The sequence below is a fragment of the Enoplosus armatus genome, chromosome 10 (assembly GCF_043641665.1).
Source record: "Enoplosus armatus isolate fEnoArm2 chromosome 10, fEnoArm2.hap1, whole genome shotgun sequence".
NCBI classification, from domain to species: domain Eukaryota; kingdom Metazoa; phylum Chordata; class Actinopteri; order Centrarchiformes; family Enoplosidae; genus Enoplosus; species Enoplosus armatus.
The window spans coordinates 4,784,875-5,020,863 of NC_092189.1; the positions used below are offsets into that span (position 1 = coordinate 4,784,875).

The following is a 235,989-nucleotide window of genomic DNA, read 5'->3' on the forward strand; positions in this document are numbered from 1 at the left end:
TTATACCAATATTTACTGAAAAGTACCCAGAAAGGGTAGATTGATTTTTCACTCGAGTTGTCACGCTTCCTGCTCCAAGCAGACATTCTCCTCCACTTGACAGTAAATCCTCTTGTGATCAGGACAGCTCATAGTTTGCTTCTGGTAATAGAACAGGGAGCTGATTATGTGCCTGAATCCTTCAAAATGTTACTGATAAAAACAAAAACAAAGCAAAAAAAAAAAAAAGGTTAATGATAACGTCTCTTGGTGTTTGCGCTACCATTGCTGTTGGGGTTTAGCCATTCCTCCTCCATCCATCCACCTTACCTGTTTATTGTAGTCATAATCCTGTAGGGGTTTTGCACAGGCATGGTCTCAGGTCAAGGAAGTGATAATGTTAGTGCACTGGAAAAAAGCTTTCCCTGAGTCATGGGGGATTTTGAGAAGCTCTTCTTTTGGAAGTTTTTGCTTCATTTCATCCACTACTGACTGTTAGCTTGCCAGGCTCCCATAGGCAACCCATAGACTGCGCTCTGTATCTCTCTCTTTTCCTTCAAGGCATTGTATGTCCTACTTCCAATTGACACACATGGACGCAGACTGTGTGTACAACCAGAGAGAGACAGAGCCAAACCTGACTCAAGTCCAAGACCCCCACCCCCCACCCCCCACCCCAAAAAAGGAAAACAATTTTGAGCTGTTTCGTTGCTAACAGTTTTGGGCTTGGGTCAGGTTTCGGTTGCAGAATTGTAACCCTTGTACATGCTGAACGCCAGTATAAAGCACATTGACTGTTTTTATAGACTATCTAACTTTTGTTATTTCACCTCTGTGATCCTTGTAGGCCTTTGTGAAGGACGTTCACGAAGGATCGGTCACTGTGGCTTTTGAAAATAAGTGAGTAATGTGCATGCACATCAAAATATAAAATGTTACCTTTAGCCAATGATGAAGTTCACACCTATTTTTGTAAATGTGTCCCAGTTGGCAGCCAGAGCGTCAGATCCCGTTCCAGGATGTGCGTTTTCCTCCTCCGACAGGGTCCTGCAAGGAGATCAATGAGAGCGATGAGGTCGAGGTGGGACTGATTCAATACTTTCAGAATTGTTTCATAAAATGAATATTACCGTCAGATGTGGTTTATTTAGAAAGCAGAGACAGTCTAAGAGTGTGCAAGAGAAGAAATGCAGTAGAACAAAATTCTAGTGTGTGGGCCAAAGGGACTCTTAACACTCACCGTTTTCCATTTTTAGCGATTTTCACACACACATACCCAGAACTGGTATTTTTTGATCAACTTGTATTTTCACATGGATTACATGTTTTCCACACATCAAAAGGTTTCTGCTGCTCTTTCCTGCTGCAGTTTATATTGTTCACCATAGGTTTAAATAAACGTGGACCTGTTACCATGGGGAGAGCTACTGCGCATCCACTCATAGGAAGTGAAAGGAAAAAAGCAGTGGCAATTATGCTTTAAAGTCGCAACATTGTCTTTCTTCGTTTCATTTGTTTTTCCTTGGTTATTATATTCAACTTGTTTTCTAAGATTCAGAATGAATAGCAATAAATTGCTGTATTAGTTTGTGTTAAATTACAATAAAAAAACAATGAGCTTAATGATTTTGCAGTAATTTAATGTTTCTCTTCCTCGAAAACCGTCAGAGAAAGCCCATTTGTTCACTTCATAATGATTGTAGGAGTAAATCATTCATTCTTTGTTTTGTAGTACGTTTATATGGCAACTTACTGATGCCTCAGAAGTCCTGACAGTGACAGACTGAGCCCACATCAGTTAATCTATGCATTACATTTGTATATCTGCATTCTCTGTGCCAGATGCCTTTATCGTAATCATCTCAGGTTTGGGTGATGAGTGGAAAGCTTTGTGAAATTTACTGTGTGTGTGTGTGTGTGTTGCCAGGTATATTCCAGGGCTAATGACAAGGAGCCATGTGGATGGTGGCTGGCCAAGGTTCGCATGGTCAAAGGAGAGGTAGGTCTCAGAACACAGTCCTTCTAAGTCTGGGTTACAACATCATTGTACAATGTAGGGCTGGGTGTCAAGCTATCAGTCTATCCTCAACAGTTAGTTTTCATCGGTTCATAATGTTTCAGAATTGGCAGAAAAATATAAAATGTCCATTAAGGTTCTACCCACCCCGGCCACAGCCTGTTCAAGTATCCGATGCTGTACCACCAGGCTCCAGTGCAGCTTCTTTCCCCAGGCTGTGTTACTTTTTTGTTATGTTCTGCTCTGTGTTGTGTGTGTGTGTGTGTGTGTGTGTGTAAATTTCATTATACAGCCTTGTGTTTTAAAATGACCATTAAACAAACCCTTGAACCTTGAAGTGGCTCAGTGCAGATAATCAGCCATCATTCCTCTGGAGGCTGCTGTTGACTTTGAGGATAGGTGCTTGTGAGTTTACCTCCTGTGTTGTGATCAGGATCCAGATATCAACTTTAGACGAACCTGTCAGACATGTCTCACTGCTGTGAGCTGTTTTTTTCTTTTCTTCTATACCATATTTCTTTCTCTGGCCTGCTTTTACACTTTATCTCATCTACTGCCTTTTTGTGCTTTTCCTTGGTGTCTCTTTTTCTCAGATTTTTATCTCTTTCTTCCCAGAAAATTGGAATTGTGTTATTAAAACTGATATTTATGTTTTATGTGTTAATACACAGTTTAGTACACATTATCTTTGTCTCTGTGCATCTCTAGTTTTACGTAATAGAGTATGCTGCTTGTGACGCTACATTAAATGAGATAGTGACGCTGGAGCGGTTACGGCCGGTCAACCCAAATAAACCAGCCACCAAAAGCACCTTCATCAAGGTCAGACTGGATGTACCTGAGGATCTACGGCAGATGTGAGTTTGATATACAGACATGCACACACAGACACTCAGGACATGTAAGTAACTCACTGGTTACAGTAAATACAGTAATAGAGTAATAGAAATACTTGTTCTTAATACCCTGCCTTAAAGTATTGCTTGATTATGCATCTGTAATACAGCCGATACATGCACAGACAATAATCACTGTCGCACCAACAGCTAATGCTCTGTGCTGACTGTGCAAGTTAAAAGTAAAGCAGGGAGCAAAAACAAGAAACGGGTAGTAAAGAACACCAGAAAATTTCAATCTTTGGCATTTCAAGAGCATTTTGAAAGTGCTTACCCCAAAACACAAGCTGCTGGGCCACGATAGCATTAAATGGCTGCTTTACAGCCAAGGCCAGCCCGCCAAGGCCAGTTTAACAAAGGTATTAGCCTAGGTGGTGGTTGCCTATGCGGATCAGTACCTTGTCAGAAGGATGCAACTTTTAGACTGGACCCGCTGATGTGTATCAGTCAGCGGAACACAGCCACTAACACAGCACTCAGATGTGCAGCAGCAATTTAAGAAGGTACGAGCCACGTTCTTGTAGGTCTTTATTATCGTGTAAAACCTGTAAATGTAAGAATCAAATAAATAATCAAAATCTTCAATAAATGGCTATGATTGGGCTACATATGCACATGTTTGTATTGGGCTTCATTAGCTTCACACAAATCTGCGATGCATTGAAAAATAATCAGTAATGATAACTGAATTATTTAGGGACATGAACTGATGTCTGAATTATTTGCGTAACTCTGTGTTGACAGGTGCTCCAAGGAATCGGCACACAAAGACTTTAAGAAGGCCGTGGGAGGGTTCAGTGTCACCTACGACTCGGAGAAAAAGCAGCTGGTCATTTTGGTTCGTTAAATCTTTTTTTTTTTTTTTTTACTTAAGAACAGAAGATGAGAAAAGTTGTCTGTCCGTCGCTTCAGTTACATTTTACACACACCCTGTGTATGACATCAAACAATATCACATCACCTCCATCAATACATGCTCCGATGTCAGATTCTTTGTGTGAGTGACGCTCTGGTTGTTCTCACAGTCGGTGAATGAGGTCACAACAAAGCGGGCCAATATGATGATTGACATGCACTTCAGGAGCCTCCGCACCAAACTGTCTCTGATGCAGAGGAACGAAGAGGCCAGCAGACAACTGGAGGTGGATATTTACACACACGCACATAAACAACTGCTACTTGAATACATCTTTATTAAAGGATTGCCGGGAATCACTTAACTCCCACTTGCTCTGTTGTGGCAGTGATAATGTCTTAGCTCGTGTTTTTCTGTTGTGTCCCTGTCGTTATGACTCTGCAGAGTTCCAGACAGCTGGCGTCACGGTTCCACGAGCAGTTTGCGGTCCGGGATGATCTAATGGGCCTGGCCATCGGGACTCACGGGGCGAACATTCAGCAAGCGCGTAAAGTTCCTGGCGTCACTAACATAGACCTGGATGAGGAGACGTGCACCTTTCACATATACGGAGAGGTACAATGACAGACCTGTTGAGATGTTTACCTTCCATATGCACTGTGTGGTCTGGAAAAACGTTGTCTTTGTTTGTCTAAGGACCAGGATGCTGTACACATTGCCAGGAGTTTCCTGGAGTTCTCTGAAGATATCATCAAAGTTCCCCGGAACTTAGTAGGTGAGAAAATCACTCAACTGAGACCATGAGATCATTCATGCGGTAACTTTAATTTATTTAAGAATTAGCCAGACTATTAAACTTCAAACTCTGACTTATTATATTTTTTCGCCCTCATAGGGAAGGTGATTGGCAAAAATGGGAAACTGATCCAGGAAGTGGTTGATAAGTCTGGGGTGGTGCGGGTTCGTATTGAGCCTGAGAATGACAAAAAGCCCTCAGCAGCAGCGGCAGCAGCAGCAGACGAGGTCAGTGGGAAAGAGAGGACCACCGCCTCTGTCTACGCACCAACACAGCAAACCACTAAAAGCTTTTGCCCTTTTTATACTGAAGTCAGGCTCAACCCTCACACCCCGAAATCACTGACCTCTGATTCCAATAATACATATATCTTTACGACTGCCGGTGTGCATCATTTGAGAACAGATCAGATGCAAGACAGGAGAATTCAATCTGTCCGTCTCCTTCTGAACCTCTCTCACAGGGAATGGTGCCATTTGTATTTGTTGGGACCAAGGAAAGCATCTCCAATGCTACAGTACTGCTGGACTATCACCTCAACTACCTTAAGGTGCGTATCATCACCAGGAAGAACAACATCCTGTATCAGCTGTTTTAATTTAAGCCAATCCCTTTGATTATGACTTAACATGTCACTATTTTTGCTTTAACATGAGATGATATTGTATTTATGTGGCCAAAAAAGTCTGAATTTGGGCTTATAGTTTGTCTTGGTGCTTCCGTTGCTTAGAAGAAGCAAAAGTTATCACAGTAGAAAATTAAAACAGCAACTTTTTTTTTAGAGCTTTTCTCAGTGATCACACTGAACTTTGTGCAGAAATACTGAATAACTTAAGCCACAAAGCCACAAAAGCAGTATAATACTGAAGCATTTTAAATACAATATTCATAACGGAATATGAACAACTTGGAGGCAAAAGAATATGTTTATTCACTTTCTTGCCAAGAGTTAGATGAGCAGATTGATACCACTTTCATGTCTGTTAAGCATGAAGCTATCGCCAGGAGACAGTTAGCTGAGTTTAGTACCAATACTGGAAACAGTTGAAGTAACAGCAGCCTACTGACTTTGGCGCACCTTAAAAGCTACTTGCTCCAAATACTGAGGGTCCTTATTCACAACTAAAAGTTGATCCGCTTAATTGATATGAATGAAATTTTAGCTGGGGAATCACTCGTTAACTCGAACAATGTCTTTCACTTCACCTGCGGCAGCTCAGGCAAACACAGGCACCGACGCAGAGCAGGGAAAGACAGAGGAGAGGCTGCATGTGCCTCCACAAATTACACCAAAACCATATTTTCTGATCCACTAATCGCTCACTGGTTTCTTCGACGTCCAATAAAGGAAAATGTTCCGGGTTCTTACAAATTTACAACCGGTTCCAATTCAAAGCCCTGTTTCGGGGGCCATCTCCAGGAACTCACGGTGTCGGTGTTGGTAGGAACATTCATGCTCTAAACCATGGGTGTCCAAACTTTTTTCACTGAGGGCCACGTACAGAAAAATATACGAAAGGCCGGGCCACTCACTAGAGTATTAAAGTTAACAAAATCAATCAAATGTAGGTAAATTATGCTTGATAACTGAATATGCTTAAAGATAAAAAAAAAAAAAACAACAGCCTAGGCCTACATCACAACTTTCCATTCATGGGTTTTCATTTATTTTGTTACAAACAGGGTTGGCAGCTCATTCTCAAAACAGCAGCCTCAGATTGCTTCTTAGTCAGGATGGTGATCCCCCTTCACAGCCCTGCATAAAGGCAGGAAAAATAAGGGGACAGGGGGATGGGTATATTTAAGCTAGTTATGCAAACACATCAACTAAAATGTCCTTACCCGTTGTTCTGCCCTTTAGACTCAGAAACACACACAGATCAAGCAGCTCCTCCGTAATGCAAAAGTTATCGTTAACTCCCCGCAAAAAAATGAATAGCTGTGCTCTCATTACATGCAATCGAGTAAAAATCGAAAGCACAAGCTTTATGTGACACTTGATGTTTTAAGTTAGCTGACAAGTCTTCGATTCGCAGCACAACTGTGTTTCTGGACATGCTCACGTTGTTGAATTCCTGCATCTTTTCCGGGCCCATTATTCCTGCAACTTTAGTGAGGCGCTGTTTTATGAAGTCACCATCTGAGAAAGGTTTCCCATGTCGCGCTATGAGTTGAGCTACCTCGTAGCTGGCTATTGTGGCATTTTCTTGTGTTTTGTTAGCACGGAAAAAATACTGTTGTTGAGGTAGCAGGCTAGCTGCCATTTGCTTAACTTTCTCTTCCCGCTCAGTACCAGTGTAGCACGTGCAGGTCTGATGTTTGGTTTCATAGTGTCGTCGTACATTATACTCTTTCATCACTGCAACAGTTTCATTGCAAATCAAACAGACACACTTCCCCTTGACTTCTATGAAGAAATATTCATTTTCCCACCGTGTCTGAAATTTTCTGCACTCACTTGCTATCTTGCGTTTCTTTGGTTCTGCCATTTTTGGTCATCCGTGTTTTCTTTGATTTGCCTAACTGTTTTGTGGAGAAGCTGCCTTGTTGAAGACAGAAGCTCCACCTAGTGTTACAACTAAGAAGTACAATACAGTCAAGTGTAAGTTTCATGTGTGGGCCATTTTCCATTATATTTTTAGAATTTGCTGCGGGCCAATTACAAATGGACCACGGGCCGTAGTTTGGACACCCCTGCTCTATACCAACTCTCCCCGGGAGCAACAATATGATTAAAACCTGGCTACTAGTGTGCATGCAAGCATACGAATGTTCATGTTTTTGAAATCCTTCATGTACTCAGGAGGTGGACCAGCTTCGCCTGGAGCGTCTTCAGATTGACGAGCAGCTGAGACAGATAGGCGGAGGAGGTGGAGGAGGTGGGACGGGGCCCCGGAACCTGAAAGACAAAACCTACGTGTTCGACAACGGCATGGGGCTGGGGATGGGGAGGGGAGGGGGAGGAGGCGGAGGAGGAGGGAAGCCCTACGCAGGAGGTGGAGGAAGAGGTGGCAGAGGGCGAAGAGGAGGAGGTGCAGCTTTCGCCTCGGGTGAGATAAAATGACTACATCCTGATAAACAAGTTTAAATCAATTATGTTCATATCCCTTTCAAATACCATGCTTGTACACATAAAAGGTAAACCAAATCATCTGAAGCTTTGATATAAAATGCTCCTCTCAAGAGTTTGCTAGTTACAGTTAGCTCTGAGTGCTCTCATTGGTTTGGACAATGACGAAGCAAAAGAGCTGCTTCTCTGGCTTAGATTGAAATTATTTTCAGCCATATTTGATGAATCACTTCACTTTCTGTGCTGTGGCCCCGTTTCAGGGTGTTAAAATAAGTGTTTGGATTTCTCATGTTTCAATGGAAAGTACACAAAACATCCAGCTAGCACAAGGCTACAAGTCCCGAGTGGAGAGTCTGTTCCCCAGGCGACCACTTCATTATTAAACAATTAATCAAAGCTTAATTCCACGTTGTCTTTCCGAGGCAGTTTAAATGAGATCTGACTTGTGCCCCCCATGCCCCCCCCCCCAGGCACCAACTCGGAGGCGTCCAACGCATCAGAGACGGAGTCGGACCACAAAGACGAGCTCAGCGATTGGTCACTGGCCCCCACTGAAGAGCTGATGACAGGAGGCGGGACCCTGCCCAGACGGACAGATGGGAGGAAGAGAGCAGGCGGTGGAGGGCCGCGGGGACGAGGCGGGAGAGGAAGAGGAGGGGGAGGGTATAAAGGTAGATAGCAGTTATCATTGGCTGTCGTGGATCTTTTTTTTGTAGCGATTTCGTGTCATTCAGGATCGTCCTCAGCAGATAGAAGAGTCAAATATTTACAATGGAAAAGCTTGATTAACTTTTTCCTCTTTCAGTTGTACAAACTGTATTGCTACTATTTTTCTGCCATTTGACTGCAGATGAAGCTATTTGAAGCTAGTGAATGGAGAAAGAAATGAGTGTGTAGTGAAGTGAAATAACAGTTTGACATGCTTTACATTAAATTCTAGCCTGAAGAATGGGAATTAATCAAATAATTGAGGTCCCTGCAGACTCGCTTCACTAATACATTCTCATTGAGTGTCTGCTTTTCAAGGAGATCCACATTTATATTGTAAAAAAAGTTTTTTTTCCGACATAAATCGAATTACAACACACAGGTTCAACCCCCTTTTTTAAGAACAGGCTTGTTTCACGTTTTAACATCAACATGAGGTGATGGGGACGAGGATGATACCTGTAAGTTGAGACTCAGGACTTGTCCGTCCTTGTTAAGGTGATGACATGCAGTGGAGCGAGCCAAGACCTCGTCATGTCCGAGACTCCAAGACAAGAGTGCAGGAAGACACTCTGCAGGTAACGCACGCACGCACACACACACACACACACACACACACACCTAAAATGACCTCTGTTGTGTTTAAATCCTAATATCTAGAAAACACACCAATAAGACAGAGCTGTTTTTAAATGGACTTATTGGACACCACGGAAATGATGGAAACACCCATAAACATCTTTTTTTCCTGTGTGTTTATCAAGTGTCTCAAAGAAGGAAATCAGTCCAAACTGGCCAAAGACCGTCAGTGACACATGGTCCTACTTTTAGAACTAGGAATAAACGCATGGTACCACCTTTCCTAACATAGGAAATGATTCCAATCTCAGGCAATGATCCAGAGGAGATGGCAGTCGGGCAGAATTGCAAATTGAGTAATGAGAGCGGAGTAAAACTTTAATGTGAACACAGTCATGTTCCCCTGCATGGACAGCTTATTGGCGATGAAGGATATCCGCGAAGCTACGGCTGAGATGACCTCTTTTCTCAGGCCAGATGCTGGCGCTCAACTTAAGTATTAGTATGTTTATTTCAGATTCTAATATTTTCAGAGAGATGTTCACGTTGCTGTGGTGTATTCTGCGAGAGTGGTTGACATAATGGAAAGGAGTTCCCCACCTTTAAGGCCATAAATTGTTGGTTTGTTGGTGTTTCTGCATTTATTTTTTTAAGTCATGCAACTGGCAGGCCAATGTTTCTTACCACGCAGATTGGTAAATATCATGAGATTGCTCTCATTTTGGCTTCATATTTTTGTGTTTATGTTATTTATCTATATATGTAAAGCCTAATACTCTACTAACTTTCTACTTCGTGGCTGTCAGCGTTGTAAGACAGCGATGTCACACTGGAGTTGTCCCTCTCCTTGCTGAACGTCAGAGTAGGAGGCTTCATAAATAACTCCGTCCTTCTCTTCTAGGAGTTATTCTGAGACGCTTGATAAATAGGGGTCCAGATTCCGTCTAATGTCCAGTTCATCAGTGATCGTTTGATCATATTCCATCTCCGCTTGCCTCTGTGAAGTGTGGAACCAGACTGTACTCCTTTCCTTTCTCCCACAGATCCGCGTGGATGGTAACAACGAGCGTAGCGTGCAGCACTCCTCAGGGGGGCGAGGAGGAGGAGGAGGAGGAGGAGGAGGGCCTTCCTCATCCCAGGGTGGCGTCAGTGTCGGAGGTGAGGGCCCACCTCGCCATCACCATCAGAGACCCATCAGAGACCGAGGGATGAAGAAGGACAAACAGGACGCTCCTCCGCTGGTGAACGGAGTGTCGTAGATACACCACTGGAGGACCTTCTCACTTAGACACACACACACACACACACACACACACACACACACACACAGGCAACTCGTCATAAACCATGGTAGAGTCTCTCGCTTTTTTCTTTCTCTGTCTTTGTCAAACACATGAATACACATATTTCATCAGCATGGAAGAGTTTACCGTAGTGAAGTCGTAGACCAGAGCTGATCGGGTATCTGCTGGACCGTTCTGTTGAGGTCTTTGAGTGTACTGGTCTGGTTAGTTCTTGACTGGTCTGGTATCTCATGTTCTTCTCTGGAGTGACGCATAAAAGAACCAGCACTTTTTGGACAAAAAGGAAAAGAAGAGGAGGGATTAAAGCTCATCTCTCACAGAGGCATTAACATGCTCCCCTACCCATCAAAGGCAAATACTTGTTTACATGTTGTTGTTTTTTTTAAATCAACTAAATTGGATGCTTGAATTTCTTTTTTGCCACTGCCCTGTTTAACAAGAAAAAATAACAAGAGTCAAACAAATCAAGGAAGTAATTGGTTGACAAGGAAACAATTAGAATTAGAAGGCAGGATGTAATGTGTGTCCCTCCCCTCCTCCTGCTGCAAACATATTTTTACTGTAGATGTTTATTGTAGCGATGATCTTGCGGCACTCAGTTTGAGAATTTGTTTTTGGTGGTCTAAACCTCCAAAATCCAACACTTGGGAGTCAGCTGCGACAAAATACAAAACTCTTTTTCAGAAGTGGTCACCCTAATAACTTGTATAAATGGGAAACGCAGAGCTTTCAGACTGGGGGGGGGGGGTGTTTGTAGAGATAGATATTTGAACCCTGATCACCATGACGACACTTGGGATCAGCAGCTGTTTCGGGATGAAATGCGAACAGGTATGCATGGGCAGCAAAATTGCCAACGAACACTTATCTCATCATTGAAGTCATCTGTGTTTTGTTTCCTGTTGCCGAGGTAATGTGAAATTCCTTCAGTCTCCTCGACTGTTGGACTAAGCCTGAATTCAACAATGTATTACAATGGAGAAACATAAATCTGAGGCACTCTGATGCAAATAAACTGTTCGAAAGCCTTTACAGAAACAAAGATACCGACTCTTTAGAGTCTTCAACAGGGCACAAGATGCCATGCACTGCTGTTGTATGTAAAGTTATAACCTGGCCAACGGTGACTGGGAATCCACATTAAATGCAAGATGTGAGCGGCACTACCGAAGCATTCGGTCCATTCAATCTACAATCTTTAGAAATTCGGTTAATATTTCACAACATCTCAACAGCAGAAGATTTGTGTGATTTTGCATTAAGAGCACCGGAGGGGGAAAAAAAGACAGGAAGCATGAAACTGTGTTTCCTACGTGGGTTGGACGTACACTGAGACGAATCGCACACAAAAACTAGACGCTTACCTTAGCTACTGTAAATATCAATTCCAAAAAAAGTAGCAGTGATGAAAGGATTATGAATCCAGCCTAAATGGCCAGAAACAGGTGAAACCTGTCTGTTCACAATGGCATTCAGTCATTATAAAATACACAGTGACTCATGACCAAAGCCTTTCCTACAGTCATGAATAAAAGCGTTGTGGGACAGAGAATCCAACTTGTCCTGATACATTCATGTCAACATGTCTGCAGTGGTTCCCAGCAGCAGTGGACCTCTTCTCTTTTTCTTTTTTTTTTTTCTTTTTTTTTTTACAAGGAAGTGCTTTCCTCCCAACACTCATCTGTCTCAGTGGTAAAGACTTCAGCAGGAATCCACATCCTGTACCAGACTGATGAGAGCCTCATCAGTGGGGTATTTCACAAAGAGGGCTTAGGCTGGAAGCTAGACTTACTTTGACTAGTTCCACTTGCATTTAACAAATCATTCGTGGATGGACGCCTGTTCAATTAGTACAGTAACTTCTGCTTTCAGACAAACCTGATCAGGTTGCAGGATTTAAGGCAGCAACATCGTGAATGTAGAGCTCCTGTCACCTGATCACATGAGCTTTTCTTTAATTTATGAAAACCTTTGTATTTAACCTTTTTTGTGTTGCAGTTAGAAAAACCTGTTTGAAGTATTAATGTAGAAGAAACAAAGTTTCATTGAGTTACACCTTGACAAAATAAACATTTGTTGTAAGTTTTATTCTTCCTGGTTTTCCAACTTCTTCTGGGCCTGCCTCTCTGACTTAAACATTTTGTGTATTCATTTTATTTTATGATTTTCTGTTGGCCACGTTGTGTAAATGATAGGGCAGAGGAGGGACCGCTAATCAACAGATTGACTTTCTGTTCATGAAACCACAATATCAGGTGGTGTTCTGCGACCATGAAGGGTGCAATGCATTTTTTTTTTTTGTACGCATGGTTTGAATTGTGCATCGCTCTACTTCTTGCCTTTTAAATTGCGGGACTGTCACCTGACTAAGTTAAAGTAAAGCTTAGTGAAGCCGCTCAGCACAAAGTCAGGTTTGTCCAGTTATCTAAGCATCCTTTGTGAAATCCCCTCTGGATTAAGAGCAAATTGTTCACCACAGTCATGGAGCTGCTGTCTTGTCGGTTTTCTGCCACTCCTTTCGATCATAATGAGGCTTTCTTTTTTTTTTTAATCTTTGTGCCTTGGATTTATGCTCCTCCATTTCTGTGAATTTGGCCCTTCTAAAAAGCACCTCTGAATAGATCAAACTAAACTGTGTAACATCCTTTCTGTTTTTTCATACATGGGTGTCTCTTTCATGGGTGATTCTGTGACCCTATATGCATTTGTGTGATTTTTTTTTTTTTTTTTGTGGGCAGGGGAGGGGGGTGGTGGCGTGGCTTGGCACAATGTTGAAAGATGATTTCTACAGTTTCTGTGAATTCATTTTGTCCCAGAACAGTCCAGTCTTCTGTCGTTGCTCTAAACGTATCTGCCTCCTGTTTAAACAAAAAGAGTATGCAGTCATGGCATCAAATAGCTGAAAGTGATTTGTCTGACCAATGCAGGAGGAGGAACATCGGACCAAACCAACAATGTTTTGACTTCAAACTCTCAGCATGAGGTGTTCCAATCTGCATTTCAGACACCTCCGAGAGTCACTGACTAAATCTTCTGTATGGAAATATCCTCAGTGGCATCATCATCAAAATCAAAAGATTTAGTTGGCATGAAGGCCTTTAAAAGATCATGTACATCCTCAGTTGTCCCAAATTGTATCCTAAATTCAGACTGACTGCAGTAAAGATGGGCTAGTGTAGAACGTATTTGTGAATATACGATTGATAATAGCATTAGTTTGAATACAAAAAACTGTTGAAATGTGAGAAAGTCACGAAAACAAAAAAGCAAAAAAAACAAAAAACAGGTTTCTCGAGGTTTCTCTGTGCATTCGTAGGCTTGTTGACATTTCATGAAAATATTGTATTATATCATAATACTGTAACAAATCTAGTATGTAGTACAATGTTTGGACTATCAGATTAGCCATGATCTTCAGTTTTAGTGTTGCAATGTGCAAATGTTGTGGGATCAAGTACTTGACAGGTTAAATCTACTCATTTAATCGCTTGTAGCCAAGAGCTTGTTCCTGAACAACCTTGTAAAGTTAGCCCTTAAGTTTAGCTTCCCTCTTTGTGGTGCTCTTAAAGGTTTATTTTGACATTTTTGGAAATTTGCTTATTCACATTCCTGCTAAAAGGTAGATGAGGAGATTGATACCACTCTCACGTCTGTATTTGAATATGAAGCTAGAGCCAGAAGGCAATTAGCTTAGCTTAGCAAAAGACTGGAAGCGGGGGAAGCGGCAAGCCTGGCGCTGCCCGCAATCCTCCTACCAGCACCTCTAAAGCTCACCAATTAACATGTTATATCGTGTTTGTTTTATCTGTACAAAAACTGAAATGTGAAAGCAACAATTTGTGGGGGGTTTTTAGCGTACTGGAACTACGTACTTCTTGACCAGGCACAGTGACTTTCTAGCTAGCCGTTTTCCCCTGCTAACAGTTTTTATGCTAAGCTAAGCTAACGTCCTTTAAAAAAAAAAGTCAGCTGTCATAGCTAGAAATCTGCAAATGCGCAGAGAAACCTCACCATATTTTGTGTGACATGTGCCTTTAATTGTGGCTAGTATCACAACCTAGACATGTAAATCAGGGACGATGAGACGTTGATAATGGACCAGATGTAAAGATGGCTACTTCCTGTTGTGACATAATTGATTCACCCTGGGTCGTATTTTTGAGCCTCCTTTAAACTCAAAGGGTGGATGTTAACTGTACAGGTGATTTTGGCACGCCAGGAAACTGCCTGCTTTGACCACCTGGTCCTTTGTAAACACTGATGGTGTTGTATCCTTGTACAGTTGATGAACACAAGCCTGTAGCTTATGACCTGGTTCAATTGACCTGTGAAGTGGATTCAGTTACTTTGGTTCACCAGTGCAGCTCCTGACCTTGAGTGGCTCCTGTGGCGCCTTTGGTTCTGTACCAAAGCCAAAGACAGCCACTTCTCCACACAGACCACCCCTTTTTAAAATGTTATCTTGAGATGCAAAATGGCGTGACCTTGTGTAGCTTTGTTCCCTTTCTCTCTTTCCTTCCCGCAGAGTAACTAAAGTATTGAAAGGAGCTGAAAAGATTTCAGAGGTTGAGCCAGGTCTTTATCTTTACCAGAGATCAGTGTACCTTTCTAGTCTTGCGATGCATGTACATCTTTATTATGAATTTTGGAGACTTTCTGTAGGTTTGGGCACATGTTTTTTTTAATCAGTGTTACGTTGTCTCATTTCCCCTTGACCTGAGTTCAGCTGGAGTAGCCAGCGATGAGTTACGTTACGACAACCACCGGCTTAGAGTCAATGACACATGGGAAAGTTTTACTTTTAGAAAATGTCACAAGAAACGGTTATGTAACATGAGTAATGAATCATGAAACAGGCTTCTTTTTTTCTTTTTCTTTTTTCGAAGTTAATTTCTCTTTTTCAAAAGTATTATTGGTGTCAATTTCTCTCTCACTAATCTGTTAGGGCCTTTGCTTTCACTTGCTGTTCACTGCAGCCATGTTGCATTTTTTCCCCCAGCAAACATTTTCTGCAGTGAAAGTGAAAGTAACTTCTATATTGTCAATAGAGCATCAACAGTATGGAGTTGCTTTGTATTGTAAAAAAAAAAAAAAAAAAAAAACATGATGGAAAAAAGAAGGGCGGGTCGCATACTGTATATAATGATGTCATTATTTGTCTGAGAAAAGATTTGTACTATTGTTTCAAATGTGCACTTATCCTGATATTTTCTTTTTTTGCTGTTTAATATCAGTTAAATGCTAGAGCTCTTGATAATAAACTTAATGATGTGTGAAAAAATAGTATCCTCTATAGCAGGGTTGAGCCACACACAGCTGTCTCTAATAATGAAATGTCCATCGTGCTGCAGAACTTGAAAAATAGCATTACATTACAGAAAGAGGGTGAGTTTGGGGGGGGGGGGCGGGGGGGGTTATCTGACAGGGAAAATCCACGCTAAAACTGAATCCATGAATGAAAACCCATACAGGACTTTTGACTGACATGGGACTGACATGGTGGCTAAATTTCCATTTCGAGATAACCAGTCCTTTACAATGTAAAGTTGGCCTGGTTGGCATGGTGACAGTATTTTTAGGGTTACTTTTGTGGTTAAAAGCTGTTAGTACAATGGAATAGATCCAATATGTGCATCAAAGCTTAAAGTGATACTCTATTCAAATATATTATCAAATACACCTGTAGGTTTGGTGGTTCTTAAAAGTAGGTTGTTGCCTCTTTAATGGAGAACAGCAGTTGTAATGGATTGTAATATGTTTTCACAATGTCCTCGACTGTTCAAACCTAAACAGCTCAGTTTGCAAGAGACAAACAGAACTTGTCTCTTTATGTTTTGGTGACATAATAATTTGGAACATTTGGAACTCACTGAACTTATAGATGGACAGGGGAGATGTGGACTATGGTGCAGAAATAGTTGGAGAAATGTCCATGGACATCTGGATACTTTATTTTCCCCAGCTGTGAGAATGCGTCACTGTTAGAATCCATTGAAACGGACTGAAAGCAGCAACCTTTCAGGCTCACGGGGGGTCGAGTATTTGGTGTTAAAAACATTTTGGGTGGATGAGTGTGAAAGTACATTTGTGACCTTGGGAACAGTAATTTGACCGGGAAAAAAAGAAAACACACTCCATGTCCATTTACTAGCTTTTTCGAGGGCTTTCAACCACATCTCATGGTCTTCCTCTGCAGAAGTTTGCTCAGTTGTCATATACAACCAACTGTTATCACATGACCATCACGATGCCAATCACTGTTCTTAGGTCGCATTGAGGATGATCGTGAGATGCAGTTCAAAGCTCTGAACTAGCAAGTGCCCCCCCCAAAAGAAAAATATATTGTGAGTAGTTAAGGTTTAAAGGAATAGATAGACATTTTGGGAAATACGCTAGAGTTAGATGAGACAATCGATATCAAGCTCACATCTGTGCGCTAACAGCTATAGCCAGGAGGCAGTTAGCCTAGCTTAGCATAAAGACTTGGAAGCCTAGGGAAACAGCTAGCCTGGCTCTCTCCAAATTTCAAAAATGCACCTACCAACACCTCTTAAGCTAAATAAGACATTGTTTTTCATTTGTTTATTTCGAACACCAACAGAAAATGGATGTTTTTACCTTTCTGTTTGTGTACAGATTCAACAAATGAGATGCAGCGTATTAATTAGTGACCTTTACAGGTGTAAGTAGGTATATTGTGAACGTCCAGCCAGGTTAGCTGTTACCCCCTGCTTCCAGTCTTTACGCCAAGCTAAGCTAACCCTCACCTGGCTCCTCAATACACACAGATGAGAGTGGTATTGATTGTCTCATCTAACTCTGTATTCTGTATGTGCTGTAAGTGTACTATAACCGTATTTTCCAAAATGCAACAATTCTTTCCAACCATGTAAGGAAAGCGCATATTGGTCTACCTTCTAGCATGTAACATGCTGTAGATGTGAATAATGTTTTATTGTGGATTTTCCCTTCAATTTTTGATACCAGAGTGATGGATGGTGACGGGTGTTTTGTTCAGATTCCCTTAACATTTATTATTCTTTTCGTTTTGACTGTTGTAGAAATTTCATAAGGTTAGGGCAGCAAGGCGCTGGTGGTGGTGAGAATTATCAAAAGCCAGTTCCCCTTGAACTGACAAAAAGAGCCACATGCAAGTTGGATGCATTGAAGGTGTTACAGACCTTGGGGCTACAGAAGTTCCTGAGTCCACAAAGGTCCAACCTTCACATCAGCTTTGTTGTGTCACACCAGAGACAATGACTTTCTTTGCATCTGTGGCTGTGCTTCAACCTGCTTGTTGATGTATTTTATAGTGCCTCCGACCACCAGGTTTAGAGTGTACGTTAGACTTTTTAACAGCTGGAATTGAACCAACAAAAGCAGTGTAATGGCTTTTTCATGCTTTGGTTTGATTTTTAGGGGCATTACTAACAAACCGTAATGCTAGGCCAAGGCTTATACTATAGCGGGAAATGTACATTTAAAACGATGAGGCAGGACTGTTGCATGCTGGCCAAGTGGGGTCTTTGAAGAATTGGTGCTAAGTAAGCATTTCTACAATGGGGATTTTACTTAAGAGTCTCAGTCCTATAACTGATTGGTTGTGACATAATTATCCAGTCCTGCTGTTTTCCAGTGGCCTGCCATGGAAACAACACACTTTCAGATGAGTACAGCCGAGATCATGGCAGAAAAATGTAGGGTCTCGGTGTGGTATCTAGCCTTTGGAGAACATCGCAAATGTGGTTATATGGAAAGTTGCATGGGAAACATTTCCCTAGAAGTAGGTTTGTGAACCATTTGGGATCCCAAGCCAAAGCTTAAGACAAGAAGCAGCATGCACACATTTAATTCCCCGGATCGGTGTACATTTTGATCCATCCTGGCAATGTGTTTTCATAGTGCCATTGGGTACCCCTTATGACTATGGGGTACCCAATGGCACTATGAATAAACACTGCGTCTTATGTTTGCTGTTTTGGCATGACACTGTCCTCAATGCAATCCTCTATCTCCAGTACATTAGAACAGTACTATAACATATGTAATTTGGTACTCCATGAATCAGAACGGCACTATCAAAAAGTGTAAACTCCTTAAAGATGGATTTTGAAAGAGTAATGCTTCTTTAAAATGGCGAATCACTGTTAACTCACGTGAAACTTTTTGTAAACTGACTGTTGAAATTCATTTTGACTTACAGACGAAAAGTTTCATGTCAGTTATTGACGGTGTTAATGACAGTCGTAGGGTTGTTCACTGCTTTTCTCATGAAATGTTTGTATGTTGAGGGTGTTTTTCAAAATTGCAGAGTAGTAACTGGCTTTTCTTGATATTCAAACGTTGTGATTATCTTGACAGGGGTGCTGTTCTAATGTTCTGGTGTACAGTGTATTTTTTATTTTTTTACCCAGGATCCAATGGGTTGCAGAAGGGGAATGCTAGTTATTTAATCTGTATTTGGCATGAGTGGCATTTATTCTTCCTCAGCCCACAAACCTTGATTTTGACTTGATATCCCAAAAGAGATGCTCTCTAAACAAGAACAAATACTGTAGATGTCAAACATGCAATGATAATGCAGAAAGCACAAGAATTCAAATTGGGGAGTCCCAGTTCAGTTCAGAAACTTTCAATCCTTAACTGTAAAGGTGTCCCATATGACCCTTTTGCATCCCTCCTTTAGTCCAGTTGGGGTTGCAACATGGTTCATGTGGAATCAACATAAGATGAGATGGCCCAAAAAATTCCTTGCCATTGCTCGCCAGTCCACAGCAGATTTCAGCAGTCATTTATTCGCAGAATGTATATAACATCAACAAATACTAACTAGACACTACTGTGGGGCTGTTTAACAGTAGAGTGCCAGAAAGTGAAGACACGCAGAGAATCTGTACATACTTAAACCAGGGTAGTCAAAAAGCTGTAAACCTTGTGTGCACTTTTGGGCATTTTTTGTTTCCTTTTGTACATACTACTAGCATTTAAGATGTTTGGGTTGACATGTCTGGTTATAGTGCAATATATTTTGTATGCAAGCAGTTTCAATAAATAAAGGTCGATCTTCCTCCGTGAGCTATGTCTGATCTCTGCACTTTATGAGTTTCAGGATTTTACTCTCAGTCATCAATTCACATTCAAATGTGCCCAACGTTGGCTTATGGAAGCCCAGTGTTCTTGTTGAATGATGTTTTGACCTATCACCAGGCCCTGCAGTGGGTATCGGGCTGTGCTGTCATGAATCTACTGGCCCTCTGACAGACGACACTGTTCTCTAACCCTGACCGAACTTACCCCGAAGCTGCCTTTAAATCCTACACTCACCCAAGCAAAGAGCAGATACTCAACCCAGCCTTATATCTACATCAGCATCTGCTCAGGCTAAACTACAATGGCTGGCTAGCTTGATCTTCACGTGAATGCAATGAAAAAATAATCCAGAAGTTAAAATTAATATTTAATTTAATATATAAGCAAGCGCGAATTTGCAATACCTGCTGCGACCACGCACCTGCATACATCCACATGTTCATGCATTCACACGCACACAACCTCACAAACACTTGCCCTCCATGGCAAATTTCAGCCTAATCGACAGAAGGTTGCTGTTGCTATAGGGTGGGTACAGCTTTGTGGACCAATGAACTGATGGACAAGCACAACGAGATATAGAGCTGCTGGTCGCAGCTAAAGATGTTACACGGGCATGGCTAAATTGTAGGGGCGGAGCAAATGAAAAAGGAAGTCTGTGTAGTCCATTTAGAAGTTATACCCTTTTAACTTTTGCGATAGGCCACTCCCATTGCCACGCCCTCTTTTAGTCACTTGGCATGAACACAAACACACACACTTGATCTCCATGCCACATTTCAGAGCCTAACTGTGGCCGCCACACATTGTTGTGGACCGACCGACCGACCGACTGACTGATTGACTGACTGACAGAGCGAGCTGCTGGTCGCAGCTAATAAACACTTGTGAATGGTTGATTATATGGCCATGGTATGAGCAGGGTGATTCTCCCACTCCCATCACCTGTGTGTCTACAGCCATGCTACCACCTCTGTGAGACTCACGATGACAGTACTAAGAAGCTAATATTTGCCAGGTATAATGTTCACCATGTTCATCATTAGTTTAACATGTTAGATTGATCATATTTGTCGTACTAAACACAATTTAGAACTGAGGATAAGCATGAACAAACAAAATTCAACAATTCATCCTGAGGGGGACGTGAAATGTCTGAACCAAATTTCATGGCAATCCATCCAATAGCTGCTGAGACAGCGATCACTCATGTCAACCTCATGGTGGCGCTAGAGTAAGTCAAGGGCTCACCAAAGTCATGACATATTATCACCTTAAAAGGCTGATATGGCGAACTTGTCACAGTTGCCTATTTACACATCATCATCATCATGAATTTGGAGTCAATTCAAAAGTAAAGTAAATCCAACATTCACTCTCCTTTTATGAGGGAAATAGCTGGCTCTTTAGTTGCTAAATGCTCACTATTCGGTGCTGCGCAGGTAGTGTATTGTGGCTTTATGGGAGCTTTTTCACTGAAAACAGCTGCCTGCTGTGGATAGAAACAGGGTCGGTGAGAGTGAACCACAACAATAAAGTTGCTCAGGGGTCCTTACCTTCCGTGGCTAATCCAAGGACACACCTCTGTTCCGTTCTTTGTCTGATAAAACACCTTGAATAGGGTCAGCGTGTTTGGTCCATTAGTGAAATGACCACGAGGATGCACAGGATAAAAAAGGAGATTATCATTCAAGGCTCCCTTGTGGGGCGACTGAGCACAGTGACAATCAAGAGCCAAGGCCGAACTGTCCTGTTCCCCTACTGCTTCCGAAATTGGACAAGGAAAAACTCTTGAAATCCCTTGAACATCAATCCTTTGAGCGCCACAAAAATGCTTAAAAGCTGCACGGGTTAACTTCTGCTTGGCAATAAGGAGGACTGTGTATTTTTAGAGATTAGAAAGATTTGAATGAGATATGTCTGTGCCCTTTTATAATAAAACTTAACACGTAATATCATTTGTCTCAGAAAAAAGAGAGAGGGGTAGAGGAGGTGGAAAACGTCTCAGGCTGGCTTCATGTTCCAAAGTTTGTGAGAAAAATTAGTTCATCGTGTATGGCCTGAGTCACACTGCTGGTTTTCAGCAGGTTCCCTGTTGAACAGCACAAAGGTAGAAGACTAGACAGCAAGACTTGAGATGAAGCACCAGGGAAGGTAAAGGTTAGGTAAGAAACAAAAGCCAGGAAGAGGATTTTTGAATGAAACTGTGATGAAATATAAAATTCGACCAACGTATTCGTTCTTGGTGTAATACTTATTTTTCACCACATGGGGGAGCTGTGGCACCATGTTGATTCACCGCTACGTCATGTACCAGAGAGCTAGAGAGATAGAGAGAGAGAAAGAGAGAGAGAGAGAGAGAGAGAGAGAGAGAGAGAGAGAGGGGAGCAAGAGGGAGCCTGGGCACATATTGAAAATTCATGACATGCACTTCTCAACTTCTGCAAGATACACAGCAAGTTTAATGAGCTCAAATCTGAGAACTTCCTGACTATTTTATCAGTTTGTATTTCTTTAAGGCTCTGCGACTGTGCGTGAGACTCTAACTCTCTGTGTCATCATTTAAATATAAATGACGGGCTACAGCTGTGGCTTTAACAATCCTGCAAGAGACACTAACGAAGGAAACGGGAAAAAATCTCTAAACAAACAGCCACTCCGGTCGCGGCAAAGACTGTGTAATGAGTTGGAATTGGATTTATGTGTAGAGCTCTCTGTATGTTTGCCCTTAATTACATTTCATCTTAATGTCTCTCTATCTTTCTTTTTGTCTTCTAACTCTCCGTCAACTCATCCTACAATTCCTTTTTTAAAATTCTGCCATATCTTCTTATGCTTTCCTCTCCCTCTCTCCAGTCTTTCTCTGTCTCTCAGTGTCTGACCTAGTTTTGGACAGCCTTTCTTACACACACACAGACACACAGACACACACACACACACAAACCACACACACACACACACACACACACACACACACACACACACACAAAAACCACTGTTCCCGCAGGTGCTTAAGACCTTGAAAATTGGTTGAATTTCGATGGTGGTGTTTTTAAGGTCCGGAGATGTCTGGAATTTTGATTTGCGAGGTTGAAATGGCTGGAATTGATCAAGGTCGTGGAACAGCACTTTCAGACAATTTCGCTTATGGCTGGCAGTGTTTTATTCCCATCATGCACTATGGTTAACTCTCTTCCCTTCTCTCCTCTTCGTCTGAGGCTGCTGTTTGTACTTGCGGTAGTGTGATGCAGAGCAGTGCTGGCATGTTGCCCCAGACCAGACCCAAATACTCACACACACACACACACACAAACACACAAACACAGTGACACACCATCCAAAACAAAGATGCACACACACACACACACAGCCCGCAGTATATCTTCAAATATTACTTCCGATACATTTGGACTTCTCGGGTTCTCTCGTCACGGGTAAAAAACACGCAGGCTTTTGCGTGGGAGGCCTTTTTAAAGGAGGGGACAGTGATGTCACAAAGGAACCACAGCCACAGCACATGCTGAGTGAGAAGTTTCTACCATCTGGTCAATCATTATTCATAGCAAGGCGTAAACAGCAGAACGTGCCGCTGGGCATGTGTTGCAGCAAGTGTGCGATAGAGAGCGAGGATGGTGTGCTGCTAAACTGCTGTTAGCGCGCTGCTACCTCGGCTGATCCCGGGTCGGGTGAAGATACAAAGGCACAGTTTGTGAGGGGTTCAAAGACCACCCGGGCTAAGCAATGCGTGCAGCGCGAAATATTTCGGGGGACCGTTTGTCAGGACCAGGCTGCTGCTTTGATGCCTCTCTGCATTAGCTTATTTCACTGAAGCTGCTCGAGTTAACTTTGCACTGGTGGCACCGGATCACAGGGGAAGCTGAGTTGTGTGCAAACCTCGGAATCCTGTAATGCAGCCATCAGTAAAACTGCACACACTAACATAACGCTCGCTTTGTACCGAATGAGGCGAGAGACGGATCTCACTCGTTGCTGTTCGGGAGGTTAAAGTTGTGGAAGACACAGAGCAGTGGCTGTTTGAACAACCAATCCTATATTTAGCCCAGGTGCAGCGAAGAGAGAGGAACCGCACAGTGGATCACAGCTCCTGAACAGGCACGGTTTCCACACTGCCCAACTGGAGCCAAAAGAAAAATTACTCTTTTGACGTCCACAGAATCATTCCTTTGTAATTCAGAAGAAAAACAAGCACAAACGTGCCGGCCGGAGCCTCCCTCGGTGTGCAGACTCAGTCATTCTCACTGTTCAACCCACTGCATGGTTTAAACAGAGGAGGGAGCGTCGGGTGAAATCAAAATCGGTCAAAAATCAATGAGCGCACACCAGTTTACAGACTGCAGACAGATGCAACAGGTAAACAAAGGGGAGAGTGGTGATCACACCAAAACGTGACAATATCTATAACTGATCAAACACTGATACACCATGTCATGATGTCATGGTCAACCAATCAAACAAGAACCTGAGAGATAGATGCTCCAGTGTGCGGTTCCTCTTAACTTTCAATGTGTCTGTGTCTTTGTGAGGAAAATGGGATGTTTTTCCGCACTGTGGTCTTACTTTGATACCAGCGAGGCACTACCACTCTACACCTGGGCCACAGCTATCATAATGGGACACCAAGGTCGCGTCCTCTGTGCTGTTTCTGTGCATTTTGGTGGGTTAACGTGCTACGTTTTACACAGAAATTACACATGGTGGATTTTGAAGGCTTGTTTTTTTCTGGTATTTTTGGACTACGTATTTAACTTTAAGGTAAAACCTGTTAAATTCGACAAAATTTCATAAAGATTTTCAGAATTGTATCCAGTCGCGACACTTAAGACTATCAGGGGAGATAGAATGCACAGAAAAGATTATTGAACAAATGAATAAAATGAGGAGAAAATAATTAGTGAATATCTCAGACTCTTTGAGGGGGGGGGGGGGGGGGGGGTGGGGGCCGGGCCTTAGTCATTTTAACCATACATGAGCACAAAACCCTGCAAAAGAATCTTCACTCACACACTCGTCTGAATGGGTCTGAGGCGCCAGGACACACAGTACATAAGAGATGATGTCCCACGGTGAGCGGGTCCTGATGACGCTTCACTGACTGCTGACACGTGGTGTCCTGACGAACCTGAAGTCATCTGTCTGTCACACGCACGTGCACTTTTTAAAAAAAAAGACATCAAAAAAAAACAAAAAAGAAAAAGTCATTTGTTTTCTATAACAGCCCTGAGGTATAAATGGCTCGACTTGTTGTGAAGGAAAAGGTTTGCAGTGAATATATCTCAGTGTGACTCGGCCTTCCTCTGCGTGCGTGTGCGCGTGCGTGCGCGCGTGCGTGTGTGCGCGCGCCCCCTCTCCCTCCCTCCACCTCTGCCTGTCAGCTCGCCTCGACCACGTAGCAGCTTCCTGGCAGCGGCAGCCGCTTGTGTCTGCTCTCCCTCTCTCCCTCTCTGTCACACACTCTCACTCTCAGCACCAGTAGCCCATGTAGAACCACGTAGCACCAGCTTTGGATTTTAACCACCACCACCACCACCACCAACACCACCACCAGCAGCAGCAGCAGCGGCGGCGGCGGCAGCAGCGGCAGCAGCAGCAGCGGCCGAAGCGGCAATGGATCTCTTTGAATTCGACTTTTTCAGAGACTGGGAGCTGGAACAACCATGGCAAGTCCTGCGCACACTGCTTTATTATCACTGTGGCTTTTTATGGTGTTGTTGTTGTTGTTGTTGTTTTTTTTGAGTGTATTTCATGTGGAAGGTGTAAAGGAGGGGGTGGACGGGACATGGCATCCCCGCTTTTGAGGCTAAATCAGGTTTTTTTTGGGGGGGGGGGGAGATGGACAGGCAGCCAAAGTGAGTCCCGGAGCAAACCGTCTTTCTTTGTCACCGTGAAGCTGCCGCCGCCGCTGCTGCTTGAGGCGAACCGGGAGGCTCGGCGTGCACACGTAGCCTACACACACACACACACACACACACACACGTGCACGGGCTTTCACTGTCTCGTTGTGACATTAAGGAATGTTTGATTTGAGTGTGAGACCGCGCCGGGGTGTCGTGTGGCAGAGCGGTGACACGGTGACCAGCCAGGCAATGTGAAGTCCGGAACATCAGGTGTTGCTGGAAGATGTGTTCGCGAACAGAGTTTAGGCGACTTTCCCCTCCGCACACACGATGGTGGTTGGTCTGTGTGTTTTTTTTCTTTGCGGGGGGGGGGCACACAGGGTCATGGCACAGGATGAAGTTGTGATGATGTCGGGCTGTCAGGGCTGTCAGGGCTGGTTGTGCATCTCTGCAGTCCAGCCATGAAGCTGTTTGGTTGAGAAACTTGCAGGCAGCCGACAGTCATGTTGAGTAATTCCATGAAATGAAAGCTGAGCGTTGTGCTGTGGTGGTCTGTGCTCCGTCTCACATGCTGCTGTCGTTTGCAGGCCAACCCAGAGCCTCCACGGTTGGTCGATCGATTGCTCGATCGATTGGTCGATCGATTGGCCGATCGCCCAAATTCACCCGCAGCTATTTTGATAATCCATTCATTGCCAAACGTTCTCTGGCTCCAGCTTCAGTTTTAAATCTCTTTTATATCTCAGTAGTCAGTTGAACGTCTTTGGGGTCAGGTGGACAAAACAGGACATTTGAAGTCGTCACCTTGGACTCTTGGACCTTGTGATGGGACATTTATAGACTAGATGTTGGACAGACTGATCTGTGATACATCTAGACCCGTAAATGATCGGTATCGGTGTATATGCTGGCAGGTGGGTATTCTGTTTTAGGTAATCTCACCTTTTTATACAGCCTAGTTTGTCCAGCAGAGAGCACTGACAAGTTGATTTTTCAACTGCTAAATGTTCTGCTCATTACATACGTTGGTCACAATTAAAAAACAAAAAACAAATCTAAGGGATCAGTATAAAGATTGTGTATATTGTTATCAGTTTTTTTTAAACTCCCAAATATGGACATCGCCATGACCATCGGCCTCCGCACAGCTCGTGCTATAATCTGTAACGGAAATAATTGTTAGTTGCAGCCCTAACCCATACTGTGCAATATTGTGTTGCCGTACATTACAGTCCATTATGTTACAAATGCAGCAGAGTACATAAGAACAAAGACACGCACGGGGAGGAGTGCTGTTTAAGGCTTTTAACTCAAGGGTGGCCGAAAGATGTTGGAGGTTTAAGAGACGACAGCTGAAAGGAGCAAAACACAGTTCTGTTTCTCTTCGTGATGTGGAATTTATCACAACACTGGAAAAACAATGGAAGGCTATATGGAAGTTCAGAACAACGTGTCCCCTTGGATCCTGGTTGCACTGGCCAGCTCCCAGTTTAGGTTACTGTGTGGACTGCATTGATATAGCTCTATGTATATGGATTAATAGAATACATATATGTATCACATCCATGTGTCATGATATTAAGAACATTATCAGACAGCTTTCACTGCAGGGTTTACCTGGTAGATGAATATTGAATATAAATCTGGGCTGTTTTACATAGTTCTGAAATAGTAAGGAGGACTGTAGGAGACAGAGTATATACTGTACAACAGTCAGCCTCTCCACTGCAGCTATGTATTATAGTAGGAGCACAATAACTTGGCAACCGCGTTGCTGTTTTGAAGCCGTGTTCCAGCGGGGGAAAGTGACACACACTGTTGTCCCTCAGCAGCCATCGTGGAAGGGCCCTGGAGCAAGGTACTTAACCCCCCGCTGCTGGAGTGGAGCTGCTCAGCGCTCAACAGCAAGCTCAGGGTGTCTACACATGTAACCCCCCCCCCCCCCACACACACACACACACACTTGCCACCACTACATCACACCGCTGCTGTCAGTTGGCGCTGATGGGAAATTGGACTCGCGTAGAAAAAACGCTTTATTACAGAAAAGAAAACTCCAATAAGCAGAGCTGCTGGTGAGACCTGAGTAGATCTTCACCTGTAGCTGAAGGTGGGAATGACAACTAGAAGACTCTCCTCGACTCATGATTGCATGTCCACGGCCTGGTATAATAAAGCAAAGCCCGGACTCCTGCGTGTAGTCAACATTTCCTGTAGATGTCCTCAGAGAAAAAGAGCACTGACAAGTTCACTCAGCTGCGGTCCTCTCTGGCATCCAGCATCGGTCTCCGGCTCTGAAGTCTAAAACAACCTGTGTTGTCGTAGGATGGGAGGATATGGCAATATATACTTACACTGTTTGTTTCTGGGTATATTAGACCCCTCTAAGGGGGTCACAAGATAAATCTGAGGGGCCACAAGATGATTAGTGGAATATGAAAGAAAGAAAATACTTTGTTCTGCCAATTCTTTTTAAAAATCTTTCCTTTTTCCATGTGAAACACTGGATAGTCCTCTAACAGTTCGTCAGATGAAACAGTCGGGAGTTCAGAGGGGGAAGATCACTCTTTGGTGAAACTGCTTGCAACTCATAGGCATATGCGACCTGTCACGAGGCGTTACAGGTAGACGTCAGGGATGCAGCTAACGTTTGTTGTTGAAGTTTCCCACAGCCCAAGGTGGCAACTTCAAACTCATGGCAATATTGGACTTTTGCTTCAATGTGATGAAGTACCTTAATTTGTTGTGTGTTTAATTAGCTGGTTTAGCAAAAAAAAAAAAAAAATGTGTTTACTGTTTTGTTTGTTTCCTGCTGGCAGTGACGGTTGATTTTATGATGCCACCTTTATTTCTTTTATAAACTTTAATCAGGTATTTTTTTTTTTCTGCCTAAACTCATCCAAACCTTTATCTTACAAAACAGTCTTATACAGAATTTTTATAACTTTTTTGGAAAGCGCTGACAAACACGTCGTCCAGAGGGGCATCAGATCAGAAAATGCTCATATTAGACTTTGGTTGGACTTCTTTCCACATTTCAGTCCAATAGTATGACTGTCGTTGTTTTATCAGAAGTGATATGGTTCACTGAAGTGGACAGTGTCAAACTGGGGCTTCAGTTTGCTTCATACGAAGCTTCCGAAAGCCGACAATCACAGCCACTTCATGCAGCAATTGGCCAGGTATGCGGAGGTGTTTAAGTGGGCAGGGTTTGAACTTCTTTGTAAAGCTCTCTTTTCACGTTCTTCACTCAGCCACCTCCTTTATGTTTCAGATGTGCAAACAAGTGCCACACCATGAAAGCTTTGGAGGACGGACTGTCTGAAAGAGTGCTCTGTTATCCCCATTTGCACTATCCATTGTGTTGAGGATACAAAGACGTATGAAAGAGTGATTTTCTTGAACTTCTTCGAGATCGTTGAAGAAGTAGAATGCAGCCAGCAGCGTCTTTGAGCATAAACACTTTTGCCTTTAAGCGGGGTCGACTCGTCCAAACCAGTTCATTTCAAGCATGCTGAACCCTTAAACCAGCCAGATACAAATAAAACAATAAATTAAACTTGTCCTTCATGTTCCAGGCCAAAGAAAACATGATGAAATGGATTTGGTTGGGAATGGAGCCAGTGCAGCACATGATGCTGCTGCTCCGCACCAGAGTCATTTACCAACAGTGCTGGAAAGCTGCTTTGATGTCGCTGACTTCTCAGTGCTAATAAATGTTAAAATTGGCTCAAGCGTCCGCGATTATAAGGAGGAGAACACCGCCACTGGAAAACCAGAATGGGGAGAGAGAGAGAGAGAGTTACTTTCAAATGGACCTATTTTTCTGAAATTGTACAATGGATTTTACAGGCATAAAGGACTACACACACCTTCAATAGTAACCGTGGAAATCAGTCAGATTGGAGTTAAAAGTCTGTCACTCGCCATTGATGTGTGGCTCCTGTTTGACAGTGGATTTTCCCTTTTAAGGGAAAAAAAAAAGAACCGAGAGAGAAAACAATCTTGAAGCTCCCCACGCCTTTGTTAAATCTGAACGAATCCAACACTGTAGGTCTCCTCCTCCTCCTCCTCCTGAAGAAATACCCTTTCATCTCTTCTCCTCTTTGTTGCTCTTTCTCCCTCCTCCTCCTCCTCCTCCTCCCATCTCGTGCCTTGTTTCATTCTCTCGCTTGGAGATCTGAAGGCTTTGTATAATTGTAACAGGGCTTGCATTGAACGTTGCGTACTCCTCGCTGTAATTGCCCATCATGTAGCCGGCTAATCACGGCGGTGGAATCTGGGGGAGATCGCTTTGACTGTTAATTGACACTGATGGTGATTGGTTGAACCATTTAGGTAGTTAATTAGGGAATTGATTACACATATCATCAGCGTGGAATTATAAGATTCCAGCTGCGCGTTTTGGAGCTTAAAAGTTCACATCTGCGGGAAGGCACTCTGACATTATTAGTATTATTAGTATTGTTATTGTTCTGACTGGATCTCATTGGATCTTTTAAATGGAATGATTTTTCTTTTCATGCTGCTTTAAGATGTAAAAATTGGATTAAAAATGTTGCAGTTGCAGATCAAAACGCTGCTTCCAGATAGTAAAGAACTGAGTCTGGGGATTAAGCTCACAAGTGGATCTGCAGGGAAAAAAGTGCTCAATTTATAGTCAGTGCGTTCAATGTTCGGTCTCGCAGTCAAATATTCAATCTGCCCGTCAATCCTCCCCAGCTCTCAATCAGCTCAGTCACACGTGTGAGCTCAATACGCACGAAAATCATTCATCACACAGAATTTTCCATCCTCGGCGTGCGATGGGCCTCGGCGTGCCAAAACCAGCTCCACTTGATGATACTTCACACCGACATCATCAGCAGCTCAGAGGCTGTGAAAGGAAGCTGTGTCTCATCCCAAACTGCCAAGAATTCACAAACAAATGCTCCAAAAACCTTACAGCAGATAACACTGAAGGAAGCCTTCTATCTGGAAGAAATCCTTTTCTATCCCACACCGGTGGGACAATTATCCCTCAGGGCTGTACAAAGGGAGCTCTGTCAGCAGGTGTGAACCAGAGTGAAGAAGCTGGGAAAACCAGTCGGATCACCCGGAGTCCATCTGGGAGGAAGCAGTGGCTGTCCGTGGTCCTGAAGTCTCTCCTGAGAAGAACGACAGCGATGCATCATTTATCAATTTTACTTTGAGCTTTATCGTTGTGCTTTTTGTTTTTTGAAGCTCTAATTCTACATAAACTGAACACGAAGACAAACGTCAGTCGCTACAAATAAATTCAAATATTCACAACAGAAACAAACCTTGCTCATCAGCTGATAATAAAAATGGAGATCAAGAAAGAAGAAGCACCACGAGGTTAGAGGAGGGCGCACAGTCCCAGTGTTTTGGAAAAGCTTATTTCACTCACATTTTATGAGGACGCTGTCATAATGAAAAAGATCCAACCAGGAAAAAAATAATAATAATTCTGGGTGACAAAAATTGAGCAATTAGGAGTAATTTAGGAGAAATTAGTGAAACATACACAACAAAATTTCTCCGAGCCCTTAATGACATCTTCAGGTTGCTTGTTTTTGACCAACAATCCAAAACTTTGATTTTGAATGATGGATCTGTTATTCAAATTGTTGGAGATTAATTTACTAGATTGACTTATCGATTAATCATTTCAGCACTAATATGGAGAAACGCAGCTGCAGTCCGATGCATTCATTGAATTTTTTTTTTTGGCTGCTTGGGGGCAGCGCAACAAGGTGTGAACACTACACTAAAATGTTGTCAACAGTCTTGTTTCTGACTACCTGATGAATGGATGTCCAACATTCACTCTCCTTTTCGCTTAGTTTTGGTCTCCACCGACTCCTGACAGAAAATAATCAGCTCTTCAGCTGCTAAATGCTCCACTAAGTTCACCAGCTAGCCTCTAACTCTGTCTGTTGGTTTGGTGCTGAGCAGGTAGTGCACAGAGGGTTGTTAGAGCTGCCTGGCTGAAAACAGCTGCCGGCTACAGTTGAAAGCGACTCTGATGAGAGCCGGGAGACTGAACCAAAACAATGAGCTGAAAGATGCTGAAACGCTCCACAGAGCTGAAGGAAACTGCAGAGGCCGGTGATAATTCTCTGTGGCTTTGTCACTACGATTCAGAATTTTCACATTACTCACAGTCATTTAATCCATTGTTAATATATAAAAAAAAATGGATTTGAGCAGCTTTAAGCTAGTGTTTCCAGATTTTAAAAAAAGAAACTTCCCAGTGTTATGTGGATTGATGTATTCCAGAAGTATTTATTCCATCATGTGCCAAAGAGTAATTGTGAGGACTTGTCAGTGATCCACGGCAGACTTGGACAGAACGTTTCCTTGCTGCACAGGATGTAATATTTTGCAGATGTGTCTTTCCAGCTGTTTTAATAAGCAAGCCTAAGTCATAATGAGACAGAATCTCCAAATCAACTTTGCGTCTCTTCTCAGATTCTTTTAGGATTTAGATCCAATATCGCCGCAACATGACACAAGGTCGTAAACAATCCGTTCAAGTACCACATCTGTGGCATATTAAGATTAGAAAGGGGTCGACCAAACCTCAAGGGGAGATGTGAAGGATGTGAACTATTCTTACATTCTTACAGATATCTGTCATACGTCGTGACACGTCATAATCACTTACTGAAGCTGACAGTTGCTTTTCCCACATCTTTTTGGTAATACGAGCAAAAGGTATCCATAGAAACGCTGGAGGTAAAATAACTGAAACAGTGCTGTCAGACATCAGAGTGGTGAAAGAGTTAATAAAAACTCAACTTCAGGAATCTTAAGAAATCATAATGAAGGAGTTTGCTTTAAAGTCATTTTGATCATTGTAAGGCAGAGGTCAACTGTTAAAACTTTATTGTTGAGTAAATGTAGACCCCTCTCTATGGCTGAGAGTTGAGAGTGTTTGCACTTGGCTCCATATAAAGAGCAAAGCCATCTGTTTGGTTTCTTAAGTGTCTTATAAGAAAATAAAATATCAACCATCTGGATGGGATATAAAATCCTCAGCAGAACATTTATCTTTATCAGTGAAAGTCTGCCCAACCAAGATGTAAGGAGAGTGTAGCCCCCCCCCCCCCTCCTCCCCCACCCATCCCTTAAAGATGAGAACTTCATTAAAGTCTTTATCACAGTCACTACTGCGCTCATCTGGTCCGGGGGCTTTACTCTTCTGTATGTTTTTGTACAGCTTCATCAAAAGTAACGGAAGCTTTTAAAACGGACTTCTGTTCCTCAGAAGTGGACGGCAGATCTCATCCAGCAAAGAAGCTCCCTATTAACTTTAGAAGCATCATCCTTTTTGTTGTAGAGTGAAACAAATGAGTCGAACGGGGACTGAAAATATCAGTGATACCTTCGCGGTCCCATCCTGAACCTGTTCAACTCAATAAATGAAAAATTCACCCTTTTCTCGAAGGTTTTATCAGATATCTCCCTGGTTTATCACCATATTCACAGACCAAGTGAGCGAAGTGCTTAGATTTTCTTTAACATTTTGTATAAGTGATATTAAGTAGCATCCCAATTTCCTTTGATACAGTTAAGCAATGTAAAGGGCAACTGTAGCTCTAGGCTGACATATATTATGATATGTGACATCGTGTTCCATGTAAAAAGGCTAAGCTAAAAATAACCTTTCAGAGTAGGTAATCAAAGCAGACATGAGGAAACCCATCGAGGAGAAATGGACTGTTTTAACGTGAGAACTGAGTCGGCCTCTGACAACATTGAAATAGCATAATGTATGGCATAAAAATAAAAACTATCCGAACACGTTAACCCGCAGCAAACATTACAATATTGTACATCTGCTTGGGGTTCGATCTGTGACAGAGTCGGACAGTAATTCCAAACAAACAGTATTAAGAAAATACGATTGAAGACCGAGATCCGAGTGTCCGAAAGATCCAGAAACATGCAGTCTGCCATCTGTCTAGTCCGGGGTAGATTTGAATCCTGCGGCTTCTTCAGGGGTTGTCGAAGGTCTTGGAGGCTTCGTCGGCCATAATTTGCACCTCCGCAGGACACGGTAACGCATATGTTCGCTTATATGCTACGTTCCCGGAGCGTCAACTTCACCTTGTCAAACGTTGGATGAGAAATGATCAAATCTAATTATCACCGGCCAAGGGCACAGACTGGGATCCGATTTAGCTGCAGGTGTGATTTACCTGCTCCAGTGTAATGTAACCTAATTTAGTCTGCAGGCGGAGGAACTCAGGTAGCTGAAAGCTCTGAGAGGACTTGATTGGACCATGCAGCGCCTTTGCTCCTCATTACGCTGATGTGGTGACAGCGCCTGTAGTCTTTCGAAGCTTCAGAAAACACTTGATTATTAGCAGCTTTCACACTAGCATTGGCTGAGGGTATCACATGCTTTTTTTCCTAAGTACGTTTTGAAACCCCCCTAATTATTGCACACTTTCTTCTTGCAAGTTGAATCATGTCCTGGATAATTAGCCAAAAAGGCCACAGTAAAGTGCAATATGACTATTAGCTATCACACTATTATCCCCAGTAGTCAAACCTCTACTTTACTTAGATTTACATGAAGTCTTTAAATAAATCAGATCAGCGTCAAATCTCCAGCCCGGACCGCCACACATACTTCACCATTTGTCATATATGAAAAAGGGTAGGTTTTGCTCTTGTTATCTATCAGTAATAATCTTCAAACATTTAAATGAACTTCAATCAAACTAAATGTCAAACAGATAATGAAACTATAATAACCAAAACCCCAACATGAATTCACGCACAGCAAATCACCATGACAAACATCAGATGATAAGACCCAACAGGCACTCAGTGGCTCAATGAGGTGCAATAAAAAGTCACTCATGAGTGCAGCCGAAGTACTTACACTGAGGTATGTCTCTCCGAGCTGCAATATCTTTATTAAAAAAGACTGATAGAGGAGACGATAGTGTTCCCCCGGATCAAAAGCTCACATGTGAGCTGCCAGTTCACCAAATAAGCAGAAATGGAGATTGTTGCACTGTGTTGACGTATTATTTTCTTTGAATGGTGTGCAAAAATGCAATTACCTTCTCAATAGATGTGACTAAAAGCCTTGTAACTACTAATTGGACTATAAAGCAGAATAGCGTGCATAACTGTACGGGATCTTCCCCATGGGATCAGATCACCAAGCTTCTGTTGTAGCTGCTGTTCTAATATTGGCAGACTTTCCCACCTTTGAATACTCATATTTGTCTGTTTGGTTGTCGCTCCGGAGTCCTCTTTTATGCCTGTTTTCTTTATCAGAGAATTGCACAGTGGAGAGATAAGAGGAGGGTGAGCTTCTGAACCACATTCAAACCCACAACAGTGGGAGGGAACGTCCATCAGTCGGCATACAGTAGCTGTAAAATGTTACTCAAGTGGTTGTATGAAATGTATATTTGTGATATTTTGTTTACTTAGTAATGAAAATATTTAATTAGTGAATCATTTGCTTCAGATAGTATTCAACTCAGTTCAATTCAAAAGGCTTTACTGTTCAGGAACGTTGCCAAAGCATCAAAATTCAATGTGTCCAAACATTTGGACAGTACACAATAACTTTAGTCTTCATTCATTTGCTGTGAGAATTGAATTAGGAATGGATCAAATGAGTTAATGAGGGGCTTGCTTGGAATTACATTCCCTAATTCATTGTTAAAACTAATTAAGAATTAGTTTGATTAGTTAATTGAGTATTTGCTTGAAGTGGTGTTCCTTAATTTGTTGTGAAATTTTAATTAGTAATTTGGTTTAATGAGTTAATGCAGTGTATTGTTTGCTCTGTAACACTTCATTCAGACGGCAGAATTGTGTGTCATGATGATGTTAATTATGATGTGATTCTGTGCGATAACACTGAGTTATTGACCAGCGTTCAGGTTTGATTTCTGTGGGGAGATGCAAACTGATTAATCCATTACTACTACTGCTGCTCTTACCACTACTTAGTATAATAATAATAATAATAATAATACTAACAGTAATTCAAATGATAAGAGCAATGATAATCACTATCATCGTCTTAACTACAGGGTCTTTCAAAAATGCTTTTAACCGCTGTGCCTTGTTAAAAAACAAAATTAAATCGCATACATAATAAAAGTCGTGACTGGGCAAGGCGTATCAGCAGTGTGTGTGTGTGTGTGTGTGTGTGTGTGTGTGTGTGTGTGTGTTGGAGGGTTTAGAGAAAGAGAGAGCACGAGAGAGCGAGAGACTTGGCAGTCAACACCAGGTAGCTTCTGCCCTTGTGCCCCCAAGATACCAAGACAATACACACCCACACACACACACACACACACACACACACACACCAGGTCCCGAGGTTGGCAGAGCCATCTGCCAAGAGGAGCATGGTGCTGAGGAATGATAACACACACAAAAACACACACACCCTCTCTCTCTCTCTCTCTCTCGTTCTTTCGTTCACACACACACACACACACACACACACACACACGCACACACACACACACCCTGCCTTGAACTCTAGTAGTTCTCCCCTCTCTGCTGTAGCTGGCAGTTGATATTGCTGATACCTACTTTGTGACTGTATATTTGTACAAATGTGTGTGTTTGTGTGTGTGAGAGAGTATTTTAAGGTGGCAGTAAGCCGACTTAATTCTTGCTTTACGCAGACATATTGGAAACCTGTCTAGCTGTCCGTCAGAGGGATGCTTTCGCCTTCTGAACTTGAATGTTTTAGCAGGTTCATTTTGTCCAACATCATTATGGTGAAAACACCAAGATGTTGTGATGTTTCTGGTGCAAACCCATAACCTGCCCTGCACCTGCAATAGTTATTGTGTTATTTATAATTCAATAAATGGGTATCGGTACCATATGTGTAGCTACCACTGAGGCCACTGAGATCATGTCTTACACATTTATTTGGGGGGATTTTAACGTTGTATCAACCTGGGGGGGGAGTTCAAACTGAATTTAGACCTACAAGTTGGGATTACCACCCACTATCAAAATGCCCCCCAAATACTGGTAGCTGTAGCCACGTTGCTGTGACGTTAGCATCATCCTGGCTAGGGGTGTGTAGCTCTCCCTCTCAGACGATTTGATTCGTATCTAGACACACAGTCGCACCCAGGAACAGTACAGATACATTTGTAACAATGAAATACACAAATTAGTAAAAAAAATAAATAAATACAAACATTATAAGCACATTTTGCAGGTTACCTGACTCTAGTGTCCTGGTCTGTGGTGTCCTGGTCTGTGGTGTCCTGGAGTTTCACTGAAAAGACACCAGTTGGCTGTTTCACTACATACTGGACTTGCAATACATATAGACGAAACAAAAGAGACTAAATGAATAAAGAGAGGGAACACCAAGAAGTTGAGTGTTTCAATGAAAAGTGTGTGTGTGTGTGTGTGTGTGTGTGTGACTGACTGCGGCACATTTGAGACTTCAACAAAGAGACGGACAGCTAGAGCTGGTTGGCCCCGCAGGACCGAGGATTAAACGCTGAATTTAAAATTAAACAGAAATAATAAAACTGCATTAGAAAGCCAGGAGACGTGGAAGCGAGAGCGAGACAGAGACGGAGAGGGCTAATGACGTAGCGTTTCTAGCCGAGGCCAATTTACTGTGAGGTTTTGAAAAGGTCATCTCCTACACGGAGGCCTGTCTGTGACAAATTACATTATTTACAGCGGGTAGAGGGAGGCAGCGAGACCGAGAGGAGCGCAGAGTGTAAAAGAACAGAGGGAGGGAGTGCGTGTTTCACTGTAATTGGTCTACAGTGTTAACACGAGAACCCTGAAGACATTTGCTAACACTTCACCTAATGATGGTCTTATCAAAGCACAGCACCTGCATTTTTGACACGGGACGCCTATGTCCTACATGCCATGAAGAGATGTTTTACTGCAACATTTTGACGTTTTAATTTTTTGAGCAGAGGTAGGACGGAAAACTGCAAAGTCAGCCGCTTCAACTTGCAGCTGTGGGGACTTTAAAAAAAATTGCTAATTTTCAAAAAGAAAATTCACAAATCAGGCAAGTTTTCTTGTTTACTGCTATAAACACTTGATGTCATGCAGGTGAGTTTTTTCAGGGGAACCCCCCCCCCCCTCCCCCTCCCCCTCGTGGAGCTGAAGAAGTGGTGTGTTTGATGTTCCCCATTAGTTTGTCTTCAGGGAGAAGAATTAGCATAAGCAGCATGGCTGGACAGACAAAGAAAAGAGCGCCAGCTACAGAAACTCCACCAACAGAAAAACTGGAGAAAAAGACGTCACACACACACACACACTTTCTGATTGACAGGTGAACTCTGGAAAGTGCAGTGCAGAAGCTGCTTGATTGACGGGTGATCCATGGGAACCGCCAAAGATGCAGGGGAAAGAACTCACACAAAACCCTAAAATTTGCGAGATGCTGTAACACCTACAGTATGTTGCATTGTATCTGTATGTGGTGCCAGATGAGAAGGCAGTGTTTTATCTTGCACTACATAATCATAATTTCTTTAAAAAAAAAAAATCCTTTTCACGACATTAAATGGCTACTTAAGTACGACTACTAAGCAGTGAAATGAAGACATTTCAATGGTTTTTATTCCCCCTGAAGGAGCGGACCCAGCTCCCCAAAGAGCAGCTTAGTGTGTGCGTATGTCTGCGTGTCCCTTGGGCTATCCAGAGAAGGGAAGAGCCAAAGGGATTAGCAGTTAAATGGTTTGGGACTTGGGAATGAACAGAAATATTAATATTTAGATATAACTTCAGAAAGGAAATGTCTTAAATGAATAAAGCATAACATTTGATTAACGTCCCACAGTAAGTGCACAAAAATGTACTTTTTCAAAAACATAAATCTTCTGTTTGTTGTAGCAATAAGCAACATGTGTGTTGAAAATGTTTCAAGATGCTGGGACTGAAAGAATAATTGGAGAATTGTTTGGTATGATTGATTGTGCTAAAACTGATTTACATGTAACATATTTTCTATATTGTATGTTAAAACTGCATTATAACATGCATTTTCCACCTTTATTTGTAAGTGTACTGATGATGCAGACCGTAGACTGTATATAAAGATGGAGGACATGACACCTCCCCAAAAGTGAATCCCCTAATAGTTTTCGATGCTACCGTAAAGCAGAGGCATGCACAGTTAAATACAAAAATATGAATTTACACAAAAATAGGCAGAAGCCTTAACTTTTGGATGACCCCAAGACAAAAAAGCTTTGGTGGGAAATCCAAAAGCAGCATCATCCTACTGGATTTGGTCTGAGGATGATGTACAATGCGTACCATCCAAAGGTTGCCATCACACCGTTAGTAAAGTGCTGGGCTTTGTCCATCTTTTTGGGATGGGCAGACCTCCAGCAGCATCGCTGGGTGATGGCAGAGAAGATGATTTTCATCTGAGGATACTGCTGGTGAAGATCTTGTAAGTCCTGCTTGATCCCTGCGACGAGCTTCACACTCTTGAGTTTCCGCCACAGTGGATCAACAGGACATCTGGCACAGGTCTTCCTCCAAGGCACTGATGGAAGAAGGGGAGGAGGTTTCTCCAAACCATGTTACCCCAGCCAAACCACTGGGGCCTGGCACCCAGACCAAGGTTGGTCCCGATGGTCCCCTTGCTCCTTTTTCCCCCACAGCAAATGTAGCTGTCCCTAAAAGAAATCACCTTTCTACGCTGAAATCAAACAACATCGATATCTATATTTATACTTGGCTTCTGTGGAGGATGTCAAACATTTCTTTGTTTGTCTAAAATGAGGGCAACTAAAACTAAACAAAAAACTGTCCATTCTAATGTTGCTATCTAGCAGCTGCTAACATATGGAACGCATGTGCTAACCGAGCTAAAGACTGACTTACATTTAATTAAAATGATAATGAAAATGGCTTTATATACATTTTTAGAAATGTAGTATTTTAAGATGTGTGACTTTTTAAATGTGACTATGCGGCAAAGACCATCAAGATTGAAGCAGCCAGGCTACGTCAAATGCCCGGGGGGGGGGGGGGGGGTGCTCAAGATTGAGTGGGGTGGGTGTATGGACGGGACCTTGATACCATGGCTCAAATAAAGTCACCAGCGCGAGATGGCAGGGCCCGTATCCAAGATGTTTTGACGTCATTTTTGTACAGTGAGAGTAAGTGGAGAGGCATCGTCCATCTTTATATACAGTCTAGGATGCAGACACAGTGCTGTTCATTAAAGAAAGCCCCGTATCGACAACGCATTTTAGAATTTGAAACATTTGCGGGTTCTTAAGATAAATGGGCAATATATAAAGCAATTTATTCAAAATAATATCTAAAAATATGTAAATAGTGACTAAATTAGGGCCTTTCTAGTGTAGTTTTGGAGTTCATGATAGCTGGGTTCTCTCCACAGACAGCAGCTAGCTTTAAGCGATGTTCTGCAGTTCGAGCTAGCTGGTTAGCGTAGCACCGTAGCAACCATGCGCGCCGCTTTTTTCGAATATGTTTAACTGGTTACAAGACCGTTAAATTGAATACATTTCAGCTCAACTCTAGAACTCAATATTAGACTCAGCTGTATTGAATATAATATCTAGTTGACATTAGCGGTGTATGTAGCCATGCTGAAGTGAAGCTAGCTAACTTTTTTTTTTGTTTTTGTTTTTTTTTGGCAAAAACGTCATCTTACTCACTTCAAAGGGCGTTTCCATTGCTCATATCCCAGCAGGAGAAAATCTTTTCTGACCTCACATTATCACCACTTAAGTGTTCACCAAAGTTAATAAATAAGAGTGCCAATAACTTGTTATTCGATGCTCAAAGGTTATTATCAAAAGGATCCCGGTCCTCATTTTCTCCTCCGCTGCTCCTCTGTGTCCTCTGTCTCTCCTGCTCCGCTCCAGGACATTTATTACCTCTTTATCAACTGATTCATAATTATTCTGTGTCTCCCCTCTCTTTCCTCTTTCCGTTAACCTTTTCCTATCTCTCTCACCCCTCTTCCTCTCCTCTGCCTTCCTTCAGAGGCCTGCTAATACATTTGTTATCAACCCGCTCCCTAATTAACATGCCCCCTCTCTGTCTGATTCTCTCCTATCTCTGTCTCTCTCTGTCGCGATGGCTCACTCTTCACTCGCTCCTATTACATTCAGACTTTTTCCCGCATCTTCGCCTTTTCTGTCTTTGTCATTTTTTTTTTTTTTTTTTTTTAATAGATGAATTTCAGGACGGCTCCTCACCTTCACTTCTGAGGCTCTATTATCTACAGACCGACAATTTGTCTGTCTGAAAGCCAGAAGGACGCAGAGATCCGTTGTCTGTGTGAATGTCTGAGCTCGTGTATCTCCAGCTCTCTCAGCTTCTCTTGCTTCATCATGTCTCTCTGTATGTACAGTACGTCTGTCTGTGTTTATGTGTGTCTTCCAGCCTAGTGGTTCCCAAGCTGTGGCCCTAGTCTCTGACTCCTTGGCAGCCTCCCATGCTGGGTTCATGGGTTGTCCGTCTGATATCCATTAGCAATCGCTTTAAATGTTGACCTATAACATCTCCTCCTCAGTGGAGTTGCTCTTACGGTCATGTAACAACCCTTGAAAAGAAAGGAAAATCTCATTTGTTTTGTACTTTTGACATGAGGAAACATCTTACAGCAGAAAAAAATGTACCATTTGTTGTAGACGAATTATCTTTACACCCTTTTACTAGCATCAGCATTGCTGACAATGCTACAAATGTATGCCCTCTCCCCACATCCAGTCTCCACCTCCAAGCATTGACACACGAACGCCCCGGATAGAAAATTCTGCTGCTTATCCAGCACATGAACAATAGCATTAAATGTGATTTAATCTCATTATTTTATTTAATGGAATTATCACTTTAGACATGTTTGCATTTGTCGCGTATGCAGGTTTCAGCCCAGGCAGAAGTTGAACATTTCTGTTACAATAGAGCCACAGTGCAGCTGTGAGCACAGCCTTGGAGTGTGTTGTTTAGTCTGCTGTCTGGTGCACTGGACGTGTCTACAGCTGCTACTACATTGTGTAACTCTTGTACGGTGCCAGCATAAGTCAGGCGGGCCAATCCAATTTACCTACCCGAGTAAAGTGAATATACTCTGGATACAATACAACAGAGCAATGTATGAACAGTACAAACTGGTTTATGTTATGTGAGTTGATGTTCGGTGACGTGTTGAGACAGAGAAAAAGATTATTGTTGCTGTGATAATAATTCTCTTTCATAGTTTTAAAAAAAACGTTTTGGTGTCTGACGAGCCTCAAACTGGACTTCCCGGGTCGTACGTCTTCTCGCCTGTACCTGTAGCAATACATTCACGTCAATGTTTATATTAACTTCTGAATTTTTCTTACTTCCTGAAGTAGGAAAACCTTCTCACGTTGACACACAAATAACAAAACAAATCAACCTTGGAACATAAGCTTACTCACATTCACGTGGTTGAATCCACATGTCTAGATAAGGGTGGTCATTAAAAAACAATTTAACATTGTTGTTTAGTTGATATTTCAGCTTTCAGCAGCCTTTTACAAACACCATTTCTTCTCATAAGATCCCTGACCATCGCAGGTTACACTGCAGTTACATCAGACATGTCCGTAATAACAGACAGAGAGGAACAAACAGTGGTGCAGAGGCTAACCCGGACGTGGAGTCAGGGGCTTGGCTCTCGATGCCTTTGACGTTGGTATGCCAGGTTCATGTCCCACTGCCTCAGATGACCCTTATCCATGTGTTAACCATGCTTAAGCTGCAACGCATGAGTATTTAGCAATTATGAAGGCAGTGAATACTCTGCAGGTGCAATAGAGTAAATATTTTGTCCGATATCACAGAAGAAAACCTCCGACCCACACTACATTGCCCCGGTACGGTACGGTGGCTTAAGAGATCATTCTGAATGATCCCTTTAAGTTGATACAGTACATGTTATTCTACCATCCCAGACAAAGAGATGTATTCTTTATAACTGTGTGTAATCCTGATTACACTCCTGCTAAGCTAAGCAGTGGAAAAGAAAGAAAGAAAAAAAAATAGCCTTAGTTGAGCCTCATTAACCTGTAGATAGATGGCAGTGGTTTGGTGAGGACAGACTGTAAGCTGTAAGCCTTCACTCTGCTCCAGCTAGTGGAGAAAATCACTAACAGGGAGCTCAATCAATACGCTAAGTGTGTGTGTCTGGCTGGCGTTCGACTGTGTGTGTGTGTGTGTGTGTGTGTGTGTGTGTGTGCATTTGCATGATGTGTGTATGTGCACGCGCGTCCGTCTGTAACCTAAATGTGTATTGATCCTGAGGTGTTGTTTTGTGTATCTGATGGTCTGCCGTGTTTTAGTTTCATTAAGTGTTGGCTCGCACACACAAATGATGACAGATGAAGTCAGCTGAAGCATGATTCATCAGTGTGATTTTTTTTAAAAAGTCGTATCAGGACATTTTTCAGCTCTGGGGAGTTATACCTGATGCATTTTGGGTAGTGTGTGGAGAATTTCTTATTTCCCGGTTTGAGCCTTCTTTGAGCTTCAAGTATTCACACACTCACACACACACACACACACACACACACACGCACACAGCAAGACGAGATGAGACGAGAGACAGCGAGACGGGTCTGTGTCAATACTTGTACGTACATTGAGGGATTGCATTCGACAAGGATTCGATTGCTTTATCCTCGAGCATACACACTCACTGGACATATGCACATATTTGTGGGCTCAGTTGGTCCTGCTGTTTGTGTTTGCTGTTGTCCAAAATCCCACATCTCCTCGCTAGTGTTTCTTACTTTGTATTTCACATCATCTCTTTGATGTGTTCTCATCATTATGTCGCTCAGTCTAATACATCAGTCTAATCATTCCTATTTGAAATAGATGACTTTGAATTGGCGTTGCAGTCTAATTGTAGTGCAAAGCAGAACATATCAAGTTGCATCTGAGGGGTCACGCAATGATTAAAGGGATAAGAAAGAAAAACAAATATTTGTTCCCCAAATCACAATAGTTACTCAAATTGTGCTATTTTTTTTAAAATTTAACTTTTGAGTTTTTCTTGTGTGATCCTGGATACTTTCCATGAATTAATCCTTTTAAAAAGGGGGACACGATCTGAGGCCACAACCTGCGACAAGGGTGTCAGGAAGATACTTGGCTTAGTTTCAATCAGTCAAGTTTTAGGCTAAGGGACCGTACGGAAATTATTAGGGTGGGTCCCTTGACTACCCCCAATTTCTCAAAAACATAAAACAGTACTGAATCAGTACAATTTGTTTCACCAACAAAGTACATTAAGAATTTAAAATGGTGTACACCTTAATGTTAATAGTGGAATCATTTTGACATAACTAAGATGCGAAACATCAGACCACCCTGCCTGCATCCATAATCATTTTTATACAGTCCCTAAACAGTTCGGATATAGATCAATAATCATTCCCACTTAATTTTAAGACATCAGAAGCATAATGATAAACTATTGTCTTTAAGATAATCGTCAAATTTGTGATACGCTATATTAGTATTTAAGTAGTCCACATTAATACTTGCAGCAGTGGTGGGTTTGGGCTCTGAGCAATATTTCTAGCGCCACCATTAGGAAAATAGGAGCAACATTTGTTTTGAAGACTTTGCACATCATTAGATATGTAGTTATACACAAGTCTCCAGGCTCCCGGGGGGGGGGGGGGGGGGGAACAGCTGGAGGGGAATAATAAGGATAATAAACCTGAGCAAAAACAATCGAGTCTCAGGCCCCACAGGGCTTGAACCTCAAAAGAAAGAAATAAAGAAACCAGGTCAAATTGTTAACGCTACTGTAAATAACAACACATAAACACAAAGACTATCATACATACCAGCTCCCACAAGTTCTCACATTAACACATAATACCCACCGTCCCTCTATGTGCTGTTAATTCAGTCCTTTCTCCTCCACTCTTTGTCTCCCTTTATTCTTTTCATTTCTATGTCTTATTCTTTTTCTCTCAGGTTTTCCTCGTCTATCGCTCTTGTTCTCTCAGTATAATCACCATGTTATCAGAGTAAATCCTTCAGACTGAAGTCTTTTGGCTACATGGGGATTTGTAATATTTTCCTCATTTATTTTATAATATCATGCTTTAGTTATTTTAGTCATAGATAATATTCGACTTTCCTATTTCTGGAGACTAAAAGGAGATCTCTATAATGCTCCACAGCGCTGTGCAGAGACTCCAGCTGTAATTACTGTCTGAAGATTTCTTTCTTTATCATCTCTGCGAATTTTCAGAAGTTGTTAGCAAGCCCGAAAAAGTCAGACAGACCCCTTTTTTTTAGATAGTGTGACACTTATATATAGTTTTACTTATGAACTCTTGTCAGACAACGTACATTTTGTGTAATTGGTGCTCCATTGGTGATATGTGGATTGTTGAAGTGTTCAGTGCTCCTGCTGTTTAAAGCTGAAGACATATCTGAATTGTGAATGCTTCAGTTTCAACAAAATGGCCATCAGTCCCACTTTGTCTTCTCTGGTTCCACTTGCACTCCATCACCGAGAGAAACGGCGACCCGTGTCTGGTTCCTCGAAAAGGCCAGGGTTATTGCCTGCTGCTTTGTAGCCTTTCAGTAACCTTTGAGATGTGTGGGATACTCGCAACTTGCCTGCTCACTTGTTGACTGGCTTGTCGAGCGGTGGCCCGAGTGATATTTACACTGATAATCTCTGGTGTGAAATTGAAGAGAAGCAATGAAACTATATAAATCAGTTTTGTTCAGCTTCTGTGAAAGGTATTTTTGGTTTTTCCTCATCCAAATTAAGGATAGAGGGTGTTGCATGCCGTACGTATTGGAAAATCCTTGGAGGTTAATTTGTGATTTTGGGCTATATGAATAAAATTGACTTGACTTCTTAAGCCGCACTTGGACCGAGTACATGAACTGAAATCTAGGATCATAGAAACAAAATCATGAGAGATACAATATCGTTTCATGAATATTTTCATGAAACACAATGACATTGTTTGAGATACAATGTGTTCATTAATGAGGTTTAGAAGTGCTGGTAATGTTAGACAGGTTAGCCAAGCTAGCTGTCTCCAGTCTTTATGCATAGAGCTAACGGTCTTCTGGCTCTTGCTTCACATTTAGCATACAAACCTGTGGTATCCACCTTCTCGTCTAACTCTCAGCAACAAAGCTAATTAATGTATTTCCCAAAATGTTGAACGATTCCTTTAAGATTAAGATCCCCCCTCAATAGCATGGATCAATCCGGCTAACTCCATTATGTCCGAGGGATCACGCTGACTGGACGATATCCAGCTTGTAATAGCAGCACAATGTCTGCCCAGTGTATTGACGAACTGATCTCTCAGTCTGACTCCACACTAGTGGGTATTATGTATCTTCTGCTGGCTGTGTCGGTGTGGAACGCCACATCACCACGGGCCAGCCTGTGCCTGCGAAGGGATAACAACTGAAAACAGATTCCAGGTCCCGTCTGACGTTTTTCACACTGACAGAACACAAAGTCCTTGTCTGTCTGAATCTGCCGAAGAACGAGGCTTCTCAAAACATCATATCCCCGGTGTAGCGACCTGGTACGTGGGTGGCCTTGATGGTCTGCCATGCAGGAAGAACTGACCTAGAAAACAACGGGTGTCCTGTCAGGCCCTTTCCTGGAGCCCCCCAGGTACTGCCCTGCCAGACAGACAGACAGACAGACAGGCAAAGAAAGAAGAAGAAAGAAAGAATGAGTGTTTACTCCGCTGAGAGGCGTCATTTAAATGTTTTGAGGAGATGAACCACATATCAGAGTCTGCGTGTTTTTTAGCTAATTTTATTTTTATTTTATTTTTTTCAAACATGACTTTCTGCGACTCAAAATCCTTTTTCTGCGGGTCAATAAAAAAACATTTTGAGCCTGGTACTGAGGTTACTGAGGCACTTTTCTTCTAAACCTGGATGGATTGCGTGGGAAAAGCCTAAACTCAGAAACAACCTGTTGTGCAATAGATTTATATAATTTTAGTTCCCCCACACATCGCTGCACACACATGACGTTGCTGCTGTAATTAGGCTGCTCTTATTTGTAGATGTAGTGTTTAATTGATCAATCTCTCTCTCTGTGTAAACTTAACGGCTCTTCTTTATGCAAGTTGTTTCTTCTCATATGAGCTCATGGAGGGAGCTGTGGAAGTCTTTGCAGATGAAGGTGGATATATATATATATATATATATATAAATATTTTGAAAAAGTGACAGCCATGTCTCTCGCCTGGTTTGACAACTTCTACAACGTTTTCTATGACATAGAAAAGCTTCCGCACACGTGGGCAAGGAATGATTTTGTTGGTGTTGCCAGCTGCCCGATGAAGTAAAGTCTCTAGCACATCCTTTTCAATCACCAATTTACCTCAAACATCAAGGACGGCAAGCTTTGATTGGTTGGGGTCCAACTTGTAGTCTGCCATGTCTTTGGGCAAAATCACAGCAAGAATTTATGACTACATGATCACCTAATCTGACTAGACAATGATATTTTTTTTCCTGGCAGTAGTTGTGAAATCCACAGAGTTGAATCCGTGCCCTGTTGGCAGTAGTTTTTATTCACTATGAAATATGGGAAGTAAGTCGTTTTGAGTTTGCAAGATCTTGCCTCAGACAGAGATCCAAACCAGGCTATGGTGTCAAACCTCAACACCAATTCAGTGAAACATCTCTAAAAGGTCTGTGGCACAGGATTTTGCAAATGTAGACACCTGCATTTTCTCAAGAGGAGCCTCTCTTTTGCATTTCGAGTGGATCTGTTCATCATTGCTCTTAAAAGTGAAGCCCATGGCCGGTTATAGTGCTCAATTACTTACACTCATCCACGTGCTCAATGGCCTGGCTATCTGCTGTCAAATGTGATGGGGGTGTGAGGTTACACGGGAAGTCTATATCCATTCCTTTTGTTTTGGATGCTCTCAGATGGAGGTGATTGCTTTTCCTCCAGGAAGCGAAAGCACCGGCGGCACTCAGGAGCCTCTTAAATGCGTCCAGGATTACGGTGTCATCAGAGTGTTTCAGAGAGAACATATCGGGGCCTGTACTCCTGCAGTCATCTGTATGCAAAGTAAACAGCGCCGGTGATAATACAGAACGCTCAGGGCTTTTCTGCAGCGATAGATCCGATAGTGATACAGTGTGCAGGGTGTCCATTGAATCTGACCCGCTGTTAGGAAAGACAGAATCCACAGGATCAGCCGAGGGTTTACATTCAGCCTAAGCAGCTTGAGGCCCACAGGATGGACTTGCACAGCAGTTTGAGTGCACTTGAGAAGTCAACAAACGGCAGCCTGGCCCGGCTTTTCTTTGTGTGAATAAGCAGGGCGATACCTGTTCACAACTGCTGAAGTTGGTGCCACCGGGCCGGATTGCTCTTCTCGCGGATGAGATAGATGACTGAGGATTTCCATACACCTGCAGTGAGCGATTAAAGCGCTCGCACAAGATCCCTGACAGCCGTCTGTATCAGGTTTTCAACAGCCGGCTGGTCAATCTATCTGATCAGGGTGCCTTATTGAGTGCCTTACTTTGTGTGTTTAAAAAGTCTCTGCCAGATAAAAAAGCCAGAAGATCACAGAAAAGGTCACTTCTTTCGATCTGTCTGATCGAAATGACAGTAGTCCTGCCACTTTGTGAGAGCCTCGCTTCTTTTTTCGCAATGCAGTCACACATACTCGCTCCTCTATTTTGAGTTCACCCACCTGAACATGGGAGGCTGTGCTGTCTCCAGGGCTGACAAAATTCAATAACAATGACAAAGCATTGTTTGTATCCTGCTGTGAAGTAATAATTCCATCCAGGCTGCTTTTAAGGTACTCACTACTGTGTATTTAAACTGCATTCCCTATTAATGTGAAATCCATATTTATTTATATTGGATTTAAATATGCAATGTGTTTTTTTATATTCAAACAAATATTTTCTAAGGCCAGAAGTAGCAATTACTGTTGTAAAATAGGGATGAAAAAACAGCTGAAAATATGATACCAATCAAGCTTTAAAGCTGCACTAATTACTCGTTTTTCTTAACAATGGATCAAATTGCTACGTTTATGTAATGCGAACTGTCTGCTCTACGGAGCGTTTTGGTGTCCTTCGGCTAATAGTTTTAATAAATGTAATGTAATGTAATGGGTTTGGTATTTACGGCCCACAACTTGACCGTTTCGCTTCAGCAGAAAAGTTCTGATAATGTGACTGTGAGCTCCCTGCCGAGCACCAAGCAGCAGATGGACAAAGTTGGCAACATTTAGCAGCTAAAGAGCCAGATATATATTTCCCTCAGGAGTATGTGGAGACCGAAACAGAGCTAAAAGGAGAGTGGCTCTTACAATTACAAACTTTAATTGGCCAGAAACATGATTTCAAATGAATGCTGATGGTGCTCCGTGTATGCTGGACGTGTAAACAACGTCTCTGCCAACACGCTGCCCGCAACAATTTTATAAGGTGATGAAATGTCAGTGTCGGGTTTACAGCTTGGTGAGCTGCCCACATGTGGCCAAAAATTTTATTTTAATTAAATTAATGCAAGATTAAAGTTAAGTTTTACTTGAAATGATAAAAACAACCAATTCAATTTATTCCACTTCTGAGCTACTGTAATAAACACAGGTCTATTGACTCCGACTTAACGTTATGACGTTAGTGCGTGTGAATATTGATTTACCATAATGAACAATGGATAAAAAAAAATATTGAATTGTGCTTTATTTGAATAAAACATGTAGCTACTGGAATATAATACACAGTGATGTATTGATGCTGGCTCGCCAAAGATATACTAATTAGTTAAATGATGTTAAGGGACGCACAGATATTGATTCAGAGTCACTGTAAGTCCAGTGACAATAAGCCACAGCGTGCTCAGCTGGTACATGGTTAGTCAGACTGTGTCACACTGCTGGCATGTAATGTGTGTGTGTGTGTGTGTGTGTGTGTGTGTGTGTCTGTGTGTCTGTGTGTGTGGTGGGACACTGTTATTGCAATTCCCCACAATGAGAGAATGCTATTTCACATAGTTGGCATACATGTAGCGCTGCAGAATAGTGTGCAGCGATTACAGCCAAGACCAAATGGCTCGATGTAAAATCTCTGTGGTACAGACACCAAGCAGCTGTTAACCCTTCATGTGCCGGCGCTGGATAATTGGCTGGAAAAGCCTTTGTCTGAGAGAGAGAGAGAGAGAGAGAGAGAGAGAGAGAGAGAGAGAGAGAGAGAGAGAGAGAGAGAGAGGGAAGGTGGTGTGGAGGCATGTTTGCAGTGTGTGTGTGTGTGTGTGTGTGTCCTTGGGGGTCTCTCTATCCATCTTTCTCGCTCACTCTCTGGTCCGCAGCTTGTTACCATAGCAACATAGAAGAAGAGGTACTGCTGCCGGAGTCCCAAAAATTGTATTATCTTTTTCAGACACGCACACACACACACACACACACACACACACACACACACACTACTCCTTCTTCTATCTCGCATATATACAAACTGGCAGGCAGTAGTGTGTGTATGTGTATGTGTATGTGTGTGTGTATGTGTGTGTGTGTGTGTGTGTGTGTGTGTGTGTTTATCTGTGTGTGTCCAGTAGAGTTTGCTAATGCTGGCAGGAGAAAGCATACAGACACACACATGCACACGAGGAAGAGGGAGAGACTGGTTGAAGGAAAAGGAGGACAGGCAGCGTGCTGCAGCAGAGTAGACGAGGTCATGTAAGAACAGCAGGGGAGTTCATTTATGCCACTGAAGGGGGATAATTGGCTTTTACTCATTCATTATTTCCTGTGTTTCTGTTGTTGTCAGCCTGTTGTACAACAGGTAGTTCTGGCCGTGCAAGGTGCCATAAAGCATGGTTAGCTGGCTTACGACAGTTCTGCAGAGAGTGCCATGAAATGCCACAAAGCACCCTGGGCCTTTATTTTGGGGTAGTTTGTTCCGTCGTTGTACACGGCGTGGTGCATTAGCGCCTGATGGTGTTTTAGAGTAGACGTTATGATACCTGTGGGCAGCTTTTAGCCAATATTTACACTGAAGCTGCCAATATTTTGTGCTTTTTTTTTTATCTTACAATGTGACCACCCTGATGTTTAATTAGGTTGGACGTCAGCCTTGCAAAGAGATTTAAGTCTGTACAACATCCACCTAGAATCCACTAAGTGTCATCAGAGGTGTTTCACTGTGATTCACTTGTGTTTGTTTCTTTAAAGCTGCACTAATCAATGTTAACAATGGGGGGGTGGGGGGTGGGGGGGGGGTGTTTGTAATGTGAAAGGTGCTGCTCGTAATTGAAGAACCCTGGCATCTTTCTGCTCATTGTTTCAGTCTTGATTCAGTGTCACCCAGTTTCCAGCTGCAGCAGGCAGCTGTCTTCAGAGGAAATGCACAGCGCCAGCACTAAACGGTAGACAGACACAGTTAGAGACTAGCTGGTGAACACAGTGGAGCATTAAGCAGCTAAAGAGCCAGATATTTCCCTCAGGAGTTGGTAGAGACCAAAAACAGAGCTAACAGAGAGCGAATATTGCAGGACTCACATTTGGCCAGAGACCACAACTGCAAAGGAATGCTGCTCTGTATCTGCTGGATATGTAAATAGACTGTTTGCTAACACGTTCGGCATATGAACTTCATAAGGTCAATGCTGTGTTTATGGGTCATTGTGCTGCCCCCTTGTGGTCAGAAATCCATGAATGCAGGTTTAACCAAAGTCCAATGATGACCCAGCAGGTTGTGCCTTCCTCCAACTACTGTTGGTTCGAGGTGTGTCTTCTGCTTTTTTTTTTTTCCAGATTATCGCACCACCTACTTGAAATGAGGTCTGTCTCAAGCAAAGACGCATTGAGCCTTACCAGACCACAATGACGAAAGCAATGCTTGATGGGAATGAGCCTCTAAAATGAGAATCTGCAGTATATTCATGCTCATGGCGAACACTTAAGTATCCATAATATTTGTCTCTCTCACAACATTTACTCAGTCCACCTCTGCACACATTCGCTGTACACTCACTATGAGCAAAAACTATTCTAGATTTACCTACGTGGGCAACATCATACATCCACAGCACGCACGCACACACACACACACAAACACACACACACACACTTAATGTATGCATGTATGTGGCCATGTACACACATGTAAATGAGCGTGATTAAAGTGCTGGGATTACACGGCTGTCTTTTCAATTACGCTTTTCTGGATCACATAATTCCTTGACTGTGAATAGCAGAGGGAAGCACATGAAATGTCAGCGGCGCTGACAGGGACCCTGTCAGAGGACCCTGTCAGAGGACCCCGGCAGCAGCGACAAGCATGTGACATCGCCGATAATGCCTGAGACAGAGATCATAAGCGTGATAATGGCTGTGATTACATTAGTAAAGCTATTATGTTCTAGATGACAGATCCCATTAACATATAAACAGCCTTAAACACTGCATTCACCGTGGAAATTAACAGGCCCACACACACACACACACACACACACACACACACACACACACACACACACACACGGGTAAAAATGTATATACTGGTCTGCAGGGATATAAGTGAAGGAGATTAAAGCACAAGGATTATATGATACAGATATTAGCGAACATAATGTTATTAGATATGGACACACACACACACATACACACATATAGTGTGTGTTGTACATTTACACACACACATAAACACACAAACCGACATGAAGTCCATGTTAACCTAATCTAAATTTAATTCCCCCCAAAATTACCTTTTCTCTCCCTCTGAGTCATTTTCTGGAAATCGTGCACACACACGCACACACACACACGCACACACACACTGTGTTTATGTTCCTGTGAATTCAGGGATGGTCTCTAATCTTTCTCTGTCTCTTCCTGCCCTTATGATAAACTGCCTGTCTAACATTGTTTTCTTATCGCGCTGTGTGTGTGTGTGTGTGTGTGTGTGTGTGTGTGTGTGTGTGTGTGTGTGTGTGTGTGTGTGTGTGTGTGTGTGTGCGCGTGCGCGCGTGTACGCATGCAGGCTTGTTGCGTGGCGGCGTGTGAGTCTGTGCAATTGTGTGCCAAGTGTGTACGAGTGCATGAACACCTCCTAATGTGAGTGTTTTTGAGAGGGACAGTGAGGGATACTGTGTGCGTATATATTTATATATGTGTGTGTGTGTGTGTGTTTGTGTGTGTGTTTGTTTTAGCCAGACTATGTCTCCAGAGCTTGGCTCTCAGAGCATTCGGAGGCAAACATTAACGTCACCAGATGCCTCGCTCTGACTGCCCCCCCCACCCCCCCCCCCCCCAGTCTCTCTCTCTCCATCCTTTGTCCTCCTTCTCTAACCTGTTATCTGATCATTTGCCGTCTCTCTCTCTCTCTCTCTCTCCTCTGCTCTGATTTCACAGAATACAGGATGTAGTAAAGTGTGTTCATTCATTATCTAATTAACTAATTTACCAAGCGCTAATTCTTTCTCATCAGCTAATAGTCGAGCAGATTAAGTATGGACGTGTGTGTGTGTGTGTGGTGGTGGTGGAGGAGGAGGAGGAGGAGGAGGAGGAGGGGTTTGCTTTTTGAGTGTGTGTTAAATTATTAACCCCTCATTATCAGGTGAAAGTCAGAAGATAAAGAAAGTCCTTATCACTGATCTGGCTAATCAGGGAATAATCAGTTTTCCTTTCAAAAGGCAACAATGAGCCACAAGGTTTTCTCTTCACACCATCATTTCTGATTTTGTGTCATTTGTTGTGTTGGCAGCTGGAGAAACGACCCGTAGCCTTTTAGCAGAACACATTCCTGTGAAATAATTGCCATGACACATTTCAATGTGAAGAATACAGTGTCATTGTGGCCACTGCGGACTCATTTCCCCCCAGTGATTCACGTCATGCTTTATGTTTTTTTTTTTTGGGAGCAGTTTGGAAGTCAGTGGGCGCGCTGCCACATGAAAACACCCTTCAGGCAGACTTGGGAGTTACACATCAAAGGCAGAGCGGAAAGAAATCTTGAAATCTGATGATGGGAAGTAGCCCTCTATAGCGTCACAACATTAGCTCTGCTGGGTGTAATCAGAGTTCATTGATGGGCCACGCGGAAATCAGAGCGAAGGCAGGAGATGCTGTGAAAGAGTCCACAGAACATTAAGATGGTAATCCACTAATAATTATCGATGATTACATTAAATCAATAAGTGAAACATCTGGTTTTGATCTGTAAAGATATGTGTTCTGCACATTGATCATGTATCCAGAAAACTACAGTTGCAGGTTTAAAACCGCACTTACAACAATTTCATTCTATTTGTCTATCAGGGCTGCAGCTAACAATTATTATTGTTGATTAATCTCCCAAGTAATTATTTAGTTTGCGAAATATTTGAAAATAGTGAAAAGTGCTGATCAAAGTCACAGTCCCAAAGCTATTGAATATATAATGATATCAAACAAGACAAGCAGCACATCCTCTCCTCACAACTGAGAAGCCAGAAACAGTGGATGCTTAGGGACTGTATGAAAATTATTAGTGGAGAGAGAAGGGGGGGGGTTATGTCCTATGTTTGTTTAAAGAGGTGGTTTTTGAGCTGTAAACCAAATGCTACGACTGTACTGTGATGAAACACATCAATGCTGGCGTTCATATTGACATTTCTTACGAAATGTATAAAAATCTGCATTTCATGGGTTGAAAATGGCTCGACACGCCATCTACTGCTTTAAATCAGCCCTGAACCTGAGTCCACCGGTAAATTGAAATTTATATAAAAAAAACGAATGTTAAAGCGCTCTAATGTCAGTCTCCCCCCGTGTCCCCTGAATGTAAACATAACTTTTGCTCATTTCTGAAAAAACTCCACAAGATGCCTTTAAATTTTTATGATTTGCCTATTTAATGTTATTAATGGTGAAATGGAGAAAGTCAAAGGACAAGTTTAAAGAAAATATTTATTGATGCCAGGGAGGGCCTTGCCTTTTCAAAAATCAACACATGAGGTCCAGCCCCCCTTCAAAACCAAATCATTTTTGTCCAGTTCCTTAGCATTTTTGCTTGATAAATGACTTATGATGGTGACTGGCTAATCAGATAATATAGAGCTATTTAGTTTCTCCTCCAGTCAGTCACTGGACAGAAGACGGCTTTGAGGAGTCATTTAGTATCTAGTATTACGTACGGACAGCCTTCAGCTCATTTCATCAAGTCTTTGACTCTTGTACTTGCTCTCCTTTGTGGAGACAGACATATATTAATACTGCACCGGCTTGTTTACTGTAAAACCGAGCAACAGAGCAATAGAGCTCTCAAGGACAAATAGAGTATATGGTCTCACAGACACATTCAGCTGCAACAGCATAAAACCATAAATAAATGATAGAAAGTGGCCTTTGTCTGTAACTGAAATCATGCTTTAATCCAAGACTACGTCCGTTGGTTCATTAATGCCGCCAATCATCTGAGTGAAAGGTTGACACGTATTCATCCTGTTGTGTTTTAACATCAGCGCCACAGTCATCCAGATGTGAAGTCTCTCTCCACTCCACTGCCCTTTTTTCTTTTTCTTTTTTTTTTCTTTTTTTTTTTTTTTACAATTTATTTTAACAGAACTTGTGAAAATCCCTTTTCTACATTTCATCTGGTCATTTTTCAGCAGCACCTAATTAATAAAAGGAAGTACATGTTCCATTATTAATGAAAACAGTACGAATCTTCACACCTTAGCTGTGAATTATCACACATCCCTGACAATGCTCTTCTTGCATTCTGAAAGAAGAATAGGTCATCATCACCGATGGGCAATTGGACCGAGATGGAAAGATTCTTTAGAGAGAGTCAGACTTTTCAAAATGACTTCTTTCTGCCTTCTACCTCTGGAAAACTGTGAAAGAAATGTACTGCACACACCTGGGATACACTAAAGCCACATGATTCAAAGATGTTCTAAGAGGCCACGTTCGCATGAATTTGGTCAGAGGACAAAGTGCCGCGAGGGGCCATTTCAGACAGTTACAATGAATTCTGGGACGTGACGGCCGGAGAGAGATGAAATGGGATGGCGTGAGAACGGCCTCCAGAGTCACGGGAGTCCGTGTTTGCTCTGACAATCATTCTCCTCAAAAGTGTTGGCACTCAGAAATGTGCCTGAGTGGCCTGTTTTCATTGTATCACCCACACTTCAACATCTCTCTCGCTCTCTTTAATCCTTTGTTTCACCAGGCTCCAAAAGCCATTATGTTAGAGTACCTGAAACGATAGAGGACACATGATTCAATGCATGCCCCCCCTCTCTCACACACACACACACACTCATTTTAGCACTGTGTTAAGATATTGGTATTCTCCCTTTCCAGTGTTGCAAAGGCACTGAATTAATGGTAATTTACTGTGAATGTGACACATCATATATCTGATGCATTGATTTTAAAGAACCCCTATCCAACCACAGCTTCTCCTACTGTGTGGAACAACAATTCAAATATAAATTTGATATTTCCCCTGCCTTTGCGGGCGCATTGCTATGTTTTTTGGCGCGTTACTGCCACTAACTGTTAATCAGAAGAATGGCGTGAAACCGTCAACAGGATTGTGTGTCTCATGCACATGCGTCCTCATGCATGAGACGAACCCGTCCACAGTGATTCATTCATTTCATTTCTGTTAATCTTATATCCACTGAAGTCTCTCTGAACTTCTGTTCTCTGACTGTCCAGCGACCGAAGTTGCCTTCAGTTGTTACCATGTGCCCAAAAGTGATGTGCAGGAGCAGCGGCGAGTGGTGCGGCATGAGCTTTGTAGACTTTTGTTTGCCTCCGGCTGCGTACAGGCTGCCCTACCTTATTGCTGGAGGTTGTTGGGGCAGTAATTGCAGCCTGAAAGGAATACGTCACTAAGGGCTGTAAAAAGTTTCTGAAAACAATGTTTTTCGGGTTAAGTATCATTTAATCTGCATTTTAATTTCCAGTTAATACAGTATTGTCTTAAAAAGACACCGGAGCTGACCATCAGTCAAAGATAACATAGTAAAACACAGTTCTCTTTGTAGTAAAGACGTAAATACAACATTATCTATCAGAAAGTATCAGGTATCTATAAAGGAAAGTAAAAAAGGGTAACAATACAAAGGTACTTGTACATACATTGGCTGTAGCTGCCTCGCAATGTACGCATCGACTGTGTGTGTGTGTGTGTGTGTGTGTGTGTGTGTGTGTTTGAGAGTCTGACTGACCTCAGAACTGACCAGGAACAACTTGCATAGACGTCTTCACTCACCCACCCGCGTCTTTGCATCGTGCAATCAATCGGAACATTTTATTGGATTACACGACTCAAATTTCCACTAATTCAGTTCCGTATTTTACAGAAATTCATGTAAATCAATGGCTGCTTGGAACGGAGCACAAAATCCAAATCCAAAAATCTAAAACCCAGCAGCATGGTTTGTCAGATGGTTAGCTGTGATGTATACGGGATTTGGAGTAAATTGGCTATAACTTGCAAAACCGCTGGTACGATCCTTTAACTTCTTGTTGTTGTGCTTACTTTTAACCTCTGCTGTTTTTGTGCTGTTTCTAAAACAAACTGATTATAAAAAAAAAAAGAAGCATTTTTCATATTGAGCAGATTTCAGATCACAGTACAAACAGTAGAACAAACAATTAGAGAATATGTACATATACAAAATGAGAGAACACCTTTTCCATATTGGGTGGTGTTGTTGTCCTACAGCATGATGTGACACGGAAAAAAACAACACAGAGCATATTCCTGCTCTGTCCTCGCTCTCTGTCTTTTTATCCATCCATCAGTGTCACGTCCACCGGTTGGTGTGATGTACATTAAAACAAAGCTGCAAGTAACAATGCGTTTGAAGGCTGTGTCTCATTATAATACCCTCTCTCATGTCAAACACACAGACAAAGACACAAAGCAGTGATTTCTGATACCCTCCGTCTTACCATTACCACATACAGAAACCTAAAAGCTGTATATTTTCATATTGATGGCATTCTGGATCTCTTCTCCTTCTTCTTCTTCTTCTTCTCCTCCTCCTCTGTCTATCCAGGAATGCCTGCTGATATTTCTCTGATGTCTAATGCCGTCTGAATGAACACACAAGCCGGAAAACACACACAAACACGCACAAAATGCGTCGTTGAACTGACACTTCAAACAAAGCTTTTGTCTGCTGCCTGACAGCTATTCCTCTCTCCTTCCCCCTCTCCTCCTCCTCCTCTCATTATCCCCCTCACTTCTCCCTGTCATTCCAAAGCACTCGTTCTACCCCCTCATCCCCTCGGTCTCTCTCTCTCTCTCTCACACACACACACACACACACACACACACACGCAAAACGCATTCAAGGGCTTTCTCCTAATTGAGCTGCCTGGTTAAATGCAGGTTAAATAAAATACAAAGATTGAAAGTATGAAGGGCTTTTTATAACACTACTTGAGCTAAAGGTATGATAATCAGCTGTGTTTCATTTCCAGAAGAACTAGATTAATACAATGATTTATTTGATAGCAAATTGTCCTAATGACTCCATTACTGGTCGAGGTGTCACTAATAAAAGCGTGGGTTGAACTTTCATCAGCTTTGCCATCATGTCGGACAGTTCGGTGAACACGAACAAAGCTCCACTGTGTTCACTGACGGGGATTTTTGTTGCAGAGTTCAAGTTTATTTTAACACAAAGACCCACAATGTTTAATGGAGACCTCATTTGGTTGTTTTGTTTTCAAAAAACACATAGTTTTTCCCGGGAGTTTTGAACTGAAACCAAACCAAAGTTCTACTAAAAAATGTGACACATTTGTGTGCATGAATTTTTCCCAGGAACAACGCATACCATGTTTGAGACGGAGCCAAACATATGTTAGTGTTCACTGTTAGCGCACATTGTTTTCTTTTTGTACAAGTATTGGGTTTACCCAGTCTTGGCGAGGTGAAGAGGGTATGCTGAGTTTAACTGACTGACAGCGTGTTGGAGACGCTTGTGTCCAGGAATTGACCATTTGTTTAATGCTTTTACAGTTCGATTTTGTGGGAAAAGCTCTCAAACAATCCAAGCAGCAACAAAGGATTCTGCTGGGAGAACTAGTCCCCCTTAGCAAACACATACGTGAACATCGACAATCCCAAAAAATACCTCGTGAAGGACAGGGTTGTGATGGTGGGGCAGCGTTGGCATGAACAAACCAGCAGAGAAATGGAGATGAGGGTCAAGTCAGAATGGCCGCCTGTACACCCGCATGAATTCGATTGGAAGGTAGCAGTCAGCTGGCAGCCACACAGCTGTGATGAGCCAGTGACTGTGATGAATGAAGCAGCTAATGTAATACTCAGGCCATCCTACATAATGTGAAGAGACCTCAGCCTGTGGTAATGCCAGTATTGAGAACTTGTTCACTGCGATTGATGATGGACGGATACAGGAATGTTATGTCTTGTTTATCTTGGGACAGAACTTTGCGCAGATCTCACCAGCATAACGCGAATTGACGTGTTCCCACGACTGCAAATGGTAGTTGCACCTCAGTTTAATCATATTTCAGTGCTTTTTGCAAACGGTTAAATAAGTTAAGCAGTGACTTCCTTTGTGACGGGAAGAACATATGCAAACTGCACACTACCAGGAATTCAGCGTGGTTGGCATTACCAAGCGTAGCATTGTATGGAATATCATTTTAAATGACAAACTTGGCTAAACATTGGAACAATGGAAATATGAATCAGCTTGCATGCACGCAGATAGAAAATGAGCTTGCTGCCCCCCGTGGGCCAATAGAGGCATTGTCACATAAAGTATGCCAAGCATGAATACTAATGATGACAATTTAGGAGCTGACGTTGCCCTTTTTAAATCTCTAATTGCAAGGACTAATTACTCTTAATGTATATGAAGACATAAACAAAAACATCCCTACTATCTTTATAATTAAATGTGCTTCTGTTGTATTTTGTTCATACCTCTGTTTGTTTTGTTACCTGTTCTTCATTGGTTTACCGTAATATGTTGTAATAGTCACATTACATATATATTGTAATATACAGTATATGTATTGTGTTTTCACTACTTTTCATGAAGTCAGTGTCCGGTATTGTGATTGTCCTGCGTCAAATGAATCCAATAAATGCAGCCTTTAAGCTAAACTACACATCACGTTATTCACAAAAGCATCATTTCGCATACGAAGTGAATGATGAGTAACGTGTTAACGTCAGTGAAAACAAATGCTTTGATCTACACTGTGAATGTGAAATGCCACAGGTAGCGTGTGTGTTCGGTGTGGGAAAGCTGACCAAACTGCGCTGAAAGCTCGGCTTCAAATGTCTTCATGGCTTCAAATGAGTTAAAATATATTTCCGAGCGGCTGCCTTGAACTGTTCTGACAGCTATTCCCATAAGACACAAATGCAGCATGAGTCCACAAAGTCAGGCTCCGGTTGATTTTCAATGAAGCAGCTCCAGAAACTCTCTTGATGACTTACGCAGGCGGGGGCCTTTCTTCCCACTGACGACAGAACACAGAAACTCCAGCATGTTCAGCTCAATCCACTGACCAGCCTCAACATCTGGCTGCTGCGCGGCGCGTTGGAAACAGCTCTCGGTTTTTACTGGCATTAAATGGAAGGGTCCTGTGTTATATAATATGAGTAAATATAATAAATAAAACCGAAACACCATCATTTCAGCACAGCTCCATACATATTTTACTATTAGAACATATCAATTCTAGTCCTGTCAGATGCACATGAATCCTGAGTCCTATTACCAGCTGCAAAAGTCCAGTTTCCCATGATAACCCCTGTGATTAACCTTCAGTCGTCCAGGAGAGGAGTCTGTGTTTCCACCGGGCAGCTGCCTGCTACCAGCAGCATGCTGAGTAGCACGTTCACTGCCTTGCTAATGGGCACCTGAGTAGCAGTTGCCGAGGAAACGGGAGTGTTACTGAAGTTCCGCGCAGTGAAAGCCAGTGAGAGGGTGATGAGGCTGTGTTAGAGACATTGGTGAGTGCAGTTATGTGTGTGTGTGTGTGTGTGTGTGTGTTTAGTTATCAGGGGAGCACAGCATAGCTCTGCTGAGATTAAATTCCCAGAGCTTACTCTGGCTATCAGCATTACTTCAGGACACACACACACACACACACACACACACACACACACACACACACACACACACACACACACACACACACACACACACACACACACACACAGACACAGAAGGAAAGCAGAGTGGTGGGAAAGAAAGCTGCCATCGCTACATTTTCATTCACAGGAAATATCAGCATCGACAGTATGCCCACTGCTGATATCACCACTGCTATTAATCCCTACCAATCCGTCCATCTGTCCGTCCGTCTGTCCGTCATCCATCTGCCTTTTTTTCCTCTGTCTTTCTTTCTGTCGCTCTGTCCTTTTAAACAGTGTGTGTCTTAGCATTATCTGTCAGCAGGGCGGACACACTCGCCGATCCAGCTGCCGCCTCTGTTCTATCAACACGCGGTGTCATCAAGTATGAAGATGGAGATCAAAACAGATCAAATTTGAAGATTTATAGTTCAAATGGAAATTTGAATTCTCCTCACTTTTGTTGAAGGAAACATGGTGATATTTTCCTGACCTGGCTTTTCCCTTTCGTCAACAAGCGCGCACAGCTCTGCTCATGTGCCGTTTGCATTTCACTCGCACAGCGGAAGCTAGCAAATGACACTGACTAGCTTCCGCTCGGAAAGTGGAGCGTCAGCGCTGATTCTGTCATGTTACAGTGTTTCAACACCCGCTGAGTCATCGGCGGCTCCTTCGCAGCTCGGTGTTGTGTTCGTGCCACATTACTTAAAGGGGGGGGGTGTAACTAGCAATACTGTCTCTCTTACTTTCAGCTGAATTGAGTTTCACTGCAGTTCGTCTCCAAAAATCCTTGATTTGGCCAAAGTGACTTTTAGGTGGACTACAGGCGGAAATGAGCTCGTAGCTAAATCTGGTACAAAGCATCTTTTCTTTTCTTTTCTTTTTTGAGATGAATGTATTTTGTGCATGGTCCCGGACATAAACACATTTAATAAACTACACTAAACTCGTATAACAGTTCTGTTTCACGGCATCCAAGGCAGTAGTGAGCTTCTTACCGACCTGGCCGACCACAGCACTGCGTTTCAAAAAAAACCTGTGAAGAAAAAACAAGTGAATTGAGTCAGGTGTAAAAAGGCCGAGTGGCAGTCTAACCTGTGTCTGACAGGTGGTGTCGTACTCTGTTCCTGCCGCACGCCGGGAAATAAATCCTGGATGTGTTAATTACCTCGTCTGACCTGATTCCCTCCGTGTGAATGTCTAGTGCGTGACAGACGGAGACACAGACAGTGATCTGTGGCATGGGACTGCAGCACTGTGTGTGTATATATATGTGTGTGTGTGTGTGTGTATACTGTATACATGTGTGTGTGTTTGTCGTAGTGACAGCTCTGTCAGTTATCTTCCTGCACTGACAGACAATGCACATGTCAACCAGCAGTCCCAGCGCACACAATGATCACATCTACGTATACTGCTGTAACACACACACACACACACACACACACACACACACACACACACACCTAACCTGTCAATCATTTTGTCTGGTATTCCCACTGCTCTCTCTTGCTTTTTGCTCCTCCCTTCTTCCTGTTCTATCTCCCCATCCCACCGCTCTGTCTTTCATCATTCTGTTATTTTTCTTTCCTTTTTAAGAAACTGTCTGTTGCCCTGAAACTGGGTCTTTTTTTTCCCTCCCATGGGTCTCCGTGATTTATTTTTTTCCCTCTCTCTTTCCTCTCATCGCCTCTCCGCTCTTTCTCCCTCCCACTCACATCTTGCTGACGGATTAAATGTTGAAGGCGAGGTCTGGGAGAGAAAAGGAGAAAGTCTCTTTTAATTGTGTTGATCGCTAATTAGCCGGCATGTCTCATCTCTCGGCAGTGGATGTGGTAAAACAGGATGCCCTTTCCTGGGTCAGCAGGCCACAGCCTCATGCGCTACTTGTACTCGTGCACTCTCGCACATTATGCACACACGTTACTTTGTACTCTTGAGATTCGTGTTTGGCTGGCAGTTTTGTGGATTTCTCAGAGGAGGCAGGTGACTGAAAAAGTTTAGGAGGGCAGGGTGAATCGGTAACTGTGTTTCTTGTTAAAAATACATGGTTATGTAAGGAAAATGTTCCAAAAACCTGGGTTTAACTACCCTCTTTATTCCCCACAGACCCCCCCCCCCCACCCACCCCACTTCCAATCATCTTATCATCTTTTAAATGCCACAAGAAACAATTTAGAATAATTTCCACAAGCAACAATTCTGGCTTTCAGGACAGAAACCCATAGTTCATAGCAGCAGTGTAGGAATGTTGAAAAATTAAAAAAAGCACATATTTTTGGGATCCGTCCAATGGCACTGCGACAGGACATAAATGTATCTGTCCTTTGCAGTGCGTTGTGGTTCAGTGGGTACAGCGTGTCATAAACACTGCCTGGATTAGGGCTTCAGTTCCCACTGGGCCCACCTATGTTAAAAATAAATTCACTCATGAATGAGAGTGCCCAGCTAATGGCATATGTTACATCATGTTGACCTTATTATAAATAGAGAAACTGTAAAAGGGTTGCCTTTTTGAGCTCGGGCTAATATTGAAGGGACAGGCAATTTATTGTTCATGCTGTGTTAAACTTTATTGTGTGAGTTGGCTCCCCTCATAGACTGTATATAAAGATGATCATTGGTTGTGTCATTCATTTCATTTCATCACTTACATGTGGACATGTTTTGGCTTCTGTCTGCCTTCTTGGTAAACAACAGTTGGGTACAGTGACGTGCTGGGCGGGTGGATATACATAAAACCACAAATTGTCATGTTTATATGTCTGTTTGTGTACAGAAGTAAGATGTTAGAGTGCATGAGGTTGCATTTAGGCATACTTTTAACTTTGGAGAGCGCCAGGCTAGCCGTTTCCCCCTTCCAGTCTTTATGCTATGCTAAGCTAATCGCCTCCTGGCTTCAGCTCCCTAATGAACGCACAGACAGATGAGTGTGGTGTTGATCTAGTACGCGGGCAATCACTTTTTCCCACAATTCCTTCACATCTCATGACCTTTTGCAGGAAATGGGAAGAGTCACTTCAAATGAAACAGTCTTTGTACTGTTCCTCATGAATTTTGCAGTATATTGACCTTGGCTGATCTTGTTTTGACTATAAAATAAAAACACTTTCTGACTCTGTCTATGGGCGATAGCTTGAAGAAAGTTCTGGATGACATAAGGGTCGTAGCATGGGATAAGCATTTCATGGGAGTCTGAAGATCAAGCAGCCTTTGCAAATCAAATTTAAGGCCACTGGAATTCATTCAAAAGTACAGTGTAAAAATAGGGACTTTAAACTCAGTGCTGAGCTGAAAACTATCCTTTTATTCTTTGAACCTGTCAGTCCGAACACTTGGGTCACCGTTTAACAGGGAAGGGATTATCAGGAAGTTAGTCTCAGTGGAAGACAGCATGTGTTTGAAGTGAAGTAAATAGTGACTGAAAAGGAAGCCGTATCCAGAGACGTGTCATAGAGCCCTGTCTAAATATTATTAGTAATCTTAAACAAGCCATTCAGCTTCATTGATCAAGTTGGATATTTTTACCTCCATGACTTAATCTCTGTTGAAGTCTTTTCTTGCTGTCGCCTTGAAACTTACTTCCGGGATTCAGTTTTTTCTTTCCTCCGCGTTTATGTGTTAAGTGGAATTTGAGTCATTTTGCGCCGACATGATTATTTTCCATTTACCAGCTACATCACTCAGCAGGAAGAGAATTTCGGCCGATGTTTTTTGCAGATCCAAAAATGATTCGTTAGTAATACTCATTAAAAAAGAAACCCAGTGGCAGGCATTGTGTCGGCCTCAGTGGGGGACGCTAACAAGCTTTTCTCTTTGTGTCCTTCCAGTCATCTGGAGTCAGAGCGCAGCGCCCTGAAGAGGAGAGAGTGGGAGAGGAGGAACCAGGAGGTCCAACAGGATGAAGACCTCTTCTCAACTGGATTCAACTTGTTCGGAGAACCTTATAAAGTAAGAGATAATTAAACGGTTGATCATTTTTACATCGTTCAACATTTTTGGGAATAATGTTTATTCATAAGACATTTATAGGAAATATTTACACATTTTTACATTTCTGTACAAATGAAATAAATGAGATGCAACATGCAAATTCTTCAGCTTTAGGTGTTGGTAGGCGTATTTCTGAACTTTGAAAATGTCAAAAGTGTTTTTGATGCTGCGACAGAAACATGCTAACACTAACACAACCAATATGACGGCAGAAGAAATTAAGCCATCAGGAGGAGAACAAGACCCCTGAAAAGCTCATCCCATTTGCTGTTGTAATGTCAGCTACAGTACTGTGTTCTTGTTTTAGCCTATATTAGTTTACATTATGAAAGTGGCACCATTAAATGTATGCCAAATCGGCTATTAGCAGTTTACCCCTGGATGTACAGACTACTATCACTGGATTACTTTGATACTGAAGAAAATGTATATGAGGAACGTCTTTTCTTCCGAGTTACGACTCTGAGAAGATGATGATTTTTGACTTAAAATTCGCCTCACGCAGTGTCTTTACCTCACGTCCGTCCCTCTGGCTTTTGGCTTTGTCCTGTGGAACGTCCTTGTCTCTTACAGACCATATCCTGTGATTTCAGGATGGTTAAAATGCCGTCCAGGACAATGAGTTAAATTACAGAGGAGCACAGTGAATATTTAATTCACCCCCCCCCCAACATTAATCCCGTCTGAATGGGGCCTTAAGCTCCGGCTACGTACGTAACAACATAGTGCTCTTCTCATCTAACTCATAAAGAAAGGGAATAAGCATATTTCTTATTCACTATTTCTTAAACAGTTTGAACAGTTCTGCGAATGTCAAGCGAACAGTAACTGTTTATGTGTTTAAAGTGAAGGACTGACACAAACACAAAGCAATGCCGTAAGCTAGCGTCAGTATCTTTACAGCCTGGCTGAGCTGGCCTTCCTCAGGCCAAGTGCCGCTTCCTCCACACAGGGGTGCTCTCCCATTGCTGTTTCGGAGACAGTTTTATATTTCGCTGTTAAGTTTTGATTGATCTCCGCGGGAGGAGAATGGACACACCTGACACCAGAATTTCATCTGGGCAAATGGAGTGAATTTACGACATCTTAATCAGCGAGGATGGGCCGCTGTCCTCTAAAGCAGCCCGCTTTGTGATTTAGGCTCATATGAAACTATTTGGCCTCGTGGAAGCAACCAATTGAAAGGAATTGTTATTGCTAACCAACAATTATCCAAACATTTTTTTGTACCGTAAGGCACTTTAATGCTGTTTCTGTGGATGATAAAGCTGATGATGGCCTACGGGTCATTATAGGCTATTGTGGCCATTCTTTCCTCATGCTCTCCCCCTGAGGCCAATAGTGTAATATCCTGGAGCATCAGGCTCTGGTCTGGTCTGTTCTAAGGCACTTGAGATGCCATCATTTGTTTCTTCTTTAGCTGAAAGTGAACTAGTCATGCATGAAGTCTATGGCCGCTCTCCCACCCCTGTGTATAAAATTGATTTTGGTATGTTAACTCTCATTTGCTACCGCCAGGCACTTCAACACTTGGTTATGCCGCCAAGTGTATCGACCTTGGGACAGACTGGCTTTGAATCTTTGACGGAATGTGTTTAACTGCTGTGTCTGAACGCAGAGGACACGGGGGCTGCTCGAGGTTCGGGGGGGGGGGGGGGGGGGGTGGCGATGGCGGCACACGAGAGGTTGTTCTGATAATGAATCTAGTCCTAGGTGCCTCCACACTCCAACTAATTGTTTCCACTAATTAATGGTGCTGAGGTGAGGTCAGGGTGTGTGTGTGTGTGTGTGTGTGTGTGTGTGTGAGGAGAGCGCAAGGATGACTGTGGACTGGGCTGTGTGAAGGGTGATATTTCAGACACCACTGGTGCCATTTAGATGAATCTTGAGGGGATGATGCATTTTGGCATCTGTTTTAAGGGGTTTAGATTCTTACAGTGATTGGAGTCAAAATGAGAAAATAGTTTTTTCATGTTTGGCATTTGTTTTAGCATTTTTGCAAGTACTGGATGAGTTTCTGGTGTCTGGCTCGCTCATCAATTAGGTGACATAAAGGACTCTATTCATGTGATTCATGATCAAAAGCTACAAAAAGCTCCGTTTAGGGTTTAGGATAAATTGTTTGGTATCTGTTCTTCCACAAGTTTCGGTGCAGAGACATGAACTTTTTGTTTTTCAACATGGTTTAAAATCTGCTCTTAAATCTAAATCTCTTAAGTCTGAAATGTTTCGGATATCTGCTGTGACGGCCGTGGGAGAGGGTCACAAGCTCCAGAACAAGCAGGCAAGTGGACCTTGAGTTGAGATTGTACAGCTTACACTAAAACATGTCATGCCACTATGCATAGTTAGACACTTAACCCGCTGAAACAAGCTGCAAACAGAACATTCATAAAGCTTATAAAGCTCAAGGCGTTAGCAAGCCGGCTTATTTACACATCCAGCAGATCCAGAGCACCCTTAACCTTCATTTGGAGTTGTGTTTCTGGCCACCTCTCCCTTTAGCTCTGTTTCGCTCTCTCAGCTATGAGACCTGTGAGACTGAGCCGTAAAAAACCAGAACAACGAGCTGAAAGATGCTAAAATGCTCTGTGGGTTCGTAGCTGCAATAGACACCTCTCTCATAATAGACATAGTCATTTCATCCATTGTTAATATACATAAGAATATTGATGAGAGCACCTTCTACATACTTAATTATGAGTTACTATTTAGATACAGTAAATCCACACGTAATCCAAGCTCACCGAGAATGAACACACAACTCGGCACTTCCAAAACTGCCAAAATGAATAAAAAGGGGGCACAGATAGTGGTTCCAGAGCTGAGTTTAGTTGTGTCAAAGTCTCTTCTCGTTTTGGATTCTGTCACACACCAGCACCTGACTGAAGTACGCCGTGCAGAGGATCGCTGTGCAGAAGTCCTTTGATTATTACAGTGATTAACTAAACAGGGGAACAATAACTAAAGGTAAACAGTAATTCAGATGAAACTCGGAGCAATGATACTGATCTGACTGCATCATTCAGAGGGGACAGCATGCTTACTTGTTTCATATTCCACCTTTTTCCAACTCATCTTTTTTCCTCTCCGTGCACTTCCCTCAGTTTATCTCTCACTGCTGCTCAACTTGAAAAACGGCTTTGGCACACCTTTGCTACTTTCCTCTGCTGATTTATTTGCCACACTAACAATTTTTTTTTTGTTGCTTTACTTCATACAATTCAGTGGATTTACCACGGCCTCTACAACCTCACTGCACTTTCTCTGTGTCTAAGTGCTGACTGAACTTACTGAACTGCTCCTTTAGAGATCTGTATCAGCCCCTTTTTCATTATCACATAGGATTTATAGAACTTTTATCGTTCCCGGTCTCTCTCTTCTTTATTTTTCTCCACCATCCTTCTCACTATGTACCTGTATATCTATGATGTGTCCGTCACTCTGCCTCTCTGTCTTCTCTCTCTCTCTCACCCTCTCCAGTATTCATTCTTTCTGTCAGCTATTAGCTAATCCCTCTTCTAATCCTGTTAAAGAGCGTTATGCTGTTAGCTGCTATTTGGGATGATCTATTCACACACACACACACACACACACACACACATAGGTATTCATCCTCTCCTTCTCCTCTGTTTTCCATTTTGCCTCTCTGTAAATGTGTTTTCTGTTCCTCTTCAGCCACCAGATCTTTTATTCATGAGCCCGAGATGGAGAAGAGATGGGCTAATTTATTCACAGCTAACTTTGGCTCGCCACGGTGTGTAGTGTTTGTGTATGTGTGTGTACACACAGAAATGACATCTGTTAAGATTATTTGAAAGCAATTCTCCCCTTTCTTGTAGGAATCCTTTGTAAATACGGCTTGATTCTTCACCCTGTTTCATTTTCTGGTATCTCCGTGGTTTTCCTGCTTTATTAGAGTGTAAAATGAAGGATACAGTGAAGTGAAGAAAGACACCGTAGAAGAGAAGAATGTTGCTGCCAGTCACATGGATTTGAGTTGAGGTTTGTGTGGACCACAGAACCACAAGGATCTGTCATCATAAACCCAGGACTATTACCCAGGGTTCATCTATGATTTTTTTAAATAATTGCAGAGATATTCTTTCAGTCCGTGTATAAATATGCCGTGTCTATAAAGTACAACTTCCACCGCAAATTACAGCATCCATAGTTTGTCGAACAGAGTTCATCTAATGACGCTGATTTCATCTAAATCGGCATCTCAGTCATTTGCGGTTGTGTTTTCTTCCAGGCTGAGAATTGTGCAAGTTGCAGTGGAAATGATTAGTTAGAGCTTTAAAAGCTTATTATGTGCACATTTAGGAGGCTCGTCTGGCTATTGATTTCAGTGGTTATTAAAAACAGTGCTTGAGAGGTAGAGTAGAAATCATGTCTCCTTTTGAGTGAAACGCAACCTTCTGGATCACTTAAATCACAAGGTCCTCAAGGGATTCCATCCCATACAAAAATAGCAGTACTCCAGAGGTGAAACAATTAGTCTGTTAATCAATTAACATTGCATTGTTGGTCGGGCCACCACTTTGGTCCAGACTGAAGTACTGTATCTCAACAACTATTGGATGGATCTACAGTACGAACTGGCACAAAATGTGCTACAGACATTCATAGTTCCCAGATGGTGAATGCTAATGACTTTAGTAATCCCCCTGACTATTCCTCTAGCGCCACCATTAGGTTGATATGTGGCTTCGAGGGAAATGTCTCAACAGCTGTTGGTTGGATTGACAATTTGGTTCACACATTCATATTCATTTGTGATAACATTCAAATTTCAGAATGGTCATGCTAACACGCTAAACTAAGATGGTAAACATGGTGAACATTATACCTGCTAAACATCAGCATGTTAGCATTGTCATTGTGAGCATGTTAGCATGCTGATGTTGGCAGCCTCCACAGAGCTGCTGGCTTGGCTGTAGACTCTTAGTCTTGTTTCACTGTTTTTTGACATTTCATAGGCTAAACAATGAATCAGTTAATCAAGAAATGATTATCAGATCACATTCAAGATCCATTTCACTTTCAGATGGTTCGTAAACTACCATCAAACCTTTTTGATTATGAAAAAAAGGACATCGCAGTATAGCAATTACCATCAAATGATGCATACATTGCCCTCCATTAGAGCAAATGCAAGGGTGGTGTTATACTAATTTGTAAGGTTGTGAGGTGTCTAACACACACACACACACACACACACACACAAACAAACACACGCTCTCAGTATTCCCTCCTCAGCAATAAGACCTCTCCGTGGATCATTGCCTGTTATAACAGTATTATTTGGTTATTCAACCGAAGCTGTTTACACAGGAAAAACAAAACCACACACACGAACACACAGACACATAATCAAGATCCATGCTTTCCAGAGAAGTCATTAACTGACACGTATTTTCTTTGAACCAACAAATTACCTAATAGATGTGGGAGTTTTTTTCTTCTGACCACAGTGAACATCAACCCGGACAGCCTGGTGTGAAGTTCCGCTGCAATCAGTGAAGGGGTTATTCATTATTATTACACGTAACTTGATGCTCTTTCCAGAAATATTAGCTGAGATTAGTTAAGCTCCTACTTCCTGTGAACATAAGTTCATTATTCATGAATTCATTAACCTCTCCGAATACAGGCAATTTCACCCTGTCTTGAAAATTAGATAATGGGTCGTCTTGTTCACTCCTTCTCATGTTTCAACCTTTAAACCTGTTGTAGCTGTATTTGACACTATCACTCCATGTTACCACAGGGGCGATTAGCAGAGTACAGGGTGTCAAATACCCTTTATGGCTAAAAGCTCTTGACCAAAACACAATAGTTGCAGGGCCACATTTCACATTGATCTTATTCAGTGTTTCCAGTGTTCATCATTTGTCTGTAACTCATGATGAAATGTCACGATTAAATTATAGCCTGTAGATCTTGCATAATTCAGACTCGGCTCGTGATTAATATTTGCTTCACAATTTGTTGCTCAGGTAGAAAAGAAATGTCAGAGAACTGGATAAAAATCTACTGGTGTTCACTTTTTCCTCCTCTTTCATGGCTTTTTTTTTTTTTCTGGTTCCAAATATAGAACTGCTGAACCCACCACTGATTGCCCTTGTCCTTTCAAAAAAAATGCCAAATGATCAAATCATGTAGTTTCACCATTAAAGGAGCCGTCAATGACTGACAGAAAAGGTACTCTTGAGCTATTCTGAGGAACATCTGAGCATTACCACGTAGCAGCTGAAGGTGTTATACGGTCATATATCAGCAAGGCCCGCACTGTCCTCCAAGCAGTGATTGCTTGAGAATCTGGGGTCAGGCTAATAATGATTCCTGCCCCATCCATTTTACTGCTCCAGCCTGGACTGGACCCTCTTAAGGGTGGCATGTGCTTAATTAATCATCTCGTCCTGATGTCTGGTCAGTGGTCACCCTATCCGTCTTTCACTGTTCCTCTCTGGATGAATAAAGAGGGCTTTTCATCAAGCCTAGAGAAATGGAAAAATGGAAGACTTAATTAATACTCTTCTCTTTCTTCCTCCCTCCTGTCTTTTTCTTCTTCTTCCTTTTCTCCTTTCAGACTAATAAAGGTGATGCATTGGCCAGTCGCGTCCAGAACACGCTGGGCTCCTACGAAGAAATGAAAGACCTGTTAACCAGCCACTCTAACCAGAGCCACTTGGTGGGAATCCCCAAAGGCAGCAACAACCTGCAGACCCCGACGACTTCAACGACAGAGAGACCCGCCGTGGAGTCCCAGCTTTTCAGTGAAGGCCTGAGAGGAGGAACAGGTGGAGGAGGAGGAGCAGAGGGAGGTGGGGACAAGAGGGTGGGAAATGCATCTTCCTCATCTTCAACTTCCATGCAACCTCCTGCTTCGACCACATCGTCATCGAGCGCCACAACAATCCCACATCAGAATACGAAAAAGTCCCGAAGCTCCATGGACTGGTCAAGGGCAGGCCACGGACAGAGTACCCAGGGAGCAGGCCTTGGTCTGGGGTTAGGACAGAACGGGCAAGGACAGGTCACAGCAGCTACAAGTGGAAGAGGGAAAATGTCTTTATTAGAGGAACAAAGGCATGAAGAGCTGTTCAGCTCACTTAAAGATGAACTCGGTCTAAAAGGAGACTCAAGCCCTTCTTCCTCCTCTTCGTCCTCCTCTTCCTCTTCCTCTTCTTCTCGGAGAAGACACTCTTCCCACCCCTCCAAAACCCTTCCTCTCCCAGGTGGGTCCTACACAGAAAGGCTTCAAAGGAATGGGCTGTACGTTAAATATAAAGATAGCAGCCACTTAGCTTAGCTTAGCATAGAATAAGAACTGGAAGGAGGGAGAAACGGCTAGCTTGTCTCTGGCCAGTGTTCGATTTTTTAAACTTTGGATGGAGCCAGGCTAGCTATCTCCACCTGCTTCCAGGCTTTATGCTGAGCTATCGCTGCATTCATGCAATGTCGGAAAACCTCCCGTTATTCAGACTTGGGAGTGTTCATTCCAAGATGGTTAGCCGTGTTCCTAGTCTTGTAGTCACATTATTTAAATATCATAAATTGGCTATTTGGAGCAGTTTGCTGAGAAACCAGATACATACGAGAGTGGTATCTATTTTTTCATCTAACTCTCTTCAAGAAAGTGAATAAGCTACTAACTATTCCATTAACTGTAGTGGGGAAGATCTCAGAGTGTGGTTGATTAGACTTTCCATTCAAACAGCAAAAAGGGGACTTCTTGTATTTTGATATTCATTGAAATTACTTGCTGGACCCATGAGTGCTTATGAATAATTTCAGTGCAAAACAGACTCCATCACCTTTTGGGCGGGATTTATGAAAATTAACATCTGCATCCGATGATAACCACATCTTTCAGTTGATTTCTAAACCACCAAGAAACACATAATTTGCTTTTGATTGTGATTGGCTCTATCCATCTGGGAGAGGGAATGTTTGGCATTCAACGTTCATTAGATTTTGACAGCACAGAGCAGCGCAATATTCCACAATGACAGGTGCTTTGGTTATTTTTGACTTTTCTTTTTGGTTCTCTCCTTTTTCCTTCTCTCACACAGATGGTGGCAATTTTCGATCTTCCACCATGGACGGTGGCCATTTTAAGTCTTCCACTAACACAGACAATGGTGGACATTTTAAAACCTCCCCGTTTGAAAATGAGACGGGTTCTCAACTCTCTACATCCTCCTCCCCGCTGGCTTCCACATCGGTTCTGACAACGCCTACTCCTGGTCTGACCACTCCCACATCTGGACTGACTACCCCCACCTTCCCACCTGGTAGCCTATCAGGGAAGCCGATCGCAGTGCAGCAGAAGCCCACAGCGTATGTTCGACCGATGGATGGCCAGGACCAGGCTCCTAGTGACTCTCCCCAGCTTAAACCCCCTCTAGTGGCCACAGAGGGATTTAACAGCAGTCAGGCTTACGGAGGAAACTCTGGGAATGTGAAGAATAAACTGCCAAAACTGAGTCTCAGCCACGCAGGGGAGGTAAGAGAGTGACCACTATGGTATCCATATCAAATTGTTTCGTATCGAATGGTGTACTGAACACAAATTGATAAGTAGCTGATAATACATTTTCATTAATTATTATTAATAGCTAATTATTGTTTCAGAAGCCATATATTAACCTCAATTAAAGTACTTACAACTCCACAGAGGACCAAGTATTTTATATTTTATGCCACACCCAATCAGTGATGTAACAACAGGAGTTTAACTTTTGACAGGTGGTCAAAGCGCCTGCTGTGACATCACTAATAGGGGTGTGGTCAGAAGTACAACACTTTTCAACCCAGTTTCAACCCAGTTTCAACCCAGAGCAAATGTTGTTGATGTGTTCAAATTATAGGCAGTGTATGGTTATTTTTTAAATTAGTTTCAACAGGGAATACATATATTTTAAAAATATTTTAAATCTCCAGTTCATTGGGACTTAACTCAAAATAAATCTGATGTGACAAATGCATCTTTATTTTGCATTGTTTTGAATTATGAAAGCCAAAACATAGTTTCAGTGTTCAAAACAAATTGTGTGTTACATCGCCATTTATGTAGATTTATTCATTTAACCATGCATATATAATCATATATTAATAAAATGTATTATTAGAACTTTATTATTAGAAAGAATATTATATTTTAAGGAAGTATAGCACTTAAATGACTGCATGTAGTGTAAAAATATAAATCACACCTAGCTGGCAAAAATAGGATCTAACTTGAGCGTTTGGTCGAGTTGGCTAACATTGACACATACTGTCTGTGCTTCTGGTGTTGTGGGTTTGAGCGCATGTTTGTCATGTCACGGTGAACATCCACACGTTTGGCTAATTGTAATGTCAAATGAATCTGACAATACCAAACTCCTCCACAAGTCTCTCTCTCTCTCTCTCTCTCTCTCTCTGTCTCTCCCTCTCTCTCTCTCTCACTTTCCTTTTCAAAACAGCAAGAAACACCAGGCTTGATGATGTGTGTATGTGTGTGTGTGTGTGTGTGTCTGAATGAAACTGGTTGACAGGCGAGTAGTCATCCATATCGAGCAAGCCAGCTGTTCTGTGCTTTGATAGAGAGTGTGTGTGTGTGTGTGTGTGTGTGTGTGTGTGTGTGTGTGTGTGTGTGTGTGTGTGTGTGTGTGTGTGTGGCACTCCAAATGAGCCCGCGATGGAGCTTTGAGCATATGGCACAGAGAAGGAGAAAACAAGGGAGACAGGGGAAACAGGGACGGAATTAAAATATACTTTACTTTCAACACTTTCTCATGGAGGGTGAGAGTAAGTACATTCATGGCCGTGAGTGCTTTCTTTCACTTTGTTTCACCCACACATCCATGGATGCTCCGTTATCGCCTGCTCACCGTTTAGTTTTCACTCCTCTCATATTTATTCCGGCGAGACTTTGTTGGAAAGGAAAATGTAAACTCAATACTGACTGAGGGGGAGGAAGAGAGGGATATGAGGAGAAAAAGGGGAGACTGATGATGAGAGATGGAGGGGGGGGGGGGCGGCGGTGGCGGGTTGGTGGAGAGGATGAGGCAGAGAGAGTGAGGAGGGATAGAAGAAGACAATGACTGACTGATTACAGCACCTTATCATGGCTGTATTTTTCTGCTTGGATTAGTTATAGGAGGTGTTCTGCAGCTTAAACAGCAAATAGCAGCAAATCAGAGGATTGGACCAGACAAACCAGACACCACATGAAAGACTTTGAGAATCCGGCTGCTCATTTTATGCCAGCGAGCGAGGGTAAAAAGTCCACATTTTACCTTTTGATTAGTGAATGTGTGAACTGAAAGTTTAGCGACGCAGTTAACAGGGAACAGTAATAACAGCGGTGGTCCCAATGTGTCACGTGACTGCAAAACCAATATAAGAAATTCCTGTGGAGTGAATCAGCGGCATCGATTTGCCGTTTAACGGTTTTCAAATTAGTCCAGGTGCCATGAATGTGTTTGAAATACTCGATATTTGGCTCACAGTTCTGTTGTTGAGCGCTCTGTGATTATGTGAGTGTGTGTTAAGGGTGTGTGAGTCCGTGAGTGCAATAAGCCTTTAAACTGCAGTGGAAGCTTTCGGTTAGCACTATAGAATTATTGATTAGAGCCCTTTAATTCCAAGTGTGTGTGTGTGTGTGTGTGTGTGTGTGAGAGAGAGAGAGAGAGAGATACTGTAACACTATTGATCTTTTCCTAACGATTACAGTAGGCTTAAATTTACTGCTGGACATGGACACCACACACACACACACACACACACAAGCATTTGTTGCCAGCAGCTCAAAGTGATCCAGTTTGAGATATTGTGATGTTTAGCTATTGCTACTGTAGTTTCATTACATATACGAGCAACCATCAGCGTGTTGATATCTGCTGTGTCAAATGTATCAAACCAAGAATCAGGTCAGGATAAAGAAACACTGAAGTAAAGCTAGCACACACGCTAAACAATTAAAGGCCCCCTTTACTCAAAAATCTGTTGTGCTTTTTGTAACTTCCCTTTAAACTTTGAAACTAAAGATATTTGCACGTTTATATATTCTGGACTTTTCAATGAGGGAAAAGGAGTAGATGTGCTTTAGAAATGTTAACCAGTTCATTAAACATTGTTTTGTGGAAAACCGTATTAGGCAAGTTATAATTCCAAGCAGAGTATTTTAATATGTCTTAAAACATATCTGGAAGGAAAGTTTGAAATCCCCAAACAAGTATTTCTTTATTGCATTAAATATTCATTACTCGATAAGCAACAATCAAAGCTAAATAAAAGCATCTTTATGTATTATTAATAAGAGTGTGTGTGGGTGTGGTTCGCTCAAATTTGATGGCCAACTGTCATCAGATTCTGATTGGTGCAGGGAAGTACGTGACATCACCTTTTTCTAACTCAATCCCACCCTCTTCAAACCATTGAATAGAAGAAAGAGAGAAAAAGACAAATATGTATCTCAAATGTGAAATATCCAAAACACTTCAAACTGGGAGAAATGAGTGTGTTCACGTGTGTGTTGTCAGGGCCTTTAAAGCAGCCGCGAAGAAGCTGTAAAAACAACATTTACATAGATCATCTTATAAAGCAAACTTGTTAGCAAACAAGCGTTCTCCTCCTCCTCTGTCTGCATGTTACCGTTCTGCAAGGGCACCCTCGCTGCATCCTGGACTTAGCGCCGCCCAAGACGATTGTGATTGGTTTAAAGAAATACAAACAAGCCAGAGCGCTCTTTCCCTTATCCCAGAATTATAATGGCTTGAGCCAGACCTTTCTCCAGCACGCAAGTGTGGAGAAAGGTCTGGCTATGCAAGACAAAAAACTATCAACAAAAAAAGTATTTTACGTTGTCTTTCAAAACTCACATAACATGTAAAAAAAATCCTGTAATTTACTAACTCTTAAGGTATCACAAAGTCACATGAATTCAATAGGCTTATACATAAATGCTATTCTAATAGGGGAAAAAATCTTATCCTTACGGGGGGGGGAAAAGAAGCAGAGACACTTGCTTCACATGAAGTCAAGCTGTCACTGTGCTTTTAGTGGCATTCGATTGCTTACAGTCTCCACTGCATTCTCATTCAGGTAAACAACATCCAAGTCAAGTGGATATACAAGTGTATTTGTGAGGCCCTGCCAGCGAGGCCGCAAGAAGGTAAACATGGAGGTGACAGGTGACATTTCCCACAGCACTGTGACAAGTTTCATTTACATGTAGTTCAAAGCACAGAGCTGATGTAATTTCACACTGATTTGAGGGCCTGCTGTGGTGTTTCCGTCAGGCTCTGTGTAGAGGTGCACGCCGCGCCTCACCACTAATGTAGCGGTAAATAAGAAGCCGGGTAGACTAAGACCTCCAGTCAGTAATCACCGTGAGGCTAACACCAACCAAATCAATTCTGCTCTCAGAGAAGGCATTCGTTTATGCCTTTTTTGCATGAAAAGATCCTGCCTTTCTATAACACACCAGCTCCATAAAAGTGAACGTGGGAATATACATGTAGAAAGAGCAGATGTAGGCTTGAGAAGCTGTTTGAACTGAATTTAGATGGACTTTCTCTGTACTGCATTTAGCCTCTTGCCCTCTAATGTTCTAAGTTCTGTGTGTTTCAGCAGGAACTAGTTTCTGTACTTAAGCAGCAGAAAGCACTTAAACATATGCTGAACAGGGTTATGTGGGGACAGCTCTTACAGGGCAGTTTGGAACCTCACAGCAGTAGGTTGTGATGCTAACCGAGTTTTGTCACAGCACAAGAACCAATCGCGTTTAGTCAAAATGCATATTCTAAAATGTACCTTTTGTATTGTCGCTCCTACTTCGAATGATGAAAGACAGTTGTGCTTGGATTTAACAAATGAACTGCGGCATCTCTTTCAGCAAAATATCACACTGAGCAAAGTGCAAAGGGGTGCGAATGTCACCTGCAGTCGGCGGGAATACTTTAGCCGCCGGTTCCGGGAGGTTAAACACGTAATGTTGGCATCTGAGTCGCTGGCGCTTGAGGGAAAGCAGCTATGAGTGTTGCTGGAAGGTGCCAGATGATGTCATATGCTAATTTGCATATTCATTTGCTACATCGAGCGTCTTTGAGGTGGATAAGCCAGTGCAAATCAGCATCAGCTGGACTGATTTATTGCCAAATGCTTGTGGAGTCGCTGCAGTAAGATCCTTCTGCCGGGGTTAGAAGGAGTTATTTCTGGTGGACCAATCCAAACAGCACCTTGCCAGCTTTCTAGAGTGACGGGTCATTTTAAAGTAAAGTTTTTATATTAACAATGCATTAACTGATTATGTGTAATGTGAAAAGGCTCGTTGTAGTGACGAACACACAGAGAATAATCACCCCACACTCTGCAGAGCCTTTTAGCATCTTTCAGCTCGTTGTTTTGGTTCACTCTCATCAACCCTGTGTCAAGCAACATCATGCAGCTGTTTTCGGCGCAAAGGCTCAGATAAACCCACTGCACCCTTCCCACCAAGCAACAAACAGCACACAGGCAGAGTTAGCCGCTAGCTGGTGAAAATGGCGGCGCATTTAGCAGCTAAACAGCCAGATATTTCCTCTCAGGAGTCAGCAGAGAGCAAAACAGAGCTGAAAGGGGAGTGAATACCGGACGTGTATCCATCAGGTGGACAGAAACACGAATGCTAATGTTGCTCTGTGTCTTCTAGATAGGCGGCTCTTTGATAACATGTCAGCTATGGCATCTTTTTTTCAATTTAAATCAGTGTTTGCAGCCAGCAAAATGAATACGGCCACTGACTGTCTGCAGCAGTAAAATATTCAAATTAACATGAGACCTATTCATGGAAAACTGTTTGTTTGTTTTTCAGGGAGCTATGGATCCAGAGCCTCAGAATAATTTACTCCACACTCTACAAGTCAACAAATGCTTAAGGAAGCTCTCCCTGTTTGTACATTCATTACTGTAACAGTGCAGATGGAGAGTCAGGCAGGCGCCGGGGACTGGCGGTAGAATGTGGAGAGGAGGGTGTATGTATAAAATCACAGTGTATAGAAATACCTTAATAAAGAAGAGGAAGGATACGACGAGGGATAAAATATTTCCTCACTTCCAGCAGAACTAGAAGAGAGTTATGAGGAGTCTGCCAATGCAGCAAACAGCTGGCGTCATTTGCATAATACCCATCAGGCCTCTCTTTCCCTCAGGCAGCCTGTCAACTCACAGCCGAGACATACACGAATATACACACTCGTGACACCACCGTTCACTACATCAGCACCTATATATTTACAGGCACCACGGATCTTCTAGGAACTTGGAGGAGTGATGCTGTATCAGGCGTGTGAATTCAAAGCTCCTCTGTGACTCAATGAAAGCTTTTTAACGCTTTAATTTATTTGATTTTCATAAAGCCGACTAATTGCCTCTGCCGAGAGGGGGAGATGAAACGATTCAGCTTTTATGCTGATAATAAAATGATCATAAAATCGTCTTCTAGAAACAAAGAAGTCCAGTGAATCAAACCACTCTTGAGTGGCTGCAGTAAGGCAGAGAAGAGGGTGCTTGGGGAGAAATATACTTTAGCCAAATAGCACAGGGGAGGTCTCCCATCAGCGAGGTGCTGCTGGGGTGTCATCACAGCAATAGCTGCCCTGTGATAAGAGAGGTAGCCGAGGAGAGAGGGCCGCAGCCCGGGCTAGTCTCTGGGGGATTTTAAAGTTCAATATTTGAACAGCTGAGATCATCTCCAGGGTTGTTAGGAGATCATCTGGAGAAGGCTGCGCTCTGTGATAACGACTCCATGTCAATGGTGTGGTGTCAGATAGCAGAGCCGTGATGTTATGTCATGTTTCGTGGCGGCAAGAAAGCGAGTAGCAGAGACAAAAGTCCATCGCTGCATTTCTCTTTACATTTCAGATTGCTTTGGCACACACACACACACACACACACACACACAGTATGGTGGTTTTATGATCGCGGTTGCCAGTTAGTTATTTAGCGATGCCGTTTTATAACAGACAGAATATGATTTCAGATTAACTGTTTACCCTGAGGATTAACATTATTGCTCTGCTGACTGGATTAGCGGCAATGATCAGCATTGATCTCCGCTGCCACAATAAGAGGCTGATAGTGTGTATTATCAGCCCTCAGAGTGCTGTCATCTCGCTCCTAAGTAACCCCCCCCCCCCCTTCACACCCTCTCAATTGGACATTTTTCAAGAGGCCGGTCAGATGAAACCGCTGTTATTTAAAAATGTCCAGCCACGCAACGCCGGTGAATCCGAGGCCCCGCTGTTCAAGTCTGGGCAGGGTCGAGTGCTCGACACGCAGCGGCTCCCGGTGATCGCTGACCGAGCGGGGGGGGGTCACAGCAGTCAATCCCTGCACTTTGCAAACCTCCACATGGTCTGCAAGAGTGATCTGGGGGCTTAGTGTGTCAGCAGTGGCATGTACCTGATGTCATGGGTTCATACAGTCAAGACTTTAATTCATAGCTTAAAGCCTGAGTGACATTTTAATAGAGGAACTACCAGCAGTGGTGGAAGTATCCAGATCCTTTTAGGTTAGGTTAGTCAATTATATCCCGCATGCAAAATGTTTTAGCAGCAAGGTGTACTTAAAGTAAAAGTACATTGAGGCTTATATTATTATATAAAGTCGATTATTGAATTATTATAATGACCTGAACTTTTAAGCAGCATTTCGACATTTTTATATAATGTATTTTAATCTACAATAGTGCATTATATTTTATAAGATGATCACGGCTGGATTAACCTGTTTTTGGGGGGAATCCTGTCGCCTTCAAGTCCTCACTAAGTCCAGTGCAACCAGTACACCATAAACTAAAATAATACACATTTACAAACTTGAATGGTGCCAATTCCCAGTTGTCTGCTTTGCCGAGTCCATAATCCAGCCTTGAAGATTATATGTTGTGTGTATGTTTTGTTTTGTATGAAAATGTATGTAATCTGTAACTAAGACTGTGATATAAATGTAGTGGATTTAAAAGTACAGTATTTCCCTCTGAGGTGTAGTAAGGTAGAAGGATAGAGTAGCATCAAATAGAAATATTCCAGTATAGTACAAGTACCTCAAAATTGCACTTAAGCACAGTATTCAAGTAAACATACTTAGTTACTTTGCACCACTGATTATGGGTAAATAGCTGCTTGAGGCAGTGGTTTGTCTCACTGCAGCCAGACAAGATTGTTTCATATGTCTCAGTCAGTTAGGCTTTGTGTGAGTCCACATTTCTAGTATTTCTTTCTGGCCCTTTCTGTTCCTCATATCCCACTTTATTATGTCTTCTGATCTAGCTGGAGCTGCCCGTCCTGGAAGTACATTTTATTCTTTTACATGCCCTCACGGTGCCAAATAAAGTGGATTGCCCCCACTCCTCTAAGAATCAGCTAATATATTGTTCCCGCAGTAAGTCCATGTATCATGTTCGTTTGAGGCTGGAGGCTACTTCACGCTGTACGTCACACAGCTTTTATATATGACTGAAATCCTCGATGTAATTTAATAAAAGAGGGATGTCATTTTTTGGGATCATTCCTTAAGATTCCAGATTATTTCCATATTAAAATGTGTTGTCCTGAACACATGGCTGATTAATAATGACATGCTGTGCTGTTTTAATGCATTATAATTCCCCAACATCATAGGTAATACTTGACTGGTAGAATATAATAAATTAATATACAACTTAAACTGGTCAGAACGGGCTAATAAAGTATCAGACTATTGCATAGCAGCTTATGTCTGGTGCCCATAAAGATATGGTAATAAAACATTTTATTGCTCTTGGCATTACAGAACAATACACGGAGAACCCCTACTGCCAGCTCTTTAGTATTATTCATTAGGTTCTGATACAGGCCAGTTGCTGCTCCTAACTTTGTGTACGTGTTTGTGTGTGTGTGTGTGTGTGTGTGTGTGTGTGTGTGTGTGTGTGTGTGTGTGTGTGTGTGTGTGTGTGTGAGAGTGTGTGTGTGGTAGGCCCTTTTAATAAAAAATGCCCCGCTGGGCTCAGCATTGCCAGTTTGCCAATCAGAGCATAGCCACGATATGCAAATCACACACACACACACGCACGCGTAAACACACACACACACACAGAGCAGCGTGCTCACATACACACACACACACACACACACAGTGGGAGAAGGAGTGTTTTGATCTACCAGGGCCATTACAGACATTTTAAAATCCTATGAATATAAAAAAGAGAGAGAGGGAGAAGGATGGAAGTGAGAGGGGGAAGATGAGAGAGATGGGCGAGAGAGCATCGGAGACAGAGAGGGGAGAGGGAGGAGAGGAAAGTGAGAGGAAACAACATTTTCTCTTCTTTTTCTGTGTATTATTAAGTTCTAGGAGAGACTGAATCGGGAGATTACATGGAAGATGGACGATTAAATGGCTCCCTCAGTCTTTCTCTGCCAATCTTCTCTGTGCATTTTTCAGTTTTTATACATTGTTCCTCGATATTAAAGGAGTCTGGCGGTGAGAGATGAACCCTCGCCACGTTCGGCACGGAGCCTGAGATTTATGGAAATGCTCGGTATCAATAAACATGAAGCGTGATTGAACAAAAGCCGGCGTGCAATCAGAACAAATGCCTCGTCACTGTTAGTCGTGTGTGCAGCCGGCTACGTCAGCCATGGTTTAAATGGACTTCTTATACAGGAAGAGACTCAGTCAAACAACCATGACTGATGACTAACAAGACAGTGTTATTTGGTCTATGTGACATTATTAGACTCCAGGCACCAAATCATCAGTTTATATATATATATAACAGTTTGGTCTCTGACCCGTATTTTCCATTGAGGAGAGGAGAGGAAGCTAATAGGGTGATTAGGGGGGAGGAGAGCTTCTGCTGAGAAAAAGACTTTGTGTTGGATTATTTTCTCCTCATAGGAGCTTACAGAGAACCAGCCGGTGTTTTACACCTTAGCTCTTAACACCCCCAAATCCCCTGATTTAGACTTAAACTGCATGGAGAGGGAGGAGAGGAAGAAGGGAGGATGAGGAGGAGAGGGGACAGAAAGGAAAGTGGGGGAGATCACGAGAAGGGGAGACAGGAAAACAAAGTAGAGTAGCAGGGGCCAGACCGACGAGACGACAGACGAGGAGTCGAGGAGGGATGTTCAGAGAGAGAGAAGTGTTGATTTACAGTTTATCCTGTAGTAAGTAATCACACCTTTTCCGGCACACAAGAAAACAGTGTGTTTTGTTTGGAATAAACAGAAGCAACAGACAAAGAAATCTCTTAATTAAGCACACAGGTGAAAGAAAGAGGGAAAGAGACGGATAACTTTTAGGTGCGATCAGAGGCTTTGAATGACAAAAAGTGTGCAGCCTGTGTGTGTTGTTTTTTTTTACTGTGTCACAAGCTTGCGCACTTGTCATCCTGCGAGTGTGTCTGCACCACCGCGGTGTGAAATACTGCAGCAGTGCTTTTGGCTGCGGTGTAAACACACACAGCTTACCTGTGAAGTCCCTTACAGCAGCTCTCACCTCATTTTACAGCTCTGTTGTTGTCAGCGTCCGGGCTGAGGGCCAACACTGGCACCTGCGATGGCGCTGAGATGTCTCTGCTGGGTAACCTGCGCAGATGTAGCTTATTCTTATACATGTTTTATGGTATTTCTACCGGACAGTGGAGAGAGACTGAGGAGGAGGAAGAGAGGAAAGATGTCAGCGTGGGACAAGACGCTTCAAGTTGGTCATCAGAACAGACTTGTCAACCATACTAGCCGTCCATGAAAGTATCTTTATGTGCGTTTTGAATTTAGAAAAGCTGTATGGAAACGGCAACATTTCACAAAACCTCCTCAATCGGGCAAAAAAACTTCTCGCTCGCTTGAGGTGGTTTTTTTCCTTTGTTGAAAAAGAGACAAATGCCTTTGTCAAATAAGTTCTGACGTAGCGAACATTTAACTCACATGACTGATCAGCTGTTTCTGCTGAACCGTTCTGAGCCACACTCCAATCCAGAAGGTTCGTCTCCGGACAGCATGAAGCACGGCCAACGCCAGCAGACAGGAGCAATTCAAACTTGCCCAATAGAAACAAATTCCTGAGGACTTCTCCCCATTATCACTGGTGGATTACAGCCATGTGTTAAGGGTAGCCTGTACCGCCAACTTCGAAGCTACGCTTTGCAGCGAGCCCAGTTTATTTGCTCCAAACCAGTTGATGGAAGCGCGCCTCATTTGCATTTCTTTTTTGAGACATTGTAAAAGGTTGCTTAAAATTGACAATTTAATGGAAACACGGCTACTGTTAGTGCTTTTTATTCCTTCTGCCCAAAATCCTCCTTTCATAAAGGAATTCAAAATTTTTTTGTCCCCCCTGGCTAACTTATCTTTTAAGTGATATGAGAACAACCGCCAAAAACAAACCCCACGTGTCCCGCTGCTTTAAGAGCTCCATGTCAAACAGTCTGTTGAGTGATGGGCCATGAGCGTTATATTTAAGTTTAGATCCTCTTAACATCTCAAGACTTGTCACAAGTTCTCATTTTCTAACCTTTTAAAGTAAAGCTGCTATCATGTTAGCATCGGGGCGGCTGTTACTCAACACTGTTTATGTTCAGGTGCTGCTCTTTAAAGCGAGACCGTGTCGCACTTGAAAGGATGAATAACGCAATATTCCTCCTGCAACTGAAAAGCTCAACTCAAGCAATAAAACACACCTATGTTAGATGTAGTATAGCTCAAGGGTTTTGTTTCTTCCTATTTGTGTGGCTTGGTATGACCAGTAGCTTATGGTGGCTAATGTTAGCAAACTTTAGACGGCTATTGCTGTTGACCTTTAATTACTGAGTCAGTTCGCTGACTTTGTAACTCGGCTTTACTTCCTCTGGAAATGAAGGGAGGCTCCATGAGGCACATTTTGCCTTTCCACTTGTGTCCACATAGGCCGTAGTCGGACTTTATATATAGATATACATCATAAAAAAAACCACATACACACATATTTTATCTCACTGGCATTTTTATTTGACTACGGAGATATCCTGTGTTCTCACGCTGCTCATTCCACCTTAAGACAACGTGGAAGCAGTAGCACTGTACCCTGCATGTCGTTACAGGAGGCGTATATCGCACTCACTGTGTACTATATGGAAAAGTAGGCTAGTAAGAAGACTACTAAGCTACCATCTTTTCACTTGTGAGATGTGTGTGTGGCTGTTTCTGATGCTGTGTGTATGTGCTTGTGTGTGACTGGCTGTGCTTTGTGTCTACTTCCCCTGCTGTACTCCAGTCTCCCTCGCGAAAGAGATAAATAAAGGTTATACGTAAAAACACGTATCTTCTATAAGCAATAATAATGATTTCAATTAATGCTAATGTTGCAAGTTGAGCAAGTGGCTTGTTGTTTACCGACTAAGGAGCCAGGTGTTGACTGGTTGCCACTTGCTAACGAGGAGTATATTTTTGGGAAGACGATGAGCCAACAGCTTGTCCCCTAATGATGGATTATCCTCTAAATAAAACACTTGATACTTCCTGATTTAAACAAGCTGCTTTGTCTTTGTCTTCTGTTGAAGATTAAATGCTCCAAGGTGCATATAGTATATCCGAAGAGACAAAACCTCCAGCGATACTGGTGGCAAAAGTTCCACTTGTTAAAGAAATGCTAGTGCAACCCAACTGAAGTACAATGGTTTTTGACTTTGGAAAGGTATTTAGTGGTCTATTTTGCGTGCTGAGGGGGTCTACCATGTTGTTAATGTCTTCATTACAGGCCAATACCCCAGCTGTGGTTTTTTTTAGAAGTGTGTAGTAATCTACATAAAATGTCCCATGAGTATAAGAAACAATAATTTGGTTGAAATGATGCCTTTGATTTTGTGGACAAAAGGGATTTATTCAGTCCTCTGGGAGTTATGTTTGTGTGTGCGTGAATAAACATACAAATGTATAGAAGAACACACACATTTGATGCCCTATTGTACTGCTGAGGACCCCTCCACCTTCCACCCCCCCACCCCCAAGAGGCTCTTATTTAGTTGGTACACAGACGTCATGCTGAGAACCACACACAGACAGACCACACACACAGCAAGCACAAACACACACACACACACACTAAAAACACTTCCTGCCAACAGAACAAATCAAATATACTCAGCTTGAATATTGCCTCTGTACACACACACACACACACACACACACACACACACACACCTGTCAATCATTCTCTTTTTACTCTCTAATTAAAACAGAGGTGCATGTGTGTGACTATATAAAGCCTCTTTCTTTCCATTAATATAGCTAAGTGTGTATGTGTCGTGTATATTTATGAAAGGGTTTTTATTTTCTACTGAATGTGTGTGTATGAGGCAGGGGGAGAGAGAGTGTGTGTGTGTGTGTGTGTAGGAGGTGTACTGTTTGTAATTAATCATAGTAGTGAATCTCCCTCCCCTTGTCATATAATATAGATGTCATCCACAGCAGTAACTCCACAGTGCTGCTGCTGCTGAAGTGGTTCAAGCAGTATTGTTCATCTTAGTAGCATTTAATTAAATTTTCTTCTTCTTCTTATACTATACCATGCTTATAGCCATAGGCTGCATTGACAGTTTAACGGCATGAGATAACAGAACACCTTTGCGTTAGGTGACACAACATCACACAAGCCCATTGGGTGCAAAACTGAAAGCAGCTTTCAATCGTTTCTTGGAGGCGGAGCTACTCAGGAAATAGAGGACCAAAGTGAAACTGGAACATTCAGGTTTTGTTCCAGAAGTAAGAAAACCTCATTCAAGTCACCATGACTCAAGTACGCGCTGGTCAATTTTCAGTCCACTTATTTGTATGCTAAGAAAACAGAAACAACATGATGAAACGGCGGCTAGCCCATAGGGAACGTCAGGAATTCAGCTCTCCGAAAACATAAACATTTCTGGGTGGAGTCAGGGAACCACAGTTTTTCTCGCAAAGTAACGTTGGAAAAATACTAAAAGACAAGGGGTTTGGACAGCAGAGAATTTATTTTATGAAGCACAACTCATGCTAAAAGAAAAATGCCGTCCATCCACAGTCAGCTATGTACACAAGCTAGTTTAGTTAGGAATCGTACTTTTGTGGGGAACAAAACCACATCAGACACAACTTATTATTCAAAGCACAATACTTTTATGTCTTAAAACATTTCTGGAGAGGATCTTTAACATCAGGTTGATCTCATGTGGTGGTTGTGTTGTGACATTACTGTGACATGTCCACGTAACAGCAGGGACATGTAGTTCTTGGAGTGGATGGTTTCACAGATCAGAAGTATTTTTCAGAGAAGAGCAGCTCAAAAAGATGCTGTAATGGGGTGAAAAGTGAGCCGGAAACCCTCGTCTTGGCACGCTCGACGCTGCACTAGGTGGAAAACAGATTCGGTGGAAGGTGGAAGGTGGAAGGTTGTTGTTGTTGTTGTTGTTGAGGAGGTGATGTGCTGTAGTTCTTTTCCTATGTGACCGTGTGTTCCTATACAGACGGTGAGTAGAGGAAAAAAAAAAAAAATCATTGTTCTCTCTGCAAATCGATGTGTGGAATCGAGTCAAGAGAAGAGAGAGATGTGTTGAAAATGCAGGGGAGTGAACATTACAGTTGCAAAATTGGTTTCAACTTAGTCAACTCATGAAATAAAGAAGAAAGACAGGAGTGGGTTTTAAGTACTTTGAGAAAGTTAATAATAACCACTTATTCTTTCGTAAAATTGAAACAGCATTTTAGTTATCAGCCTATCAACTAAGTAGAAAACTTTTGCTAATTTTTAGTGGCACAGCTCCTGTAGACGGATGACTCTGGGTCTTGCTAATACAGATTGAAGCGTTTAGCTTGGCTAGCCGGCTCCAGGATGTGATCCATCAGAAAACAAGGCTAATGTTTTCAGCTAAACCACTCCTGGTGCAATTATATGGTTCACTGGCATTGATCATAGCTCCTCTTCTTCAATCTATTCTCCTCTATCCCTCTCGCCCCCTTTAATGGCTAAGTCAGTGTTAAATGTTTGATAAATGAGTTTAGAGACCGCTTGCCCATGGATTTATTAAAATTCTATAAAAACTCTCTTTTCAGTGTGTGTGTGTGTGTGCTTGTGTGCCAGGGAAAGAAAGTGGTGGGGGAAATGTAGACTGTTATACTTTGTGTATGTGAATAAAATACTCAGAATACTTCGAGAACAACAGTTTTTTTTTTTCATGTTAGCAAACAGTTACCTATATCACTTGCAGCAGACTCAGAGCAACACTGGAATTAAGTTAAAGTAACGTTTCTACATGTGACAAATGTAAGTTCAATATTCACACCCTTTCATGTGTGGTGAGTCAGTGTTAATATAGAAAATATTAATTAGTGGAGCTTTGAGATTCTTTTTTTTTTTAATCAAAATAGTATAACTTGGCTGAGTTGGATGGTTGAATGTTTAGAAAGGAAAAGAAAGAAAGAAAGAAAGAATGTGAAGCACCGTGCGATGCCAGAAGAGACAAAAACATCCACACATACTACTTAGTTTGAACTTAAAATGACCCTCTTTTAAAGTGGGGAGCAACCGCAGTCTGAATCTGCTGGTCCTAAGTAAAGCATTAGATACACACAAAAAAGACAAACACACACACACACACACACACACACACACACACACACACACACAAAAGCACTCACACACATCCTCTCCACGCACATGCTACTAGAGGAAGGCCAATTAGCGCAGGGTGAAAACGACAGGCTTTTTTGAAGCAATGTTTCAATGACGACATTTAATTGGATGGTAAATCAACCCCTTATCTGCCTCTCCACAGCTTGGTGTGGGGAGAATGAGATGGAGAGAAAGGGAGGGAGAGATGGAAGAGAAAACGGGGATTGAGAGGACAGTGAGTGAGCAAGAGAGAAGCAAATGAAAAGAGAGGGGGAAACTGGTACATGCTTATGTATGTGTTCAGAAGTATAATGTAACCTTGCCAGTCACTTTTGCTAGAGTGGCAACTCTGGGAATTTGTAGTGGCCTCGGCTGATAGGAAGCAGTTAGTTTAGAAGACAACGACAGAGGGGGGCAACCATGAACGCCGTGACGGATGTGCATCAAGGAAACCTACATCTCAAATCAGCCCAAGGAAGAAAAGTCGAAGTAGCAGACACAAATATTATCAGCCTACCAGCCTTTTTCTACTGCAAACATTTTGACATGCCATAGCAGGAAAAGCATCGTTGTAACTAATTGAAATTACAATGGCTTGTGTCACAGCAAACCAGTAGGCAAGCATTCACAAACCAGGACCCTGGACCAGGCTCAGCCCACATCTAAAATACCACACACATAGGCACATATCATTCTTGGACATTTAACGTGATCAAGACATGTTTAATTTTCAGACATTCACATGAGAAATGTATCCAAAACTATGATTTTGAAATATTCTCTTTTAGGCTTTTATCTTGGCAGATGTGCCAAGAATTCGAGTACATTTTGGCAAACGCCTGAGAAACAGTGTTTCACTGTTTTCTCTGGTGGAAAGTTTCACTTGTGTCGAATCTGAAGCGTCGTACTGACACCATGGAGTACACTTCTACACCAGATTTTCAGCCAGTGTTCTCTTTAAAAATAAAGTTTCTTGTTCATTCTTTGTGCCATCTCTGTAACACCTAAATTTGACTAACTTTTCTGCATATTTAGAATACAAATCTTGGCCTACTTGTCAAATCTTTTTTACTCTCAAATAAATAAATAAAGTGTTGGCCTCAGACACCTAGTGTTGTTCAGACTCAACGTTTTAGTATCAAAGGCTAGAAAAGTGTCTGTAATAAGTCACAATAGCAGCTTAAATGTATGTTTATGTATTTCTGTTATGGTAATAGTAACCACCAACCTCTGCAGCCAAACCCTTTTCCTGTTTCCTCCATACAGCTATGTCTATAGCAGACTTACACACACGACTATGACCATCACCTATGAGTGCCAACACTGGCAAAAATCAGTGTCACATGACACAGCAGTACTATGATGTATGCCATTCCACCACCAGTGAGAGTGAGCTAGCCAGGGGGAGTGATGGAGTGACTGAGAGAGATTAGAACAATTGCACCCGACATATCAACCATGTTAGCGTAAAGGCTACAGTACTGTGACAACGAAAATTAAAAGATAGAAGACGTAGTCTATGGGTGTACCACAAAACTTACAGTAAAGGCCAGAAAACCAGCAGCCATTTTATTAGATAGGTGAGGTCAACGAAAGCGTGTAAAGTAAGGCACATGGGGTGATGGAGCGACTTTTATATGTACTCAAAGATCTTTAAGATTATTAGGCGGGCTGACTCATAGACAAACATGCCCACATATCAGTGTACACAGTGAATCACACCCAGCAGCTGTTGAACCAACACACACACACACACACACAGACACACACGCAGACAGACTCCTCTGAGGGCAGTGCTTGTGATCTATCTCGCATGCTGCTAACCCCAGTGATGGCGGTCACTCCAGCTCTGTAAACAGCTGAAATATGGATGATAAAAGGAGCAGATGAAACTGAATAAACGAGGAGCCCGTGGACAAAAAATCCTTGAAGATTTTCCAAACCCTGTTGGACCTCGGTCTGAACCGCGTACGACTCAAGACTTCAATCGCGCCAACTGGATGATTGACAGTTTTCATTTGACTCTGACTTTTTTTTTTCGTGACAGCAAAGCAACAGTTTTTTTGTTTTTTTTCTCCAGAGGAGGGCCGTGTTAAAAGATGGAGTTCACTTACTTTGTGTAATTTAGCCAGCAAAGTAAACTCTGCCTCATTTTCCTGAGAAAATACCCACAGAAAAATGGCTCTAAAACAAAACAGAAATAGGAGAGGATGAGCTAATAGCTCTCAGAGGACAGTGCGGGAGAAAGTGTTTACATTCATCAGGCTCCAGATTTGATTCTGTTTGTCTTTGTCTTTGCATATCTTTCTATTTCTCTGCTCATTATCCTCTCTTATTCTCTCTTCGCAGCTCTTCTTTCATCTTTTCTGTCTGCCAATCTCCAAGTCAAATGTTACTATCTCTATGTTATTGTAGATATGAATAGACTGTATGTCTTCTGGGGTGTTTTTATTAATTCATATTTTGTCATCCCACATGCTTTCACTGAGTCATTCATATCTCTCTCTCTCACACACACTCACACATGCGCACACACACACACACACACACACGGAGAGAGGAGCCCCATTTCTTCAGTCTCAAACACATTACTATAATTACCTCTTAATGATTTTTAATTCCAGTACAAAAGAAACAAGACACTCTGGTGGATTTGAAACGTGAAAAGACACAGTTATGTAAAAGGAAATAATCTGACTGGAATCACATTAAACGTGTTTGTTATGCAATCTTGTAGGTGGCGGCTTGTGGAGTGCGAACGGGCTCCTCACTAATATGACAAATTGATGTAATGAGCGCTCATTCAGCCTATCCGAATGGAGTGTCAGGCCTTAATTCACCTCATGTGTGGGACATCTGAGAATAAAGCAAGCCTTTTTAATTTATGGAGACTGACAATTATCACTATTCAGCCCTCTGTGTTTACCGGTGTTATACAGGCTATTGATGTTTATCTCAACATTTGATACAGTGATTACAATGCAAATGATAAATCAACAGATTGCTGACTGCTCTTCACTGTATGTTAGCAAAGGGCTCAAAGCTCAACAGTGAATTAAACACATTTGTTTTTTACAGCAGTGGTATTTCATACATAGAGATATATTTATCAAAAAATCAAAGATTTCTGTGTGCACGGTTGCATTTTTACACCTAATCTTTTTGGCTCCATTCAAATGTGTTTCCCTGTTCGACCAACCACCATCATTTTGTGATAGCAGATATGTGATTTTAGCTTGAATTCTTGAAAACTTAAACTGCTGTTTGTCCATCTGCTGATCAATAATAATATAAAGTGATCAATATAAATAGCTAAATTTATTCCAAGATTGATTTGGTAACCATGGTAACACTATGCACATTACCACAAGAGTGTGGGGAGGCATCAGGAAGTGAAAATGAGTCAAGACAGTGGTGTGCTTGTTTCCTACTCATGTATTTAGGCAGTTCCTCATTGAAACACAGTAGCAACCCGCAGTGCTCTTCTTTTTTTTCCTCTTGAGCCCTTTGTGGCACCAGAGAACGTAGATATACACCTCATTTACAGTAAAGCGCTGCATGACTTGCTGTCAGTCACCACAATTTGAAGTCATCGTGTGGGTATGACCGTCACCCAAACTGTCCAATGAATGCTTTACCTGTCAGTCCATGTGACTACACGCTCTCAGGTGGTTTGTACAAAGTCTAAGCTAAAATCCAACAATATATCTTTTTTGTTTTTTTTCTTGCTCTGAACCAACTGAACTGAACTGCCAGTGTGAAAGTGACCTTAGGTGAGAATGAAGTTCCATTTCATGTTTTATTGCTCATTATATGATGATTTAATAGCTACCTTTTTAGTAAAATGTCCTTCATTTCCCTCTCGGTAGATGATTATGGAAAACTTGACACAGTTCTTCGTTCGCAACGTAATGTTAGAATTTAGACAACTGTAAACGATGAGTCGATCAACAGACAAATAAGTGGCAATTATTTTTGCAGGCAAAAATGCCAAATGTTCCAGCTTCTCAATTGTGAGGATTTGCTGCTTCCCTTTGTCCTCCTGAAATATCTTCTGGTTTTGGACAAGCGGTCTGATGACCCCACCTTGTCTCCTGGGAGGATGTGAGGGGCATTTCGTTCCCTATTTTCTCATGTTTATGATGAAGTCAGTTGCAGGACTGTGTGTGTTCCTGTATATCCACATGTGCCCGTCTGTGACTGAGTGTATCTGCCTGTAGGTTGGCGCATGTGTGCGTGTGAGAGAGAGTAGGTGTGTTCGTGTGTGTGTAGATGTCTATCTATCTGAGCAGCTATTTCAGAGAGAAAGGATTTCTGCCTCAGTAATTGCCTCGGCTATATTTTCCCCCCGAATATCTCACTGTGCGCCGTCCCCCCCCCTTCTCATTTTTCTTTGGTATCTATTTTCTCTCTGAATTTTTGTCCTCTCTCCTCCTGCAGACTTCCTCTACGGCTCTCACTCATCTTTTATTTCTCTTTTATTTTTCCCCTCCATCTCTTAGTCCTTGACATAAACCGTGATCTCACAGTGAGATCCATTAGAGAGAGAGAGACACACACACACACACACAGTACATGTAAGAGTCACATGTCTATTAATGTCCATTATAGCCGGTTTCTATTCACTGAGCTCAGACTAGACTGTCTTTGAAATGACTAAATGGTGCGATGTTTATTTTAATACAAATAGTGTGCCATCTGGTTTAGAGGTCCACACTGCAAACAGGAGTCAAACAGAAAACCCTGGTAGTATCAGCGTCACGCTCCAGTGAACTAAACACAACCCTGATGGACAGGGATGGTTAAAGGGAGGCAGGGAGAGACAGATGTATAGACGGATGGATAGAGACAGAAATAGACAGACTCAGCGAGCCTGAAATCATATGAGTGTTTCCATTTTTGTCTGTCAGCTGTGTTTTTATGATCAAGTAGGAAATCACATTTAAGTGTCCTTGTTTGCATCCATCAAATATGGCACAGTATAGAGTGAAACTGTCAGGGAAATGACACAGGAAGTGTCTCGTATTGCACAAAGGGCCCACTTCTCAGTGGCTTGAGACGCAAGTGTTTTTATTACGTTGCATTATTTTTAAATCACTAAATGTTAAACTCCAATGAATGAATGGTAGTGTTGCTTGTGGTCTTTTAGATGTGCTAATAATATGTCAATGCTGTGTTTACAGCTTGTTATGTGTGCCCCCAAGTGGCCTTAAATCAATGAATACAGGTTCATGGGTGACACACACCAACAGCGCGTGATGTCAAAACACCCACACCCACTGTTTTCTATGTAAGAGCTCACACTGGCGGCGTCTGTCCTATTTCCCAGCGTTGATGTGCGTCAGTTCTTAAGAAAAGCACATCTTTTGTATCACCTCTGCTTCCAAAATCGGATCCTGCTGCTGTAACTCTACTTTGAGTGTGTGTGTGTGTCAATTGACACTGGTCAAATGACGCGCCGCCATGTGTCGCGCTGTAGATTGGTTTGGTGGGCTGGTTCATTTTTACACAATGTAAATGTTGCACATCTGGTTTATTTTCTCATACTCGGTGAGATCTTGAAGTTCTGATTGAAAGTAACCTCCAATCTTTTTTAGTTGGAAAGCACACGTCTCCATCCTCCTGCCACGGTTTCCTGTTGACTCACTGATTAATACTAGTAATGAGCTCATGTGGAAGCACAGCTCATGTCTAGAAAACATTCTGATGGATGTTTTGTTGTTGAGCTCAAGCTGGATTTTTGACTCTATCCCACCCCCACCCCCCCCCACCCCCGACACACACACACACACACACACACACTCCAGCTAGATTTACTTTTATTGTTTTGTTGTTTTAACGGTCCGTCGTTTTAGGCTGAAGATGATGTCACCCTCCTCATCATGGTTACTAAATTGTTCCTCTGTTCATGTAATGGTGTGTGACTGAGGCTACGGTGCTGTAATATGTAAGACATGAGTTCTTCAGTGGACTGCTCTCTTTCTCCCTTCCTCCAGCTCTTTCCTCTGCTTTAATGAGCCTGTTTGTTGGATCGATCTAAGCCAAGATCTGGCCCAGCGAATTGCTTTATTTTGCTTTCAATTACTTTTTGGAAGCGATAATTTGGCAATGGACATTTATCCGTGTGTCTTGTAGGTTTTATCTAACAAAGTCATGTGTTTCCCGCAGCAGCAGTAACGGTTTGTTTTGAATAAATAGACGACCAACTCTGGAGTTTGCATTAGAGGCACAATATGCACTTTGGCTAAACTGACAAAGTAGAGTTTCAGTTACAGAAACTTCACTTTTTGACTTGTGTTTAAATTTGTTATCCGACGGTTGAGTTTTCATTGTTTGACATTACTATTTTATTTTGTTTTCGTTTGCGTTGTTAGTGTTACACCCCTGGCAGCCCAGGCATCTGGTGTAATGTCACTGCAGTCTTCAGTCCAGATCACTCCTGTTCAATAGGAACGATTTTATTGACAGGGGCACATGTTAACACAGATTAGCAGTGTGCAGCCACTGAACTGGTAAATTCAATCAGAGTAGTTGCATATGTCTAAGCTCAAACAGCCCGTTTCTTTCGCCTTAACTGAAACTCCAGTCGGTCTCGTGAATTGTCGAGCTGAAATGGCCCCGCGGTTAACGCGACACAGGCCAAACCACAGGCATGTCATGGCTTTTTTGAATTTGAAAACTAAAATATGTCTCGCTTTCTAAATGTCCCTCCATGACTCGTCCCTGCCCACATGCGCAAGCCAGTATTTATAAATCACACAAAGACAACCAAAATGGACAAATGTTTTGACTTTCAATGTGTTAACATAGATTTACAACATAAGCACTAATTAGATCATTTGAAATGAATGTTTTGAAACTGATGAATGTTTTGACATTGACTAAACCCCTCTGCCAAACAGCATTTGTCCAATCATAGCTCAGCACCCGTAACTAGGTACGGCAGGTCTGCCAAGCTTTGGATTTGTCCACATGCTGGAATGGTGTGCCCAGGGCTGTGGTAAAAGCTATTCCTGGAGTTTAAAGAGTTTGCAGGGTGGTGTCTGTTTTTTAAACCTTTTTCACAACCACATGAGCAAAACTGAATATGAAAACTGTTTAAATGGCGTGTTTATCTGCTCAAACGTAAGATGCTACATGTTAGCCTGGCTAACTAGCTTACTACGTAACCTACAGCAGGGCCAAGGAGCACATTATTAAATAACTAAGTTACATCAGTCAGTCCCCTTGACATTAGCACATTCACTGTATGGCATTTCCCCACCCTGGAAGCTACCAGAGTTCAGGCTAACGTTATATGTTAACACTCCAACAACCCCAGCATTTACATGACGGTTCGGCAGACAGTCGCGTAAATGGTAAATGATCTCACTTATGTAGCGCTTTTCAACCTTCACGGTTCCCAAAGCGCTTTACAGCTAAGTCTCGTTCAGCCATTCATTCACACATTCACACACACCGATGGCCACCGATGGCTGCCGTGCAAGGCGCTGGTCTCCATCGGGAGCAACTTAGGCTTCAGTGTCTTGCTCAAGGACACTCCGACATGACGCTGCGCCCCCATGCCGTCCCAGCGCCATACAGCGAAACAACACTGAACACTCTTACACTTCTCCTCGCATACTTATAACACTGGCACTAACTAGCTGTACACTTCAACACAGGAGCAATGTTGTTTATATTAGCGCAACATGTCTCCTACATGTATCATCAACTGGTGAGAGAATGCTAACTTGTCGGGACCCGCGGCTTTTTAGCCTCACACTTTGAGCATGGTATCATGCAAGTAGCCGTCAAGTGCATATTGAAGACCTTTTGACAGGGTTTTAGTTTTAAAACAAGTCGCCTGGAAACACTAAAAACTCATACTGGCTTTCAACCAACTCATGGAGCTAACATTCGCTTAAGGAACTAGCTAGAATACAGCTACTGTAATCCGCTAGTTACAGTAGAAATGAAAGGTCTGCTTTTGTCTACCTCTTGTCCGAAATCACAGGCCCACTGTTTCAAACTGGATTAAGAAATGAGTGGAAATCTGCCGTGGGTATCACTGATAATTGTGTGGCGCGAGAAAGGAAGCCGTGGCAGGTGAGGACTGGTGCGCAGCGAGTGACTGGTGTGGATGAATCTGCTTTACTTCTTCATGCCTTATAACTCTGTTTTCTGCTGCTTCGCATGTAATGTAATGGTGCTATGAATAGTGTTGAAGTCAGTCTCTCTCTCTCTCTCTCTCTCTCTCTTCTTTGTTTTCTCCAGGTCAGCCTACCAAATGACTCCAGCTGTGTTGAAGAGATTTTGCGGGTATGTTGCTTGGGTACACACACACACACACACGCACACACACACACACACACACAGGGTAATTGCACTGATTATCAGCTGTTTTCTGTTTGCTCACAAAGACCTTTTCGTCTCTCTCCCGAGAGTCTGGTTTTAAGAAAGAAGGGGGGGGGGGGAGGAAAAGAGAAACAGAGGGAGTAAAAGGCAGTGGGAGGGAAAAGAAGGAGATCTGTTGGCTTAGGTCAATGATTATACAAGTTTTTGTTTTTGTAGGATGACTTCATGCAGAAATCTTTTCCACAATTTTCTCCTCTCCTCTACCCTCCTTTCATCTCCCTCTTTCTCTCTGCCCTCCTCTTTTCCTATCTGCATGTCATCAAAACTACATCGAGCAACACTATTTTTCCACAGTGTCCCCTCTTTCGCCTCCTGTCCTCTCCTGTCTCTCTCTGTTTTGTTACTGTGCTCCCTCAGAGTGATGTCAAAACAGAAATGTTTTCCCACAAATCTCCTCGCCAGTCAGAAGATTTGCAGCTATAAAGACCAGGGGCCTTCTGCTTGGTGTCAAGTTGTCTCTTTCTGTCCTTCTTCCTCCCTGTATTTGTCATATCGCTCACTCTCTCCCTGTCTGCGCTCTCTCTTCATTCCTCTCTGCCCTCTGTCATTCACCTCTCCCTCCCTTCCACAAATCAATATGCTGGCCAACAGGCTGCGTGACAGATAGTGTGCTGTGAGCTGAATGAAAAGCCTTTGTCAATAATATCGGTGCGCTATTGAATGCAGTCTGTGGTTGTTAGCTGTGTCAAGTGGAAAAATCGGGGAGTTCAAAATGTGAGGTGGGGTGAATCGGAGTGGAGGCCCGCGGTTCATTTTTTCCCTTTCTGTGATGGCACAGCTACAAGTGGGTTGTCACAGAAACGTTGTCTTGGATGTTTTCACAATACAAGGTAACAATGTGTAACAGAGATGTTGTGTACAGAAGTCATCCTTCAAACGCAGCTGCTCAACGCTCGCTCGCTCGCTCGCCAGGTTGACTTTTGAGACTTTGGAGATGGAATAGACAGTGATGCTGCTGATGTCTCCCTTCCTTTGATTGGTGACTTTCAACACCCACAGTGACGTGCGTCTGTTCAAAGCCTGACTCAACTGCTAAATGTAGTTTAGTCAGGCTGGGTTACAACTTAGTGTAAGACTTACTGCTCCGACATGATGGCCCCATGAAAACGGTTGTTCTCTCATGCAACGGTTTTGTTTTTCAACTTTATTGAGAAAATTCACTTCATTCAACACATAGAGTAACACATGTTGCAGACAGTTTGTCATTGTAAAAGTTGCAGTAAATACTTCACAGTATAAAAGTCATTTTTCTGAAATTTTGGTGAAACAACCCTTTAAATTGACATCCATTTTTAAAGATTTGCTTGGAATCAGTTTACAGTATTGTAAAGTATATTTGTATTAGACTGTTGTTATGGTTACGTGCAGTTTCATTAACTTTGCACGGTGATTTCTGTTGTTTCTGTTGATTGTAGCTATGTTTGAGCTGTCCTACTAAACTATTTTATGGACACCCACCAGCCAATCAGAAATGAGAGATATTTATAGCTATGGTGAATCTTTTATCTTATTTCATAACTTTGGAAGACTACAATAAGTCTTAGAAAATGTCCTGATGTCTTTATGAATCTCATGATGACTTTTTCATAGGGATTTATTTTGTGAGCTGTCCTTTTAGTAGAGACAACCCTTGTAAATGTAATGATCCTTAAGATTCATTTTTCTTTTTTCTTTTTTTTTTTCCTTTTCAACAAAACCCACATTGTCCATTAGATGCGGCTACGTTGCGTTTCAGTTGTGCTATGGCTCCGTCAAGTCATCAAGCAGTCTGCTCTTCAGCAGACACATTTCCAACACGATTGCAGCTCATTTTTGCTGGGTTTGATAATAAATACTCTGTGGTTATACTTCTCCACAAAGACAGGAAGTCAGTAACGAATGAAAAGCATAATTAAATATGATGATATGATATTTTAAGTCTGTTAAATGCATTGAGCGTGTGAAGATGAAGAGAAGCAACGTGAGAGATATGATCGGCTCATGCACCCAGTGGGGTAAATGTACATGTTGTGTGTTTGTGCTGAGGTGTAATAGATGGTAGATAATGGATAATACAACTAATAGATAATAACTTGGAAATCACAGTGACATGAGGGTCTGTGCTAATGTGTGTGTGTGTGTGTGTGATGAGGTGATAGACTGAGTTAATCGCATACAATGGCAGTAGTAAAACGTTTATAGACACACACACGCACACTCAAATACATGCACAGATACACACACACACACACACCATCATGGGTGCCGTCTGTCAAAACACAGGAACTCTTCTAGGAGGGACATGATGATGTCAGAGAAGAGTTGCCTAGCAACGCACCGTATGCCGTCAGGCCAAGTGCGTTACGATTGCAGAGAGGGAAAATACACACATGCACATAGACTAGACTCACACACAGGATTGTCGAGCTGCACAGCTCACTTGTACACACACACACACACACACACACACACTCCCACACACACACACAAGCAAACACACACGAAAACATGAGTCATCTGATGAATATGAGTCATCCGCTCCAGAGGGGGTAAAGAGACGCATGATGGGAAATTGTGATGTCAGTGACCTTTCAAGCCCTCTGACCTGATGACCTGCTGTATGGCAGCTGTGTGAGTGTGATGTGTGTGTCAGTGAAGCAGAGACAAGTGCAACATTTACTAAATGTAAAGACTAATACTGTCTATAGTAAGTTATATATCTACTCCAACAAACATTGGAGTAGATATATAACTTACTAGAATTGGAATTACAATTTACACATTTAACTTTCAAGTGAGTGTCAGAGTTTGTGTGTGTGCGTGTGTGTGTGTGTGTGTGTGTGTGTGTGAGGGAATGAAAAAGAGAACCTGCTTATGTTATATAAAATTAGCTGGTAGCCTCACTTTGCTTTGCGAGCAGATTTCCCAGTATATGCAGTACCTTTCCACTGTTTGTGAGAAAGAGAAGCAGCCAACACCTAACAGATGATGTAGCTGCAGGACACAGACACACACACAAACACACACATATGCTTATCTTGTTAACTAATTGAAGCTTCTACATATTGAGACTGGAATTCAACTGAGGAGACTGTGTGATTAGAATAATTGAAAGGGGATGCTGCGGCTGCTGCTGCGCTGCTTAGCTGTAATGCAACCAACTGGAGTCAGCTTTTATTTTGGTAATTCAACAACTCTGCACTCAGTTCACTCTCAGCACACTGATCCCTGGTGTGGCACCAACTCCCCATGCTCCTCTTAGTTTATACTCTAAGTTATATTAAAGTCCACTCTGATGGGTAACGGTTCAGCACAGCCTTGACTGAATGCTGATTCTGCTCCTCTGCATCGACAATGTTGCATAAGCAGTCCCTTTGCTCAAATTTGCTCAACTTTAGTCATCATTGTTATTCACCAGGTACTCTCCACATGAGGGCAAACATACATTTATATATGTTATATGTTACATGTAATACAAATGTGTGTGTGTGTGTGTGTGTGTGTGTGTGTGTGTGTGTGTTTATTTAGGAGATGACCCATTCCTGGCCTCCTCCTCTCACAGCCATACACACTCCTGGGAAGGCCGATCAGACCAAGTTCCCCATCCCAAACAAGGTTAGTATGAGTTCTCTCTCTTTGTCACACTACAAACACCTTTAATTCAACAAAGTAAAAGCTGCCTGCTCACAGTAAGGCTTTACAAGTAATGTATGCTTCCTTAAACGTTGTTTTCATGTTCTCTACTTGTTCTCTGACCACATCCTTTACCTTTATTTGAGTCAGTGAGTGGTGGAAAAAGATGTGAAACAGTTGAAAAACCTCCACTCCTACACTCACTGGTGGCTCGCTGTGGAACTGAACTGCAGTCTGTCACTGGAAATCTTCAGTCTGCTAATTAGATCTGATTCATAAATTTCCTAAATTCACTGCGGCAGTGATTGCTGTGATTGAATCAGATTACTGTTGCCTCATCCTGCGCAGTGGCTCAAGTGACAGCCAGTGAAATTACAATGTTAATTAAGTATTGCATGTTTAATTCACCTCCTGTGAGGAAGTGGACGTACTCTTGACGAGAGCCACTTCTCTGCAGACGTCTGTACTGTAGCTCTTGATAATTTCATTTTAAATGTTTGGGTGCCACTTTCAAATAAGGCACCCCTGCTTTTTTAAGTTGTCATTAATGGCTTCATTAATGATTAATAGGCCTGATGCTTTATAGTCAGTTGTAAGCCATTAAGAAGAACACATTTTGGTTGCCATGTTGAGAAAAATCTCTTTGGCTGGTGATTAACCTCATGCAACAGGACACTTGATGTGTAGTACCGTGGAAAGTCAATTTATAAATAAATTATGAATACCAATATTTAACAATTTAATTCAAACATTTACAAGTGTATTATTAACCTACTACAATTTATAGATGACATGTTGACTTTTGCTGTAAGAATTATTATCAATGACTTATTAGCATTTGTAATTGCCCACTTGAATTATTACAAAATTCACTTTCTTAATGACTTGGCTATATAAAGACAGAGAGGTTTTTCACAACCTAGCTACACAAAAGTTATTCAAATAAATGACCTATAACTGATCTGTAAAGCATTAGTAAATGATCTATTAACCATTAATAAACAGTTAGTTACAATTTTAAACCCTTTATAAGGTATGGTCACACCAGAAAATGGCACAGCGATATTCGGCCTCGCATCTTTGCAAAACATTTGCTCCTAGAAGCTTGGTGGCATCGTAAGCAAGTTGTGGGCTAGTTAGTAATCACTAAGACCGTAAGCAGATGGGATCATGCTAATGCTAGTTTGTCACAATAGCTTCCCCAGAGCTTTTTGTTATTGAAGAAAGAATAAAGCTCCCCAAACAAACAAGCTTGCTAACTGCTCGCTAGCTGTCAGTTAGGAGGAGCAGTTTTAATGGAAGCAAATGGTACAGAACAGCTAATAAGCAACAATAAGTTCCTCCATTTTTAACTCTCCAGCTCTTCATTCCTTCATTTGTCAGGATGACTCGCTATTGGTCACCAAGTTCACCAAAGTTGAACTCGATGGGAACATTTTTTATAGCTTTACTTCGTCCCCACAAGCGAATTCCATTAGAATAAGTTGGTTTAGGCGCAAAATGTTGCCGTTTTAAATGCTGGTGTGACCAGGCCTACAGAAAAGGGATACCTTATTAGAAAGTGTACTAATGTTTGTTTGGCTCCTCTGAATCATCAGAAAGAGAAAAAAATCAACTCACTTCAGGTTAAAGAACACTTTTTCCATTTTCTGTTTAAAAAAAACGAGGTATCTGGCTGCTGTGTCCTTGTTTCCTGAGAAAAAAGCCTGTGGCGTGCAACAAATGATTTCCTGTTCATAAAAAAAGAAAAGAAAAGAAAAACAGAAAAAGAAGAGGGTTTTTAACATAAAGGGTGATAACAACCACGGCTCAACACTCAAAGAAAAGAACATCACTAACAGAGAGAAATTACAAGGAAATGACATTGTAGCACCGCCCACACTGTTTGTTTGGCAGGTGATGTTTGAGGTGAAGTGCAGAAACGTGACAACAGTAATCAACAAAGACTGAGACACAATAAAAGCAGGGACTAAAGAAGTGCCACTTCAGAAGATAGATGCTGGAAAAGTTTCTCCTGCTCCAACAAAAAATGCTTTATGACACCTCGTAATGTAAATAGTGGGAATATTTGTCCCATTAAAACCGACACAAATGTTATATTCAACATTTATCTCAGAAATGGCAGTAATATTCTGACTGAAACAGCAGGTGTAATGTTTCCCACGGCAGAGTGCTTTTATGAATCACTTTTAATATGCGAAACGTCGCCGCCAATGTGATGTTCAAAAGAAACGGCGATGTAAACACAGAGGCAGTAAATCTGACCTAGTAGTTAATGAATTAGGAAAGACTGTCGTGGCGCTTTCAGCCCCCCGAGCGACACGCTAATCCTGCCAGTGAGTTTTAAGAATGAGGAGGAGCGCCGACGCGGGGAGATGAGAAGATCTGAATTCTGTGTAATGGCATCGTTGCGCTGCTGTGAAATCAATAATGACATCTGTTGGTTTATTCATTCAACTCATCGCCCTCTGGCTTTCTCTCTCCCTCTCTCCAGGAGCCACAGCATGTGACCTCAGGCTACAACACACAGAGTAAGTTTCCCAGCGTCAACACTCACACACTGTACTGGCTCTGTGATAATTAACGCTGGTGAGGCCATAAAGGTAATTCCACCCAGAGGACGTAGGGGGAAAGCGGCTCATGTTCAAAATGAATTCATAGCCACAGGAGCACGATAGTCGGGAAACCTTTGCTTTTATCTTTCTGTGTTCATCTAAACACGTAATGAGACAAACATGATTTTACACCCACAGCTCAATAGATGTGATTGATGGTGGAGTCCATGTTTTGTTTTTTTTTATTATTAAAATCAGCGAGGATGCTCCCCCATAGGCCCATAGACTTTTGTCACTCGGCATTTAGATATTGATGCTGTGATTTGCAGCCATTCATGGACAATTACACATTTGGATCATTTATTTCCAAGCTTGCACTGAGAATTAAATTTTATGCTGCTATAATGATATCTATCATTATATAATAGATGCTTTGAAAAGTCAATCATGAAAAGTTAAAAGACAAAATAATCCCATAGGAAAGTCGTGGCTTGACTTTTAGATACCATTTACACCCCATCAACACATGATCTATATCTGGTTATCCTATTTAGTCAACCAAAAGCACATGTTACAGTCATGCGAGGTGCAAATGCACATAACGCACACAATTTGATCAGAATGGATTATCTGTCGTTATCCGGATCATGTATCCAGATACAAACAGGTTATTAGTCCTTAGACTCAAGCTCAAAATGCACTGGATCTGACACGTTCCACAACGCAACTCAGAAGCATCTGTTCATTGGTAAATGGCCACGTCTTTCAAAATGTACACTCCTGCGTATCAAACCAGGGACTTTTGGAAAGTAGGCTTTCATTTTGTTTTGGCAAACTAATATTTAAAAAGTCAAGAATGATCTTTCTTTGGGCAACAATTATACAACTGTTTTCATAGGTTTGGTGGAGTTACCCTTTAAATACCTGACACATGAAGATCATTCATCACATTGACACAAAGATCTTATAAAAACCAACATTGCCTTAAACCTGCTCATTGACTTGCAACATTGCTTGCAATTGCAAATGTATAGCAAAATCTAGAGACGTCTATAGAATCTCTTCTGTCTCATGATATACATCATTATATTGCCCAGTACTGCATGTAGTACATTACAGTAGCTCTGACTCCCAGTGTTGGCATCAGATCATCAAAAGCTCCTCTGAACTGGTGCTCTTTTGTTAACGCTCATGTTGTTGTGTTTTGAGATGTTTGTGATGTATGTAAAGCTGAAATATTTCCCCACTGGCAGGTTTCTCCTCTCCGATATGAAAAGAAGATATACAGCTGACTGGAATATAAGATGCAGTGAAAGGGTTCCCAAAATAAATCATCACCTCAAGTGCTCTGTCAGTCAGTGCATTTCAGTTTAAATTGTATTGTGAAGGGACATTTGCTTTGTGTTTTTACCCAACCTCCTGTTACCAAAGCAAACACACACACACACACACTAATTGAATAACAGTGGAGCAGAGTGTCATGTCTTCCAGTGTGACAATGGTAATACACATCTACAGTGATTTGAGCCTGGCTGCTTGTCAGACAGTAATCACTAACAACCCGAGACACATGCAAAACAGTGATACTTGAATGTCCTCTGTTGTGTTGCAGAGCGATGTACTGTATCAGCTAACAAGCCTGCTGCTAAACCACCGACTGCACCACAGAAGTCGTGAGTATCACTCTCTCTCTCTCACACACACACACACACACACACACACACACACATATAAACAGAGAATTTCTGACCCGCTGCTGCTGCGTTTGCCTCAAGGTAAAATTAAGCTTGACTCCTGGATGAAATTCACTGCTGGTAGGAGGAAGAAAAAAGATTGTGTGGATCAGAGCGGGAAAGTGCAGCTACATTAATTTAACGTGAGCCAGGAGCACATTGCAACATCTCTGGCTGCAGCCCACTCCGCTTCACTCACAGAGCTGTACAGCAGGATTCATGGCAGGGGGGGATTGGAAAGGCAGAAATCTCGGCTTGTAAATCCACCTCACGACTCAGATTCATCCTGTGCTTGACCACAACAGGCTTAATGATTTAGTTTTAGAAATTGACAGCTCACTAAACGCTTTCCCCCGGCTTAGTAACTGCGTCGGCAGGGCCTTTAGCCTTTCCAAAATCACAAACACAAGAGGAAAAGTATAAGGAATGAATTAAACATGTTTATCTGCTCAAACATGAGCTGCTAATGTTAGCATGTCCAGCTAACTAGCTTACCACCAACAGAAGCAACCAGACCTAGTGTTACTTGCAAGACCAAGGAACATTATAACCACATTTTTGGGGGTTATAGGTTACGCTTAAAAAAAAACAAAAGCCACATTCATGATATCACATTTGCTGTGTCTTATTTTCCCAGATGCTAGTCCTAGATGCTACTATATCAGAGGGTGACTTTAGCAGCTCTGTCCTGAATTTTGTTGGATTCGGGAAAGCTTGCGCTCCAGCAAAGTTGTTATCCACGATAGCGGATAGCACCACATTTCTGTAGCACATATTTAGGACTCCTCTTACCAGATTCTAGTTTTAAAACAAGTCGGCTAAAAACATGAAAAAGTCTAGCCAGAGCCAGTGTTTGCGACCAGCTCATGCTGCCAACATTAGCTTAATTAGCAAGCTGCAGCTGGTAAAATCTGTTAGTGACAGTCGTCATTTCAGCCAGAAAAAGAGTATAAATAGTCACCGAGGAGAAATGAGAAGCCTGCTTTTGTCTACATCTGTCTAAAATCAAGGACCCATTGTTTCAGAAATGATCATAAGTTATCACTGTAAAGTATACAAGCAAGAATGGAAAGCTTGACGAACGTAGCAACAGTAACTAAGGTTAGCGAACAGCCAATTATCCATTTTGAATTATAGCATTTCAAAGGGATGACACGTGCTCAGGGTTTGAGAGGGACTAAATTTGAACCAAACTGGAGAAAATGTTTGTGTTTAAAATCAGAATATTATACAAATCCACTTGTGGACACACACAAAAAAATTACAGTAGTTCTTCTTTCAAATGTTTTGCTACGTTCTTGTTTAATTTCTGTGTTCGTCTCGTCCAAGAGGTTCTTTGCTCAACTGTCATATTATCCCCTAAAAATGAGTTCAATATGACAACTCCTGCACTACCTCCAATGAGAGTCTTCAAGTGCTAAGTGCAATGAATTATTTATGCCATTGATGAAAGCTAATTTCAAAAATGTGGCAAGCGTGGTGTCAAAAAGGAGCTTTGGAAAATGAAGAAGACTTGATGGCCAAAAGATGATGCAAAAATCCTGCAAGTTTGGAAGAAGTCGAGGCACTCTATAGATAGCAGTAATTCAGCTGGTGTGATTAAAGCTCCAGGTCATCATGGAAACTCTCATTTCATCCTCTTTGGATACGTAGTTAAATAGTTAATTACGTCTCCATTAGGATGATGTCTGCTGGAGCGGTAGCGCTTTTTGTGGCTTATTACACTATTTTGCTTCCAAAGCCAATAAGCCTATTCCTTTTGATTACTATTGTTTAGCCCTGAAGTGTCATTTTTTACCATCTTGTATTCAAGCATAAATGCTGCTTTGTTTATTTGAGTGAAATAATTGTTATTGGTTAAAGAACAATGCCTAGTTTACTGCGGCCATTAGGCTATTCTCTGTTTTTACTGTGATGCTCAGCAGCCTAAAATGTTCAGGATAATGAATAGGCCTACCTCGTCTTATTCAAGAGTAATTGTTGAGGCTAATTGCTATATTCTTTACTGAATGTTTACTGTCCGACCATTACGGAAAATTCATCCAACAGTAATCCCTCTCAAATGGGCTCTGTACCTCAATGCCACATTAGGAACAAAAGCAAGAGTATTTGTGGTGTTTCATTTTATTTTTCCACCATTAGAGCAGCGAGTAGAGAGAGTGCTGTACCCCCCTGCTCCAGGAGTTTCATTACGCTCTGATCCAATCACATGATGTTGAGACAACTGCGTGTATATCTAACAGAGCGGAAGAGGTGAAGAAGACTCTCTTGTCTAGTGGAACCAGCTTTTGCGTTTGCTCACCCACTGAGCTCTCTGACAGTAGTGCAGAATCACACATGGTGCCCTGGACGGTGCAGCATCCTAGATAGAGCAAGGCACTAACACTGCCAGGGTTATGGGTTCAGTTCTCTGTTCTGCTCAGTGTGTAAAGACTCGGATGTTTGGCCTCCAACAAGTAGCAGGTCAGAGGAGGACAGCAACAGGACAATCAGCAGCCAAGGTCTTGGAGTGATGGTATTATACTTTACTAGCATAATACAAGTTGGAGTGTGAATGCACTTATTGTAAGATGCTTTGGACAAAAAGCGAGTGAGCCAAGTGAACGTAATGTAATAATGCAATGTGAATGTAAATTTCAGCACTACTAACACATCTGATGAACAAGTTTATGTTCATTTTCCAATGCATTCAGGTGTAAACACAGATCTTTTTTACTATACAAAAATTATGAAATCAAACATACCAATCTTGCTGGTTGTGTTGTCAAAACATTGTAATAAAAAATATGGATGAAAAAAAAAAAAGAAGCTTTTCATCCATACAGCAAGTATGCACACGTGTACATTAGTGCTTCATCGAAACACATTCTGCAGGAATCAATAGAAAATGACCTCAAAAGCTTGTTGAGCCAAAGTCTGTGTTCACATGTCTTTGTTGTTTACAGACTGCTGCAGAATAGTGAACCACAGTAGTAGTGTTCAACCTCTAAGTTTTTGTATATGTGTTTCTAGCACTTGTACTTGAAAACTAACGTTTTCCGCTTGTGACCTCTTAAAACAAAACAGTGTCTGCTCTCGACCCCTCATCACTGGTTGTGTCTTCCACTCACGATTTTTTCACCCTTGTTTCATTTGAATAATTTTTAGAGGTAAAATTATGCCATATTTCACAAGGGAAAAAGATTTTTAAAAAGAGAAAAAGTTAACATTATTTGGTGCTGCTTTACTATTCTTTTAATCACCTCGTGACCCCTAGGTTTGTCTTGTGCCCCTTGTCAGGGTCCTGACCCCCAGGCCAGGAACCACTGCCTTAAACAAACCTTGTGACACACAGCAAGTTACAGTATGTTTCACATTTTGCTTTTGGTGTAGCTTTTAAATACAGGTTGGACTGGGAAGCGGCAATGGCCACCATAAAAAGCATGAGGAAGAGCATCAGGCATAGAAGCTTAAATGCCATTAAAAGAAGATCCAAGGTGACCTTGTGCAGCAATGGTCTCTGATCAGATTGCTGGCCTTGACTGTGGACAGTAATACAGAGACATTGGCAGGACACTTGCTCAGCTTGAGAGTTTGCCCTGCGAGCTACTCAAGTGAGAGGCAGATTTATGTCTGCGTTGTGTTGTGCAGTCTGAGTTCATGTGCATCTGAAAATGTCTACAGCCGAGTGTTGAGCAATTAGTCATTAGCTGAGCGTGGCTTTGATTTAGCTTCGGAAAATATTAACATCCCCTCAGACAAACTTCCGCGAGTAATGGAGCTCTACTCCCGCTTTACTTTAAGGAATAAAAAGACTCCATTTTATGAAGGCAATTAAGAGCCTTGTAGAAATCTTTGGCGCTGTGCTTTCTAAGCTCTGCATGTCATGGATGCTTTAGTCCATAACTCATTTATGTCTGACTGCGTCTGTCCTCATAGATGCTTCCACTCTCTCCTGCGTTTTATTCCTTTCCCCTCCATGCTTCCTCTCCTCCGCCTCTATTCCGTCTCCGTCGTCCTCTCTCTCTCTCCTCCCCCGTCTCTTCTCCGTCATTATCATCTCCATCTCACTCACTATCTCCCTCTCTCCATCTGTCCCTTCTTATGAAATAAAACATGAATCCATTATTCATTCATTCAAACGCATCTATCATCGCCCGCGTGCTGCACCGTGCCCCTTGTCGGCAGAGCCTTTTTTTTTTTTTTTCGTATTGTGCTTCAGTTATTCACGACTTGCGCGGTCCCTTCTGAAAACAGCACAACACTGGGGAGTGTTTTTTAGCGGTGCAAGCACTGACAAGAGTGGTTCGTGAGGCAGTAAAAATCCCTTTAGGGGATTCTCCTGTCATAACAATAGCAGTGCCAGCTTAAAATAACAGTAGTTTGTGTGGAGGGTTTATATAAAGCAATAAAACACAGGAACTTGCCAATGCACAGCACATAAATACTGAATAATTTGTGTGGTAAGGAGCAGGTGATGCTATGAGGGAGGTCATGTTATTGACTGTGTCTTATATATCTTTTTCATAGCCTCCATACGTCTATATTGTTAGGATTTCATCTGCAGCGTGGGGAGAATAAAACAGACCCAACTAATAAAGGAAACAGGGCAACAAGCAGGGCCTTTTTCTGATTAGATCCCAAAAAGTCCTGACGGAGGGACTGATCCCGGCCGAGCACGTCCTCTTTGTTTCCAAGGAATTCTTGGCTGTGGGTCGGCGTTTGTCAGACAGAAAGTTTCCAGGTGAAAAAACAATCTGGCTTTCCTCTCCAAGCTCTGAAAGCTGAACATCTGGTAGGTTTTTTAGCAGCAGCGGAGAGCTCCTCAGTCCACTGTCCACTTCCTCATTCCCCAACATGAGCCAGCGCTGGTTTTTTTTGTTTGGTTTTTTTGCTGTGTAATTAATGCGTCTGCCAGAGAGGTTCTTCAAAGGGAACACAAGCAGACAGGAGGTCATGGCTGCAATAACACGTGTCCCTTTGTCTCTGTGCAGAATGCTGGAGGATGACCTGAAGATCAGCAGCGACGAGGAAGAGGCTGAGCAAAAGGTGAGCGCTCCCCCTGCAGTCCCGTCCATTCATGTATCTATGCAAGTCATCCCATCTGTCCTCTAGTCGGTCACATGCGAGACATTAAGTTCATCTCTGTGACACTTGCTGTTTCATTCACCTGTCCAGAAGTCCGTTCAGCCCATGTTTCTGAATGCATCCATTCACAATTCATCCCTTGTCCCTTGTAAGTTGATCCATGCGTCCGTCCACCTTCAATCAGCTTTTATTCAGGTACCACTTCCATTAGGTATTTAACCCTTTGATACTTCCATGTCTCTTAAAGTCTGCAATGAAATTAAGGATTAACTACTTACTACATATGTAAATTAAGTACTTGAGTAAATGTACTTAGTTACATTCTACCACTGACTAACCTTTGTGACTTCATAGGGGTCAAGGGTCAACACCTGTAACGTGAATTGTTTACTAAAGGATCATAACCAATAAATGACAGGCAGCTATTTAGTGAACTCTTCCGCCTTTAAGGAGAATGGGACACGTGTTGTATGCCTTTATTAGTCAGCAGACAGCAGAGAGGTAACAGAAGAAAAGGGGAGAGGGAGAGGGAGATGCCCCCCCCTGGAAGCAAACGTCGCAGTGAATGATCAACACCTTAACCCTTAAACCACCGGGGCACCCCAAGCTGCTGATAGCAAGCACTGATGGCGGGTTACACCAGTCTGTTCATGTGCAAGCCTCACCTAAACAGTGAGCAGAACATCAGCGTTTGGCTGGGGCTGAATGGGTTAACAGGTACATATGTGGAAGGAGTAGGAATAACAGTCATAAGGAGGCACATGCACATATATTCATTGTTTGCAGGTGCGAGGTGTCAATAAGCTGCACATCTGCACATAGCTTCTTCCAAATTCTTCTTTTATTCGACATAGATGGCGCAACATTTCGATCTCAGGTGGCGTACAGGGATGTACAGAAACCTGAGGAAGATATGTCAACAGTTACAGTAAGTAACTAGGTATATCAAAAACAGCTAAGAAACTACTAAGAAATTCTCACTAAAACTTCCAGTTAAGTTTGCGGCTGTAACAGTTTGAGTTTCACTGTATAAATACTGTGAAAAAGGGCTCCTCTTCCTTACAAGTACCTTTTAACTACCAATCAGTGTGTGAGTTTACACTAGCTGGTCCAAGTGTAGACTTTGTAGCAATCAAAGCAATACTTTCCCGTAAATGAGCTTTTCTTACAGAGTCATTGTGCAATGTACCCACTTTAGAAAGGCTTTAGAAACTCCAGAAACTCAGCTGGGATGTAGAAGCGTTTTAGTTCCATTTGAATGTGGTCCTTGAATATCACACAAGCCTCAGACACCAAGCAGGACTTGTTGATGTTGCAAAGAACTAGCAATTACTTATTATTCTTTGATATTTGAACCACATCTGTCAAACATGGTAGCTAATATGCACCTCTGGTCTGATGTCAGTCATGGAGGGGTGATGTCATGCGTATGGAGCCTGGAGGTTGCCACCAGAATGATAAATTGTGGTGACATTATTTTTTTCCAATTAGAAATATAATTCAATTTGCCAATTAATATTTCTATTTCACTAAAACAAATTCAAATGGAAGTGTTTGTTATTGTCAGCCTTTCATATTCAGTTTATTTGTTTCCTGCTTTGACATTTTGTTTTTCGTGATGGCTTTGATTTAAAGCCGTGTGTGCAGAGTGCCACCTACAAATGAACTGAAGTCCAGCTCACAGAGTAATAGACGGAGCTCTCAGACCTCTCCCTCTGTTAATGATTTTTGTATTATTATTTATTTTTTTTAAACTTTTGTAAAGCATCATTTAAATGCAAATTTAATTAATCAAGTCCTAATAGCTTTTTTAAATTGATCAAATTATTAATGAATTAAGAATTAAAACATGCTTAAAGTTTATAGTAATTCAGGTGGAACACTTCAAGCTCCAACATTTGGGGGGCAAAAAAAAAAAAAGCACTATTAGTGGTGATTTCAGGTCCAAATGTTCAAACTTTGAAAGACCGTACGCACTCCATCACCGGTCTGATACTGACAGACCTCGGAGCGATTATGCATCATGTTGTCTTTTATCCGAAAGGGTGTCTCTGCACGTTTAGTTCAGTGTCCGCAGACTGAAGAGGTCCTGTTTGTCACTCCGGGGCGCTTTGCAGTTGTCCTGCTCTTCTTGTCTTGTTTATCAGTATGGAAATTGGCACGGCGTCCCCCTCTCCTCTAATCACTATCATCATCCTCTAATGATGCCAGAGATGAGTTCAAAGCAGTCGGCGGGGGTCATGCTGCTGCCCCCTCCCCCACTGTGCACACTGATATCAAAGAGTGCTTGAGATATTTTCTATTAATGAAAAGATACCAATTCCTATCATCCCCTTTTAACTGGTCTTCTGATTGTATAATTACCGTGATGTTAGATATTATAATTATAAATGATGGCAGGTCATTTAAAGCAGTTTTAGTTATTATAATCATGATGAAAGTAGATCTGTTAATTACAGATAGCTGGTGTGCATTTAAAATTGTAACAAGTGGCTTCCTTAATTATAGGTGTTACATGTGATTGCTCTTAGTATTAGGATGAATAGACAGGATGAAACAGGATGCAGTTCATTCTTATTCTTTGTCTGTCTGTCTCTTTATCTCACTTTTCTGTCTGAAATGCATCCCCATTTCTTCTCTTGCTCTGTTTCCTGCTGTATCACTGTGCTTTTATGCCTCCTTAAAGAGACAGTGAAAGGAAAAATAGTTCTAATCCTCCCACCATGTGTTAATTGTTGGTTGGTTTTACCTTCAAATAAAGTGGTAGCTAATTTGGCTAAACTGTCGCCTTGCATTTAGAACTTGTCTTTAAACTATTTTTTAGCAATGTTGCTATCTCAGCAGTTACTTTGACGAGTACAATGTTATCATAACCCACAGAACTGATGGCCCAAGCTACAAAAGTATAACCCAAGTTGTAATTTACTGTAGTTTCCTTTACTTTAATTTCCTAATTAGTTCAATGCTGCGCAGGTTTTGGATGACAAGACCTGTGTGGTATTCTGCGCGTGGTCATTGCAACGAGCTGCTGTTGGCAAACAAAGAAGAAGGAGGGGGAAAAAAAGTAGTTCCAGCACATAACTCCCCCTAACACCACAGATTGTTATGGCCAGGCTATGATGGGGTTGGCTAGTCGTAGCAAATCTGATTGGATTCATTTATGTATACCCTCGTGTTCAAAATGAGTCATCAAAAATATTAATATTAATGTTTTACAGGAAGAGAAAATAGATATAAAAGCTATCAATGCTCAACTATTCTTTTCACATTCTCTCCCCCATGCCCGGGGTACACAAATCAAACGGGGGTCCTCCCTCATGAGATTTTGAGTGTCAAACACTTGGATTTTTTTATTTTTATGCACCAATTTGTGCTTTATTTTCTGCTACTCTCAATATATAGATTTAAAGGAAATAAAGAGCCAGTAAGAGCAAAGCACAGTTGCATCAATTATATTAAGGACATGGTAGTCGCCTGCTGAACGTTGGTTCAGTCCACTATGAGCGACAGAACCACTAACAGGACTGACCCCCTCGTGGTCCGTCTGCCATTCAGATCTGTATTTGGAAAGCCTCTTTCTTTCTCATTTGCAGACATTGCAGACGTCTGAGTCTCCGTAACCAGGGCAGCAATCACAAAGATTTAATACTTCTCCGCAATGTCTCGTGTAACTCTTTTGGTTTTATCATTTCATATGTCATTCCAAGCGTGTGAAAACGTACTGTATGCATTAGAGTAGAGTGTGGAAGAAATATTCAGTGAAGGACAGTACATTTTATTTTTCAACTTCGAGATGATTCCATATTATATACGGGACGGGTAGCAGCCCTCGGAGTGATCAAAATAAACAGAGAGGAAGGTGAGAAAAAAAGTGAATAAGACACAGACAAGACTGATAACAATGCAGACAGAAGGGGAAGATAAAGAGAGGGAAAGATGGAAACAAAACAAGAAGACCGAGCGAGAGACAAAGAGACAGAATGAGAGCGATGGAGAGAGAGACTGAGATGAATTCAGTGGCATTTTTCTGTGCATGCTGTTAACAGGCTTATAGCAAATGAGTGCATGGTGTATTATCAAGCTTTTATAGCCTGAAGTAAAACACAACACACACACACACACACATACATTCTTAATCAAATACACAGACGTGCATGCTTTACACACATTCACCCGCACACACATACAAGCACATACAGTGTACCCATCCCGATTTATACTCACAAGCATGTACGCCAGCAAACACATAAATAAAAACACATGCTGACAGTCTCTCTCTCTCTCTCTCTCTCTCTCTCTCTCACACACACACACACACACACACACACACACACACACACACCCCGTCATTAGTATGCTGTGGCACAGCACTGTGAGGGCAGCAGAGGATTATGATGAATATGTTTTTGGCACAGAGCAAAGAGACAGAGGAGAGGAGGGAATTGAAAGAAAGAAGTGGAGGAAGGAGGGATGGAAGAGAGAGGGGAAAGAGGAGAGGAAACGAGAGATAGGAGGAAAGAGAGAGATGTTCCTAATGACTTTAGAAACTGATGGAAAAACAGCAACCCAATTACCGTTGCAGGACTGTCCTTTGTCTCTCTATATCTCCCTGCGTTTCTCTCTTTTCTCTCGGCGCGCTTGTGATGACGGATCACCTCGGTCAGAGCAAAGTCGAGCTTAAAAGCTGTGTCTCTATATAAAAATACAGATGCAGCTGGTAAAACTGTCCAGCACACTGGGGAACACACACTCATGTCTTCTCCACACATCTGTATTGATGTCGGATCACAAAATGTAACAACATAGTTAAAGGTGCTGTGGAGTTTTTTGACCACTAGTAGCACTGTGGAGCGCTGTTTACGTGAGTGGCTCCTCACTTTGTTTCTCTCGTGCATGCGCAGGAGGACACACATGTACATGTGTGATACGCAGTCCTGCTGATGGCCTCATTCTATTCCACTGGTCAAAAGTTGGTGGTGGTCATGCACCAGGAAAAAGAAGAAGAAGAAGACGAAGACTGCTAGCTTGCAAACATAGATGTAAACAATGCAGGACCAAATTATCCCCAAAAAATTGGATTTATCGAGTACAGTGTTTGAAGGAAATACATTCAACTTGTTTGTTAGGCCTTAAGGACGCACACAGTGCGTTTGGCGAGAAACACTGAACGTACACGGAGCATGTGGAATCTGCATCTGCTGAAAATGGCCATGAAGCGAGCACTTTTCAGCCGTCCAATGGCAACTCACCACTAAGCATCTGAAGCACATAGTTCTCGAGTGACCTCAAATCACAGTTTGGGTTGCTTTAAATGTGCAGTTGCAAACTTGTTTTATAAATAAGGAAAATCTGGAAAAGCGAAGCATGTGTGGAGGTTTGGGGAGAGGACGAGGACACCAGGGCAAAGGTCAAAACATGAAGCACAACTTTAATTAAAGTTGGGTTTTTGGAATAACTATGCTTTTTCTTTCTTTTTTTTGCTGTGGTTTGCTTTATTGTCTGTACATTCACCAGTTTTTGCTAGGAAGCTGCCATGATGCTGGATATCTATCTTATCGTTTGTATTATATTATTGTTGAGGTAATGATAGGTCTGGCATCTCAGATCACTGCACACTCCAGGCTGTGTCCAGCATTATGGCCTCTGTATTGCTTCCACGGTCAGATTATGTCAAACAGAGCACAGTAGGTTGTACACAGTCAACTGGAGAATTGCAACAGAATGTATCCAGACAATATAAAAGGCTACTAATCGACCTTGAAACAGAGATAACTTGTGGCAGATGGTCAGAGCAAAGTAGATGGTCAGCACAAAGTACAACAAACAAGAGTGTGTGTGTGTGTGTGTGTGTGTGTGTGTGTGTGTGTGTGTGTGTGTGTGTGTGTGTGTGTGTGTGTGTGTGTGTGTGTGTGTGTGTGAGAGAGATATAGAAAGGTATGAATCAATAAGTTCAAAAGGTAACTGAGTAAATGGGACGGGTGAAAGAGACTATATGGGCTTAAAGGCAGGTGAGTAAACAGAAATCTCATATCTTGGCTGACATGTGAGAAAGGAAAACATTTGTTCATTTTGTCTGTTATACTGTACATGTGTCACACAAACTCAGGGAATATATCTAATCATGCATAAATATGTAATTTTGGCTGAACTCTAAAGACGAGCATTATTTCTGTACACAGTCAGATGTCAGTGGGAATATAAAAGTCTTCAGTGAACTAGCTGTGTTAAATCCAACTGGCAGCCGATGGAAAGATGCTAAAATTCGGGATACAGAGCCTCTTTGTTTTGCACTAGTGAAAATCCAGTGGCTGCTGTATTTTCAGCCGTGCAACCTCTGCGCAAGAGTTGCATCAGAAATTCAGGATTTTGAACCCGGTGTTCAGGTGTTAGGAACGCTTTATAAAGTCTCTCACGCAAAGTAAAGCGACACCGCATAGACAAGCAAAGAATTAATTGTTCAGCTACTGTTCAAGATGGTGCGGGGGTGTTCAAAGCCTTGTTGAAACTGTATCGCCAGGCCTGATGTGAAACACTGCGATGCCTCGCACCCACATGAGAGAGAAGGGAGACGAGTATAAGAGATTTTTTACAAACAAACAGAAGTCATATACAGAGCGCTTCACGTCTCTAAAGCTTTAAAGTTTGAATTGCTTTTCGGTAGAGCGGCTTGTCGTCTTTGTCCGGAACGATGCGCACAGCCGTGTTGTAACAGAGGAGATTGTGTGAATAAATACTGGTTGGGTTGTTCTTTATTTAAATCCACCTAAAGCCACCAGCTAGCTAAATATATTCACACATAGATCCTCTCCATGAGCCCTGCAAGTCTCCCAAAGCCAAAGATCTGAGGAGGTTTGTTGTTCTAGCCTGCAGCTAGGCATCGATCTATCAGAAACTTCACTGGTCCAGTTAATCACCTTATTCCTGGAGAGAGAGAGGGAGGGAGAGAGAGAGAGAGAGAGAGAGAGAAACAACAAGCCAGAGGCGAGAAAAAGGTCCTGTTCTTGTTTGAGTAGTTCATTTTAATTGTTGGGTTTCAGTGCTTGAAGATTAATTAATGAATTAATGATATTTGCAGAAATTGAGTTTACTGTTTTTGTTTTGTTATTGTAATTGATGTAGTCATGTACAAAATTGACCCGGGAGTTGACGGAGGGAGGAAAAGAAGATGGGGGGGGGGGTGCTTCGCTGGCAAACTTAATCACCTCATTCTTTTACTGAAAGGAGGGGAAGTGTGAATAGAAATAAAGGAGTGAGCAGAGGCATGGGGGTGAAGACGGGGTGAAGACGGAGGGCAGGGGGGAAACAAGGGAAGGTAAAGAAAATAGGGAGGGTTTTCTCTCATTTTAATGAAAAGAAAGCCACTTGTCTTAGAGGAGCGAGAGAGGGACAGAAAGAGAGCAGATCGAGAGGAGAAAAGTGAGGGTCAGAGGAGCGGAGGTTCTCTGGAAGTGGGTGAAAGGGAAAAGCTGGATAATGTCTTCAAGTTGTATCGATTGGTGCAGTGTGATTTATTTTGTAGGCCTCATTCCCTGTGAAGTACCTAACTAACTGAAAAAAGGTTCCATAAATATAGGATATGTTATTATTATTGTTTGTCATAGTAGGCAGTCAATCAGTTATGTCATTTATTGTGTCATGCAAAGCCCAAATGGACTTATGAGACCCCCAAAATGTTGTTTAACTGTTCTATAATGACTCCAAAGATTTTTCTTCAATATTAAAGATTCAAATATTGTGACTCTTTTTCTTGAAGAACTATGGCTTTATTTTCAATTTATTGCAACTTTTTACTCTAAATATGACCTTTTTCTCTAAATGGTCACCGTTTTTCTTGACAAATTATGACTTTATTGTCGAAATACTATGATTTCATTCTCAAAATCTCTTTTTTTTTTATCCTAATAGTGGCCTTAATATTCCATCACACCTACCCATATCACCACTAATGGCCAAAACTGGCAAACTTATAAAGAAACTTTGATGCTATGGAAACACATCCTGTATGTCTGCGAAACATAAGTGTAAATGTACCCGTGTTCCCGGGTTATTGACACCTACTCTGTATTTAAACTGCATATATTAATATAACTTACAGTTCCTGTGTATGTGTATTGACAGGTGTCTGACAAGCCCAAAGCCAGAGGCACAGCCGTAAGGTAAGACAAATAGCCAAACTCTGTGATGTAACATTGTGATTTATTATATCTATTGTGGTGCAACAACACAGAGCAAAGGTGTTCACCTGTTATATATACCAGCTGTGCGTACAGATCTATCGTTTGACTAAATATCGCATTGTATCTAAAGGATGAAGAGGCTGAGGTTGAGTGTGGATCAAAGATTCTTGCCTGGATTAGTACCGTTTGAAGGTTATTGCAAATGCAACCATTATTAAGCTTTCTGGAGGTGTAGTGGCTCTAATTCGCTGAAGCATCTGCGGTGGCAGGTGCCCACTTGATAACCCCAGTCACCAGCCTGCACTCACACACTCAACTCTGTGAAATTAGGATTCACAAAATTTGAAATTAGGGAGCAGCAGATGTCCTCTATACTCACTATTTGTAGGTTGGCGCATTAATCTTCCCACATGTGAACAGGGTTTCTGCATCCTCACCTGGGATTGTGGTTCAAAGGATGAAGCATCAAAACATCATACAAGTACACATGATAGAAGGTCACTGAGAAAGCTTTCCTTGCCCTCTTTTTACTAAATGCTCTCATTATGGCTTAGCACAAATTTCACATTTGACGTTCCTCCAAAACAGAGAGCATACGGGGAACATATGAGGCGGTGTGAAGCTTTGTCCTAATGTTGGATTTCTATCAAACTCACTTGGAAGTGTGCAGAACCCTCTTTAATATTGCTTTGAGGTAAAACGTTTTGAGGCACTTGTACTTTCCATTTTATGCTGCTTTCTACTTCTACTCCACTATATTTCAGAGGTAAATATTTTACTTTTAGTCTGCTGTAGTTATTTACCAGCTATAGTCACAAGATATCTTGCAGATTACAAAAAGTCACCTTTTTATAAAATGTGATGCATTTTTTTGATTAAACAGCCCGACAGTGTATAAAACAGTTAAATAGATCCACCTCCACCACTTACAACCCTGCGACTTAAATGTTAAATGATTTAAATACATTCCAATTACATAATATATGTAACAGTGTAATGCTGCATATATCACTTTTACTTTTGATACCTTAAAGATATGTTGCAGATAATGTGTGTAATTTCACTTAAGTAAAATTTTGAATTTTACTTGTAATGATAAATGTGGCATTACTACTTTTACTTAAACCTGTATTAGCTGATTTTTGGCCACTTGGGAAACAAACAGTAAACACAACATTGACATAGTATTACTTCATAAAGTTGATATGGCAAAGTGTTTACACATTCATCAGATACGGAGCTACATTAGCGTCGTGTTTCTGTCCACCTGCAGTCCAATTGTCACTCCTCTTTTAGCTCTATTTTTGGTCTCCTCCGACTCCTGAGGGAAATATGTAGCTCTGGCTGCTAAATGCTCCTCTGTGTTCACCAGCTAGTCGCTCACTTTGTCTGTGTGCCATTTGCTGTTGAGCAGGGAGTGTACAGTGAGTTTATCAGGGCTTTTCTTTTCTGAAAACAGCTGCTGCTGAAAACACAGTTGACGAGAGCGATGAGAGTCAACAAAAACAATGAGCTGAAAGAGGCTAAAAGAAGGAGAACAGCAGAGTTGGTGGTAATTCTCTGTGGGTTTATCACTACCAGCGGGCCCTTACGCGTGGTCATGATCTATTGTTATTATAAAAATATCAATTTGAGCAGCTTTAAGAAAATGATCTGAGCACTTCTTTAACCACTGCCTATATTGTGTATAAAGTTCACTTCACTAGGTCTAAGTCAGCGTTAACACGGAACCAGATTCACTGCTGCTTCTTAAAGTTTGGCAAAAAGACAGACAAAAGAGGCACATCTGTAGCAGCCTAGCATCTTATTCTGGAATCTAAAATCAATATATAACAATCGAGACTCGATCTGGTGGTGAACGTACCAATAATTCATCTGGTTGTCTGTGACAGAGCAGAAAATATTTCAGGAGTTTCAGGATCAGTGAAAGCATCGTTCGAAGTGGAGCGTGAGGCAGACGCCTGTCGTCCTCGTCAATCATTCCAGCAGGGGGGCCGGAGCTACTGTAGCGCATGTTGGAAGACTTTTCTTTCATCGTATTAGTTGCACTGTCTTCACTTCATTACCCAGAACTCATATACTGTGATGTCAACACAGGCTTAGAGCATTGTAAAAAAAAAAAAAGGAAGGAAGTAGAGTCAATATTATTCCATATTGAATAATATAACGTCTGTACTGACACCAGAATCTCATTTAAGCAGATAGGTTGAATCTTCAGCATCTTGTTTATGGAGCAAAGCATGAAGTTCTCTTGCTGCTCCCAATTTGTTCTTTAGACAGAGGTAAACAAACCGGAGACAATGTAGATGAACAACTGTACATAATAAGTTGTCTTGTCTTTCCCACACTTACATTCTGTGTGGGCTACACATTGTGGTTCATTATTGTCTTCCTGTAACATCTTGGGGGAACATGTCACCTAATTAATCATTAGGAAAAAAAAATGTTAGTTGCATTTGTAACATCACAGAACATTGGAGATAATTGATGTAAACAGCTGATTTTGGCACCGAGATCAATCTTTCATGAGTTCATCTCTTTTTTTTCTTTTTTCTTTTTTGCTTGGAATGTGTTGTAAAGCACAGACTGGTGCATAAGAATATAAGAATCTTTTATAAATGAGGCTCGTTGTCTTCACAGTCTGAAGGCATTAGTATGCAAGTCTGGAGTGTGACTGTGTGTGTGTGTGTGTGTGTGTGTGTGAGAGAGAGAGAGAAAGAGAGACAGACAGTGTGTGTGAGAGAGAGAGAGAGAGAGAGAGAGAGAGAAAGAGAGTGTGTGCTGTGTGTCTGTGTGTGCCCCAGGCCATGTGTTACTCTGCTATCGCTAATGAGCCCATTCACTCTGCAGCCCAATCTACTGAGCACCACACACACACACACACATGTCCGCGGGGACGCTGGGACTAGAGATGCTGCGAGCGATCCACTGGCTATATCCCCCATGGAGAGCAACACACACACACACACACACACACACACACACACACACACACACAGACGCACATTCACCCACACTCCTCACACCATCCATACAGACACACACACACACACACACACATTAAAAAAAAAAAAAAAATCCTTGCCCTGACAATCTCACCCACATACCAATCGTTATGCTGCTGCCACACACACACACACGCACACACACAACCACCCACCCCATCCATCCCACCATAGTGTATATTAGACCGTATCATTTTTATATCTCTGCTCAGTAATCTTTAACATCTTTGAGCGATCTGCTTCCCCGTGTAACTGCCTGGTTACATGGATTTGTCTTGTTATTCTAATTGTTTTAGGAGTGATAGCATTACTAAGACGTTGAACAGAATACAAGATATTGAGGTGAACACATGACCGTGTGAGCTTTTTTCAAGTTGTTTGTCCTGAGGCTTTCTTCATACATAGACAATGGAGTAGGTAGAGGTCAGCCAGTCTTAGCACACTCAGCACACACTTAGTTGGCTAATGGAAACGAAATAACAAAAAAACACAACAGCTGTCCAAGCTCGGACAGGACAGTTCGCACAATTTATTCCGTATATATTTGTACCGCCGTCTCCTATCTCATAACTGCAAGCTATTCCTCTTTTGTGGAGCAGTTTATACTCCAACAGAGGGGGCTAAATTGTAATTGTAGAAATAAATGTTGTTTGTGCAACACAGCTATTAAGCTACGATAGCTTCCTCTGTTTCAGAGCAAACAAAAGATGAAACAAAAGATATGTGCAGATTCAGGTTCAGTTTGCCCTGAAATGTGGCTGTTAAAAGCTGGTGTGACTTAACCTTTAAGGTAATTTCTTTTCTTTTTTTTACACTCGAGTGTTTACTTCTGTAATTTGGTTTGTTTGGCCTGGTGAAATTGATGCCCTTTGAAATGAGATACCCCAGGGACCCCCTGAACCTTGGATGCATTCTCAGTCCTCTTCCAAGCAGGTGGTGATAACCTTAAAACAGCATGGGTTTATGGGTAAAATGTCGACAAAAGTCTTTACTCATTAGTATTATGAGAGCAGCACTTATACAGCATTTGTACCAGAGACACATCACAGAAGTTGACTGTTGATCCGTTATTTATCTGGAATCATTTCACTGCAGGAGCGCAAACTTGCTGAAAAAGAAATCAATAAATCATTTCACTTTAATGTATCTGTGTTTACGATCATGATCAATAATACAAACGTGTTGGCAGGTTAAAAACACAGACAGGGTAAGCAGCATCAAGTGTGACATGAGTTCAAATGTGATGCACTTCTTCAAACACTGTCGCTCCTGCTGCTGCCAGGGAGCATTACACTACATATGTAGGAAGGAAACCTATTATAGCCTTCCCCACAGTACTGCCCCGGGCAAACACACACACACACACACACAACCACATATACACACATTAATGCCAGCAATGCTGAATGCTGGAACTCATCAGCAACTGTGCTCGTGAAAAGGTGAAAAAGTTTTATTTTTCAGGCTTGAAATGCATTATGTATGACACACAGGCAACCATCTATAATAAATGCACTGTATGATTTTTGTCTGATACACGAGACACAATCTTTGTATGGAATGTTTAATTTGACGAATGACACAATAAACCTCAGTGCAGTGTGCAAGCAGATTTGTTCGGAGTGATTATGGGATGAGAAAACACTTTTCTGATGAAGTCCAGAATGAAAACAGGAAGTAAGGATAGCGGAAGTGCAACCCGTACAAGTCGTACCAGTTGCTGTACTTCCTGTTAAAATATAGACTATTCCCTTTTGTTTTACAGTACATGAAAACATATTTGCTCCCATAATAATAAACTAGCAACACATTAGAAAACATAAGACTGGAAGAGTTCAACTGTATTTCTGCTTGCGACACTGTAGAATGCTCCCTTGTAATAAAGTTTTAGGGGGAGCATTCTACAGAAAAAGTACAACACTTCAAGTCCAAATTTGCTCTTCATCAGGTACAGAGGTATCAGACTGGCTCAGGTGTGTCTCATTGAGTAGATAGTCTTAGTCCCTCCCATGGGTGAACCTGTACCCTTTGAAAGTAAAGGTTTTTGCTAAATACACATAGGATTTTACAGCGATTTATAATGCCCTGTTCATAATTACATACACACTATGTATACACACAGATTGGAATGTAATTATGGATAGATATATGAATGGTATTCCTCCGCTGCTGGTACAATTTTACAACAGTGCCTTGTCAGGAGGTCAAATAGCTTTATATATTTTGTGGACTGCAATAGAGCAACTGCAATCATTTCATAAATCCTCCCAAAATGCTCCACATATCATAGGTTAACACGCACCCCAGAGTCAGATAAACAAGCACACTCATGCGAGTATGCTTGCGAACAAACGCACACACATACTGGAGTGCGCACAGACACACACACACACACACACACACACACACACGAGAGTGTGAGTGATTGAGAGAGAGACAGAGAGAGAGATTGTAAAGCCAGCTGTGCAGCGGGAAGCCCTGCCAAGTGGAGGGCAGATCCAGCGAGCTGAAGGCAGATGATAAGATGACAGATGAACTGAGCCCAGATGGCCTCCACATCTTCACTTCACAGTCCCATAATACCTTTATAATTCTACATAGTCTCACGCACTTCTTCACTCATTTTAAGAGCCTATATTTACCTCCTGTATATGAACGCGTGACCACAAATGCCATTTTTCAACATGATCCTCCCGCTTCACACTCTGTTACATCTCGTCTCCGCTGACTGCAGTTTATCTGAGCCGTGGCCTGTCTGGCTCAGAGCCATCCGCTCCATTGTTTTTAGAGGCTGATCAATTCATTTTCCAGCTGAAGCGATCGGGAGGAGAGAAAAAAACAAAAAGAAGCTGTAACTGTCTATTGTCTGTTGATTGTCCTCCTTATGTTCAATTCCTGCTGGTTAATTAATGGTGACACAGTCCAAACTGAGCCGTACAGTGTAACACAGATGGACCCCGGAGGAAAACATAATGGTTATAGGATGCTAATATCTTTTTTCTATTCCTGAAATCATGCATGAGGAATGGGACAGTGCCGTATGTATAAATGATTAAAGGATCCAGGATATGTGGACAAAATTACTTACCGTCTAAATACAATAAGTCAGTATATTTTTACACTACATAACCAGTGATCGCTGCAAACATCAATATCACTGACTCATCTGACAGAAGAGTATAATCAAACATTCATGTATGCAGGACCACAGCCAGGATTTTGGAGATACTGATGTCATGAATTCCCCTGGCACAGTCCCACCCACCATATCCATTCTTGACAAGCCACCAAACAAATTTACAAAAATCCCAAAATTTACAAATTGTATTTGTTCATGTAACTGCTCTATTATATTTTCTGCAAATGTTGTCTTCCTGCATTGCGGTCTAAATGTAGGTTCAAGGCCTTCTCTACCCTGCCAGGTATGTAATTGGCTGAGAGACTGTAGACTGTGAACTCTTTCATGTCATTAAATATGTCATATTACAGAGGAGGTGAACTGAACCTCAGTAGTAGCTACAGCCCTATATATGTGTCATATTGAAGCTGCTGTATTCAAAACTCGCTGAAAGACTGAAGAAAGAAACCGTTTCTGTAATCTGTAATAGTCTCCATTGTTGTTTGGGTCAAGTATAATCAGAAATGCAGCCATCCTGTTAATGTTTTTCTAAATACCTTGGATGAAATATAAAATCAGAGCCATCTTAAGCTTCAAGGGATACTCTCTAAAGAAAATAACAAGGGCATTGGAGGTTGAAGAGCCTCCCTCGGCAAGAACCTTCAGGACACGATCAATAGATGCAGGTGGTAGACTAGAAATGTGCTCATGTCAAGGCTGAACACAAAGATGGAAAATGGTCGTGACATCCTGTCTCAGGTGACCAGGCAGTCGGTCTTAAAGAGCAAGGTGTAAACATCAGCCATGACCTGCCACAGTACCACGTCCTGTGAGATGGAGAAGACGGCAGTGTCGTGATGAGCCAGCAGCAGTCCAGTGGTGCAGCGCTGGAGCTCTCGCGTCGTGATTGGTGCAAAAGAAGCAGAACAGTGCAAACCTGACACAAAGCGCAGCTTGAAGAAAAATGCAATTGACTTACAAGCGACATTCCTAAATAAAAATAAAGACTAAATCTTTTCTAAATACAAACCAACGGTGGAGGATCCCACCAAAAATTCATCACACAGGATTGTGCTGTAATGCACAAACTGACACTCGACATCAGCTACATGTAAGTTAACTAATGTCTATAAACGGATTGTATACATCAGTAATTTTCAAAAGCATCAGTGTTTGATATGTTTGTCATCATTTCAATTACATTCAATATACCTGTAATATATATGGCTGAAAAATGCAGATTGGACCTTTAACTAAAGGACAGTGTTTCTTTGTACATGCTTAAACAGTGATAGCAAAGTCGAATTCCAATCATTTCAATGTAAGTGATTTCTATGGAAGCCGAGAACTGCCGCGCTTGCAATTTATTTTTCATGCCGTTATATCTCAGGATCACAAGTTAATTATTTCGTTATCTCAAGATCATCAAGAGATGATCCACCCGCTATCACCAGAAAACAAAAGGTTGTTTCCCCTTATTAGCCCACTTATAATGTTTATTAGAGATCAGTGCCGTGCCAGCAAGCATAGATGGTGACATGACAACTGCAGCAACTGATATAAGCTGAAAATGTCAAATCAAGGAGTGCCCATTATTGATTAACGCATCAGACTGTAATTCAATCGAGGTCTAACACAGGCAGAAAGAGATAACATTCGGCTCAGTCCTTGTCATTTCAAGGAGAAGACCGCGAGATAGATTAACCCGGGATCTCGAGATGAACGCCGTCAGAGAAATAATTGCAAGCACTCCCGTTCTCGGCTTCCATAGATTTCAGTTCAATTCAAGTAAAATGTGATGAGGACTGACGAGATGGGGCGGTGTGGAAGGAGCAGGAAATGTAGTCGAACACAGACTCGCAGTTCAAATTTGTGCTGACTGGTAATCTTATTTGAGTATTAATCTTGATTGCTTTGCTAAATTGCTAGTTAGCAGGCTAATAAGGCAAAATATCAGTCAGTTTCATTTCAATTAGAGAACTCTGAAGTTGGAGCTCATAATGTATTAACATGCTTTCAGACTGAAAACAGCATTGGGTTGAAAAAGCGGGGTGGGGGCTGCGTTGGTGGGTGACTCTTAGGTAACGAGACGATGAGATATGATCCAGGAAGTCCAGTCTGAGCAATAGATCACTGCACAGCGGTTTATAATATTAAGAGACAGCTATCACTAAGTCACTCTATCCTCTGTCGGGATGATCGCAAGGTGTTTGCGCGGATTTGGTTGGCCGAGGCAGATGATGTTGAATTGCACCCCCCCCCCCCCTCCGCTCTTGCCTCGTTGAGATGAATGAGAGGAGTGACTTTTCTCACGCAGTAGTGATGTCTGACTGAACACAACCTGAGAGTGGTGACAAAGACCGAAGCGTTTCAGTGACCCAGAAGCCGCTCCCTCTTACTGACACCGTGAGGGAACTCGTCCACGCGCCAGTCTTTTTCAGGGAGCTCTCAGGTGCGCTGTAAGAAGACATTGTTTGTTTACAGCCAGTTCTCCACTTGACCTTGGCGGTGGTGCCAACCGTGAATACTGGCAGCTGAGTAAGTCGCTGTGCACCAAAGTGTGGCTGCTAGCTTAGCGGCAGCCTGTAAGTATGTGGGTGTCGTGTGGATCTTGTGGGGCCCACTGGACATATCAAACCAACAGATCATTTTGTCAAGGCTGTAAGGCTTTCATTTCCCCTGTTGTGCTTGTGATTTTATCACACAAATAAACAGACAGACACCAAAGCCTCCGCCGGAGCCTGAAGATCTGACAAAGGCTATTTTGTGAGTCTTATCTGTGTTACTTATGCAACACTGACACAGGCGTGCGCGCAGGAAATAGAGAGGGAAGGCTGTGCGTCCTAAATAAGACTCGTGTTGATGTGTACAATAAAGAACAGGCAGAGAGACACCTGTATGAGACATTGAAGAGGAAATCATCTTTAATATAGTGTTTATATGCTGTCTGTATTATGTGTTTTCCTTAGTTCATTATGTTCCGCAGTGACACATGGAGCTGAAAAGAGAATATAAATACATGAAGGAGGAAACATAAGATATAATGGGAAACAAAGGTTATAAGGAATATGTGTCTGATAATGAGAGCTGAGGTGGAAAGAAGACTTTACAGAAGTATACCTGAATAAAAGATACAAAAATACCTTACCTTTCATGTATTTCACCATAACTACAAGGACAATATATTTCAAATAGCAACTGGACGTCCATCGAGTCATTCATCAAAGTTATAATAGTTGAAATTTGAGCAAATTCACTCCTGGATGAAGTTAATATGCCTTACATTCAACGAAACTCCACAGAAATGTATCCGAAATGTCCAGTAGAAAGCCAGTCTGTCAGTCTGCACCAGCTGGTGTTGCATTTTAATTTGGCACCAACCACGGCATTAAATTATTTTCGACGGCTGATGGCTGATTCCTGAGGAAAAAAAGAGGAAAGCGAGCCAGATGTAATGCTTTCTCACACACACGCACACACACACACACACTCTCATCTCCTTTCATCTTGTTCCTCCAGCACATACTGTTTATGTTGCCAGAATAAAATAGGCTAGAGAGCACTCAACTGAAAATCCCATTGAGAGGAAAAGACACTCACGCTTTCCTTTAACTTCACACGATGCTATTTAAACCAAAACACAAACACATCAGTGTGGGAAATATAGACTCGTCGCGCGCTTCCACTCAATTTTATCTTTTTTGGCCAATGAAAGGATGATGTGAAACGCCATAAAAAGACTATAATCAGATGCATTAAATGTGCCTTGCGCGATTTTGTATAGCATGGACAACCCGTTGGTTTCTCTCATGGAGTAAAAGAGACATTGCATGTTGTAAACATCCAATAATAAGACAGCGAAAACAAAGTTACATGCAGCAAGCTTCAGTCATTCAAGCAATCCCAGAAATCCTATTTTATCCAGCATCTCCAGCACTAATGACAAGTGAAGAACAGCACACTTCTACAGAGCAGACACGGTTGATGTTTGCTCTCACCTTGATTTCTTGCCAAATGTCGTATCGACAATGTGGGCTAGCCCACCAGGGGAAGTCATTTGTTTCCCAGAGTTAAAATGTAGGCACTCATCAAACAATAAGGTGCTTTGGATGAAAAGCTTCCACCAAATGTTTTTTGGGTTGTTTTTTTGTTTTTTTGTGGCACTATGAGAAGCAGTTGGACTGCGTCTGTGATACACTGTCTAGACTGGCGGCACATCCCCCCTCACTCAATGTGGATTTAGTGGAGGACAATCTCAGATGATTATTATTCTCCAGTAAAACTAAGTGCTAGTTTTTGTTATATAAGCTGCTTTTGTCTGAAAAATAAGTACTCACATATGCTTGAATGTTTATGTCCAGGGCCGGTGCTACCACTGAGCAGACTGAGGTCATGTTTTCTGTGATGTTCTTTTGAATCTTTTTAATTTTAGTGACCTTGAAGGAGTTTCTGTGCACTAAAAAGCTCGGCAATTTCATTGGTTCAGTATTTTTAAGATCTGGTATTATTTCCACCAGGAATCAGTATTCCAGAATTTTGTGCTGGGTAGCGGGCACAGAGACAGCATTTAGACCTTTATGTTGGGAAATTTGATTGTAACACTTTGTTATTTTAAGTCCCAATTTTCCTATAATTTTCCTGGAAATAACCATGTGATCTGGTTGTAATTATATAGAAAACAGAGACAAAGTTCTGCGACTTCAGTGTTCAGCCTGTCCATGTCAAAATAAAGCCATTTGGAGGTGGCATCCTGGTGTAACAGTAGTCAATTTTCCAGAAAATTTGCAATGAGATGATGTAATTAAAGGAGTGCCAGTCAAATATCAATAAAAATAAATACAAAAACGTGTGGCAAACGTGATGGAAATGTTATAGCCTGGCATCACCAGGCCAATTCGCAAATGTAAATTAGTCTGGAACTTCTCAGTTCATTTTCACTTTTCAAGGGCCGTTATCAACGGCCTCAGCCAAAGTGCCTCTGGACGCTACAACCAATCAGAGCAACGGAACGTGCAGACTCCTCATCCGCCGACACGGATCTGCGGTTTTCGTCTCTCCAGTGGAAGCTTCAGTGGACATTTAAGTCACATTTTCATGTACGTCATGATGACACGAAGTCCTTCCATTGCACTTTGTTGCATTTTGCTTTTATTCAGCCAAGCATAAAAACTTTTTTTTGGTGATAATTCGACTTTTTTTGTTTCTCGAAGTTACGGCATTTCCACTCAGATTGGTTTATGCGCATATTTTAGGTGGATGGAAACGTGTTTACTGACTGCTGCTGTTCTCAACAACAACACAAAGTACATACATATTTTGGCTCCAACTGTTTGTCCATTCAGAAAGTTGTCCATTTAAAAAGATGAATAAAAACATTCCATACTGCAGTTGTGCCACAGTTTGGTCAGTATCTTACAAATATTAATGGGTCTACAACAGAGAGCTGCTGCTGACTCACAGGACTCTTGGCTCTCTTTAGTTACACATCAAAAGATTCTTTTAAGGGACATAAAAAAACAGACAGGGACATAAGTTCAGGAAATGTCTTTCATCGCCATCTGTCTGGCATCTCTACCTCAGTCTTCCAGTAATCCATGTACGAACCGGCTGTTCACTATAAAAGACTGACTGACAATGTTGCTTCAGTCGTGATCCAAGAAGCGTCACATCTCAGTGATCAGTTTGTCGGATCAGGCGGCGATAGCAGCTGATGAATACAACACATACATTATAGTAAAATAGATATTATACTTTTGAAACACCAGACAATAACGTTCATACTGGACAAATCTGAAAACAATTATGTTTAATGAGATGAAATTAGGATGTCTGTGGACGTAAATCATGAGGTGCGGAATCGCCCAATATGAACACAATACTGGTCTATTTTAAAACTGTCAACATATTTTTAAATGTATTGCTCTCACTGTGATACAATGATACACTGCCAATTTTAGTTTTTTATGTGCTCAGCCTTATCAATAATTTCCCCAGGTTATTTAGAAATAATAATACTAATAATAATGTGGATGAAAGAAATTCTCCTGCTTATGGAGAAAGCTGATTGTGGTGAGCAATAGCTGACTTGATGGGAATCGTGTCTCTGATTATGTTCCTTGTTCTATTGTGATGCTGATGACAGATCTCGCTCCTCTCCGTGGCTACTTGCATTGTTTAGTAAAAACAGAATCTAACTAGCTTCCTTATATTAGTTCAAAAACAGTTCCTGAAGCCGCTTTGATATGTTCTCCCAACACACGACTGGCGGTGATTGCATGGAGGAGGGTCTGCATAGGGAAGACTGAAACACACACACACACACACACACAAACATGTATACAGGGAGTTTAACTCGACGCTTTGCCAATATTGTTTCAACTGTGATGCTAATAGAGCAAACTGAGGTGAACATTTAATTGAAATTGAAAGGGAGAAAGCGAGAGAGACAAAGAGAAGAGATGAGTAATGATAGAAGAAGAAAAACAGGGCAGAGACTGCTTTCATACAGTATCTGTCACCGTGTGTGTGTGTGTGTGTGTGTTGCCTGCGGAACAGTTGATGGATTTGCTGCTTGACTGCTCACACAGATTGGTGCCTGCTGTGATGGCAGCCTTGAACTGAAATTACGTGCACACACACACACACACACACACAAAGAGAACTACACATAATTGCAATTTCTGTGTGTGCGAGCGTGTTTGTGTGTATTCTTAAGTCGGGGCGAGCGGGTGTGTTGCCTCTAGGAGGCCATTTCAAAGCACAGAGGAAAGGATGGATGAACACAAGGCCGACCAAAGCACCAGAGAGGATGAGACAGTCGAGCAGGTTCAAAAGGCTGTGTTTATGCATTTAATAATAGACATTTATTATATTCTGTGTCCGATGCTTCATTGTACTGAATCAGAAACGGGGTGGCTGGCTCCCTCAATTATTGTCCTTTTTTTTTTTAATAGGTGAAACGAGACAAAAACACAACAGAGCAAGTAAACAAAGATTAATTTACGCAGCCTAGTGAGTGGTCCGTTTTACTGAAGAGATCCATGATACATGCTGCTAATTTAGGCAGTTGGAGTAGATCAGGAATGATCTTGATCTTATTTCTCATAACAGCGGATAGGAGATTTTGTATGTAAGGGTGAGGAAGAATGAGATGAACATCCAACTACACCACCTGGGGAATTTCACCCCAGGAAGTAACAAGAGCAGACAAGACACTGAAAAACAATGTTACTATAAAGTGAAAATACAGTAGTAGCTGGAATTAACAAATGGATTCAAGTTGAAAGTCAGTATAGTGATGTTTTGAGTTATGTTAGGCAGGAATTCAACTCTATAAAAGTAGATTTATAAAAGTGTACTTTTTCAAATGCCACAATATGCAGTAAAGGGACACTACCCAGGATGACTAGCTTCCCCAACAGGCCAACAGGTACCAGTTTGTTCAAATAGAACTATGAGCAAAAGCCAAACAACCTCACACTTCACAAAATATAGCAACATATATTATTGTACCGCTCACACCAGCCAAACAGCAGCTACACTGAGACTGCACTGTATTAGCATGACCCTCCACCAAATATACACCATAAACAAATCAACGATACTTGTCCAGCGCCTTACAAACCACTTTATGGGGATGGCATTTCGGCTCATTCACAGGTCAAACTCAGTCAAACTACACTGTCAGGGAGGCTACAATCTTGAAACCAAAAGCCACAGGACAAAGTAGGGGCAAGAGAGGAAGCCATGTCCCGGCAGGTGCCTTAAATAACCCTGACACTGATTGAGGCTGAACTGGCAGAGTGAGTAAGTGAAGCTGACAGGGCTTCATTTAAATGTGATGAAGAAAACGTTCCCTACCACACATGCAGGTTTCATTTGTAAGTTGTTCATTTGGAGAACTATCCACCAGGCTGTCAAAAGCTCAGGAAATTAGGATGATGTAGAAGCAGTTGTAAAAGTAGAGTGTAGAGAAGACAGAAATAATGGTTAATCTATTCAGATGTACATTTTGGGGGATCAAAGAAAATTGGTAGTTAAGTTGAAGTAAAATGTTCACTCTTAAAAATGTTCCCTAGCGGTAGAGTGTGATTAAGATGAAACAACTCAGTGTTGGCCATAGGTTTTCTAAGATAGGAAGTGTGGCATATTTAGACCTGTTGATGGTATATTCTGAGAGCATATGAGGTTGATCACCCCCTGTAGGGCATTTGATCATTCTTGAAGATGAAGTGCATCATCTGCATACAGTTGAATCAGAGTGCATCCCTTTTGCTTTTCATTTCTGCCAAATAGAGCTACCAGCTGGTTCATTTAAAGTATCAAATAGCAGGAGTGGGCGTCCCTGTCTGCTGTGTGAATGTGTGAAACTTTGTGATGTAACCGTTAGTAGTGACAGTAGCCATCGATGTAGCGAAACTTGAACTGTCTTTGTAACGTGAGAGGACTTCGGAAGTGAATCAACATGTCACACTGTAGCAAAACAAGATAGACTGTTGTCCCTTTGATTTTCCAACTGTTGGAGTGACTTATTTTAACACATAACAAATAGAGATGTGGGGTTTTTTTTTTTCTTCCTGTCTTTCTTCTGTAGTGGAGCGTCAGGGAGCAGCAGCGAATCAGAGAGCAGCTCAGAGTCGGATACAGACGAATCAGAGAGCAGCTCCAGTGACAGCGAGTATAATCAGGCCTCCCGCACAAACACTCCAGAGGTAAGATCACAAGTGTGTAACCCTACGTGGGAATGTGTGTTTATGTGAACTCCGTGTATCTGAGTTTATGGATGAAATTTGTGGAATGAATAACATAAGCAGAACTGAACTCAAAATCTTTATTATTATTATTATTATCAATATTATGTTTTATAGCTTGAGAAATACAAGAAAAAACAAGTTCTGGGAGATGATTTATTATTCTATAATTAATATAATATATACATTTTTATGGTCGTCTCAGTGTTACATCACAATCATTTAGCAGGCGCTGTGGCCCATAGCTACTTAGAAGAAGTGTATTAAGTATAAGTGTGTGTTTAGCCTCTATACAGTAGGAACAAGAGCTAGATATTTCCAACTGCATATACCAATCACGATATAAGTTAAAAAGTAACATCTTATAGTTATAAACCTTAATGTATGGCTCATTCCCATTGTTCAGTAAGCAGTCATTACAGTTAAAATATTAATTCTCATTTTGCCGGTTCACAGGCAGAGATAACATTAGCTTTTGTTACAGAAATCCCAATCATTAGGCAGTCATTCAACAATTGGCAGTAAAAAATATTGACAATGTCATACATGTTTCCAGCTCCGACAAGAGTCTCCAGTTTTTGTTTACAATTCATAAAGGGACAGAGGTACTCTGCCTTTCTTTATTCCCCCTGATTCACCACTATTCACTTCACAGTGTGTCTGACGGCCTGTACATTAAACGCTCTCTTCCCGCGGTCTCTGGGTGGTGCTCTGAAAGTCATAAAACTCCAACTGCAGAAAGCTGAATTATAACATTATTTATCACATTATTTTAATGGTTCAACGCTGCCTGGTTTCATAGGCTTATGCAGTTATACCCACTGAGAGAAAAGAGAGAGACATGCGGAGAAAGAAAATCATTTAGTAGCACGCAACACAGAGGTGGCTATATGTTAAAACAACCCACAACGCCGAAATCGAATAGAGCTACTGTCACATCTCACTTAAAGAAGTTCTCTTTTCTGTGTCTCAAGATTTCAAGAAAAAATCCCTTTTAAAGCACCAAAGAAAATCACATCTGTAACTTCCATTTCAGACCAAATTAAATGTAGCTGCAACAGTGACACTATAGATACAACCATCCTAATGAAACAGAGGTGTTGCAGAGTGTATTTAGCTCTGAAATATCTAACTAATCTGGAAATGGTGTTTCCATCTATAGCCCGAGCCCCCCTCCACCAACAAGTGGCAGCTGGACAGCTGGTTGAATAAGGTCCAAGCTCAAACCAAACCCCTGGTTCCCCCACAGCAAGAACTTCATGGCGCAGGTTGGTATGGACAGTTACATCTACTGTGTCTAAAACAAAGTCTGGTTTGATCTGGAAAACTTATTCTGGTCCAATGGTCCTCTTCCCAGGCTCCATCACCCAGGGTCCGGACACTTTCTCTCCAAGGAGTGAAGCTCCAGGATTGGGTACGGCTGCCAAGGCCAAGCCCTGTGGATCCAACAGCACCCCTGTTCCAGCTGCACCAACAGTGGAACACAAGGATACAAGGGGAGCCTTCTGGTAGGAGCTACAATCTGTTGAATGAATGAATGACACAGTGGCAGAATGATGGACAAATTGTAGGCAACAACTGACAAAAATGTGTCTTTAACCATAAAAGAAAAATCAATTCTTGCTCCCCGCAGCCCAGGCAGAGAGAAGGCCAAGGCCAAGCTCAGCCAGAAGGCCACAGGGGAGGGCCAGAGGTCAAAGATGAGGCTGTCACCGGGGCTGTTGTCAGGGCCGGAGGTCACGACCCCGAGGAGGAACACCACGGGGAAGAAACAGCCCAGGCGGACAGAGAGATCAAACAGTGTGGAGGATAATCAGAACCAGACATGGAGCCGAGCAAACCAGCATAGGTAAGGAAGGGAGGACATAACATGTTGTCTGTGTTTACCATCAGTTAGTTGCTGCATCCCAAAAGTATGACTTACTTATTTCAAATGTAAAATTATCAGTGATTGTTTCGCTTTTTCCATTACACCTACAAAACGTATGATCCGTTTATTGTTATTCGACAGATAGATTCAATTGACAATAATAAAGGGAAATACAAAAGAGCAAAGACCCAGTCCTGACATACAGATTATTTCCATTGTGGATAGATAGGGAAAAGAGTCAGGCAAGACTGATTAAAAGCATACAAAACAAAGCATACATATACAGTATATAAGCACATATAAACATATATATACAGATTTTTCCATGTTCATCTTACCAGGAAGTGGCCAAGTGACCAGGAACAACATTCTTTAAATAGTTTTAAGGGAGACCTATTTGAATAATTGTGCTTTTTTTTATAGTAAGAAAATTACAATTTTATAAGTGCCGGGTCCCGATGTGTATGGGGAGGTAATTTGGATACAACGCTAGTAAGCTTTTTTGAGCAGTGTGAAGCTTTTTTTGATGAATCGTGAAGGACGGCTCTACCAGGAAGTGGCTGCATAGTCAAAATGGCATTGAACTCGAGGCCCGGCCCTTTCCTGCCCAACAATTTAGTCTTTAGTGCTTTCAGTGCCGGGGCCTCAGATAATTATCTAATTATCTAAAATCAAACTAAAAATTCAAGATATTTTATCAGTTTGATTCAATATCCAAAACGAATGGCCTCAGTTTTCCCTAAAAGGTGCGTTTATCATCAGACATATTCTCTCGTTGAGATTTTAAATAATTCATTTATAATATATAATAAAAAGAATAATGGCCCCACAACACTCTCCTGGGGGACACCACAAGTTAGGGCTTTAGGACTAGAAAGCATCCTACACAACTTTTTAAATTTCACTTTTTGATCGCTGCTTCACTGACACTATTGCTATTGATGTAGACAGCAGAATTATATAATTTACAGTGAGGACCTTTTTGTTATGCCTATGTGCATCTGAGTGAATGAGCAGGCAAATCATGTCATGTTGATTAACTGATGGGAATACAAATGAATTGTTTCAACTTGAGAGTGACATTGTGAGGAGAACAAAACAATTGTAACAACTTATTTCTTGACGACTAGCTATATATTGTAACTGTCACTTATTATCAGTAAAACTGATACAACTACTGTTAAGACAAGGTTGTCACTTAGTATGGAGAGCTTACAGAGGCTCCAGTGGACCACTGGGCTTCTTGGCAGCTAGCCACTGAACGCTGTCACTCCTACATCTGTTGTGGAAAATGCTCAGATTGAGTGGAAGCCATGCCAAACTGCCTGCTCAGCTTGAAGTTGGGCTAATTAGAAAAAAAACACTGACTTCCTAGCTTCTTTTCTTTATTCTTTTCTCCCCCAATCACTTCTTTCCTTCCCCTTTTTACGCTTTCCACATCCAAACAAGTTCGGCTGAATACATGCTGTTTTCAATTATTTCATGCTGTCTCATATTTTTTCATTTTAACACACATTCACCCCCTGGAGCTGGCCAAGGCAAACATTATCCTCTGCTGTTTGTCAGTGTAGCACTGCACTACAGTAGCAGTGCCTTGCTCAAGGGTGAATCTAATTCGGATTGTGAAGCTTCCTCTTATAGTGTTATTTTTCACACTGCAGCCCTGCAGCTAGGGAAAAGGACCTGTTGCCTCCCCCCTCCCTGGAGCATCAGAACCCCCCAAGGCCCCGAAGTAAACCCCCCAGTGGGAAAACAGCCCCCAGGAAAGAACCTCGCAGTGCAACCAACTCAAACAACAACGCAGTCACTCCACCAGCGGCGCTACAGCAAACCCCTCTGCCAATACCTGCTGTCAGCGTAAACCAGGTTGGTATTTGTTGGTGGGATAAACGTGTGTGTGTTTGTGGGGGACGTAGAGAGTTTCTCCATATTTCTTCTTTTCTTCTCAGTGATGGCCTTAATGGTTGCTCATAATAATACTTAATGATGTCTCTAGGTTAATCCAGTAATTATTTATTACTCTTAGAATCATAGACTGTGTAAAAGAAGTGGACGTAGCCACCGTGACGTCACCCATTGGTTTGTGGACTACCATTTTGAAGCCTCGAGTTTGGCATATTGGCTGTCGCCATCTTGGTTTTTTGAAACCAGAAGTGACCATATTTGGACGAGAGGGGGGTTGACAAGTCACTGTGGTAGCAACTTGTTAATCACAAGGTAGCCCCGCCCTAAAGCATACCCTGCTTTATCGTCTATTTTACTCTAAATGGGACCATAATTTACAAAATGGACATCATGCTGTACTGAAGAAGACTTGAAACTAGGGATTGAGACCATAAACTCATGAGGAAAATCTTTACTGAGGTAATAAATCAAGTGAGAAGTAGGGTCATTTTCTCATTGACTTATATACAATCAGACTTTTTGCAACCAGTGGAGTCGCCCCCTGCTGGCCATTACAAAGAGTGCAGGTTAAGGCGCTTCACTTTTCAGACCCGGAGGTCTGACATCTGATACGATGCGAAGTGAGCGTCATCCAGGCACCTGTTCCAAGCATTTTCGCTTTGCTCATCAACATCTGGAATATATAAGTGGCACACATGTAACACTGTCCATGTATCCTTTAATGATCATTTCATCCTTATAGTCTCTGGTTGATTTGATAAAGTCATAAAATTCCACAGGATAAAAAATGTATTATTACATGACTATTATGGCTCAACACTGGCTGGTTTTATCGAAATATGGAAAGTGAGAGAGGCAGTCAAAGAGAACTGAATCATCGACCGCCGTCTTAACCTATAATGAGTTAACACTCTGTGGTTTTATGAAGATTGCGTAGTTTCAAGGGGAAAGAAAAAAGAAAGAAAGCAAGCGAGAAAGAAAGAAAACCACTTACAGTAAGCTGGCTTCATGTAACTAAGACATAGAAAAGGACAGGAATGAAGATTATACAACAATTACGTCACAGAAGAAGAAAATATCCCTCATCTTTACTTTCATTTAAAAGGGAAAGTTTTTCTGGATAAAAGAATTAAATAATACCAAATTCAAATTCAAAAGTCAATAGTTCAAAATAGCATTATCATTAACAAAGAATCAACAGAATATTTTTCTAAATTGTGTGTATCAGTGTAATGTTGAAATACCAAGAACAAGGTGATTTAAGCCTGTTAAGTCTGTAAATGAGCCGTAAAAAGTCTTGGAAGTGTTGACCTCATGTACATCGAGAGAAAACGTCTGAACTCCACTGAAAGGCTGACATATGGGAGAGATGAATGCACACGCTCATCTTTGGAAGAACAAAATGAGTGAACATCAGTTCACACAACGCACGCAAATGTTTTGATCCGTGTTGATCTTTATGACACCAGCTCACATGTTTCTGATTGTTTGCTTTGAAATTTCCTCTCCATTTTCATGCCGTCATTCTGAAGAACATTAGCTTGAAAAGGCTTCAGCCACAGAGACAAATTAACAGTCAATAATACTGAAACAATGAAATCTGCATTTTGACTTCAACAGCTAGCGGCTCATCAGCCCAAGACAAGACTTAGAAAACTGACCTGAGAGTGATTTTAATGACCCTGACATCTGAGGTTCAATCAGCCTTGTTGCTTCATTCAGTACATATAATGAACTATTTAATTCCTGCTTCTCATCTTGTTATGTTTTTTTCTTTTTTCAACAATAATCAGCTTCAGGAAAACAAAAGGCAAAAATATAAATCCACTTCTCCCACTACGAGGCTTTACCTCAGCTACTGTGTATGACTTCAAAGGTACGCTATTTAAGGTTAGAAGGAAGAACATGTATAAAACCATACTGTGAATGTTGGTTTTTTAATGGTTTGAGGTAAATTCTCAAGGGCTGTCATTTGACATCCATTGTATCAAGGTTGACTCGGCATCATTTACATATGGACGACATCATTTACATAATCTGCTGTCAACAACAACCTACAGTAAGTCTGCACTTGCACCAACTGAAAAATTCCCCCATTTTGCCTAAAAGTAACTTAACCTAAAAATCAAGAGGAGTGCTAACATCTGCTACCTGTGGGTGCTGTCACGACACTTGACCCGCTGCCAGCCTCAGCTGTGCAGAACAGCTGGCAGGACAGCTAATGTCAGTGTCAACAGTCAGAATAGAGGAACTTTCCAGGAAACATTGCTGATGAAGGGAAAAGCTTTTGCCAGCAGTGTAAATAGGCATTATACAGGGGACCGTTTTTTTCCCCTCTTTTTCAACAAAACACAGCATGGCGTTTATTGAAAATGGATTTTGCAGATGGCAACATGCATTGGACTGATTCCAAAAGTTTGAGGAAACTGTCGCTTTGTGTCTGCCAAGCGTTGTGGGTTTTTTTTTTTACTTAAGACTGGGAACAAGAGTGGTATTCCCTTTGCTGCATCTACCTCTGTCGTTGCTTTCTCATGTCGATGTTGCACACGCGGCACCCACTTCCTTTTGTTTCAATCACTGATCGTTACACACTGAAAATCAAGCATTCCATTTCCCAATTTTTATTGGATGCAAAACAAAGTCAGAGATGCAGGTGTAACTCTGCAGCGCTACCAAGAAAATAAACAAAGCAGGCGCAGGCTGCTTCTGCTGGCTGGCGCACGAGAAGAGTGTCGGGATGCACACACACAGCTGTGAGACAGTTTCTTCACTTAAAGGATAACGCTGGATGATATTTAATTATTTTTTTGTCTATGCATCCTACGACCAAACAGTGAATCCATCCAAGTATTGTCTTTGTATCCAAAGTCTGATTCAACTTAACGTGCAAAAAGAGCTTCATTGTTGTCTAAAAAACACATTACCATGAACATGGGCACTGTAGTTCATTTTGACTCAATTCTGCTGGCGTAAATACTCACCAGCGCACCAAATGCGTCTTAATCTGCAGTTGAAAATAGTCCCTAACAAAGGCACTATTTCCTCCTGTTTGAGAAATGTCTGCTAAAAAACTACAGTGCCCAGCTGTTTTAGGTTAGGAGATTACTAAGCCTTTTTAAAATAAAATAATAAAAAAAAAAAAAAATGTCATGATATAGATATATATCTTTTTTGAAACGAGAAACTAAGAAAGAATTCAAAATAAGAGATGTGAAATGCATCAGGCTGCCTGTGTGCAGAGAATGTAACTGACACACAAAATTAGACAATTAGTCAAACATTTCACTTCACAGATCAGTAGAACAAGCTTGTGCTGCATAATTTGCATGATATTATCACATGGGTAATGTATATGTTTAGCTTAACTGATTATACTTTCTGTCAACTGCAGTTGTTTTACTTGCAGGGGCTTAAAAATCCATATGGTTTATGGCATACAAACCAAATTGTTTTGTTTAGATAGCAAGAGATAAAAAGCCCCCTTTTATCATGCTAGCAGTTTGGTATTTCACACAGTGGAGGGTGCCGAGAGATCACAAGTTACATGTGTCTTTTGTGTGTGCTTTCCTGATTAGCAGCCACAGTGATTCTCATAGGTTGGTGCGTATGAATAGTTATTAGTAGTATCATTAGTCTATCAACTCAATGCTCTCCCCCTTTTGTCTTTTATTCGTCTTCAAAATAGGATAAGAGGAAACACAGAGGTCCAAACACCAAAATCACACCCAAGTCCCGAGAATTCATCGAAACAGATTCCTCCTCCTCCTCCTCTGAATGCCAGTCGGATTCGGAGGAAGCCATCAAAATCCCCGCTCTGCCGCCTCAGACGACACGCTCCGCGATTAACACACAGACTCTGTCCAACACACACATGCACGCGCCTCTCCTGCCATGCCTGGCCTCTGTGGGCAGTGTGGGGAGTCTGGGGACATTTGGAGGGAAGGGACTCCGCGTGAAAGATGGTAGCAACATGACCACTAATGGTAGCAGCAGTAGTAACAGTAGCATCAGCAGCGGTGGTAATGGCGGCGGTAATAGCTGTAACTCCCTTAGCATTAGCAACATAAGTTGCTCGTTTGGCACTTCTGTTCCTGATCCTGGAGGGTTAGGAGGACAGTGCAAAGACCTGGAGTCCATGTCACCACCTTCCAACACAGGACACGAGGTGCCTCTCTCCCCCTTGAGGGAATACCAAGAGGTCCAGAGTTTATGGGTGAAAATTGACCTGAGTTTGCTCAGCAGGGTGCCTGGCCAGGGCTTGGGGGAAAGATCCAGAGCAGGAGTTGCAGAGAGGGACGGGAGCGAGGGGAGGGACAGAGAGAGACAGGCGGAGAGGGAGAGGATAGCGGTGTCGGAGAGGGAAAGACAGAAGCAGGAAGAGAGAGAGTGGCCAGGGCTGAGAGAGAGGCAGAAGTTACCTAAAGGGGAAAAACAGGAAGACGAAAATGAGCGATTAGCGCAGGACAGAGAGAGGCAAGGTGACAGAGAGAGATTAGCAGAGAGAGAGAGGCAGGCGGACAGAGAGGACAGAGACAGATTCGGGCTCGGGGAGAGGGAGAGGACGACGGGGAGGGACAGAGAGAAGGGATGCCAAGGTCTGGGGGTCCTGGACAACCCCCCTGTGCAAGAGCAGAGTAATCCCAGGCTGGCCGGGAGGACGGAGAGAGGAGAGAATGCAGGCAAACACAGGAGGCAGGCCGCTGGAAACATAGTGGTCCCAACAGAGAAACACACCAGCAAGAGCAAGAGGAAACATAAGGTTTGGCACTCTCCACATACTCGAGCATGTTGAAGACCCCGACAGTTCTCTCCTTTTTTGCTCCTTTATTTCACTCTCAACCCCCCAATCTGTGTCCTTTTTCGAATGTCTATAACGTGCTGAGATATGGAGTGTTTTCTGTTTTCTACATTCCAGTCGGACCACAGCGAGTCATCCGTCAACGGCAATAAGAAGCTGCGATTGGACAAAGACTGTCAGCTCCTCCCACCCTGCATCTCTCCAATACACAACCACAAGAACAGCTCTGCAGAGTGAGTGTTAACAGACTTTACACGCCCACTAGATCAGGACTAACGGGAGGAAAAGTATGCACTACTGGAATGAACGTTTGCTACAATAACGTGTGTCGATCAGAATCACCGATGTCCAACCCTCAAACTGCAGATCAATCTTTTATTCAGTGGTTGAGTTGAGTCATTTTGGTGCATCGTTCACTGAAATCAACAGAAGTAGAAGAAACATTTCAAGGACACGATTAAGGTTTTAGAAATTCATTCATCAACATTGAAAGTTCATCTACGTTTTTTTGTTTACATTACGATACAATGCAGCTCATGATGTGTATGCTTAAGGCCTAGCAACAGGTCTGCTGAATGCATTTCCTTCCTCTGCTTGCTAGCAGTGTGCCTCTTGCCCTCATTGCCTTTGTTGGCGCATTACATTACATTTCTTGGCACGTTATTCCACTTATCAACAGTTATTGGAGGTGATCATTAGGTAGCCATCGGGCAGGACCACGTATAGCTTCACCTGCCTGCGCGAACGTCCTCAAACGGGGGAGCCACTCACACAAACATTGCTCCACAGCGCTACTAGTGGTCAAAAACCCCACGGGGCACCTTTAACTCGCTCACACCAAAACAAATTTTCTTTCAACATTTAAAAAAAATGACACTCATGCATTGCTTCAGTGATGTGAGTGAGAGTGTTAGGGAGGACAGGTATTCGTGCTCATTGTGAATCAAGACTTCCAATAAAAATGCGTGACACGCCAGAATGACAGAACTGAGTCATTCCTGTAACCTGGTAAAAGCTCAACTTTCCCCATCCTTCCCCTCATGCACGTACTAAACACCACGTCGTCATGTGACAGACACTCGTAGAGGTGCAGTATTTTTAGGAAAAGGCTTAACATTTTAATGTGGTGATGAAGTCGGAGAGGCGAGTTCAATTCGCGCGGTGACACAGGAATGACAAATTGTGAATTCCAGCTTTCCGTGTGAATTATTAAAAAAACAGACTAAGCTGACTGTCGCTATAAATAAGCCTCAATGTGACAGCTACAGAGGAAATGTTTTTATAGCGTCTCAGCGCCATCAAAGAGTACACAGCAGGGTAAGGTGGGAGGGAAAGAGGGGGTGACCCGGACTTGAACCTCTGACATTGCGCAGCAGACGTCTCGGAGTGTCTCTTCATCATCCAAGAGGCTTTTTATGGAAGCTGTAAAGTGGATGATGTGATCGTGAGCTCAGGCTCAGTCAGCAACTTCTAACCTGCGACTTTTGACAGTTATCATCACCCTGTTTTAATCGGTGACAAGAGATAATTAGAAAAGACACATGAATGATTGAGATTTTACCCCAGCAAAGGTTTGTTCTACCTTTGTCCTCTTTTGTTGAGCACAGGAAGTTTATCCAGGACCATAAATAGTCTGACTGTATTCATAAAGTCTCTTTTTGCATGTGTCAGTGTGTCATTGATAGTTTGTTATTATCTGAAACTTGCGCGGGAACAATATTAGAGCAGCGTAAGCAATATAATCCATATAATTGAAGATGCTGAACTGCGTACTGGCTGATCATCTCTTAGTTTGGTGTTTTATTCAACAAGTTATCAACAACATTCCACTGTCAGGTGAGTTTTAAGCAACCTTTTGAAATTTCACAAAAAAGAAATGCAAATTAGGCACATTTCCTTTAACTGGTTTGGAGCGAATGAGCTAGCCTCAATTTGGCAGAACAGGCTGAGCTTTACGCAAGGCTGTAATCCACCAGTAAACAGAGTCGAAGAAGTAGAGGTTGGGAACCGATCTGTCCTCCGAATGGTAAATGGACAGACACTTAGATAGCTCTTTTTCTACCTTAACGGACAAAGCACTTCATAATTGGCCTCTCATTCACACACTCACACAATCTCACTCCGGTGGCGACAGACAGATGGCCGCCGACCCTGTGATTAGTGGACGACCCGCTCCACCTCCCGAGCCGAGGCCCTGTCAGAGCAGCTGTCAGTGCCTTCTCTGCAGAGTGTTTGTTTATTATCACCTTGGTTTAGTTTACTGCTCTGCCTGCGACAGGACGCAGACGTTACTGCTTTAGGCAAGTTGTGATTGGCCTTACAGAAATAAGGACGTAGATGGATATCTAACAGTAAAAAAATTCAATTTCTCCCTTTTGGTTCCTGATTTTTTTCTCGAGAGAACAAAGAACAACTGATTTACAAAGCTGATATTTATGCTGCAGCAGACAAAAACAAATGCAATTTAATTTCAGCTGGACTTTAAAAGCCAGAAATCATTGCGAATGTATCACAGAGGAATATTTGGCAGATATGCTGTTGTCATTTTGTGCTTTCAGGTTGTAAATTTCTTAAGTTATTATCTTTAATAGGACTTTGAGAGCTCTGGCATGCTTTCCTGCACACACACACACACACACACACACACACACACACACACACACACACACACCAGCATCCACTTAAGGGTAGACACATGCACACAAATTAGCATAGTCATACATACAAACACGCTAGCACACCTTAATTATGCTGAGCAGAGACACATATTCACACACACACACACACACACACACACACACACACACACACACACACACACACACACACTAGAGCAGCTAATTAGTCTTTGTCTCCCTGGTTTTGTGTATTATCACTAATGTCGGGGCCCGGGGCGTCGTTCTGCGAGCTCAGCAACTTTTCTCGCTGCATCAAACCCCCAGAGTTTCCAGGCAGAGGAAAAACATAAAAATATTATCTGTTGTGTTGCAAACAATATGAGTCACAAGAGCTCCAATAAGGCAGCGGAGGGAATAATCGCTGACGCTCGAGCAGGGGAGGCAGAATTACAACAGTTTTAGAAGGAAAATATCATTCAGCAACTGCAAATGAACTCGCAACAAGGCAGTTAGACTGTGTTAGCTCAGCTTATTGGAGGAGGGTTTTACATGCTGCATGTTTATGTTGTTAGAATGAACTTAATTATATGGAGGTGTTAATAGAATATTGTGATGGTAAAGAGAGACAAAGAAAAATCAAGTCTTTCTTCAGGAGCCTGACGTTGATCGTCAGGAGGACAAGGAGTAAAAGAATACCATACTAAAACTTCACTTTGTTATCGTCATAGCATTCTTGCAGAACCTGTGTGTAAAACACAGATCTGTTTGGCCGCTGGTACACATTGTTGGCTTTAATACTTTAATTCTTCTTTCTTTTTTTTGTTCATCATGAAACGTTCTCTACATGTGCTCAGTAGTTAGTTAGTGAGTGTTTCCTGAAGACGCAGTAGTAAAGAAAGCAGACCACCTAAGCTGTTAGGTGCAGTCATTTTCCACGACTGACAGCAGAATCCCTGACGCACATGTATTTCTACATGCGGAGAGTTGTGTGTTAATGGCACATGTATCAGTCTGCGCGATGATGAGGTACTCTGTGGTAACTGTGTCCCCTGACTGTGTTTTATAAGTCACGATTGATTAATTATCATTTGATTGGATTATTTCCCCTCATTGTCACCATTATTTGTGACCCTTTTTGGGAAGACATTTTAAAATGCAACTTCCTCCTTAAAGTGCATTAACTAATGTACACATGACCTGTGATAAACATACAGTAAAAAGATCTTATTCACTTCTGCTAAATGAATGAATCATTTCACTGCTTTGTCATTTTTGTGCCTTTGTGTGTGTGTGTGTGTGTGTGTGTGTGTGTGTGTGTGTGTGTGTGTGTGTGTGTGTGTGTGTTCAGTAGCTCTCTAAACAGGAAGCAGTCTCGACGTCGCGATGAGAAGCTGCTCCCACCCCTCCTGTCCCCCCTCTCTGATGATCCCCCTCGTAAACGGACCTGTGACAGCAGTTCCTCTCTCAGCCAGGAGGGCGGCGCTGCTGGGATGCTGCCCTGCTCCGCCTCTTCCACCTCCTCTTCCTCGCACAGACACAGGAGAGGGGAAGGCAAGGCGTCGTTGCATGTGAGAAATGGCAGCGTGAGTGCTCAAGAACACTATTACTTGTTATTTAATTATATACATATATATATATATATATATTTAATAATACACCAACCAAGTTTTTAAGATATATATCTGCCGGTCAACTTTCACTCTAAATGATGATAACTTGGACCTTAAAATAATGCAGGACTCTATTGGCTCTGGTTCTTCATTGTCCAGTGAGTGATAGTTGGCTAGTGGCATTATCTCCAAAAATAACTCTTGAGGTAATGACATGCCATTCTTAAAACGTATAAATCTACAACCTGCCTCACATCTCCACCGATGCTCCTTACCTGCAATTTGTCGGAGTTTCAGGAGCCAAAGTCACTAACATATCTAAGAGAGCTTTGTTATACGGAGGCAGGTAAATGCATCAGGAACAGCAGGGCAGACCCATAAAGCAGTAGGTCCAATAAAGATCAGCTCACAGTAAATGTCTAAATGTAGAAGTACATTCATACATTTAAAGAAATTGCACGATTTACTTTTTTACTTTTTGTTCCCTTTTGAGGAAATTAAACTGCAAGAATGACCATGTTAGCCCTGTCATATGGATTTACGTGACTTCATAAGCAAAACGTACTGTAGTGTCTACATATGTTGCAAATGGCTTTAGGCGCACTAGCTTAAAGGACCATTTGTTTGTGATTAACCGCGGCTCTCAGGCTCATTTTGTCTCATTCTTTCAGCCACGCGTGAGTCCATTACTGTGAATGAGGAGCTGAAGTTCAAGTAGCTGGTTGCTGAAAGCCACACATTGTAAGACTAACTGATGCTATCATGACCGTGGATTACAATGCCTTCTCTGCTACAGGAAATGGATCCACATGGCGAGAAGCCCAGTGGAGACGGTTACCATGCCAACGGGCAGTCAGACTCGGAGGTGTGGTCGGAGCCGCTGATGGAACCTGCCGAATCTCGCAGGCCGAGGCTGTCATTTAGCGACACGTATGTAGAATTACAGTGTATACCCCCCACACACACACACACACACACGCACGTGTCTTTAGCAGCATGATTTATAGATCCGTTGTTGTCATAAGACCTTGCAGTTCTTGTGTAAGTAACTCCCAGCAGATGTGTCTCCTCTTTACATGGAATTGTGTCTTCATTATTCCGCCATATAAACATGATGTGCATTGTTTTTTCATCATTGTATTATTGAATTATGCTGTATGAGTCGTCTCTCTAAGCCGAGATAACAAAAAACATTCAGTTAAGACAGAGCGGAGATTTCAACAAAGTCAGTGTCTTTATTGCCCTTTTTACATTGAGGCGACCAGGCTAATAGGCCAAATGGTGGCCTATCAGTGTATTGCAGGTGGGGGAAACATCTGTAACTCCCTCACCTCTGGTCCAGCTTCGTTGAAACCTGGAAAGATGATGCATCTTCTACTTACTTGTCCCAAAGGGTTCCTGCATTATTCATGAAACAACATGTTTTGTTGTTATACTAAGGTTACACCAAGCCTGAGGTGTGTATACCTAAGCAGGCTACTGTATATAACTCACTGCGAGCTGCTCGTAGCCAGTGATTATGCAAATCACTCTAACATGCAGGTCTAAAAAATAAAAAAGTTTTTGTCAAGCGACATGTCGGTGCAAACATGCTATTTATGTTCTCTTGTGGCTGTGCTGTTCCCAGAGTCCACAGTGCAGACTACTACATGCAGGAGGCCAAGAGACTGAAGCACAAGGCCGATGCTTTGGTAAGATGTTCCACGAGTCTTTCTGCAATCACCGAAAAACACAGGTCACACACACGCACACACACACACACACACACACACACACACACGCTGGAGCACATGCAGAGGGCAAAGATCAACAGATACACACAGATAGCAAGAAAATGATTTGAAGACACACAGTGTTAACATCTACAGTCTAGACTGTAATTATGTGTGCACTTGTTCAGATGTGTGTGTCATCACTCGTGTGTGTGTGTGTGTGTGTGTGTGTGTGTGTGCACGTGTGTGCACAGCGAGTCTCCGAAAAATGAAATTCTATTTCATATCAAGGACTGTACTGTATAATTTGGGTTATTTATTGCACCATTTGTCTCCAAGGGAACATTGCATTCAAGGACTGATGATGTCTGCAAGATTATACAATATCAAAAGAATTATCTGACCCCCCCCCCCCCCCCCCGAACAGTGAAATGAGATTTATTTAACTTGTTATTTATCTTATGTTTACGCGTTGTTTCCTCAGATTTATCTGGGGATTTGCATTTTAGCAGGAGATTATTCACACAGAAGATGGTGCGTCTGCCACTATGCTGTTAAGACATTGCTTATTCTGTCTCTGCCTTATTCATCTGTCTTCTCTCTCTCTCTCTCTCTCTCTCTCCGTCTATCCTCTGTTACATTTCTATTCATTTTTCTCATTGTCACATTTCTTCTTTTCCTCTTGTCACTCATTTGTCTGTCTCTCTGCCTGTAGATGGACAAATTTGGCAAAGCGGTGAACTACGCAGACGGCGCCCTCTCCTTCATAGAGTGTGGAAACGCCATGGAGCGAGATCCGCTAGAGGCCAAATCCCCATATACCATGTACTCCGAGACTGTCGAGCTCATCAGGTACTGTACTGGGGGGGATAGACAATGTCAAGTGAAATGAAGAAACAGGAAGTGTCTAGTTTCCTCATGATTTTGCAGAATAAAACTGATGTGATTTCTTAGGAAGGTTCCTTCAAGGCATTATGTAATTTGGTACAAGTTATAGGAATAAATATAGTTTGATTGGTACACTTTTCATTCATCAGAGGCCATCAAAGTTTGAGATGCTGAGAGAAAGTTACTGTTTATAAAGACATATACTTCAAATCTATGGTCATTCAGGATCAGTTTTGAACCCTTTCAAATCCCGCAATTCTCTCCATTCGTGGAACGACCGGCCGAGGTTGACTCTATCACTGTCCCATTTAGCTTTCTTTTGTTCTTCAGTCAGTTCATAACCACAAAATGTAGAAACGTGAAGAAATAAAATTCTCTAAAGAAAAATCGCCTTCTTCCTTTTAACTGGCTGACGTACCGCTCACTGCGAAACTTTGCCTGGGAAAATGTAAACGTAGGCTCTTCCGGTCCGCGTGCCGTAAATGATTGGATGAATCATGAATTACTATATAGAAATAGCTAATCTTCTCGCTGACGGTCTCGTTTGCTTATGTAGTTCATATAGGGGCCTCAGTATTAAATTGAGACTGTTTCATAACAGTTAAAAACTCCTTCTAGATGCTTTAAGTCAGTTTGTTTAACATGATCTCATTCATTCATCATTTTTACAGTCATTAACATTTTAGCAGTAAGTCTCTGGAAATCAACTGCTTATACACTCTACCCAACTATGCAGCTATTATATTCTGTGCTGTACTCCCCAATTCTTCTTTCCTGTCTCAGAACATTGTCTTTATTTCACTACAATTTCTACCAAACGTTTCAGGAAGCATTATCCAGGAATCATATGTAAAAAAAAAAATCACACCTCTCTCATCAGACCTGTTGAGGATTTAGCCTGTTAGCTTAAATAATATTCTGTGGTTGCATATGGCCAACTCTGTGCCCACAAAAAATGACTAATCAAAACTTGTGTTCTGAGGAAAAACTGAACCCTAATTAGCATGAAGCCGGTCTTCTGTTCCGAAATGTCTGCACTTTCCAACACTGTATTTTTTTTTTTATTTGTCTAAAGCGTCACAGACCTGCAGGGTTGCTAATGAGCGCAGCTAAACTAGTGTTGCATTACAGGATCTCTGCTGTGTTTCAGCCTTTCAGAGCTGCCAATGTGTGAAGTCAGAGCAAATGAGAATAACAAATGTCTGCTACCTCTGAGAGCAGGCGGGTTGACAGCAGGCTGCTGTAGCGGGAGAGAGTATTTTAACTGAAGGACTCAGGTTCAAGCTCTGCTCGTCTGCACTCATCCATCCTGCTGAAGTGTCCTTGAGCAAGACGCTGAGTCGTTACCAGCTGCAGGGCTGCTGATCTGTGACTGTGGCCTTTGACCCCCCCCTGAGGAGGGAGAGCCGAAGAAAAGGACAAGAGCTTTCCTGCAGAGATCAATGAAGTATAAAGGTGTAAGTCCTCTCCCTAGATTCACCTGTCACTGCTGAACTTCATTTTGACTGATTAACCACCTCTGAGCAATCAGACCGGGTCACTGAGGGCAGGAGGCGACAGCATTACAGTATTTCTTTAAATACCTCATCAATAACCACACAGGGGTGGATGAAGCTGACCTGTAGCTTGTCCTGCCTAAGGGCCCTTCAGCAGGCTGGATGTTGGCTGTCAGCGAGCTGAAGGAGGTAATCACTAACTATCAGGTCACTGTTTTGTATTCTTTACGTTCAGAAAGAGCAGCTCCTTGAATGATTTTAACCTTGGTTTTCGAATTAAAATGAACCCTGAGTATGTATGTATTCACTGTCATGCATGTTTTCACGCCCATATATCTCTGGAGGTGTCAGCGGGCGAGTAATGAGTGTCTCTCCTCTGCAGGTATGCCATGAGGTTGAAGAACTTCGCCAGCCATTCAGCCACCGTCGCTGAGAAGAAACTTGCTGTGTTGTGGTACGACACTCTTTTTATGTGTGTGCACGAAATACAATACTTACAAAAGAAATGGTGCCTCCTCAGCACTGCCGGCCACATTCTGCTGGAGAAACACTGAGACCTTTATTTGCTCTTGGCCTAAATATATGCAAATTGAAACATTTCGGGCTTAGTGCCAGAACATTTTCATATTCTTATCCTAAACCTCCTCACAATCTCTCACTTGTGTGAGGTTTACTCGTACGAGTGTTGCGAGTTGGATTGCAGCTTGAGCAGTTCTTCACTGTTCTTGCCGTGCAGAAAGGCTGAGTGTAAAACGTGTGGTGTGAGTTAACACATCGTACAAGACGGAAACAAACGCACAGCATCTGCGCAGCTTCAGACGGGAGGCGGTCAAGAGACAGTCACAGAGATGGACCAGACTACGTTATAGTCTTGTAGCAGGTGATGTACAAACTGTCGGGTACAACGGCGGTGACAGCCAGCTGCATAAAGACTGTGAGGCTGCTTCCAGGGTTGCTAACTCCAAAGTCATTCAGATAAAGGCAGTATAATCCAGAAGTCAAACAAGAGACAATCTGCACATGACTTGTAGGACAGTCCTGCACCACTCGTGAATTTCATTCATACCAAAGAGAACATTCTGACTAAGAGAACATTTGTGAATGGGACAAATTCTCTTAAATCACTCTTAAGAACAAATCTGTTCGTACGAGTGCTTCTTGCCTGAGGCCAGTTGCATGTGAACATACAGAAGACAGCCCATAAAATACCCACCATGTGTAAGTTTCTAACTGTACAGTTAAATTCTACTAGAATGTAAAGCTCCCAAAGGTCGCTAAAACCGATTCTTTTGTCTTACTTAGTGATCCAAAAAACATTTTATTTTTCATACCTCTGTGCGCTCTGTGACTTAATGAATTCACAAATCGCAAGTAAAGCTTTTTATATAATTATAATCGTATAATAGCATTATACATTTGCCTCATTCTGTACTTCACTGAAGTTCTTCCTAATCCACAAGGACTTGCGGGGCTTGTTTGAAGTCCGGGTGCATTTTGTGTGTGGATGACATGAAAATAATATTGAGGATGGAGCTTTAAAGGGAACTCGCGCGGAGGTTTCATCTGCCTTCTAATGGTTTTGTTTCCATAGTAACCGCTGTCTGTCTCTGCTGTATCTGAGGATGTTCCATCTGAAGAAAGACCACGCTGTCAAGTACTCGCGGTCGCTCATGGAGTACTTCAAGGTAACACACACACACACACACACACACACACACACACACACGGACATGGACTTTTCCTTCCCCTCTCTCTCATTTTCTCCCTCTGCGGTTGGAAAACATGAAAAGCTAATTACAATCCCTCAAATACATTTCATATTCATTTTCATGGTGCCTGTGCATTAATTTTGCATGACGTTATTAAAATCCATTCTTTCTCTTTGATATTAATGTATTAATTAGCTCCATCAATCATCACAGTGGATTGTTAGGGTTTAATGTGCTTGTTTTGATTAATTATATTTAGTTTAATTAATTACTGAGGATGTCATTATCACAGTGCCGCATTTGCATTGATGGGATTGGATTTCTGGGAAGGGACTGACTGGGAGTTTAGCTGTGTACGTGTGCGCCGGCTGTGTACATACAGCATGTGTTGACAGAGGGGGGGGGGGAAATAACTGAAATCAGTCGGAGCAGTTCACTTTAAAAGAGAAATGGCACAAAAAACAGTCCTGTAATATACTTATCCACATGACACGTTAATGTGGATTTGAAGTGCTTGTCGCTGAGTAACATGAGTTACACGAGTTATTGTTCAGAAATTACACATACTGTATGGGGCTAATTGGTGGCTCGGTGGGGTTCAGCTCATGTTATATTAACATTAACATTTGGCTGATGCTTTTGTCTACAATGGTTCGTCGTATCCCAGACTAAATGAAGAGTTTGAATCCAAAATATATAGTCGGCATTTATGGAAAAGAACAGCAATATATCGTAACTTACTGAATTATTAAAAAAAATATATATTTTAAGTAAATTGCTTCTAAATGAATCAAGGTATTTGAGCTTGTATGCCTTGTTTTATCACGTAGTGAATAGCCTTTTGGCTAACTCTGGCAACATTCACAGCAATGTTTGTTAAAAATGGCCTGACCCTGCTAAACCAATAAACACATAGGGTTTTGTGAAACATGCTTACTCGCTTTATTGCTGAGAGTTAGAAGAGAAGATTAATACCACTCTCTTATCCGTCTCTTAAATATGAAGCTACAGGTAGCAGACTGTTAGCATTGCCTAGTATAAAGCCTGGCTCTGTTAAAAGGAAAAACATCTGCACATAACTCCCTGTAAAACCGCAACTTGTCATTTTTAGTCTTGGGCTTTTGTACGGATTAAACAAATGGGATATGAAATGTTAATTAGTGAGCTTTAGAGGAGCTGGTAGGTAGATTTGTTACCTTCAGACGGAGCCAGGCTAGCATTCCCCCCCCCGTTTCCAGTCTTCATGCTAAGCTAAGCTAACCATCTTTTGGCTGGAGCTTGGCTGGAAAATATGACTTCTGGTGCATGTTATCAGTTCTCTTCCTTCATTCTCTAGTCTTTCTTTACTGTATCTGCTAAAGCAGAATATGTGCTTTAATGTTTTAATAAATGCGTCTTTTTGTGACCCAGAATTCAGCCAAGAGTTCCCACCAGGCACCCTCTCCCTGGAGGACCAATGGGAAGTGAGTATACACACACACATGCTGTATCTGATACCTCCATTCACACAGGTGACGGAGAATTTATAATTCACCGGAGCTCTGCTGCAAGATACCACGCCACCACCTGACAGCCACTTGCTCACACAAACCCCTCAGGAAGCAAATAAAAGGATTGATTTGTTGTAGATGTGAGGAGGAGGAGGAGGAGGAGGAGGAGGAGACTGGAGGGGCTGCCGAGTGCCAGGGTGAGAAGGAGTGATGGAGGGAGTGATGATAGATGGAGGAGGAGAGGGGTGGAGGAGCTGTGGATGTGAAGCTAATGAGTTTGGACAGCTCTGACGCTGCACAACAGCAGGACTGGAGCTCAGTGTATGTGGTGTGTGTGTGTGTTTTCGCAGCACTGAATAAGGCACAAGTCGCCGGGTCAGCGAGGGTCAAGGCCACACCATAGTCATTACATCACTGCTAGAGCCACACGCCCAGCTGTGCAAGGCAGGGGAGGCAGATTGTACGAGCATGACTGATGTTACTATACACATGAATGTCAGGAACGCTACACACCCTCTGCGATTTAACACGTTTTAGAGCCTCAAGGCCTGAAATGATTACTCCCTCAAAGCCAAAACAAGAGACTGTTATTCTGTCTGACTAATTTCCACCATAATTAATGTGCAGAGTTATAAACATCAGCATACTGTGTAATTGTTCATTTAGCCGTGATACTCCGGTAGGATTGGTTGCCTCCGTCTCATGTACCCGTGGTCGTTTGCACAGAGCTTGCACAGTTAAAGTTAAAGTTGCGGCAGTCAATACATTTATGTTAAACAATATCTTCCTAAATGTAATGTGAAAGGTGCCCCTCATAGTGACGAACCCCCAGAGAGTCATCGCCAGATACCTGCAGTTCCTCTCAGTTCATGAGAGCGTTTCGTCATCTTTCAGCTCATTGTTTTGATTTTATGGCCCCCGCAAATCCACTGCCCCCAAGTGGCCAAACAAATCAATAAATGCAGCTTTAGTACCACATTTTCGGTCAAACCTGCTGCTTCCTGTCTCAAATATGGTGCTTCTTATCCCTTGTCCCCTTCCATGGCATCTTCTACTTTCTACCTAAATTTGTTTTGTTTTTTTTTCCATTGGCCTTTCAACTTGTAAACCACTTAAAGCTTGGTATGTGCTGATAAAAAGAATGATTTTCCTGTTTCAAGCTGTAAAGTCTTGACTGCTCTTGACTGTTTTTTCACCCAGTCACTTCAGTAACTTCATTCAGTCTAATAATCTGGCTCCCTGGCCACCCTGTGCAACAGTGATGTTCTGTGTTTTGGCCAATGCAGATATATTTTCCCTCCTTCTAAAATCTTGTGTGTATCTCTAAAAATAGAAAACTAATGAAGACAGTATTCGGCAGACACATCTTGGATGCCAGTAAGTCTGAAATATGTAACAAGTGAGCGCTTGGCTGACGGACTGGAGTGCACACTTTCCTCTTTGTACGTTATCAAGTGAATCAAAAGCCCCCGCAGCACACAGACCCTCCCTGTTGAATTCTCCTGGTGTTACTGGGACTCACTGCCTCTCTTTATTTTCTAGGGTCAATGGAACTCCATCTCCCCTCTCACTCAGCCCCTCCCCAGCCAGCAGCGGAGGAGGTGGAGGAGCAGGAGGAGGATCTGGAGGTGCCCCGGGCTCGTCAGGAAGTGTGGCTATTCCCCAACGGATTCACCACATGGCTGCCAGCCACGTTAACATCACCAACAACATCCTGCGGAGCTATGAACACTGGGAGACGGCCGACAGACTGGCCACTGACAGCCAAGGTAGGACTACGACTGACAAATGACTGTGTGTATTATTTTTGCTGTGGTGTTTTTGGACTACACTCACCAAAGACTGAGTTTTAGTCAATCGTGTGCGTCACCGCTTCTACTGTACTAAACGGCTGTTTCTTCTTCTGGAATAGTAAAACCTGAACTCCAGAGGTTTGTCTAACACTCACCTGACAGCAGGCCTTTAGAAAAGAAAATGTTAAAGCTTTTATAAAGTGGCTATTTGCCCTGTCACGCAAAGTAGCCGGACGAATATTTTAAGTCTACAGAAATGCGGCTGATTCATACCATCAAGTAAGAAAAAGAAAGTGACAGTTTGCAAGCTAAAACCAGTTTCAGAAACTTGGTCACTGGACACTACTGTATTAATGAACCCTGTAAAATATATATTTCTAATGGCAATGACAGGAGAGGAATTATCAGGCATTAAATAGCATGCCGCATGCCGCTATCACCGGCAGTATGCTGCTCAACTACGGTGACCAGACGTCCCAGTTTGTCCAGGATGGTCCGGTTTCAAGCTGGGTGTCCCGAGTCCCGACAAATGCCTGTAAAACAATAAATTCTCCCAGTTTTCACCACAATTAAAATAATAATTACAATATTATACTTGTTTTCAGACGTTTACCACGTTCTGTCCCACTCGTTATTGCCTAAAAACATAAACAACTGTTTGCGTGTCAATCAATCAAAGTGTCGTTGTCAAGGCTGTTGCTAGGCTATGAGTCATAGGCAAGCGTCATAGACTATGACAGGACCTGTATGCTAACGGTTAACTGTCATGCCAAGAGAAAGTCGTAAAGTACCCGGCAACGGAAATGCTGCATTCAGGTGTCCATGGTGTTGAAAGGTGCACTCGGTAGGTGTGTTAAATAGCTTAAATAATTGTCCCCCATGGTGCATGCACATGCGCGTGCATGGATGTGTGGTATCCTTCAGACCGGTTTGGGGGTTTGAAAATCCCCATGCTCAACCCACCAAGCAACAGCTGCCGTGTGAAGTTGACTAACATGCTGACAGCATGTAAAGCTAACTATCATGCTGCCTGAGCGACCAAATAAAGCTAAAGATTTAAAGTTAGGGTTGAATTTATGTAATAAAAGTATTTTTACTTCATCAGATAACTGCTCAATAAGAAGAGACTACTGTACACTGTCATTTGTGGAAAGTGTAAACCAAGTTTTGATAGTGTCTAGGTATTGGTGAATGACTGACCTGACTTTGACTCTGTGTAACTGTATGTGTGTCTTGCATCGCCCTCAGTAACCGCGTCTCTCCCTCACCCTCCTGTAGAGTTCTTCCAGGAGCTGGACTCGGTGATGGAGCCTTTGAGTCAGCAGAGCAGCATGACTGAGCTGGTCCGATACATCAGGCAGGGACTTCACTGGCTCCGCATAGAGGCTCGCCTGCTGTAAGGACTGGACCGGAGCCAGAATAAAAAAAAAGAAAAAGAAATAGGCCTGGGAGCTAGAACTGGGATAACAAGTGAGATGAGACTCAGGACGATGCTTCAGTTCCCACTGGGATCCTTCAAATGACCCGACACCACCCTCGGTAATGTTATGGCATAGACTGGGTGGATTAATTGGGCTGAAATTCACCTGCAATTAGGACTGAACAGTAACTAAGTTTGGGATTTTCAACTGTGAATCACAGAATACAAATTAGCACATTAAAATGTGGCTGATGCTGCTTTTTGGAGCAACTGCAACTGTACATCAGTGCAGGTAGCTTAAATTCCTAAAGGGACAATAGATGTTACAAACCTCCCTGTGTCCCTGAATAGAAATAAGAACCAGAGGAAAAGTAAAAAGTATTTTTACTAAGACAGGATCATTTCCAAAAGGATATGTGAGAGTCTGGCGTGATTAAGGATGCTGAAGGTAGGGAAGGAGCTCAACAGAGGCTCATCTGCTCCAGCAGTGGCCTAGAAACGAGTCTGTGATTGGGACTAGAATTAAAGCCTCAGGCTGATATCGATCCAAGTGGGGTTCCGGTCCAATCCGTTAGATAAGGACCTCACCGGTAAAGGGAAGAGGCTCAGCTACAACCACGAGAGCTGAATTGATGGAGGCTAAAGTTAGTCCTCTTCTTCTATTTCAGCTAGAAGCTGCCCGTGTTGTGTATTCCTTCGATAATTTAACAGCATACAGTAATTACTCACAGGGATACAAAATGGCTTCTGAAGAATGACTGCTGAAAAGTCACCCTTTGTGGTGAATAAGTCAGTCAAATTGTAAAGTTATAATCCTTAAGAATTTCATCATGTCAAACTCAATTTTTCATACTATTTTTGGCTGGCATTTATTCTGCTAAAGCCATTTAGTAATTACTCATCAGTATTTAGACTTCTTACGTACCTTTCATATAGAAGTTTGCATTGTCAGTGGTGGAGTCCGCCATTCGTGCTGATACTGCTGCTCTTCTTCTTCTGTTGTATTACTGACAGAGTAGCTGCTCAAAGCGTGTTTCCTGCCCCTGGTGATCAATAAATCAATCATTTTGAACAGAACTCTGGGACTTCATCACTATCACTGAGACCCTCTTAGCGTTAGCACCAGTAACCACAGGCGTCGCTAAATCAATCAGAAGTGAAATCTTAAGGGTCATAACTTTCAATCTGGATTTGCTTCTTAGTTCTGGATTATCGTCTGGTTAACCACAAGAAATCTGATTATTCAAGTTTATTGGAGTGCCCTTGCCTACCTCTAAATAGGGCCAGTTACTGTGTGAAAGTTTTCTATACTCTGCCAATCTCATTTAGTTAAAGACAACAAAGCAGTCATACAAGGATTTTTGCCTTAATGAAATAAGATGAATAAGTAAACAAGATGATGAATTCGACCGGACATTTGATGTCAGCTTTTCATACTTGACCGTTTTTGATACTCATTGCAACGGACACATTTTGGTCCAAAAAGGTAGTGAGGTTTGACGGACAGTTTGTCCATCAAGCAACCTGCATGCGACCTGGATCAGTGGTTTGTTTAAATAGAAGCTTTAAGTTCTCAGATGTGGAGCCTCGAGTCGAATCAAGGTAACCCTAACATTAAGATGTGCCTAGCTAGACTGAGGATTACAAGACCTGGTCAGGTTGCAGTCCGGCGTGTTAGCAGCTTAACAGAACAAGAACTCAATTCACTGGTGAATGAGGGCTTTCTTCCAATCAAAAAAAAAAAAAGCATTTGTCTGGTTCTTCTCTTACTGGTTATAGGCTTTTGTGAAATTCCACTCAGTTCTATTTCCCATAGTAACCCACCCACTAAGGTGTCAAACACTTACGGGGGGGAAAAAACTACAAGATTCAGTATGATTTGGCTCTAATTAAGCCCCCACCCATGTACAGATCAAGTACACAGGGTGAAAATCTCACATCAGCTTTTGTGCCCTGATGTCAAAGAAGGCTGTGCAACAGCAGCGACTTTGTACAGCAGCTTAATGAGATCAAATCACCTGCTGGAAATCTTGTAGTCGTTTCCCCGACGTTTGTCGTGTTGTGTTGTTAGTGTGTATATGTGTACAGCTGATTGTCAAGTCTATTTAAATCATTACCTGACTGGACAATAATGATGTTTGTGTACCATAATGTACAGAGTGTGATCCTGAAAAGTGTGATTGTTTGTGTTTGTTTTTGTTTTTTAGTGTCTTCAATGTGAATGAAAGAGGGAGTGAAACAAGAAAATAGGGTATCTATATATGTGTGTGTGCGTGTGTGTGTGTGTGTGAGAGAGAGAGAGAGAGAGAGTATGTATGACTGTGTGTTTCCATGCACAGGCTATGGCTGCATTTACACAGCACCAAACATAATCTGATTTTTAACCCTCTGTGGCACATAAAAACAAAGGGAGACCCTATAGTTTCCATGTGGCCTCTCCTCTGTTTTCACATGTCCTATAAAGACTTAAAAATCTGGATTTTATTTTTCATGGTCTCTGTAAATCCAGTACATCAAGCATGAGTTTTTAAGTTTTGGATCATTTGACCATCGCTGAATGTGTATGGAAGACAATGCGGATGTGAAAAGTAATTTTCACTTTGACAAAAAAAAAAAAGAAACTCAAGTGCCTCTATTTGTGTCCAGTGGGAATTGCTCTATTTATTTAAGAACAAAGACTTAATCTAAATGATTTTCCATACCATATTGGTATAAATATGAGATTGTTTTTCGTAAAATCAAATGTTTCCACAAGCTTTTTACTGGCGTTTATGACGACACCAGGGTTTGGCTTTAAGAAAAATGTGTGATTTTAACGTGTCAAATTTGCATCAGTTGCTGTTTTTTTTTTCCTTGATGATTTGAGCAAGTATGGGTTTGTCTGAAATGCCTGAAAAATTTAAACCATCGCATGCAATAAATGATAGCTTCAGACCAAGAACTACTTGTGTCCATTTTGAAAAAGAAAACAAAAAAAAAAACAGTCAGCGTATTTCTCGTCACATACTCATTTACAGTGTGAATGTTCTACATCACCTGACAATACAGAGCCGCTTTAAATGCACAACACTAAAGTTAACAGTCTGATGGAGGTAATAACGTTCAAGAACATCAAGTCACTTAGCAGGAAAAAGTTCAACATTTTAGGAAATAGTGTTATTCGCCTTCGCCTTGATACCACTCTCATGTCTGTACGCTACATAGGAAGCTAGAGCTAGCAGCTAGTTAGCTTAGCTTAGCATAAGGACTGGAAACAGGGGGGAAAAGAGCTAGCTTGGTTTTGTCCAAAGCTAACAAATCCACCTACTGGCACCGTTAAAGCTCACTAATGAACACATTGTGTATAGTTTGTTTTGGGGCTGTTGTGTAAAATGTCTGCTTTGTGACAATCGCGTTATTACAATGTGCACAAAAAGCTTTTTTCAGTCAAACAGTAATGTAGATGATAGCTGCTACATTAGCCGTCGTGAGTCATGACATTTCCATAAACTGTCACGGGATTATTTACTCCATATGCACACCTGCCGCAGTTACAGGGCTGTCATGACGAATGTGAATGTGACGGTGGCGCCTGCTCCTACCTGCTGGGTAGCTAACACTAGTTGAAGCGTCAAGCACTGACGGTCTGTAGCTGCATGGGATAACCTGTGTTTTGTGAATATGATTGCAGGTGGTGCAGGGTTGTTTTTTTAAATCATTCTAGCCCAACTATGTTGCACATACAGTACTAAAAATATGATGTAGAAGAATTATTTGAATCAACCCGAAGCTTTAAACAATCAAGGTTCTATTTTTTTGTCGCCCAGCCCTGGTTTGTTGACTACATACAAAAGCCAAAGTGTAAAAGCAACATGTTGTGGTTTTATGGGGGGGGGGGGGGGGGGGGGGGGTTTAAGGAACAAGATAAAACATGGTAATTTATAGGCTTTTGAATTGCTGGTAGGTGGGTTTTGTTAGCTTTCCCCCCTGTTTCCAGTCTTTGTGCTAAGCTAAGCTAACTGGCTGCTGACTCTAGCTTCATATTTGGCACACAGACATGAGAGTAAATACGCGTATTTCCCAAAATGTCAAACTAATCCTTTAAAATGGACTCGTGGTTCTTCATCTGAAAGCCTGAAAAGGTTTACTTGTGAACATTTTGGATAACAGTCCAAACTCCAAAACAAAAAGGCCTTTTAAAGTTGTTGTTTTTTATTGTTAGAGGTCATGAAGCCAAATTAGGAGTGCCCTAACCCCCCCCCCCATGAACTTCTACAGCAGCCAACAAAGAAGCCCACAAACAGTTTCTGTTAGACCTCAGTTGTTACAAGTCAGTTGTTGATCCACAGTGTTGCTCAGTCCGATTCAATGGTGTTCGATGTTGTTTTGTTTTATGGTGAAACAGTGATGTTGCTATATGGTTATTGTTAATTTCACACAATGGTCCTTATTTTGATTATATGCAGCGGTACAATATACTTATACAATAATATGCTGTAAAATGTCAAAAGCATTGCATTGGTGACACCATGGGAAGCATCGGTCTCATCCCACTATGCTACATGTCACATGATGGTAAATGTTGAATTCATGCAACACTTCATTTGACTATATGCAATGTCAATATGTCGATATATTCTGAAACATTTCGGAGACAGACTGCCTCAGCATGGCCTTTTTATTCTGCTGACATCTTATTAAATATCTCATTAGCTCCTGTTACATTATCACAGTTGTCAACTTGTTTATCAAAAGCAGCAGCGACAGAAACAACTTCGCTGCGGTTGTGATTACAATAGAGAGACGAAACAGATTTATTTTTTGACAACAGATGGTTACAAGCCGATAATACATTGATAATCTCTCCCGTAGTGATGAGTGTCTCTTAATATTTGTTTGCATTTCAGAAAATCACAGATACACTTTGATTGCTTAGGGAATTGCCAAAACTGCCTCATACAGTAAATTAACTAGCAGTATTTATAGGGATAATAAAGGGTTTCTTTCTTCTCAAACTCCTATAATCTACCAGAAAGCTGCTTTTTTTTCTTGGGTTTTTTTTTCCATTTAATTGTCCTCAGTTGTACTGTCATACCGTCAGTGTTAGAAACAAGCATTTGAAAGAGATTAGTCTTTTTATCCAGTGAATAATCATTTGCTGAGGTCACTGGAGGGAGACATTAATACGCTCTCACTACCTAGAAAATAACTGCTAACATGTTACATCACGTTTTCTACTTTATGATTAATTACTAAGTAGTAACCATCACTAGTCCCCTCAAGTTATTCCTTAGTAAAATCAACCAATGTTGTGGGAGAATTCACATATTCAGCTGTAAGAATACACCAGTTTTGGCAAGTTCTGCAACCAGTTTACTGTATTTCTGTGTTTATTTATTGCAGAGTAAATAATACACTTACAGGAATAGTTCGACATTTTGGGAAATACGCTCATGCACTTTCTTTCCAAGAGTCAAACAAGAAAAATTGATACTACTCTCATGTCTGTGCGTTGAGTACAGACCTAGCGCGGGAGGCAATTAGCCTAGCTTAGCATAAAGACTGGAAGCAGGGGGAAACAGCGCGAGGGTCCGTGCTCCCAAAATGACGTCATTGCGTTATCTTGCACCATGCCCAACAGGTACATTCTTCCGCAGCTCCAGTGCAGAGTGCAGCCATGTTGGTTTATGACAATCTTCCACGCATCAACACCTCTGTGCAATCTCAAAACTCACGCGACATCTACTGCGTTACGGTGCCTCGCGTTGGCATAAACAAGGCTTTAAGGTTACTGATTAACACGTTCCCCGTTTGTTTCAGCCATACAGCAAATAAAACTACTAAGAAATAGTTCCATGTTTCTGTTTGAACAAGAAAGGACAAACAAGACGCAATATGTTAATCAGTCAGCTTTAGAGGTGGTGAAAGGTGGATTTTTGGACTTGCTGTGACCCCCCCCCCTGCTTCCAGTCTTTATGCTAAGCTAGGCTAACTGGCTCAGAGCTCTATCTCTGTGCTTTAGAGTGATATCGAACTTCACATCTGATTCTTGGAAAGAAAGCAAATAAGCGTAGTTCCCGAAATGTCACGCAATTTAATAGGCACTTTGTATTGTAGTTGATATAAAGCTATTGTATTCGGGTAATGTAGTAGTACACATAAAATACTGGCCAAACAGAAGTCAAACCTACAAATCATGTAATTAAAAACTTATCAGGAAGTTAATCAAGGAGCTTATTTGTCGACTAACAATCAGAAAGCTTGTTCCATATCAGTTTTACAGTAAACAGGGAAACGTTCAAAAGCAGCGGAATCAACCAGCAACATACCCTCTGAAACCATGTTTGATGGTTTCACTGTCCCATGTGCAGTTATTTTGTAATAGCTATTATTGTATTCCCTCCTCGGACACAACAGTGTTTAACCACACAGTGATTCAAAATGGCCCCGGTGAAAACAACCCATAAAACAGACAGTTCAAAAGACTGTGTTGACTGAACACTTTGTGTTCCCTGCAGTGAAAAACTGCTCAGCTGGTCTCAGTGGTGATGTGGAGCGAGCCCAGGTCAGTGAACTCCACAACTCTGAATTTTGTCCGAACTCATCTTTAAAAGGTGTAAAATGTAGCAGCCATCAGTGGTTGTTGGGGCCTGATTTTCTCAAAATGAAAACACCCTTAATCATAAACCTTGTCGATACCAGTAGACAGGATTCATGGTGATGATCTACTTTCATTGATTTGTTGTTAAAATGCTAGACGGCACGTTTAAAGTGTTGGGCATCCCAATATGGTCAAATTAGCATATTTCCAGCCAGGTATTGGTGGTTTTGAGACGGGCAGCAACACAGTGCCTCCGATTCAGCCTGACAAATCTCAGTCTGTGGTCCTGATGTACATCACTGGCTCAACGTTGTAAAGATTTCTACGCGATAACACCGGAGAACACATCCGTCCAACATGGATTGCATTGTATTTTTAAATGTGTTGCACAACTTCAGCTGTTTTTTCCGTTTCTATCAGTGCTATCTTTTGGCCTTTTCTATGGTTCTTTTTATAATGAAGTTGTTCTATGTGATGATCAGAAGTTGTGATGCAGTTCCATTGTTTTTAAATATTTAATGTCTCTAAAAAATATGGATTAAAATCTGTTTGAACCAGTGGTCCTGCTGTTCTCACGGTCTTATTTGGGTCTTTTTAAAATGCTTTTTCTTTTTCTTTTTTACAGGGCTGTAATATGAAGCTCTGCACTCATAATGAGGTTTTGCAAACTTGTCATGTTTTCACATGCTAACATAAAAACCTTACTTTCATATTGCATTCAATAAAGTTAACAAGAGAAAGCAAAAAGGAAGATATTCAAAGTTTCCAGTGTAAAAAAAAACAACAAATATAAACAGAATCATATTCGTTTTCTTAATGAATAAAATCTCTCCAGTTTTGCACTCAACGAGATTCTTTTATCAATAAGACCCCATCCTTTGAGTGGCCTTGATGTATTACAAGAGCTAAGCTAGTCTTCATATTAGTGCTAATGGACTCTTATTTCTACATCATAACAACTATTAGCCTACTTCACCATGCATGATTAATTCATTGAATATGGCCGCATATTAGGATTCAAGAGGGAGTAAGAAGGTGTCTTGAGAAAGCGAGAGAGGTTCGGGGGGGGGGGGGGGGGCGTGCTGGACTTCAGGGTGTGTGAGGGCAATGAGGAGAATAAAGACGGGGGACGAACGACGAGTCTGAAAGTGCGCATTTTCTGGGAGACATAAATCCCACCTTATAAAGTATTTCCCTAAATGAGTAAGGAGGTGGAAAGCCTATTTGCAGAGATATTAGGTGTGTGTGTGTGTGTCTGTGTGTCTGTGTGTCTGTGTGTGTCCTTGGTGTAGAGCCAACACACTGACAGCTTAGATTTATAGGTTTAATTGCCATAGGTAACCATGCAGTCAAATAAGCTCTCAGAGATATGGTTTAGCATCACACACACACACACACACACACACACCCAAAACACACATGTACACACACACACCCACAGAGACTGAAATGTATGGACACACACATATTGCAGCTATAAGTGTTATTATTGTTATTAGCCCCAATGGGACCTGAGCAGACACCAATGCTGCAGTTGAAAGCGTGAACACACACACACAGCTGTAGATGACTGTAACACATCACTGTTGTCTGCTATTAAAATAGCTGCGAGTGCTTTATGATTTATTCTCTGTGACATTTGGAAAGTGTGTTTAGACAGCTGGACAGAAACACTGGCTACTGCAGCACGAGCACGGGAGCCTCGTGCAACACCGCCGTCATTGACTTTCGCACGCGGACTGGCGCTGCGATCAAATCCTTTTAGCACATACACAGCTACTTACATTTACCAATAAATACGGCCTTATGTCTCTTTTTCTTGACGTCCACGACTCTAATCCAGACTTGCTGAATTAAGAGGAAATAACGGCATGTCATGTTAACCACAGTGACCCCAGATTTCAAACTGGGGAAGACAGAACAGTGATGTGTATTATTTGATACTAATCATAAAAGTAGTCTTTATCTAAAAAATGATATCCAGTACAAAGTTGCCACGTATGCAATGTTTCAGGTAAACAACTAGCAGACGTTGGGGCCCCATAAAAAGATAAGATGTTGTTTAGACGAGATCTTCCTTGGTATGAGAAAGGTCATCTCTGAGAGGTTAAGGTACGTGAAACATCATTCTGAGAGGTCTCTTTTTCCTGACCCCTAGATAGGGAACGGAAGTTTACAGACTCGTGTGTTATAGTGGGACCCCCATGCATGTCTAAAGGTGTAAAAGAAGAGCTTGAACAGTGTTCGGGGCAGCAGTACTGATTCGGCTACGGGTGCTGTCCAGGCTAAGATGCGCATGCCTGTTGATCCTGATCTTTGATGCAAATAAAGGGTATTATGTGAAAAGTCAGTATCAGCGGAGTTTCCTTCCATCATCGAATCATCGCCTACATCTGGGGAATGAAGAAGAAATTAACGACAACAGCAAACTAGCAATCCTGAATGACTCACGCTCCTCTTGTTGATAGTATAATGCCGACATGAGAAAAACAAGAACAGTCAGTGTTGGCCAAGTCAAAAGCAACAGCACAGAATCTTCTAGCATAACGTTAATATGCCTGTTTGTACGGTGCTAACCTCTGCAGGACTATGACAGTTCCTGGCCTACAAATAGGAGATGGAGGGAGATGTGTGTGTTTTTTTTTTAAATGCTTCCTCTATTTTTAGCAGCGATAAGAGATTCCGGGTGTGAACGGGACAGTTTTGCTCAGAACTATTTTATTATCTCTGTGACATTTTCTCTCTGTGTTTTAAAGAGGCTCATCCAGCCTGGTTACCTCAGCTACTGATAATCCATCACATGCAAGCAAATGGTGAATATTAAAAAAAAAAAAAAAAAAAAAAGATTTCTGCTCAGTTTGTCATTATGACAAGACAAAACCTTGTGACGTTACATTATTAGGTGCAGCCTGCCTCTTGTCCGTCGTGTCTCATCTTAAGTTTACGTTGAATAACACCATGCACACCAGTAATTGTCCATTTTTTGGCAGATGTGGGCTACAGATTCAGGTTTTTGTGTAGTAACCATAACGTTTTGTAATTCATTCTATGATAAGAGTGATACGAACAAAAATAAATAAATGTGAAAAGGATGTCTTTGTTATAGTAAGAAACTGAGCAAATACTTTTGTCGTGGTGGCAGCAAGATGACAAAGCATAATGTTAAATATTCCTGTTTCAACAAATGATTTCCCAGTGACAGTAGCTAGAGGCTCTTCGAATAAACGGACGATTAACTGAAACAAATCAATGACCACAGACTGTTGGCGAGACCATAGATTGAAACGAATGAAAAAAAAAATGATGGTTCGTGATGCTCTGCACAGCTCCAATACTGTGGGCGTTCCTCTCATGTACGTCAGCGTCTGTTGGTTTCCATCGCAGAACTTTGGATGCAAACAAGTTTTTCAAAAAACAGAAATACATTATCCACCTCTCTTGAGGCTGTCTGTACTCCAGGTCGACCTTTCTCATAAGTTCAGAAAGAGACATTTTGGAGTAAATCAGACTGGGATTTTAGAATCTCTGAGGTGTTGAGTCGCTGCAGCGTAATGATATCTGTGAGCTGCTGGATTCCACTGAAGTGTTCATGTTGACGAGTTGTGCAGTTAGATGCGGCTTGGTGATAGATGTGAAAAATGATCGTTTTTATGCTCCAATTTTGCAGCCTAAAATAAGAGACTGGGGAAAATAGAAAATTCAAATTCAAAATGAGAAAAACGATAAATATTTAGATTCTATGGGGGGGACCTTGCAGGCTACTAGTCTGAGACAACAAAACATCATTTTTACCTTCTTGTGATGCACAAAAGCCTAAAACACAGCTGAACAACAACACTTTCGCATTTAAAATACTGTTTCTTTCTGATGATAATGTTTCAGTCTCATTCTCCGAACAGCAGCCTGTTACTGCTATGATTCACATTTCACTGAAAATGCATTTTACCCCATTTTCAAAACCACAGGCTTCCCTCACCAGCCACCACCAAAGACTTGATTACAGCCCTTCAACTTCATTAAAAGAAACCCACTCAGGAAATTAATTCCCTTTGTCTCATCGTGCGGAGTGGCAATTTTAATAGATTGCCCCTCAATCTTTGCCACATGGTTAAAAGTCTATCATCCGTTAGCTGTAGGGCCGCGGGCCGCTGGAGCCAATCCCAGCTGACACTGGGTAAGAGGCGGGCTACACCCTGGACAGGTCGCCTGTCAATCACAGAGCTGACACAGAGACAGGCAGCCGTCACGGTCACCTATAGGCAAATTAGAGTCACCTATTAACCTAAGCAGAGCGTAAAACTTTGCACAGAAACCTGGCGGCCGGCGGGTCAGTATCCAGAACCTTCCAGCTGTGAGGCCACAGTGCTAACCTCTGCAAAAGTGACAGTTAAAACATGGGGGGCTTTCTATTCAGCGCCGCAGCTCGCAGCTCCAGAGGCGCTAACGAGGGAAGAGCTCGTCAGCTCTAATTGAATGACTCCTGATTAAACTGGTTTCCCATTGGCAAGCCAACATATCACATCCTGTCTGACTTCTAATTGGCTGCCTTCTCGACGCTCCACGTGCTCTGCAGATACAGATGTCTCCACTGTGGGTCAGAGAGGACAGCGGTGCAGAGGAGCACTGGCATGTTTGAAGAGATGAAACATGCTGGCTTACAGCAGAGGGCTAAAAGGCACAATATCCTGCTAATGAAGGGGACCGATCGGGCAGGATGTACTCACTGGGTCCATCCACTTACTGCCAAAGAGAAAAACCAAGAGGTGAAAAGGCGAGCACATGCTCAGAGCATGGCTTTCTCCTCACAGGCTACAGTGTTGCTCCTGAGCGCCTTGAAAGCGCTCGCTCGCAAAAATAATATTTGTGCACGGCTGTTTGAGTTGGCATGGATCTCATTCGCACTCACAGGTTTGCCATCACACTATAGACCTTGATCCAGGGTCCAGTCAGCTGTTTTAAGGGACTGTCCATCCTGAGTGCAACAATGCTAAATTGGCGGGTAGCCCACTATTTTTAATGTTGTTACCCATGATGAACATTACACACTTTACTGTGTATTTTTAATACGTAAGAGGATAAGTGGGAATTAGTTAGTTATAGCATAACTGCATTTTTTTTTGCTTCGTCACTCCATGTGAAAGTATTGCACGTACGACACATGAGCGTGGCTTAGACAGAAACACTGCAGGAACATATTCACTGACTAACTGAATACAGTTGCTGTCATAGACCTTCACTCACAGTTTACATACTGACTTGTCAATCAGGTGTAACCAATAACATTAATTATGGCTGCATTCCATTTAGGTGTTCCAGTGTCAGGCTCCTGTTATTATGTAACATGGCTCACTGACATGGTTGTGGTAGCCATCAGTAGCCCATCATCTACTGTATTGAATGCAAATTGAACTGTATTGAAAGCGTAACTTGCTATTGATGGCAGCGCACTATTACATATACAAGCTAGCATAACAGCTAAATAGCCCATCATGCTGTGGACTAATGCACTAACCACTTTGTGTCTGTTTAAAAACCTAATATTTGGGGTATTTTGGGGGGGGGATTCGTGGGGGAGCTTCTTGACTGTAAAATTTCATATGAAGCTACCAGCCATGGCACGCTATAACTTTCCTACCACGTCTCTACAATGGAAAACTGGCCAGATAAATACTGTAAGCAGCTTAGCAGCCTAAAAAGAAGGAGACAGCCGAGTCTACAAAATTAATTTGGCCGTTGAAGAGCATTTCTGGTGAAAAACTGCTCCTCTGAGAAAATACTCTGAAACCACTTCTTCGAGTCCTTGGGAGGCAGAGTACACTACAGTTTGTTTACTATTCCTGGATTCATTCACACACAATAAACACACACACACACACACACACACACCCTTGAGATGAACACTAGTTGTGATGCAGCTGAGCTAAGCAGTTTTTACACACACACACACACACACACACTTTCCCTCTCTCTAATGTAATTGTGTATGTCGCCAGCGTTAACAGAAAGGCAATGTGACCTGCCAGAATATGAGCCCAGAGCGGTAATGCGATTACTAGTGTATGAAACATGATGATAGACGATGAGAGTGAGACAAAGACAGAGTGGACTGGAGAGAAGCAGCAGGTAAGATGGAGTGAGAAAGAGGGGGGGGGGGCAGCAGCCGAGGAACAGAGGGAGAGAAAGAAAACAGCAGGTAAACAGTAATGTAATTGCTATTAGATCAATTTGATTGTGGTCAGAGATCGCTGCTTGTGATGATAAATATTGATCTGATAAAACCACTGAGGCAGAAATGTGGGCTGACAGGAATACAGGCGGTGGAGAAGTTACAGCTGCGCTGACTCAGACTGACTCCATTTCAAAACATGACAATGACCATCAGGCTGAAAAGGCTCCGATAGACTCACCGTGCACCACCTGCGCACAGACAAAGCTAGCACCTAGCTGGTGGACACAGTGGAGCATTTAGCCGCTTTAAGTTCAACTTAAAGGACTTTTCTTGTAAACAAAACTTGTGGAATGCATTTCCTTCCACACAAAACATTTGCAAAGCCAGTTTATTTCATAAATATTTTAAACCGTGCATTGTTTACATCCACATTTACTTCCATGCCTTAGCAGGGGTGGAACGTAACTGTAAACATCAAGTACATTCACTCTTTTATGCAACTTTATACTTGTGCTCCAGCACATCTCAGAGGCCAATACTGTACTGTTTACTAGTTACTGATTACATACAAAACCAGGTATCTCTAAATCTGGTGATTTTGAATTTTCCCGATGAACTGAGGGATGAAGTTCCTTTATGGGTTGAGAAAAGTCTTCTACTTCTTGAGCTAAATAAACAGGGCTGTTCTTCTGAGCTCATGAAAAGTTCTTACAGGACAGGGAACCTATTTTATATATAAGATCATCACTGTTTATTAGATAATATACAAACACATGGTGATCTTATAGAATATGATGAATTGCTGCAGATTAAACTACCCAACAGCATATAAAGTAGCACAACCTTAAACATCTACAGCAGTAAAATGCATTTATATGGATACTAATCAACAAAAAAAAACATCATATATAACTGTAAAATACTAACGGGGACCATTTTTCTGCAAGAGTACTTTTACTTATGAAACTTTAAATACATTTCACTGATAATACTTACATACCTTTAATTAAGGTTTTGAATGCAGGACTTTCTGTAGGAGTATTTTCAGGGTAGTATTAGTACTTTTACTTTTATTTGAGGTGTTGAAAGGACAAGGAGTAAATGGAATGAAAAGAGGAGAAATGATTGGAGGAGGTGAAATTGGCAGGGGAGAGATGTCAAGTGCTTCCCTGGTCTTTGGGAAATGTTTTGACTTTTCATTTGTCGCACACAGGCTTCACTTCAAGCAGAGTTCTACACATGGTTCTGCATGATTGCCCGGAAATTGAAAACGGTGAAAAACTCAAAGGGCATGAGACTGAATTCATACTATATTTCAAAATGCAATTACAAGGCTTTTAACCGTTTGTGTTGCACGGACAGATCGACTCGTGCACGAATTAGGAAACGTTCAGTTCGGTCCAAGTTCTTTCCGGCGCCAGAGAGAGCAAAGGATATGCATTGTCTGCTCCAGAGGAGAGAAAGAGAGAAAACGACAGAGGGAGGAGGGAGGGAGGGAAGACACAGAATAGACTGGAGAGGTCCCTGAGGAGCTGCCTCACCACTCAGCAGCGTTACAACAGAGTGGTGGGGTGTGTGCGTGTGGACAGGCAGCAAAGTGTACAGTGTTTCTGCAGGACACACACACACAGGAATACAGACACAAACAAACGGGAGGGGGGCTGTGATCAGAAGTTAGTAAAAAGCCAACTTTTGCTGGAAATATATTTTATTTTCTTCCCAAACCAATCGAAACAGACATAAATATATTAACAGTGTGTCCTTGCCAAGCTTGAGATTTGAATTATTTCTGCAGCATTTATTTTTTATTCTCCCCTTCAGAAAGCTGGAGCTCAGGCTCGAAGCTGCTCTGACGCAACCAACCTCAAGGATAAGCTCTTTTCTCTATTGTCAGTATCTGTACGGACAGTTTAAACCACTGGTTCTATCCGCTGTTCCAGATGTTGAAATATGTTACAGGACGCCGGGACAGACGCAAACAACTGAAAGTAAACTGTCACAAATGCTGCGAGGTCAGGAAAGACACAAAAATGAGCCAATTCAACCTTAGAAATTCGTCAACATCCTGACATGACAGAACCACACTGATTACATGATTCATCTGCATCCCATTGGCATGAAGCCAGTGCAGCCTGCAATAAAAGCTGACAGACCAAATCCCCTCGATCCATTGTTGGCGCTGAAATTCAAGCCCAAATTGCTTTCTTCTAAATTGCCACGGCACAAAATGTTCGTGCATTGGAACAGCAGTAAAAAGTAGCCACACTCGGTTTCATTTGCATTGAGTTATTATGGGTGGCTTTTACTCACTTCATCTTGGGTCCACAAATTGATCTGCACTGTTTACAAGGAGAGGAGGCAAATAGCTGCAAGTGACATTGTGTGCAAATACAAATGTCATATTGTTCAACGCTATAGTAGCGGACTGAGCAAGTCCCTTTTAGCTGTACTTCAAAGAGAGTCCACCTGAAGCAGATCAATAGTACAACTCAAGAGCACTTGTTCCAAAAAGAGAAACTGGTGTCGCTATTAATCAAAAGGGCAGGGAAGTCTTCAGGTTTCCTCAATATTCTTTAAGATTTAAAGACTTCTTAGCAGATTACATCACATCTTACGAGCGGTTATCATTTTGTGTGTCAATCAGGAGTTCTTGCTTCAAGTAAAGATGTCTGAAAAAAAGTTGCCTGGTTCAGCTGCTCAGACATCAGTGCAGTGCGAGTAAGACGTGTTAAAGGAATAGTTAGACATTTAGCTATGTGAGTTTTTTTCTTCTTCAGAAGAAGATCTATACCACTCTCATATCTGTACGCTAAATATGAGCAAGCCGTCAGTTAGCTTAGCATATTGACTGGAAGCAGGAGGAAAAAGCTTGCCTGCCTCTTAAACATTTAGAATTAACGCCAACCAGAAGGCCTATTGTTTGTACACTAACAAAAATGTAAAAAATGCCAAGTGCTGGAAAACATGTTAAATGAGTTATAAAGTGCCAGGCCAGCCGTTTCCTATCTTTATGCTAAGCTAAGATAATTGTCTGCTAGCTAGCAGGCAACAAGGCTAGCTTCATATTTGGCATACAGACATGCGTACAGATCTGACACTGATCTCCTCATCATACTCAGATTTCTGATTATCTAGCAGGTTAAAGAATAGTTTGTCGCCTGGCAGCTAATGTTGGAGTCATGTAGGATCAGAACGACACTTCCTTCACACAGACGCCGAGGGCAGGTGTGAAGAGGCCAGACAATGAAAACAGTGCAAGTTGAGTTTAGCAGCAGGCTTCCTCAAACAAACTAAACATGAACTCCTCGTCTTGAAAGAAGCAGCAGTGCTTTCTTATTCACTGTGCTCGTGTGTTGAACCCAGATCTGCCTGCCAAAGAGTTCTTAACAAGGAACATTAGCCTGAAGAACTGAGCCTGAAAGATTAATAGTGATACCACATAACACGAACTCAAGTATGCATTATATTAAAAGAGATATTCAAGGCATTCTCCCTTTTTTTTTTTTTTCCCATCCATCCATCCTCCCTTTGTACTCGTCTCCATCCATCCATCTGTTGTGTTTTATTCTCGTCATCACGCCTTCCTTCTACTCGTTTTCATCCCCGCTGTGAGGTAGAGGAGCTGCAGCTTCATTCTCATCTGCAGACTCACAGTCTGAACAGCGACCACAAGTCAGAAAATGAGAAAACAAGCAAGTAAATGAATCAATGAAATGAACGAAATGATTGAGTGGAAAATGGGTCCATTTCTAAAAATGAATTGAAACTTACATGAGGCAGGCCGGCCATCTTTCTCATTATCACACTGTGGTCAGAGTCACTGTAGATGTTCCTGTCCTGAGCAGGGTCGCCTGCTAACATGTACAGCTCTCCAGCATGGACGTCAGATACATTCACCTAGATGGATGATAGAGAAATACAATCTGTTACTGTCATGGAAAATGTCTCCAACATATTGTGCCAGACAAGATGGATGGATCTATCACACACACACACAGTCTGAACAGAGGAGAATAATAAAAAGAGACAGATAAGAGAAGATTTTCATGCTGTGCAGGTATGTCATGCACCAACCTGAAATGTTTTAGGATTGAATCCCAGCCAGAGAGTGTATCTATAGTCCCAGGAGCGCAGTGAGTACCCCATGACCTGTATGTCTTTGAGGTCAGGGAGGTCAGAGTTCACCTTAAAAAAAAGAACATTGAACTATAAAAAGAATTTTCAAACTGTAGAAAGCTTTCTGCAGCGCTGTCAGATCTACAGCTGCCAACTCATCCTGCGAGCCAGCCGATGAGCTAACGTCGGGCTGCCAAACTGCTCCGTTCAGAGATTAACCTGCAGCAGGTGCAGCACTCATCTGGATATGTATTCAAAAGATCTTGTGTTTGTAGCTGGTATGAGCGAGGGACACAATGCAAGAGGGGTCAAAGAGCGACAGTCGTGAAAACTGTTTCCATGACCTTCACTAATTTTGTCATTTTACAAGCAACTGCAAAACTCCATTCATTAAAAGTAACCGTATGACATATTAAAAAAAAATGTGCGTGCTTGCTGACTGGAAAATAATAGTGATTTAACCTTTAGACAAGCTCTTGAAAGCTTTTTAATTTGCTTTTCTAAACACTCCCGTCTCGGTACCTGCGGTGTGTCGGCAGGTCGAGGGTACTGGCTGAAAGATATGGCTTCCTCGTTCTCTCCTCTTTCTCTGTGTCGGAAGGTGTAGGCCAGGTTGTCTCCTTCTGTGCACAGCTCCTCCTGAAAGCAGGAAAACAGACCAAAGAGTGGAGGAGATGAATGTCAGAGTCACATAGATCACATTCATATCAGGCATGTTTGGGCCAGTTTTTACAGCGCGTTTACTTCTTGACTCATTTTGTTTGGCAATGTCAATACAATGCCATCTGAACCAACTGTACAAAGACGCCTGAAAGGTCCAAGTTCTGTTCTTGTGGTGCACTTCGTAGAAAACGAGAATGTGAAGTACGGGAAATGACATGAAAACATGGTTTCAACTTAAGACCAAAGGAAGCTGATAACAGAAGTTCAACGAGCTCAATCAGTGTTACAGAGACTGAATTACGTTTTTTTCCTACGCTTTAATTAACAAGTTTTACTTCACTACAATGGCGTGGAGCTAAATGCTAACATCAGCATGCTAATAAGCTCACAATGACAGTGCCAACATGCTGCAGGTATAATGTTTATCAGGTTCAGCATTTTAGTTTAGCGTGTTAGCATTCTAACATTTGATAATTAGCACAAAAGACAAAGTACAGCTGAGGCTGATGGGAATATTTTGTAGTAAGTATTGACCTAATGAAAAGTTTGATGACAGCACTACATGAAAAGTCAGAGAATCACTAAAGTCATTAGGACACATCCTCTGGGCACCATGGGTATCTGGACTAAATTTTGTGGCAATCCAATCCAATAATGGTAGTTGAGATATTTCAGTCTGGACCAAAGTGGTGGACCAACCAACAGACAGACAGTCGGACATTGCCTTCCCGAGAGCCTGCATTGCTAATAAACATATACAACAGAGTAAACTTTGCCACAAAAATGAAGTAAATGGAATACATTTCCATTCATTTATACCTGGAAAGAAACATCAGGACAAGGTTCAGGTGCTCTGAGGCCAGCCAGGTAGGACACTGTAGGAAAAACATCCACCAGCTCCACCACATTTCTTATAACTTTGTCATCTGGAAGAGAGAGAGGTCAGCCAATCAGAGACAAACAGCCACCGAGAGCAGGAATAGTCAAGATATCCACTAAAATGTACCAGACGCCCTGCTCTTAAATTTCATCATCATTGCACCATTTGCACTAGATGTAAAATCTGTCCGAGGCAAAATATCAAAGTGGATCCCTGTCTAAATACTTTAGGGAGCGCTCCGTGTATATCAAAGACTTCATTAAAGTCGAGTTGGCATAATAATACATGTTTTAACAAGGACTATTTGAGCAATTAGGAAATCAAACTGACAAGAAAGTTTCCTTTTCTGACTTAATATACATGGTGCTTTAAAATGATAAAAGAATTGTACATGCTTTGTGTTAATCAATTTGTTGTCAGTGGAGGGGCCTTACTCTTAAAGCTGAGCCCTGATTGGGTGAGGACATCAGCAAAGGGAAAGGTAGACTGCCCTGGCCAGTCACTGAGTGTGGTGACGCCAGGAACGTAGAAGATGAGAGGGACGCGTGTTGACACGTCAAAATTTGAATATTTAGCCCATTCGCCGTGTTCTCCTAACGACCAACCTGCAACAAAGACGCATTATGAAAGATGTTAGTTCAAAATGATTGAGGCAGGTGGGAAAAATAAAAGAGCTAAAACTATAAATCTGTCATCATACAAATAACATTTTAGATACAGAGGTTTGAGGCAATCCCTTTCACTGATGTCTTTCCCCAGTCATCTTATATTTGAAAATGATGGCATTTGATTGAGCTTTGCTGGGTATATATCAAACAGTCATGGAGAGGATTCACTCCAGCATCCTCCACTGAAGGAGACATTAAAAGAAATTGAGTTTCCAAGTCACAAAGTTTAAAAAAAAAAAAAAAAAAAAGGAGTAGGTAATGCAAAAAAAGAGTGGAGTGAAATTGTGGAAGGAGGTAATAGCACAATATGCTGTTACAACACTGCCATCTGGTGGTGACAGACAAGCAGAGCTGCCACATGTCTGCAATACTCAATATTTACACTCACAAAAACGCTCAACTTCCTGAACAATGTGCACAGAGAACTGATGACCGACATCCGAGTGTCCACCAACCATGATCTGAGGTGAACACCACCATAGTGCTGTCAGCCAGCCCCAGCTCGTCAAGAGAGCTGAGCAGACGCCCAACTTGAGCGTCCATGTAAGACACAGCAGCGTAGTAGTGCTGACGGATCCGCAGCTGGAAGATACGGAATAATATCAGTGTATATTTCGGGGAGTAACAACATGGGAACCAGATTATAAATAGTTTAAAAGTGTTGAAAGCAGCCAGTTCATACCTGGAAGTCTTTAGGAATTGGTCCATGGGGGAAGCTGATGTTGAGTTTCTGGACGTCGTCCCTCTTCCTCACATCCATCCAGGGATTGTAGGCCACAGGTGGAAGGAGTTTAGGGACATCGGGGTCAGGGGCCAGAGTCATTTGGTCTATGGGATATAGTCTCAGGTACTCCTGTTATATACATACAAATTTCAAATGATGTTAGATAAAGCCAGGTACACTTATACAATAACAGACGGATTTGTGACAATATAAATTATTTCCTTTGGCCCATAAAGCTTTTGCTGTTGTTGACTCTCCCACCATTTCTCAGAGAGGCCAAACCAGTCACATCTTTAAAAAACATCTAAAACCCATGTTTTCTTTGGCTTTGTCTCAATTTTACAACATATATTTTACGGCTTGCACACTTCTCTCTCCTTTATATATGGTCTTCTTCTTTCATCTCCCTCTTTAAAATACTTTGTAACTTCAGTTTTATATAAATTAAGTTTCTGGTAATTACAGATGATGGTTTCTGAAATTTAGTTGCAATAGTTACAATAGTACTACCCTGATATTACCCCAACAGTATTATTAGCATAATGGCCTACTATCACACCACTATTACCCTTTCATCAAAATATGACCCCATCTTATTACTCAAAGTATTACTCTAATTGCAAAGATATTCTTATTACTAATCATCACCAACCTGGAGCTCTTTTCTTTTTTTAGATAAATCAGACGTGGTGATTATTGCCAATTTGCAGCATCTTTCCTGATGACCATGAACATGTGGGAAGTTAAAAAGGACGTAGACTCTTCTGACCCTGGAGTGTGGCAGATGTTCTCAGATGCGTTTAGCATCATTGACTTTCATCATTCCAGAAACTACATCTTAATCTGGCCGAGATCGCCGTGTCCTGGCGACATGGGGTAAATCACACGCAGCGTGCATCACATGCAGACAGCGAGTTGGCTTGACCTTTTCCCTCTTTTCATCTCTCAATCTACACTTTGTGGGAAAGCTCTCCGGCATGCTGACATTCGTCTCATTTCCATCCGGCTCTGCTTTCATTCAACTTCCACTTCATCATGCGCTCGTCCTCCTTCGTGCCGAATTGCGTCCGCCATATATCTAGCTCAGTCCTCATTAAATTCACATACAGTATGCAGGTCTCAACTCTAGCTTTCAGAGGTTCCTTTTCTTTATTCTATTCCCAGGTTTTTACACATCAAAAACTAGCTCCTTGATGGGTGCAACGTTGGGCTTTCCCTTCATAAAAACATAAACGCTATCATTATCTACTGGGACTTTATGTTTGTTCCCTTAACACAATGTTCGTTATGGCACTTGTTCCTCACTCCTCCCGCTTCTATTCTGATCCCCACATGGTCCCTCCTCCATGTTAACGCCATTATTCATTCTCTCATTTGCTCAGTCCTTTGTCTCCTGAAAACCATGGATCTGCTTTTGTCCACAGCAGCACTGTCAAGCAAAACCGCGTCTTGCAGCAAGACAATGACCGTCACTTGTCCACTCGACATACTCGGCCATATTTGTGCCAGTGAGCAGCTGTTCATTTAAGTGCTGGGGACTAAGGGAATTGTATAATGCATCCCAATGAATTCCACCAGAAGAGTAGTTTCATCCAGTTAAGTACAGCCAATGAAAGTTAGTGTATGGTGTCTGCAATCCAGGGCTTTTCAACAGAGCTAGGCTGATTAGTCAGCAGATGTCAGCTTAATACAGATGTATCAACACATGTCAGCCGGTAAGTAACAAGACATTTTAGTACAGGAATGACACACAACGTATGGTTTAGGTCATTTACACAATTTGTCCAGACAGTGACAGGTTTATTTTTCAACAGTAAAATGTCCCACTAAATACATACTGATTAAAATAAAGAATTTAAGCTAATATGCACAGTTATTGGATTTTTGTAAATCAACATTGGTACCCGCCTCAAAAACCCAGTAGCTGTCTGGCTATAGTCTGCGGGGCCTCGCGATCCTTCTGACTTTTTGGGTTTTAAGTAGGAGGTCACTGTCTGAGTCACATAATGGTTAAACATTTATTTTAACATGACCAAGTGTCCAGCATTTAAATGACAGTGAAGAGATTCTCTTTTCAAAGTGTACTGATGTGGGCCGTTATCGCACAAAAAAAGCATGCAGATAGTTGTTTACACATCTACAGCATGTGACAGGAGAATGATTTGCCACGCATTGATGTTTTACACCGCACTGTGAAGAGCTGTGGAAATTAATGGATGACACCACATTGGTTCAAAATAGTGGCTTGGATACAGCGGCCTGATACAGAGATCAAGCATTTTCCAAGCCGATTCAAAAACAGGTGTTAACAAATGAACTAATCCAATAACCATAATCAAAACGAATGTTACATAACAGCAACATGTGTTGGAACTGTTCAATTTAAGGAGGACGCAAATGAATGACTCAAGAAGAAAAGCTGTTTCTGGGGGGAAAAAAAAGGTCCTCTGGAAGCCGGGGCAGAACGTTTTGTGGGCTGATGAAACCACAATAGAACTTTTTGGCATACATGCCAAACGTTATGTTTGGCCAAAAAAACAACACTGCCCATCACCAAAACAATACCAACTGTGAAGCATGGTGGTGGCAGCATAATGTTGTGGGGATATTTCTCATCTAACAGGGACTGGGGAACTTGTTAAAACTGAGGGGAGGATGGAGCCAAATAAAGGGGAGACTCTGGAAAAGAACCTGAAGAGGTCTGCAAAAAGACTGAAAAGAAGTCAGAAATTCATATTCCAACAGGACAACGACCCGAAGCACAGGGCCAAAGCTGCCATGGAGTGGCTTGCAAAGAACAAGGTGATGTTCTTGAGTGGCCAAGTCAAAGCCCAGACCAAAACAATAAATCCCACAGACAACCTGTGAAATGACTTGGAGGTTTGCTGTCCATCAGAAGAAACCAACAAACATCTCCAAGCCAATTCTTCTGTAAAGAGGAGTGGGACAAGACCTCCAAATCCAGGTGTGTCAACCTTGTGAGGTACCCAAAAAGACACCAAACATCATTAAAAAATAAAATCTTGAGTGGCACTTCTCAGTACACTTAAAAACAAAAATGGATGCGTATTCAAGTCATGTCCTTGCTTCTAACATTTGTGGTTGTCAGGTAGATCAAGCAGCCACTATGGACACACCCCCTGAGCATGTAAACATTAACTGTACCATCACTGCACTGAAGCCTGAGACAAGCACCTGCAACTAATACCAGTAAGTGGTTTTCACAATATAACTGTCAATTTAACTCTTATGTAACCAATAGGTATGTGTACAGAGGGTCTGCAGGTGTTGATATCACGTCATGTACCTGTGGTATCCTGAAGGGTATGTGTGGTTTGTGAAAGCCCACAGCCAAAAAGAAAGGATCCTCATTGTTTGCCCGACTCTTCAGTAGCCTCACTGCCTCGTCTGTGCTCTCCAGGTCAGGGAGGGTCCCCCCAGGCTGCTCGGTCACATTCACTGCACACAGTAAGTTGGCGTGGAGTTGACCATCCTCTCCTTTGCACATCTGGAAACAAGGTTTTTATACAAATCATTATATATTATACATGTGGCCTATTATAGTCACGTTTATGCACAGTTCCTGCTGAGATCTACAGTTTAGGGTTCCTGTTGGCTGGTCTGATAAACTGATGCCAGGAAGTTCACATTGAGTTTACCCAGCTACAGCATGCCACTTCCTTTGTGGAACACAACATGCAGAAACAAAGCCTGAAGAGAAGTCGATTCTTGCACTTAAGAGCATTGCTAATTGACGTATTTATTATGTTGGTCTATTCTGTACACACGACCATCTGTTGCATGTCTAGCCACCCTGGGAGAGGGTGGCTAGACATGCTATCTGTTGAATCTGTTGCTATTCCTGAGGTTTCTTCCATTTCTTCCCCCGTTTAAAGTTTCTGTTTTAATCTGACTGGACTGGTTTTCGTCTGCAGTGAACAGGAGTAATGTTGAAATCATTTGTAACTTTGAGTACAGCAGCAGGGTGATGCACAACACCCGAAGCAGCGCTGCGGAAAGGTTCGGCATCATTACGTTCTCCGTAGGAAAATAACAGCTTAAGCCTGATGGTAGTGCTCGAGTTTTATTATGATCATTAAAAAAGATCAGCTCCTCAGCTGGATCATATTTAGCAAATATCCGAGAGATGAAGGACAAGGCGATTTGGCTTCTTACAAACAAGTAAGAAAATCTAAAAGTCAGGGCATGATCAACAGAAAATGATTCCTTTGCATTCTGTTTTGAAATGAAACTCTTTTTTTTTTTACATGCGTTTAAAATAAAATATTGATCAGTCATGCTAACAAGGCTAATTGAGAGACCTGTGTTGTTGAAGTTTAAAGAAAGAATCTTTTTAGAACATGGTTTCTTTATGTGTTTATAAAGCCCAGGACAGATGTGTGTACCAAATAGACCAACATAGTAAAATTACAGTATGGACAATCAGGATGACAAAATTATAGATAGATTGTAAACATATATGAAGAATGGATCCAGGAGGTGTGAGCTTTTTGCCCAAATTGTCTAAAGGGTTTTTCTGTAATTGGACGTGAACTGGAATGAGAAAAACAGCCACTGACACACACTGCAGAACTGCGAGGCAGAACTGTACCACAAGATTCAATTGTCACCATTTTGTACAGCAGAGAGGGGAGGAGCGGTGTGGCACCACTCCAAGCTTTTTAATGTGCATTAAGTCAGACACATAACTAACGTAACACTGCAAGTGTGTAAGAGATACTCTTTCTCATTCATACCTTTTCTTTCTCATATCTAAACGAAGCTGGTTGGTAGGCAGGGATGGACCAGCTGTAGGGGTAGTCATCAGTGTGGTTAGAGGCAATACCTAAGGAAAGGAAATACAACACAACCATTGTTACTACTATACAATTGGGTAGACACAAAGATGTCAAGACTTTTCCCCAAGTACAAACTCATGCAGAGAGGATTATTCTCAAAAATGCAGCTCATCTGTGGTTCTTACTGCAGTTTCAGCGGAAACCATTCAGCAGCACTTCCTAAATTTGCTGCTGTGCCAGCATACTCTGCTTGTGAAAACCGTGCTTCGTCCCTCAACTTAGATTTTTTATTTAAAATGTATAATATTAATCTTACCCGGATGAAATACCTTGCCCACGGACATGGTGGAGTACCCTCTGGATTTAAAGTATTGCGGCAGAGTGGTGTAGTTCCCAGAATGGACTCTCCAGTACGACTTGAAGTCATAGAGCCTGGTGGTGTCTGGTCTGCGACTAGTTAGCATGGACGTGCGACTGGGAGCACACACAGCTTGCTGAGGGGGGAAAATACGACCTTCAAACATTTCAATGAGGTTATATGATCCAATTAGTCTCGCATCCAAATTGACTGAACTTCTTTGACAATTTCAGACCCCGAACACATACGACACAAACTGACCTGTGCATATGCATTGAGAAAAACTTGGCTTTTGGATGCCAGTTGGTCAATGTTTGGCGATTTTACCACAGAGTCCCCGTAACAGCCCAATGATGTCCGCAAATCATCTGCCATGATGAAAAGGACATTTCTCCTCTCTGAAAGCAAACAAGTTTTTCACTGTTTTACGGCTTTTAAATGAACCCAATTAGTAATGAAATGATCCTTGTGAACTGAGAAAAACCATGAACAAGGTGCTGTTAAACATGTAAATACAGCAACAAGTACAGTGTGTACTAAATGAAAGTTGAACAGAGACACTGGATAGCAAATACCACAGACAAAAGCTGAACAGAAACTAGCAGGTTTCACTTCAACTAACATCAAACTCAACACAATGAGCCTTCAAGTACAACTTGCTAACAATGCACCGTTCAATGCGTAAATTAAATGAATTACGTCAGTTTACTCTAGCCACCGCCACTAAATACATAACATAATAAGCACTCATTAAACGCTAATGTCAGCTAGTTACTGAGATTTACTGTTCAGACAAACAGACCAAATAAATCTACAAACCAAAACGATAGCAGCACAAGCAGTCTCTTTATTATAACGCCCGTATAGACTTCACATATGACATTTATGTTTTGCTAGCTACCTGTTCAACATTTACAAACTCTAACGTGAAGTTACCTCTTCTTGCTTCAACGGCAGGAGCCTGTGTGTGAAGAACCAGAAGGAAAAGCCATATTCGGACACATAAGTACATTTTGTCTTGGTGGAGAACACTGACCACGCGATATCCTTCAGGTAAAGTTTACTTAAAAGTCAGTCCCGCATCTCCCAAACAGCCCGGCATCCAAACAACTGAACGTGTTGTTGACGTCTTTAAATAACTTCCTGATTATCGCGTTGGCCGAATGCAATGTTTTCATTGGTCCACTCAGCAGTCGTCCTGCCCCCCGAACGCTTAGGATATTAGTTAAATTATGTGTCAATCATGTTTTAATACCGCTACAGATATGAGTACTAGAGCCACTCTAGTGACTACTAAACAGCTACAACTAGTCTAATAGATGACGGTACTCGGCAAACACACTGTAACTTTCAAATTCAAAGAGCTATTAGCAGGACCAGATACAGTATTCTCAAAGCATTGTATCGGCACTGAAATGAACTTACAATATATTAAGAATATTGTGGAGAAAACATAAGGGAAAAGATACTGCATCTATATGTACATTACCTAAATAATATATCTCTGCTATTGTTGTTAATTTAGCTTGTAGCTTGCATGTAGGTTGATTTGTAGAATACATCAAAATAGACAAAAGCACCTCACACTGTTATTGCAGAGATTTTAAATTATTTCTGCACCTGCTACTAGGGAGTAAATAGGCCGCCTATAAACGAGTTATAGTACAGAGACCAAATCTTTTTTGGAAAGATTGTACCGGTGGCTGTGTGGTTTATTTTGTCTAACTTGACACTGCAGTAGCTGAGCTATGAGAGACGAACCGAGGTCTCACTCTGCACCAATTGTAACAGCATAAATCCCAGTTAATTTATCCCTAATTATACGACCGGAAAGGTATATTAGAATAACAATACGTTTAAGAACTAAACACCTCGTAAACAAAACGGAACTCTCAGAATCACAGCTAAAGGATTTATGGCATTGGTAAATTATGAGAGACTCCTATGTCTCTATATTGACAAACATTGCGGTTGTCGTTTACACTATACTACGTGGTGACAGGAGAGAGTCTGCATGAGGCTCCAGGTCCACGTTTGCAGAGTGGATTTGAAGCGGAGTGAGACATCATCTTCAACGTAGACGATCTTTGCAAAGCAGCAACACGAAACATGGCAGACTCCGCGGCTAAACGTGAAACTGACGGATCCGATGAAATATCTCAGAAAGTCAAAAGGGCGAAAGCTGACAATGAGAATGGTCGAGGAGAAGATGGAAAGGAATATGAAAATATTCTGTCTGAGTTTAAAACATCCAACGTGTTGAGTGATTCTGCCCGGGAGAAAATTATGTTCATCCGCGGAAAGGTAAGGTTGTTTTAAAGTTAGCTAGCCAGCGCAACTTAGCTGTTGCAAGATGTTTAGCTAACAGCAGTTCTAGTTATGAAGCTGAGAGCAGTTATTGGTAGAGGGAAAGCTTTCCATTGTTATATTCATTCAAAGTGGTGTGAGTAGTTTTGTGAAGGAAATATGTAGTGTATACTTCCGGTTCGATATTTCAAAATAATAGTTTGCATAATAATGCTTTATTGTAAAGATGGATTTTACAGAAATGAGTATTCGCTTACGAAAGCACTGTGCATTTGTTTTATTTAATTTTTCACTAACCAGTCTCATTATCAGCACAGGCAGAAATGAAACTGTTGAACGTGTCATCACCAGCTTGCCGATCAGGAGGCTGTGGTGGTCCTGGAGAAGACTCCCATCAGGGAGGACACCCTGGCTGAGCTCTTCAGTGGCTCCAGGCTGAAGCTGGAGATGAGGAACGACATCTACAGCACGTATCAGTTACAGGCTCCCCCTCACCTCAACGGTACGCTCAGAAAAAGAAAAGAAAAACTGACTCAAGACATTGTGAATCCAGCAGCCACTCTTTGGCCAGCTAGAGGAAAGTTAGGTAGCCCGTGTGTTCCTGTTTTGCAGAGATCAAGACCACAGTGGTGTGTCCAGCCACAGAGAAGCATGTAAAGAAATACCTGCGTCAGGAGAGTTTCCTGGTGGAGGAGACGGGGGAGGACTATCAGTCCATCACTCTGCCCTACATTCAGGAGCAGAGTTTCAGCGTGCAAGTAAGCGTAAAGTAAACTCTTGCGTTGGCATTGTAATGCATACTTGTGAATGTACAGCAACGTGGATTCATTTAACATCACTCTCACCTCCCCCCAGTGGTTATACAACATCCTGGAGAAGAAGGCAGAGAGTAATAGGGTAGTTTATGAAGATCCAGACCCGGACGTTGGCTTTGTCCTCCTCCCTGATTTAAAATGGGACCAGAAACAGGTGAGAGACCACAAGTATTAGAAACCAGGAAGAACTTCCCCATTAAAGAAGATTCCGAAGATTTAAAAGCACTGGATAGACCACATCGTTTCTCTTCTTCTTCTTCTTCTTCTTCTTCTTCTTCTTTCAGATTGATGATTTATACCTGATTGCCATAACACATCAGAGAGGCATCAAGAGTCTCAGAGATCTGACGTCAGAGCATCTACCTCTGCTGCAGAACATCTTCCAGAAAGGAAAGGTGAGGTTACAAGGTTACCTCGGGGTGTCTTCTTGGAGAAAAACGAGCATCTACCATTAATGTGACTGTTGAGTGAGTGTTATAATCATGACCTTCAACCAGTTACGTCGCTGTTACTTTCCATTTTAGAGAGCATGAACGAGACGTAGCTCTCGATGATGAGAGACAAATTGTTGGACATATGTCATAATGTCAAACATGCAGAAAGAATGACAACAGCTGTTTTCACTGTGACTCAGGAGGCCATCCTGCAGCACTACAGCCTTCCAGCCAGTAAGCTGAGAGTCTACCTGCACTACCAGCCGTCCTACTACCACCTCCACGTCCACTTCACCAAGCTGGGCTACGAGGCGCCGGGCTGCGGCGTGGAGCGGGCCCACCTCCTCCCAGACGTCATCCAAAATCTCCAGTCGGAACCGCAGTACTACAAAACCCGGACCCTGTACTTCCCCCTGAGGGCGGACGACGGACTACTCAGCAAGTTCAAGGAGGCAGGGAGGCTGTAACACGCTGTACGCTCATACATGCATTAGTGGGTTCACACCCAAACTGTATGGTAGTGTTAGAGTGTTCCTTTTTTTTCTGTTTGGTTGACAAATGGCTGTTTTTGTGTACAGATTGGTTGCTCAGCTACGAATATTATCTCTGTGAAAGAGATTTTTCCGTCAGTGTTGATTCCAACAGCTCAAGTTAATAATGTTCCAGGGAAATGCAATCTAACTGATTAATAATCTCCAACATTTTCTGCATATTTTATACATATTTGGATACAAGATTTGTACATGTTTGAGTCTGACTCCTCATCAAGGTGCTCTTATAATCCTTTTCATATGATTCCAGCTTTCATTATGAGAAAAGGAGTGAACGTGTGAGTAGATGTGACATGAGTCCAACCAGTGGATAATGGATTTTCTCTCTCTCTCTCTCTCTCTCTCTCTCTTTTAACGGAATGTTGTTGACTGAATTAAATAATAATTTTTTTTCTACTCAGCCTCTCACTCTTATATTTGTTTGGAATGTGTGAGAACTGCCTGAGACCAAATCAAAATCACTGTATCTAAAGCAGACACTTTGGCAGCACTTATGACCTGCCTCATCCGTTTATTTGTTTTGCCGCTTTCAAACACAGACGAAATTGAAACGGCCAGGCTTTATGTCAGGTTTCACATTCAAAAGATCCAGTAACTGCTCACATGAACCACAACACTAGATGGCAGCGTTAACCCTGAAAGGATCCCAGTTTTTTCCACAGTGAGACTAAATTAATGTAAAAACAAACTCCAGTCTGTGGGTACCAATAATAAACTGGGGCTTCTGTTTGTCTCCCTTTACAACCAGAGAGCAAATAGCACGTTAGATTGCTATAGTGTTGCAGGTTGTGTAAACACAAGGCTCTCATTTTCCACCAAACTATATTTAACCTGACTCAGTTTACATACTTCTGGAGCTGAAGTACCATGTTTAGTTGGATTGATAGCCACAACGCCAGAGGTCACAAGTACATGTATAAACACTCCTCCTCCTCCTCCTCCTCCTCGTCTTCCTCCTCTGAAAGCTGACAGATAGTTCAGTCTGAGAGACACATGAACTGTGACAATCAGAACTACTTGTTTGGTAGTTTTCACTTCCTGAGACGTTCAGACTTGATGTATGAATACATTGTTTGTTAATATGGATGTTTCTTGCAGCGGACATCATTTTCTTATCTCATCTCAAGTCAGTTGGGCGGTGCTCCGCTTTGTGCTTAAGGTGCCTTCGCGTGTTCCTCGAAAAAATCTAAACTAAGTTAACAGGACCACACTTGTGAGGGAATAAAATAAAAATCTATTCCTTGTTAACCATTATATCCAGGCACAATGTCAAGGACCATTTAGTGGTCTGTTGAACCTTGAAAAGCTACAAGGTTCAAATTTGCCCAGGGAAGTTCCAGGTTTACAAGTCACAAGAACATCTTGATGATAGAGACAGCACATATATCTAAAACTATAAAAAACTCGACAATAGTATGATATTAATAGGATTTATGGATTATAAAACTGATTCTTTTTTTCTTTTTCTTTTTTAACTTCAATGACCACACAGATGTTTCTGTGACTAAATTCCAGTTTATCTCAAAAACGTTTGTGTTTTGTTTCGTTTTCGCCTGTGGTATCTATTATTCTGTTGCTTTGTGTCCATGTTTGTCTTTGAGTAAGTATAATTTCTTATTATTATAATTGAACCTCCCACAAAACAAATGCATTAGAAATAAAAATCATAGTCCATCTGCCAATTCACAACTGAACCAGCAGCCTGCTCTACAAAAGACTTGGTGTTGGGATATTACTTCTGGTCTGTCGTTGGTCTATATTGCACAAAGGTCACAAACTCTATGTGAAATGATCTGGTCCACAAAAAGTTATTGTAGAAATGGAGTATAAACCGGAACTCATTTTTTTTTTTTTTTTTTTTTTTTTTTTTATAGATTACACGGTTGTATTGTAACTTCTTGTTTACAAGGCTAAAGCTATAGCGTTACTACAGACTGGGAGTGCAGCCACTACAGGTAGGATGAAGGGGATTCCGAGCCGCCCCTGAACGCGGCACCGTAGAGCCGAGGACGCCAGGGCTGGACTGAGACAAATAATCCAATCATTAGTCCTCTAACAGCGCCGATGTCTTGGCTTCAGTCTCTGAGGGATGACTTCACTCTGAGGCCGTTTGAGACACAGCAGACACGGTGAGTAACCCTTTGACTGCTCTCAGGTCTGTGAGAGAGCAACTTTTGTCGTGCGCGGAATTATAATGACGTTTGATTGGTAATCGATACATGCGGTCGATACAGTGCCCTGCACCGCTTTTGCTTTTTTGTGGTGTGTGTGTGTGTGTGTGTGCATCGGCTGAAGTTGTTGAGTGAGTTTCTCTGGATCCGGATTCACTGGCAGCACCGGGGCGATGAAGGTGGGCTGTTCTTGGCTGTGAGTTCTTGGAAGTCCAGTTGCGGGTTTTATTCAGGGCATCTCTGTGATATTCCAACCGAGCACTGCTTTTGACACGATGTTGGATTTGTTAGCTCCTCAAACATGTTCTGTGTTTCATCAGGGTAAAACGCTGTCTGGATTGTGAGTTTGGTTCTTGGCCATTAGGCAAAACTTTGCCAGCAAAATAATGAAGTCTACTCACACACTAACACTGCTTTTATCATTACACCATTCAATCCCAACCTAACTGGTTTAGGTCAGTTTAGAGGCCACTACTTGTTATAAGTTCTTTCTGTGTGGATTTGGGGTCATTAAGATGTATTTCAGATTGAAATCTGTTCCACAATTACGTTTGGGGTGAACTCTCTTAAATTGGCTAATCTGCCAATAGGAACCTGGTTTTTATTCACATCTGCTTCAGTGTATGGATTCCTCCTGTAGTGGGCCGCTGCTTGCATATGTGTTTCCTAAAAAGTACATACTTAAAAGTCTGACTGTGTACCAACCCTCAAATTGTCCCTATTTCTTCTTTTTTATTTTATTTTAGAATGAGTCATATTCTGCCTTTTTATGTTCACAGTCAGCCTTTCTTCACCATACTGTAATACTGGGAGATCATGCACACACACACACACACACACACACACACGCACTCCCACAGTTTGACAGCGTGCGTATGAGCTTGGTGTTTGGTGTAGGCAGGTCAAGGACGGTCCAGATTAAACAGTTATCTTTCACTGTGTGGGAACCACTGTAATCCTGCACACAGACACACGACTGATTCAGAATAGAGTCATGTTGGAGTCATGTCGTCCGTCAGCGTGAGAGGATGAAAGGCCCTATTGATCTGCTGATCGGATCCTTATGTGGACATACTGGAGGACTATGTAGACGTCTGGTGCTGTGTGTTCACTATAAAGCCTCCACGGCCAGGATAAATGATGATGTTAGACCATCATTTGCAGTAAATCGAGTTAGCATTATCACGCTGGACGAGGATACATGAGTTTAAGGGCATCAGCGCAGGTAATCTGACTGAGAAGCTTGATAAATATGCCTGTGTGTGTGTGTGTGGACTGTCAACTGCCACAGCCTTCCTGATTAGAGGCCCGATCAGGTCATCTGTCATTGAACAAACCCTCTGAGGTGTTTCCAGAGACGTCCTGTTTACTGTTAACCTCTGTGAGGAAATCCTATCATGATAATTCACTGATACATAGTTACACAGTTAGACATGTGAGCTGTTGCTGCGTCCTGCTCAGTGTGTAGCCGTGCGATCTCTGCTGCATGTGTGCGTTTGTGGTTTGCTCCCTGCGTTCTGCGCGGCCCGAGTGAAAGCTGATGTGAGACTGTGAGTCCTGCTTTGTCAAAGGGCCACATGAGGGTCACTGTACTTGTCATGGCTTGTACTACTCTGCCTTTGAAAAAAAGCTGTACGATGTCCTGTGTGGCTCTGGAGTGTCAAACAAAATGATGTTGTTGGTTGCATTAAGGGAAACGTAGGATTCAGTGTTTTTGGAGCTTGACACATACCGGAGAGTGCTTTGATTTCTGGTCTTTTATTTTTTGTATCTGTCCCCTGTGAGTCCCCCAACTTTATGGAAGTGCAATACTAAATCACTGGAGTGCCCTTTAATTATGGGATGACATTTGGACCTCGATGGTCCTCAGCTTTTAGACTTAGCGGTTTTGGAAGACTTTAAACCCAGAAAGGGGGGGCGGAGCAAATATTTATAGGACGGAAGTGTAATGCGACCGTAGCTTTAGTGTGTGGTCGGGACAGAGGTGATGAGGAAGTTTCATTTTCCAGATTTCCAGTCCAGATTTCTGTGGATGAAAGCCTCTCTCAATACCGAGTTTTGGATTTTCGTCTTCTGTGTATCATTTTCTGTGCTGCTTTTATTTGTTCCTGCAGCCTTTCAAACAGAAGTTAACTTACTCTCATTTCTGAATTGGCCAGGTCAAACTTAGCTCACATCAGCATGTAAACAAGACAGCACATCTGTCTTGTTTACATGACCCCCCCCCCCCCCCAGGGATCAATAAAGTATTTCTGATTCTCATTCTGATTCTCATTCAGTCGGCTGTTATTTACCATGAAAACCCAACCGTGCTGAACCTGGTGACGAGCTCACTGACCTCCACACTCGGAGCAATGGGATGCATCATCCATGTTTACTCTATAAAAGCCTCAGTTAAACCCTTTGAATCAACTGCTCGTGTGCCCCCTGTTGCTTAAACACACACACACACACACACACACACACACGCACACACACGTAGAATAGGTGTGTGTGTGTGTGTGTGAATTGAAGACGGCTGTTTAGTTTTTATCGCCCCGTAAACCTCAGCTGGGACCTGAGATGGAGAGAAGGAAGAAGAGATCTCAGCTTGTTGGAGGAGTGTGTTCTGTGTGCGATCACACACACACACACACACACACACACACACACACACACACACACACACACACCACCCAGTGCGGCCGGCTTAGTGCAGGAGTATGATTACAGGGCTATTTACATTACAACATAGAGCGACAGAGAGAGGGGGGAGAGATTGGCAAAAAGAGAGAGAGAAGATGGTTTCCAGATGTGAGGTGGAATTCAAAGAGCTACAGAGCGACTCTCCTCCTCCTCCTCCTCCTCCTCCTCCTCCTCTATACAGAGAGAGATCTGGATCAGCCTGCGCATGTTGTAATGGAGAGAATAGGAGACAGAGAGAAACCACAAAACAGAGGAGAGGGAGAAGGCGTTGCTCTGCAGGGGTGAGCGAGAGGAACTCCAGCCAGCAGAGGGAAAAGAAGTGATGGAGATGAGGAAGGGGATGGAAAGAATAAAGAAGAATGAGGGGAGGGAAGAAAAGCGGGGCCCCTCAGTCGACCACAAGTCCACAAATCTAACTGGGGGGAATTCAGTCGGTGGAGGCTGTTTTAGTGTTCTTTTCCAAAACACCAGGTCTTGCTCTCCAAACGTTTGTAGCTGTCATGCTTTCATCAGGGTCTCATCTGAGGTCGTCTCTGGTTATACAGTAGTACGTCAATTACAGGTTATTATAAGGTCATGGTAAGAAAGACATAAGCACTGTGTGAAAAAAACGTAACCCCTCATTCACTTCAACTTCAGCTCTGGATAAAAACGCACCGTCGTCAGGCAAAAGAAGTTGAACCTGGCTGAACTTTTGCCACAATGCAGTGCGACATCTGGTGCCTTCAAATGGGGTCGTGTTTGCCGGGTTTACGAAGAGTCCGTATGAACGCCTCTTGTGGTATTCACGACCTCGTGAGTGGAAACTTTCTGAAGGTTTCCCGAGTTCACGAGTTGTGACGTGTTTTGACGTGTTCAGAAACGGGGGAGGAGGCCGTGGACGGTCAAAGATTATTGTAACGTCGTTTTGGATTTGTTGTATTTATGGTCGGTTGTAAGTCACATGACTGATTGGATAGACCGTATATCAAGCAGGCAGAGATAAGGCAAATAAGAATTGTTATTGATAGGACCAGTTTGTCTTCCAGTTGCTCTCTCTCTCTCTCTCTCTCTCTCTCTCTCTCTCTCTCTCTCTCTCTCTCTCTCTCTCTCTCTCTCTCTCTCTCTCTCTCTCTCTCTCCCTCCCTCTAGTTTGCAGTGCGTCCAGACTCTGGGCCGTTTCAGGAAATACCAACATCCACTTTTTTTTTTTTTTTTTTTCTTCGAAGGGAAACTGACCGACATTCCTCTCGGCTCTATAAACAGAAAGCTGTATGATTGATACATACATATACACACACGCTCGTGCACATTTACACATATCTCGAAGAATTGCGCCATGCTCTTGGATCCGTTTGGACATGTCAGCATTGAGAAATTCACACACGTACACAGACATTGGACGCTGTGTTTTGAAAAACCCCTCCTGTTGATGTTTGGGAGGTAAAGCGAGTGAGGGGCCAGGTGTTTCATATGCTGAAATGGAGGTCATAAATCTCCCTCCACGGAGAGCAAGACTTAATCAATGCATAATGGCGTTGTTGTCTGGTGCTAAACGTTTTGCATTGTTTGTTCTAAATGGGGCACCGTAGAGGTCAAAATGTCTTAACTTTTCAATGCAGAAGCGTGCGTGCTTCATGCAACGTATCCGATTGACCTAATCAAGTTATCATGTAATTATGGTCAGAAATCACAGTTTCCCAGAACCCACTTTGACGTCTTCAGATAGCTTGTTTTGTCTGACCAACAGTCTGAATGAATTTACATTCACATAAAAAGAGGGAAAAGCAGAAAATCCTCAAATTTGAGCATTTTTGCTAACTGACGATGACAATTACTTGATTATTTCAATTGTTGATTACCTTTCTGTCAGTTCCCTAATTGATTAATCCGCCAATTGTTTCAGCACTTGTTGTCTTCCTCATGATGCATAATTATTCAGTATACTTGCACCAGTAATGTCAGTGTTTGAAACTTTAGGATCGGTCTGTCCGATGGTAAAAAAAAAAAAATGCTCATTCAGCTTCCTAATCTGATAAGAGCGCACTTGAGTTGCTGCCTCTGTAATGTCATACAGTGTTACTGTTTATAATGGCCTCTGTACGAGGACAAAGTGCAGATCCTGATGTTTTACACATCTACACTGCTTGCTGTAATTTTGAGGGCGTCACAGATTCCTCATCCAAAGTCATTGGATTCTCTGGAGTTATACACCCAGAATGGGAAAGTCATTAGTACAGTAAAACTAGTCCATTTTCAATAATGCTTCATGCCGTGAACATCAGTCTGTGCCGTATTGCTCAATCAAACGTGTGCGTCACTGCCTTCTCCGCTTGTCTGGCAGCAAACTTAACCTGTCTAATTGCTTTGACCCAGTTTTATGTGAGAGGAACCAGACTGGATGTGTTTCACATGTCTTTGATTTTGGAGCCTTTTCTTTTCAGAATATTCTCGTGTTCTCATCATAAGTTTCTCTCTCAACTCTGTTATGTCGGTCTGTTTATAGAAATCGATACGTATTACAACACAGGAAACTCCTGTAAGAAATGACAGTTGTTTCTCTCTGAAATGGGAAAAAGAAGAGAGAACATGTACTCCATGTAGATTCATGTGACTGATTTATTAAATTTACTGAGTGTCTGCCAGCAAAGACGGAGAGATTCAGGATGGGAAATCCCAGGTTCCTGGTTCCTGGAATTAATCTTGTGCAAAGACGAGGCAACACTGAAATGTATTGGTGGAAACGCTGATTAACACACACATTAAAATGGTGGAAATCCTCCACTGTACTTCACCCTGAGAGGGTCCTTCCTGATGGTTTCTCTGGCAATGTCATGTGTTAGACGCTTCTATAGTGAGCGCTGTGTGTGTGTGTGTGTGTGTGTGTGTTTATGTGTGTGTGTGTGTGTGTGTGTGTGTGTGTGTGTGTGTGTGTGTGTGTGTGTAAAGGAATTTCTCAATCCCAGCGTGCCAAAACTGATCTCAGTGACTGTGTGTTTGTGTATTATGCTGCTGAAATGGAGCTGCTGAGCTCTGGAACTGATGGAGACTGACTCTGTCTTTGTTTACACTGACACACACACACACACACACACACACACGCTCTAGTGACTTGGACAGCTTAGATAAATTTCAACATGTTAGAAATGAAAAATGAATCACACAGACAACATTCAGTCTGGGCATGTTGGGATTGAGAAATTCATTCCACTATCGCGACTCTTCAGTGTCTGCTCTGATGATTCATGCTGTTGCTTCAGCACTGAGATGATACTTTCTGTTATTGGGTAACAGGATTCAGTTCAGAGGTCCTATTGGGTGACAAAGCATTTTTACAAGAAGCAAATCTTTAAACTTTCGCCTGAAATCTCAGATCCTTGGACTTTGAAGCACGTAAAGACGTGCCCTGTCGTACATGATCATTGAAAAGATTGTTTTTAACTGTAATGATTCTTCTGTGATCATTTAAGTAAACTGGCCAGTTAGCTAAAATTGACTCCTCTTAATTGTGTGTGTGTGTGTGTGTGTGTGTGTGTGTGTGTCTGAGAGGATCTAGCAGCAGGGAATCTCGCAGGATCAACCCTTATGTCGCTTCGCAGCCACACACACACACACACACACACACAAGCACTCGGAGCTGTAGTGGCTGTAGGTAGATAAGCTCCGTACTTACGGTGATTAGCTGCGACAGGCTGTTGCGCGACCGCTAGGCCCCCGACTGAGACAGATAGCATGATGAGCACGAGGCTCTGTTTTTGTGCAAGCACTTGATGGACCGTGAGTTGGCCAATTCAGTGCTAAGTTATCAGTTTTACAGCTTAATTAACAGTTAGGCATAGCAAAATCCTACGTCAACCTTCACGTTTGCTGATGGTGGTGACGCTCGATGTACACACTTTGTGATTGCATTTAAAATCAAACCACCACCTCCATTAGGGGGTCCCATCAAAAACATCTGTCAACCGAGAAAATTGATGCTGTCATCACTAAGTGCTGTATATTGATTCATTTTAGAAATTGCAAATCCATTCATATGAAAGTAGAACAGTGTGGTGTGCCAGGATGGTCTATACTGAGTGGAGCCCCAGTACTTGAACTGGATATGAAATCCAATATGTCCCTGTGGCTGAAAACTGTCAACGTGTTCTCAGGGTTCATCAATATTCAGCACTCCATGTTCCTCAGTTGACAGATGCATACGACAGAACCCAACATACGCAGTGTAAATACTGTGCTATACGTACATTCTGCGGCCTGCTTCAGAGGTCCAGTAAATTTGTTGCACAACTTTTGCTTTTATTGTGTTTGCTAATTAAACAACTAACCACCTCGCAAGTGAAACCCGCATTAATTGATTTTATTTGCAACAAGCTGGAAGCACAACATTGACATATTCCCATCTTATAAAGGTGATCTGGTGATCCAGTTAGCAAACATTGGCTCATTCACACATCCAGCGGACATGGAGCACTCATTTGCATTCGTGGTTGTTTTCCACCTGATTCACTCCCCTTTTAGCTCCATTTTTGGTCTCCACCAACTCCTGAGGGAAATATCTGGCTCTGTAGCAGCTAAATGCTAGTCGCTAACTTTGTCTGACTGCTGTGTGGTTCTGTTCAGGTAGCTTACAGTGGGTTTATCAACAGTTATGTTTTTTTTTGTTTTTGTTTTTTTGAAAACAGCTGCCTGCTTCAGCTGGGTTGAAGAGAGTAGCGAAAGTGATTCAAAACAGCTCAAAACAACGAGCCGGGAGATACTAAAACGCCCCATAGTGCTCAGGGGAACAGCAGAGTCGGGTGGTAATGCTATTATCTACCTAACAGACCTAATGTTTCAGTAAAAAATATCACTTCCTACGTGGTAACAGCAAAGAAAATAACTATTTCTATTCCAAACTGTCAGGACAGACCAGCCTGAAGCTCAGCTTTGCTGCCAAGAGCTGTGGTCTTCCAATATGGCTGCCAAAGTTACACAACATACAAGTAACTTGTCACTGTGCAATTAACGCATCTGTTTAAACCCAAGTATTAATTGGATGAGTAAAATCTTGCCATTGGTCAGTTTACAAAAAGAAGTAACTTTGTACAGAACTAAGCAGTGGAGAGAGAAAGACAGAGGATAAGGTCATGGGGGGGCAGTCTCTTGTTCACACTTGCCTCCTCCCTCACTCCTCCCTCTTCATCTTCTTCCCTCCTCCAGCCCTTCCTCTGCTGCATTACCAGCCGAGGCGGCCGGGAGAAGGGGAGTGAGGCTTGCAGCAGCCCCTCAGTCAGTTATTTAGTCAATTGTTTTCCCTGTAGCTCACTACTGTATTGCACCTCTCTGTGAGGCACTCAAAATCTTGACTCGTTTGAAAAGGAGACTGCTGCTTTTCAAACGTTCTTCCTGTAATTCAGTCGTATTTTTGTGCGATATTCTGATCCTGTTATAATCCCACTTTGGCTGCCGTTGTATGTGAGTACTGGAGTGGTTCAGATTGGCTGGCTGTTCTGTCTCTGCTGCCAAACTTTGGAGAAGGGAGCTCTGTGTGAAATTTGACTGTAGTGGAGCTCAAAGGGGGGAGGAACCTCCAGAAGATGGTTTGACTTGGGAGAGAGAGCGATCTTCTCTGTTGCAAAGAGAGAGAAGTCATCAGGAAGAAAAGGGAGTCTGATGTGGGACAACACCACAAGGTGTTGGATTTGAGGGTTTTATATTTCACTCTTGGACAAACCAGAGAACCACGTTTATTTTTATTTTCAAGAGGGAGAAAGACGTATTTTGTTTTGGGAAAGAATTTTTAAGTTTTTGCTTCTCTTCAGTTTTACAACATGGCTGGGATGTATGGATGCTTCAAGAGCAGGAAGTAAGTTTCAGTTGCATTTTTAATTGCATTTATTACTGGTAAATGATTGGGATCTTTTGTACCAACTGACTATAACTAACTCAAAATGCATTCACAATGTGTTGCAAAATCAGCCATAAAATATCTCCTGAAGCTAAATCTTGTTTTGACATCACACCTGACAACATAATATTACTCATATACATTGCTTCATCAAACTGCCCGTCCAGACTACCACGAACGTGATCTTTAAATCAGCGTCACAGGATGTGGGTGTTATTTGGCTCTCATAAAGGGATTTTTCAACACATAATTATATATTAATGGAGGTCATGGACGACTTGTAATACTTACACAACATGTGTCAACAGTCATGCACTCTGCCGCTGCAAGTACTTATTTCACAATGAGCCGCATCATGTTGACCACAACACAAATCCAAATGCTGACAGAAGTTACAACTCTTTTCTTAGAGTGCAGTCATTCATTTGCATGTTGGGGGTTTTCCCAGAGTTGACTGTCTTTTGTTGCAGCGGTCTAATCAGACTTTTGTTTCTCTTTTGTTTGCTGAGACAATTGATGGCTTGTAGCTGGCGCTGACAGTCAGCTGTGTGACTCAGAGCTGATAGACTGAAGATGACTGAAATGATTAGTCCTAAAATCCCAGAACTAAACTTGCTTTCGGTTTTGTTTTCAGGTTTCCTGTAAATTCCCTCTAAACGCAGAATCCAGTCATGTTGTTGCTCAACTGATGGCTTGATTCTTGATAGCTGTGGATATTGACTTTCAATTTGAGTGCATGTTTTCTGTTATAGCTGGTGGGAGTCCTCAGTGCTTTAATGTTTTGAATTGGGTATATATAGACGTCTGGGCTTGGCAGTGAGATTGGACCACAGAGGGTTAGGATAATGAGTGCCTTTAGCTTTTTGACTACAGTAAAGTATCTTTTTTTGTGCCAGAGCTGTGGAGATGTGGTGTTGGGCGCACCGATACCCCCTTCTACTTTCTTTGTCTTTGGCCTTTCAGTCTCATGACATGACAACAATACAAGCTTTTATGGCCCACTCAGCAGAGTTGACTTAGACAAACATTTTGTTTGTGTGTGTGTGTGTGTGACACACAGAGAAAGTGACTTAAGAGAGGCGATGTGCTGCAAGACACACAGATTCAACTTGAGAACCACAATTGTGTTATCCTGTAACTGGTTCATACCGAAACCAAGATTGTCTTGAATCAATTCTTACTACAAATTGTCAATAGACAGACAAACCCACAAACTGACGGTGCCTTCAAATTGAACTCATGAAGTCTTATTTTCAACACGGTAAATAGAGTACAGGAACATTAAAAAAAATAATAATTCTTTGTTTATTGCAACATTGTGTTTAAAAGTGACAAGCAGAAAAAGCCAGCGTAAAGTAACTTCCATGGGCTCGGATCCGAACATTCCCACTTACAAAGTCCCGAGTGCCGCGACGCACCGTTCAAACGGACTCTCCGCTTGAGTACGGTGAACACAATCCCACTCGAAGGCGACGTAAATGTCTCAGGACGCAAAACTACCTCTACACTTCTCTCCATCGGCTAAAACTTTCAAGCGTGTCGAAAATGACCGCAAGACGAAGTGTAATGAATTAATTAAACAGGGTGTTTATCTGCTCTAATCGAAGAAAATGCAAATGTTAGCACTAGTTTACCTAGTTACAGTAGTAACGCAAATGTAGCATTACTTCCGAAGACCGTGGTGCATATCATTAGCTATAATTAATGCTGACTGTTAACCAACCTGTTTTCAGCTGACTCGCAGTGTTATCTTGCTTCACTAGATAGCTACAGCTGACAAAATCTGCTTGCAGCAGTTGTGATTTCAGCTGACCAAATTGACGGTCGCTGCCTTCTGGCTACCTCTGTGTGAAATCAAGAACCCTCTGTTAAAAAAGATTGCTAAGATACTTTGAATGGTAAACTTCCCTGTAAGAGGGGAAAGCTTGACACGCATAACAACAGTGACTAAAGGCTTAATTGGCAACAACCCAATTAGTGATTTTGTACCTTCAGCATTTTAGCCTTGATTTCGATTTTGCAAAACTTCGGCAGGTTTAGGCTCAGCCCACCAGTGGTGTAGAACTCTATATTGTAAACGGATGGGAGTCTTAAAGCCGAGGACAAGTGTGTGTTGTCACTTTCTCACCAGGCCCCGTCTTCCCCAGTGTTTCCCCTGGTCCAGCAGTCACTGTGTAACCACAGTAGGTTGAGTTTGTTCAGCAGGAATGGTGATGCAGCTGTAAATGAATGTAGACTGTGCAGAGTGACTGATGAGAGTGTTTGGTCAGTTTCTGTCTTGAGTCCATGTAAGGCTTGTTGCTAAGAGCACAGCCCCGTTTCGAACTGGAGGGGAGAGGAGATGGAGGAGAGGCAAAGGCAGGACAGCTGGAAGACAAGAGAAACCCACACAAAACAATGGTTTCTAAATTGCAACCAAACGGCGAGCTTTTTTTTGGAGCTATTTGGACAATAATCGTGTTTTCAACAATGTTATTGAATCTGAAGCTGACTGAGAATTTCAGCTTTGTTTAACACTCTTCCAGAGTTCATTCATGTCCTGTCCAGTTTAGAAATAAAGGAAGAAAAAAAAGGAGGAGGTGTGATTTTTGAGGGTGACTTAGGCAAGACTATACCTTCATATTGAGACATAATTCAGCCAAAATAAACTCTGGAAGACGTCTACCAATCAATCCCATCCAGTTCTTTAAGCAGTTAACTGGAATTTGAGGGATGACGAGACTTTTGATCACAACACATTCTTCAGAAGCTTGAGTGTTTTCCCCTGAAACAAGCCAAGCTTTGACTACTTTACTCCGACACTGTGTCACGACACTTTTAGTTATAAGACCCTGGTTGTGGACAATTACTCACCAGTTGGTTTACCCTGCTTCTGCTGGATTACTACAGTACTAGTCCAGATTAATACAGTCAGGCATGCTGAACTAAGTAGCTAAACTCTCTTTTGTAGCTTATCTGGAAACTTCTTTACAACAAGCTCCGGTCTCTGGTTTTGTTTCAGTCACAGTGTATCACTGCTGTTACGTGCAACACGCTCTGTTACAGTGTGGCGTTTGTTTTGTTTCCCATTTTCCTCTTCATAATTGCAGGTTTATATGATCCACGTAGACTTGGCACACATTGGACTCAAATCAAACCGCATTTTATGACTCAGTGATTTCCACAGATTGTCATTTTACTTCACCAGCATTGGAAGGAGATCCAACCAATGATATTGCTCACATCTCTAAATCCCAGCGAGTCATATTTTTCAAGCACCAGGGTCTCTCAGTTAAATTTAAACTGAGGGCGTTGCGATATTTAATGGCTACTCCTACATTACCGAGGCAACTGTTGTTGGCTCTGATGCACTGTGATTGGAAATGTGCATCACGGATGTGCTGCCTCACGCTGTATGTTAAAGGTCATTGTAGTTCACTGTGTAAATACAATGTTGGGAATTACAAGGTTCATGTATCAGGGCAAAGTAATGTTTTACTTACAGATGGGTTTCCCCTTTACAAGCAATCCCGGATGCACCTGCAGCAGGAAACACGTTGCCATAATGTCCTGGTAGCTTGATTATGGGCATTTTCAGCATTTAGAAAATGAAGCAAATCTCTGGAAACCAGTCAAAATAGGTTTACAGGTACATTTGTAGGCAAATCCAAACCTGTTACCACTGGCCTGTTACTGTACACAAAGCTCTACAGGTGGTGAGAAATGAACTGTTGAGTGTCCCAAAACATCAAACGGCAGCATGGGTGAAAAGCACAGAAGCCCCCTCTCACACAAGTACTGTTAGCATTAAGAAAAAGTAACATTAGCATATACTAAATCAATTCCTGCTGTTTGTTAAGAACACAATACGTCCCTCATTCATTCATTCATTCATTCATTCATATTTTCATTTTGCTTCGTTTTCTACTCCCTTCATGTATGTGCATCTCACTAATGACGTTGCATTGAAACCTCTTGGCAGATTGTTGATGGGACCATTTCAACATTACAGATGAGAAAATAACAACGATTTTTAGGAGCTTTTGTTCCGAGGTTAACAAAGATCGTGCCAACAGATCTTCTGATCTTTGCATAATGGCCAAGCTCTCTACTTTACACTTTCAGGTGAGAAATACCCACAAAGTATCTCATTTTAGATGATCCTCTTCCACACCTTTTTAAGTCGGCACTGCAGCCTAAAAGAAATTTCGACCAATTCTGCTTAGCGCTGTTGCTCTCTCAAATCTTTTCTTTGCTTTTTAAGGCATGGGAAAGTCAAAGTAACAGTGACATTCTTTACAGGTCAGGACTGAAATGTAATGTGTAATTTCCTTCGTAGTCACCGTCTCCTGCTGACCGTGCAGGCGTTGAATGGTTGAATGGGTCAAGAGGGAAGTGCCGCGGTTCTAAAGGCCATGTTCCCAGTTAGGTATGTGCGGTTGGAACAGACAAAGACAGAGAGAGGAGAGGGACGGTGAGATAATGAGACAGGGGGTATAAAGAATGAAGAGACAAACAGGGGAGGAGGGAATAAAGAAATGTTGGTGTGGAGCTGTGTTATCTGGCCACATTCTTTATATATTCCTCATATCCTTTTATGGCCCTTTGGCTCAAATTGTGCCCCTTCAAGTAACGGAGATGGGTCCGGCAATAACAACACTCATGTTAAAGCTTTTGAACATCTGGGGAGAGAGTAATGGGAGCCTTTTCTTACGTGCTGTTCCCCATTAATGTGTTATTAGATAACGTGCAGAAAGACATGTGACAAGACGGCAGATGGAAACAGCCAGACTGGACCTTGTATAGCGTTCAGTAGTCCATCACAGAATAAACCAGATCCAGGACGAGCTACTGTCCTTTAGCTACAGTGTGAATTAATGACAAAGTCTGAACCCCTGATACGACTGGTTTGTTTAAAGGAGTTGATATTTTGGAAAAGAGACGCATTTGCTTTCTGGCCGAGAGTTAAATGAGAGGATTGATGCCACTGACATGCTCCAGACATGCTCCATGCTTAAGAGACAGGCTCCATGTGGAACTTACGGTTGTTCTGCTTGGCTAATGAGGGAGTACTGAGTAGAACTTCAGTCAAAGTGAATGCTGTCATTATACTAATCCTACTGTGATTCATAGCATGTGTGCAGTAGAGAAAAGTGAAGGCTAAAAATAACTAAATAATATCATTCCCTATAATGAATGTACACCTCCTGAAATGGTGCATACGGTACATACTTCATGTTGTGTACACACTTTGAAGTTGACATGCATGCTGCTTATTTCTGTATATACAACATGTCCATCTATAGCTATATCTGTGCTCAGTGGTGGCTCATCCCAGTCAACCAAGTTCACCATTCCAGCTGACTAGAAAAGTCGTTCGGCTCCCTCGCAATTCTTTCTCGGTTCACTTCTGGATCTCTCTCTTTCTCTCTGTGGAAATTGAAGGCTTGCGGCTGGTCATAGACCCACTAACATCATATTACCAGTGGCCAGTTCATCTACCCTCCCTGCGCTCGGCCTCTCATCTCCTCTCACTATGCTGGCCTTGTTTTTGTGTCTCAAACATGGGGAATAGATTCTTGGCTTCTCTGGCCAAGCACCTAAAAATAAGTCTTTGACTGGTCTTTTCAGGTTTCCCCACATGGATTCCACGCCATGATATATTGATGGTGATCCTTGCTACTGAAATAAGAGACTGAATATTATAGCCAAAGTTTCAGCAGTCCAGATTCCACCCACGGAAACACCAAAGAACCATCACAGCGATCATCAACCCAAAGCATCCCGACCTTTTTGGATTTTTAGAAACACTGGTAGTATGTGAATGAGTATTCAAGGGATGAATCGTACGATAGAAAACAGAATTTCATTCATAAACAGAGTTAGCTCTTTCTGCTCTGCTCTCACATGATTAAGGCTTCGCTCTGCTTTTACTGTGTACGGCCACACAGCTAAGGGGTTTGTTCTGTTCGAGCCTAATGGAAAATCGTTTCTGTAATTTAATCATGTTATCTAAGGCCGAAAGCATTACAAGATTCCTTGATCTAGTCACAGTTACACAGAGCCACAGAGGCTCTGCAGCAATGGACGTCAGATTTCGGTGTTTATGGTGTTTTACTCAACATTGTCAAAATATTTCAGTTGCAAGCGGCACAGCATATTTGTTCTTGTCCTACAGCAGCTGTTTCACTGTAAATCTCTTATTCTGTGGTCCCTAATTGCTGAGGTAATGTAATCAGGTCCATGTTAGCCTAGTTTAGTGCTGGCGGTACAGAAGGATCAGGAGTGGAGTGGATTTGTGTTGTAAAAGCTCGAAAGTCCACTATGGGACCCACTATGGAAGCCTCTGTATACCTAGATCAGATGATTCCTTTTAGATATACAGGAAGATACAGGTGTCTGTGTACAGAGGAATCATTTTACAATCATGAATGGGTTTATTAACTGTATTAAAAGCCTGTTTTTCTGAGTCAATAATCAGTACCACAGGGGCGATCTTCAGAGTTGTCACTGTTGTCTGACATCATGTCAGATATCTGCCTGTTGGTGCTGACAGGAGCCAGTTAGCCGGCACCGTGAGCTTGTGATGTAATGAGTCTGGTAACACTGGGTCCATTGAGGGATTAAAGCTGAATTAGATTGGATTTGCTCTACGTCAGAAGGACGGGAGCCCCCGTAGACAAAGTAAAGTTATTGTCATCTACGACAAAGAAAGAGCTCGGCGTTCATCTCCACCCATCGTTCACTCCCACGTTTATCTGAATGTCTCTTCAACTTGCATCTATACTATTTTGCTAATCAGTAGGATTCCTAGATGAGGTTTGTTTTCACTGTGCAAACCTGGACAGTGTTCAGTCCAGTCATGGATTTGTGTTGTCTGGATTTGGACTTTGTTCTGTCTACATCAGCTGGACAAGACTTAGTTTACAGCAGATGGCATGGCAGGAGGTGTGTGTGTGTGTGTTAACTTGCTTGTGTGTACGCAAGCCACCTTTTAGCACAGATTTAAGGACAAATATGGACATGTCTGTCTTCACTCTGTGTGTGTGTGTGTGTCAGTGTGCGTGCTAACTGTATGTGGGTGTTAATGAGGTTATTTCATCTGTCTAATAAAGGCAGACCTCCTACTGGTCTGAATACCTCTACATGTTAATCCATTGTTATGTAATGAGGCTGACACACACACACACACACACTCACTCTCACTCTCTCTCTCTCTCTCGTGCACAGGCACACAGTTCCAAATAAAGCTAATGAAGTGCAGGAGAGTGTTTACACTGCATGCAATGCAATGCTGCAGACGGATTAGCATCTTTAAATAAAACCAAGTTAAAAAATGATGTAACTTGCTCTTGTATATGAGAATATAAAGTGAAGCGGGAGCTCCGGCTTGTTAAATGTTGGGATTGTGAAATATAGTGTCAGACTCTTAGCGGGTTTATAAGGTTCCCACACCCTCTCTGACATGTTAAACTGTTGGATTATGTTTTACTGCTTGATTTAGTTTTATATTTGGTGAACACTGCTGTGAAATGCAATACCGGCCGTACGACAGGTTCTAAAGCCCCTTTCAGACATCGAACATGTGACACTGCTGTCAAAGTGATGGCCTTTTGTCATTCTTGTTAATGTTCCTTACGGCTTCATTCAGACATCCAGAAAACGGTATTTGGCACCTGGTTCACGGGAGGGGACAAGTACTTTTCTAGACTGATCTGATACGTGAAGAATCTCCTCAACACCTTAAACACTGGCTCCTTCACAGTGTTTCATGGTTTATTCTTAACTCATTTTATTGTCTTTGTGCAGAAAAGATGAAGGTTGAGACGTTACAAGATGCATATTTAATCTCTTTCTCTGCATGTTTTACCTCCTGCTGCAACAGCCTTTACGTTAATCTGCCGCCATTCAATTCCGACATTGTTCCGCGTTGACGGTGATATGGAAATGTTTCTAGGTGCAACCTGGTCAGATTGCCTTTTCACGTAAACATGACCAGGGTGGTACAGGTCTGAAAGGGGCTCAATATTCCGATGGATATTAGAAACACCTCTCAATCAGCGTTACTGGTCTACTATTGTATTTGTAGCCCTTTGTAAGATGATCAATAATTCTTAAAATACCTAAATATGATATTTACTGTTCTACTAATGTGTCCACTGTCACCACTCACAGCCTCTTAATTAACAACTTTTGTTTGTTATGGGTTATGTTATAGGTGGAGCCCATTGGCAATGAGCTGATCAATGGATAAACCATACCAACCAAATATTGTGAACTGCGGGACATACTGCACGTTGCAGACTCAGTTCTGGCTACATTACATTGGATTTGAATAATTAATTTGCTACCTGGCAAAACTGCTCTCAGTATAAAGCCCAATATTAAACAGCTACTTACTGCAGCCTCAGCTTTCTGACCGAAGCTGTCAGCAAAGGCGGGGTCCATCGCAGAGCTGGCGTATTGGATTAAGTTAGACTGTACAGGTGTATCGAATAAACTGGTGACTCGGTGTACTGTAAACATGTCCCAAAGCTGCAACATAAACCAGATTCAAGGTATAAACTCAGTCAAACTGGATCAGTGTAAGCATATAAAGTACGCTTCTGATCAGCCATCGCATTAAAACCCGATGACGTTTCACATTAACAGCAAAGAGAAACTATTTACCACTGCAAATAACTGCTTTAATTTTTTTTGATGATTGAATAGTTTGGCTGATTTGAACAGTCTGAAACCATGTGGTGGCGAGCTAATGAAGGCATACTTTTTGGAGGATTTAGTTTGGAAATACGGCCACTGCACAAGGATCAAGCTGTGCTAGATTCCTTTTCTCTTCCCCGGCAGAGTTTATTGTTGCTGAGCCGTCAAGCCATTAGTGTGCTTATTTTAATGTGACGTGTGAGTGAGGAAATCATTTCACTGAGGGCTTCTTACCATCTTTGGTAGACAGGAAGGCCTCAGTGTTTACTGTAAGTCTGTTTTCTCTTTTGTCCCTCTCTTCTTCCTAATATTCGTCTGTTTATCTAACTGACTCTTCTTTCCTTTCATGCTGCTCTTTCCCACAACCCCTTTCCTTGACCCCTTCCCTCCCTCTGTCTTGTATTTGTCCCCGTCTCCTCTGTTTTCTCACTGTCTCCCTTTGCGCTTGCTTTCTTTCTCCCCCACTTGCTCTTTTATTTATGTGTCCCTCACTCATCCTCTCGTCTATAATTATTTTCCCCTGTCTTGTTGTTTGTCTCCTCACTTCAAATCTATCTTTCTGCTCGTCTTTCCATTTTCCTCCTCCCTCCCCTTATCGTCCCTCCATCCTTCTCGTAGATGAAGCGGAGGATGTCACCATGGGGAGCCGGCTTTGGAAGTGGGCGCAGGTCAGTCATTTTGACCCTGACCATCTGACCTTGAACCATAGACTGTATATATATAAAGATGGACGACACGTCTCCACTTCCTCCCACTGTACAAAAATTAAGGCAAAATATCCCACATACGGCTGCTGCCATCTTGCACTGGTGACATTTGGAGTCTGCGCAGTAGTGATCGGGGGGGTGGATATTGAGGGCACCGCAGTCAATCACAGCTGTCAATCATTATCTCACACCCACTTTTTATAGCATCATCACCATCCGCTAACATGGAGGGGGCGGGGCTTATGACCTCTGCTGCAGCCAGCTTACCAGGGGGCGATCAAGATGTTTGGCTTCACTTTTGGGGAGCTGTCATGTCGTCCATCTTTTCCCATGTATGTATGGAATAAACTAACGGGATACCATGTGTTAGGTAATGAGCTTTAAAGGTGTGACTAGTCTGACTTTTGAACTTTGGACAGAGCCTTTATAGACTTTATAGACTAGAATTTTTTTAGTTCCCAAATATAGAAGCGTACATTTTAAAATGCCATCACCTGTTGTGGTATGTTCAGTTTTCTCACCCGTTGTTGGAAGATGTAGTCCTGTGGTGTTAGTATGTGTTTCGACTGGTTTCCCTTCTCTCACAGACACTTTTGACATTGTTTCCTGTGTTCATATCATAGGCAATATACTATATGTCTGTCTGTGCTTATCTGTTTCTTTGTGTCTGTTTCCTAGAGATGTTATTAAGGCTCTTGAACCGCTGTGTGTGTGTGTGTGTGTGTGTGTGTGTGTGTGTGTGTGTGTGTGTGTGTGTGTGTGTGTGTGTGTGTGTGTGTGTGTGTGTGTGTGTGTGTGTGTGTGTGTGTGTGTGTGTGTGTGTGGTGAACTTTTGGCTGCAGTGTCTTCCTGTGGCATCAGAAAGGAAATGGATTAGTCCAGCCCTATCAGCTCATGACAACAACAGCAACAACAACAACACCAACAACAACAGCGTCGTTGTGGCCATGTGATGCAATGATGCGAATATTGAAATAATGTAAATGCCGTAGTTTTAAGGTTTATTAAAGAAGTGGTGTCGCAGGCTGTTCCAGTTTAGTCCAGTTGTTTCTCTCTCTGCTGGAGATGAGGAGAAAGAAAAGTTGGAGACGATGATGCTTCTCATGACTTTAACAAGGGTTAAGATGACGATAATAGCTAATGGTTATGTAACGGTAATACTGACGAAAGCCCCTCAGCACGTCAAGCAGCCCTCTGGAATGTTCCATCTGTTTCTATAATACAAACTCGCTGTAAACACAGTTGACAAGAAGCTCTCCAGCCGCTTCCCTTAATGGAGAGAAAAGAGTCGGTTCACGCAAACAGCGAGCGTGGCAAACATGGCTGCCCTGTAAACCTTCCAAAAAGGAAGTGAAGACGTGACTCTACCATATTAAAACATATTTTAGTGTTTTGCTAAAAGGATCCCAACTTACCAGCTTTTCCTGGAGCCATCAACAAAATCACGTGTGAATGTCAGTGGATGGAGTATCGTGTCCATGTCTGTTGATGCAGCTGATTTTATTAATAGCACCTTACGAACTTCTCATCCGCGTTGGCTCACAGTTTAACTAACTACATTATTTTAACGGTTTCATTTGATCCCAGAATCAGTTTTATCAGCGTGAAATCACATTAACTGCAACTGCAACATTCATAATCGTATGTAGCTGGGACAATCAATAGGTGTTTCGAGCGTTTCTTTCCTCCGTATTATAGAGGGAAAACATTTGCTAATTAATGGACAATCTTACAAACCATGAAAATATTGGAATTCTTTCATCCTTCATTTTTGTGTCATTTACCTTTTATTTTCTACCATTTCCCAACAAGTCTGTAACACTATTCTCCAAAAATGTACTATTTATTTCTATTAAATGGTTTCATTAGTTTGAGGTTTTCCATATAGAGCTAGATAACCAGGCTCTGGATATACAGGATGGTTTGCAGGTATAACGTTTACCATGGTCGCCTTTTTAGTTTAACTCGTTAGACTGCTGGTGTTAGCTAATTATTTCAGTTTTGCACCGAGTGCCTGTACGAGATGTAATAGTCAAACAGAGAACCAACATGAGAACAAGAAATTCAATTCTGTTACCGAGACCAGTGAGCGATTAGGTTTTGGTGTAGCTGCTTTAGCTGTGTGGTGTTGCACATCTGTATTGCCTTGTGGCAGCTCATCATGGTGTCACGCTTATTGTCATCTGTTGTACATGAAAAGTTTCCCAAATGCTGTTATGAAGTTTGACCAAAGAGAAAATTTCCCATCTCTGCACCAAACAGTGACATAGCCGCAATCATTCAGAGATGTCAATTTACAGAAAACCCACATCTGTGACGACTCCGCTTCCTGCCAAACTACCCAGGAAATCTTGCACATAAAGCGTGCAGCTAATTCGATTTGAGGCTAGAATAGGGAGTCATGTAAAACCTGGTGAATTAATGCTCCCTCCGTACGAGACAGCAGCTAACTGATTCAGCATGCTGGAGCTGAACTCTCACATGGCCCCCAGCTTCCTGTACGCTGGACAAGGCTCGTTAATAGTCCTGTGAAATAAAGTCAAGATTAAAAAAAACTCACAAGTGATTCTGAAATGTATCCGATACCGACCTCTGATACTGTCGTACCACGCAGTAAAGGTCAGCAGCCGGGAATGTGGTGACCTCCACGCTGCAATAACAAGATATCAGTTTGTAATGTGATTTCACGTCTGTTTGAGTTTGTGTTAAGGGTTGCTGGGCATCTGCTGGTGCTGAGACGTGAAGCTTTCAGCAGGCAGCAGTGGAGGGCAGAGCAGAGCGCTGGAAACATAGCTGAGATGCCTCTGCTGAGACTGTTTGGATTGTAGAGAAGCAGTTTAAATAGCAAACTGAAGTGCGTCTCAGCAATTTAACACATGCTCATCTTTTAAGGAATGCGGAAATGGATCAGTGTTAATGCATTTAGGAGTTTACTCAGCAGGTTTTGAAATGATTTGATAAAGCAGTGGCTCGTTACAGTGCAGGCGGCTTTTTAATCCTTCAAGTGAACTCGCTCTGTCTGCGTAGTCCTTTGTGATTTCAGATTTTGCCGCCCGGCCCATGCCAAGCTACTTTTACTGGCGGTCACGACACTCCCAAACGGGACTTTAATCGCATTGTAATCCAAGCGAGCCCGATCACATTGCAAGTGGTCAGGCTGGCATATGAGCGATACAAGGAGATAGAGGCGGGCCAAGATAAACACTGTCGCAAAGTAACGCAGCCCGGTAGATGTCGCAGAGGAAGAAAAGACTGTAGAGAATTTGTGCTCTCTTAATATTGTTTTTGGCGCGAGACGCCCACGTTCAGGCTCTGTCTCTCACCACCCAAACAAAGCCACACCTTAAAGAAAAACATACAGTATTAACTCTACAGGTTGACAACGTCTGAACGTCAGGCTTTTTTTCCACAATAAAAAGTCACAATCTTTAGTTGTGTGTTGAGTTCAGCCTCTTACACTTGACCAAATTCCTAATGAATGATTGATTCCAATAAAAGTATAGGGTTGGAGATATAAGGTTTATTACATTTTCCCAGCTTCCTTAAGCAAAATGGTTATATGCATTATTGTCAAGGAGGCACGAGCATCCTCCCCCGCCTCGACCTCTTCTGGAGTTTATCAGTGTGCTGTTGTGTTGTGCAAACAGTATCAATCAGTCCAGTTAGTCATGTTATCTTCAAATGATTGCACTCGTGTTCTTTTGAGGGACAGTTCTGCTCATCAGTCTCTCTCTCTCTCCCCGTCTCACAGCAGTGACAGCGCTGCCATGGCGTCAGGACCTCCAGATGTGATGGCCAATCAGGAGCCTGCTGAGGTGGCGGAAGAGTGCTCAGGTAACAGTTTGATTTAATTAATGTCAGTTATACATATATATATATATATATATATATATATAATTATTATTATTTGATATATCAGTTAAAACGTTTTCACGTGAGATCAGTGAAGAAAGGGGCTCGCAGTAGAATTAGACGTCCGATCAAACACTGTGTTCATGTTTTTTAGCCTTTTCCTTTTTGGGAGTCTACAGACTCACAGAGTCACAGTGTGTGAAATGGCCTTTTCTATAGTTTTAATATATGTAATTGTCAACTAATTTAGATTTTTCCACAATTAAAACACTGAAACCAGCTAATTTGGAACATCATTAGAACCATGAAGTGCAAAGTTTGTAGTTTATTCATGTTGTTAAAATGAAACAGCTCGCTAAGTTTATTGACAAAAATGAATATTTGTAGTGCTTTAAATTCCAAAATGAAACTTTTGGAATGACTTCAGTGTTGATGGGTCGCTCGCAATATCTTCTGTCACCAGGACTTAATTGCAAATCTCTACTTTTTAATATAAACATATTTGTGCTATAAAGTCAGAATGGTCTCTCAGGAACTGCTCTTTCTACCGAGGACTAAAAATAACAAACTTTATTAGTGTCAGAATAGGGTGGGTAGTGGTGTATGGAAGTCTTCATCATATCAGCAATGAGATTTTGTACACACACACACACACACACACAGCAGGGAAGATCAGGCCGGCTTTAACAATCTAGATCCTCCTCGCTGCTGTTGGCAGGAAATGAAGGAACAGAGCGAGCCATCATCGTCATCTCGCACTCATATACAGGCACACACACAAACAAAGCACAGATGCGCACTGTCTATACAGATGGATAGCACATATGCCGCTGATATGATGGGAACGAGGAACGAAGTGCAATGGGAGGTCAGAGAGGTGACCGTGTGTGGGTGAAGCCGTTTAGCTGAAGCGCTGTTGGGATTGTTGGGAACACCGCGTCCACAGTCCAAGCAAGTGGACTGGGTCTAAACTAGGTCCCCTTTTAATTCTGACATGTAAGAGACAATCCATTATGTGTAGTTTGTTGCAGGACGTTTGGTGATTCACTTCTAGCAGAGCTGAACGTCCGGCGTGACTCCACAGATCATGGAGTCTGGACAAAATATCTCAAATAAAGTGTCATGTCCATGTCCTGACCCAAAAACAATATAGACATTTTTTTCTACATTATGTTCTAGGTTCCCTCCTCTTCCTCCTCCTCCTCCTCCTCTTTCTCACTCTGTCCACGACATTGTTTCCCTGTCAAAGGTCACCGTCTTCTCATTGAGTTCAGTTCCCCCCCAATATTGACCTTTAATTCCCATGATGTTATTTTGAGTGTGTGTGTGTCTGTGTGTGTGTATTCATGTTTGTAACTGAAAGAATGTATATTTGGGGCTGAAAGTATCTTAGACCTACAATGGCCACAGAGCTCCACTGACCTTCCATTGAAGCGGTGGCCTTTTTTCAACTCTCTGAACACAGACCTTTGACTTAATACTGTATTGTGCCTAAAATAGCACAATAAATGGCGCTGCCGGCTGGAGTTTCCCCCTGACTTTTTTCCTCTTGGCAGTGCAGAAAGGCCTCAGGAAAGCATCAGCAAAAGCAGGCTGGAAGCTCCTCAAGTAAATGTAGCAGTTCACTTCAAGGTCCAGACAAAAGAGAGGAGAATTTGCAGCCAACATTTCCTCACAGAAATTGGATGAAAAGTAATGACATTATCTTCGATGTATGGATTGATGGCAACACATCAAACTCCGTCCAACAGCTGCTATATTTAGCTCTCCACGCTGAAAAGACAGTATGTGAAGGAAATGTAATTTTGACTTGTATTTCTTTTGTGTGATGTGTGATATTTATTAATAACACACACCAGATCCCAAAAGAAAAGAAAGCAAGCTGCTTACACATACGCGTGATATAGAATGTAAGATCTATAACATCAAAATAAATAAGCTCAGTCGTTTCGTGACGTGTTCTTTAGCAAGTGACCCAGAATTTTTAAGCGTCTCGGCCCCCGCTACCAGGTTTAGATTCCAGACATGTTCATGCTGTGATTGAGCTCCAACCAGAAAGTGTATTTTTAGAGAAAGGAGGGAATGCCGGAGGATTCCCCACAGGGTGAAGGACGAGAGTGACACAGCGAGTGTTGAAAGAATGTGTCTGTTTTGAAGTCTCTTCCAGAGCATTTTATGGCCCAGGGATGTGAATTCTCAAAATAGTTAGATCACAGTTTGTTTTGTTTCTCTCCCGGCTCCTTCTTTGTTCACAGTTCCTTTTCCCTCAGTTTTGTGTTTCAACACTGTCCAGTCTCTGGGGACTCGTATATCTGTATGTTGGGATAGTATATCCAAATATTTCTGGACTGGGGATGCTCCAAATTAGTCTTTGTAACAAGGAGGATGTGTCAGGTCAGAGGTCATGGTGCCCACAACATTATGAAGCTATGCTGTGGACTGTCCTATAGCTCTGATGGAGGATAGATGCAGATGAGCACTCCACCAATTTAGCATCGCACTCCTATAACATTGTCGGACTCACAATGAGGACAAAAAGTATCAAAGAGATTTATTCCACACATTCTTCTTTCTTGTCAAAACCTGGCGCCTACATTACCCACAATGCAACACGGCCGCCGAGTTTAGTCTGAGATTCGTGTGTGTTATGCTGGTGGCGGCTAATGTAGCCTCAAGCAGAGATGAGAGTGGGCCAAGGGGTCTGGTAAGCTCGCGTCACATGTATTCCCGCCAGACGGAGAGAGGACCATTTCCAGTTCGGGGTGAGCGCCTTGCTGACTGAAAGCAGTGAAAGCAGTTTGTAGCTGTTTAAAGAGTCATAAAAGAGCTGTTGAGTTTTTCCACTGCAGTGTTAATGGAGGTGGACTCGCTGGGGGGGGGTGGGGGGGCGGCACAGGAGTGTGTGTTTACAAGCACAAGAGTGTGTGTTTGTGTGCATGTGTATCCATCCCGAGCCTTTACAGCCAGCACAGGGCTAATTGCTCAAACTAGAGTTCATATGAGGGCCGTGTGTGTGTGTGTAATTGTCTCATTAATATATCACCGTGCAGTTAGTTGTGATGGTTCACTGCAGTGCTGTCAGCAGAAGGTAACTGTGGTTGGGGGGGGGGGGGGCTTCACACCAGTTTCTTTCATTGTCTTCCTTTCTCTCGTTTCTCACTTGTCCTCACAGGAAAGAAGAAGTCCAAGTTCCAGACGTTTAAAAAATTCTTTGCCAGGAAGAAGAGAAAGGAGCCGCCAGCCGCGGGAGCAGACGCCGGGCTTAAAGCCAGCCAGTCGAGCGACAATGTCAGCAAAACATCCGAAAATAACACGCTCACTCGATCAGAGAAGGATAAGGGCTCCGGGTAAGATCAGGCACATACACAAAAACACACTTCAACTGTGACTGCAACACTTTCATTGAATCACTGACACAGTTCATTTATTGGGGAAATGTTCGGTTAAGCGCCACATTTTGCATCTCAAGGCACAGAAGAGCTCTCTCCTCAGCTCAGCTATCTCTTCTCACATAGTTTGATATTTGTTAGAGGATCTGGACATCTCTGTTCATCATCATCTCTAAACTGTGCATTGTAATAGATCTGACTTGAGCACATTTTAAACCCAAAATTTTCAAAAGTACTTGCCGTTTTTTTTTGTTTTTTTTTTGGCTTTGGCCCAAATCTATTAGTGTTTCCCTCATAACTGTATCCGTGTCAGGGAAGAAAAGGCTTCGAAATGGCATTTAGTCCACAATGGGTCACTGAAACCTGAAGCTAATTAATTCATAAAATATTGTTTTTGGTGGGCTGGCAGATCCCTAAGGTGAGCTGAACTATGAATCCAGTGATATGTTGGCAACATCGCCTTGTTTTTTCAAAGATATCCCTAAAACCCTCCAGTATTTTATTCAGCCGCCACTTATCGCGCGCCACAAGAATTTATAAGGGGTTCACCAACAAAACATAGCCACTGATGGCAGAAGCCAGTTAAAAGTTTTCCTTTTCCCTGCAGCCCCGTGTTGTGTTTCTACCCAATTTGTTGCCGTTCCTTTGTCCATTGAGATAAACGTCTCCTCTTGCGTGAAAAGGACAGAGATCATTTAAGAAAGGAAGACCGTGTTATAACATCCATCTCCTGTTCTTCCTCAGCTGAGGCTGGTGGCTTCCTGTTTTTCGTTCCGAGCAGTGGAATGTGTCTTCCTGTGGACAGTCCTAATTTCCTTTTGTTTTTCTAAGCTGTGCCACTTCCTGCCTCGTCTGCTCTTCCTCGGTGTCACAGCGTATGTCTGCTCCAGTTTTATTGAAGGCGTTCCTCCCCATAATCATTGGGGGGGGGGGGGGGGGGGGGGGGGTTAAGGAGGCACAATGTAGTTGGACAACAAACAACATCAAAAAAGGGAATATTGATTTATTTTAAGAGAAATAAAAGAGTAACAGAACATTTCTTTTAAGCCTCCAAACATCCAGTTGTCTTTATTTTGTTTTCGAGTCTGTGAAACACCACTTGCTTTGTTTTATCTCTTCCTCTTCCTGTTTCCCAAAGGTCAAAGATCAGCCTGGGCGGCAAGGCCTTGTCACATGACTCTGTCTTTGTGTCTGACTCATCGGAGGCCAACGAGGCTCTGGGGGCATCTCAGGACAGCATTCATGGGAAAGTGAAATCACTACAGGTAAACACACGTGAAAAGCATACCTGCTCTTTTAGTCTGAGCCACTGTGCAGCCACAGGAGCCACGTTTGAGCTCCTGTGTCAACAAGTATCTTAGTCTGTTCCTGGAGTAGCTGTCATGAGCAGTGTTTATCAACGAAGGAGTTGATCAAGGCAGACAGAGCGGTACCAGCTGATCTGCTGTATATTTAGTTAGTGTATGTAGTCAGGCGGCGCTGATGGGTATCACAGCGAAGGGTTAAAAACTGAAGCGTCCGTCAAAGCAAAATGAAGGGCCAGATGATGAAAAGAAAAGCAGACAGACAGAACAAATGTCTGTCACAACAACGGGCTAAAACGGGAAGACATGAGACCCAGACAGACGGACTGACCTCCAGTTAAACTGCTCCGCTAAGCTACCTTCAGGGGAGCGAGAATTAAACAACGTCTTAAGGGGATTTGCTAAAAAGGAAAACTTTCTCCCGTAGCTAAAATGCTGCGAGAAGTGTTTATTTTGGGGTCTGTTTGCAGATGTGACGGCAATCGCACGGTGTGTACAAGAGGCCAACAGACGGAAAGACGGGCAACGGTAATCAGTGCATTTGTGGAACAGCTTCACAAACAACACTGCACTGCGAGTATGTAGATTAGACAGGAATAAGAGCGTGAGAGTGAAGTAAATACTCTGATTTGCATAAACTGAATTTACCGTGGAAAACAAATCTGATGGAGATTTCCTGACCTTAATCCTGGCTCTGAGCTGGGCCGCCTGTGTGATGAGCAGAGTGAGGTTGTTCCGGAGCCAAATATAAACACACCATGTAAGGATCAATACGGTACGAACAGGGTGCAGAGACAGACACTGTCGAGTGCCTTTTAACGTCACTCACTTAAGATAATGTTGGTGTTAGTTTGTAGATGTAGATGTAGATGACAAACCCCACCGCTTGAAGAAAGGTTTGACTTTCCACAAAACATCTTTATTTAATTTTTTTTTTTTTATCTCTGTACAAAATGGTGTAAATGCTACGTCAGGGCCCTCTCCATGGTGCCAGGTTGCCATTAGGGTGGAGATTTCTTTTTATCATTTAAAAAGTCACATTTAAGAATGCTGACTCTCCAAAAAGGAAAAGCCTTTTAAAAATCCACCACATGTAATGGCATCCTCAGTGGCAGCTACCTGTATTTGACACGCTTATGGCTTTACTAGCATATCCTGTCAAGATATTCACCAAGCAAATGAATTTGACAGTTTTGGTGGTCACAACTATGCCACATTATTAGCATTTCATCTTGAATCACGTCGCATTCATGTGCAGTTACCTCACAACAGATAATATGAAGGCAGACGTCTGAAACACAACATTTTGAACTGTAATACCCTCATTTAAGCTCAAAATTAGCGATAAACTGAATGTCATTTACTCTCAAGTTGAGCTTCCCAACACGGTTAGATACGCTGCTCCTGTGTCCTTATGTTAGCTGGAGCTCCTCTCTGTTTCTCGGTGTGTTCGACTTACTGTAACTGTAAGATTGAAAGGTTGAAAACAGTGAAAACTGTCAGCGGTCGATGTCAAGGACTGGGCGTGTGCCAGCGTCCAGCCCGGCTAAAGAAAAGCTACATTGTCCCGTGTTTGCTCTGCAGCTGAGTAAATGAGTCCTTGAGTGACGTAACTGGCAGATAGCAAGTCAGTTAGTTTGAGTTTCTGTGATACCTACCACACACACACACACACACACATAGAAGGCCCAAAATAAACACTTTCTCTCTTGAGTGCCCGCTGACTGTCCTCACGAGTCATTCTGTGACTGTAAAAAAAAAAAAAAAATGCAAACTCACCTCTGTTACCTTTTTATAAAGCACAAAGCCTGGAAAACCACCTTGACTTCCTGCTGTGCTATCTACAAGTGTTTCCAGGTCTTTGTTTCTCGTTGAGGTGGTTTTGAGCTACATAGAGGACACGCTCATACAAACGCAAGTTGCCTTTTTTAAATTTTTGAATTTTTGCCCTGCAGCTCCAGCTGAAGCAGGCCATCAGACTGGGCTCTCCTCCGTCCATCACGTGTGTGAAGAGAGCAGAAGATGCTGGAACCATGTCTGAGGATGACGGCCTGCCCTGCAGTCCGCCTGAATACACGACACCTCACGCGGCCATGGTAACGCACATTAGTGAATGACACCCCCCCCCCCCCCCCGTGTAGTCCACCTGGATGCTGTTTTGCTCCCGACGGCACTGCCAACACTGTTCTTCTTACTCTTTCGTCTCTCTGCATCTCTGCATGTCCAGGCTCAGAGGAACAGCCAGATCAGTCTGGAGGGAATAGACAGTGAAGACGACCAGGTAAACAAACACCTCCACCAATTTAGCATTGCACTCCTACGAGATTGTTGTTAATGCAGCCGAAGCAGCCAGGTCGCCATTAGGGCGTTGACATAGAGTGAGTTCAGCCATTCAAGTCATCTCATGGTACGGTATGAGATTTATGAAGGCCAGGAGGAAGCTTCAGGCTGTGTGAGTGTGGATCTTTGTGTGATTGTGGCATTTCTCCTCATGTGACTACGATGGCAAAAACATCCCGTGATCCAATCTAATCACTGAAGCACCACTCTTGGTTTGTAAGCCCCCTCTTTCTCGAATGTTTCCCACTCTCCCCACTTTTATTAGTGTCTTCATTTCCATTCTTTCCTACCGTCTTTCCCTCCCCCTCTGTATCCTCGCGTTGTCAGCCCCCTGACCTGCTTCTGTGAGTGTCTGTGGTTCAGCCCCATACGCTCCCCAACAATTCACTGCAATAAGTGCTTTTCAGATGGACAGAAAGAAGTGCCAATTCGTGATAAGACAAGTCCTATAAAAACCTCAGCTATCCATTCAGCCTCGCCGGCTGTAATGTGGGCAAAAAGCACAGTCAGCAAAGTATGACAAATGAGCATTTAATGATAGTGCCGTTTTAGCAATTTTTTCAGCAGGGTTTTCATGCCAGTCATTTTCCCACTGAAAACGACCACAAATGGCCAGCTACAAAGACACAAAAACCTGAAAATATCCCTTTTTTATAGTGCATTCCACACACAGGAATGTGGTCAAGGAGGACTGCAGTGACTTACGAATTGCAGTCGCAGTGGCACTTTCCATTCAATGGGAACTCAAAACAGACTCCGTGGAGACACAGAATGTTTTTTTTTTTTTTTTTTTTTTTTGATTTTATTCTGAGAATGAAACTTTTCAGTGCAGCGCTATCAGGTTTGAGCTCGGCAGCGTGTCCATATTCAGCCTAAAATGACCCTCTGTGTTTGGGTCTGGGTCAGTCTGTCTGCATATGGACTGTAAATAGAATAGGCCCGCAGCAGGCAGCTGTTTACAGGGAAAAGGCTCTGAAAACCTGCTGTACACTACCTGTCTACCTGTCTGAGCTAAAGAGGCTAAAAGGAGTCAGATGTTTCCCTCAGGAGTTTGGTAGAGACCAAAAACTGAGCTATAAAGAGTGAATATTAGACTTACGTTCTTGTATTTGCCTGCCTGCTGGATGTGTAAACAGGCAACTGTGTGCTAACACGTTTGCCATGTCAAGTCTATATGGTGATGATATGTCAGCGTTGTGATTACAGCTTGCTGTGCTGCCTCCAAGAGGCCAAAAAGTCAAGTCATGCAGGTTTAAGGAGGCGGGATGTAATTCGGAGTCGACGCCAATGTGTGTCTGAGCCTGAGGATGAGGAGTAACGGAAAGAAGCAGGATCAGTTCAACTCCACTTCCTCTCATGTGGCTGAAACTGTCTTCTGTCTTGATTTGAATGGTTTAGAAGCTTCTTAAATCAGATAAGATAAGAAGATTAGATCATTTCCTCCTGAGGATTTAACCAGTAGGTTCACAAACACATACGCACAGTAAACAGTAAATGGCTGTCATGTGGTTTGTGTGTGATGCTTGAAGATGGACCTCAGGGTGTGTGTGTGTGTGTGTGTGTGTGTGTGTGTGTGTGTGTGTGTGTTGGTGGGTGTGTGTTGGTGGGTGTGGTCACAAGCAATCCTCAAGCTGCTCTTCAAACTTTAAAATGAAGTCTGCCACTTGACCTCTTCTTCCTCTGTGTGTCACTTTCTGTCTTTCCTTGTCTTTTTCTGACCTTCTCTCTCTTTTTTCTGGCCATAACACTGTATGTATTATATTTTGTGTTATTCCTCTGACCCACTGAGTGTGTGTGTGTGTGTGTGTGTGTGTGTGTGTGTGTGTGTGTGTGTGTGTGTACGAGTGTGTTCAGAGTGCATTCCAATGGTTTCTCTGGCAGTCAGTGCGTCTGCTTGTAGTTATAGCGTTTAAATTCTGCCTCAACCTGCCTCTTTCTCTCTCACTCACTCACACAAACCTAAAAACTCCACAAACAAGATTCTTAGATGTCAACAAAGAAGAACTGCGATCATATTCCTCTAAATGTCACACAGTCTCTCAGTCTAGGTAGTAGGAGTAGGAGTTTTTCCTCAAAACCAGACAATAATGTGAGTCTTAAAGGGCCAGTTCACCCAAAAATCATACCGTATTTTCCGAATGACCCCTAGTGGTATGTAGCCACGCAAATAGTTTTGGTTTCATTTGCTGATAGAGAAATCCATCTCTTAAACTCCTGCCACAAACCTAATAACAGTGGAGCTGATTTGAGCATGAAGAGTGGCGCACAAAGCATCACCACTGCTAGGCATCTGTAAGTCAAGTCACAGACCTCACTGTGGACAGTTTATTTGGTAGAATATAGCTCTGAAACACAGAAGGATGTCACCTAAAGCTGTCAGGGTCCTCCTTTAGCTAGCTCAAGCTTGTGTTGCGATGTCAAGCTGTGAATCATTTGGACTCTTTTAGGCTTTCTGGTGGATTAATAGACGAGAAAAAAAGGTAAAAAACCTCTCTGGGATTTAATGTTACAATGAGTCAAAATGTGTATTTGTGGGAGGAGAGAGAGGGAGACTTGTGCAGTGATGACAGAGTAAGTGTTGGTCCTGCAGATAAGGGCAGCTAATATTTATACAGCTGGACACCCTTTTCTCTCGCTCCCTCTCTTTGCTGGTCTTCCTCTATTTCCTCTAGTGTCTTTATCTGCTGCCTACATCTTTTACACCATCTTTACCCTTTATCGTAATCGACATTCCCTGCACCCTCCCTCTCCAAATGTCGGGATGTTTACCTTCTCAAAGCCAGGGACAAGAGTAAGAGCGACGACTCAAATCTGTGACAGACTTTGTTGCGGAGACAGCGGCCCGTGGGTACAGTCTTCCCAGGCCATGGGTGGACGAAGCCCCGCTTTCGTTGATGGTGCTCCTGCAGAGGTGTCTCCGGTGTATTTCCTCCGCTGGTGAGTTCTTTGTGAAGCGTTTTAGTGAAATCTGTCTCCTTCTCCTCCCAGCTGTCCTGTGCTGCCTCCAGCAGGGCGGTGAGCCCCCTGGTGGTTCCGGGGGACTTCAGCCAGCCAGCCAGTCCCTTCGGCTGTCTGGATAACTCTGCTGCCAAACACAAGCTGGGCCTGAGATACAAAGCCTGCAACAGGAGGAAACCCGTCAGTGTGAGACATTCAAACACATTCTAATACACCAAATAATCATGCTTCAAAATGATCCTTCTGGTTTATTACAACAATTTCATAGTTTTGGTTATTGTTTCTATTGTTCTAGAGTTTGGTTAACTGAAGCGTTGACACTGACAGATCCAGTTCAGCCAATCATAACAAGCTAGTAATAAATAATGTGGTAACGACCTTTTGCCCGACCCAAATGTCAGACGATAGGGTCAGCCATAGAAGCACTGCTCCACTCGGTGGCACCTCAGCAGGACAGAGGCCTGTCGATTCAGTGGCTTTAAAGGACTGTCTAACTGGATCACTACGTCACCACGATCATCAGGGTGGTAGCTGAGAATGATGGTGTCTGATGTCTTCTGTCCATGCAGAGGCTGGAGGTGAAAGCAGAGGGAGACTCTGTGGTGGAGGAGACACTGAACACCTCCCTAACAGAAGCTTTGGAGGAGCGAGAACATCTGAAGACAACAGAAGGTCAGCACACAGTTTTTTCTGCTCGATTATTTTTCTTTTCTTTTTTTTACTTTTGCCCAATATTAAATTCAACTGAATTTCCATATTCCATTTGCGTTTGCACAATGTGAGACAAAATTAGAATAAAACATACTTGTATCCAATTTTCATTGTCAGGTTTAAAAATTCCTCACGGATTTATTATTAAAATAATAATTATGAATTCAAATAAAAACTCCATCGGCAAATAACTGGCGCAGGCTCCTAAGCATAACACTGCTATAATGACAAAGACATGTATTCTGAAATGTGTTTTAAATTTGCAGACAATTTGCAACCTGAGCTTGAAAATGCAATTGCTTTAGCTGTGCCATGATTTTAGCTGATAAAATCAGGACATGATAGAAATTCAAAAGTTTGTAATTCAATTTTCAATATTCTGTTTCTCCACCAATTTGAATTAGAAAAGTCCATTTTACATTCAAGTGTCATTATCACTATGACAGCAATATATTTAGGAGTGTTATTTATTTATTTATTTATTTATTTATTTATTTGGCAAATTTTGCATTTTCAAAAATACATCATGCACACAAATTGATAATGGAACTGTGATTTGTTTCATTTTAATTTTCACATTTGGCAGCCAAAGACTTCCATATATTTGCTGCCACTGTATCATATCAGGTTTTCTGTCTGTGATCCAGTTGTAAGTGGCGATGAGCTGAAACCAAAAGTGGAGAGGGAAGAAGAAGAAGAAGAAGAAGAAGTTGAGGAGGAGGAGGAGGAGGAGGAGGATCAACCACAGCATTCCAGACGGTCCCTGCTGAGAGATAAGGAGCAGAGGGAGGAGGGAGAGGATGATGAGTCTGAGGCAGAACAGGATGTGTCTCGCTGCCTGGACGCTCCTCCTGAGCTGCGTCTCTCAGAGGAGGAAGCCCCAGACGCCCAGCCCCTGCCCTCCTCCAAGCCCAGCTCCAGAGCCTCCTCTCTGGACAGTCCCGGGTGATTAGACGTCATTTCCTCCTTGTTTTCTCTTCTTCCCAGTCTGACTTGTTTTTTTTTTTTTGTTTTCTCCTTCCATCAATCTGACCCCTTGATATCTGCTTCTAGAGCCACGCCAGAGCCCCCTGCTGATCCGAGAGAGTATTTGCTGGACCCTCCGGGCCTTGCCTATGGAGCCGAGGAGAACAGGGATGAAAGTGAAGAGGATGGAGTCCAGGAAAACAGGGAGGAGGAGAGCTCCTTCTTACAGGAGGTGCTGAGCTCCTTGAAGACTCCCCTCGCGCCCTGCTCGCTGGGCGTGGAGACCGAGGGTGTTGTCCTGGAGGTGGAGGAGGAGGCGAAGGGAGGGGAGAGAGAAGATGTGGAAATAGAAGAAGGAGAGGAGGTGAAGGAAGAGGAGGCAGAGGTGGACGAGCCTGTCGGTTATCAGGCTACTCCCGCTGCCTCGCTCCTGTCAGATCAGACCACCGAGGAAGAGGAAGAGGAAGAGGAAGAGGAAGAGGTTGCCACTTTGGGCACGAGTACTCCATCTTTCCTAAATGTTGAAGAAGAGGAGAAAGTTGAAGATAAGGAAGAAGAAGCAGCTGAGGAGGAGGAAGAAGCATTAATGGTGGAAGAAGTCAGTCAACATGGTGTATGTATCTTTGATTCATTTGTAATTACAGTAACTTCAGGTCAGAACACGAGGGGCCTCATGCAAGAGTCTTTACTGTCGTACTCTTTTTTTTTTTTGTGAGGCTTGTTCATTCGAGTGCCCCGCGTGGCATTCACCAAACCCTCTCCCTCTATGAGGCTATTTGTTCTGCTCCACTTGTGGGCAGGTTTCATTTACAAAAAAAATCCCAAGAGTCAAAAGATTTTCTTTTCACACAGCAGAGCTTCAAGTCCCGCTGTTGGAAATCGACAGACAAAAACAAACGTAGCCGTGTCAGTAGTTTGTATTAGGGGCTCTGAAAAAAGGAGAACATATTGGTGCGGGGGACAAAACAAAGTGGTCCGTGACTAGAATGGGAGGCCGTCAAGGGCAGCAGTTTCCATTAAGATCCTGATGCGGCCAAACAAACTACCATAACCAACTGCTGAACTGTAGAAGTTGCCATGGTGACAAAATAGTCAAATCGAAAAACAAGTTTTCTTTGGTGCTTTTTATTTTAGTTGATGTCTGTGTCATATTTATGCTTTTAATTACATAAAACAAGTGTAAACGCCGACATATACTGTAAATTGATGTGGTGAGCTGTGTGTGTACATGACAGTCTGGACAGGTCTGGAGCTTTCAGGAATTTTGTTCGTACTCTACGAGAGAATTTTTGTGGTGCTTCCTGGAGGTTCAATTGGGAAAATGTCACATGTCTGCTTTTCTTATTTTCCTCCCTCCCTTTTTATCTTCCAGCAAGAAGAGGAAGGAGAGAAAGAGGAGGCAGAGGAAGTCACACCTGAGGAGAAAAATGATATGCTCACAGGAAACACCGTCAGCCAGGCGGAGGAGGAGGGACGAGAAGAAGAGGAAGAAGAGAGTGAGGGAGAGAAGGAGGCGTTAGAGTTGGAGAAGGAGCCAGAGGTGGAGGAGGAGGCACGGGAGAAGAGGGAAGAGGACGATGTGGAGGTGAAGGAAGCAAAGGAGAGAGTAGAGGAGGCAGAGGAAGCGATAGAAGAAGAGAGGGACGACGCAGAAGTGGTGACGGAGACGTTTCCTGGTGCAGCGGACGTTAGAATGGCCGCACCACTGCAGGAGGCGGATGAGGGCGTAGATGTTGTGGTTGGAGGTGACGCTGTGTGCGCCCCGCAACACGCTGATGAGGATGAAGTCCCTCCAGAGCTGGGTGATCGGGTATTTGGCACAGCGCGTGAGAGCCGAGCAGCTTCCGATCAAAGCTGTGGAGAGGAGAGAGCGGAGGAAGGCGTAGAGCTCCACCACACGGAACAACTGTCAGACCAAGAGGACGACGGCGAAGCACAGCGACCTCACGCAGAGGAAACTGAGCAGCATCTGGAGCAGGAAGCTGAAGAAACATCCCCTTTAGACACAAAGCAAGCGGGAAAAGATCAAACTGACGCCACAGAACAAGCTCGTGTTTCTTCCAAGCCTTCTTCTTTGTCTCTTCCAGAGTCACGTTATGAGACTCAGTCACCAGAGAGTGGAACCAGCACACCCAGCAAGACCAGCACAACCACTCTCCACATAAATCTGCTCTCTCCGAGCTCAGAGAAAGTCCCATCTTTCTTCCAACAGTCCCCGGCTGCCGTGTGTCCCGAAGGAAGTGAGATACCGTCTCCTGCTGTAGCAGCCACAGAGCAGAATACAGCGTCCACAGAAGAAGAACCAGCTGACACGATGGAAGCAGCAGAAGAAGAGGCTCCACCTCCTGCCTGTGTGGAGGAAACGGTCAACCAGCCGTCCAGTGGTTCAGATCCGAGCAAAGTCCGCTTCACCATCGCCCCCGCCTGGCAGAGGTCGCTCTCTGTAGAAGACGCCAAAGAAAGTTCGACTCCTCCATCCTCCCCACCCGCCTGCGTCTCCTCTTCTTCGCCCGCTGCCACGGGGCCCGGAGGTGTGGAGGCTACAGCTGCAGCTAAGAAGGACCCCGAAGTCAAAGCAGAGCCAGCGAGTTCGGCCAAGGTGGAACTGGTGTTGAGCCCTGGTAGAGTGAGGACCCCCGCTGCCAAACCACAGAGCAATGCACCACCGCCTCCACCCCCCGCTCGACCTCAGACCTCAGCTGCTGCGAGCACAGAAGGTGAGTCTGATCTAAGTCATATGAGGTGAACTTGCTGTTGGACTTAAAATAAAGTTAAACCGCAAACTTCTCCACCCGCCCGCCTACAGAGAGCTCTGTCGTAGTGGAGGGAAACCCCGACAATCCATTTGGAGTTCGGCTGAGGAAGACGTCAGTCCTGCACCGCTTCAGCTCGGAGGAGGACAACGCAGAGGTGACCCCCGACTTCGTTGTTACTGTTACCGAGTGCTGTTTAGGGACTGCTTCATGTTCGATGGTGCTTGGTGCAATGGTAGCAAAACTATAACTCCTTAAAAGCTTTGAGGGATGTTCACTTCTGAGGTTTTCTGCAGGAATTTGAAGCTCTTTTACCTTTGGAACAAACTTAGAAACTTGGCTTAATTCACCCATCTAAGGTATTTAAGGGCATTAAATCAGCCGTGACCAACGTTTAAAGATCAAATGACTACTTGTATGTGAAAGGTGGCGCTCGTGGTGACGAACCCGCCAAGACCGCCACAGTTTCCCTACGCTACAGAGCGTTTTAGCATCTTTAAGCGCATGGTTTTGGTTTTAGGGCCCAAAACTAAAGCGAAAAAGTTTGAAAACACAAACAAAGCTAAAAGAAGACTTGACATTGTCCAATGTGTCAGTGTTCACAGCTTGTTTCTGCTGCACCCACATGGCTATACATCAGTCAACGCAGGTCTAGGGGACTCTTAGTGTTGAGTTTTGTCTTTATTATCCGATTTTCTCTTATTCAGCCTCCCATCGAGCCGCCAGCTCAGCCAGCCAGCTGTAAAGTTGACTCTCCGCAGCCAATCAGTGTAAAGCCCTCCATAAGTCAGCCAGTCAGCAACAAGCCTGCCCTCCCTAAGAAACCAGATGTACATGGGGACAGTGGAGGAAAAAACAAGCGCATCTCAGGTGTGTACACACACATAAACACACACCACAGTCTTACATACTGACTTCATACCAAGTGCACAAAGCTTACAGCTTTCTTACGCAATATACTTAAGGTGCTCGTGTGTAATTGTCCAACACTCGGGTCGAATCAGACTTAAAAGAAACTAAAAGAGGAAATGGCCCCTGGTTGCTTCTGTGGTGTAACCGTGTATCTGCTGTGTTATTGATCCAGACCCAGCTGCAGTTCGTGGTGTTTCTTCTGGATCTGACTCTCCCAGCTGGATCTCTGTGGCCAAACAGAAACAGAAGATCTATAAAGAAAACTCACTAGAGGAGATAACAGTCAAGAAGGTAATCTGTGTGTGTGTGTGTGTGTGTGGTCACGTATGTGTATTGTGTGGACGCAAAGACACTGAAGAATGAAATCAAATGACATAATATTGAGTTTTTTTGTTTCACCAACAACAATAATTGCATTGCATTTTATTTGCATTGGTCTCTAACTTGGCATAAGAGTCACATGTCGGTATGATCGTCACGACAAACCAAGAAAGTCGCTGGTTATACGTTGAGTTCAACATTATTCTGTCACAGTCAAACCGGAGGGACATGACTGCATTGCAGCCTAGATTAGAGTTTGATAGCAGGGATACACATGAACAGAGGCAGAAACTGACATAGCTGACATGATGGGGGGGGGGGGGGGGGGTCCAAAAGTACATGGTTCAGATTCGTTGTGTTTACAGCACATCATTTCCAGCCACATGATCTGTATAACTGACTGCGCTGCTCTCTGTCGTCAGGAGGAACAAGAGAGGAAGAGTTCACTGCCAGTGTATGTCAGCTCAGCTGCAAGCCGGGAGCACAGCAACAACACAGCTGAGTCCACCGGCAAAGGTCAGAACACACACACACACACACACACACACACACACACACACACACACACACACACACACACACACACACAGTCATTTGAAATTGCAAAAACATTTTGTACTGCCAAAATTCATTTACATCAGCTGCAGCATGGGAGCTTTTCAACAGGCTTCACTGAGTTGAGTCTCATTGAAATATGAGAGTGTGTATTCTGCTCAACATGCTGAATCACTGTCACGACCTTAGGTGTGCTTTGAGTACACTGAACGCCACCCTCCCACTTTTTTTGATCTGCACCTCGACTTGTTGCACGTAAGTAAAGCTCGAGACTGGTGCGATGCTGCCCTCGTCTGGACAGACGCTGCTACTGCAGCTGACCCAACAAAAATTCAGTTCACCTCACGCTGCAACAGCCACACCGTGTGTCCTCCGAGGTACTGCACATGACAGCTGGCTCACACAGACATGACTGATCAAGGAAACAATTTATCAGAAATGCAATTATGAGATTTTCTTTCTTAATAGCGGAGGAAGGTGATAAAGCAAATTGGCACAGACATAAATTACATATCTCAGAATAGGAAAACAGTGCTGGTCCAGAATAGAGTATAAAGAGGGAAAACAAACCACCTGTTCTATAAAATAGATCACTGCACCAGTGAATTGTTCTGTTTTACATAATATGACAGTTCTTCACTCTGGTGTGTAATTAGTGTGAACAACAGAACGTCTTCTTATTATTCTTCTGTGCCTCTTTTGCTCACTTGTCAAAAGCCGATTATGCTTCTAATAGTGTTCATATGTTGTGACATGCATCATTTAATGCAGTTGCCTGCATATTTATTACATTTGCACACATCTGCATCCATTTTTTTTCTCCTTTGATATTCACCTGCTCCCACAGTTCTAATGCTAAGATGATTAATACGTCATATTGTTCATTATTCCTAAGATTTTTCGTTCTGTTAACTGTTTTAAAAACAATCCCATAGACATCCATTGTGTTTATGTATCAACCACTGTATACAGTACGGACTCCAGTCATATTTTAAAATGCTCAGTATTGCACACTGTGGATTAGCTCATTATGGTAACATGTACAGTTAATTAACTATTATTAGTTATATAATGCTGGAAAGCCTATAGGAGCCCATTCAATCCCCTTTTAGTGTAACTCATTTCCTATACACAGTACATGAGTTTCATGACGTAATACATTAAAGTGTTTTAAAGCCTCCATTCAATTCCATTGTAAATTCATTAACATGGATTACCTCTTTATATGATTATAAAGTCATCAAAAATCATGTCGATCTGCATCAACACACACAGCAGTCACACACACTTCCTTCGGAAAGTGTTGTGTATGTCTGACGCGTGTTTGTGTTTCTACATTTGTCTTCCAGTGAGTCCGCTGGAGGTCAGAAAGCCTTCGGCGTCTGTAGAAAAGGAGGCCAGGAGGGCTCTCTCTCCTCCAACTCCAGTGCCATCTCAACCTCCTAAATCCCAGTCGCTCCCCTGCCCTGTCCCTCCGAAACCCCAGGTCCCCCCTGCCACCGCGAAACACCCGCCCCAACCTAACCCGCCCCAGAGATCCCTGTCACCACCCACTCCGGTTCCTGTTCCCCAAAAGTCTCCCTCTTGCACAAGCCCGCCGTCTCTCTCCAAAACCGCCACCTCATCCAAGACACCCCAGCCGCAGAGCACAACACTTACCTCCCCTCCCTTTTCATCGAGGACTGCCCCGGAAAAGTCTGGTTCAAGAGCTCCGGGGCTTTCCAGCCAGACCCCGTCCTCCCAGCGAGGCCTGCCTCCCCCAGCGTTGCCTCAGGACGAGCCGCCCTGGATGGCCCTGGCCAAGAAGAAGGCCAAGGCCTGGAGCGAGATGCCCCAGATTGTCCAGTGACGGGCACAGGTTTCAGTAAGGTCTAGTACACGGGCCCAACTGGGTCCGATCTGAAAGGGGGCTGAAGTGGGCTGAGAGTCTAGATGGACCAGAATGCATTTGCACACAAAGAGTCGTTGTTTTCTCTTGCTTTCTTACTTCCTGGTTTCTATCCTGGTTTAAGGCTTTGGATTGGTACAAACCCTCCGATCACAGCTGAAGACAGGCTCAGATTAACTCCTCCTTTCTATACGTCCTTATGTTGTACCTTCATGTTTTCTAAATGACCGGGTAGGACCCCAAAAGTTAATCGTCTTACTTCAAGTGGATCCATATTGACGATCCCAACAGTCTTAGTGTGTTATAAGGTGCCTGAATGAGAGTAGTCTCATAGCAGTTAAAAACAATTCTTTTTTTTCTTTCTTGTTTTTTATTTTGATCTACAGTAACTCAGATGATTCCATTTGATTTCACTAAACATTTCAGGGACGGAAAGAAAGAGACATTATTTTATAAAGAGGATACATAACGTTGGTTAAAAGTGAGGATAAAGAGACAAAGTAAAGCCTTCGTCCTTCGTCAGTCTCAGTGTGTGTGTGTGTGTGTGTGTGTGTGTGTGTGTGTGTGTGTGTGTGTGTGTGTGTGTGTGTGTGTGTGTGTGTGTGTGTGTGTGTGTGTGTGTGTGTGTGTGTGTGTGCGTGCGTTTGTGTGTGCATGTTTTAAGGCTGTGATACATGCTCAGATTTTGAGGAATGTGGAAAATGTTGTGACCAGACCGTAACACCCAAGTGAAGCTGGAGATAAACTTGCTGATCCACGGTTCCTCAATCTGCCGTCTATCAGGTTCTTGAGACAAATCTGTATTTCTTGTAACATGATCCGCAGACACTAAACTAACGATGTGTGTTGTGTTAGCGAGTGCCGAGTGTGTCCGACATGTTCCAGGTTGTCAATGTAAATAATATTTTAAATTTTCTCTTTTGATATTTTTGAATAAATAACTACAGATTATGTGTCAGCATCCTACAGAAACCTGTTATCTCCAAAAGGCCGTCTGTTCAGGAATCATCACGTTGACTTCCATGTGATTTTTAATACTTTTCAGTGCATCTTTGTGTCGCGGATTATGAAACATTTTCCATTGTAAATGAAACAGGAATGAATATATCGCTAAGTAGCCACTCGGAGATGGATTTGCTGCAGGATGCAAAGCATCGCTAAAGGAAAGCAAGTTTCACGGCTGAAAGTTTTCTTTGTGTCAATTAAATCTATCTATCTCACATTAACTGTATGTTTTATGCATTTGTTTTATTTTGTATTGCCTTTTGGGACTTGTACATAAAATGTGAAGTAAAGAACTAAATGAAATCACTTTTTCTGGCTTTTTTTTGTTGTCTGTCTGTTTGTTTGTTCATACACAGTTTCTTTAATTATGAAGGAAATGTATTTTTCTTACAGCTTAAAACAGGGCATCTAAGACTCTGAACCCCAATTTGCTCCCGATGGACAGGCTAGCACCCTGCGTGGTAGCTCGCTGCCATTGGTGTGTGTGCGAGTGTGTGTGTGTGTGTGTGTGTGTGTGTGACTGAGAGGCAACAACTGTAAATGCAGCCATTTGGATTTGAAAGTTAAAATACCTTTAATGCATCTTTGTGTAGAACACTCGGATGAAAACATCAGCATGGTTGACTCGCATGTCTCCAAGTAAAGCATTTTACATGTTTTAACCCACACGAGTGTCTGGAGTGTCTATTTTCTATGCCCAAAGAATATATTTAGAGTGTATTGTATATTTCTTTGCAAATAAATAAATAAAGGATTCATTATTTGCCAACCAGAATTGAATCCCTGGAAGTGTAAGGACACCTCTCCGTTTCAGTTTGAAGCAGTAGAGGCAGAGATCTCCTGACTTTTAACACCCTGTATGGGTCAAGCTCCAAATGAAAAGCTGGATCCTCCATTTCCCATAATGCACCTCAATGCCATATCTTATTAGACCCTCCAAATAAATGCCATGTAAAATCAGTGTAGTACCCCTTTAAGTCCCTTTAAACTGATGATTTGAAGTACTTTGAATGAATTCCCCATCAATAAACAGAGTGTCTTGAGCGCTCACTGTGCAGCCTTGGCATGTACACACAAGTGCACGTGTGTGTGTGTGTGTGTGTGTGTGTGTGTGTGACTTTCTCCTCGTGTGTGGCAAGAATTTGAGCCAAATGTTTGTATGTGCTTGCAGTGCATCAGTGTGTGTACAACATGAGCAAATGTTTGCATGTGTATGATTGATGGTCTGTGTGTGTGTGTGTGTGTGTGTGTGTGCACGTGTGTGTACAGGAAGCTGCAATCAGCGTGAGGGCTGCTTAAACTCCCCAGATGTCTTTTCTGGGTGAGTTAGGTAACGCAGCTGCTGCCCTACTTCTGACACATGCACGCGCGCACACACACACACACACACACACACACATGCGGCTCCAAACTGGACCAGCCAAGATGTACGATGTGTGTGTGTCCGTGCCAAGTATCCATAGCAATGACTGCTGGGTGCTGACCTTCTCATTTACAGGTTATATAACCAACCAACTTGGCAGGAATCAGACACACAGAGGTGAAGAGACAAGGGGAGGAGGGGGGTATTAATGTCCACTTCAATCGGTTTGACAGTAACTTTTAAAGACTAATAAAATGAGGACTTATGGAGTCACATTTCTGGCCTGCTCTGCTCGCTTAGCTCTGCTTTGGTCTCCACCGACTCCTTCAGGAACTTGCTCTTTAGCCGCCAAATGCTCCACTTTTGGTGCTGATCAGATAGCATTGGGATTTTAGTTTTTCCTGACTTTTACAGTGAGAACAGCTGCCTCCTGCTGCTGGAAACGACTCTGATGAGAACGGTGAGAGTGATGCAAAACAGTAGGCTGAGCTGAAAGACTCAAAAACAATGAGCTGAAAGATGCTAAAACGCTCTGCAGCTTTCTATAGATGTCTGCAGAGCTGAAGGGTACTGCAGAATCAGCTTAAAACTTGAAGTAGTGGCTGTTTGAAGTGGACGTTTAAAGCTACGAGGCGGTCTCGTTTGCTGTCAGAGAGGTTGCTGGAGCTTCACTGTGTTATGTCGTTTTTTTTTGGACATGAGACGACATCGGGACTTCCACAAGAAACACAGCAGCAAAATAGACACTGGCTGAGTGAGACTGGCTCTGTGTACGAACTGAAGTGACCCTGGACTGGGTGTTTCCGCTGACATTATAGCTGACCATTTGATCGCCACTGTGACAGTGATTTTCAATTAACACAACAACGACAACACTGGCCGGCTGGAACAGACCTGCCTTGCCATTGACGAACACTCTGTTTCCACTGAGATATCTAAGAACTGCGCGTTTGATGAGGGCATTATCTATATCTTATCTATATGTCTATATTTACACCTGACAAGAGATTACAGCCAGATTCAATCGTATTCTTTCCCGTTGCTTTTCCTTCTCATTTCATTACACACACATATTCTGAATGACTGCTATTTGTGTGTAAACGGAATACTCAGGCAAAGACAAAGTTTGTTGTCTAAGAATTATGAGAAACAAAGACTTGGCTCTTTAATTGGAGTGGGTGTGTCAATCATTGCAACTTTTATTTTCAAACAAAGACACAAGTAAAAACCAAGTTACACGATGAGAGGTACGCTGCACGTAGTCGGCTAATGACTGATATCTTTATTTGTTTCTGTCAGAGGTTCTTATCTATAAAAAGAAGTTTGTTACTTACCTTGTTGAACAATGTGGAGGTTTTAAAATGCCTAAATTAAAACAACTCAAAAAGTAATATTGTAAATAAATGAATGAATGAATGAATGAATTTAAAGGGATTAAAAGGAGACTGAACAGTAATGTTTTTTCCTACCTTTGAAGTCAAAGCAAATTTCTTTTAAAACATGAAGCCAATTATTGGGGGACAAACCTTTATGCTACAAGCGTCTACTGCCACGCAAGTAGCTCTGGCTATACTTAGTGCTAACACCAGCATGCTAACATGCTCATAATGAGCAAATTTTTACCATGTCTGCCATCTTAGTTTAGCATGTTAGCATGCTAACATTAGCTAATTAGCACAAAACACAAAATATAGCTGAGGCTGATGGGAATGACATTAGTTTTGTAGGTATTGTTTGTTTCACAAAAGTACTGGCCACATTTTGACCTGATGATGGCACCAGATGAAAAGTCAGAGGATCGCCAAAGTCATCAGGGTTCATCCTCTGGGGACCATGAATGTCTGTACAAAAATGTTGTGGCGATCCATCCAATAGTTGTTGAGATATTTCAGTCTGGACCAAAGTGGTGGACAAACCGACAGATCAACCTCGCCATCCATAGAGCCATGCTGCTAGTGTGGCTAATAAGAACGCTGTGACTGTTATTATGAGGTCACATTTTCAGTATTACAGGAAACTGTTCAGGTTGTGGAGGAATGACTTGTTGCTGTTCTTCTCTGTGACACTTAATAACACATGCTGAACATTGGACTGAAAGTTATACTTATAGTGGTTTGTGGATGAGTGATCATTCAACTACGCGTCGACCCACGACGACCGACCAGTGGACCTGAATGAGTCTAGTCCACGGTGAGCACTCATTTGCATAAACAGGATAGATCCTAGACACCAAGTAGAGGATTTGATGACGGACATTTACAGTATGCAGTGTATTCTGGTCTCATTAAAGCTTCTATGCCTTCTATATTTAGAGGCCCCGGGATTGACATGAGTAGGTCTTCAAACCTCTTAAGAGTCCTTATAGGACTGCAGTGAGTGAAACTTGCTAATCTGCAGTGTAATTATACTGAAGAGCAACAAATAAAGAGTGAGCCAGGAAGGGAAGGAGACACTGCTCTTTCCTACACGTGTCATTACATTTGCCCTCCATCTCTCTTTCTCGCATACTTCACTCTCTGTGAGTTTCTAACTCTTGACGGAGTGACCTACATTTGCGTTGCTTGCATAAACTGTCTCCCTCTTTCTCTGTATGTCTCTGTCATTCAGCTGCACATTCACTGTCTGTGTGTGTGTTTTTTCTGTGAGTGTGCAGCTCAGACATATTGGAGACATGTGTATGTGTGTGTGAAAACAAGCCGTCACTTTCCAAAATACAAAAGCTTGAACCTCTCTCTCTCTCTCTCTCTCTCTGTCTCTACATCAACATGTAAGATGTATTTCACAGATTCTCTCTCCGTCAGTTTTGTCTTTTCTTGGCTTCTCACACTTGTTTATCCGCCCTCCTCTTTCTCTACAAACTGTTCTGCTTGAATCCGTGTCCATCGCTAGTTTGCAGACTTCTCTCTAGAGACCATCTACTTCAGAGGAATGCTTTCTTGACCCAAATTGTTTTTTATGAGCAGTAGTGCAGATTTACTGTATCACCCGAAGGTTTTTGGTCCTAACCTCCTAACCTACAGCGTTTTATCCAACCTACCTTCTACTGACTGCTAACCTAATTCTAAATGTTGATGAAGAGTAACTCCACTCCATAACGCTTCATGCAAGTTGTCTGCTTGCCAGTATAAAGCACGACATACTTATGAAATGCAGCAACTCCGGTCACATTGCCAACATGTGAACACGTGAGCCGCTGTTGCACTTATCTAACTTTCAACCTCGACTTGAAATGTTACCCTACTTCATTCCTCCTCTCCTCCACTCTGCAGCTACATTTTTTGATCTCTTCAATCCCACTGTCCACTGGCAGGACAGCTAACAGAAGCGCATACTGTACATACTGTGTATGTGTACATTTTCCTACATTAAAGCTACTCAAGGGGACATTACAGTAAAGAATACTGGATGTTTGGAGGTTAAAATCCCACAGTAGGTCGCACAAGTTTTGGGTCATTCAAATCCCTAATAAAACTATAGCATATGTCAAAATTTGCCAGGAGTAAGAACATGGCTTATTCGCCTTCTTGCCAAGAGTTAGCCGAGATTGATACCACTTTCGTGTACGTAACGGTTAGCTTAGCTAAGCATAACGACCAGTTTTTATACAGATTAAGCAAACAAGATGTAATGTGTTCATTAGTGAGGTTTAGAGGTGCTGGTAGGTGGATTTTGTTACCTTTGGATAGAGCCAGGATAGCCGTTTCCCCATTTCCAGTCTTTATGCTAAGCTAGGCTAACCAATTGTAGAGCTTTGTAAAGCCTTCTGAAACTACAGTTGAAAACAGAAAAAAAAAACTGATTGGCCTGAAAAATACACTTACAATCTTCAAAACTGGAATTAGGTTTTAGAAACACAATGTACTGAAAATACTGACCACCTCCCACATCTCTCACCTTACAGACTATTGTGCTTTGAGAGAATTCAGATACACTGACACACTGGATTTGACTCGTGAATTATTGAACACAAAGCGATGTAACCAGTAATCTGAACCGTTACTTTCTAATAAACTCAGCCTGCCCTGAAGAACACAAACAAAGGAGACGTCAGACTCTCATCCAGTCCAAGCGTGTTCAGGATCCAGAACACAAACCTTTGGGTTTATTCACAAGTTGTAGCTTCAGACTGTACTTTTGCAAATGCAATGCATACTAAAGTTTTACTATCAAAAACAGAACATGTACAGAAAACGTCAGAGAGATGTCAAGACATACATACATTCATCTTGTGCGAATTCACCCGGACACATTTAGAGGCCATGGAGTTCTACAGGAGATCAACGACCTTTGACAGAAGCAGGCCGTGTAGTAACTGAACTCAATGCAAATACTTGAAAATATGAGGAGCGCTTGGCAAAGCTGTCTTGAAGATTTTTAGAGGCCAAATTGTTAGAAAAGCAAGATCAATCAAGTGCTCCTTCAAATAGGTCAAAGACTTCGGATCAGTATCAAATATACTGGACAGAAACCTTTGACCTTGCAGCTTCGGTTGAGGAGTGACATGATCTCTCCCAAGTGTTGATGAAGATGGTGCACTTTAACATGCATACATTTTGGAGCTCTCATGGGACACTGATGATACACAATATTTGTTTAAACTCTCAAATTACACTTTAAACACAGATTCAACAACAATGACAGGAAAACAACAAAATTAGGAAGCATATATCCCCCCCCCCTCTCTCTCTCTTTGTGGAAGTGCTCCAGAAGGACGGCAGAGGTAGTTACACTTCACTTCAAAAGGTCAATGATTGATTTCTTAAAAGGTCAAGATATCAATGGGCAATAATCCACCATCCTACTGTTTTTGCATAGCTGGATAACGAAAAGATCAAACAGATCCAACTTCTTCTACTTTGTTATTTTCTCACTGAACAAACTGGAAATCACAAACCTACAGCTTACATGAAGTGCGTTTGTGGGCAACTCTGGGACTAACCCAAAACTAAAAAGCACAGTGGAAAGGTTGGTGTCAGTGCCAGTTAGTCAGCAAGATCAAAGTTATCATGAGTGCTACAAAATGCCAAAACGAAAACCATCAAGCTGCAACAGCAGCTTAAACCCACAGTGCACTTTAAGGATTCAATACTTGACACGAAGACAAATGCCACTGTGTTCACGTCCCAACTGGTTCATAGCTTATAACCTGTGCTGTTTCTTAATTCACACCTTCTCTTCTGAAATCATCTGTGACAATCCAGGAATATGGAATCTCATTAGTGTTCTTCCATTTCCATATATTTAAAAAGCACAAACAATAGTAGCAACTGGAGTCGAGGTGATTAACTCTTATTAATATGAGCCAACCAGGATTGTAGGGGATGAAGTGAAGTGGGTTGTTTGCCAGTGTGGGAAAAGGTCAATTAAACCCCAGTGTCCAGTTAAGAACCTGGGCTATGGTGGAGTTGTTTGTGCTGAGATAAGTGGCTAGCATAATTATAAACACATCCCCTTAGTCTAAGTAAAGCATAGTTCGACATTTTGAGAAACTTACTGGCTTTCTTGCCAAATTAGTTGAGAAGATTGAAGCCACAGCCCACAAATGGTTAGCTTAGATTAGCATAAAGATTGTAAACGAGGGGCGACAGCTAGCCTGAGGCCGATATCTTAAGATGTTATTTAGGGAACCCCAGGTTGTTGCACAAAACATTACCATAGTTGCCGTTGCAGTTTATACATCAAAGTGAACAAAGGAAGAAGTCCAACTTAAGGCACTAGAACTGTTGACACAGATGAACAATGATTCACACATATTAAGCCAATGTCCATTGTGGTGCCATGCTTCAACTTTTGAAATGAAAAAGCACACTCGCTCCTCATGTGACGTGTATCTACAGACAAAACATCAAGAGGAGTTTCTGTCGATGACGAACTTGTTCATCGAGGGAGTTTTTACTGTTTTGTTTGGAACCTTTAATAGAAATAGCACGTGACTTCATTTAAGGTGGATTTTCCCTTTACGTCTACCTCGTCACGTCTTTCAGGAAATACATTTGTCTCTGAATCTGAAATATTTAAGTGATATGCTTTTATACTGAAGGTGTGATAATATATTGACCAATGGCTTTTCTGTTTCCTGCCCAGTCTGAGCTAGGCTAACTCATCGTAGCTTCTTAGTGGTTACCAGTTACGATGTTAGCAAACATTACTGGGGCAATTATTTTATACATGGTGGAGAGATTTTTGTTTTGTCAATACTTCATAAGAAAACCATCTTCAACTCAAATAATGCATCGATACAATATAATTATGGGGAAAATATTAAAAGATTGTGGTATTACACTGATCAGTTTCTCCATTTCACAGCGTCACATGGCTTTGGCCCTTTCAATACAAAATAATAAACGTGGATGATTTGACAGGACTCTCCCTGAACTATTACACATGAAACAAAAGAGAGACAAATACACCAGTGAGTGAAGAAAATTATAAAATACGAGAAGAACCCGACTGACATAGAAACATGTAAAATCAAACACGTGTATATTAAAAAATAAAAGATTTTGAAGGCAGAGCTCAACAGTCTCACGTTTTCCAGAGATAAGCTTTTGCCGTGTAAAAACAGTCATGTCACAGACATCAGCAAGGCCTCGATATTTAACATACTTTTCTCAGAAATACGTTTGTGGGTCTTCTCAAAATGGGGTTCTCTTGTTTTAGTCCCATTCATACTCATTTCCTTTCCGTTTTGAATGGACAAAATGTCCATACAGGGGAAAAATGATGAACGATGAAGAATGAAAACCATAAAATGAACCTGGTATGTAAAAATGGTCCACACCATGTTATTCTGTGGTTAGAAGGCACTGGCCTTTACTCATAGCACGCATCAATCAAACTCATATGAATGGAGACCTTTTG

General features: G+C 42.3%; 5 protein-coding genes across 6 annotated transcripts in view; 4 read left to right on the forward strand and 1 right to left on the reverse strand.

Moving 5' to 3' along the window:
• fmr1 (fragile X messenger ribonucleoprotein 1) overlaps nt 1-12,293 on the forward strand; it is a 14,760-nt gene extending 2,467 nt beyond the window's left edge. Inside the window, exons 2-15 of one of the 2 annotated variants that reach the window (XM_070912904.1) lie at nt 827-879; nt 967-1,060; nt 1,907-1,978; nt 2,705-2,853; nt 3,637-3,730; nt 3,918-4,034; nt 4,193-4,363; nt 4,445-4,523; nt 4,644-4,771; nt 5,008-5,094; nt 7,348-7,594; nt 8,085-8,285; nt 8,821-8,900; nt 9,945-12,293. In XM_070912904.1, coding sequence (XP_070769005.1) covers nt 827-879; nt 967-1,060; nt 1,907-1,978; nt 2,705-2,853; nt 3,637-3,730; nt 3,918-4,034; nt 4,193-4,363; nt 4,445-4,523; nt 4,644-4,771; nt 5,008-5,094; nt 7,348-7,594; nt 8,085-8,285; nt 8,821-8,900; nt 9,945-10,160 — 1,788 coding nt within the window. In that variant the 3' untranslated portion in view covers nt 10,161-12,293. Of the gene's footprint in view, nt 1-826; nt 880-966; nt 1,061-1,906; nt 1,979-2,704; nt 2,854-3,636; nt 3,731-3,917; nt 4,035-4,192; nt 4,364-4,444; nt 4,524-4,643; nt 4,772-4,994; nt 5,095-7,347; nt 7,595-8,084; nt 8,286-8,820; nt 8,901-9,944 lie in introns of both variants that reach the window. The other variant, XM_070912905.1, reaches the window with a different exon arrangement.
• A 12,627-nt stretch (nt 12,294-24,920) lies between these two features.
• Nucleotides 24,921-155,616, forward strand: aff2 (AF4/FMR2 family, member 2). Its single transcript, XM_070913206.1, has 26 exons — nt 24,921-24,973; nt 64,117-64,237; nt 70,875-71,523; nt 72,361-72,794; nt 96,170-96,214; nt 99,818-99,904; nt 102,417-102,453; nt 104,090-104,150; nt 109,184-109,238; nt 117,396-117,433; nt 132,171-132,288; nt 133,490-133,595; nt 133,685-133,835; nt 133,961-134,176; nt 135,859-136,063; nt 139,788-140,861; nt 141,018-141,133; nt 144,867-145,101; nt 145,925-146,058; nt 146,756-146,819; nt 147,556-147,692; nt 149,607-149,678; nt 150,816-150,909; nt 152,344-152,396; nt 153,966-154,192; nt 155,495-155,616. Exons 1-26 carry the CDS (start codon nt 24,921-24,923, stop codon nt 155,614-155,616), a joined length of 4,704 nt encoding a protein of 1,567 aa, XP_070769307.1.
• A 16,317-nt stretch (nt 155,617-171,933) lies between these two features.
• ids (iduronate 2-sulfatase) lies at nt 171,934-181,647 on the reverse strand. Its single transcript, XM_070913624.1, has 13 exons — nt 181,530-181,647; nt 180,855-180,991; nt 180,552-180,729; nt 180,194-180,282; nt 178,744-178,944; nt 175,395-175,565; nt 175,168-175,294; nt 174,479-174,649; nt 173,984-174,090; nt 173,024-173,140; nt 172,460-172,570; nt 172,157-172,282; nt 171,934-172,040 (listed from the first exon to the last, which is right to left on the reverse strand). The coding sequence occupies exons 1-13, from the start codon at nt 181,603-181,605 to the stop codon at nt 171,960-171,962; spliced, it is 1,692 nt and encodes a 563-aa protein (XP_070769725.1). The 5' UTR covers nt 181,606-181,647; the 3' UTR covers nt 171,934-171,959.
• Nucleotides 181,648-182,700: 1,053 nt separating this feature from the next.
• Nucleotides 182,701-185,051, forward strand: dcps (decapping enzyme, scavenger). Its single transcript, XM_070913556.1, has 6 exons — nt 182,701-182,897; nt 183,252-183,402; nt 183,513-183,658; nt 183,756-183,869; nt 184,000-184,110; nt 184,350-185,051. Exons 1-6 carry the CDS (start codon nt 182,703-182,705, stop codon nt 184,614-184,616), a joined length of 984 nt encoding a protein of 327 aa, XP_070769657.1. The 5' UTR covers nt 182,701-182,702; the 3' UTR covers nt 184,617-185,051.
• Nucleotides 185,052-186,764: 1,713 nt separating this feature from the next.
• On the forward strand, nt 186,765-228,073 carry LOC139291410 (CRACD-like protein). Its single transcript, XM_070913428.1, has 16 exons — nt 186,765-186,829; nt 208,563-208,645; nt 211,836-212,010; nt 213,191-213,317; nt 215,312-215,452; nt 215,584-215,637; nt 218,685-218,840; nt 219,224-219,326; nt 220,013-220,310; nt 220,419-220,944; nt 221,704-223,048; nt 223,138-223,241; nt 223,792-223,954; nt 224,169-224,287; nt 224,740-224,833; nt 226,222-228,073. Exons 1-16 carry the CDS (start codon nt 186,765-186,767, stop codon nt 226,719-226,721), a joined length of 4,053 nt encoding a protein of 1,350 aa, XP_070769529.1. The 3' UTR covers nt 226,722-228,073.
• Nucleotides 228,074-235,989: the final 7,916 nt, after the last annotated feature.

What these genes read in the sequence shown, in the direction of transcription:
- aff2 (XM_070913206.1), top strand. Translation starts at nt 24,921, where the DNA reads ATGGATCTCTTTGAATTCGACTTTTTCAGAGACTGGGAGCTGGAACAA. An exon ending in TGTTCGGAGAACCTTATAAA is followed by an intron (nt 64,238 to 70,874) that starts GTAAGAGATAAT and finishes TTCTCCTTTCAG; the next exon opens with ACTAATAAAGGTGATGCATT. An exon ending in GTGTTGAAGAGATTTTGCGG is followed by an intron (nt 96,215 to 99,817) that starts GTATGTTGCTTG and finishes GTGTTTATTTAG; the next exon opens with GAGATGACCCATTCCTGGCC.
- dcps (XM_070913556.1), top strand. Translation starts at nt 182,703, where the DNA reads ATGGCAGACTCCGCGGCTAAACGTGAAACTGACGGATCCGATGAAATA. An exon ending in AGCAGAGTTTCAGCGTGCAA is followed by an intron (nt 183,659 to 183,755) that starts GTAAGCGTAAAG and finishes ACCTCCCCCCAG; the next exon opens with TGGTTATACAACATCCTGGA. An exon ending in ACATCTTCCAGAAAGGAAAG is followed by an intron (nt 184,111 to 184,349) that starts GTGAGGTTACAA and finishes ACTGTGACTCAG; the next exon opens with GAGGCCATCCTGCAGCACTA.
- ids (XM_070913624.1), bottom strand. Translation starts at nt 181,605, where the DNA reads ATGTACTTATGTGTCCGAATATGGCTTTTCCTTCTGGTTCTTCACACA. An exon ending in TTAGATATGAGAAAGAAAAG is followed by an intron (nt 178,945 to 180,193) that starts GTATGAATGAGA and finishes CCTTGTTTCCAG; the next exon opens with ATGTGCAAAGGAGAGGATGG. An exon ending in GGTGTTCACCTCAGATCATG is followed by an intron (nt 174,650 to 175,167) that starts GTTGGTGGACAC and finishes TCTTTGTTGCAG; the next exon opens with GTTGGTCGTTAGGAGAACAC.
- LOC139291410 (XM_070913428.1), top strand. Translation starts at nt 186,765, where the DNA reads ATGTCTTGGCTTCAGTCTCTGAGGGATGACTTCACTCTGAGGCCGTTT. An exon ending in GGTGGCGGAAGAGTGCTCAG is followed by an intron (nt 208,646 to 211,835) that starts GTAACAGTTTGA and finishes TTGTCCTCACAG; the next exon opens with GAAAGAAGAAGTCCAAGTTC. An exon ending in GAGAAGGATAAGGGCTCCGG is followed by an intron (nt 212,011 to 213,190) that starts GTAAGATCAGGC and finishes TGTTTCCCAAAG; the next exon opens with GTCAAAGATCAGCCTGGGCG.